At 40.0% G+C, this 276,838-nt stretch overlaps 3 protein-coding genes, 2 long non-coding RNA genes and 6 other non-coding genes across 12 annotated transcripts; 7 read left to right on the forward strand and 4 right to left on the reverse strand.

Moving 5' to 3' along the window:
• Positions 1–41,621: 41,621 nt before the first annotated feature.
• LOC146687182 (uncharacterized) lies at positions 41,622–42,160 on the forward strand. Its single transcript, XR_014916593.1, has 2 exons — positions 41,622–41,909; positions 41,995–42,160. It is a non-coding gene; the product is annotated as an uncharacterized LOC146687182 (long non-coding RNA).
• Positions 42,161–48,639: 6,479 nt separating this feature from the next.
• On the reverse strand, positions 48,640–206,514 carry LOC146687183 (contactin-associated protein-like 4). 2 transcript variants are annotated; one of them, XM_085440006.1, is made up of 24 exons: positions 206,235–206,509; positions 166,831–166,941; positions 150,266–150,459; positions 144,033–144,180; positions 140,082–140,288; positions 116,953–117,125; positions 116,707–116,853; positions 113,906–114,173; positions 113,622–113,771; positions 109,333–109,504; positions 95,840–95,946; positions 93,938–94,057; positions 91,873–92,073; positions 86,442–86,604; positions 84,886–85,013; positions 83,318–83,488; positions 78,708–78,926; positions 68,390–68,629; positions 62,829–63,053; positions 61,152–61,285; positions 59,362–59,449; positions 53,531–53,761; positions 52,303–52,374; positions 48,640–51,035 (listed from the first exon to the last, which is right to left on the reverse strand). In XM_085440006.1, exons 1-24 carry the CDS (start codon positions 206,317–206,319, stop codon positions 50,842–50,844), a joined length of 3,948 nt encoding a protein of 1,315 aa, XP_085296132.1. In that variant the 5' UTR covers positions 206,320–206,509; the 3' UTR covers positions 48,640–50,841. The 2 variants fall into 2 exon arrangements, with proteins under 2 accessions (XP_085296132.1, XP_085296133.1); XM_085440007.1 differs by lacking the exons at positions 48,640–51,035; positions 52,303–52,374; positions 53,531–53,761 and having other exon boundaries at positions 59,368–59,463; positions 206,235–206,514.
• Positions 102,066–102,148, forward strand: trnal-uaa (transfer RNA leucine (anticodon UAA)). The gene has a single exon. It is a non-coding gene; the product is annotated as a tRNA-Leu (tRNA).
• On the forward strand, positions 103,248–103,330 carry trnal-uaa (transfer RNA leucine (anticodon UAA)). Its single transcript has one exon. It is a non-coding gene; the product is annotated as a tRNA-Leu (tRNA).
• trnal-uaa (transfer RNA leucine (anticodon UAA)) lies at positions 103,625–103,707 on the forward strand. Its single transcript has one exon. It is a non-coding gene; the product is annotated as a tRNA-Leu (tRNA).
• Positions 106,647–106,729, forward strand: trnal-uaa (transfer RNA leucine (anticodon UAA)). Its single transcript has one exon. It is a non-coding gene; the product is annotated as a tRNA-Leu (tRNA).
• trnal-uaa (transfer RNA leucine (anticodon UAA)) lies at positions 107,163–107,245 on the forward strand. The gene has a single exon. It is a non-coding gene; the product is annotated as a tRNA-Leu (tRNA).
• LOC146687189 (uncharacterized) lies at positions 120,636–124,673 on the reverse strand. The gene is made up of 2 exons (XM_085440008.1): positions 124,654–124,673; positions 120,636–124,150 (listed from the first exon to the last, which is right to left on the reverse strand). Exon 2 carries the CDS (start codon positions 123,642–123,644, stop codon positions 122,388–122,390), a length of 1,257 nt encoding a protein of 418 aa, XP_085296134.1. The 5' UTR covers positions 123,645–124,150; positions 124,654–124,673; the 3' UTR covers positions 120,636–122,387.
• trnal-uaa (transfer RNA leucine (anticodon UAA)) lies at positions 133,663–133,745 on the forward strand. Its single transcript has one exon. It is a non-coding gene; the product is annotated as a tRNA-Leu (tRNA).
• On the reverse strand, positions 153,950–155,904 carry LOC146687191 (uncharacterized). The gene is made up of 2 exons (XM_085439664.1): positions 155,403–155,904; positions 153,950–154,516 (listed from the first exon to the last, which is right to left on the reverse strand). The coding sequence occupies exons 1-2, from the start codon at positions 155,660–155,662 to the stop codon at positions 154,246–154,248; spliced, it is 531 nt and encodes a 176-aa protein (XP_085295790.1). The 5' UTR covers positions 155,663–155,904; the 3' UTR covers positions 153,950–154,245.
• A 16,752-nt stretch (positions 206,515–223,266) lies between the features above and the next one.
• On the reverse strand, positions 223,267–239,342 carry LOC146687192 (uncharacterized). Its single transcript, XR_014916363.1, has 4 exons — positions 239,249–239,342; positions 230,833–230,864; positions 224,962–225,082; positions 223,267–223,384 (listed from the first exon to the last, which is right to left on the reverse strand). It is a non-coding gene; the product is annotated as an uncharacterized LOC146687192 (long non-coding RNA).
• Between the last annotated feature and the right edge of the window lie 37,496 nt (positions 239,343–276,838).

The following is a 276,838-nucleotide window of genomic DNA, read 5'->3' on the forward strand; positions in this document are numbered from 1 at the left end:
ATGATGTTTTTTCACCCGTTTCAGAGTTTATAATGGGTGTGTATGGGACGGAATGTTGGGGCTAGAGTGAGGCAGCTCAACTGCTAGAGTGAGAGGAGCAAAAAAAATAATCTTAAAATCTTTTTTAAAACTGCTGCTGTGTCCGCAGCGTTTGCTCTACAGGTATGATTTTACCCTCAAAACGTAGCCATGGCTGTCCTCTTTCATCCAATGTGTTTACTATTGTACTAGGTGTTATGGTTCTTTCATAAATGTCACCAATGCACAGCCTCCTCCCTCCAACTCTTCCATAGACTCTAATGTTAAAATGGCTCAGAAGGTTGGTTTGAAAATCAGAAGAGCATGGTGTCTTTCCACTGTCACCACGTCCATATAATAAGCTCCACAGGCATGAAAACTGAGAATTAGGTAGACTAGACATTGCTGTCGCTCACGGTGAAAGAATTTTGTCAATACGACTTTTACTTTTCATTTGGGAGCGATTTGTTTCGGCCTGACTTTTCTGTTCATTTTAAGCAGCAAAAGTGAGGCGCATGTCTGTGTACGTGTGTATGGAGCCCTTGGGTGCAGTCACTATAGCAACCAGGCTCACACCTGCCTGCTTAACGAGCTCTGCCTGCCACTGTACCAAGATTCATCTTAAGCACTTCTCTTTCAACTGCTGCTGTGTCCACAGTGTCACAGCCATCATTTTACCCTCAAATTGTCGCCATTATTGTTCTCTTTCCAACACCGTATATTTCAAAGCTCAGGCATTTAAACTTTTTAAACTGTGTGGATCAAAGTGGAGGGATCACATTTGAGTCATTCAGTGATTCAAAGAATATGACCTTTTAATATTCATTCAGATGTTTTCTGACTCTAAATGTTCTTTTCTCATTTCTTAGGGTTTTCTAATTTACATTTAAAACATTTTCAGTTTTTTTCCAACTTCTTCTTCTGTGTAACCTTCAGCTTTTAGCAGTTCAGCACCTTTGTTTTCAGGTTAAATTCGTTTTTTTTTGTTTTTTGTTTTTTTTTAATCTCATTCAATATTTTTAACTCAAAATTCAGCAATTAATTCATTTCAGTGCATACATTCAGATTCAAGCATTCACACTGCAGTTTCTTCAGAAAATGCACTTTCTAGTTAATCTCTGTCTCTCTTCCACAGCATGTCTTTTATCCTGTCTTCCTTCTCTCACCCCAACCAGTTGCAGGAGATAGCCGCCCCTCCCTGAGCCTGGTTCTGCTGGAGGTTTCTTCCTGTTAAAAGGAAGTTTTTCCTTCCCACTGTCACCAAAGTGCTTGCTCATAGGGGGTGATATGATTGTTAGGTGTTTTTCTCTATGTATTATAAAACTGAATTCAAGTTGAATTGAATTGAATTAAAACCCACATGTACTGTTGAATATAACAGGGCATTCGCGGATGCCGAGTTTTGAACTGGGCATTGGTAACAGGTTAGAAAGTCTTTGGCCTTATTCACAATATCCACAAAATAATTTAAAATTTGTATTGGTCAGACCACAGGTTAGTTTCCCACCTAGTTTCAGTCAGATCAGCTATTCTCTCATAGATGAGAAAACATTATAAAACAGTATTATTTATCCTTACCAGTTGTAACCAAATTTCACCCAAAGTCACTATGATTCCCTTCAGAAAATAAACAATTTAAATTTGCTGTTAAACATCAGTTACTTCCTCTCATGGACATCAGGAAAGGCTTTCCTTGCACCAATCATCCCTTCTGTTCATCCTGAACATTCAGTGCAAGTGATAAACACAAAACACACAGTCCTTATTAAATTCCAAAATCGTTTTAAAAGTTTATCTGAAATTAAAACAGGGCTCCAGCAGTCTCAGCTAGACACATCAAATCCTTCTGCTTGTTCCTGCAACTTAAGAGAGAAACATAATAAGAAAATCTGGCACTTAAACAGCTGCAAAGCTGGAAGCTTAATTTATTTAATTAAGACTGCCGTGGGTTCATATTACCTTCGGATAAGCCCTAAAATACTTTTCTTCGCAAAACAGGTGCTGGGAGTTTTGCTTCCCATTACATCATTTGGAGGCACAGGAGGTGGGGATCTCTAAAACACACACTGCTCAGTGTTCGTGTGCTCCCCTCACAGTTACAAGAGAAAACCGTCAGCCTGTTTAAGCTCTGAGAAGAGAAAAAGGGTTACAAACGATAAAATCCACTTTACTGCTACAGTTTCATGTGGTTTTATCTGTCACCAGATGCTGCATTGGTGACATTTCTGACTATTTTTGTACAACTTCCATGGCCAGGTAGCAAACATGTTACCACAAACGGTAATTAGTCATGGCATAGATACATTTTATGTGGCCCAAACAAAACGACATCTGCAATTTGGCCCATATGAGATGGACCTGTGGCTGTTTGAGGCAGCCGGACACAAACCAAATCAGTCTGTCAGTCGAGGTCAAATACCGTCTAGGCAGACAGACATTCATTGCTGTGTGGGCAATGTTCAGCAAATGTTGCCATGTGACCAGGATATTTCAGCTTTGAATAAACTTTTGATTAATTTGTGTCAAATGTTTGGGACGGCTGTATGTATCAATTTAGTTTGTTAAACAGTGTCACTCTGAGTGACAGCAATACCCATAAAAATGTTTATTACGACATCAAGATGGATAGCTTTAAATCAGTGCAAAATATACCACAGTGAGATGTTGCATTGGACATATTATATTTATTTACAGCTCGATATCTTAAATATTGGATTTTTTTAGCGCAGCTTTGGATGATCGACACTCCTAAAATCATTTTTATCTTATACAGGGCCTTTGTGCAGCTGCTTATGATTTAAACAAGCTTCTTTTTCTTGATGGCCAACCTTGCCTCAAGCCAACCTTACTGCATCACCTGCAGGTTGTACTGAATGCAGCACTTCACCTTATATTAGGAAAGAAATGGTAAGATCACATCGCTGGAAGCCCTACACTGGCTTCCAGTCCATGTCAGGATCCACCCAGTTTAAATTTCACAGTTTTCAGCAGTCTTAGCGGTTTGTCACCACCATATAAACTGAACCTTTACAGCCCCATGCTTCTACTAGAGCGCTGAACTCTATGAACCAGCTGCTCTTTGAAATTCCTGGTTCAAGGCTCAAAAGCAGAGGAGATGAAACCTTTTCAGTGGTGGGTCCTACTCTGTGAAGCAATCTACCTTTCTGCATAAGAGCTGCCAAATCACTCCGTCATTTTAAAGCACTGTTAAAAGCCCGTTTTGTCATGCGTGCTTCCAGTTCTAGTTGAGCAGAGTATCCTGTTTTTTCATTGTACAAGCACAGACATATTTCCTTCTGTTACTGTTTAATTTCATGATTTCTTTTTACCAAAAAGTCCCACTGAACGACACAGGAAATCATTCCTGCCTGTGGCCATCTCCCAGTACAACTCCTGCATCCAATACACTGTAAACACTGCAATAGTTACATCCTTTTGCACACACTCTTTTCTGACTCTAATGTTGCTGTCTATTTTCTTGATATTTATTTATAATCACATCTGTCAACCCTGGATATTTATTATTTGGTGATTTGTATATATTGTGCTATTCCATATATCTTAACATATTGTATTGCCAATAGTCTAGTCTAACCCACATAATTTCCCTAGGGATTAATAAAGTATTCTGATTCTGACTTTTCAAATTAAGATTATAAATTTTATATTTTTAATTTATCATTGGGCAGTTTAGTCTATATTTATTTATTGTACTGACTGCTGTGTATAATACAGATTTTGCATAGCCTGCACAACAGGTCTTTAGTTGACTACTGAAGTTGTTTTAAATGCACTGTAGAAATAAACTTGAACGTCTTGACGTCTTTCTTCTGATTGGCTGTCCATCACAAACTTCAATTTCAATTCAATTCAATTTTTAGCCAAAACAGGAGAAATATGCTCTCTCTTTCTAGTCCCTGTCAGTACTCTTGCTGCAGCATTTTGGATTAACTGAAGGCTTGTCAGGGAGTTTTTAGGACATCCTGATAATAATGAATTACAGTAGTTCAGCCTGGAAGTTATAAATGCATGAACTAGTTTTTCAGCGTCACTCTGAGACAGGATATTTCTAACCTTAGAGACGTTGCGCAAATAGAAGAAAGAAGTAACCTTCACTAAAGCTGTTTCTGTGCTGTGATGAGCTCTGAAACCTGACTGAAACTCTTCAAATAAACCATTCCTCTGCAGCTGATCTGTTAGCTGTTTGACAACTACTCTTTCAAGGATTTTTGATATGAAAGGAAGGTTGGAGATTGGCCTATAATTAGCTAAGACTGCTGGGTCTAGAGATGGCTTTTTGAGTAAAGGTTTAACTACAGCCAGCTTGAAGGCCTGTGGTACATAGCCGATTATTAGAGATAGGTTGATCATATTTAAGATCGAAGAATTAATTAATGGCAGGACTTCTTTGAGCAGTTTTGTAGGAATGGGGTCTAAAAGACACGTTGATGGTTTGGAGGAAGTAATTATTGAAGTTAACTCAGAAAGATCAATTGGAGAAAAAGAGTCTAACTTAACATCAATGGTACTAAGAGTAGCTGTAGATAATATTACATCTGTGGGATGATTTTTGGTAATTTTTTTTCTAATGATAAAAATGTTATTTGTGAAGAAGTTCATGAAGTCATTACTAGTTAACGTTAAAGGGATGGTTGGCTCAAAAGAGCTCTGACTTTTTGTCAGCCTGGCTACAGTGCTGAAGAGAAACCTGGGGTTGTTCTTCTTTTCTTCAATCAGTGATGAATAGTAAGATGTTCTGGCTTTACGGAGGGCTTTCTTATAAAGCAGCAAACTATTTCTCCAGGCTGAATGATGATCCTCTAAATTTGTGACACGCCATTTCCTCTCCAGCTTACGAGTCATCTGCTTTAGGCTACGTGTTTGAGAATTATACCACGGAGTCAGGTACTTCTGATTAGAGACCTTAGTTTTCACAGGAGCTACAGTATCCAGAGTCGTACGTGGTCAGGAGGTAAAATTATTAACAAGATAATCGACCTCTGTTGGGGTAGCGTTCAGACTGAGGGTATCAACTGCAGGTGGGTGGGGCTAAAATGCTCACAGCAAGAGAAGCGTGCCTAAAATTGTATTCATGCAGAGCTCTGACATCATGCAAAGCTAGGAGCAGAAAAAACATGACAGAAACTGCTTAATTGTACTTGTGTGGACCTCATAATTTGAGCATCCACCACAGTAACACTATGAAAATAATGAAAATACGTCCACTTTAAATACAAATTTTTCTGAACTGATAGAATGAGGTTTTGACTCCATTGCTCATCATAGCCCTGTAATGGCTCCAGACTCAGCCCTCTGGCCCACTTCCAGCCTTAATCAAATCCTCAGCATCATCCTACACCGCTAGCCTCAGACCCCTGCACACACCCTGCCACCCTTCTAACACTTTGCCCGGCTTCCTGCTTCACTTTGAGCTCCGGCTCTTACCCCTAAACTGTCAATCACCTGCTGCTGCAACCGTGGATCCAGTGGACCGGTGGTTCTGTTTTCCACCTCAGGCTGCAAAACCAATTAGTGTCCGACAGTTGGCTGTGGAGCGGCTCCTCAAGTTTCCAAACTCTGTTTTTATTTTCTTCTCTGCGTGACCACAAAACAATCTCATCCTTTGACCCGTGTCAGTGCAGGTCATGCAGAAAGGAGTCTCTGCAGGATGCTTCATTGTTGTGATTCACGTGTCCCCAGACTGTCCAAATCAGATTGTGTTTGTGTTTGCATTTCCAGAAGGGCTGTTTGAATCCTCTAATGTGGTGTATTTTCAACCCTAAAGCATTTTTGCATTTACTCACTAGTATTTTCCACACACAAGAAATCCCACAAAAGATGTAACAATCATCAAAATCACCAGCAGAGTTTATCTGAAGTTCCTAAGCTGAGATGAGACCAGGCACAAATGACCCTTGTGGAAGTGTTAATTTGCTTTAGCAGCGTGTGTCTGTGTTATTTGCATATGAAATCTGTTTTATTGTTCTCTGATGAGACGTTTAGCTTAGTGGCATTTAGAAAACACAAGTTTCCTCATCTGATTCCATTTGGCAAACACAACAGGAGCAGTTAGGGGACATCATGGCTAAATGTTTATCTCATTTTAAGCATACTGCAACATCTCCGTTACAGAAGCGAGGAAGTCTTCTCTGAGTGCCAGAAGCACCAGCCACTGAACTCAGTCTGCATCTGAGAAAGTTTATTGTTCAAAAGGTAGTTGTGTAACAGCAAAAAACACACAAAATTAAACCCAGAAAGCCATAAAACACATGTTTCTCTCTACTTATGTGCTCATTTTAAGTGCATGCAGGTCATGGAGGATGCAAATGTTCTTAAAGTGAAAACAGAACCTTGCTTGTTAAAGACTGTTTGAATGTACTGGGTACCTTTGCTGTACCTTGGGAGTAACACCCACATTTATTTAGTTTTTAGCTACTTTGACGAACGTGTTAGTTTTTATCAACATCTCCTCTAGTTGTTCTAATCTCCACCCAGTTGTTTACTCTTGTTGTCTCTCTGCCGTTTGATGCTCAGCAGGTTGTGTGCAGTGTTTCTGAAGCTTTCGTGACAACAAAGAGAATGGTGGGCGGCAAGCTGAAACGTTGAAATGAAAACAGTTAATTTAAAGGTGCTAAAGCTCTACACAGGTTGGTAAGTAGTAGAAAATCTGAAGTCAGTGAAGTCTGAAGTTCACCAGTAAAAGTAATTAGAGATCATCATTAAAAGAGCTCACAGCTGTACTACATAAATCTAAAGCATAAGCTCTGACAGATGCTGAGAGGGGGAACCTGGTAGAGGAGAGGGGCCTGAAAATGAGCAGCTGAAGCAAACTTACACTTCCACAAAAGTCACGCATACTATAAAAACCAAAAGAAGATGCAAAGTGAAGTGAAACCCATTATGGGACAAAATCTGGAATGCAGCAGACACGAAATGATACAAAATACATGCAAGTTTCACAGCTGAAGACACAAAATAACCAGAAATCATACGTATGTGACTTCGATAAAAATATTTTTTAAAAAGATAAAATGTATAACTGGTTTTTAAAGCAGTCAAACTTTTGCACAACAAACTAAGAACACTACTGTACTTTTTTTAGGATGTGATTGTGCAAAGAGGGATTGAAAATGCAAAGCAGCTTTTGCCACAAACGGCTGATTAAAACGATTTCTGCTGCAGTATTTCCCAACATAATATACATAGAAATATAGAGGGCACTGAGGTAAAGCTGTAACAGATATAACAAGGTCATGCTAGTGGAGTCTGAAAACTTTTTGTGTCTGTCGTGTCAGACAGGTGAGTCATAACACCTGGGGAGGTTTGCTCCACTGAGGACAGCCTGCCTCTGACTTTGTATCCACAGCAGGAGTGCAGCAGAAAAAAAGAGAAGCACAAAGGAAAGGAAGGATCTGGCTCTGGGTGTAATCTTACTAAATTCTGGAGATCAGTGTCTGTAGTTGGATCACATGTAAGCAGGAGATGACAACAAAAAGGAAAAAGAGCCAGAAAAGAACAGAAGGGACAGTTGGGAAAGTAGAAAGAGACGCCTGCAGGAAGCATTAACAGAACAGACACAGTAACACAACCAGACTAACGGTAAAAAGAAAGTTGTCGAGTGTTTCTTTGGATTCCGAATAAATACCAAATGACTGGGACAGAACAGAGAGGTAAAAACACCACCAGGAAATCTTTTATTTGAGGCAGAGAGAAGCAGGTGAGAGGAAGAGAGATAAATGGAGAGCCTCTGGGGAGCTGCACAAAGGAAAAAGGAAAACTGTTACCCTCCTTCACCTTGACAGCTCCCTCCTCCTCTGTGAATTTTCTTTCTTCCTTCATCTGTGACGTCCACCTTCTCACACAGCACTTCTTCTTGCCCATGTTTCTACCATCTTAACCCTTTTGAGGGTTCACCCATTAAATTAAATCGCTGTCACAAAAATAAGACATGGTGTGCATAACTGCATATGTATTACAGCACGTATTTAAAAAGCTTGCAGGTTTATTATGCTTCTTAACAACATTTAAACAATGTTGTTAATATACAACACGGGCTTTTATTTTTAGTAATACAAGTTTATTTCACTAAGTGGATCTTAAAGATAAAATTTTTCACATATACTTTGTATGTTAGTCTAAAATACATCAGACTAAGACATAAGGGAGGTCTGGCTTAATACATGCATTTGCAGCCATTTTCTAGTTATGTGACAGCTAGAAAAAAATGAGGAAGACTATTTGCTATGCACATAACTATCTGCCATCAGATTTCATCACAGTGCCAGAGAAATGTAAGCCCTGCTATCACCTTTTTTAATTTATTTTTAAAAAAAGAGAATATATTACTGCAATTTGTCAAAACAAGACATTAAGTTTCCTCTATGTTGTCACTTTTAGCATCCTATAGAATTATTAAATATGTTTCAGGTAGCCAGCAGACATCTCTGAAAGATTTGACTAAAGTACATGTAATGTGTATTTTTGTAAAATAATGTATATGACATTTTACGTTCCCCGTTTGAACACAATTTGAACTGATGTGTGGCACTTTTCTGCAAATACTTTTCCTTTGCTCCCCACACAGTTTCCTGTTTATGTGCCGCAACCAAAGCCTGCGAAAAATGTAATTAGTCATATCAATATGACAACAAGTGGACTTCAGATGGAGTCCATGTTTAGCTTAGCATGATTTCAAGGAAATAAGCATATATGCAAGTAACAAAATAACAGAGGTACTCTAAAGGCTTACATCCGTTGAAATCATTGCTCCTCGGGTCTCTCATACATATTCTGTATTTATATGCTCTAATCTTTCCAAACTACGGTGTAAAAAAAAACAAACAAAAAAAAAAAGGTCTGTTTGAGTAGTAACATCAGGCGAACTAATGATCAGGCAAACAGCTTCAGGCTGTTGAACAGCAGCAGCAGCTGGACCGACTCCCACTGGACTCCACCCGAACATCCTCCAGCAGTCCAAACCTCATCAAACATTCAAACACTGATACCAGAACTGGACAGTCGACTGAAATGATTAATGGGACTCTGCTGTTTTCACACGAAAACGTTTCACAGCTGTGATGAAAGCGTCAACGGAGACGATAAAGGAACATAACATATTCTAGGAGTGACTTTAACCATTTACGAAAGAGAAGAAAAGAGTCAGAGTGGCACGGGGGGATAATGTGAGACAAAAGAAAGGGCTGACAGAGGATAGGGTCAGGAGGAAGAGGAGGGAGGCAGCTGACGTGGCTTCAGAGGCTCAGCTGGAAGTTCGTTCATTCGCTTGTCTGCTGATAGAAACATCACAGCTCCATCCTCTCTGACTGAAGGTCTGCTATCAGCGGGCTGCAGCCTGTTATGGGAGACAGAGAAAGAAAAAGGAAAAAAAAAAAAATAGAAAGAAAGTGAGGCAGAAAGAAAGACGCAGGCGGGGATCAGCAGCTTAAAGTTCATTATGCAGATTGTGGAGCTAAAATGCTTCCAGTCTGCGAGTCTAATTTCTCTTTCATGGTTTTTGTGAGTGTGGCGTTCCTCCATTACAGGTTAGCAAAGAGCAGCGAGGTCAGAACAATCAGATTAGCAATGCATCCCTCTGAATTCACCATTTGGATTTTTCCATCGGCTTTGAGCAGAAGAACAGTGAGCACAAGTTAGAGAAGGCAGCGTGCAGGTCTCAGAGGTTTTGTTGGGCTTTCTTTAAAAAATGGATATACTGTGATGGAAATAAACATTCACACAAGCTCAAGGTCAAACACTCACACACACAGACTCCCACGCTCAAACAAATAATAAGCTTTTTATCTTCTTCCTTTACTTTTTTCTGCAGTCGACACTAATTTAATTCACTAATTATAATCAGCTTTCGCTTAAGGCGAACAAAGCAGCGCTGTACTGTATATGTGTTATGCTAATATAAGATAGAGAATTTAACTTGCAAAGCTCCTGTCTGAACATTGTTCTGCCTGTTAAAAAACAATAAGGTTGTGCTGTATGGGAAATAAAATATATGAAGTACAAAGAAAGGTCATCTGAAGATCTGAAAACTTTTCCATAACATATTAATCAAATTATAGAAGGTCCACAGTAAGTTATAATAAATAAAGTACAATAATTAATATTCATTTGTATATTTAATGTATTTAGGATAACGTACAAGCCCAATGAGTACTCTTTACCACAATCATACAGTTAGATATTTATCACAAAACCTGCAAATGTAAATAACGCGCTTCTTAATGCATGTCGACTTACTGTCCAATTTGCCAGTGAGTGGGCTGATGGGAAGGAGTGGGAGGAAAACTGATAATTAAAAAAGATTATGTTACATCTGGAGATGATGAGACTTAGGAAATATGCTTTAATTTCTTACAGAGAGAGAAAAAAAGATCAAACTGCTGATTATCTGAGTCTAACTGCTGGAAATGCTGGACCGACTTTGTTCAAAGGTAATAAAATCAGCCCATTTGATAAGTTTTCTACCTGCAGACAGCCCTGCCCCCCAAAAATCAGGTTTGGGGACATTTACTCTTATTCTTTTACCAGTTACATATAAATAAGTTACTGAGTGATATTTTCTTTTAAGAGGAAAAAAGCACCACATTTATAAAAGCCCATAGATGCTATAGTTCACAGTCAGACTTCCATCTCCATTAAATAAGCACCAAAATCACTTTTGCCAACCCTCTGAGGTCTCGGCTTAAACATAGTTGTGAGTTGGTCCTATGTAGAGCCTATGGACAGCACTGTGGGCCGTGGTCTACATGTTGTAGTTGTTTATTCCCACCAGGCTTTACTGTCACAAACACCAGTATGTGGGCTACTCTTGCTAGTGACCTTGAAGCAGCTGTGGAGAAGTGCAGAAATGCACTGAGCTGAAATGGAACCAAGCATTAAAAACAATGGACACTGTCCACTTTGCTGCTGCCTGTGCTTTTGGTGTCCCCACCTTTTTAATTTGATGCTTTTTCACTCCCTTTGCTATCCTACGCTTCCAGTCAGGATTCAGTCTAAGAATCATCAAGTAAAATTGTTTGCTATGGTTGAATACTGTATTAAACTAGACCGCAGTGTTTTTGTCAAAACATAACCACAATAGAAAGACTTAAGCCTTGTTAGCTGGCAAATGCTAACACTGTGTCTAATATATTTATGGAGTTTAATGTAAATGAGCGCTACGTGTGTCATGTTATAATTCAGTTTGCCAGAATGTGGCCCTTCACTTACTTTAGCTTCATCAGCTAGCCCACCCCGACCTAGATCTCTGCGAAAGTGTTTTGAGCTGTAGTGAACCAAAGCTAAAGGGCCAGTCTGTTCCTGTTACTTCATGCTGTAGCAAACTGCAGCCTCAGCTTATAATCAGCCTTAAACAGCTCGAAGTCTGTGTTTGCATACTTGTTCTGCACCTTATAAAGTGTTACTCTTGACCAAAGAACTGGCTCATTGTCATGTTAATATCTGTCTAGTCCACCCTAATCACGACATTCTGCACTGGCAGTATGCTTGCCGAGAAAACACTGTGCTGAATTGATGAGGATTACTTCAAGCTGCACGGATTCATTTGTGCCCACAGCTGCTGGAGTAAACACGGAGATCATGAGACTGGAAAGCAGTGATTACATTTTCTCTTGAAATGTAATGTGGGCTTCAAAAGTCAAGACATGAAGCAGACTAGAGATGTCAAGACTAGGCCAAAAAAAACCCCCAACCAAACATAACACACTATTCCAGTTTGTAACAATCCTTTAAGGTTTTAGCATCATCACTTCCTCCTTGAATCCTGAATGAGTCAGACCTGGAAAGAACTTTTTTATAACCATTTTGGCCAGATAGTGAAATAATTAGATCAGCTCCCTGAATTACTGTGAAACAGTTAATTAAGGCTGAGTGGGAGTGGATTTGAGGTCTTGGCAAACATAAGATTAATATTCTTCTGTTTACTCACACACACACTGGATGACAGATTACCCATGAGCCTCTGGGGCCAGGCCAAGGCATGCAGGCAGAGTCGTGGGTGGTCAGTTAGTTGACACAGTAACAAGCTGCTAGCCAGCGGCCTTCTGGGAAGGCGGCATCCACGACAGCCTGCGGGCTGAATGAGAAACAAGCAATGTGAGCATTCAGACTCGTGATTAATGGCTGCTGCTGGTTTTACAGCAATGAGGAATATGAAAGTAAATGATAGTGTGGGTGTTAGAACAGAAAAAAATAACAGCATGCATCGAGGCACAGAATCACTCGTTGATCCATACGTTTGGGTATCGGGCTGCAGAATAATGAGAAGGTCTCAGAAACTGAGCAGAAATGACCCAACAAGGAGAGAACTGAGTAGAGGTGAGCCTCCTGGGAAATCAATATAATGAAACCTTCTCACCTGAAAGCACAGACGGACCGGCTGCAGAGCGACTGCCTTTCATCAGGCCGTCTAGCTGACAGTGTGGACAAACACAGAGGCTTCTGACTGAGGATTTAAGCAGCCTGTAAGGACATAACGGTGGCTTTATACACTGTTTGATAGACTTTAACTGCTCTGCTGCTTTAAGCCCTGTGTGGGAGACGGTCTTGTATGGTTCCCATTGAAATGCTAAGGAAAATGGGCATTAAAGGGCTTTTTAAGGAGGCTCTTTAAATGGCAACCTCATCCTCATGTTCATTTAAAGATTTAAAATGATGGTTCTCATGTACTATATTGCCAAAATTATTCACTCATCCATCCAAATTACTGAATGAAGATGTTCCAATCACTTGAATGGGTGTATGAATATCAAGCACCTAGGCATCCAAACATTTGTGAAAGAATGGGTAGTCTAAGGCAGCGGTCCCCAACCTTTTTTGCAAAGCAAGGTGCATAAAGACGTGGATGAGAAAGTTTGGTGTTGAAGAGTCCTTCACACTACACTAAACTTTTGGCAGTATAATGCATGTGGTGTCTTTCTCACTTCAGTCTGGAACAAAGTGTAATTGGGTCAAATATTTGTAATTAAATTACTCAAAAATAGTACATGCAGAGGAAATGAAACAGCAGTTATACCAGGAACTGTATATAAAACATGAACGTAACCACCAAGAAGTAACATGTTGGTTTGATACTGGTTTTTACCAAAAAGTGGAGGGTAGAACCTGAGAACATCTGTGTACAAAAACTTGTCAACCATAATTTACAACATGGATATAATGTGTTGAATATAACTCGAACCTAGCATTTGAGACTCTACATACGCTCATCAGAAAAATACTTGGTAAAGTAATAAATCAAGGGAGAAGTAAGACTTCTATATAATTTGAAGTCAGGGGAGCCAGTCATTGCTAGCCATTACAAAAAACTGCAGGTTTAAGACACTTCCACATGCATGGGCTTCACTTTTTAGACTCAGTGGCTAGATCCATGGTAACTGTTGCCAGTTTGTTGTACAGTGTGGCATATACCTGTGAAAAGTATATCCAGAAAGAATCTATATGCCATTTGCAGGTCAAACTGCAATTGTGGCATGTGATATCATAGATTAGCATGTTATCTCTGTTTTTGCTGGCATCTCTCAGTTGATCATAAGTAACAAGCCATTTATAAACTACTCAGTAGCAGCATATATTTAATTGAAAAGAGGTTTGTGGCAATGGAATATCCTTTTCTGCAGAAGCATTCGTTTAAGGTAGGTGTAGGTGGGGTGATCCAGAGCAGGCTTAAAATTTAATGGACATGTCGTGCAGAGGTCAAACTGGAGCAATGTGTTACAATAAATATAATGAAATCATCCTGAGAGAACGAGGGCCGTCTGCAGCACATAAGCTGACGTCGTTACAGCTTGCCGGACCTTAAGAAGTAAATGAAGGCGATGAGCTGGAAGGGCTCGGTCTGAGTCGGTGTCAGATTTAAGTGGCTTCTATAAACAAGCAGGCTGGTTCACATCTAATATACAGGTAATGAAAAGAGCTGCCATCTCCAGGAGTGGCCAGTGGGAATAAACAACCAAATGATGCTGAAACGAATATGGGTCAGATCTCATTATAGCTGCACATGTTTTCTTTCAGCCATGTGTGAATTTAATTCCTCTAATTAGCGGTCTGTACGTGCGGTGAAAGTAGAGTCTGGCTAGGTGTTAAATATGTGACACTTTTCATTTGAGCAGAGAAAGTTATTTGGTGTCAGGCGGCCGGTATTCCTGCTGAATGTGATTATAAAATATGTACAGCCAGATCTCTGCCATCTGCTCTGGTGGCTTCACTGGTTTTTATAGATCAGAGGAGGCAGAGATTAAACCACGGATGAAAAATACAGCTGTAGACAGGATGATATGACTGCAGCCACACTCTGCACGCATGTGTGTACAAGACAGCTTCCTGGTATGGTGTTAGTAGTGGTGATATGCTCAGTAGGGTTGTGTGCACATACAGTATGGGAACCACATTAACCATATAATGCTCACCTTTACATTGAAGACATAGTTCAAAGTCAACATCCTTGTTTTGCCTCAAATTGTGCACTTCCGCTTGCTACTTTGTTGCTATCTTGTGTGTTCACACTAACACGCATGGCTACATGCATCTGGGAGAACTCAGCTGTTGGAGGAAATCTAAGATCAGGTACGGTGATGCATTGGACAGCACCAGAACACTACAGGACCCAAAGCTGAAACCACGGGAGAATTTCACCAGTGATTTTCTGCCCACAGATTCTGTAATGAGTTTCTAACTAGTTAGCAGACTAACTTCTGCTAGCTGTACTACATAAAACACTGCATACCATATTTGGGGAAAACCAGTATATGAGAACCCAGATGGTGGCCTAACAGTTAAAAAGTTGAGTATGAAAAGCTGTGGATGCTTAATGGTCTAATAATCAATATACTTAATGGCATATTGACTGAACAGAGGACAAGGTAGCCAACCAGTTTTCAGTTGGTAGGAGGAATGATGGTCTGCACAGATAGCAAAGCTTAAGCTGTCTTAGATTATGCAAACAGTGATGTCAATGTTTTTGCCATCTTCCTGTTTTGAAACAGTTTTCTTCAAAAAAAGTGAAACTACTGATTGAGCCTGTAAAGTCATTAGGGTTTGCAGAGTGAAGGGGAAATCATGGTTTAGTGGTGGTTGGCAATCTTGCGGCAGTGGGGTCCGTCTACCTGAAGAGAGCATCTGTTGTCAGACTGGGGTTGTATACGTGGTACAATCAGCCTGTGGCTGTCTCTGACTTGTGCTGTTGTTGGTCTGTCAGCCAGCTGTGGAGAAGAGTAAAACTATAACATACAGAGTGAAATGGAGTGTTAAAAACAGTGAAAACTGTTCAAGTCCGTTACTGTGTGTACTTTTCTTACTGTATTTTGTAAATCTTTGATAGCTGCTCCATTGTATAAGGATTTATAGATTTGCCTAACAAGTAAAAGATTCCTGGTTTGATCCTACATGGAGTTACAGATTCCTTGTGGGTTGCATTAGGAGGGACATCTGGTGTGACAATCTGCCAAATATGCAGAGTTACCTGCTGTAGAAACTTCTTGTGAATAAAGGAGCAGCTGAAAGTAGCTTTTTGTTAATGTTTGAGTTTTTTTTGTGCTGCTCCCATTTCTGGTGAACCCAACTGTCGCTTCCCTGTTCTGGATCACTTAATTGCATTTTGAATAGTGGAATTGTACAGCGCTTTGAGGGCCCCGAAAAGCGCTATATTTCACTCTCACATTCACACACTGGTGGAGGCAAGCTACAGTTGTAGCCACAGCTGCCCTGGGGCAGACTGACAGAAGCGAGGCATATGGCAACTAACTGGCATTTCTAGCTGGGCCTACGTCCTCATTTAGGTTTGACAGCGTTTTTGTAGGTAAAGGTGAATGGCTTGGGCATGAATTGAGCTGCGGTTTGGGGAAGGCCTCGAAGGGGACTGGCGGCAGCTCCCGGGCCTGGCAGCTCCCTACGTACTAAATAGAAGTGAAGAAGTTAAAGAATTGAAAGGGGTGGGGGAGGGTGGGGCACGTAAATGAGAATGAACAGTTTGTAGCACTGGGCACTGAAATTACAGTAGTTTGGTATTACCTCATGTTTGTGTATGTTAATTTGCCATTCATAACATAAAACAGTGTTATATATGTGTTATACATGCAAAAGGCCTGACAAGCTGTAAATGTTTGCAAAAGGTGTAAATCATGGTCAAAATGGTACAGCTGTCATTGCATGTTCAGTTTGAGACAACACAGTTCTGTCAAACATGTATCACGCCAGTAAGTACTGCACATTGTGTGCTCACAGAAGTACCCAAATTGAGACAGTGTGTGACTCAATACATAAAAGACACTTTCTAAATGTTTGCCAGTTCATAATAGAAATGCATGGTGAGTAATTTTCAACCTATACTGAAGAATAATATTGTTCGCTGTATGAGCACACAGCAACAGAAGAAAAGTGTAGGAGGCATTTCTATTTTTCAGGTTCAATCAGCATCACTAAAGTAACTCCAAGTGTGTCTTTTAAAAAAAATGTGTTTGCTGCATGAAGCGTGAGAGGGGAGGAAACAGTGCTTACTTGAGCAAAAATAAAAGGCAGTCATTATGTGAAAGGCAGCCAGATATAGAAAGAAGAAAGGAACTAAAGCAGGCAGGTATCTAAGATACAGTGAAGGGGTCGCAAATTTCAGGCTGGCAAGACAAAAAGAGGACAGAAAAATATAAATCAAAGGAAGTTGGAGAAGTTTATAAATGTGAGCAGGGTAGCATTTATTGGAAAATAAGGCTGATGACAAATGAGATGCAGGTATGTGGTGAGGAGACCGACCAGGCGTTGAGGGCACGAAGGATAAAATTCCAGTCACATCTTAAATGTTCAGCGATTCTGGTTTTTATGAACTATAAAGAGTTCGACACATTAATTTGCACTGTTTACTGATAAACTATTTGGAATGTGCTACCGTTTGACATAATGGTCAATGGATCATAGCGTATTTGTCCATTATTCACTTTGTATAACTAGAATTTAAACTGAATCATGAAAGCGGAATGACTTGTGCGGCATAAATATTTGGTAAAAAGTGGCTAAAACCAACAGTCTATAGTTAAAGATGCAATGAAATGAATAAAGAAGTATCTGTTAGTGACAACCCTACAATGACTTATCATCTAAATCTGAGGCTCGTCTTTGCTTCACAGAGCTTTATCGTAAGTTGTAGCTCATTGTTTGGCTGTCCAACCTCTAAATTTATAGTTCTGTTCCACTCTCACTGCTCTCCTATAGTCCTTGGCACGATAGGAACTACTCTCACAGATCAGGGAACCGATAATTGTCTGACGACTTGGCATCTAGGGTTATTGGCTAGTTTTTAGGGGCTTCCAGTATGAAACATTTTGGTAATTTTCACTGCATAAAGTCAAATGAATTTGTGCATTTCTGTGTCCATCCATTGAAAGAAAGGCACAGATGCCTCAAAATCCCTCTCTACAGCACTTCTGTGCAGTTACTGAGAGCTCCCACATCAATGTGGAGGAGCAGCTCATGAATGACTGAGGTCTTCATCCTTTCTAACTGTATCCATGATCTTATTGTTTCAGTTACCAACCAAAGTTTGTGGCCACAGGTGAAGAGTTAATCAACCAGTAAATCAGCAGCTTCACTTTAATGCTCAGCTTTGTCTTCACTACAACCTGTCCAGTCTGTTTCCAGCTCCACTCTTAATCCACTCAACCATTAAAAGCAACCAAATAATTAATACTAGAGATGGACCGATCCGATATTACGTATCGGTATCGGTCCGATACTGACCTAAATTACTGGATCGGATATCGGAGAAAAATAAAAAATGTAATCCGATCCATTAAATATCACGAAAGCACCTCACAAAACTTGCAACACGCCGTAACTCGCCTCAGAACGTCGGAGGAGTATGCATCGTGATAGAGCAGCTGTGGCATGCGGGACCTGTCGGTGGTCTGGATAGCATTTGGAGCTTCGCTAGCAACCTGGCATTTCATCTCCGACAAAGTTATCCCCGAGAGAAGTAAAGCAAGTGTGTAAGTCCATCTCTGAATGTTTGTAAAGCATTCCCACGTTAAGCTTAACGAGCGACTGCCTCTCGCTCTCCGGCTGCTACTTCAATCGTGAAACTGCTTAATGATCAGCTGATCGGCTTTTCTGTCGTGAGTCTCTCTTGTTTGTTTTTGGTCCACTTTGCGCCAGAAAGAGGAAACCAGCGGCTGAACAACAGCAGCACGTTTAAGCTTGATAAGCTGTTGTTACAATTTATTTAATATTACTTTCTACACCAGGATCTTTTTCTAGTAGCTGACGGCTGGTAACTGTGCAGGGGCGGATCTAGCAAAGTTTAGCCAGGGGGGCCGATAGGGCATTAACTGGGAAAAGGGGGCACAAAGACATACTTTTCTTTCTTATTCTCATTTAAAATGTCTAGCTTTTAATAAATAATTATCTTACACCCAAAGTTTTAATTTGATGTAAAATGAATAGAAGTCAATTACTGTATATAGTGACTATTAAGTCTAATATATATACCCTAGTAAGCTATAGTACTTTTTACTTTGGGAAGGTACCATCTGTGCAGTCTGCAATTTTGTTGAAGAAAGATGTTGAATCTATTTAATATTTCTTGAAAAATAATTGATTTCTGTGCATTTTTTTTTCACACTGCATCAAATTAAGGTTGATTACGTTGATTAAGCATCATGAGGTGGAGCGTGAGGGGTGGTTCCCTATTTTTTTATTTTTTTATTTTTGTTGTTGCTGGGAGTTGGAACCCTGTTAGTTAGGTTGCTTAATATTTACGCTAAGTACTCTTTAAAATACCAGAATAGGGAGGATGGTGTAGGTCTAAGTTTATTAGATTGATCAGTATTGCTGAACTATGAAATATTTTTTTTGTATACAGGTATAACAGAATAGCTTTAGTGTAGTTGTTGTTTTAAACTTGAGTATGAACTTGCAGACTTGCAAAATGCAGCAAGATATTTTAAAAAAACAGTTTTGTTGATTAAAAAAACACTATATCGGATTCATATCGGTATCGGCAGATATCCAAATTTATGATATCGGTATCCGTATCGGACATAAAAAAGTGGTATCGTGCCATCTCTAATTAATACACATAAAGAACCTTTCATATACATATAAACTTCTTGAAGAATCATCCTCAAAAGAAAGATGTTCTTTGAAGAGCCAGGCAGCCTTTAAATAACCAGCATTTTTCTTTCTACTATACACACGACATCCGGTCCAAAACATCTTGCTCTGAGTGGAGTTTTAAAGTCCTGTTTTGAATACAGGTAAATTTACAATACAATAAGTAACAAAAACCAAAATGCTCTTGAGTGGATAGTCGATGGTTTTGCGATTGCTATTCAGCCTGTGTGCCCTTCTGTGATCTCCATGGAGACAGTTTACCTGCAGTATATATACCCACAGATGATTCAGATGGGATGGATTAATACTACTTGGACGAATGTGTGATGGCTGCATGCAACCACACAACTGAAATACTCATGTTTACCTTTTTGTCTTATTTTTACATTGTGCTGTAAAGCTTCAAAGTTCATCAATTCTAAATTTTGAGTTGGTTTGTAATACATGACAGCTACAGCTATAGTCCAAATGATGGCATTGAAATAAGTTTTTTTATGGTAATATGTATATATGGTATATTAATTATTTTCTGTTCTTTTTGACTTACCTGGCTGCCGCTCCAGTCCTTCCTGGTTTGGGTGAAAGAGGAGGCTGAGGGTGGAGCTGGTTTAAATGTAGAAGCCAATAAAATGGACTGATCCATCTATTGTGATCATGCAGGGGGTTCTTCTTGAATTATGGTTAGCTGGTATCTCTGTGGTTTTCACCTTTGGTGTATACAATAGTTTATTCATTGCTTTATAACTGGGGCTGTTTCTCATTTGGGAAGTTCGGTTTGTTGAGTTATGTTTTGTTAAGTGGCTTTTGAGTAGAAATTTTTTAAGTTGACCTCCTTTATGGGCCAATTTTGTTCTTAATATACGTTGTTTTTGTCGTTTTGAATTTTTGTAATGATTTTGTCCTTTTTGGGGTATAATAAAACCCATTTTTTAAAGATTTCACCTGTGTCTGTATGTTCTTGGCTGCTTGGTCCCTGATAAAATGGAAACCAGAGAGTTAAATCTTTTGCTTGCCTTTAGATTCTGTGTGCTCAAATGCAGATCTCTATTTATGGAGATTACCCAGAGAGAAAAAAGCAAATCTGTCTGTTAACAACTTCACCAAAAGTGCATGATGTGACTGATGTGAATGCCGCTTTCTATAGCCTGACCTCAATGCTGATGTTTCCACTGCTTCCAAGCTGCACATAGAGAGATTTCAAATTTCACACATGATTAAACCAACTTAACTCTACTCAACCTTAGATCATTTTTATACAAAGGAGTGATAGCAGGTGATGGTGACATAGCTCACTCTCCCTGAGCCTCAGATGTGTGCTGCATGTGGCCGGATTGGTTTGCCATCTGCATCATGATGCAGGCTTCCAGGAGTCCATTCGAGCAGCAGGTGCGCCTTTAAACAGCTGCTTATGTTGCCTAATGGGCCACGCCAGCATCGGTAAAAATCTCCCCGATAAATAAAAGGAGCTGCCTGCTTTTTCAAAGTCACACTGCCATCGAGCTTCAAGACAACCACAGAAACCCAGCAGGTATCTGCTTCTAATGAGGATGGTCTGCTCTGTTTTGTTTTGCAAAACCCAAGGGGTGTGGATTTTGTTGCACCTCTGCAGAAGTTTCCCAGTCTTCTGTACTTTCTAGAAAGCCATCCCTGCATTTTTGATCTTGCAGCCATTTTTCTGTTCATATCAAATTGTTTCTTGGAGCTGCGAAAGCCCCGTGGAGCGTTGAGCTGTGCCAATTCTTATCAAAGCCCCCAAGACTGGGTCTGAAAACAACAGTCAAATCACAGAAGGCCTGTTCAATGAGCAGACAAAGTGGTGGAGGTGGCTGTAACAGGCAGGTGTGTATTTAGAAGAACTGTGACTGAACATGAAAGCCCACAGCAAAGCCAGTTTGTTATTTCCTTACCAGGTGAGTCCCCACAGATCTCCTGCACCTTTCAAACAAAAACAATCCCAAACACATGATTGTGTGGTGCGGAGCAAAGACAGGCACAAACAACAATCAAATTACGTTTGTAGTAAAACCAGCAGGTATTATTAATTATTTAGCAATAAAAAGGAACCAGCACTGCAGAGAATCTCTCAGGGCTCGTGACACTAAATGTGAATAAAACAGGATCTACTCTAAAAAGCTGACATTTTCTCGCAAATTCCCTAAGAGGGAATTCTGCTGATTTTACACATGAAGCTGAGCTGAGAAGTACATATCAGTCAGAACAGGAATTTAATGTCTTCTGTGGAACTTGATACGGAAAGCAAAAACAATTACAAACCTGAGGTGTGCTGTGTTTGCTGCTTTCACACAGAACCAGAAAAATGCCACTTCAATTTGAGTGTATATCCCTGGTGCAAACCTTGTTGTCACATCAGATAAATGTCTAAAATTATCTGCTTCTGTTTTGTTAACCAGGTCGTTTGAATAAAATATTGACATAACCACCTGCTGGTTTGTTGAAACCCACAACATAATGGCCATAGTCCTCTGGATTCTTTGGAACCTGAACAAAATATCTGGATGAAAAAGTGAAAGAAAAGAAAGAAGTTAATGCCTACAAGCTGTGCGAGCAAGGTGCAGCCATACTGTACACTGTGTGTGTGTGTGTGTGTATGCAATGCAGATGCTAATTAGTGCTAAATTACCTACAGTTTGGAGCAAAGTCAGCCATATTATAATTATAGCAACGACAAATATATTCAGGAAGGCCAGTTCAGTAAAGTAGTGGTGAAGCCTACCAGATCTAGCTGCTAAAGCTGCCTGTGATCCCCAACAAAGCATACATTTCTATTCATTCAGAAGTTTACATTTCAGTAATTAACTTATGATTTTCTCTTGGCAGTTGTGATTAAGTGGGGAGTTTATTTATAAAACTAAAACAGCTTTGTGTGTGTGTGAGCCTGTAAAATGTTTATTTCTGTTGTAAAGTGGGGCATTTCAATGTTGAATGCTACGGTGGAAAAATCTTGTGAATATTTATAGAGTCTGTGTGTGAGGGCAAAGGTTTATGTTGTGTCTTACCAAGTATTACTGGGCTGCAGTTTTGTGCTGCTGTGAACCAGCTGTGGAGGATTTACAGCTGTTATGATTTAGACTGACAGGAACATTTTTCCCAACTCAGGGATCATCATAATAATTATTTTTTTTCATAATTAATATATATATATATATATATATATATATATATATATAAAACGTTAAGACAGTTTTAAGAAGGCAGAGTTAGTCAGTCTAAAGCAGGGGTGTCAGACATGAGGTCTGGGGGCCAGAATTTTTGTAAATTAACAAAACTTTGTTTCATAAATACGGGACAGTCTGAACAACAAGCTATACCAGAATTTTTGCCATAATTTTCAGAATACTTTATTAATCCTTGAGGAAATAACTATTGTTTACAATTTAAGTTGTGCTGACAGATTTCTTTCATTTGCTACAGCAGCATTTCTGTATCATGTAGGAAAACTGAGACGTCTAGTTGAAATTGCACTACTTCTCATATTAAGACATCTCAGGGAGTGAATGTGTTGTTAAACTTCTTTACACTGACAGAAAGGGGAATTTCACCAATCTGGCCCACTTAAGATCAAAGTATCTAGCCCTTGATGCAAAATCAGGTTGACATCCTTGGTTTAAAGCTGTCTTGTTAGTCAAACTGGAGTAAAAAGTAAAGATGTTATTGCATCTGTTGTTTTGACTTTGACTGTTCAATTTAAAGTCTTCCTATTCTGAGTGACTTTATGGAAGTCACTGATGAGACCCGATAAAATTTGTAAACACATTACATATTCAGAAGTTGTTTGTTTATTCTTCAGAGATATGCAAATGAATCAAGATCGCTGTAATTGTAAAATATAAGCTAAATGGCTAAAGCTATCCCTCTGTTCCTTCCTCATGGGTAAAATAGCAAGTATCTTTGTTTAATTTTGAATTTAAATGAGGTACAAATTCACCATATTTGAAGATGTGCACTTAAAAGGGGTATAGTTTGCACAAAATTAATCCCAATCACACACAAAAAAGGATTTACGGCAGTTGTCAAGCCTCTTTCAGGTGGGTATGGTTTTAATTTTCTCTAAATGTTTTAGCAATGTATCCCAAACAGCAAAGAATCTCTCCTTCGACCCCTTGACAGCGTACTTTATCTTTTCCAACTGTATAAATTGTGTCAGGTCACTAAACCACAAAGCCGCTTTGGGTGGCTTTTTTGACTTCCAATGCAACAATATCCTTCTGCGTGCAAGCAGTGTAGTGAAAGCGATTATGTTTTTAATGACTCTTCCTTAATGTTCTATGTCCACTATCTGCGACACCAAATATACCCATACCTGCATTGGGTTGAAGCTCAACATTCAATGTGTCGGACAATGTTTTGAAAATTGTTGACCAGTAGGCTTTTAAAGTTGGACATGACCAAAACATTTGTGTTAAATCTGCAGAGGGATTTCTACATCTCTCACAGCTTGCATCTATGTTTGGAAATATTTTGGCCAGTCTTGCCTTGGAGCAGGGGTGGGTTGACCTTGGGTCTGGACTGGTGGTGTGCTGCCGTGAGGAAATTGGAAGGCTGGAGGTGACCAAGGCTCTGAGAAAGGTGGCGATGCAAGACGCCGCTTCAATTTGGCACCCGTCTTCATCAGGGGTATTGAGCCAGCATGATTTCTTTGAACATTTGAGGCCCAATAGGTTTTTAGGCCTCTGTAACAGAGCCAGGCGTATTCTAGGTTTTTTCCCCCCCATCCCATACAAATGAGATCAGAGCTTTATCAATAGATTTAAAGAAAATAATTTTGGAAGGTAAAGTGGGATACACTGAAAAGGATAAAGAAACGTGGGGTGTATATTAATTTTTTTATTTTTTTATACAGTTTACCCTCCCTGCCAACGATAAATGAAGTGGCTTCCATTTCTTTAAGTCTGATTTGACCTTTTCAAGTAACTCACAGAAATTTTCTTCATAGAGATTATGCAGATCTCTATTTATGCCTAGATATTTAAAGCCGTTTTGAAAGGTAGCAAGTATCTTTTTAACCACATTTGTAAGGGATGAGTAAGACTCACTGGTTTGCATATTTAGTGAAAGGATGGTGAACAGGTTTCCCCCTTGGGACAGTTTCCACTCTTTTTTTGCATCTAGAAAAATGTCCCACCATTTGTTAAATAAATTATGGAGGTGGTACAACAAACAAAGAAAACATACCTATATGATAGCAATTGTCTAGTGCCTTGAGAGCTTATTTATATGCAGACTGCAGAGGCTTTATTACTGCATCAGTGGTGAAATAAACAACAACAAGCAAATAAATCTCAACAGCTTCAAGTGTTGGGTAATCATGAATAAATTTAGTTTAACTAAGATTTTTTTGCTTTTGTAGGAAGGTGCTAATTTTGTTCTTTAAAAACAAAACAAAAACAAAAAAAATCAAGGCTTTACTTTATAAAGATACCATGATATTTAAAATTGGACCTACATCACTGACTGAATATCTTTGAGAAAAACAATTTCCTTAAAAAAAAACAAAACAAAATACAACTTTTTAAAACAAATTTTAGCATAAAGGAAAAAAAAAAAAGAAAAAAAAAAAAGAAGCTGCAAGCCATACATACAGTTACTTTAAAAACAAACAACAGCATAAATATTCTCCTCACAGACTAAAAACAATTAGGCAATCAAATCAAGAGTTCAGGCAGCAGCTTTGGTTCAGTCCACTGATGCTGACTTCCATGCAGAGCAGCATGGTACCTTCTAGCAATGTTTGACAGCTTTGACAACAGCTACATCAGAATCTGACATACCTCTATGACTGCTGGTTTCCCACCTGGCACGCTTCTCCCTCACAGAAATCTCAGGAGAGCAACTCCATCCTGTCTCATAAGACAGAGGGGCATGGGAGGAATTCTCCGCTCAGTTGGCGTGCAACCTGCTGCAACTATTTCAAGTTGCTTGACACTAACCTCTTCCTTCAGGCAGAGAAAAAGACGACCTCCATTCTGGTGCAGAACCAAAGCGAAGCACAAACATGCAGAGATCTTCTATGATGGAAGATCTGTAGCTTTGACATCTCTGCTGGGCAAATGTGTGACGCAAAGGGCTTGTCAGGAGAAAAAAAAAAGAAAAAAAAAAAGTGTAAAAACTGACCCTGTCGAGTCTGATTACATTGTGAAACAGGAAGAAGAGTAAGCTTGGGGCTTTGATGCCCCGTGGTGCCACAAGATGAATTTGAAGAGATGTAGTCTGATATTTTTCTTTCCTGCAAATTCTGAACAATTTTAACTAATTATTCAATTTAAAAGACCAAAATAGGAACGATTAATAATCCTGCTGTGGTCTCAGTACTCAATGTCAAGCATGAGAAAAACAGATCCAACAGAGAATATTTCTTGAACAGACAAAGATAGAAAGCCTTTACTGTCATTGCATTAAGGATACAAAAAGACTGGCGCACCAAGGCTAACTTTACGTGCTTGCATTGTGGTTTAAAAAAAAAAAAAAAAGATTACATTAAGCACACCATAAAAGGACTACTTAAATAGAAGCATTTTAACATCAAGCACATTGCAAAGAACCACATCCAGACAACATAAAATACTGCAATCAATAAAGTGCCGGCGTCAACTGATTTTGCAAAAGTAACAGTTTTCGCAACATAAAGCATAATAAATAGCATATAAACATTGTGTGTGGACTGTGACTGCTCATCTTGTATGGTGAGAGTGAACAGTCTCAGGCAGAAAGTGCTTGTGTGTGTCTGTAAGTCAGTTTTTAGTAACCTGTAGCATCTCCCTGACCGCAGAAGGTCAAACAGAGTCTCTGAGATGAGAACAGTCTTTTACAACATTTTGGCCTCTGGAAAGGTGACGTATGTTTGCAATGTCTCGAAGGGAGAGATAGGGCAGTCAATTACTTTTTGGGCAGTGATGATGACCCTCTGTGGAGCTTTTCTGTCAGCTACAGAGCAACTGGCATAACACACTGTGAGGCAGTATTTGAACATCCTCTCTACTGCGATATAGCCAAACATCACCACAAACTTCTGTTCAGAGGTTATTTAAACGAGGGTGCCGGATGGGCCTAGCTGCAAGGCTGAGTATGCCCACATAAAGCACCGGTGCAGAGCATGTTGCTCTCCAACAACAGATCCACCACAAACACAAAAGGAATGACATTAAGCTACTGATAACTGTCTGATGATAATAATAGAGAACTAGCTTCACCAGGTTACTGTATAACTAGCAAGCTGCACGTAGTGTTCACACAGCCAGCTCGTAGACCTTTTTAAGGCCATGAAAATGCAATACTCAGTGTCAAGAACATACTATAAGATACAGAATCCTAATTTTTCAGCATTTTATTAAAAATCTGATACTAGTGTGTGGCTGATGTTATTTGAGGTTACCTGTTACACATTTCTTTATTTTTATTATTTCACTCTATAGCAAAGTAACTACGCACAATGCAACCGCTCAGTCTATCCACTGTCTGAAATAAGCTGCTCATCTCTTTAAGCCATCTTTCTTCTCATTGGGTGCCCCTCGCTAACGAAACATTTTCAGGTGGGTGGGGCTTCCGTACTCTGACCATATAAGGGGGATCTGCTATTACTGACACCATATTGGTGACATCAGATCATTCTGAAGCCTGTGTTTTTGGCTCACTCGGATTACTTTAGTCACACCAAAAGACCTTTAAAATTCACCGTATTTTTCAATATAAAAGACTAAACGCATGAAGACATTTAATTCATTGGAGTCTTGTAGTCTGTGAAGGAAATAATGTGGAGCACATAGTGATTAAACAAGCATGTGCCCTTATCTTTGAAAGGAAAGCACCCTTATTACAAAGTAAGGAACTGCTGTTGCTGTAACGTTGACATTTAAAAATGATTTATACGGTTTCAATGCCTCAGCTCTGTCTTTTCAAATTACACATAGTCAGGCCAGTGCTCTTAGAAAGTCTAGAGCAGAATTTTCACCTCATCTGTATCCAAGCATGAGGTTATACGGAAAAGTTAAAGCAAATTTAAGGCTGTCACCAGCAAAGCTCCAGGAGAAAACCTGCAAAAGGAGTGAGAAGTGTAAGGTCAACACAGTCAGCAGATTGGCTAAAGATTTCCTATTCCATGTCTGCCAGTGTGATTTGTTTGACTCCCATACAGTATCTTCTTCCTTTCTATCTATCAGTATTGTCAACACAAAGATAAAGTCCCATTGGTTTTTTTTCGTACAAGATGATCAAAGTGATTCTGATTGTTGTTCATTGTCTCACTCAGGAGAGCTTAGAGGTCATTTTTCATCCAGCCACTCTGATGCTTCAGCCCGAAACGCTCCACAGAAAACTGCTTTTCTCCGATTCACTGAAATCTGTCTCTGTCTCATGCAGTTCAAAGCTGTGCAAAGTAATAATCCATCACTGGGCGCTCTGACCTTGGGACATAAGCGGCATCACAACAACAACACAAATGGCACAGAGAGGCGACAACTTTCAACACCTGTTCCGACTGGCTCGCTGCCCATTGCCAATATGGATGAGTAGAAATATGGATCCAGGTGGGATGTGAATATGGATGCGATCACAGCTTTGATTATGGTGGAAACACAGTGAGATGGAGCTGGGAATAGATTGATGGATACATGGAGAGATAGAGAGAACGAAGTTTTATTCGTGTAAAATATTCCGATGTAGTGAATTTAATTATGATGACAAATCTGGTTGTACATGAAAACAGCATGGGTGGCAATATAGATGGTTTCAATAAAGTTGCTTTAATGCTATCCAGATAAATCCCTTCATATCTGCTGTGCGTGGTAAATTAATGACTCCAAATGTAACTCTCACTGCTCAGAGGCGCTCGTGATTAATTTCTGATCGCAATGTGTAAAAAAAAAAAAAGAAATCAGCAGGAGAAACGATCATAATGAAGCAAGCCTAAACCTCTCTCCCCCCATTCACAAAAAAAAAGATGTGAGGGAAAGATACTATGGTCTGTTTATTGAAGACACTGATGTCATTAAGTCCTCAAGCAAAATGCTCATATCAGACATCGTTCTTACAACATAAAATAACCCATCTGAGGGGAACCTGTGCACTTATTCTGGAAACATTTCTACTTTAGACGTGGAATCAGGAGAAGGATGGGTGACACAATGTTCAACCAGGAATAATAACACAGATTGAGTCTTTTCCAACAGTGGTTGCACTCAAGCAAACAGAACTCGTTATGAACATGGAAGGCTCCCTTTAATTATTATTTTAAATGTCATGCTTTTGTTTAACAAATCAATGGTGGTTTCATGGAAATGGTCTTTTTTGCACCATGCAGATATGTAGTTCAAGCTACAGTGTTCAAGTTGTAAGTTAAACCTTTCATAAACTTATTACTGCTGTATATAATCAGGATAAGGAACAACATGTACCACAAGGCGCATTAAGCGAAACAAAACAGTCAGATAAGTCAAACTTCACTCAATTCATTCTTCTTGCTTCATCCATTTCCGTACCATTGACTCATTAATGTTAAGGAGCTGCTCTATTCCCATGTTGTTGCAGTATATTAATGACTAACCTCGTATGGATTATCTCAGTTGTTCTCCTGACTGAAGTTTGGTTCGTTTACAGCATCCTGCCATGCGATTACAATTGTCCCCAACCATCAGGAACCCTCACCTCTACTTTTATCCAGTGGAACAAAGTTAGCGCTCATCCTCCAGCTTCACTGCGTATATGTTATGCTAACATAGCTGTGTCGCTAGTGATCGTGTAACACATCATTATATACCAGCTAGTCCAACTTCAGCAACCCTACAAAAGTCACTGCTGTTTAGTTTTCTGTCTTCATTTATGTTGGAAGTGACAGCAGAGCTGTACGTTTCAATTTATTCAGAACATGCTATATCATGTTCGGGTGGAAACTATCGAGCTAACTCCCTGCTAACTTCTAACTCATTGTTCATTAGACTTTGGGACCTGAAGCAGATGGAGTTTTGGACCCAGATTACTCTGTGAGGCTCTGACTACGGTAGCCGTAATGCTCCGACAATCCATCAAGCGGTGTGGCTTCGTAGCTTACCGAAGTCATAATAAAAGATTTTTTGACAGATTTGTGAGCACTGTGTAGCACATAACATCGGTTCGAGGTCAGTAAGCACAACCAGAATTCATACATAAGGTGCACCGGATTATAAGGCGCACTGTCGATTTTAAGAAAATTAAAGGATTTTAAGTGCGCCTTATAGTGTGGAAAATACAGTATATGTTATTTACATAAAGGTTTGCCCAAACTGAAGAGACATTTCAAACCATCTAATTTTGCAAACAAATGCTTAATGTGATTTGTTGCAAAATACATTTGTTGCAAAATACATTTGTTGCAGGAGTGGTACTGATTTTTGGTCTGGATCACCATTTTGCTAATATTTGCAATATAAAGAAATCAACTCTCTAAAACAAAACAAAACAAAAAAAACTAACTTCATGGGAGCCTCTGCTTCGGCTCCAGCCGGGAGCGAGGAAACTGAAATGTTTTCATTTAATTTCTCTGAAAGCACATCAGTGAGTGTACAAATCCAGCTTTTCTGTGAAGCTTTACACTAAATAATACCAAAAGGATGAGAAAGGAAAAAGATTAACACGACTGATCTCAGCCTCCTCTGGACAGAGCGTTCAATCACAGATGTTTTTCTTTTCTCTCTCTTTGTCACTTTGTACGTGAAGAGGATTTCTCACCAGTGACCACATGACTTCTGAATTTCAATTAGGGACCTGGAGTATATGGACAGCTCTCACTTAGCAAAGATAGGGATCTTTTAAATGTCATATAATCTATATACACTTACCAGTAACTTTGTTAGATACACCTTGCGAGTATTGATTTGGATCACCTTTTGCCTTCAGAACAGCCTTCATTTGTGCATTCATTGGTTTTGAGAGACGCTCTTCTGCAGGGGTGTCGGACTCGAGGGCCGGTGTCCTACAAGTTTAGATGTGTCCAACACAGCTGATTTAAATGGCTAAATTACCTCCTCAACATGTTTTGACGTTCTCCAGAGGCCTGCTAATGAACTGATCATTTGATTCAGGTGTGTTGACCCAGAGTGATATCTAAAACCTGCTGGACACCGGCCCTGGAGGCCTGGAGTTCGACACGCCTGCTCTTCTGCATACCTTGGGTGTAATGAGCTCAATAGAGTCAAGTAATTCTTCTGCTCAGTGAACTGCTACACACTGAGTATTTTCTCTTTTTCTGGACCAGTCTCTGTTAACCTTGATGGTTTATAAGTCAAACCCTGAACCGGTTTGTGGGGATAATCTTCATCTACTTATTTTCTGTATTTATTTCCTTTTGTCTGTTGAGGCATTTTTCTGTTTTTCTGATTTATGCCAAGGCAACATGTATGTCCTATCTAATACGTGGTTCTGATTAGACGTTATTGCCACTGGTCGTCTTCATGTGACTTATCACGGGTGATTTAAAATGGCGTTTCCCTGTGTGTCACTGTCTGTTGAAGAGGAGGTGTCCTCCAACCGTTGCACATTACTAGATGCAGTAAATAAGAAAATTTGAGTTCTGCTGTGGGCAAACTGTCAATTCTTTTCTATGTTCAGCTCTGCACTTGCCCCACGTGGTGGTGAGGATGTACATGGATTTCTTTAAATAACAGTTGAACAGGAGGTACTTGGGGAAGTGGATGGCGACTTTTTTATGCAACATTTCGCAGCCTTGCCTGGTGCGGCATTAAATGCGCTCTGTGTTTTCCTTTAAGTCCAGTCAATTTGATTTGTAATGACTTTAATCAAGGCTGCAGTCTCACAGGGCTTCACGACGCCTACATTTTGAAACAACAAATGAAAACAAGGGTAGCAATGTTTTCTAAATCTAGAATCTGCCTGGTGGGGAAATTAAACTGCAGCTGCCAGTTCTAACAGCTTTCTCTGAGCAAAAATAAGAAAAAATGCAGAAAACCGATGTGAGGTTAAATAGATCTATTTAGAAATACATTATTCATGTGCCCTTCAGTAGACATTAAACTGACTTTAAATTATAGCCTGAAAACATTTCTCTTGCCTCGTTGTTGGCTGAATATATTGCCCTTTTAAAGCATCTGCAGGGATGGTTTTGCACTAATGATTCCTGCAACGCTTGACCATAATCCACTTTACTCTGCTGTAGGTTGATAATATAAATCCCACTGTCACAACAGGAAAACATGTTAAGAGATTTGTGGTTATATTTACAGAGTTTATATCCTGTGTACTTTGGCTTAATAAAGCTGTTTTCTGAGCATCTTATCAAGCACCGAAAACACACAACCAATGTCAGCGTAATCCTCATGGTGCCAAGCGACTGTCAAAGCATCTTTGTTCCTCTGCCCGTCACCTGGATAAAAAGTAAACTGATCCTAAATTGAACAATATACGCTGCCACTGCTGCTCCTGTGAGAGTCATTTCGCATTGACTCTGGAAAATCTTTTGAAAAAGCTCTAAAAAAAAAGAGAGAAAAGTTGACCAAGTTGAAGATAGCCTGACAATATCTGGGAAAATATAACAGCAAACTGAAGAAGAAGAAAAAAAGAGACAATAATTTGAGGGAGAATGAGATGGAGGCTCCTGCTGAGCAGAAAATAGCTCACCATCTCGGTTTGTGAGATAACAACAAATAGGAGGCTTCTGTAAATGTCATCCTGTGGGCGTGTGTAATGGGAGGTGTGTCACAGGGTAAATGAGAGACTTTAGCTGGAGAGAACCTCATGATATCGACTGTAATGGGACAGCTTAGGTGATACCTGCAGGAAAATGGAGGCTTCTTACTGAGATAATTATATGACTGAAAACATGGGTAATTTTCATCACAATCTTAAAGAATTGAAAATGACTTGGGCTTGTTGAATATCACTTTAGAGTCCAAGTCATTTACGGGCAAACATGAGAAAATTGGCATTTGTGCAGGTGGAAGCTGAATTTCTGAATTACATTATGTTTTAACAGAACAGGCAGCTCATGTTGTAAAATGAGCCGAGGCTGCCGAGAATAAATCTGAGCTTTTTTACAGCAGAATGTTTTTAAAGGTTTAGTTTCATTAAAAAATCAAAGAAAAGAAAAGAAAAAGATTTTGCTGTACTAACATGGATTAAAATGTGTCTAACACTATCAAACAGATTATGACATCTAAATTTTTAAGGTAACTTCTATTACCTGTTAATGATCCTTAGACTGCATTTAAAAAGATGACATCTTCTCATCTAAAAAGTTAAGCTGCGACTCAAGATCATAGCAAAGTTTGTAATGGACACACTGGTAAACCCTCTGGATGTTCAGCTTTCTCTGTCCTAAGCATCAAATGGACATGCATGGTTAATTTGCACTACCAGCAGGGGGAGATAATATTTAACGCCAACAAGTCGCGACCACCTGTGGGAGGTATGAAATACATTCCAGGCTCCTTCCATGCCAGGAACTATTAAGACGGTGGCTGATATGTATTTAGAAGTAAATGTGCCAGCAATGTCTCTTTAAATGTTTTCCATTTATTTTTTCATGTTGGCTTGAAATAAAATATCGCCATCTGCTGGTACTGCAACTTACCGCAACTTAAGCAACTTGCGACAGGCAAAGCTTGACATCGTTACACGCATTGCTGTGGCTAGAAGTGCCGCAAATCTGTATTTTTTTGAATGCCCACCAGGGGGCTACTCATCTGGCTGCAAAAATAAATATGATTGTGTAAAAGTGTAACAGAAAAAAGCTATTTTCAGTTCAGATCAGTTCATAATACTACATAATGTTCAGTTTGTAAATTATGGATGCTCTAAGAGTCAGAGTACTTTGATGGACTTCTGGGTATACAGGGTACACCCTGGTGACCTGCACAGAGTGTACCTGCCTGTAACACCATGAAAGTTTGGATGGGCTGCAGCTCTCTTGTGACGCTGAATTGCATAACATGCAGAAATGTGTATCCATTCTCTACCTCTATTCTACCTGGAATAGAGACAGAAAGGAAGATCAGACAAGATATGCTTTAAGCTGGCCTACCTTGCAATTTACAAGTTTCTGCTGTATTTGTATAGCGCTTTACTTAGTCCCTATGGACCCCAAAGCGCTTTACACTACATTCAATCATCCATCCATTCACACACAGGTGATGGCAAGCTACATTGTAGCCACAGCTGCCCTGGGGCGCACTGACAGAGGCGAGCTTGCCAGACACTGACCACCACCAGTAGGCAACGGGTGAAGTGTCTTGCCCAAGGACACAACGACTGAGACTGTCGGAGCCAGGACTCGAACCGGCAACCTTCCGATTACAAGACGAACTGCCAACTCTTGAGCCACGATCACTTTGTTTACAAAACACCTCAGCTTGATAGACTTCACTTGTCAGTGAGGTATGTCATGGAGGTTAACTCCATCTTCTCTACATCGTACAGCAGCATGACTTCAGTCCTTCAATTTTCAAAAAAAGAGCCTTTTCCGACTAAACGGTTTGCAAAGGATAAAAACAAACAGTCTTAGAGACACAGACATCCAGGTGACGAATTTCTGGAATTAGATTGTTGGACAGTGTCAGAAATCTCCCAATCTCACATATTCCTGCTGTCAGATATTTGAAGGTCCTTCCGGCACATTTTTTAAAACTTTCTAGTTTATGCAGAAATTTTTGAGGAGATGTGAAATTCTTTCTACCTCTCTTTCTTCATTCTTCACATTTGTGCATACTACTGCGACAACAGAAAGGAAATGAAGAGCACGAACTGCTATCTCCAGTTTTCCAGTTTAATAGTTCAGTTTGTCCCCTCCTATTTTAGAACAATGGACTTTTTTAATTGCATCGTGAAGAGACACAGGAAATACACATTTTTGTATTCATTGCAACAAAATCAAAGTAACAAGAACAACAGAAGCGTTATTTTTCAAATATATGACAAGGTATATAATGTCTAATGACTCGACTGGATAAACATCTGACAGCACTGTGTTCAGGTTAATTACACCTGCTAAAGGCTCAGGATACATGAGCCAGGAAGTGCAGGGCACAGAGACAGCTTACATAACTAAAAGTAAAGGATGAGAGCGAGAGTTAAAAACGGGACTATATTTTATCCATACACAGTGGTGATTAATGATGAAACCAGGCAGCTAAAAGACAATAGAGATGATGCAATCACAATGGAGGGAAAGAAACAAAAAGTAGGAAGTAAAGAAGACACGGTAAACACGCAACAGGCTAGCACTAAAAATGAAAAGCAGAAACCAGGAAATGTCTGTGTAGGTTTTCAGTCATGGTAGCCTTAAGAGCTTAATAAAAGAAGACAACTAAAGAAGTCCAGTTGCTTTCCTGTTTTTAAGCTCTCAATAGAGCTGTTTAGAAGCTGATTCACATATAGACATAACATTGATCTTAGGCAGCATCATGTGTCGGCGTTGAGAAGCGGTTGGATTATCATGCAAATGTCAGGCTACAGTGCGCTGCTGATGGTTTTTAAACCAAGTTTTCCTCCATGGTCACAATGACTCACTAGTCAGTGATTGAGTCTAACAGACTGATGAGGGTGGAAGATGAAGGAAAGAACTCAGACAGAGGAAGGTAGAAGGCAATGACAAGTCAAGAGACAGAGTTTAAATGGAGCATTAGCTCTCCTCGTCTGCAGAGAATATTTATCAGATTGCTCTACAGTTCCCCAGTTTCGGTTTAAGAGCACCTTGACTCTTCCAAGCTCTCCTTCTTAATAGGAGATAACACTGGTCTAATCTCTAATGGAAAAATAACAGTCCCCAGAGAAACAGAGCTAATCTGTGACAGAGAAATAACAGCAGACAAGGACAACTTTTTAAACATGTCTGCCTGAAGACGACATGTACTTTTAACGGATTATCCTCACACTCATCGCCTTCTCTCCCCAAAAACATTTCCAGCCTCTCCTCTGTGTCTGCTTCCACATAGTGGAGTCAGTGTTTGCCCTGATTTGTATCAGTTATCACGGCAGAGCTACCTTACAACCTTGCTATCCAATAATGAAATGATTTTCCAGTTTCACCTCCAAATGCTCTTATCAGCCATGTTGAAGGCTGTGAGGAGGAGGGTCAAGCCTTCAACAGCCCATACATTTTTTCTATTAATTGTGATCTTTTATCCAGCTTTAAATCCCTCTAATCTGGGTAAAGACTTAAATCTGATAAAAAGTTAGAAATCAATTGGATTTGTTAATTATATCTTTATGGATATGGAGTATTATGGAAAAAAATGCTCAATATATAGAGCCTGATTAAACGCCACGTTTACTGATGTTTACCTTACAAACATAAGATTGTCTGTTGTGTTGCCTGTATTTTCCCTAAGAAACTGCTAGGCACTATTGTGCAGCAGTGCAGTGTTGTTGCTGCATGAATGAACCATGGTTACTTTTCCAATTACAAGCAAAGCAACACATTCACAGTCACACAGAAATGCAAAAACAGAAACAGAATGAATTCTTATGAACTGATGAGAGAGTCCAACATTATCCCGTGAAGGTCAGGAGATCCCTGAGAATCTCCATATTGAGCATTTGAAACATCCAGGAATTTGTTTGTGCTGGTTAGGCAGCGTTTTTGTGCAAAAATTTGATGTGGAGAAGTGGAGCCCAGTGATTTTCTCCACTGACCTTACTACTCTCTACAGGCTCCCAACCACACATGCATGTGGTCAATAAACTGTCTATAGTGCTGATATAGTGCTGAGGGCGAGAGAGGGAAGGTGAGCTCTTCTCAAAAATTGCACGAGCCGCTAAGCTCTCTTTATAAGCACTCCGGTGTTCAGTGACCACAACAAACTGTCTGTTATCTGTAACTTTTTTATTTATTGAAGTTGTTGAATGAAGTAAAAGAAAAAAGACAGGCTAAAACCTCCATCTAAACATAAATACACATGTACTGTGTGGAATCCAGGGCAGTTCTAGTGGGTTAAAACTGCTTTTTCACATATCTTTGTCACATATTTCCACTGAATCTCTTTCGTTTCTTCTGTGTTTTATATACTCATTCAAAATATAAAACATATAGCAAATATGAGTACAAATCTAGGTATAATATGTGTAGCAAATGTGGATTTCAAATGGCAACATGTTTAAGGTGTTAACAAAATTATTGAAAATTAAAGCACGTTGCTGTCATAATTTATTTTTCTGCTTCTGTTTTATAGATAGATTGAGAGAAAGAGAAACAGATCACTTTACATATACAACAGTGATAAAAAACGACAAAAATAAAAAATACAAATTAGGTAAGGTAATAAAGAGTAAAAAGTAAGACTGAGATTATCCAAGAGAGTAGTTCAAATGTCATTAATAAATAATAAGTAGAGCTGGGCGATATGAGATTTTTTCATATCACGATATGTTTTTTTCATTTCAGGCGATAACGATATCTATCACGATATAAGCCAAATAACTATATTTGTAAGATTTAAATGTGCCGTTGCTCACAAGTAAAATGTGAAATAATCAGCAGCTTGTTTTTAAATATTTATTTCCCATAATAAGTTCAACAGGGTAGATGTACTTAAGGAACATGAGACTTTTTCAGATAAATAAAGGCAAATATTGCAAACTACACAAAAGGCAGCTGCTAAAGCGTTTAAGTTTCAAAATAGAACAAACGAAACAGACTAAATTGTCAATTCCACTTAGAAACAAAATATTAATTCTAAAAATAAATCTTAGTTTGTTTTACAGAAGAACAGACAAAACTGACTAACTTTTGTCAATATCAAATAAACTGAGAACTAAAAGGAAATTCTCAATCTCTCCTTGTTGTATAGCTTAGCTTTTCAAACAGTTTTAACAGTTACTTTAGTCTGACAAAAGCCGAATGACGAATTAGCGCTTCCAGTCAGAGACTGAGGCGACGTCCACACGTACACGGGTATTTTTGAAAACGGAGATTTTCCGTTTTCGTTTTAAAAAATAATCCCGTCCACACATAAAGGCAGAAATGAAGGAAAACGCTGCTATGAACATGCCAAAGCAGCAGGTGGCGCTAGATTCCTAACCGTGCAGAAATGTTGGCCAATCAGAAGTCTAGAAGCCTCGGTGGGAAAACGTAAACAAAGCTGGGGCATAGAAGCAGAACCGAGTCGTATGTGTGGAGGGACAGTAACTGTGTGTATATGTAAGCATTTAAACACTGCAGAGAGTAGAATTAACAGTATTGTAGAAATTCATTTCACCGAAACAATAACGTGGCGCAGTGTGACGCATGCACCAGTTTATTGTATTTCCAGACTTGCTTTCGGCACAATTTACAGTGCACGCTACTCTGTTTTTTGTCAGACTTGAAATAGCCGAAATACCTTCACACTACGGAACTTCTTTGGCTCTTCCGTTCGACAATCTCTCCGGCATTGGAACCATCATCTGTTTTCTCTTCGGTCACGCTCGGTTGATTTTTCTAGTCGGCACACTCATTTCCTCCATTACGCGCTGGCTGCTTCCCAAACAAACACACGTGCGGCTTGGCACTTGTGCTGTACGTAACAAGTCACGCGACGTGACGCTGCGGCTGTGATTGGTTCGGCTCTGCGCTACTTAATTTGGATTGGCTGACCTTTTTTTTTTTTTTTTTTAAAGAGGACAAGAGCGGCGAGGTCTATCGCGATAGCTTAATTTCTCTATCGAGTAAAAGTTATATCGCGATACATATCGTTATCGTTCTATCGCCCAGCTCTAATAATAAGTATGATATAAATCTGAGAAAGAGCTGCAAGAAGGTATAATACACAAAAATGCCTGATAGGTATGTTGATGTGCCACAGAGTTATTGTTCAGTTTTATAGAGAACAGTAATTTCCTGCAGCGTTCTTCACGTCAGAAAGATAAAAACCCAAAATGTAATTCTTCAAAGTGTTATAACTAAAATGCCAATGAATAGAGCTGATTTTAACCATGTTGATTGACTTCTGACATTTAGGGACGAATAAGGCTTTGCACACGATTTAAAAGAGAGACAAGGTTGGAGAGGCAAGTTTGAGATGTCTTGTACATGTGCTATGGAGGGATACTGGATATATTGGGCAAATGATGTTGAAGCTGTCAGGCAGGAAGAAAAAAGGAAAACCACAAAGGAAATTCATGGATGTAGTGAAGAAGGACATGCTGACAACTGACCTGACAGAAGATGCTTCAGATGAGGTGAGACTGAGGCAGATGACTCCTAAAGGAAGCAACAGAAAGAAGAAGACAGGATTTAAGCCACTTTCTCAGATAAGAGCACCGTTATATGGATTTCCTATGTCTCACCTGATCTGGTCTGAAATCCCTGTGATAGACCAAAGTCTCTACTGACAGGATTGTCTTTCACAAGCCTGAAAAAGAGGCCAAAGGAAATACAGAAATCTGGTTCCCTCTCGGAGCACTCGAATATGCTGAAAAGCTAACACGGCTTATTGTCCAGTGACACCATAAACACTCTGCCTAACCCCAGCTTTAACTGATTGTAATGAGCTATTCAGACAAGGCTCCTGTGTCAAATGTCTGAGTGTCTCATTTAACCAGCCCACACATGAATGGAATTAAGTGTGTTCATTAGAGATGAATGAAGGAGAAGTGGAGGGAAGTACCAGCGGACAGACTTTGTTACTTCCTACATGCTGTACTGTAGGTGGGCTGATAATTAGCAGGAAAAACTCTGCCATCTAATTACTCTGCAGTCGGTCAAATTATAATCTGTGGGAGGTCTGGATGATTACCAGAAGCCTGCTATTAGAAAAGAGATCTTTTCCCTTCAGCAAAACATCATGTCAAAATATCAAGGGCTTCAAGCTGAACCAGACACTGCTTTTTAATGAGAGAGCTTCTCCGCTCTGCTCACTTCCCTGAAAAAGCAGCAAAGGTAGTTATTTCATGATAACCAGTTGGTTATCATGAAATAACTACCTTTGCTGTTAGCTGTAAGGTCTCTAACGTCATGTTGCGATGGTTTGATGCCGACATGGTGAGCAGAAAATATATAAAAACCGTATTATGTGCTGATCCTTGTAGCTGAATATGAGGAAGAGTATTACAGACATTACAGAAGAAGTTCGGGGCTGTTGAGGGTCATTTGTTTAATTCATTCAGTAGCAGGTGCTGTAAACATCAAGGAAAAAACAGCATCTTCACCATGTTACAGAGCTTCAAAGCCTAAATTAGACTGGGTTCCTTTAAAAGCTTTGAAGTCTGTAATGCAATGATTTTTCTTTCTTTAGTTGGTGCATTAACACAGATGTAATATGCTTACATGCAGTACTGATATGACACGGCTTACTTAAGACAATAACCTGTTCCCACCAAGTGGAGATGCTGGACTTTGGTGAGATTAACGATGATACTTTTTAATAATGTTGAATTTGGAATAGATATTTAATTTAAATGGTGTAGGTGTGTGTGGAAAAAATAAGAGGAGCAAAAGAAGGGAACTGAAGGCTTTAGTGGGTTGTTAATAACAAGCTAACCGGTGCTCTGCCAAAAGTCTAGATGTACCCAACAAACAGCAAAGCAACGACAAAGCAACGACAAAGCCAACACTGGTCACTACCAATTAGTACTTCACGCATTTGGCTGAAGAGTCTCTTTCACTTTGTCTCAGAGCATTAGCAAGCTTGTATTTTCACTATGTACACAATGTGCAGGGTGGTTGAGTCCAGCATGTAAGAAGGCAAGTTGTGATGACCTCATTGACTGCAGTAATCACCTGCTAAAATCTGCCAGCTTTTCTCACTTGATTTAACTATTGTGTATCTGCTACACAGCTTGAAGGTTTTTTTTTTTTTTTAATAATTGCTCAGTCACACTAGATTAAAAGTAGAATTGCAACTTCCCTGCAACTGGGGAAAAAAATAAGTGGTTTCCACTTTTTTTTTGCATTTGCAAGTAACTGTAGGGACCTCTTTATTCACAAGGCGATTGCACATGTTACCTAGTCAGAGGTAACCCAATTCCAAACAACTGTGGTTGACTTTGTCTGAGTATAGTTTGCAGATAACTGCCATTATAAATGCAGACAGACTGCCAGCACTTCGCCATGAATCTGAATCAGACTCAGTTGGATGTTTTCTGGTTATATTATTTTACGCTAGGTGACAAATCGCTGGTATATTATGCTTCCAGGCACCCAACACGTCCCTATATTACAAGATCAGAAAAATTAGAACCGTTTGGAATGAATCTACACATGTACATTTATTTTACTTAAATCGCTTTGGAAAACACTATCTAACATCATTACAGTGGTGAGGGTTACTGATAAGGTTAGGGTTAGGGCTGGAATGTCTATTACCGCGGGACTGTTGTTCTACTGGATTTCATCCACAACCCGGCGCATAGCAGAGGAATGCAAAAGGTCGCCTTTCGCGTTCCCATAGAACGCCTCGGGATGTGACAAATCGTCGGTATATTACGCATCGGAAGTGAGAGCGGTCTGAAGTGCAAGGTTGCCAAGCACCTGTGTCATTTTAAATTGCTGTCATACAGCAACTATGTAACTATTTGTGACCCTCATAGATTTATGTTTATCTTGATGCCTCGAAGTTGAGTTAAAGACGCCAAGTGGCTGCAAGTGGTTGCAGAGCTAGGTCCATCTACAGATGTTGGCTACACACAAGTCATTGCATTTTAAAGCGATGATAATATGTGTTTAATGTTAAGGTTAGAGTGAGACTGGGACTAGGTGGAGGCCCTACAGCTTTCCTATAACCACCCTATAAATACTTTGTTTTACCATTAATTCAGTTCAAATGAGTCGCCTCAAGATGCTTTAACAGAGTATGTCTCACAGTAAATAGTGATGAGATTTTAGGACATTGCGTGATATCAAAAAGAAGGAAAACAAATACAGAATAGCTGGAATCAAGTCCCTAATCGGAAGTTCAGTTTTTTCTACCCTGTCTTCAGCTGAGATGAGGAAACACACAATATCTCTACACTATCAAAAGGCCCTTCGTAGAGCCAAAACAACGTTCCATTTTTCCTGCATCCTAAAAAATTGTGAAATCTCACCAAATACAGGGTTTATAATCTGGGTATGGCTACACTACTCACACTCTCAGCCTAATAGTATGTGTAAATCCAAGCATTATGTACTCTTAATTGCAAGTATGAAAGAACATGATTTGACACATAACAAATTTTGCTTGGCTAGCTCTGGGTGAACTGCAGGGTTTAGGGTGAGCAAAAAGTCATTTCAATTGCAAAGTGGGATTAGTAGCCTATTCATGAAAATGTGTATTTCCATCCGCTCAACTGGCTTACAGTACTATTCTGCTATTGCATTGCCGCATATTCTGCTCATTTATTGTGTGAGCGATGACATAACTGGATACTTACTGCATTAGCGTCTTGTACGTAAAGATTAAAACATAATTGCACCATGTTTACAGGCGCACAAAAAGCATGCATCAGCAGCTCTCATCAACATGCAGATCTGTCCCGCTAAACCCTCACGCACCCCTCTGTCATCTAAGCAGCCTTTAATATAGCTGAATATCTGTCAGGGTCCTGGGACTGGGCGACCCAGGATCCCTGAGCAGTCATGTATTATATTATTATTATTATTATTGTTGTGTATTTTGGTGTTGCTCCCCCTTCCCTGTGCTTGTGTATATGTGTGTGTGGGTGGCTGAGCACTTGTTTATAGGCGGCGTCAGGCCTGGAGGGTGTGGCCCTGCAAGGGGACTGGCCACATCCGAAGCCACACACCTGCTGCTGATCAGGCCTCGTCGGGGGAGCTACTTAAGAGAGTCTTGGAGCTCCCACCGACGCGGGATCATTGCATGAGACTCCACGTTAGTCACCCTGTCTAAGTTTAGTCAGAAAGTGTATGCCTGCCATTTCTGAGTGTCCTGACAGCTGCGCTATTGTTTCCCGCAGGAAGAGCGTGGAAGGCACGGAGAGCAGCGAGCACCGGGGGGTGCTGACACGGGAGCAGAGAGCACACGGACTATTCACGGGAGACACGACACGGGAGTCTGGGAGAACACGGGGATTTATTGTTACGTTGTTTTCACTCTGTAAATAAACACTGTTTGTACATAGAGCACCGCGCCTGGGTCCTCCTTCCCCACTCCTTCCACGGTGTGCCATGCCATACCGTGACATTATTCAATAAGTAAACATACAAAGACATTTTTGTTTTTCTAACTTTTTAAAATTAATTAAACTTTTCCATAAAATATTATTATTTGGAGCTCTGGACTCGTGAATCAGTGGACAGCTGCTATAAAAAATGATTTAAAAATGCAGTTCTGACAGATGAACTTCATTGGTGAGAGTTTCTCCCAAACTCCTGACCGCTGAGTGGACAAAGATTGTATGCACATAATGGGCATAAAGAAGCTGCTATTTGTTAATGCTTGTACAGATACTGTTCGTGCTTTATTGATCCCATTTCAAAGGTTTCTTTCAATAAATCTTAGAAAATCTTTTTGGTTTCGATGCTTGGTTTATTTTTCCACAACAATCGTGGGGACGAGGATGGGTTTTCTCAAGTTATTTCTTCTCTGCTTTCATGTTGATTCAGGAAAACCTGCAGGTAGACCCACTGAGTCTGAAAGAGTGGTTACCTAAAAGTAAATTATTGAAGAGACAAGTGCCTGACAACTGAGAGCAGATAGATTCACAGCTGAAATCCAGATTAATAAAGAGCCCCGAATGGAGAGCAGCTAAGACCAACGTGAATTTCTAATTGTATTGTATATTTTTAGGGACACGTTTTAGGAATGTATTATATTATTATTATTATTATTGTTGTGTATTTTGGTGTTGCTCCCCCTTCCCTGTGCTTGTGTATATGTGTGTGTGGGTGGCTGAGCACTTGTTTATAGGCGGCGTCAGGCCTGGAGGGTGTGGCCCTGCAAGGGGACTGGCCACACCCGAAGCCACACACCTGCTGCTGATCAGGCCTCGTCGGGGGAGCTACTTAAGAGAGTCTTGGAGCTCCCACCGACGCGGGATCATTGCTTGAGACTCCACGTTAGTCGTCCCATTGAATTGAGTTAATGTGTGTAAGTGTATGCCCGCGGTTATTTGTGTCCTGACGGCTGCGTCTATTGTTTCCCGCAGGAGGAGCGTGGAAGGCACGAAGACACTGCTTGAACTTTGAGCTCCGCGCCTGGGTCCTCCTTCCCCACATCCCCACGGTCTGCCAGCCAGACCGTGACAATATCACAGTAATTACAGATTTTAAAGCTGCTGTTTACATCGCTGTTGAGGAGTAGAGGTGAATAATTGAGGGATTTAAGTCAGCAAACTGGCCAACTGGAGGAGAAAACAGAGCCAGAGATTTTTAATGGGGGAAAAACATGAATAATAACAGCAGTACCTGATTTCAGCAAAGGGCATGCTCTTTAATTTCACTCAGGTTTCTCTATTTTCTCCTGATGTGACTTATAGATCAAACTTACCTGTCCATTCATGATAAAATAAAGAAAAACAAAAGCAAAGAGATGCCAGTAAAGTTTAAATTATTCATCTGTGTGGAGGTGCTGTGAAGTAACACTGCATCTACAGGCAGTACTGGGTGATATAGTTCTGTCTCAGACCACTGACCACTGGTGTAATACTGCTGTAAATGGTAAATGGACTGCATTACCATGGTGGTTTTCTGGACTCAAAGTGCTTTACGCTATAAACTTCATCCAGCCATTGGCACGTGCTTTAATATAAATGGAAGTGATTTCAATTCACCATTACCCACCACCAAAACAATATCTTTTTCATATTGTTTTGGTGGTGTGTAATGACTATGGAGCTGCCTACTTTTGTGGTACACACATTTTCTTAAATATAATAATAAGTAATACTTCTTGAAAGTTCAGATAATAATAATAATAATACAAGTGAAACCTTTTCTACAATCACATTGCATTTGTCTGTAATACAGTGATGTAATGCATTACAGTATCTCAATATAATAATCACATTACATTTACAGTTTAAGGTAGTAAAACCTACCATGCCTTGATTCTGCAAAACTTTAGTCACACAAACCTCAAGACTGGTCAGTGACCTCCTCACTATGGATAATGTGTGCACCTGGACCATCGAGGAGATGCTGCTAGATGTTATTGTTATTGAAATTGATTGCAAATAAGTGCGATATGGTGCCGCCAGAGATGGGCAGTAACGCGTTACTTGTAAGAGAATGTCTCACGACAGTGCCGTAAGAAAGTGCGACGTTTGTGGCAACAGCTGTGTGCAGATCAACAATGGATAATATATCGAGTGCAGGGGAGAGTATGAGCGTGCAGCGTTTAAAGTGTGGAAGTACTGACCTTACTTTGAGTTTGATTCCATAAAAAGTGACAAAAACATTAGCGTCTTCTGTGCTTGGGAAGAAAACTTCTTTTTACACCGAAAACCCCCTAAACTTCCAAGCAAGCACCGAGGGAAATTCACAGAGAAACTCGCGGATTCTTCCACTGACCGCCGCGGCACACCTGCACCAGGGTAAACCTCCGCCTACGCCACTCCTGCTTTACAGGTGAAAATAGAGCAACAGGACCGCTAGTCTGTGACTTTATTTATTTTCTGCTGTGTTTTACTTGCATCTATTTGAAAGAGTGAGTGTAAACACACACAAAAAATATTTTATGTGCTGGAATGTGCAGAAAATAGGTTTAAATATTAAACAAATTTCTTCCAGTCAGAGAATGTTGCATATAATTAAATTTTTGCTTGATGCATAAAGTTAAAAGATTAAAACTAATAAAACAAGTTTTAAAAAGAGACTTTTCCATTTGATTACATTTTGTATGATGGATTATGCAGAAAAAGTAGAATTGGGCTGAAAGATCTATCGCTTTATTACCTATTCAGGTTGTAAATCGTGTTTTTAAAAAGTAACTAAGTAATTAATTACCTTTGAAAATAAGTAATCAGTAAAGTAACGGGATTAATTTTTTGGGGAAGCAGTTACTGATTACTTTTTTCAAGTAACTTGACCAACACTGGGTGCCGCATTAAAAAACCTCCTTGCAGTTGCTTAGTTTGCTAGCAGACTGCAGCGGTTGCCACTAGTTGCATGGAAGATATCAGGTGATCTGCTAAAAATCACAAATATCCATGAAAACTGAGCAAACTTCAATCTAAATTTGGGTTTTTGGAATGTAATGGTTGCAGTGGTAAGGTTCAAATTTTAGTCTGAAGGGAACTGGCAATAGAAATCACATTATTCTTAGCAGTTGCTCTCACTGAAACTTAACGACCAGCTTGTACTAACCAACAATGTGGTTTGCTGTGTAAGGGCAAAACCATACCATAGAGGGTCCTTATATAATTGTTAAGATAAGTGGACTTATATAATGTTTATTGTTATATTGTTAGCATTTACCTCCACACCATAAAAAGCATGAAGTAAAATAATGCATTACTTTTTAAAAGCAATGTGTAATTTATAATATTTTTTTCAGCGTAACAACTCCAGAACAATTTTCAGGTGCCTTTATCTAACATGTGAATGAACATCAAGCAAAACTAGAATAACGGAAAGTTAAATTAAAACATATTTGTTGCACTTTTATATTTTGCAAAAATACTGTATGGTTGTGACAAACGTGCACAGCACACCATTCAGGAGAAACGCTCAGTGCGGCATCAACCGGTGCAGTTTTAACATTGCTTTAAAACAGAGGCAGCTCCAAAGCTTCAACCACTGTGTGTATCGAAAATAACCAAAGGAAGGGAGCTACATAAAGCCCTGTGAGTCACAGCGCCATCGCAGATGAAAAAGCCAGCACATCAAAGCTCTTTCAAATGTTAACCCAGGATGACAGTCTCTTTCCCTCTGCTGTCAACTGATTGGCGAAGAGGGGAAGAGACTGGTATTTATCATCCTAATCAGACGCATTAGATGTATACCGCACTGCCCACAGATGAGACTGAATCCTTTAACGAGTTTAAATTCTAGTTGGCTGTAGAGATTATTTGATCCGTTTGATGTTTTCTTCAGCGAGTCTCTGATATCGCCGCTGATGCTGAAGATGTCAGTTATCAGCTTTACTTGTGGCCTCTGATCACAACCAGTAAGCGGATACTTAAATGAATCGAGCAGGGACCACTGATGTGCGGCAGCTGAATCATATCATAACCTCAGGCGTCTTAGCGCTTGAACAGAGAGAGGCGCTAAGTGACTCTTCACAGGCAATCACTTTGTCACCCTCTGCTCCTGGATGCCACACGGCTTTACATATTTCTCTCATCTCTGGGATGTTAACAGCCATCATAAATGTCAGCACTGAAGGATGAGCATCCTCCCACACTCCAGTTAAAAGGAACACACATAAAAGATGTAAATGTATGTAAATTGTTATGGTTATTGAGGGGGAAGTCTTTGCTGTATGTCACATTCATTTAACAAAGAAACAAAAGATTGCAGTGGTTTACATTTTTTTTGTAAAGAATCCTACCTCAACTAATTTTTTCATTTTGTTGCGGAAACACATGTCATCGTCCTGCAGAACCCTTCAGATATGTAAATGTAAGAACAAATTGATTCACAAACACAATTACTGTTTAACACTCCTGCAATTCGTGTGTAAAGCATGAAAACATGATAGTTTTTATTTTTAAAAAAGCATTGTTATTTATTTTCATCAAACAGGCGTTTTTTGTTGATAACCAAACAACCAGAGTTATGGATGAAAGCTGTATATTTCTATTGCATGTCACTCACACTCACATCACTGTATTCACTAACACTACAGATACACTGACAACATTTCATCGTTAAACAAGTGCATTGTCAGAGAGAAACTACACCACTGTCAGTCAAAAAAAAAAATACTGAAGAATAAGACTTTAATTACTCTATATTTAACTTAAAGTCAATAAATCCCATGAAAAGGTCAAATTTCACTTCCCCAAACTTTTTTTCTAGCCTCAGTACTGTTGAAAAAAACTCCCAAAAACTAATTTGAGACCACGGTAGTTTTTGGCAAACCTTACCGGGACTTCGCTACGTACTTCTATGTTAGCAACTCAGCTCAGCAGTAGATTCACACACAAATACTTTAGCAAGCATTTCCCATAGCAGGACAGTTTATACACAGACAGTATAAAGGATGGACGTAGCCACTCTGATTTGGCCTGTTGGTCAATAAAGTCCTGTTATGAAGCCTTGAGTAGAGCATTTCAAGCCGTTTGAAACCAGATGCAATGAGGGAGGGGCAGCTCCAACAGTGAAATAGTGTGCAATGAGCATATCTTTGATAAGTCCCTCACAACTCTCTGGATGGCAGTAATTTACAAAATGGGCTTAATGTTGTTATTCGTTATGGCGAATGACCATAAATCCATCAGGGGAATATTTACTGAAGTCACACAGAGCAAGGGAGCCAGGGAGTGTTTTCCCATAGACTTCTACACAACTGTAAGTTTTATTGAAAGAGGCGTTGCCCCCTGCTGGACAATTAAAAAACTGTAGGTTTAAGGCACTTCAGTAATGCTTTTCAGACCTGGAAGCTATGTCCATGTTTTATCCTGTCTATAGGTGCACCTGTGTACTGTGTTCAAAATGACTCGTCAATCAAAGTAAAGTCTCACTGGTTATGATTACTTGTCACAGAGAAATATATATCACAATTAATATCAGTTACCTGTTGTTGTTGTTGTTTTTTAACTTCACAGAGTTTGATGACAATAAGAAAACTGCATAACTTCAGACCTGGTCACATGATGTGAGTTTCATCAAATTAATAATAATAACCCCCCACAACCTGCTAGGTTAATGATCTAACATGGCACCAATGCAAAGTGAATTTAAGCAAATTTTTTTTGCTTTATTTTAATCACATTAAGTTAGGTTATTAGCCAATTTGCACATTTTCTCAACATTTGAGGGAACGTAGAGCCAGAGATAAATAAAATTGGGAACCTGAAATTTAAAATACATGAATTTAAATATGTATTTAAAACGTTTAAGTTAGTGAGTGGACAAACCTGATGACAATAAGGACTTCCTGATTTTATTTTGGAAAGTTCTTTACTCAGTTAATGACAAAATGTCAGGCAGTGTAAACAGCCCATTACACAATTAAACTAAAAGACAGTCAAGAAGCTGTAGCTCATCAGCTAGTGGAGCATTAAGAATGTATAGTTCTTGTGGCTGTGCTCACATTACAGGCTTTGCTGCACATTTCTGATTTTTAACTCGTTCTTTTTACTCTTTTTAGACAATTTTTTAAAGTCAAAAACGTAATTTTTTTTGTTTTAATCGTGAGAGTTTGATACATTCAGCTCAGTAACAGATCAAAGTATTAGACCAAAAGTCCAGTAATGCTTTGAAAGTAGTGGTATGATTATTTCATTAAAGTCCATTAGTCGGTTTGAGGGAGCCAAGTGGAAGTCAGTAGGAGTGGCATGTGGGAGTCTCGGGTATGCATGCTCTCTGGAGTGTCACAGATTATATTCCTATATTCACGGGCTTAAATTTGGCGAGCATGCAGAGCATACAGGATAACTAGCCCGTGCTTTATTTAGAACGTGAATGAAAGAGCCACAATGTTTTAATACAGCATCCAGTTCTCTTTAATACGTCCACTTGATGACAACAGAAAATATACAACAGGAAGTGGGATGTAAGCCTCCCACACCAACGGTACCACTCTGAAGTGGTTGTATAGCCCAATATAATATAATATAATATACTTAGTGCTGCAAGCGTTAATCTCGATAAAATGACATTAACGCCATAACTGCATTAATGCGGCAAATCTCCGTTAACGAGTTACTGCGGATCGCCCCGTGCGTGTGGCTGCACAGCATCAACGCGTTAGCATGGTTAGCTCGCTGACAGTACTAAATATGATATAATACAATAATGCAATTTCCTAAAAACACAGGCTTCCTTTAATTCTCGTGTGACCAGGTCTTCATCCTTTAAATGACAAATTAACAAAATTCTACATAATAGTGTAGAAAATGATCAGCCTCAAATGTAACATGGTTGTAATCTTGTTCGTCGTGTTAAAATGGTTTGACAAAACCAGAGACGCTCACAGTGACAGTTTGCACACGGTTTCCACAAATCACTTCACAAATCCCACATTAGTGACTGGTGCCAATGTTATGCTGTGTTTGCAGAGGAAACTTTTGAAAATGTTCTTCTCTGGGTCTTGAGAAACGTCTTATTTGCTTTATACATATGCAGCGTATCATCCAGCACAGTTCAGTCTGCACGCTCGTCTGGATGTCAAAGTTACCTGTTGAACCTAAAGAGTGCTGCACTGCAGTAACTTCTGCTGCGAGGACAGTCAGTGCTTCTTCACCAGAGAATGAACTCTCTGGAATCAAGAATGGGACAGACAACAACGCAAAGAGATGAATTATGCACTTTGAAGATTTAGCAACTTTTGTCATTAAAATCCCATCTGTGCATTGGGTCTCTCAGAGAGACGGTGGTGTGTGTGCGTGTGTTGATAAACAGCTGCTGTTGGGCCTCTCTGCTTGGTGGTGTTTTCATTATAACCATGTTTGCTTGACACAGTCTCTCAGATTATCTTTCAGTCTTATTATTCTCCTCTGTCTCTGCTTTCCATCAAATCACAATTCACCTGTCAGATCAGAGCAGATTAGCATTTCACAAACACATTAACCGTCTCTGTGTGCAGTGAATGAGGTGACAGACAGCCGCACTGTTACCGCCAGCAATAAAAACTTCCCCATTCAGAGACATTTAGAGCATTTGGAGATGATGCTCCCAGCAGGCAACATGCAGCAGGGAGGAGAAAACTTTAATAAAAGAAAAATATATATAAAAAGCTAGAAAACTACAAGAAAAGGTTTAATGTTGTGGTGTGCTCAGAAGAGAAAAGAAGAGACTGAAAAAGGAAAGAAAGGAGAAAATGAGTCCCTACTGTATAAAAATCTCTTATTTCCACAACTGCAGCGTACCAACAGTACAAATGCAATATGTGCTTATTCACAAGTGAGCAAGACTGTTGACTTTAAGATGTCACTTAAAAAGGACCAAAAGAATCTGTTCTAGCACAGCATGGCTGGAAAGAAATCACTCAATAAAATGTATAATTGAAATGCTGACAAAAGCAGTCCATAGATGTTTGTTAGCTAAATTCCTCTGACAAAGTACAATTGTACAAGCTCGCACAGTTTTCCTTTAAAGACGTCTTCAAGGTTCCAGAAACTCCAAATTGTTATTCTCCCAAAACTTCCCGCATAATAAAAAGGCATTACAAATGAACAAATGCCAGCACTTACAGAAGTAGTCTTCCTGAGGGCCTGATTAAGGGACAGACTTTTCCACTTCCAGTTAAGCAAACAACATTCATGACCCTCATAAAAATGCACCATCAGCCAAATAACTGCAAACAACCTGATTCTCAGGAATAAAGAAATAAAGTTAAATCAACCCATAAAAAAATAAAAACACAAAATACCTGCAGCCTTTGAATATGACAGAGTGACAATACCTAGAGACTGCTGTAGACATAATTTCCCACATATACATTTTTTTTTTTTTTAAATATTTATAGTAGTGGAAACAAGTTTGTCAACACTTTTAAGGTCCAGCACTGTAGTCTGTTTGATTCACTATATACATAATATACAGTAAAAGACAAAACTGTTCCTTTTATACGTTCTCTATTGCGTGGAGCCGCTGCGTTGTGGCTCAGTGTGCAGTCTGAAGTGCTGAGGGATGACGGACAGTCCGGTCTGCACCCCTCCAAAAACCACCATCTCATCAGGCATTCAGGATTCTTGTTAAATGATATACTCCTTTGGGTTTTCACAGGGGACGCTCTGGGAATCAGCCTGGTTGCTAAAAGCAAAATCCTGGCTGTTTTCCTGCCGGTCCTTCACTTGCTGGTTTCGATATGTCTCTTTTCTCTGGTAGAGTAATCTGCCCGTTATCGCCAGCCCAGTCACAACCACAAAGATCACAACAGCGATGACACCTGCAGGGCAGACATATCCAGGCATTCAGGTTTGGACAGGTCTTTTATGTTATGTAGCCCGCACTTAAACTTTATATTTGAATCAATGGAGCGGACTTAATAATACACAATAGAGTTTAAAAGCACTACAAACTACAAGCCTGGAGAACTACTTACAGAAATCACAACAAAGCTTGCTTAACAGAGATCAGAGGCTGTGTTTCAGAGTAAAAGGCGGTCAAACCAAATATTAATATCACTCCATCTCTGCCTTATACCCTGCAAGTCCTTGTATGTTTGCACACGTTTCAATAAATCCCTGCACCTATTTGAGGTGGCTCAAAACCTGCTCACAGTGCTGTTTATTAAAAAAAAATGTTAATTAAAGAAGGTACAAAATAGTTAGTGCTGAGCAGCTGCTGTAAAAATAGAGTGGATATCTCATCTCAGGGACAAAGATGCAACACAAGAAGCCCTTTAAAAGGTAAACACTAACATTTTTATTTATTAAAGTCTTACTTTTCTTATCTGACTGTAAGTATGCCAATAACAGTAACACGCTTAGCCTTTGGAAATCACTCGTCAAAAAAACAAAGAACTGTCATCATAAGGAAGCTGGAAATAATTCGATGTCCTGCAGCTAATACCTACAGTCCTATAATTGGGTTAGACAATGAACTGAGTAGAATCCACATTGTAATTCACTTGTAAATCTCTCACAGTGCTCAGTCTCACAGTACATTGTCTGCCCATCTCTCCTGGGTAAGTCGGCTTTCTTGCCCTGCAGTCTGGTTGTTCTAATCTAACTTCAGCACACACTGAACAGAATCTCACACATTTGTACCCAGCTGGACTCCTGTTTGACACATTTCTTCATTCAGAGAAAGTTTCATCTAATTGGAATTCAAAAACAGAAATCAATTTTGCGCTTTACTACTTTGGTTTTAAAACTTTTGAAGATAACAGGGTGAAAGTTTCAGCAGAGGTTTGGTTAGTTCAGCTGCCCTTTGTACACTGAAACACCAGAATCTCTCACTTTTGTCTCGCTACAACTTTATAGGAACACTTTGGAATCAATCTTCATTTTGAATCGTTCTGGAGTGAAGCGGGGCGATGTAATTTAGTTCAAATGAAATATTTTGCTCATCATATCACCTTTGCCAAAAAACCCTTATCGCTGAAATATTGAGTCTCACGTAGTTCAAGAAAAGTTCAACAGCAAAACGCAGCAAAACAAGGTGAAGAAGGTTCACGGTATAGTGAAGTATGTTTTAAAAAAAAACAGTACCTCCAATAAGAGCCGAGTCCGTCCTAATGGCATTGATCAAAGGTTGACCCGAACCTGCTGAACCAGACTGATCTACAGCAGAGAAAGAGAAAGGATGAGATAAAGAGGGAAAAACGAGGTAAATAGACACAGTAAGGATGAAAAACCAAGGGCAACGTGAATTAAAAGAAGAGATACAGAGAGCTTTAATAGAAAAGCGAGGTAAGGTAGATGAATGAGAGGCAATAAGAGGAAATAAACTGAAAAGAAATGGACAAGGAGGGCTATTTAGAGAAACAATAACGCTCATAAAAACAGATACAAAGCAAATACTACAGCAGCAAGTTAGACGACTGTTTAAGGAATATAAAACTGGATGAAAACAAGACCGGAGGAACTCTTTGTAACTCCCCTGTGTGGGTCTAATTAATTACGTTATCAAGCACATTGTCATTTGTCGTCCCAACAAGGTGTACAAATTTAATGACACCATAATGCAGCTCACAAAAAGCAGCTCCCATCAATAAGACACACACACAAACACACACATACACACACGCGTTCTAACCTGCTATTGCACAATTATCATCACGTTAAAAGGGTTGGAAATTATTAGGCGTTTAGGCCAGCGAGAACAGCAGTTACATTTAAAATGAAAGGGCAGAGGTATCCTCTGAATGTTTTTTTGGGGCGTGTTTAATATATTTTTCTAGGAATATTAATAGAACTCCCATCTGCAGTGAGCAAAAGTACAGCACCCTGGGTGATTCAAGGGCTCATACAGCAAGGCTGATGTTTCCAGTGCAAGAAAATTGGGCTTTCGCTTTTTATGAAACAACTTTCCAGCCATGGCGTGAGGCAAGAATTCACTGTTGAGCCTCTATTGACCTCCCATCCCACCCGCTGCACATCACGTCTTCTCCAAACTGCAAAGCACACAGCGGGCTATATGCCAGCTTGATTGGACCCAGAGAAATAACCCTGAGCTGGAATGATAAATTCTGGCTGGAGGATTTCTGTGTACCAAACAGTTTACACGACCATCCCTTTATTTTTTATATATATATATATATATATATATATATATATATATATATATATATATATATATATATATATATATATATATATATATTTTTTTTTTTTTTTTTTTAGTGTCAGTTATGGACTCTAATAATTACTCTAATAATTTAATTACCACAAAACAGCTTCTTCACAGATGATGCAAATGAGGCTCCTCCTTTCTTACCTGACAGGTGGTGTGTGTTCTCAGCTGCATAGGGATTGGTTGAAGCTGCAGAGCCACAGTTAGATTGGACTAAAGGTCCAGTGATGATGACAGGGCTGGTGTCTGAGTGGAGAAGAGCTGCTTTCAGAGGACTCATGGTGTTAAAGTGAACCACAGACAGACAACCAGTAAAACCGAGGGACGCCAACTTGGCCAGGTTTGGATCCAGGTCTGGATCCAGGTCATCAGATTCTGGGAATAAGAAAATATCAGACTCTTGAAATAAAAAATACCAAAAAGTATTTTTTTGTGACAACCATATAATCCACTTTTGATAGTTTTGCCCTTTTGTTGATTTTATAATGATTTGAAAGTGTAACTTTACAAATCAACCAGCAAGCCTTGTGCAAGGAGAAGGATCGCTCAGTGAACCTTCAGTCAATAAAAGAAAAACTCACAATGCTCACAGAAATAACTTACATCTGACAAAAGTAATAATAAATAAAAATTCTATAAATGTTAACCAATGAAATTCAGACATTGCCTTCAACCATGCTTCAATGTAATTATTTAAAAAATAAATGCATGAAAAAGGCCTGGACAAAAATGATGGTACCCACAACTTAATATTTTGTTGCACAACCTTTTGAGGCAATCACTGCAATTAAACGATTCCTGTAACTGTCAATGAGACTTCTGCACCTCTCAGCAGGTATTTTGGCCCACTCTTCATGACCAAACTGCTCCAGGTGTTTCCGGTTTGAAGGGCGGCTTTTCCAAAGATGCTCAATAGGATTGAGGTCAGGGCTCATCTCATTGAAGGCCACTTTAAAATAGTCCAATGTTTTCCTCTTAGCCATTCTTGGGTGTTTTCGCTGTGTGTTTTGGGTCATTGTCCTGTTGCAAGACCCATGACCTGTGACTGAGACCAAGCTTTCTGACACTGGCCAGCACATTTCTCTCTAGAATTCCTTGATAGTCTTGAGATTTCCTTGTACCCCGCACAGATTCAAGACACCCTGTGCCAGATGCAGCAACGCAGCCCCAGAACATAACAGAGTCTCCTCCATGTTTCACAGTAGGATATTGATATGCTTCATTTTTTTAGAGCTGATGTGCCTTGGCAAAAAAGTTCCATTTTTGTCTCATCTGTCCACGGGACATTCACCCAGAAGCTTTGTGGCTTGTCAACATGTAGTTTGGCTTATTCCAGTCTGGCTGTTTTATGATTTGTTTTCAACAATGGTGTCCTCCTTGGTCGTCTCCCATGTAGTCCACTTTGGCTGAAACAACGACGGATGGTGCGATCTGACACTAACGTTCTTTGAGCATGAAGTTCACCTTGGATCTCTTTAGAAGTCTTTCTGGGCTCTTTTGTTACCATTCGGATTATCCGTCTCTTTGATTTGTCATCAATTTTCCTCCTGCAGCCACGTCCAGGGAGGTTGGCTACAGTCCCATGGATCTTAAATTTCTGAATAACATGTGCAACTGTAGTCACAGGAACATCTAGCTGCTTGGAGATGGTCTTATAGCCTTTACCTTTAACATGATTATCTATGATTTTCTTTCTCATCTCCTGAGACAACTCTTTCCTTTGCTTCCTCTGGTCCATGTTGAGTGTGGCACACACCATGTCACCAAACAACACAGTGACTACCTGGAGTCATATACATAGGCCCACTGACTGATTACAAGATTGTAGACACCAGGGATGCTAATTAGTGGACACACCTTGGATTAACGCGTCCCTTTGGTCACATTATTTTGATTCTCTTCTAGGGGTACCATCATTTTTGTCCAGGCCTGTTCCATGCATTTATTTTTTAAATAATTACGTTGAAGCATGGTTGAAAAACAATGTCTGACTTTCATTGGTTAACATTCATAGAATTTTTATTTATTAAGACTTTTGTCAGATGAAAGTTATTTCTGTGAGCATTGTGAGTTTTTCCTTTATTGACTGAAGGGTATCAACAATTTTGTCCACGTCTGTAACTCATTGCTTCAAGTATTTGAGACGTGCATGTCTTTGCTTTTTTTGGCAAGAGTTTAGTGAGAAGCATTGTATCACTAAGAAATGTGTATCTATTGTCAGCCGTAAGTTAGCTTCACCTTGTAAGTTTAATCTATAGTTTTACAATTTACTGGCATGCCACAGCGACCAGACTTTGCTGTTTTGTCTTATTATCAGACTGAACTTGTTAACTTGGTTTTAGGACTAACTTTAAATGTAAATTTAAAATGTAAACGAAATGCTTTACATTAAAAGAAGCCATGTGTGTCATCATTTCAACAACAGCTTTAAAAATATAAACCTTATGGTTTCCATAGGACAGTTTAGTTAATCACTTCAGATAACTGAACTTTTAACCTTTCAGAAGCTTGCTCTGTCAACCAATAGGGTGATCTGACACGACAAAAAGCACGACAAACACTGACAGGTACATTGATCCTGCTTCACATTCCCACGTTATCAGAGTGGGACAATAGTGGCAGCTCATTGACAGTAATAAGGACACACACAACCTCACACACACTGTCAATACAACACAAACCGTTCAGCTGGTCAGCTTTAAAGTCTGCATCCATCACTCCGTTTGACACGTGCACTCTCCAGCTCTTTCTGTTCATTTTATTGACTTCAAACTCTCCATCATTCACCTCTGCTCCTTCACAGCGGTGTAAACAGCAGCTGTGAAAGCCCACATTACTGCTGGAAACAGCTGCATCACTATCTGTTCAGATGACTGAGAGGTGACTGTGGTTTAAGCAGCACACATCTGCATGCTGATGAGAGCAGCAGGAGACACTGGCGCAGCCTGTAAGCTCCTCTCGGCTGATACACTACAGCCACTCTCTCTACCCCCACTTTGTTTCTGTGTATTCCTTCCGGGTCCATTAGTTAGGCTGATGGATGACAGGGTTCGAGGGGAGTGACAGAAAATCCACTTTCCTGCTGCTCTTCAGATCCTGATCTGACTCCCAGCCTCTGCTGGTTTGACAGAGGAGAGGACCGGTCACATGCTGACATGACAGGGTTAAAACCCACAGTGGAACACTGAGCAGATTTACTGCATAAAGAAAAGGATCCTGAGGGGATTTGTATTAGTTGTGTAATAAGACAGCATGAGTGCACGGCTTCTATTACATGTGGATTTCCATTATTTCGTTAATTGTTGTTCTTTTAAACTGTTAAAGATTTTGCCACAGTTTTTCAGTTCTTACATGGTGCAAAATTGTACATTATCTTATGTTCATTACATAGCACGTCCTGATGGATGCCCCGGATGAAAGGCATTTCATTCGACTGACTCATGTTTCACTATTAATTGCAGAGTGTTACGTTTTAAACCACCAGTGCGCTGCTGTGACTCCGAGTCTTATCAGAAAGCTGTGACCACAGCCTGCAGCCTCTCAGCACCTCGTGTTATTAACAGCTTATATCTCAGCCTGTCTTTGATGGTACTGCTCAAGGAGAGCATGAATAAGTCATGACAGAGCCCATTTCTCCCTCACCCCAGCACTGTTACAGGTCCCAGTTCAAGAGTATGCATTGGAGATCAATGAAGATGTGGTTTACACCTCCCAGAGAGTGAGTACTTTTCCCCAGGTGTCAAATCTGCACTTGTGCATTAAAGCAAACACAGTTCTGGTTTAACCTCACCCACCAATCACGGTAAACCCTCGACGGAACCCCATTTGCCAGAATAAGTATCTATTTTTGTATGATAGAAAAAGGAAAACATTTGTATTTATTTTAGTTGTTATGTAATTTTTAAATATCTACAAGTCTAAATTGCACATACTGCGATAATAACATGCATTTTACTATAAGTGGTTATACCATCTATGAAGATTTATGCTGTTTACAGATTATACTGTGTTGACCAAACCATATGTTTTAAGGTTTGCAATACTGTATTGCTTTATGCATACACTGCATTATACAGAGAAATGTTCTGAATATTTATCCTAGCCTCATTAATAGAAATGGGATGGAAAAAATAATGGAAGTGTAATGCAATTCAGATTAATGGCAAAAACACAAAAAACACAAAAACTGAATCCCATATTCTCCATTAACCTAATATTTATGAATCCTTCTCACCAGCACATCCTTATACTGGGACCAAACAGATCATATCAGAATCAGAATCGTGTTTATTGGCCAAGTATATGTGCAGACACATACAGGGAATTTGGTTCCGGTAGATGGTGGCTATATCCATAATTAAAATGCAATAAGTACCAATTTGTGAATATTAACAAAAAGATTGTTTAGCAGTACCATGTTTTGCATAAATGCACCATCGTTGTGTTTTGTTTCATTTGCATAGTATTTGATAGAAATATAAACATCCTTTATTGTCCCTCACTAGGGAAATTCACCTGTTCCAACAGCAACGCGAGAGAGAAATGGAGCAAGAAAATTCACACAACAGTAAAGAATAAAAATACAAGAAATAAGAGACTGTACAGGGCAAATTCACAACACAAGAAAAAAATAATACTGTAAAGTTAGGGTTTCAATAAAATAAGGGTCACTAATTGCAAAATCTGTAATCCCGGATACGTTACTGCAAAAGGCATGACGTTCAAACTCCCCAGCTGTTATTTGCTGAGGGAATTTGTCAACCTCCTACAACAACACCTGCATCATCTTAGACTGAGATTTTGATTTTCTGTGTTTCCTATTTACTGAGCCGAAGTCGTTCTTCATGTTTTCACTATGAACTGGCGATGGGGATGAGTTCCTACGTTTATTTGTTTTTACAAACTACTGCATCTCAAAAAAAGTAATATAGACTTTTTTAAAATATAATTTAATTGAATTAGTAAACCCCCACACTATGAATGTCTCTTTGTGCTCAGTAGAACAGTCAACTTTCAAAGACGTTGGCCCTCACGCAATGTTTACGCAAAGTTTCATGAAGACTGATCGAGTTGTCTCGAGTTGAGAGTGAAGCTTCTTAAAGCTCAAGTTGTCTGTTTGAACTAGCTTCCAAGCTTCCATTAATTACCGAAACAATACTGATAATATTAATAGAGATGCTAAAAACACAAGTGCAACAACTGGTGAAGCCAAGTAAGTCATGCATACACTCATCATATTTCAGGCTTAAAACACATACGCAATGATGTTTCCTTTAGCTTGTTGTAATAACATATTTTCCCACAATTGATGAGCATTAAAATTAAACATATTTCCTGTGTAGTTTTATGTTCAATTCAAATTGGTTTTATTAAAAAGCGCCAAGTTACAAGAGCTTACACTGTAAAGACACTAAAGTAATACATGGAAACCCCAACAATTAAACAATGTTTAATCAACAATATTGTATCGTTAGCTTTATTTTTTCTAAAATCTTGTTTCTATTTTTATTTAAGTTAACTGAAATGTTTTTTATACCTACTTTTTAGTTTTAGCTACCCATAATCACCTGTGTTTTATAGAGAAAATGGACAGTGCTATCAAACATGTGTCATTTTCAGGACATCATACATTAAAGTTGATATCATTTTTGGCTTCTGAACTATGGCATCTTTTTTAAACGAAAGATACCAGAAATGTCTGAACATCAGTTCCTGCAGCAGCTATACACGAAGTTCAGGGTTAAAGTCATGATTAAAGACATTTTTCCATTTTGCCTCAGTCTCTTTTTTTTCCAGATAATCTGAATAATCAGGCTTGCTGAGAACAGCTAAAGCTACATTTATTTCTTTAAGTTTCCCAAAGCTGAGTGTGAAATGAGGCCAAACACCCCAGAGCTGTTATTCAAATGAGTGTGAGTCTGAGTGTTCTTTAAGTAAAAGGGCTTCTTCTCTATTTTTACAGGCTCCTCACTTACCGTGCACTCTGCCCAACACCAGCGACTTCACAGCGTTGAATTCCCCATCAGATGTCAGATTGAAGTCTTCTCTGGCATTTTCATCAATCTGAAGGAAGAGAGCTACTTCCATTATTTAAATAGGAAAGTTTTGTTTTAATTTCGGCGACTTTGAGCGGTAGGTGTGGCACGAGAAAAACATCTTACAGAAACGGTATTACGAGGTACTCTAAACGTGCTTCAAATTTGATTCAAATTTGTTTAAAATGGATGTAAAACTATCTCCATCACCTTATGACTCCTATACTGTATGCTGCTAAAGATACAACAATTCAGTATGACGGAAAGTGATAAGATGAAATGTGCCTCATAGTTTACTGGAGCCTCACAACACAGTGAATCAGGAGGCTACACCCACGCAAGACAAGGTCACCTTGTAATTTATCTCACAGTTGATAATTATATAGGCATTCTGGCTGCTGCATCCTGGTTAGATAAAATTTACCTCATACATCATCTGAGGCTCTTGTTAACAAGATAGGAGATTCAGGAGATCCAGATACGATGAAGATGCTTCATATTTCATCTGTGGCTTATTTAATGGGCGGTTTGTCCGCGCTGTCCTGCTATAGCTGCATCCAACTGCTGTGGGTGGAAGTAAACTACATTGCTGACTAAGGCTTAAAACAAAGAGGGATTTTTTTTACAATACTGTAGTGTGGTCCACACCAGAACTGCTTGCGTGTGTGTGTGTGTGTGTGTGTGTGTGTGTGTGTGTGTGTGTGTGTGTGTGTGTGTGTGTGTGTATGTGTGTGTTATTGCCCTTGAGATAAGCTCCTCATTGGCAAAGACATGGAACAAAAAAAGTTTATCTTAAGTAGCTTTGCACCTCATCTTCTTTATCTGCATGTACAAAAGCACATCATCGACATAAAAGGAGCAGGTTTTACGACACAGTGATGCATGACTTTGCATTATTTATGGAATAATTTTTGCAAGTGGCTCAAGCACCATTACATTACTGGTAACGATACTGGTTACTGGATAATCACAATTAGGATATTGTATTTGATGCAACATCATAACAACATAGCAACATCATAACATCATAACCTGTTGCATCAGGCTAAATTCTGGAAGTGTCAGAAGAATCACTACACCTATCTCACAATGAGACTGCTGTGACTGTTACGAGCCACACCTGCTAATCATTCTGGAAATACAAAATAAAATGATTCTCAGTGTGTGGTTCAAACATGCAAACTAAATGTTTCCAGCAAAGAAGAAACTCTTGTCGAGTTGTGGCAGCAGAAGCTTGTTTGTATGATGTGTTTTCTGGTGTGATAATGACAGTGCAAAGGAGCAAGTAATATGGAGAGAAACGCCCTCGGGATTGCTGCCGTGCACTGAAATTCTATAGTAGATATCAGCTTTACAACAGTCTGCAAACAGTGAATAAAACATGATGTTGTGTGCCAAAGCTTATGAGATCCACAATAATGAAACATCAGTTTGTAGACTCTTTAAGGGTTATGAAGCGAAGGTGGTAGGGATGTGGCCAAAGGTTTCTATTGGAATGTGTTGCTGTTGTCACTCACATTAACTCTGCAAACAGGATCATTTGTGTGCTGCTAATCTGTCTTTTGTTCCTCCAATGTAAGAAAACAACAACCTCGCAAATTTGCATTAAACGCTGGACTTGTTTTTTTTTACCTAAAACAATACCGACGCCTTTGTGCGAGCTGGATTTCGTTGTACTTTGCCAATTTGCAAACTTGCAGTGATTTCATGAGCTGATGAGGTGTTTTTACCTGCACAGACACAGAGTCTGTCAGCCTCTTGATGGTAACGGTGTGAAGCTGTCCATTGGCCACGTTCCTCACGCTGCTCCTTAACACTTCAGCATCTCTGCTGCTGTCCAGCTTGTATCTCACCTCCAGCTTATCTTCATACATAACAGACACACACACACATACTCATCAAATAATAGTGTTACAACTCAGATATATGAAAGAAGTAACATTTCTACACTTTCACAGAAGAAGGATTTGAGATCATCAGCATTAAGTTTGGTCTTTTCCTGAAAATTAGGCTTTGCTACGTTGTATAATCTTCACCAGCAGGGCAAACATACATTTAATCCTTCATATATGGATCTGAATGTTTTGAAGAAGTTGTTGTTCTATTAATTGAGATTTGCATATTAGGAGGATAAGCGCTAATTCCCCATCAATAACAGAGCTAATCCAATTAATTCCCCTAATAGTCAAGCATATTAATTGGAGATTTATCAAAAGAGTGAAGATTAAAGATTGTTTTTAAAAACGAAAGTTTTTTTTCTCACATCTGCAATATTTCCATAAATCAAAGTGAATAAATCATATCACAAGGTTAAAATTACAATTCAATATCTTCTTTTTGAGGTGCTGAGGAGAAGGGGAAATATTAAAGACGTACCACGTACCAGCTACTGCTCTAATAACAATAAATTTATTCTTTAAAAAAGGAAAAAGGGCCCTAAGTGAAGCAGTAGTGCTCGGGCTGAGAGGGTTTAACTGCAGTCAAGGATGAAAAGAAATGAGCCATCTTAGGGCAAACAAGAGAAAGCTCTCAGGGATTTAATTGGACGCTTCATTTTAAGAGCATTTACCTGACGACTCCAAGGTCAGCAGCAAATCTTAATGCCCTGCTGTCCATCAGCTTTCTCTGAGTCATTAACACCAGAAAAAATCCATTTACAACTAATCTAGCAGCAAAGTGCCAATTTTATTAGATTCCTGGATGCTGAAAATGTAATTTTCAACTCAAAGTGCCTCGTTCCACTCTTAAAAGTCAAACTCACAACACAATTATTTCACACAGAAGCTAAGAAAACACTTCAGCATGTTTCCGGCTCTTTTATTCAGAAGTGCGCTGACCTGCCTCCTATTATCGGCCGACCTAATCCTTATTCCTGCAGTGTCACTCATTGGGTCTCAGAGATAAGTCCAGAAAACACTTTATTCTTAACTTGAGACAAAACCTAATTGCTGGCAAAGCTGGCTGTATAGAAAATGCTAAAGGCTGACGAGGCAAATCCAGAGAGAGGAGTGATCTGACAGATTTTGATGATGGAGAGCAGGAAACGAGGTCAAAACAGGAAAAGTTGTTAGGAATGAATAGGAGAGAACAGGAGGGAATAAAAGGAGAGGAGAAGAGAAACGAGAGGAGCATCAGGGAGGAGAAGCAAATTTAAAAAATATAACTAGACAAAGTTTAGGGAGAAAAATGAGGGCTGGCATTAAAAGTTTCTGAGGTTTCAAAACTTTAAAGTTGGGAAAACTAAAAGTGGAGTTAGCAGGGGTAAGACTGAGAAGAACAGTGTACAAGGAGGATCAAGACACCTCTCAATTAACTTAAGGAGGAGGATAAGGAAAGAAAGGAGATGAGATCATTAAAAGGAAAAGAAGAAAAGACAAACAAGCGTAGGAGGCCTGTGCCCCTCTTACCATGCTTGTTGATGAGCACAGCCAGGTATTCTCTGTAGTAGGAGCTGACGTAGAGCAGCAGAGCTGGACTCTGGTTCGTCCTGAAGCTCAAAGAGATGTTCTCTGCTCTCAGTGTCATCTCAGAGTAGATGGAGGACGGCAGAGCGCTGCTGTTCCTGCTCAGCTCATAGGGCTCCTTGAAGGTGTAGCTGACTGATGTTCCAGGCTTGAAGCTGGCTGACACCTCTGGGACAGGACAAAAATAAATAGGCGAGGATTTAGAGTGCTGTTCAAATTAAACATTAAAAGAGTTAAAGAGGTTAAAGAATAGTGCAACAACATCTTATTGCTGTCATAAATACATGAAATATATGACTTTCTAATAATAAAAAAAAAGTCAACTGACACAAAATTTTAAACTCACATTGCATATTTTATCATCATTCTGAGGCAGCGGTCCCCAACCCCCGGGCCACGGAGCGGTACCGGTCTGTGAGTCGTTCGGTACTGGGCCGCGAGAGTTGAGGCTCGGGTGTGAAATGTATGGGTTTCACATTATATTTTTATTGTTTTTATCATTAACTCGGTTTCCCTGGGTCTTTTCCCCTGTGTTATGAATAAATCTTCTGGTTTTTTGGTACCGGTACTGGTTTTATTTTGTTGTATTTATCCGCGACACCTTAAAGGCTGGTCCGTGAAAATATTGTTGGACATAAACCGGTCCGTGGCGCAAGAAAGGTTGGTGACTGCTGTTCTGAGGTATCAAAGGTCACTGGAGCTCAAACTTAAACTTTTTACTCCTGTGCAACGAGATCAGCCTTTGGAATGAACCCATCAACCTACAGTATCTATCCATTCATTTTCTTTCTCTTACCCGGGTCCAGCTCGGAAGGGTAGGGGTTTGAGCAGCGATGCCCAGGGTGTCCTCCTAGCTGGACATGCCTGAACACCTCACTTATGAGCCATCCTGAAGACATCACAGCTAAATGCCCAAACCACCTTAACTAGCTTCTTCCACTGTGGAGGAGTAGTGGCTTTATTTAAACTACCTCTTAAATGAAACAGCTCTAAGGGATGAAGTTTGCTTCTGCTGCTTGCATCCACAATATCATCCTTTCAGTCACTATTCATAGCTTGCGGCTATAGGTAAGCGTAGATTAACTGGTAAACTGACAGCTTTGCTTTCACTCTCAGCTGTACCTTTACCACAAGAGAGTCGTACATTGTCCACATCACTGCAGACATGTGTGAGTCTGCAGAGCGAGTGAGGTGTGTTGCCTCTGTGTGACAGAGTGAAGCTCAAGTACCCAGCCTGAACTAGCTGGATATTTGAAACCCACCTTATTTGTTTTACCAGTTTAATGACGTCTCCAGAATTTCAGTTATCAAAAATATCATTAATAATCTTCTGCTTTTCAGCTGATTGCTAGAGCATTGGCAATAATTTGAAAACTTCACATCCTAAGTTTTCAGCCTACATGAAAAAGATTCTAGTTTGAAAAGTGTTAGCTCTGCTTTCAATAATGTAAGAGTAAACAAATTATTTCTGGGGCACAGAACAATAAATATATACAAAATTATCCCCACAGTGTTTTCCAACTTTAATTAACTTCAAATGAGGGCTGTGGTGTAGGAAGGATCGTGCATGTCTTATTACTTAGGAACTTTATATTTCTAATTACAGAAATTAGTCTTTAGAACTTCTTGCTTTCATTTTCCAACCAGACACAGAGATTAACTTTTAATATATCAAACACAGAGTGTCTCACTGTGACTCACAAAGAAAAACAAAGCGTGCATCAGCATCAGCATGATGTGGGAGATCAGAAGATATCGGTGTTTAGTGGGAGGCGGGCTAAAAAAGGACAGATGGTTGAACTCAGTTATAGAACTAATGGAGAACACAAAGGTCAACGTGGTGACGCACTGTTAGTGACTTTAACATCAAAAACAAATCACTAAAATAGACTTCAATCATATGAAACAGTAGCTATCTACATCAAACCACATCAAGTACTTCTTGATGGGTGCTGAGTAGCATAAAAGCAGAAAAATGTTTTCAGTTAAGTATAGGTTCTTAACCTTCAGGCAGCAGGATAAACACTCACTTGTAAGTGCTTTGGCATGATTTCAACTTCCACTCCATAAACGTGAGGAATTTCACCCATCTGTATTACAAATAACTCTGAAAGACGAATTTTTTATGGCAAGAGAGGCAATCAGGACTGACCTTCACAGTGAAGGACTCTTCTCAGAGAAATAAAACTAACCTACATACCTTCAAACTATGCTTTAACCTCAGTGTGTGAGATGTATAAGGCAGCTGCGCTGAGGGAAGGGGATGGAAGTATGATGTGACACTGTGCAGCATCCTGTAGAGTTTAGACAGATCCTCTGGAGAGGGGTCAAAGCAGGTGACACCACTGAAGTAAAACCCAATCCAAACTCTCTCTTCTGAATATCAAATGATTTGCCATCTCCAAAACTTTTGCTTTTCACACAGAACAGTGGTGTTGGTCAGGATGTTACAAGAGAGCTAAAGACAGAGGAAGGGGTTTACTTCATATTTCTTATCTTCTGTTCTTCTCACCCTCAGAAGAACTTGTGTTTGGTTTCTTTACCTGTGTGCTTTGAGATAGTCAGCAAATTGCAAAAACAACTAACCATAAGGTCTAAAAATTCCTTAGAATAGAAATGCACAATGAAAAGCATGTGCGTCAGAATAGTTCTGCATGGGGATTCTGACATAGGCTACTTAGATTAAAATACGTTTGTGCATTGATTAGCTCGACGCTTTTTCGAATCCCGGTCAAACTGAACATTTCTTTTTGTATCACAAATACTCATTGTGATCTTTTTGCTCTGTATTTGAGATTTGAAAAGTAAAAGTGTCACGATTAGCTGTGTGGCTGGCAGTGCAGGCCCCCGAGACAAAATATTAACTTAAGACGGCAGCTTTATTTGCTGGAAACACAAACTTGGCAATACAAAAACACAACTCAAACTAGGATTGCTTAACTAGACTGGGAATGCATGGCGTGGCATGACATAACCTGACGACAGAAGACGAGGGATACACACACAACTAACGTGGAGGACGTAATGACAAATACTGACTGACAGGGGCTAAAATACACTAGCAGGAAGATGAGGAAATGAGGAACAGGTGGACACATAGCTGGAACTTATTAGAAAAGACCAGTGTTGGGACTAACGCGTTATTAAGTAACGCGTTACAGTAACTACGTTATTATTGTGGTAACGAGCACATAACTAGTTATTATGCCAAAATCAGGAACGCGTTAGTTGTTACTGGGTCGTTATTCGTTACTTCTTGCGGTGGCTATCGCGGAGCTTCCACAGATTCAGTAACATTAGCAAGTGGTGGAGGCCAGCAGGTGGATGAGGGAAAGGGGACGCAGGAGGAGCAGAGACCCGAGGAGAACTGAACTTCAGGTAAGAAGTTATGACCTGCAGTCTATCTGGGTCAGATATGAACCAAGTTTAGGTGGAGTTTATTTTCGTTATGCTGACTTTTTCGTACTGGGTACTAGCTAGCATGACGGAGTTTCTATACAGCTGGGTGGGTGCTATGATGTTACTGATGTTGAACTTTATTTTGTTCATAAGGTTAATTATTAGAGTTTCCAACCGTCCCGTAAAAAACGGAATCGTCTCGTATTCAGAGAAAATATCATGCGTTTCGTATTGAGGTGAAAAGGAACACAGTTTGCCCCGGACTTCAGCTACAATGAAAAAGACACAAAGCTGGAGTTATTCTGTGTCTTTGCTGCACAGCTGCCTCTTCTTCTCTCATTCCCTCCCCCTCCCTCTCCTGTTTCTACTTCAATCATGAAACTGATCAATGATCAGCTGATCGGCTTTTCTGTCGCAAGTCCCGTCTCTGTCGTTTGTTTTCATTCAAAGGCTTTATGATTTTTCCTATAATGGTGGGCCGGGCTCTAGTCAAAATGCCCGGGCCGATTTTTTGTCCCAGTCCAGCCCTGTATGCAGCTCATCTGCAGTCTGGTGTTACCTACATCTTCCTATTCGGAAGGCAGAATTTCCGAGTTCTGAGTGCAATCAAAGGACCATGACTGCAGTTTTTGTGTTGGATGTAAAAAGCGCACATGACGCTGTAACGTAGGCTAGAATCATGGCGGCGGTCAACGACGGTCCAGGCGTGGGATTTCTCTCGTGGAAATGTGCACATTATATTTTCCTTTCTATTGGTAGGTGGCACAGAGCACTTGTGGCAAGTAAGCAAGCTAGAAGACTGGCAGTCTTGCTGGGTATCCAGTTACGGAAGCAACACATTAACAAGAGAATTCTGAGTAAAATCAAAGTTACTTTCCCTAGTAACTAGTTACTTTGAAAGTAACGAGTAACTTGAAGTAACTGAGTTACTTTTGATAGAAGTAACTAGTAATGTAACTAAGTTACTAATTTAAAGTAACTTACCCAACACTGGGCAAGACTAGGAAGTAAAATTGAATACACTAACATGAGACAAGACCTTCAAAGTAAAACAGCAAACATGACAGGCACAGAACAGACATTGAACTAAGCCTAAGAACAAACTCTTAACCAGAATAACACTGAAACCTTATCATATTCAAAACAGGACAACTAAAGAATTAGAAAATAAACCATAATACAGAAAAACACCAAAATACAAGAAACTGAAAATGCTGGGTCGAAATGACCCAGAACCGTGACAAAAAAGTATTTTAAATGTCAAATAAGATGTCACGATGTGTTTCTAAAATCATGCTTCCATAAAGTTTAACTCTACATTATTGAGAAGTAATCTTACATTAACTAAGAGCTCAGCATTTTTTCATCAACGATGGAGCGCCTTTAAGACATTTTGGTTATACTGGACTTTTACTCTACTCATTCGACCTCAGGTGTCTCGTCAATAAGAAGCTACCCAGCAACAAACAACAAAAAAGACAAACTTTTCAAAAAGCCAAAATAAGATAAGGGCGAATGTCTGGGCCATGTACCTCACCTTGCTGTGGTATTCCTCTACACATAAACAATACATTTGTCATGTTTAATGAAGTGAGAGTACTGCGATGCAGAATGCGTGAAGCAGACTGAAACTTTTATGATGGGCTGATGAAAAAACTGTTTAACCAGATTAAACTAAAACCAGACAAAAGAGAAAATAACTTCCAAAAAGAAACGAGAAATGAGAAACAAAAAAACGAGGGGATACAGACACATGAATAAAGTTAACAGAGGGAAACTCACAGGAGATGAGGACAAAGGACACATTGAGGGATCTATAAAACTCTAAATGAAATCCGTAACTAAAACAAACAAGGACTTAATGCAGTGACAAATAGATAGAAAAACAAAACCTGCATTAAATAAAGAACAAAGAAACCACAGAGAAGTAAACCCAAAGGACTCCAAACAAAAAAGCCTCTAAAAAAGTGAGTGGGACAGACCTGGGGGTCAGCATCACTAAGTATCTAAAACAATCTGTTTTTCTAAGAGAAAAGCTTGTGCAATCAACTTCCTAAGCCATACACAATATTAATAGTAAAATGTGTGTTCCTGTATCTGCTCACCTGTTTGGCAGAAAACTCCCGCATACGCTGACAGGCTGCAGTCACACTGGAAGCCACTGGCTCTCTCCACACAGCGGCCATGGTTCTGGCAGAGCGAGCCGTAGCTGCTGCAGTGACCCGGGCAGCCGGGTTGAACCCCTGGTGTTATCTTCGCCCTCTCCTCCAAGTCCAGAGTGACGCCGTTCAGCTGCAGAGAGCGGATACAGCCCCGGAAGCCTTTCTGCCTGGATGCTGTGCCTCCTGATAACACAAAAATAGGGCATGGCATTAGCATCCCATTTCCATTTTAAACATTAATGAACTAAAACTCAAAGCCTCCAAAACAAAGAGGAAGCAAAATTCTGCATGTTTAGCTAACGATCGACTACAGCATGACAACATGTTGTCTTTGTTTCAGCCCTTCTTTCATTTCTTTATGTGTTGACAGCTTCTCCTGTCGACTACAGCAGATACACATGTCGCCTGTGCTTCCCCGGAAGCTCCAAACTGTCAAAAGTTTTTATGAAATGACTCAACGATAAAACAGCAATGAAGCAACAAACTGTAGGTGGGAAACAGTTTGGGGGACGTAACTTTTATCATCCATCTGTCTGCCTGTCTAACAGGGCATTCTGCATGCTCTCTTTAGTGGAAGTTTAAACCTTGTTTTCATTGTTACACACTCTCTCTGAGATCTTACACGGTCACCGATTCTTCACATAGTTCAAATAAGACAACCCCTCTTTTTCTACATAGATCAGAGTCGATCTATTACCTCGCTCGAGGCACTAACTCAGCAGCTCTTTGCAGTCAAAGTTAGAAGGAGACAATGTCCTGTTGTTCAGCAGCAGCTTTGCACACCAACAAGTCACTGATCTCTGTTAGAGTCTTGTCTAGGCCTTCCGTCTTTGCTCTGATACAACTCCCATAAATGATTAAACCAGCAAAGCACCGCATAATATGAAACTTGCTTCTGACACAACATAATAGTCATTTGAATCCTCACAGACTCTCCTGGAAGTCATTGTTCATGATTCAAATGTCTACAATCCAGTCATCCTGTCATCCTTTCAACTGTTACTCTTTAAATAATCACTCAGAGAGGTTAGACACTTGGACGCCTTCACTTGCATAACAATGCAACCCTGCAGCGGTCAGACTTACAGTGTAATCACATTTTAATCAGTGTTATAATCACAGCTATTGTACCACAGTTTTCTGCATAGTGATTCAAATTAATACAATATGCAAACACCTTTCTTTAACTGCAAATGTGTCCCGACCCACAAATCTCCAGCTGTAAATGTATTGGAACATTTTACTCTGCACTTATTAAACACAGGCGTACACATACAAAATTGTGACAGTTATTGCTGTCACGTGTTTAAATATGCCTTCTGGACATCCTGACAAAAGACAAACGTTTTTACATTTTCTTCAGTCAAGAGTTTCACATGTAAAAACTGGGAGTTTAGGCTCATGCTGACATTCTTAATCAGTATGATTCTTAATCTCAGGCCATGCTGAGATTAAGAAGATTAAGAATCATATTACTTATTACACCATTTTTTATAAAATTTCCATTCAGTCATGTAAAGGTTTAGCTATTAAGAAGATTTCTTAAAAGTTGTAGATTTGCATTCTGAGAGTCAGAAAGCACAGTTTAAAAAAAAACAAAACCTATGTAGTCATCTTAAACTGGCCTTCAACAACAACAACAACCCAATATAAAAGAACTAAAATAACTAACACAATCTCACGCTGTGACTCTGATATTAAAACTACAGCTCACAGCTGGCCTATTATACAACAGTGATTTCAAATACCCAACAGGAAGCAAGTTTGGCCACTTTAAATAAAGTTTCTAAAGGTTCCAGGAAGAACACCCAGCACACATAAAAGTCATTTTTACCAAACACTAATTTGAGCCCTGGGAGATATTCACACAGTTAAGAATTTTATGTTTTTTTATGTCTTTTGTAGTTATGACCACCAGTTTTAATTATTTCAGCTTCATTTATCAGGAATTCTATATTTTGTCCCCTTAAGAGGTTTCCTATGGCTCCTAGTATTACCAATGACCTTCAGTCCTTTGCTTTTTTGAAGAGATGAAGACACAGAAAGCTGGCAAAATAGAATAATATATTTTAAAGTGCATTTTTATTAAATTCAGATACATTCAAATATTTATCCAGTAAGTGAAAGAAAACTTTTATCAGAATTATACAATTACAATCATTAGCTTCCACGCAACCAAATCAGAAATCTGCTGACTTGATGTTTCTCCCAAAAGTGCATTTTCAGTCACCATTATCTGCTGTTCTTGAGTTTTATGCATATTTTTTCGAGGAAACCGACATCTTTCGACACAGACGCTCATATTTCAGGACGAACATTTAAACAGGATATTTTTCACGTCTAGCCAAGCTTTAAGTGCTCCACTCATCTTTGTCACGTCAAAAACCCCAGATGTCGGAAATATCTTACTCCGCTTCTGTTTGGCAGCCAAAAGAAAAGCTTTAGTAGCGCAGGAAATTTTTAAATGGCAGTGTGTGAGAGTGAAAGAGGTGACTGTAGCAATGAGCAAAAAAGCATCCCTGAGCACCACCACCTTTGATCAAAGCAATAAAACAGCAGCAAGGAGAGGTTATTAAAGAACAAACCCTCCTACCAGGGAGGCTATCAGAGCGGTGAGGGTTTTCAACAAACATCCTGCCGTACAACTTCAGCTCCAACAAGGATTACAGAGTCTTCACATCAAATGGAAACGCTGCTTAAAGAAAACACTTAAACAGCATAATGAGGGATTTGTGATGTGGGGATCAAAGCATACATCAAAGAATTGAAATGCAGATAAACTCCACCTCTGACCAAAGGAGCAGAGCTACGAGTAAGACCTTCAAGAGAATTTCAGCCTCATATCCATCAAAAATGCATCAGCTCTAACAAGACATTTTCAGTGTCTACTATACGTCTGGATCCTGTGTATTACTGGACACGTGAGACGACATGAGCGTGAATAGAAATTAATTAGTGAAATGGAGATCAAAGCCGATGCGTGTTCAAGCCTGAACATCGAGCTCAACAAGCAAAACGCAGGAAAAAGAAAAGTTAAACTAAGAAGGAGCAAAAGCACAGCACAGCTCTGAGAAAAGACTTAAAATCTCAATATGAAACCAGGATATTTTCTGAAAACACAGATTAAAAACAAACAACCAAAAACAGTATGCTGTAGGATGAGCTGACCTGCACCGCTTGAGCGATGGCGAACAAAACAATCATCAAACACTATATGTGCTTTGTGGGCTGCTTATGCTGCACACATGAAAAGAGCATATAGATAACATGGCAATTTATATATATGTTCAGCCTAAACACTTTACATTTGATGTCTATTCCACCCCTACAGTTAAGAGTCTGTAAAGTTGCAATTATAAAAAAGGAAACATACAGTTTTGTTAGCCTGTTTATTCCTTTCTTCACTCATTAACTGTTCCTTATACAACAGTTTCTCAATTTACTCATTACTGAGAAGAAACTTTCAGATGTTTGAGCAAGTATTTTTTACCATCACTGATAAACACTGATTCACAAAATAATCATTGCCACATCTCGAAATTTTGGCAAGATCATTTTTACTCAATAACTGTGTGAGCAAGCTGGAGGGTAAGAATGTTTTATAATCTTTACTGAATAGAACACCGAGGCATATAAAAGCAGCAAAAATGGTAGAATTAAAAAAAACACTGGAAGTTAGGCAATAATCACACATGCCTAGGAACCTGTTTGCGGCCTTCTGATAGCTACGGGTTGCTAGGGAAGAATGGTTCAATCCCTGATTGGTTGCTAAGTGGTTTCTGGCAGTTGCTATGTGAAACTGGGCACCGAATGGTACACAGTGCTGGACTGAAAACCTCCTTGTGATTGCTTTAGCGGGTTGCTGTGATGGTTTGCAAGGAAGATGTTGACTCGTGTGCAAAGACTTGACTCTTGCTGAGCAATGGTTAAAGTGTGAAAAACACAGTGCAAACTGCAACTGGAGGCTATGATTTCTCTCCGTTTATCCTGCAAAAAAGAAATAAATTCTGAATTCAAGTAAAACAAATGAGAGAGGAAGGATGGAACATAGACAGGGAGAAAATACTGAGCAGAATAATTAAACAAATTACCGTTTTGTCTCTTTGACGGTATATTCAGAAAACAGAAAAGCTCTCCACTTCAGAATTCACTCAAGAAGTCATTAATAAGCAGTTGTTGACCGGTTCCACTGGCCATAACACTGGCTCCATCATGTTTGACAGATGATGTGGTATGCTTTGGCTCATGAGCTTTTCTCTCTTTGCCCATACTTTTTTTGTATCCTTAGCCTCATCATCATCATTCATGAGGGCATCTCCTGAACTTAACAAAGATAAGTCTATCCTTCTAATGAGTGTTTTTAACCTAGCTAGATGGAAATGGAAACAATGGAAATAATTCTTTGATCATCCACATAAGTCTTTCAGGCCTTTTGGTGTTCTTGTGCTAGTCATTGCATTCATTCATTTTAGGAATGTATGCAGTGATCAGCTGACCTCTGATAAAACTTTTGCTATCCCTCATTTTTTTTTCAGCCTAATGATGACTTCCACCTACATCAGCATGTCTTTGGACCAGTAAAATGTTATGCAATGCCAGTTCAACACTTTGAATTAACCTCAAATTGTCCATTCCTCTGCTGGAATTACAGTTTACAAATTGTTGTTTTGTGTATAACATTTGTAATGTGAACTCTGATGAACAGGATATGAACAGTCTAGTGAACAATGATAAGTTTAAAAAAAAAAAGTATTTTGTCATCACTGGTTTAACATGCAGGTTGAATATGCCTCGTATAAAGCATATAAAAAAAAACCCCACTAAGCTGCGCTTCAAAGAGGATTCGAAGAAAAATAACAACCTTGACTTGACAGGATACCGTGCACACCGCACTGTCTATAATAGGACAATCTAGTGCCAATGCAGCTGCATTTCGAGGGATATGAAGGGAAGATCAAAGGAATCCTGAAAATCCTTGTAGAGGATGGAGTCTCATCTACACATCCCAGCATGGAGGAATAAACTGTGCATCAGTTGGTGGATAGTGATGCTGCACAAATATACAAAGGCTCAGCTATCCAAACAAAACAAAACAACTGCTTCTAACCTTCACAAAGGAAGTGATTTCTGCTGAGCTAATTGCCGAGCTCACTTTAAATTGCTGTGTGTGGATTTTTAGCACCTCCAACGCAAACAGCATGCTGGGGATTATAAATCCATGCAAGGCAATAACACGGCTTATTAATCAAGACAATGGAATCCGCTGCCTTATAAAGCAAGGCAGGATTATGGCACATAAGTACAGCATACATTGAAATATGGCTTGTGAATTTATACAAACCAACACAGGAGCTTGCAATTTACACAATAGAACAGTTTTGCCTTACAAATGGAGTCTTACAAATACAATTCATGGGGTAAAATGGATTGAAAATGTAATCACGCCCATGCTGAGGCTTGTGAATGCAAATAACTTAATATTCAGCTTTTCATACTATGTGAACAAGGAGGGACGCGGTGAGATACTGACGATGTAGAGAGAAATCTGAACACTGCTTTAAAGTCACCCCCCCTTGCCAAGACACTAAAAGGGTTACATTTCATATATACGTTTTACACTTAAAATCTTATTAATAATTGTGGGGATTATTATGAGTGTAATATAGCTGAATGATATCTTTTAAGAAACGTGTTGGATGACATATTACCCTATAGAGGTTTGATATTTTTAACTTTTAAAGTGAGATGGTTTGGTACAAACTGGGGGGATGAGAGGTAGAAGTAAGGAGCCATCCAGCTGTCAGGGAGGGCTTAATAAAAAACAAGATATGAGATTACAGCCATGCTGGGAGCTGTGTGGAGGATGTATTTAGGCACCGTGGTGGTGAGAGAAATGCTGACATCAGCTTGCCGTGCTGATGTTTAGCAACTAATGTTCAGCATCTTAATCGTAGTTTATTAGCATGCAAATTTGCACAAAATTCAAAGTACAGCTAGGGTTGATGGGAATGTCATTAGTTTTATTTATCCATTTTAGCATATATTTACTAATAAACCAAAGAACCGGACAATATAGCTACAGTTTTGATCTGATGATGGTGATAGGAAAAAAGAAAGGGGCACATGTAAATAAACCGAAATTTTACTGGGAAAAAAACCCCAACAAAATTGAACAATTTATTGAGGGATCTGTATCCAGACCAAAATTTTTAGACATATCTAGGCGTGATCCTTGAGGCCTTGCTGGTAGTATGGCTAATAACCAACTGAGCTGTTTCATAGAAAATCAAACTGGACGCACGTGTTATTAAGCTGATGCCAAATAGCCCCACAACAGCCACGAGGCATTCATTTAAATATTACTCAAAATGTGATTTGGGGGGGTCTCAAGCCATTTTACTCCTACTGCTGGTCCCAGGCCCGGATAAATGGGAGGGCTGTGGCAGGTAAGGCATTTGTAAAACCTGCGCCAAAAATGTAGATCCATCCAAGTAAGGGAGCAATGCTGCCGTCTTCAAAAAAATTGAGGTTTGTGAAAAAAAACAAAACAAAAAAAAACACGTGAAGAAAAATCTCTCATAAATAAACTGCTGGAAAAGGTGTGCATATCTAAGACCCTGTCACTGATGATAAGCAAAATGTGTTTGCCCTTCAAAAGCAGCGTAAATGAATAAATAAATTACAACAATTACAAGTCATTAATCAGTTTATTTACTTTGGTGCCAAATTTTGAGTCTTCTGCTCAACAACATCATTGCTAATATTTAAAACATTAATTCACAAATAAAGCCAATAAAATACAACATAGAAACAAAAAGAGAACCAACAACAAACCAGGTAATGTAGCTAGTATCCATCCAGGTATCAATTGATGTCAACTGCTGCTTTTTTAATTACTGACATAAACTATCAGTATAATCAGTAGAGTATAACTGCTTGCAGTTTAAAGAAAAGCTACAGTATGAACCACCTGTTTTTTTTTTTAAATTTACTGTCAGTTTATTGCAAAAGTAATCTTGATGTTCTTTATATTTTAAGAAAAAGACAGCACAGCTTGATCAAGCAAGCACTTTGTGAATGTGGGGATAAAGAACTCCATTTTAACAGGAAGTGACCTCTATCAGAACCACACTCAGGAAAGAGCAACCTTCCGCCATGACTGTTTGAAGGGTGAGGGGGTTAGACACCGAAACCTGATGTCTTTGTAATTATTTCCTCTATTAATGTCTTTGGTTGAGTTACGTTGTTTGAGAGGGACAGGTTGGGTCAGGTGATTTATATACAGCCATAAAGAGATGCTGATTTGAGGAGAATTCATGTGAAACTGACCATGACCATTCGTAAAGAGAGATCACAGACTTTATAGCACTTTAAGAGGCTATCTTATCTTATCTTATCTTATCTTATTTAACAGCTGCTATATAGGAAGCAGCAAACTGACAGCAGATATTTTTCTCTGCCTGCTCTGCTTTGTAGGTGAGGTGCAGTTAATTTACAAAGAGCCTATTGGTTAAACACATGCAGCCAATCTATATTCTCCTTGATTTGTCTGTTCTTGTGACCATCAGACAATTTCAGAGTTTGTTGGCTTGTTTTCCCTTCAGTGTGATTACTGGTAAGAAGTGAAAGACTAAATATTTACAGAATGATAAGACTTGAATTGTACAATTGTACTGGCTGTAAGTTAAATTTTCTATTCTATTCTATTTTTCTATTCTGTAAAATAGTCAGATTGCCTATTCCTATTAATGTACAGAATTCACCTGCTTGCTGCTACTACTGCACATTCACCTAATGTATATACTATATATATACATATAATGTTCTTCCTCTACCCCCCCCCCCCCATTTTTGCACATGTCGAGGAGCATGTCAGGTTACATTTCACTGTGTGTTATACTTATATAACTATGCATGTGACAAATAAGGAACCTTGAATAGGGCTGCGGCATTGATGAAGTTTGTAGCTGGTTAATAAGATAACTGCGAAATTAATAACTTAGAGGTTTAGAGTTCTTTGCAGTTTATTTATTGCTGCAAGAAATCACACCATGGGCTATGTATGTGTGTGTGTATATATATAAATAATCACAACTCCCTACTGCATGCTTATTTATTGTGATTATTGTTCAGTGGTCAGAACCATTGCCTCAGCACTTTCATATTCAATAATGCTGAAGAGCTGGTGGCATCTGGCCAAGAACAGTTTAGCACTCTGTTGTAGATGATTTCTTTTCCTTTAAAGTATGACTCTGAAAGAGGAAACCAGATGTGGGGCCTGCCTTTGAATCCAAGTCTAGGAGGATTTCTCGCAAAATTAGGAGAAAATAATCAGAAAAAAGAAAAAAAGATTTGCTTCTCTTATACTTTTTAAATTTTATTTTTTTAAAAAAAAATCTCACTCACAGTTTATTTGACCTAGCGCCAAGAAGTTGAAAAGAGCAACTTTAGTCAAAATTATCTTCTAGATCTCAACTGAGCTCAACTGCTAGAGCGCAAATCAAAAAAAGACTGTAAAACCTCTACTTAATCTCTCAACTGGTCCCGAGTGTTGGCTGGATTTTGGCTTTCATAGACATCCTGCAGTGGAGCTGATAGGCTGCACTTGTGAAACACACTTTAGGGTCAAAAACAAGCATTAGCTTTCTAGGAGCCTCTAAAAACACTCTCTCCCACCAAGTCTCTCCCACCTTTTTAGAAATGATCAGGCAACAGGATTTATACAAACAGTAGTAAAAAAAAAAAGTGGACTACTAATCTTTAAAATGTATTTTTCCACCCAACGTTAGCTTAGAAGCCAAAAAAACAAGGCTCGTATAGGCTCTGATGGTGCAGTAGTCAGCATCTTTCCTTGGCCCTCTCTCTCTGGAGTTGGCATCTACTGCTTGCACCTGTGAGGGGTTTCTCCAAGTTTGCACGTAAGGTTAACTGGTGCTTCTAAATTTGTGGTGTGGATGTGAGATAGATGACAATAATCAGTCAATGAAGAAGTGTGTGTGAAAAAAAAGCGCCATGATTTTTTAAATTGTTAAGAATCCAGATACTGGTTGAAAAAAAAGCTCTTGTTTTTGGTTCATTCATATTCCTTTAACTTAGTTTTATTATATAAATTTTCTAAAGGTAATCAGGACCCCCTGAGTGGATCTATTCGCCGTCTGTTTGAGAGCCGGTCCTCTACAGGAGCAACTGCACTGTTTATACGAGGTATCAACAAACTAACACAATAAAACTCTCTGGTTCCTAACAGCAGCTGGGCATTTTGGTGTCTGTGAAAAATGGCTCGACAAAACCAACAGAATTGTTTTTTATTAATAATTAATCTTCAATTCTGTGTGGGGTTTTTTCCTCGTAAACAATAGAACTTCTTTGTTACATTGGATATTTGCCAGCTAAACACTCCAATAAAATGGTCTGTGCACTGTATCTATTATCCTGCACCTGGCCTAAACGTCGGAAGGACACACACCAACCATTCTGCAAAACACAACAAAAATCCTAACATGCATTACTAATTAGTGTTCGGCTTAATGTGCTGAACACAAATTTTTATTGTTCATTAAGGTTAAATTTGTGGAGGATGAACCAACAAATAAATCCAGAAAACGTGTGCCTGAATTTAGCAAACTATAGCGAGAACAAAAACACAACAGCAACAAGAACACAAAGGCACTCAAGAATGAATTAAAACTCAACAGCTGACTATTTAATGCTACACATGCAAATACGAGTCCGTATTTTTTCCATAATTTACTTTTTCCGTCTCTGCAATGCCAACTGTAACCTACGGGTTCCAAACATTTAAAATAAAGCTAAAAGTTGAGGTAACTCTACTTCCTGGCACAGATGGCTATACAAGCTACCGTGAGAATGAAATGTTCTAAACCACAGCCTTTGGGAACCAGAAATAGCCCTGCACAGTACAACAATTCATACAGTGACATCTGATGTGAACTTAAGTGGGAGGCACAGAGTTGGCACACTACGGGGACACGGAGGAAAGAAAAGGACTAAAAGCTAAAAGCAGACTTTAGAAGGAGCAGTACAGAAACACTGAGCTGAACTACTGTTCCCCGGAGAACAAAGAAGATATTGTCTGAGATATAGACTACGTATATTATATTCTAAAGAAGTGCAGGGGAATATATGGAGACAGAGAATTCTTTAAACAAAAGAGACATAAAAAAAAAAAAAGACACCAAAACCAGCAGTACTACTATTAACAAACAAAAACTGTGCGCAAATGCATCCATGTCATCCTCACCTATGAACAGCTGGCTGTTGAGCTGCAGGTGGAAGTGTCCGTCAGTTGGCGCCTCCTGCGTGGCGACAGGAAGTTCATCCAGTCGAAGCGATGCCTCCTTCACGTTCCGTTCTGCTCGGACCCGATGCCACCGGTTGTCATTCAGCGGGACGCTTGACTCCACACGAACCTCCAGTGGGCCGTTACCAACATCAAAGGAGAAAACCACCTGAGTGGAGGCTGAAAAAGTAGCAAGGGACAGGAAAACAGCGTGATTTCATTAACTGATTAATAGAACGCTTTTTAATAATGATTATATGGATCATTATATAAATTAAATCACAAAACTCATAGGCTGTTAAAATTTAGACTGATTATTTTGTGATAAGAGTCTTTTAGTATTCTGTGTAAATGACCTTAAGCTTTAAGAGGGTCCTCCTTTTAAAATAAAAAAAAACAACAATTCATTAGAAACAACCTCATATTATTTAAGAAGCTTTTAGTAAATACTAACAAACTAAAATCTGTGTATTTCATTGTGCAACTCTCTATAGCGGGGGTCTCAAACTCGCGCCCTGGGGGCCACTTAGGGCCCACATCACCTCTACTTTCAGCCCATATATTGATGTGAAGAAATATAATGTAATTTGACCCTTGAAGTTACTTTTTTTGTTAGGGAGGATTTGTTTATTGTTGTGTGCAATGTTAAAATAAGTTCTTTACAGAGCAAAAATGATTTAATATGAAGGCAATATGAGCAGAGAGCACAAACATGTTGAGGGTTTGGTTGTGTTAGTTCAGTGAGGGAATTAATTAAAAGAAAACAATTTTCACTAGTAGTCAGAAACTAATGTGTACACTCATGTCTGCATTTTTATTTTGTTAAATACGAACAAAATTGTGCGTCCATGTTCCTGGCCAGAAAGACAGCACCAATTTGTTTATTTGGTAGTTCAACGAAAGGCTTCAGTTAGTTAAAAGTGAGAAAAATAAACTGTGTTCACGCTTGCAGTTTTGTCATGTTATACAATATTTGAAATTTGAAAAAAAAAAGCAAACAAAACACTTCATTTTCTGAAATATTTGTCTGTGTTTTCTTGTTTGCTTGTTTTACTTTGAAGTACTTGAACACTAAAGTGGCCCTCACATGACATGACAGTGTCTGCAGTGGCCCACGGCTCATCTGTATGTTAAAGTGACTGTGGAAACACTTCTCTTTTGGAAAAATATGTCAGATATCACATTCTTAAAACTATCAAGAAACTATATGGATTCAACACACAGACACCTTGCCAAAATACAGTACTTACAATAAAATACTTATATTTTACTCACAAAAACTAGAATACCCAAAAGTACAACACTAATGTTTTGGAGGGGCTGTCACCACCATACAGCAGGCTTTAGTATTTGTTAACTAATTCAATAAAAAAAAATGTTCTAGAGTAGCGGTCCCCAACCTTTTTTGCGCCACGGACCGGTTTATGCCCGACAATATTTTCACGGACTGGCCTTTAAGGTGTCGCGGATAAATACAACAAAATAAAACTAGTACCGGTACCGAAAAAAGAAGATTTATTCATAACACACGTGAAAAGACCCAGGAAAACAGAGTTAACAATAAAAACGATAACAAAATAACACTGAAAACCGATAAAAACCCTGAAAACCAAACATTTCACACCTGAGCCTCAAGTCCCGCAACCCAGTACCAAACGACTCACAGACCGGCTCCCAGACAGCTCCCAATTCACATATTCCAAAGAGTGGGTCAACAAAACAAAAGTCACCCAATACAGTAACATTATACAGGCAAAAGTATTAGGCCACACCTCAGTCACAGTCTGTCCAACAACCTGCAGAGACCATCTGTTGTACATCTATCAGCCAGCTGCAGGAAGCAGTGAAGTTAGAATATATAGAGACCTGAAGTGAAACTGAGTGTTTGTCTCCACTTTTCATGCTGTATTGTTTTAAATCTTTTTCTTCTCAAGTCAAGTTCAAGATTTTTCAAGTTTCTCCAATTCTTGGTAAAGTTGCTGTCACTCCCTTCCCTATTCCGGTCCATTTGCCAACCAATCAGCATTTGACCGACGCATCAGTCATCCACGCCCCAACATACAGATGGGGTTTTGGAGGATGGCCTGGGAGCACATTTGTAGTGGGTGAAAGTGCCACTCTGTTCCCTGCAAACAGAAACACGTATGCAGACGAACACATTTGGAGTATCATAAATTATACATCATGGACTTTGAATTCAGGTGTTTTTAATTCTACTGCCACAGGTATAAAAAAAACGAAGCACCTTGCTCTCCAGTTTGTCTTCATAACCATTTGTGAAATAAAGGATTTTCTATACTGTAACAGGATTCTACTGTTGCAGCAAGTTACTTTGTGAAATTTCTTTCCTTCTAGATATCCACTGATCAACTGTAAATTTTATTTTTGCAAAGTGGGAGTGTTTAGTAACCATACCAACTGTCAAAGCCATGTGAAGTGGGAGGCCATGTAAAGTTACAGAGCAGGGTCACTGTTTGCTGAAGCACATAGTGCGTAACACTCAGGTTTTTTTTCTCAACACACACACACACACACACACACACACACACACACACGCACACACGCACACACGCACACGATGAAGCAACTCACAGATCTATATATATGATATATGAAATAAAGGCTGTAACTAAATCCTAGCTGGCTGATAAATCTATAGTGTCATGGTATAGATCATCCTTTCACCAAGCTCTGACAGAAGCCAGGGAAGCAGTTTTGGTAACACTGAGCAGGAAGTGAAAAGTCTACCGTAATCACATTTTAAAGTGCTGCACCTTTTTGCACATCCGCGAGAAAAAAAGCTTCCTGCGGTGTTCATTCGAACAAAAAGACATGATGGCAGTTGTGTAACAAACTCTCATCCTTCATGGTTTGGAAGGAGAAGATGTATTACTCTGTGAGCACAGAACAAGATGAAACAATATCCTGCAGTAACTTCATTTAGAAATTGTTCTCAGGCCCAGCTGCAGCGTTACAGAGTGATCTGAGGCAGCTGCCAACAAAGCAACACTGTTCAGATCTGAAACAACCTCGCTGACAGTGATTTCCCTGAGGAGAAAAGCTGTTGCTCCAGCAGTGTCCCTGTATTCAGCTGTGTATGTGTCCCTTTAAATCAATTTTTTAGGAAAATGCAAAAAGCAGTGCAGCGATAACACTGCAAACTAACCTCAAACTAAAGTGACTATAAAACTGGCTCATAAATGTGTACCTGTCACTTTGCTGCACTGCAGTGCTGTAGGCAAAGTAATGAGCATCCATGAGTGTAGTTCTGCTATTTCCTAAATGATACTATAGAAAGTATATAGAAGATGGACACATGACTTAAACATGCACTCTGTCTGATGGCCAGCATGGAGTGACACTTCTGAGTTCAAAGTTCAACTTTTTTTTAGTTTAAACTCTTAGGGTACACTCATTCTGTAAACCAGGGTTGCCATTAGATGAGGGAAAAGAAGAATTTCAACTTATCAGTTCAATTCTCTTATTGACTTCCACTGGGTTCACATTGGTACCAATCATTTATCACCACCATTGCTAAACAGCATATCAAAGACATTATGTGCATACAAATTAATTGCTGTGTGGCATTGTCTCATAATTAGTATTTAACAATATAAACCTACAGGCTACAGTTCACTCAGCTTTAACATCACACTGTATTCTTGGCTACTGAGCATCAGCATGCTGTCTGTGCAGATGTTAGCAAAGCGCCAAAGCTGTGTTAGCAGCATAATGGAGTTGTTTCTGTAGATGCATTTTCAACTTTACCATCACATTCTTGTCCTTTTGCACAATAAAAAAAGTGATGTCCATAGCCATGCCAAAGACTGTGCCACAGTTCTCTTCTTCTGGCTTCCTCTGGCTAAATGTCTCCATTAAATTAAATATTTTCAAAAACGATTATTCATTAAATATTAAGTTGCTAGAAGATTCTGCAGGTAGCACAGAAAGCTAGCATTTAGAAATGAAAATTTCAAAAGTAAAGAAGAGAAACACCATTTAGCCATGCTATGACTGTTGATGCTGCACATTTTGTCCACCAGAGGGCGCTCTGCAGTGTCCCTGTTGGCAGCAGGTCTTTGGGCCACAAACACAGCTGATCTGAGCAGAGTTGGGCAGAACATAAACAAATAAAGTGTTAGCTTATTTTTGTTTGGAATTAAAATTCCTGCATGTAAGGTTGAGTTCAGGTACTCGACTTTATCCCGAACTGTTGGGATGATGATTGTGATGATTCAGATATCGTCATTATTCGGTTTCCTGCAGCTAGGTTTGACGGTGTCCTGGAAGAATCGAGGGTAATGTTGCAGCAAACCATTGCCAAAGTTACAAATGGTATCCTTGTGTCAAATTAATGTAGCTTGTTTGCATTCAGATTGTGCAAGACACAGGAAGATACAGTGATGTTTTAAAAAGGTAATATTTGTGCCTACAGGACAGTTTTGACACAGATAAAGTCTTTAACCTCTGGGTTTACACAAATCCAGATTAAAACTTTAAGTTCCAGGTTTTAGTGACACATCACTCTAATCCTCATTAAATTGGTGCCCTCAAGCTCCTACAGTACTCACAGCTCAGTTCGATGCGAATGAAGTCTTTGATGCCCAGGTTTTCCAGGAACACACCAGAGGAGCTCGTGGTTTTAAAAAGGAAGGAGATGTCGGCGCTCAGCTCTCCATGGAAGGTGGGGAAGTGCAGGTACGACGTCTCCTTGTCGAAAAATGCGGCATTCCAGAAGTTCTCTAAGAAGCATGATAAAAACATTGTGTCATGAACATTAAATGTAGCTCATAACACTTATTTATCAATGTTGTGAAGCATTTACACAGTGACTGGAACAGCAATCAATGAAAAGAAGAACAAAGTCAGTGCGATACTTTGACTTTGATTTACCTTGTATTTTATTCTTAATGAGAAGCAGTTAACAGAGAATGAAGACTTAAAAGGAAATATGGATTAGTAACAGTTATGTTAGTGATAGCTAGAAGGAGGAGAAGGTGCTGAACCCATAAGAATCCATTTAATTCATAATTAATTAAACATTAGACACATAATCCTTTTTTCTAAGCTTGATACTAAAACTTCTAGTCTATTTTTTTTTTTAAATTTAGTACTCAGCATCTTTTACATTAAGGAAATGGCATTACTTCCAGAATTTATAGATCTGTGTCACATGACTGAGATCTCAAGGGAAAGTTCCAACAAGCTGCCCAAAATGGGCCACAAGCTTGTCAACCTTCTGTTTCTGTTCACAAACATCTGACCTCCTCTAAAAAGCAGGGAAACAAACGTGTTTGAATAGACTTTCTGGATTTCTAAAAAGAGCAAAGTCCAAGTCAGAGCATCATCATGTTTAAAAATATCTTGTAGACAAATCATATCTGTAACCTGCTTCCAGGATCAAAGTGTACAATAAAACAGACTGCTTTATGTATTTCTTTTCATGATTGGTTAAAAATGTCACCATTTCAGAACGGTGAAGACCATGAAATTCTCCAGTGTCAAAGGTTAGGCTTTGATTAAAATGGGACATATCCAGTTGGAATAGATGTTTAATCCCAGTGAAACTTGTCCAAACCAATGAAATCATCGTTAAGCCCTTCCTACCAACTGTCCAAACCGATGAAAACAATGTTAAAACTTGTTCAAAGCTGTCCAAACCAATTAAGTAGATGGTTAACTTTTCAGAAACCAGTCCAAATTAATGCATGACCACAACTTAACTCGTCTAAACCAATGATATTGATGCTTAACACCTCCAAAAACACTGCCCAAATTCAGCATTTAAACAAATTAAAATACATGGGCTGGGATTAAATGGTTAAGCTTTAATGCTGCTCTATTCTACAGTTTGCAGACAGGCATACTTGTGCAATGTGGACATTTGGTATGGCAGATTTAGGACACTGACGGCAAGTCATTAGTGCATATTATTTAACAACCATCCAGAATTTTGGCTAAACAAACTTGTTATAAAAAAAACAACAACCAAAAAACAACTGGCAGGCAGCGATAGAGAGCTTTGTTTTGCCTTCCAGGTGGTCATTTATATAATGATGTGTGGTCACATAAAACCTATAAATAGGATGATTTTTGTCAGCTTTCCGTCTGCTGTAACCAAGCAGTTATGGAGACTTACTGTCTCCATGGCAACGGAGTGGTCCCACCCGGTAGGCAGCCTCCGACCCTGGCCTCTGGATGTCACCCAGCACCAAAGACCTAACCGGGAGGGTGTCCTTATGGGTCAGAAGGCCTGAGTCTTCAGTCCTGTAAAGAGGAAGATGAGAAAGGAAGAAGAGATGAAGAAAAGTAAGCAGGGAGAAGGAAAAGGTGGTGAGAGATTGAGAGAGCAGGAGACAAGGGTGAGAAGAAACACATGAAGAATGATTAGGAAGGAAAACGGGAAAGAGGAGGAATCGATGAAAAAGGAAGTTGGAGTAGGAGCAAGAAAAATGAGAAGAGAGGGAAGAAGATGAGAAAAACCATGAAAAAGGACAAATTACTTTTTATTGGGATTAACTGCTTTGACATGTATGCTAATTAGGCTAATTTGCTTGCATAAATCTACAAGCAAATGGCACCGCTGAAAAAAAGTCTAGACTGCTGTAATAATCTGCCACAACCTGTTTTATGTGCAAGACAAATTTTCAGGAAGACAATTTAACAGTGAGACAGATCGTATCATATCCAACCTGACACTCAACACTCCATCTCCGCCAGTTTCTGTGACAGCCTTTTCCAAAAGCGCTCTCCAGACAGACAGCCGAATGAGCAGCGGCGTCCATTTACACACATGTTCAGATAATCTACAAGACAGTCTCGCTGTCAGGTGAGAATTTTATCCAAGACTGGAAATGAGTGGCATACTCGCAAAGCACATCTGTAAAGCCTGTGTCTGCGCTGGAAAGCTTGACAGCGAGATGAGAGAAAGTAGAAGGTGAAGTGTGATGAAAGCAGCAGGATTGTTCACAGCATGAAGGACGGTAAGTAAAGAGCAATAATTTATTACTCGAGGCTAGAAAGTCTGTTTGTCCGTGTATTCAAAAATAAGTCATATTCAGAATAATGAATCCCACAATCTGAAAGGATTAACACAAGAATTTGATCAGAAATAAATACCTGCCTACTTTAGTGTTTTCTTTTATCTTTTAGAAATTACAGCTTTTGGTGTACCTACGTTTTTTCAGTTATCGTTACAGGTAGTAATGTTTAAATGCATGGGAGGTAACCTGAAAAATGCTCATACAAACTCTAAATCTAAGCCCAAAAGAGAGAGCACATACCTAATACCTGCTGATGCTGCATTTTTTAAATTACAGGTAGAGAGCTGAGTGTGCTACTGAGAGCCAAGACTCTGCAGGTTTTGTTTTACAACCCAAACTCCACCTGTCTGATTAGCAGAGAAGACTTCATTAGCGAACTCACTTGCTGAGTTGATTAGTTAGACAAAAAACCCTGCACACTGGCATGTGGTTGGCCACCCCTGCTGTAAATAATTCATTCCAGTACAAACAAATCACTGGCAAACCAACCAAAAGTTACCACAGAGAGGAGGAAGCCCCTCAAACTAGAATGGATCATTAATGTTGGACTGTGGCAGGGCTACCATAGTTTATGAAATAATGTTGAGAGAGCAAACCTGGCATGAAATGAACAAAGTAATAATAATGCCTATGAATTTTTAAAGGTCAGTACCACTCCAGGCGATCTGCATCACAGTTGCAGTAGTGTTGTAGATCCACACAGTCGCCCTGCAGGCCGCAGGCACACTGCTGGCTTCCTGGATGAGCTCCTCCCCAGTAAGTCTGGACTCGACCTTGACCTGGACCGCCAAGCCACCAGCTAAATGGAGAGCCCTCTGAAACACACAATCATGTTCATGTGTAGCTTCAACATAAAATTTTTTTACTACTACAACTTCTACTATTATTATTATTATTATTAAATAACACCAACTAAGGAACTGTTAAATGTTTATCCTTCTACTTCTTTTTACCTATTGCTGAGTTGAAAACCGTGATGCAATCAAAAGGCTAAATTAAAAATATTTAATTGAGATGGACAGCCAGGGATTTCCAGGCACTGGCTCGTCAGTCGCATGGATCTCTCATTATGAGCCAGTTCATGTCAGTCTTGCCAAACAGCCATACACAAACTCATAGATGCATGCTAACACATCATTAGCATAGAAGTTCTTTATTTTGAGTGAAGACACAAAGTTCATCAAACTGTGAGGAGATTGCCGCAAAATGTTCTCAACAACAAACCTAATCGAACCTAAATCATCCCGACTCTGCTGAACATGAACATTTTAAAGACACCCATAAATCAAAGTGGCTAAAGTTAAAGTTATGCAGATCTCAGATCAGGCTCCAAGCCAGCAGCCTCGGAATGAGCAAAGAATCAAAGCAGCTATCAGACAAATTATGGAGAGTTGTTACGTAAATCTGTTGCATCTGCTTTTGTTTGGTAAGGTAAAATGTGTTGGGTAAAGGTGGTTGAATAGCAGCTCATCTTCAGCTAATTGTTTTCACTTCTCTTGGTAAATGCATTGAGGAAATCAATGACTGGTTGTGCCACAATTTTCTCCAGCTAAACAAAAACAAAACTGAGGTAATAGTCTTTGGTGCCAAACAAAAACGATTACAGGTCACCAGAGAACTTCAATCTATACACCTAAAAACCACAAACCAGGCGAGAAATTTGGGTGTAGTGATGGATGCAGACCTAAACTTAGAAAAACACATTAAGACAATAACAAAATCAGCTTACTATCACCTCAAGAATATATCAAGGATAAAAGATCTGATGTCTCAACAGGACCTGGAAAAACTAGTCCATGCATTCATCTTTAGTAGGCTTGATTACTGTAACAGCATCTTTACAGGTCTACCTAAAAAAATCAGTCAGACAACTACAGCTCATTCAGAACTCTGCTGCTCGAGTCCTCACTAAGACCAAAAAAGTGGACCACATCAGTCCAGCTCTGAGGTCCTTACACTGGCTGCCTGTCCGTCAGAGGATAGACTTTAAAGTTCTGATGCTGGCCTATAAAGCTCTGAATGGTTTAGGACCAAAATACATCAATGACCTCCTGACCCAGTATGAACCATCCAGATCCCTCAGGTCATCTGGATCCGGTCTTTTATCAGTTCCCAGAGTCAGAACCAGACACGGAGAAGCTGCATTCAGCTTTTATGCTCCTTATATCTGGAACAAACTCCCAGAAAGCCTCAGATCAGCTGAAACACTCAGTTTATTTAAATCCAGGTTGAAGACTCACCTGTTCTCAGCTGCATTTGAATAAAGCACCAAATCCGCACTTAAGCTTAAATTTCAAAACTTACATTTTAACTACTGATTTTATCTACTGTTCTGATTTTATCTGTTTTGATTTTATATACTGTTTTGTTTGTTTGCTTGTTTTAATCAATTTTAAATCATGCTTTTTATTTGTTTTTGTTTCTAATGTCTCTGTAAAGCACTTTGAATCACCTTGTTGTTGAATTGTGCTATACAAATAAACTTGCCTTGCCTTCTACCACCAGTAGCAAAGCATTTTGTTTTCAATTGTTTCAGTGAGAGAAGATGCTGTGATTTACTTGAAGTTTTGGAGGAAACTGTAAAGTTGAACTTTTTTGTAATTGTGAAAATAATATACTGCATAGAGTAACAGTTTAGTTTTCTTTGTATATCCTGTCAGTTATTGTTCTGATAAGGAAAATTGGAATTGGCTAAAATCCACATCCTCAATTCAAAGATAAAAATCATAATCGGCCAAGAAAAATTCACTCAGTGCATCTCTAATATCTAAACTACAGCTAGACTGCTTACACATTGGGAAATGTCAAAGTCTTCCATTTCATAACTGGTATAATTTTCCTACACTAACAGATATTCTTCCTGTCAAATCAAAGAAATGTTTATCTTTATTCTCAAAGACTGAGCACATCTTATTTAACTTCAGCCTGCTGCTCTCAATGCCAGCCCAAATTAGCTGACTGCAACTGATGCACTTCTGCAAATCCTTTACTCAAACCTCGGGAAATATCAGAACTCTCACTACAGCATGCGTGCCTTCTAAATACAGGCTTTTTACTTTTAATTTACCATCAGTCTAATTCCTCCTTTTAAAAATAATCTTCAGAAAACTGGGAAAACCTGTGGAGCTTCCAATGCTTGAAACAGACAAATCTCACTCTTACAACTGTTTTCACTGATTTCAATAAACGGAGCCTAAAAAAGAAGCAGGAGATGGAAAGACAAGGTTTTGCATTTGGAAGGGTGTTTTTGATCAAATTAAATTGGATATTTTTGTTCCTATGTAAGTGTCCGGTTCTATAAAATCATGAAATTCAAAATGAAACAACAACTAGACGGATTATTTTGTGATAAAAGCATTTTACTATTCTCTGTAAATGACCTTCAGCTTTAAGGGGGATCCTCCTTTAAGAGAAAATAATCTCTTTTTGAGACAAGATTGTTAGATTTATTAGCTTTCTTTAGTTTTCCTAGAATTCTGGAGCATCTGCAAGCCGCTTTGTCACCCAGCAGCACCTTTAGCGTTGCATGACTTAGAGTCATGTCTGCTGTCATTGATATCTGCTCTGTTCTGCAGGGAACAGTCTTATTATTGGTCTCCCAGCCTTAGTTTTTCCATGTAAGTACATATAAGTGCAGGAGGTGTGACCATATTGGTGGGAAAAACCTAGAAGAGAGTCGTCAAAGGAGCTTACAAAGAAAAGCGTCTGGACTTCTTTAAGTTAGAAGTCCAGACGCTTTTCTTTGCAAGCTCCTTTGACTACGATGACCTGGATGACTGAGAACCTTCACAGACTAGAAGAGAGTCAGCAAAGATAAATTACAGCAGAAAAAAAAATATTAATCTCACTTTATTTAAATTATACTTTTTTATTTAAACACTGCTGTGAGAACAGCCTTGACCTGTACCAGAATCCCCTGCAGTCATTTGACCAATCGAATGACTGTAGAATCGCTTGCAGTCATTTGATTGGTCATTTTAAACCCACTAAGTATTATGTGGGAGTTGTAATGTCATGAATTATTTCAAACTTTTAAAAGAAAACTGAGTCTCAAAATTTTAAGCACAATTTTCAAATGCAGGCTAAGATGTTGCCATTTGCACAACACATAACTTATTGCACTTTCTTTGGATGCCATATTGTGCCCAAGATGGACTGGGCTGTGAGAAAATAGAGTGCGGCATGGAAAGAGCCCACATGATCCTCCAAAGACAAAGCTAGTGTTTGAGGCGGAGGGATGCTTGCCAGCTTCTAACCCTAACACTGAATATATTGTTTTTCATATTGAGGACGATGACAGTATAAGCTGAAATATGTATTTCACATTTTGAGAGAGTGTAGGTGGAGAGATGGCGAGAGGGTGTTTGGAGATGTCTCTGCTGAGTCAGCACTCCTTTATTTTTCCCAGGGAGTGCCAGAGAGTTTATAATGGAACTTCTATTTCTCCGCTCATTCTTCCTTTTCGACCACTTTTCCCACTTTCATCCATCATTCTATTACCCACCAGACCAAAAGTTTCTTCAGTTTCTTTCCCTTATATACTCCATTATAGGTCCTGAATTGATAAAAACTTTCAAGACTCCCACTGATCTGCATTGGATGGGTAGCAATCAAAAGAAAACTAAACTGTTTATCTGGTTAGCTGAGACACCTGACGGACATTTCTGAGGGTCAGTCGGCTTCGTTACTACAGGCTGACATTTCTTGACCACTTTTGGGTTGTTGAAAGGACAAAACTCAAAGGACTTCTTCTAAGTAAGTTTGAAGTCCACATGTGAGCAATATTTTACATTTTCTTTCTTAACCCTCTCAATGCAGGCGTTGCAGATTTGCAACAGTTAAAAGCTAACAACCTGATTACCACACATACATATTTTATGAGTTGTTTTTACTCAGAAGTATCACTGCAGGTATTCTTTTGTGCATTAGCAACAAAAACTTAAGTTGAGCCTGAGAGGGTTAATTGTTTTATTTCCTCCTTTTTTTGTTTAGTTTTTTTTGGAAAGCTTTAGAAAAAGATCAGTTTGCTAGGTTGCCCCTCACAAGCATCGCATTTCATCACAATTTGCCGTGAGACCAGCGTTTGATAAGTTAAATCAATGTTTTTAGTTTTTATTTCTCAACACCGAACAATGTTCGGGTGCTCTTTTACACAGACTCTGAAAGAATAATCTGTTGATTCCACTGCTACTAAAAGAAATTTAATGCAACTTAGGGATCAAAGTAATTGTAATTCTGTTTCTAATACTCACCGCCTCTGAGTCAATGAAATCACAACAAAACACATGAACAAAAAAAGAAAACACTAACCCAACTCGATACTCATTCCAAAAGGGGGAGGTTTTTAACAAATCCTGAACAATCAATGTTTCTGAATCATTTGTGAAAGACAAGAAAATCCCTGCAACCAAACTAAGTTTGAAGAAAGGAGTGAAGTAAGTTTGTTCTTCTCTGGCTGAGAGTGAGAGTATGATGTGGTGAGCTCCAGCTGAACAGAGTCAGCCTAATCAAGTTTTTTATTGATTTTTTTCTTTTTGACCCAAACACATTAATTAAAAGCAAGTTTTTGTCTTATTTGCCAGTTTTTTCTTAACACACATCAAAGGAAAAAGCAAGTTAAAACCTCAAATCCAATATTTTAACTACAATTTAAACATTACAGGGATGAGGATTAAATAGGATGTTTAAATAGTGAGAATTACTGAAGTTTAACGTACATAAAGAAAATTTCAGCAGCAACAGATAACGCAATTCAAGTTGTCTAAGATAAAGCTGTCAGAAACTGAACTGATAAACTAGTATCTATTTTCAGAGAGGGAAATACATAGTCAATATCAAGCACTGAGAACAAGAAATGTTTTGCCTCGCAGCAAATGGGAAAAGAACAGCGAGCCAAGGAGAGGCAGACTTCATGCTACAGAAAAGAGTTTAGTGTTTGCAGGTTGAAAAACATTTTCATAGCTATGTGCTTTTTACACTGCAACACTTCCAGTTGTTCCAGCTGAGCAGCATCAGAATAATCATTTACAGAATAATAAAGAAAGACATATAATGTTATACTGCAACTAACAGCAAATCTTTACCCAAAGTGTTGAGGAGGCGGGACTTCCTGCAGTGGTAGGACAGTTCCTGTTCGCAGTGCTCTGACTGGCTGATGGCAGCCAGCAGCTGCTCCTCTTGAGATGAGTAGTCGAAGTGAACCGAATGCTGGGACACAGCCGGAGAGGGTCGCACTCGGGTCAGCTCAGTGTTGTTGTGCAGGAGCACCATCCATGTGTTTTCCTCTGGTGGGAAAGATGAGCATGCAATTTATACTCATTTATTATTATTACAATAAAGCTCTACTGCAAAGTTTCTTTCCTAGAATGTGTACCATTTAAATACCATCTAAGTAGCCAGACTGTGAAATTAGCAATATATGCATGATGTAACTACACAAATAAGCCTGTGATGGAAGAAAGTGAAATGGATGACAATTATATTTCTGCTTTTTAGAAAATAGCACAGATTCAAGAGTCGTCTACTTTCGTATAGATATACCTCCATTTTGGTCCTTCTGTTTAGTGTCGTGGAGTGGCTGGAAGTTATTCCAGTGTAAGATGCGTCATGCAGACAACCACAGACTCCCACATTCACACCTACAGCCAAGTTTGAATCGCTATTTAATCTGTGGGTGGAAGTCGGCGTACCCACAGGAAGAACAGGTGAACACAGAAGGACTCGAGCTGAGTGGGAGTTTTTAGCCACAAAATCTTTTGCTATGATGCAACAGAGCTGATGAAGCTTCCCTTTTCATGCTGGATCTTCATATTTTCCTTCAGCACTTTGCTTTCGAGTTTGCCGCAGTGAATCATCTGCTTCCATCTCCCTTGATCCACTACCATGCTCTCCTGTCAGAACAACCCGCTGCATGTCCTCCTTCACTACATCCATGAACCTCTGTGGTCTTCCTCTTTTTCTTCTTCTTGGCAGCTCCATGTTCAACTACTGCTGTGCAAAATATCTACTATACCTTTTCTGCGCATGTCCAGACCATCTCAACCCTGACTCTCTAAATTTCCATTCAAACTGCTCAACTTGAGCTCTTCCTCTGATTCTCACTTCTAATCCTCTACCAGGAGAGAAAGACAATCTTAGCATTTTCAACTCTAGCACCTTTGACTCCGCCTCCCGTCTTTTTGTTAGAGCAACCATTTCCAAACAATATACCATAGCAGGTCTCACCACGGTCCTGTAAACCTTCCCTTTCATTCTTGCTACTATTCTTTTAACAAATAACTGCCCTTTTGATGCTACGTGAAAAAAAGTAAAATGTCAAATTTTAGAAGCTGGAGCTTGGGAATGTTTTACTGGAAGAAACAGGAACAGATCAATTATCCAAATAGTTGATCTAAAGTATTTAATGGTCATTTGATCTTCTGCAAACCAGCCAGCTGATTCATCGGCTAAGTTTTGCAGTTATGTTTTGTTTTTTAATGTATATTTGATGTATAAATGTAAAGTGGTGACATGAAGGTGCAATGGTTATCAGTGCTATTGACTGCTATAAATTTCCCAGTCCTTCAATAGTAAATGTTTGACCTTGTTTCCTAATGTTTATGTCTAACGCTATAATTGACGAAACATAAAAAGTAATACTTTTTTTTTTTTCATTTCTTTATGAGTGGGTGATTTCAGCTCAGCTCACTCTGTGTGTGGATTTTTCATGTTTTTCATGCTGCTTCCAAACACATGCATGTTAAGTTAGTGTGTTACTCCTATTCTTAGTGTTAGCCTTGCAATTGCCCAGTGACTGATCTAGGCGGTAAATTTTCACTTTCCGTCAATGAGTTGGACAAAGATAGAAAAGTAAAAACAAAGAACTAAGTAAGCATGTGATTCAGAGAAAGGTAAAGAATGTTATCATAGTTCATTTATATGATTACACAAAGGGCATGAAAGATTGAGTGAAAGAGAAACAGGAGGAGAGGGAGTGATTGAAGTCTAGGATGAAATAAAAAAAAGATGAAGGTGGACAATAATGGGGATCTGGGTGTGATAAGCGGGGACATCATTTAAAGTTATGTCATCATCTCAATCATAAAAAAGGTTCAGTGATGATGGGAGGCAGGCAAGGTGTAAAAGCATGTGTGAGTCTGTGTGTGTCACCTGTCATGTTGCAGTAGACCAGCTGTGGTTTGATTGGTCCGCTGCCATCCACGTCAATATAAAAATGTCCTGACGTGTTGCCGTTGTGTTTGTATGCCTCGCAGGACTGTTCGTACACAGCTGGGAGGAAAATAATGAGAACTACATCAACACGCTGACCCACCGGAGCTGCGAGGGGATGAAGATTACACACTGTGGAGGATTACTATGCTGTGGGTGCTGCTTCATATGTATGTATCACAACTGAATCAAAGTCATGTGATCAGAGAGAAAAAAATAATCGGAGGTTCCTTTTCTGCACCGGCATCCCATAAACTAAAGTTTAATCCAACTGGAGATGACAGTAATGACTGATGGGAATACACAGCCTCAATAAATTTAACTTTATCAGACCTTCTCGCCTCTTTCTCTGTGTCTCCATAAGTCTTCCTCTCATCTCCGTCTCAAGCACGCAACAGTACATCTTCTGCAGTCAAAGATTCAAATCCATATCTGAAAGTTCCCACACTCTGCTCTCCTGTTTATCTCGCTTCTTCTCCACAGCTAAAGGCTTTTTATTCCTCACACTCCCCGAGTGTGGTTAGAGACCAGTTTTCAAAGAAACATCAGAAATAAAAATGAGACCATAGGTGAACCGTGTGGGAAACTCTCCTTGTTTTAGTCTCGAGGATTTGACTCGAGGCATTCAGCACACAGCCACTAAATCTCACCTGCAAGCTCAACTCACTGTCACGGTTTTATTTATTTATTCCCTCTTTGGTATTTTAGTCACAGCTACAGTCTCATTAACCTCCATCATATCACCTTATACACAAAAAGGCGTTATAGAGAGAAAAGATGTGCAGGTAATAAAAATAGATCTCAGGGGACACCTCATTTAAAGTTTGATTCCATAATAAAGATTTATGGACACGCAAGCAGTCAGAAGATCACACAAGAGTTTTCATCTTCCTTCAGATAAACAATATTTTCTAAGCAGGTATTTGTCACTATTTATTCTCTAACAAATACTTATATTAATTTTAAATTACATACTTTTATTCTCAGACTCTTTCTACAGCAGAGTCACAGTTGAAGATAGTTCTTATTTGTCTTATTTTGAGCATTAGTGCAGTTAATGCACCATCAGAGACAAGATGCTCAGCTCTCTTCTACTTTCCTTCAAGTGATCTTTCTTTTGGCCGGCTGACAATCTGAATGGCAGGCTTCTGGGGCTTCCATACTCATCACATGTTAGTATGTAACAGGTGAAAGGATTGTAAATAACACAAATCAGGTGTCAAAAACCAAGCTGATGCAGAAGTGCTTTAAACCTGGCCAGCAGGAAGTGACTTCCTGAGGTGTACAAAGTCTATTTGTATAGAGGTCTATGGGGAAATGACCCTCAGCTTTCTTTAGTTAGAGTCAAAAAGGGGGATAATGTAGGGTTTACTTCAGAGTGAGCCTCCCTCACTGACAAGTGGTACCATATGAGTGTGCAGGAAGTAGCAACAGCAAAAAAAAAAATCAATTACATACATAGCTGTGTACCACCCTTAGAGTTTACTTTGGTTGTCACACACAATAACGACAGGAATCACAGTTTTGTGTCACCAATGTAAAATGTTGGATATAACTTAATATTGTAAATAACTTAATAATTTTGACTGAACCAACCCACCCAATGCATTTTTAATTGATTTGATTTGATTTGATTGATTTGCCATTCCCCTTCCCTGTTTTTTTTCCCCCTCCTAGTTTAAATTATTCAAGATGAAAAACATCCTCATTATCTTGCTTGACACGCTATCTGTTCCTCATTTGCATTTCATCTGTCCCTCTTACCCCTCCCCCCATCTTTCTCCATTTGCCCTCACTTGTTGTACTTGTCATGTGCTGATGTTTAGCTGTCAGGTGACTCACAGCTGTGGCAGGTTGCTCCGCTGTAGCCGGTGTCAGAGCAGTTACAGTGAAAGACGGTCCAGGATTGGCTGCAGCGGCCACCGTGTTCACAGCGACTGGGAGAACACCTGAGAGAGAGAGAGAGATATGTATAAACCAGGGGAAGAAATCCCAGTTTCCATCACGTTTTTGCAAGTAAAGAGACCATATCAGCAACAGGAAAAAGCACCATGCTGCATTCATTTTGATTAAAGCATTTTAAGAGCAGACTGTAACGTGTAGCTGGAGAGAAGATCCTGATGCAGGATGCAGATGCAGACAATACTGACAAAAAACACCCCAAACGACCAATTGGGAACAAATGTTTTTTTTAAATTGTTATTTTATGTTAATTCAATAAGCAGAAAAAATAAATGAATAAATAAATAAACATAATCGTGTGGAACAGTAGGAAACCCCAGAGAGTGCAAACAACAATCTGACAAGGACAAGGGGAAAGAAAGAAGGGAAACACAAGTGAAATCAAATGGGAAAAAAAGACCGAAAGCAACAGAAGCAGGACGTGAAATCACTACAAAATAACCTTCAAAGCAAATCACAAGACAAGTAACTACCATTAAGACACATCTAATAACCAAACAAAGAAAGAAAAGAAAGAAAAAAAAACACTCAATGAATAAATAAACTAACAGATCCCACGAGAACCATGACAAAGAGTAACAGAACAGCAGCACCTTGAGGAAAAAGGAACATAATGTGTTTCTGCTGCTGATCTAGCAACCGAGCATTTAAGTGTTTGCCTTGTAAACGTTACTTTTGTATGGAAGAAATAAATGATAAAAAAAGATCATTTTAGTTTGACAGTGAAAAATAACAAGATTAATTAATGGGGATCTACTGTGCTTTTTCCCATTTTCTGCTGTATACTGTCACAGATATAAGGAAAATGGTCAAAGTTTCAAAATAAAGAGGTCAGTTTCAGACAGAATTTTTTTTCTACTATTGATTCAGTTTGATGTCAACATTGATCAGAAATCGTTTGCTTTTGTCTGACTAATTCTGCTTGAGACTGTTATTATAACCCATGAAAAAAAACATACTTATATATATGTAAACTAGTATGTTTTCCCTCCACACAGTATTTTGTTCTGCATCAGTGTAAAACACTCATCAGACTATGCCACCTCCTGTGAGTTATAAGAGCAATTTAAAGGATAAATGAATCATCTGAAGATAATATACACATTATTATACATTATATACATTATTCATAGACATAAAGAGTGTATGGAAAATAAATCTTTCCGAAGTATCAGTGCAGCTTGAAGCTGATGTTATATTAACTGCACCCAAATATTCATTTCAATGCTCCTCTAAGGCTGGGGAAGTCTCCGAGTTAAATTATTTACATGTTGTTGTATAATGTGTGCCTTGGTGTCATTGTAATAATGGTATTTACTGGCATGTAAATGCACTTTGAATCTTGGCGTCACAGATCAAAAGCGTATATTGAGAAGAAAAACAAACAAACATAAAAAACACCATCATTAAACTAGCTCTGCTTCAAAAAATTCACCTTTTCATTTCACAGAGGAAAAAGGGGTTTTGCAGATGTTCGAGGTCATTTATCCTAAGACTCTAAATCCACCTAATGTGCTACTAAACAGCAGTGAAACGACATAAATCTTTTCAATCATTTCCAGTATCGGTTTTTGTATTTAGGTACAATCTGAGATGTTGCTGGGTTAAAAAGAAATTGACTTCCTTATGCTTAATGGAAAATATCCATTGAAATACCTTTCCTCTGTGATATCAAAAGAATAAATTCATTACTTCACAGACTCGTGCTTTGGATTTTTCTTTCATTTTATATAAAAGGAAAGGTTTTCCAGTGAACAGAGGATATCTTTTCGCTTCTTCTCAGCGGCAGATCTTCTCTGACTGCTGCAAGACTGTTTGAAGAAGCTCCATCAATGACTCCAGATCCCAGGAGACTTTACTGAAGCTATGTGTGTTATTTATAGATAAATATCATACTGCTGTAACCATCATAACACCAGTCCTGTGTGGGAGGAGGGATGGAGTGGACTGAAGGAGGCAGGCAGAGACCGTAAAAATCGTAAGTTTCTGCGCTGGAAACGAAATCACTAAACTCCAACATTTAAAAACTCTGCTCCCTTTGACGTGTGCTTTCCCCTTCCCCTACATTTATATGATCTACAGTGGATATGTGTGCAGTTTATAAGAGAGTTATAAACTGCCTGTGCCATGACAAATATTGTAGAGACTGTAATCATATTTACAACTTGCGTCAATGACTCCAGATCCCAGTTTTTTGTTTGTTTGCATCATCGTGCTTTTACAATTTTTCCCTGACTTGTTGTTTGCAATGTTTGCAAATGTGACTTGTGATTACTTTGTCCACTGTGGGAGATTTGTTGTGATGAAAGGCAATGTGTAATTTATTATAATAAAACAGAGCAATTTGTTATCAGAAAGCAAACGTCCACAACTGCGAAGAGCAGAATATTTTGTCACATGATGGTAGAAGGTAAAGGTAAGAAAACAAGTGAAGGTCACTGTTACGTTCCCCTATAAAGTCCAAGGGATGTGGTAAAGTAACAAAAAATATCCAGCTTAAAAAAGTAGACAAGGAGGCAAAATTGTTAAAGGTTATTTAATTTGAATTGATTAATAAATCAAAAGAGACAGACAAGCCGCTATCAACTTTTAAAGAAAGAAAACAAAACCCAGGAGTTGGTCTCTAAACTGAAAAGTCACTGAAACACACTCCTCTCCACAGAGCAGGAATATACAGCCACCCCACACACAGCTCACTAACTGCAAAACCAACAAGCCTCTCTGGCACCAGAGTTCACCATTTCTCTGGACTTAAGTGCTCTATCTTAATTGCTGAGTAGAATCAGCTGTACAAAAAGGGTGGCGCCTAAAGCAGGAGAGACGGCAGGAACATCCACACAAGGCTAAATTCACAGGAAGCCCTGCTGAGGCTGTAACAGTCGCAGATAGAAAACTATGTTCTCTGTTTGTCTGAAGATTTTCTAAAGCGCAACTGGAAGAGAAAAACGTTGTCGGCAACCATTAAATGAGCAACTTGTGAAGTCAAAATAAAAGATTACTTCAGCTGTGAAATAATCTTACTAACAGTTAAATGATCATGTTTTATGTAGTTATAAAAACTTGCTCTTAACTTTTATTAATTTAGTTTCTCTTTGCTTCTAAGTTCTGCGATAAGTTTTACTTTTATGAAAACTCAAAAGGCTGTACATCTTTCTGTATCTTCTATGTGCGAGGCTTCGTTTTGTTTTATTTAAGCTGAAAACACAAATCAAGGCACTAATTGCTCTTCTATTAATGACGTGGCTGAAATGGCTGAATATGTCATTATAATATGTACTGTGGCATAATTCATTCTTCTGGGTATTTCTGAACTTCTATCAGTTTATACACTACAGAAACATTGCTGTTGAACACTGCAGAAACATAATTCATACTTTTACTTGTTCACTGGCCCTGAAACTCCAACTCAGATATTTTCAGTTTCCACCAAAATGTGATGGCATGACTGTGACACAGTGTTGTTGCCATGGTTACTCAGGAGGTTACTGAATCAATAATCCATGAGTTGTATTAGAAGGTAAACAAATATGTAAATCCTCTGTCTTATTTGTCTCTTCACTCTGTTAACATGGCCCATAGATTATACCCAGATTATGTTTATTTTCCATAAGTTGCACATAAAAGATGAGTATAGGCAATGTGACATCATGTATTACTGTGTTTAAGCTTTAACACTGGCATTTCGGCTGTTGCCATCTTGTTATTTTGGAGCCAGAACCAACCTTATTTTGAAAAGACATATGAGTGATAAATTACCAACTGCTCCACAGAATGTAAAGTGTAACACAAAGACACAGATACCCATTACAAACTTTAAAACATAATACCAGAACGCTGATAAAAATTGAGCATAGATTTCGAGGTCCAGTTCACTGACAGAAATCATTGAGTTGACACAGTTTAGCCTGTCCTGGCACCCACGTGTCACTCAAAGAAAACAACACTCCAAAGCCAGGGCGACTGTGGCTCAGGGGTTGGGAAGCGTATCTGTAACTGGAAGGTCGCCGGTTCGATCCCCGGGCTTTCTGTCCTGGTCGTTGCGTTCTTGGGCAAGACACTTTACCCTATCGCCTACTGGTGTTGGCCAGAGGGGCCAATAGGTGCGATATGGCAGCCTCGCTTCTGTCAGTCTGCCCCAGAGCAGCTGTGGCTACAACTGTAGCTTGCCTCCACCAATGTGAGAATGAATAAATAATAGCGTTGTAAAGCACTTTGGGTGCCTTGAAAAGCGCTATATAAACCCAATCCATTATGCAGTTATAAAACTGCATAATTTTAAGTTTTAATAGATCAGTTGGGTCACTTATGTAAACCCTGGATAAAAATGTGTTTATTCCACTTTAAATTTGGGCATTTTGTCATGCGACCTCTACCTACGTGTCCAGGCTGTACCCCTGTCATTTACTCAATGGCGACTACGGCAGGGTCCAGCCCTCCTGAATCCCTGAATTGGGTAGGTGGTTGAGGAGAGGACTAACGTTAACATGGGAGTCTAGAGGGATTGACTCACCTTTGAAACCAGCCTGAAGTGGCCATTTAAGGGCCTGCATTTTTTGACATTTTCACACAGACTCTATTTTTCCAGCCCCACAGGTTGATGGTACCAACCTTTTTTGGTTAATAGCGGTATCTGCAGTGATATAAAGGTTAAGAATAGTATTAGTGGTGTTTTGCAATTAGGTTCAATTTTCAGCATTTTTTCTCAGCTTGCTTGAGCATTGTCTGTTTGTATTTGTTACTCTGGTGTGTTGAGCTCTCAAACCACTGCACAACAGCAATCTTTGAGACAGATACCTCAAAAACTGTGCTGTACCTGAGAGAAGTTAGAAAATATATGTGACAGATTAAAATAGCCATATAAGCTGCTGTGTCTCTGCTAACCCACATAAAGGAGTAATGTGACCTCATTCTCTTGAGATAAAGACAGAGAGGACAACAGGAAACGATGAGTAACAGTGTTTTTATCTACACCGGTTGCTTTCCATCTGTTCCACGACCGGCTGGCACCTCCAGGAGGTTTGACACAAACACACACACACACACACACACACACACACACACACAAAGACAATTTTAAGTCAGCGGTGGATGCAGCGCTCGGCAGTATGTGCAGGCTTTGAGCAGTGTGTTTTTCTCTTCTATCCTAAACGTACATTTCAGTGTGTGAGTTTACTTATGTAAATGTATGTGACAGTGTTAAACTGTGTGTTTGCCCGAACACAGGCAGAAATATTTAAGAGAAAACAGATGACTGCACAGAATCTGCAACCTCGCCTTTATTTAGATAAAAGCCCTAACTCAGCAGCCTGTCAGCCTGCAACAGTGTGATTTTTTTAAAAACAACCTCCATTTATCTCTATACTACTTTAATCTCAGAGTAAGCTGGAGCCTTGAAGATAAACCACTTAGCTTTTACTTTAAATTCACATTTCCACTTTGCTCCATTCCTTTATTTTACACAGTATATTGAGTGTTTGTGCATGTGAGTCAGTAGCAGGGAGGGTTTCAGGAACGTGACTGTTGATGCAATCAGACTCAGTGTGTCAGTAGTGTATACTGTACATGATCTATATAGATGCTTTTGTCTGACTGCTGATGAGCTTCGAATTCAATGCGGCTTTTGCTGAAATGAGAAGTCTATACACGTCTTACATGTGCATGCACTCAGGGGTAGCAAACAAATATGAATTACTGAGAGCCTGTGAGGAGATGAATGTGTGAAATTGTTTTGCGCTCTGAATCACTTTCGCAATTTTGTTTAAATGGTCTAAAACATTCACTATCCTAAGAAGGAGCCCTCACACTTAGCTCACACTGCAATATGAGATGTTAGTGATTCGGTCAGCATCATATGGATTCTATGAAGGGCCTCAGTGGTTTTGTAAGACAGTTCAACCTGTTATTCTGACTCTTAAAACCATAAAGAGCCCAATCACAGTTGTTCTTTGCAAGGTGCAGCTTAAAGTTTCCAGGAGTAGTTTGGATGAGTGGCACTAGATTAAAAGACAGATATGCAACAAAATTCAAATTTCTGGCACCGCAGAAGGTATAACTTACCTTGGTATAAGTGGAACATGATTGAAATACATTTTCGTGTGGGCAATGTACCAGGATGGCCGAGTGGTTAAGGCGTTGGACTTAAGTTCCAATGAGCAGGTGCTCTCGTGGGTTCGAGCCCCACTCCTGGTATAATTTGGTACCACATGTGTAGTAAACTAAAGTACCAATGAATAGTGGAATTGTAAAGCACTTTGAAGGCCCTGAAAAGCGCTATATAAATGCAATCTATTATTATTAAACTAGAAGGTAACGGTGGACTAAATCACAAGTTAATGAGTATCTGTGTTATATTAAAGGAAGACAATGAGAAAGGTCTTTTGGCCAATGATATATATCTGCTACACACAGTGATTTTTACTATATGATATCATATGTTACCTTCTCAAGTAAATGTTTTGTAGTGGATCTCCAAAAGTTGATTCGTAGCGTTTTCAGTAGGAGAAACATTTCGTCACTCATCCAAGTGACTTCTTCACTCTCAGCTGACTGCAGGTTTCCCCGACCTTATAAACAGTACATTTGCATAATGACTGAAACCAGCCCAATGAAGGAACAATGGGCTGGGAGGTCAGTTCCTTCATCATAGTTATGCAAATTCTCATGACCATTGATCAACAACCACTGATCAAAGGCCATGAGTACCATTCACAGAGAGTTGGGGAATGGCTGCAATCGCAGTATTGCAAGAGAGCGAAAGATGTACCCTCAGGCCCCCTCCTTGATTCAGAGATGGTCTTTCCCTTTTAACGTAAATGGCCTGCTTGACTCCGCACTCAAACCAGCGTTCCTCCCTGTCCAGGATGTTTACATCCTCATCATTGAAAGAGTGTCCACTGGCCTGTAGGTGTAAATATACTGCAGAGTCCTGGCCTGACGAGGTAGCTCTTCTGTGTTGTGCCATCTGCTTCACCAGAGGTTGTTTGGTTTCCCCGATATATAAATCCTGACAATCCTCCTGGCACAACAGCGTACACTATGTTACTCTGTTTGTGTCAGGGGACACAGAGCCTCTGTGGCTCTTTAGAAAAAAATGCATCTCAACTGTTCCGATACTCCTGACACGTACGGGATCACTACAGGTTTTTGCTTAGGCAGCTGTTGTCCTTCTCTCCTGGATTGACTGGCGCTTTCTTTTGGCGCCTTCCCAGCTTTAACAAAAGTCCAGCTGGGATAACCACATTTACTCAGGGCCTTCTTGATGTGATGTTGGCTTTCCTCAGGGGCAGATACCCGGATGGCCGAGTGGTTAAGGCGTTGGCCTTAAGTTCCAATGAGCACATGCTCTCGTGGGTTCAAACCCCTCTCCTGGTACATTTTGGAATCCCATGTGTGGTAATCTGGAAGTTATCTGTGGGAACTTACTTGTGCTTCCTTCTGCATGTTAGTAAGTAAGTGTTGTGTTAAAGGAAGACAATGAAATGCAGCTCAAAAAGCATTACTTCATCTTTCCTTGGCCTAATGATATATATCTACTAGACACAGTGATTTTTACTATATGATATCATATGTTACCTTCTCAAGCAAATGTTTTGTACTTGATAAAAAGTTACGTATTTCTGGGTTTGTTGGTCACGATTGTGACAGACTATCATTATGTGAGCAGACACCAGGATGGCCGAGTGGTTAAGGCGTTGGACTTAAGTTCCAATGAGCACATGCTCTCGTGGGTTCGAGCCCCACTCCTGGTATACTCAAATAACTCACATCATTTGCCCTGTTCTTTGCCAGAAAGAACATTTATAATTAGGGTAATTGTTCCTGTTATTAATTTCTGTATCATCAACACAGAAGCCAATTGTTTCTGCTACACATGACTTACTCTGCAGATCTGAGATGACTATAAATTACTTTTAGAAAATGGAAACTTGGTTTGCTGTAACAAAGTGGGATCCAATGAGCAAATGCTCTTGTGAGTTCAAAATCAACCCCTGGTATCTAATCTGAGTGGATAACGTTACCACAGTAAACTGCAGTTTAATACATGCATGAAGGCCAAGGAAAACAATGTAATGGCTACTAACATGAGCATAAACTCAAATATAGTTAATCCTCATTGTGCGTGTATAACATGTCTGTGTGTGCATCAAGTTTACAAAAACACACTGAACTCACCAGCCAATTGCGTTGCTTGTGGCCAAAGATAAGTGATTAACGGAGAGTAAAGAAGGCTTCAGGGGCAAAATACTAGATAAAATATAAAGTGTCCCCTCAGGCAAGTATTTTTCCAAATTGACAAAAAGAAAGGGATCTCACAGCTGTCGACTACATTGCTATGAGTTTTAGTCACATCCATCATGCAGGTATAATCACTGGAGTGACATTTTAATCAACAGGAATGCAGCACAATGTGAAAGTGAAAGCAGTGCCCTGTTGATTTAATTATGTGTTTAGTTTTTTTTTTTTTTCATATTTTGATGTTTCTTTGAATTTTGGTAAATATGGAGGACCAGGTCAGTGTTCAGATAAGGTTGTAAACAAGATGTTTACAACAACAGAATATTCTGCTGCAGGCACAATTGCCTCCACACTGCAGTTTTACTGGTTTTCAGTAAGCTGTGCTTTTTCTAAATAGCTATACTGCACATATGTTAGTGTCATGACACTCTAGCAATGTTTTAGTTTACTCCCTGGTTGTGATCACACATCCTTGGTTGCTTGGCAACTCTTCTTGCAGTGACAAGAGCAATCAAGCTTGAAACCAAGTTTATCTAAGAAAAAATAGCCATCAGTTTGCTTATCACAAACAGACTTGTACATATTCAATATCAGTCAAGTAAACACTGAACCATAAACAATCAATAATGCAAAAGACAAAACTATGTCCAGATGAGCAGATTCAACTTTCTGTGATTCATCTTGTTACGGCCCTGTTCACTACATTTAAAGCTACAGTCCTTGCCAGGACTGTTACAGTGTAACAGCTGGCATGACATGTATCAGGTCTTGTACATCACCAGGCTGTATGAGACCTGAATATTTAAGATGTTGGACTCAGATGGGTGTGTACCCATGTGGATTTAGGCCCTACTCTAGCTATCACAGATATTTTTGAGGACAAAACAGTTCTTTTTGAATCTTTGACAGCTTTTCAAGTCAGTTGAAAGTTGGATAATTTTCTTGCTTTACGTGTTCAGCTGATGTCTGTAAAAGCAGGCTCAATCTTTCATAGCTCTAGGTGAACAAGCCTAAATATGATCTTCCACTGGTATGTAGACACCTCACCAGAGATGACCTGGGGGAACAATTCCATGTACTATATATAGTATGTGGTATTGTTAGATATGAATACATGTGGGCTGCATTTAATCATACAAGGAAACACCAAAATAAACAAAAAACAAAAGAGTAGGCAAGGAAATCTCTTCCAAGGTTGTGAACAGGCTGGCTGAGTAGTTACGGTGTTGTACTCGAGCTGCTTAAAAAACATTTTAATTGTGTTGCTTGCAGTTTGAAGTGTTGAGTATAAAAAACATGGATGCTTCTATATACTTCTATAGCAGTCTCCTTTATATGGAAGGTGTGTGTGGTGTGACCCATTTTTCTTTATATCTCACAAGTACGATTGTACAGTAGAGGCTATGGTTATTTTTGTTTTTTGTCTTGTTCTGTTCCTGCAGCCAGAACTGAGCAGGAGCTGAATTCTCATGAAAAATAATCTGATAAATGTGAGAAAAGAAAGGTATTTAATTAAACCAGCTGGAGGAGATCCTCTTTCTCTGGTGAAAATGTGTAGCTGATGTCTGCAACTGTATTCCTGGATGCCATATCATATATAAGTGTGTGTTTTCTGGTTTTTGCCAAAAGGAACATTCATAATTATGATAATCGTTCCTCTCATTGCATTGTGTAATTAGTGTATCATCAAGACAGAAGGCAATTGTCTCTGTTGTGCATGACTTACTCTGCCGATCTGAGAGGACTATAAATTACTTTTAGAAAATGGAAACTCTTACACTTCTCAATGTCTTTCTGCATCTGCCGTATGCCCTGCCATATTTGCCTTTAATATTTACAACAATTAGACCTCTTTTAGCAATCCTGGTGACATAGCTTGCACTAGTAAAACCATTGCTAATTATTGGACATTAAACTGAATTATTGTGAAACTAAACTGGAATGGAGGCAGCACGGTGGCACGGTGGTTAGCACTGTTGCCGCACAGCAAGAAGGTCCTGAGTTCAATTCTACCATCAGGCCGGGGTCTTTCTGTGTGGAGCTTGTGGGTTCCCTCCGGGTACTCCGGCTTCTTCCCACCGTCCAAAGACATGCAGCTTGTGGGGATAGGTTAATTGGATAATCCAAATTGTCACTAGGTGTGAATGTGAGTGCGAATGGTTGTCTGTCCCTGTGTGTTGGCCCTGCGACAGACTGGCGACCTGTCCAGGGTGTACCCCGCCTCTCGCCCTATGACAGCTGGGATAGGCTCCAGCGCCCCCCGCGACCCTGATAAGCGGAAGCGAATGGATGGATGGATAAACTGGAATGGTTACAGTGCCATACTTAGGGATGACATTTCACTTTTTTGTGTGTGGATGACTGATGGGATTTCATGTCAGAAACTTAAAATCCCTCCTCAGAGTCAATCTCATATATGCCTTGATCAAGTGCATTGGAAAGTTATATAGAAATCAGGATGGCCGAGTGGTTAAGGCGTTGGACTTAAGTTCCAATGAGCAAATGCTCTCGTGGGTTCAAACCCCACTCCTGGTATTCTATGCTTTAGTGAAGCTTCACATAACCCTTACCTTGTGTAACAAACCTAGCAATAGCACTCTCTGGTAAAAAAAAACAAAACATAGCTAAGAAAAACTGAAGTCATTTGCATAATACAGATTTCATATAATAGTGAGCATCATCTGGTTGTTATAAAAAGAGCTTTTGCAATAATTTTTCCTACACTGTTTTGAGACCAGTTTTAAATAAGACAGTGTTTTTAAAGTTTCCATAATGCTTGCAGTGTTTATAATGTCTAGGAAAGCCAGTTTTCATAACTACTGTTTTCCTAGCTTTGGCTGTATGAAGATACTGGGGCTATTCCTCCAGTAAAAATACCTAGCTTGCATTGTAAAACTGTAGTGATTGGCTTACATGTAACATGCGCTTACATCTACTTGGCCATCCTGGTAGTTTGCCCAAGGAAACTACCAGGATGGCCGAGTGGTTAAGGCGTTGGACTTAAGTTCCAATGAGCACATGCTCTCGTGGGTTCAAGCCCCACTCCTGGTAGAGTCAAATTTGCTGTCCATGTGGAGTTCTGATTTACTTTGGTGTTAGTAAAGGTAGTGACTATATCCAAAAAGTTACAGTGATGCCTTAAGTTCCAGTGGGTTCAAATCCCACCCCTGTTAGAGCAGCTGTATTCACTCATTAAACCTTAGAGGAGGGGTGTCCAACTCCAGTCCTTGAGAGCTACTGTCCTGCAGCTTTTAGATGCATCCTTGTGAATGAATGGCAGTTTACCTAAAATCAAACTGATTATATCCAAGAATAGAAAATATATGTCCGCTAGCATGTGTGTGATTAATGTTCATTTGTGAAAATGTAGCATTGTATGGTTTTCTTTCAACAGGTCTGATTTGGATTAGTTCATATTCTTGGATTTTGGCCACTGAAGATGCCAAAAAGCTGAATTATTCCATTAGTACAATGATATTGGCAGATGTGAACACTGTTGTGTTTGCATTCACTACAGCTCCATTATGTTCCCATCGTCACGCACACCCACCAACCGAGGGTGAACATTTCTCAAAGGCTGCTGCAAAACACTGAGCTCTCTTGGGAGGAAATAAATTATTTTACCAGAAAAACAATTTCAATCTGTGCCAAACGCTATTCACTCAACCCTCCCTGAGTCTCCCTGAATATCACATCCATACACCCTGTAGGATCAAAGCACCAAACACAGAGAACACCAGGTGATCAGCAAAAGTACCCGGTGTATTATGTGTGATGCTCAATTCCTTCTCTAGCTCATAAAAGATGGAAGAAAGCAAGAAAATGATGGTGCTAAAAGCGATAATGCGAACAAAAAATAATAATAAAAAAGGATGAAAGGCAGCAGCCAAAATGCTGTATATGAAAGATGACAAATGTTACAAAATGCTATCCCTCAAAAACCAAACAAAGAACCACACCAAGACTGACTCCACCTACAAGCAGGCTGAATAGACAGTTTTCAAAGGTTGCCATTCAGCTTGTTGAATGTCAGGAATAGACTCAAAAGAACAACAAATGAATACAAGAGGCAGGAGGAGCTGCAGGTGCACTACCGATAAGAGCTTTAACACTGAACACATGTTCAATATCCAATTTTTAGATCTTGCTCTCTTTAGAAGTATTGCCTTTCTTTTTATGTTTTCTTTTACTCACTGCTTTTACTTTGTATTTTACACTCTCAGTTAGACTTTAGGGACCAATATTGCTTGGTTTGGAACAGGGACAGATGTAGATTCGTATTAAAATACACCATTTCATAAAGTAATCCATGTGTTTGAAAACTCAGGTATGTATTTACTGCAGGGCATTTTTACATGCGCCCCCTTACTGTACCATTAAAGACATTTTTCATCAACCTGCCTCTATAGCTAGAAAAACTATTTAATTGACATGTACTCCTATTATTAAACATGGTCTACTTTACTGTGTGGAACAACAATGATTATGGTTTCCAGTCATTTTATTATTTTTACTGTAATTCATCCCTTTGAACTTTATCAAGGCTTACGCTAAGGGTATCGGCAGATGAATGCGGATTCAGGCAGCTGTAGCCATGGGCTGTCTGCTGCGCTTCACCTTTGCTAATTGGATTCACTGAACTGGACCCCTTGAACATATTTGTGGCCGTGGTGCTTTTTGGAGAATTTTAAATTAAACCAAGAAGCCCGTGTACCCTTTTGGGTTAATAAAATGTATTGTTATATTACTTAGAAGTAATTAGCTGCTACGGGTTTATGTGTGACAACTCCTCGATGGGATGACGGAGTGAGTATGCAATGAGTTACCAACAAATTGTAACTGACTATATTATTTGTGCATATGTATGTACAAACGCCCCAGACAGTCAAGGAAAAAGACTAGCATGTTTTATTAGCTAAGGGGAATGTGTGTCATGCTTGTGTATGTGTACAGGATGCTGCAGTCGATGACAGAGCCACTCCATCACATTATGGCTAAAATTAAACATGAATGCTTATCCAAGCAACACAGCGGTAAGGATTTCTGCATCGGTGTCTGTGCGTCTCAGTGTCAATGACAGCGAGGGTATAAAATGATTTAATCTGAGCTCAGTGAGATGGGTTTCTGCTGGTGCTGACCTGTCAATGATGCCGCACATGTCGATCTGCAGCTGGCTGTAATTTCCCAGCAGTCTTTGCTGCACCTTGATCAGGTCGACTCGCTGGTTCTCCACCGTGAGTAGACGCATGCAGCCCTGGAAAGTCTCGAAGAGGTTTCTACATTCCTCACTGTGCTCTTCAGCAGGACAACCTTGATGGGAAAGAAGTTTTATCAGTTAAACAAAAAGACAAGACAACACCAATGAGATTATGCTATCCTCCAAAGAAAACAACAGGACAGGCCAAGTGCACAAGGTGTTAACAAGACCAGTAGTTTGGTTTTAAAGTTTAGTGGTGGTGTGAAAATTACATGTATATTGCAGGAACTTTCAGACTGGCTTTAAATGTATAAATGAAAGCTTTACAGCATGCTTGTGAAGTGAAAACATGTAGCACAAAGCAGTAAAAACTCTGCTTCACACACATTCGTACCAGTGAAAATAATCTGTAAAATTTACGTGATACCGCTGCCTTACTAGTGCATACAGGAGACAGAGCACATAACACCCACTTGCTAGTGAATGTGCCCAAATATTAATTGCTCTGTTCTTATATCAACACAATCCAACATCACATGCCCTTTGTCCCACAGAGCTGGCTGGTTAAAGATCAGTTAATATCTCATCTGCATTGAACACTTCTGTTCTGCATACAGCTGTCTTAGGTAAGTCCTTAAGCCCTTTAGAAAATGTCAGAACTGCAGTGCATGAGTAAAATGATGAGTGAGAGTAAAATGAAGTCAAACTCTGGTAAAAGGTCTGCTACCACATAAAGAGTGGTGCTGTTATTTGTGCTTTTTTCTTGTACTCCTAAGTGCCTAAAATCCTGCAAATGTGGACCAGAGTTCACTCCTTTCCCTTTAACACACCTTGGATTGTGTGCACTATCGAGTGCCTCCTAACTGAGAAAAAGGAAGTTGTCATGTTTAGTGACTGGGAAAAAAATTAGGTTGGCATAGCATGAGTTGAAAAGCAGTTTGAAACAGGAAAAAGGGGACTCTAAAAGGAAGTTCGACAGGAAATTGCAGTGCAATAACATCAAAGAGGTGTAGAGAGGAATGAATATCATTACTGGCTTCAAGCAGAAGAGAAATCAGCCGTTTAAGATGCTCTGCAAACGGATTTGACCAGTTGCTCCCGCCAACCTCTGCCAGTCCAGCTTCTTCGCCATCACCACCCTCACTAAGCACCTTCTACACCAGCTTCTCCTCAGCTCTTCTTTACAGTGGATTGGGTGAGAGCTGAGCTCAGGAGGCAGAATTCAGGGAAGGCGGAAGACCGTGGTGCCCGGTACTCTGGCACTTAAAGACCGTGTGTCAAAGCCGGTGGAGCCTGCCTGTGCTATCTTCAGCCTAAGTCATTGGTGCAGGAGGAAAACATCATGTCTTATGCCAGTAAGGCAGGGCAGCTAATGATGATTAATCACTACAGAGCAATTCCTCTCACTTCTCAAATAACAGAGATATGATATGGGGGAGTGTGAGCCCCATGAGACCACAACTCCAACATGCACTAGAACCATTACAGTTTGAGTACCAGGGGAACACTGGTGAGGATGACCTGGTCTTCTCATGCAGTTAATAGCGTTCATAATACTGATGATTAGTCTTACGGGGATCATTTGCACCTTTTAATTGGCTATTTTATTGCTTCATATCTATCTTTAAATCATATGAAAACAGGTCATCTTTTTTGTTGTTGTCCACTTACTGCAGCTAGCGAGAGTAAATGTGTAAATGTGCGAGAGTGCACTTGCAGGATGATAAAAAAGCCTAAAGCTGTTAAACACAATGCTAGACTACAATATTGCTGAGCAGAGGGAAAACAAAGGAGATGAGATTTTTAGGCAGTGAGGGAGGCAGTGAAGTATGAACAAAAGGGGGAAAGGGAGGGAGAAAAAAGAAAGAGAATGAAGTGGATTGCAGCATGAGGCAAGGACAGAGTAAAGAGAGACAAAAGCAAGATGAGAGAAAGAGTACACTAACTGTATGATGCAATATACACATACATACAATATCACATCTTCTATATAAACATAGCTATGCTCTTTTAAACTGTATTGGAACAAGCTGTTTAATCCTCTGCCTTTAAGCCAACTTAATCTGACTGACTTCCCCTCGTTAACTGAAAATCTGAACAACAGATGGGTGGAACTGTTGTGTGCCAGAGATGACCATATTAGGGATATCCAACCTCTCACTGAAATGAGAATGTGGACCAGTCTAAAGCCTGCATGAGTTTTTGGCATGTAGGGTGTACTTGCACATGTGCTGACCTCAGCATTTGAAACTGAGCCATGTTTAGTATGAGCATCCATCCTTGTAAGTGTGTGTATATCTATATCAATAGCCCACTTGCGCCTTCTTGTTCTAGTAGCCTACTTCTCATCAGTGTGTCCTGGTTCTTCAACATCCGGGCAACATCCAAGCTGGTATGGTTTCAGTTTTCTGTCTTTCGCTCATGTCTGAGGTAGGCTTGGATAGCATGGGGGGGTCTAGCCTAGGGACCCTTGTTGGATACAGGAGCTTGGAAAGAAAAGCATCTGGACTAGTTTAAGTTTCTTGAAGACGTTTCACCTCTCATGCAAGAAGCTTCTTCAGTTCTAAGACCAATTGATGGATTTTAGTCCCAGATTTTTAAGCCTTATTGGGAGTGACCCTATAATGTTCATGGACCTACTATTGATCCTCCGCCGAATCTCACCAGCCAAGGTGTGAAAACAGGTGTGGGTCACTATCAGCCAAGGTTTCAGGTGAACCCACTGTGAGACCTTGCCTCACCCAGTCATGTGACTTACTGAGATCAAATGACTCAAAATGTGAGTGAGCGTTAAGGCGTCTGGGAAGGGATCTCAAAACTGGATTATAGATGGCAGACAGTTGTAAGCGACCCCCTCTGTTCAAAGATGGTCGCTGGCATCCTCGAAAGAGTGACCTTCATCCTTTAGATGCAGATGTACAGCTCAGTCTTGTCCTGTTGAGCTTCTTGAAGAAGCTGAGACCTCTAAAAATTAGGTAACAGCACCTTGACTGCCATTAGGTATCAGGATGTTGTTGCCTTAGACCCACTGTCAGACCCTAGTATGTTGGTGCAATAGGTCCAGGGTTCCTCCTGGTGCACCACAACGCCTCATGTGGTGACAGTATGCAGGCAGTTCGGGGAGGATACCACTGAGTGCCAATTCCAATTATTCACTCCCAACCCCTGGGAGTCATTTGGTACCGGTCCATGAGAGTTGAGGCTCGGGTGTGAAATTTATGGTTTTCAGGGTTTTTATCGATAACTCGGTTTCCCTGGGTCTTTTCCCGTGTTGTAGTTGTGTGTCTTATTTTGAAAGAAATATTTACGTGTTATCATAGCGACCAGAGAACATTAAGGGGGAGAGGGGGAGGATGTTACTCTCAATGTTGTTGGTGCATTTCAGGAGGACGCTGCTAATAAAGTTACACAATTACACAGTGAATTTGCATTTATTATTATATTTACATAATACCACAGTTTTTATCTTGGTCGTATCTTTTTATTTTGTCGTATTTATCCGTGACACCTTACAGGCCGGTCCGTGAAAATGTTGTCTGACATTAAACCACTCCGTGGCGTAAAAAAGGTTGGGAACCGCTGCAATAGAGCACTTCTGGGACGTTACATTTTGGTCCATCTGATGCCACCAGTTTACACCTCAGACTATCCAGAAGCTTGTTGATGTGCTGGTTCAGAGCTGGGAGGAGATTCCCCAGAACACCATCCATCATCTTATTTGGAAAATGTCCCAACATCGTCAGGCATGCATACAACCACCAGCCTGCTGCATCATTTTTTCATTTTGATTTTCAGGGTGTCTTTGAATTCAGTCCTCTGTACGTTGATAATTTTTATTTCCATGAAATGATGTAGAATCATTTTGTTCCTCCCGCATTACTCAATCCATATCAGTAGAGATATCAAGGATGATTTATTTTCCACACTAGTTTCTGATGTACTTTGCCATTCAATTTATTATACGAATCAGGATTATGCAATATTTAAACAGATTGTTCGCTTATTTTTTCATGAACATCTAGCTTTCCAGAGAAATACTTTTAAAATCAGTTTTCAGGGGATCTTGTAACTGAATAAGAACTTTAATTACAGCCAACAGAAGGAACAGAAATCTTCTAATTGCTTTTCCAGTTAATCTAAGCATAGATATAATATGTAGAAACACATATACTTAAGGAATTTCAAAGTTTCTTAGTTTATAAAAGCTCAAAAGCCTGAATTCACTCTTACCACCAAAGAACAGTTGACTTTCTGCGGTGATGGGAAATGAGGGAGCAGCATGAGCAATGCCCCCTTCTCCTTTATCCACAGAGATTGTCAAGCGACCGCGTCTGGCTGTAAAATCCACTGCATGCCATTGACCATCATTTAGAGCAGCACCTGAGAAAACAGCAGGCGACAACCCTAATGATATTTTATTTCTTTTTATTTTAAAAACAGTATTAAAAACATAAATCAGTAAGGGGTTGACACATGAAAGGTTAGGATTTCATTGTGCAGGTTTATACACTGACCTGCGCTGAGCTCTAGCACCACTGAGCCACTTTTATGGATCATCAGTCGGAGTCTGGCATCACTCAGATATAACCAGACCATGCCCTCTTGTTGAGGAAGGCTAAAGGTGAACAGAAGCCCTCCCTTGTTCCACGTCCTGAACTGGAATCCGACAGACACACCACCCGGCGAGGACGCTGTAGTCCCGGGCAACTGGAGGAAGCTCTGTGGCCCGGGGAACGTCAAAGCAACGGAAACTGGCTCAGCACAAGAAAAGGTCACATTGCCCTGAGAGAGAAACATGAAGAGTGGAGAGTGGGGAAGTGGGAAGAAAAAAAATGATTACTGGTGAGATAAAACAACATAAAACATGAATATTAATCAGCTGCTGAGGGCGTGTCGCTGTGACCTTGTGGCGCAGCGATCTCATCAGCAAGTCTCCTTGAATATAGCAATATAGCAATGGCTCCTAACTAAAAACAGCAATGTCACCCATCACAGAGCTGTACAGGGAGGTAGATATGCATATGAACAGTGCTATACAGGCATTTCCACTGCGGCCCATTGTTTTGAGTAGTGGCAATGACACTAGGTCCATTGCTAAGGCTGTAGCAGTTATATATTACAGCCCCTGCTCTCTTCTGGGAATATCAGCCTGCTATCTTTATAATGCTCTGGAAACACAGATGACATCTAAAAGCCCTTTGTAGAGCTGTTAAAGTGATATATGAAAGTATACGGTGGAGAAAGCTTCACCACTGCAAAATAAAAAGTAAAAAGTGGGCTATAAAATTCCCCAAAAGCCATTTACTAACACATATGCACAACCAAAATACTCCACATTACTGTTGCCGTGCCTTTAAGAAAGGCTAAAAGTGCTCTCTTTATCAAGACAGACTAGAACAGTGTTAATACTCTATTACTATGAGATGTATGGAGCTCTTGTAAAACAGCCTCTATTAGACCTTCAGCCATGCATGTGAATCTCTGAACCATTTTTACCAAGACGTTTTGCTTCTCTGCTCTCTCATCCTAAACTGTAATGAGAAACCATTTGTTACAAAATGGTTCAGAGTTGCTCTCCACTGAGTTCGCTACACTTATTGTCATTGGAGAAATGTTTTTTTTTTCTTTTTCTAATGATAAAGGCGAGGAAGGGCTTACTAGAAATTTAACCACCATCAAGGCTCCTCTGTCTTCTCATCGCTCAGTCTCCTCGTTAGGAGCTCATTAGCATCATTAACCAGCTAGCAGCGCCGCTGCCGGCATCCACATAATTTCCCAGTGGTGCTCTGAGGATGTGAACATGTATGAACACACCTGCACGTACAAACACATTCATATACTCTCGAGGCTAACCTGTCGTTATTTATGCACGCGGAGGATTGGTGAGTGCTGGATAAGCAGCAGAGGAATCTGCCTCGTGCTGTTTGTAGGGATTTCTTAATAATACTAATAATCAAGTCACTAAAAGAAAAAAAAACTGAGTCACGAGTCTGCAGTTTATACTCTCAGATATAAAACCCACAGAGCCTGGGGAGTTTGAGGAGCTAAACATCAAAGCACAAAATCAGTTGTTATCACACGATATATATATATATATATATCAACCCTCTCGATGCACTGATCAATAAATTATCAGAGTGTGTAAAGGATGGATTAAGCTTTAAGAAAATAGAACATGTCTAAAGATAAATATAAGGAAAGCTGTACAGCTCACACATGGGTCATTCTGCAAAGCATTTACCCCCTAAAAGTCTATTTTCTTTGCTAATTGTGGTCTATTGACTTCACCTCACTGAAAATTTCAGTCAGAACACTGTTTCCCAATAATCTTTCATCTATTGGGAAATAGATGAAAGATTAGTCCATTTTTTTTTCCAGATTCTTGAGATACTCAGGAAACCTCAACCAAATCTTCAACAGGTATCAGGTTACTCTGCTAACTGTACACACTAATAATTGTTTCATAATGCTTATGTCTTTAGAATAAATTTATTTTTCTTCCAATTGATTACGACTCCTGAAGAAGAAGCACAATTAAAAACATCCATAAGTCATGTTTAGCTTTTCCTACTCTCAACTAATTTAAACTTCTCAGCCAACAAATTGTTACAGTTATCTTATCTAAACCATTAGATGTAACACCACCCTCTCCTTTGCTAATAGTCTGCTCAGCTATTAGCCCTGCGTGTTGCAGATATTTTATGCTGTAATGTTGTATCTCTTTCTATTTTAGGAAGGCAAGAATCAACACAGTTTTGCAAGATACCCAGCTTAAACCATGAGTAGCCAGGTTTTTTTTTTACATTTATTTAAGTAGAGGAAGATGTCTACTTAATAGACATATATATATATATATATATATATATATATATATATATATATATATATATATATATATATATATATATATATATACACACACACATATATATATACACACATATATATATACACACATATATATATACACACATATATATATACACATATACATATACATACATATATATATACACATATACATATATATATATATATATATACACGTGTGTGTGTGTGTGTGTGTGTGTTAATAAAAGTAATATAATCAGTACAACAAGACAAGAATAGATGGTGCGGTAACAAAATGTAAATAAATAAAAAGGCAGCTTAATGAAATGCAAAAGACTAAAAGAATCCAAACATTTATGATAATGCCAGTAAAGGCATTATGTTACTGATGCAAAGAGGCGAACTGTTTGAGAGCCTGGAGTCACAGCATATAAGTGCTTTCTTGAAAACAGAAAAATGGGTGTTCTTGGTATCATGTACTTACCCTGACAGTAACTTGGTGGTCACTATTCTTAGCCAGCTCTATCAAGTTGAAGCCATTGTACAGCAGGTTTTCTATGCAGCCATGGAGGTCCTTACTGGAGGCGTCTGGCTTCTGCGATCGAAGGCTATGGACAGCTCCTAAACTCAACTATGTAGAGATCACAATGAAAAAAATATTGTATATTTTCTGTGCACATTTATATAAACACGCCACTGGTCAGTTTTATATCAGTGTGTTTTAGCACACCTGTTCGATGGCCCAGCGACTGAACTCTGCCGGGAGCTGCACTCTCTCCGTGTTTTTGTCCACAGTCAGGTTGAGGTGAGCACTTTTTTGCTCCAGTACTACATGGTGCCAATGCTGATCATCCAACAGGCTGCCAAGGGAGGTGAGATGCAGTGGTTCAGGGGAAGTCTTACCTGAAAGAGAAAGCGGGAGACAGAAAAGATGGGTGAATAAAGAATAACAAGAGAAATGGTGAAGAATGCAAAAGGAAAGACAAAAGAAGAAAGTGTTGGAAAAATACATTTAGGATAAAAAGGAGAAGGAATGGGGCAAAGGGAGAAGTGGATACAGAAGGTGAAGAAGGTAAAAATCAGCTAGAGGTAGAAGAGAGGTGGGGTTGGTCATGGAAGAAAAACAAAGAAGACTGATGGATGGCACGGAAAGAATAAGAGGTGGTGGAGGATAAAGCAGGCAGAGACAAATAGATCGTTATTGAAAACTACTCAGAGTGAAACTGAAATTACAAAGACCGACTTTGTTTTTTAATCCACACACCAAAACTGTTTTATTTGTAAGAAACAAGAAAAAAAGAAACACTGTACATCAAATTGGTCACTATAAAATGGAAAAGAAGTGAAGCGCTCATCAAATGATTTCACTTATGTCATTAGGATTATTCAGTTTTCTGGTGGCTTTTAGCACTTTTTCTATTTTTACCTGATTTGACAGCGACTTTTGTTATATGACCTGTTAGCTTGCATGGTTGTCGATATCTGACCCACTATTCTGGGGAACAACAACAATCAGACTTTATACTGCATCTAAATATTTCATTTTTCTCTGAATCCCACAGCGAGGATCACTGAGAGGTCACCCTTGGTCATCTCATTAGCAACAACTAGATATAACTGCACGCTAACACTGAAAAACAAAGCCAAATATGTCCTAATGCCTAATCTGGGGGGGAAAAACTGGAGAAGACACATGGCAAGACACCATTAAAGATAGATGAGCACCAGCCGGTCCTAATAAGTGGATCCATCTCTATTCCCCCCCTAGGGATGTGAAAGAAACTGTGTTTCTGCTTACAGGGGGAACTGGAGAGAGCAGAATACTGTCAGTCATTAAAAATGTATTAGATATTCTTAAGGGAAAAGCAATTTCAACTTCAGAGAAAGAAACAGACCACTTGGAAGCTGATGGACAAATATCTTTGATATTTCACTTCGGTCTGCGAGAATATATACAACCTAGTGAGAAATCAAAGGAAAACCCTGAACTGTTCATGCTTACAGGTAGAGATCATGCACGAGTTGTTTGGATCAACTCATCTTAAGGTGCCTACGCTCACCTTTCCCTTCAGTCAGTTTATTGTCCTTGTAATTGTTTGTCTGGTCCTCTTCAGCTTTACCTCTGCTGAATCTGTCTCGCCTAAATACAACTAGCCAGATTTGTGAGTTTGTAATAAAACAAGTATTCCAGCAGTTCCCAGTATCTCCTTGTGTTTTTCCTAATGTTCTTACCAATGTCCTAATTTATGGTGTGGGCTTAACCCCTTGTTGGAAGTGTTTTCTTCCTCTGGCTGCCTTTAAATGTAACTCCTACCTGGATTAAAGGATTTGGATTTCTAAACTTACGCTACTTCCTGGTGCTCTACATTTACGCCCTTTCTTCTGTTTGTTGCAAGTTTAATACAAAGCTTAAAACTTCTGATGTTAACACCTTACTGAGCTTTGAGCTTTCTTTTGTTTTTTAACTTGAGTTCGTCACGTTTTCATATTCTTACATCAGGTGGAGTGAAGACAAACAATTTTATTATTTTATCAGAGAAAATTAAACTAATGATACAGAGGAAGTCTCTCCTGTCAACACAGTTATTGTGATGACTTATTTGATTAGAGTCTGGATGAACAGAAAGAGACACTGCAATCAATACGAGAGGAAAGATGAGAATCTCTTTATGGGCTTTGATTAATGGAAAAATTACTGTGTTGTAGGAGGTAGAGAAGAGGGCCTTACTGGATGGATGTTTCATTAGATGGATGATTTGATTACTGCATGAATGATGGGAAAGAGAAAGCAGGAATCAATATCAGAGATCAGAGGCCAAAACAGAGAATTGCTTTACTAATATTAATAAATAGAGCCATCTCTTTCCATCTCTTCATCAATCTTTCCTCGTGTGTTTTCTGTCTTTCGTATTCTCCAATCGTTTTTGGCTGTGAAATCATTGCCTCTGAGGGAGGAAACTTTTCCAGTTTTGAGGACCTAGTGTTACAAAATTTGAGACTGTCTCAGCTTTTTTGTCATCACAGTCCTCTGTTAGACATAGCTGTTAATTAAACAAGTAGTTTAATTAACAGCTATTTATTTAATCAGCAATGCAGTCAGTTTAACTCAGTATGTTAGATATAAATGATATAATTATGCTGAGCCGTAGAAGAGCTGCAATCAAGAGGTTCCAACAAACATGACAATGAAAAGGAAAACTTGTAAATATTTACAACCTTCCCTTCAAGGTCATCTTCATGTGCACCTCTTCACTACTGTCACTGTGCCTGATATCTTTTAGGTCACTCTGGAAGTCCCACTATAACCAGTTGTGTTGTGGTCCTGAGTCTTTGACCCAGCATTTTATGTTTTTGAGTTGCGTTTGTCGTTGTTTAAGCTTGTAGCTGCTTACTGTTCAGTTGTCGCTTTTGTGTATTTTTTAAAATGTATCCTCCATTACAGGCATTTTTGTTTGTGCTCTTAGTTTAGTCTTTAAGTGCCTCCCCACGTTTTGTCAAGTCTCTGTCTGTTATGTTTCCCTGTTAAGTTATTTCTTGTTTTATTTGGGTAACATTTGTCTTGTGTGTTCTATGTTCAGCTTTACTTCGCTTGTCTCATTATCCCTGAGTTACACCTGCCATATTTCCCACCTGTTTTTTCCTTAGCCTCATTATCATTTGTCCCTTTGTCCTGTCTCATATCTTCCCAACCTTTGGGATTATTTATCCCAGAAATGTGTTTCTTTGCATTTCTGTAAAAAGTCGAGCAATAAGCTGCATTTGGGTCCACTCCCTGCCTACCACACAGCTGAACCTTGACTACTTGAACTTGTGCATCTTTGCTGGACCCTGCAGTGGATGAAAACTCCAGCCTACTCATTTAGTTAGGTAAAAAGATGAAGTCAGAGCCACGATGGCATGTGCTATCATGGAGGTCAGTTGTGCTGAATGTTGTCAAATGCCTTACTGTAGAACCTTATGTTGACAGTATGACACTGGGGGACAATTTCAATGTGTACAATCTTGTGAATGTCACAAAAAATGACAAACATGCTCCAGGTTATCTCCCCCAACTGATGTGTGGCTTTGGGCTTAGACACTGTGCACTTCTCCTCTGACAATTTCTGGTTGCTGACAGGGTTGTAGCCAAAGCCCCGGCTCTCATTACCAGTGATGATACTTATTAAGGTGACTTCTGAGTCAGTTTGACATATAAGCTGATATTTGCTCTCAACAGGTTTGAATTCTGCATTCATATTGTAGCACAGTGGTGCAGTGGACTGCTGCCTCACATATTCATATTCAAAAGTCCTGATCGGTTGGGGCTGAATTAGAATCTTGTCCAGGCTTTCCATGGTGTAACCTGTGTTAAGATTCAGTATTGAGGAAGGGTACAAGAGGTGACCGAAGAATAACCACACCGATCCGGCCGGGTAAAGTCAAACGATGATTTTAATGAATACACGCGTGGGAAGAGAACTCTGTACGCAGACAGGAAGTAGTCTTCGACTTAATCAAAGCATGAACAGATATTTTATAGCATCAGGGTTTATTTACTGACGCCCCTTCATACGTCACAGATATATTTTATACATAGATCAGATCAACATCATGACTTTTCACCTAGAAAATCATCTTCTATTTTCATGGCTAGCCCTTCCTGTCTACCTTTCAGTTCTTGTCTTGTTCCTCTTTCTTGCCGAGACACCAAGAAACGGTTCCTCTTTTACCAAGACAATTTTGCAGTTACAGCCAAACATAACTAACCTCTCCTCTAAATAAATCTAATTTAAAGTGTGTGTGTGTGTGTGTGTGTTGACCTCACATGCTCTTTGTGTCACCTCTTACACTTCTGACCTTTTACCAGACCAGAAGCTCACTGAGACTATGTGTATGTCTTCTACTAAATAAATGTTTTAATCAAGAACCTCTACTAAAACCTTAATATAAAATGATAAAGCTATCTGTTACATTGTTAAAACCTCGTCTTAGCCTGCGGCTCAAAATAACTTCCTGCTTCTTTCTGCATACAACTTCCTGTCAGCCTGCAACTCAGTCTTTCTGAAAGAGACACTGTCTAAACCTTGGAATGCAATATCCATGCTGCAAATTATATTATTAATGCAATAACAATTATTTAACAATAGCAGTAAAATAATTTCCCTCCTCGACACTCCCCCTTTTGACCTCTGGAAAACCAGAGGTCACAATACATTGTGTCCTCACGCAGACCCTTCTCTGGTGGTCTCGAACCTCGAGATCTCCAGGATCCTCGCCCCTCCTGTGGTCGCCGAGATCTTCTGCAAAGGAAGCAAAACACCTTTCCTGCATCTCCCTAACTTATCCTATCTGGGACTCTTTAATCAAAAGCCTGATCCTAATTATCTTCTTAACTTATTGACTTGTATTTATGTATACTCTTCAACGTTACTCATCACTTTAAAATTCTTTTAAGCGCTGGTTTCACGTCCAGTTGCTCGCTCTACTTTCCCTTATCTGATCATCAACCTCCTGTGCACAAGTTGTCGCTGCTGCAAGTTAATCTACTCCAAAAGAAAACAACCACTTTAATCAATTAAGTTTAAGCATATAAGCAATTACTCCTGTATACATTTCATCATAGCTAAATGCTGCCTTGAAACAACTCCTATGTGTTAACACTAACTTCATTTTAAAACCTCACATTTCCTATGTTATCACCTGTTTTGGTATAACCTTTTTATTTCATTTTGCTCCCTTAATGTAACAATACCTTCTAATTCTAATGTATCAGACTTAACCAAAATATATGCTTTCCTTCCTCTTTGGTCCTTCTTTAAGTTCAGTTAAAAGCTAAATGAATTTAGGGCCTTTTGCCTGGAATCAATACTGTCATGTGTGTTTCTTAACTCTGTGTCTGTAAGCGTGTGCAATCCTTCATGAACTCATATTATCCTCACAGTAGATTGGCTAATCATAGCGCTAGCCAAAGGCTCATGACCCTCCAGAGACAAATTTGAGCCACAACTCCTTTTAAAGCACAAAATGCAATATGTATAAAATAGTTATAACTGCACCTGAAATACAAAGTTAACATCATCATAAACATCTTATGGTCATCAAAGCAATGGGCAGGGCTGCGACCCAATTTAGCCCTGTCTGCACAAATTTTAGCCAACTTGTTTTTCAAATTTAGGTTCATCCTCTCTACCTCTTGCAAATCTTTATTCTTGAAGTGAGTACCATTGTCTGATCTAATTCTCTTGGGAAACCCATGCCTTGGAATGTAATGATTAAGCACTTAATCACGCTTTTCGCGTCTTCACATTTGGTCGCCCATGCTTCGGGCCATCCAGTCAAAACATCCACACACACCAACAAATACCTCACCCCACCTGGGCCTGTATCAATCATGTCGGTATAATCAATCACGACCTCTTCTCCTGGCCTTCCTGGCATGAGAACCTTACCAGCTTCAGGTTTTACTGCTGGCTTTGGGTTGTGTGCCCCACAAATTAGGCACGTTCTGGCCTTTTCCAGTATCATCCTTCTCAAATCAGGATGCCACCATCGGCACAAATTTCTCTCCATCTGTTTCACTCCCACGTGACCAAGCCCGTGAGCCTCATTCACCTTTTGTTCCGCCATTTTGGCCGTTAAAGCGGGACGCCCATCTGGCCCCCTCCACAAACCGCCATCTTGCCAGGCTCCTTTGTTTTCCCACACCCCCTTTTCCTCTGGGGATGTCTCCTCCTGAGCCTGTCTAACTTCTCCCATGCTGCTAGTGCTACCCTCCTCTTCTGGGGTTACCTGCACCAGTTGTCTCTGTCCTTTGTAGCCCGCTGCTTCCTTTGCGGCTTCGTCAGCTTTCTGATTTCCTCTTGCCACCATACTGTCTGCTTGTGAGTGGCCTTTGCATTTTATAATACTTACCTCGTCTGGGTCCTCCAGGGCCTTTTTGTGACAGATGGGTGCATTAGTGGCCGTTCTGAACCCGGCTCTCTTCCACTGAGCCAGTTCCACATGAGCTGCTCCAAACGCATATGCTGAGTCAGTGTAGATGTTCACTCTCATGTTTTTAGCCAACCTCAGGGCTCGAGTTAGGGCTATCACTTCAGCTCTCTGGGCCGACTGTTGTCCCTCGATTTTTCCTTCAACCTGGGCTTTCTTAATACAGTCATGTGGTTCTCCTGACCCCATTAGGTCTGCCATATTTATTCCTTCATGTGTGAATATCAGATTTGGCGCCTCTAAAATTTTGCTGAACCTTTGTTGCGTCAGTGGAGTCATTGTGAATGCCTGTGAGTTCACATAGGCCACTACACTGTGTGTAGTAAGCACTTTCAGTGGGTGTTCCCTCACTATATGTGCTGTTTTCTGAATTATCTTTGCTACTCCTGCTGCGTGTTGTGTGCATGTGGGATGCCTTACTTCTGTTGAATTTAATCTTATGCTGACATACATAAGTACATCCCTACCTCCCCCTTTTTTCTGAAACAACACACCATTCACAACTCCCTTTGTTTCTGAAACATCAAGATAAAATGCCTCATCATAGTTAGGTGTGGCCAGATCTGTGGCTCTTGACAAATCCTATTTTAGTGAAATGGACGCTGTCTCTGTGTCCGGCGTCCAAGGCAATTCAGCCTTCAGATTTCGAACACCAACTTTCTTGATCAAGTCCCTTAAAGGGGCCGTTTTACCCGCATAGTTCGGAATGAACTGCCTGCTGTAACCTGTCAAGCCAAGAAAGGAAAGCAACTCCTTCACAGTTCTTGGTTTTGGATGTGTCAGAATTTGGTCTCTGTGTGTGTTCATTAACCCCACTGATCTGTGTACGATCACCCGGCCCAGGAATGTTACCTCTGGCCGGACCAACTGCAGTTTTTCTTTGCTCACTTTGAAGCCACACTCCGCCAATCTGTTCAACACCACGAGCGATGCTGCCGTACAGGCCGCTGCTGACGGGGCTGCAATAAGAAGATCATCAACATACTGTATTAATTTACAGCCCCCTGGCAGTTGACATGGGGACAATGCCTCTTTCAACACCTGATTAAAAATTCCTGGTGAGAGTGCAAAGCCTTGTGGTAGGCGTGTGTACCTAAATTTGCGGCCTCTGTATGTGAATGAGAAAATGTCTCTGAGTGACTCGTGCAGTGGGAGACAAAAGAATGCATTCGCTAGGTCAATACATGTGAACCACTTTTGGTCTTCAGTTTTGTGCTTCTATTATGGTCTGTTAAATGGTATGTCATACTTCAGCCGGAACAGGACAGGCGAACAATTAGCTAGACCCACATCTGTGGGCCCTGCGGACCACAAAGTACCAGGCAATTTTGAGAGCTCAGCTACTGCATCAGGATGATCCATTCTTTCCCTGCCATGTATTCTGGAGATTTCTTTATGTTCTAAGATCACTGCATCGTTGGACAAACAAGTTATGCGATATATTTTACATTTTGGTGCATACCAGACGTTTGGAATTTGGGTGCCTTGCCAGCCTGCGTTGTCCAGCGCCCGCTTGACCATTGGTCCCAGATCTCTTGGCCCATGACCCTCGTGGACCGCCAATGTAATGTGAGGGGCTGAATCCTCTCCCACATTGTACCAAGGCAGTTGTTCATCAGTAAATTTCACAGCCGCGGCCACACCTTCTGGTCCAACATAAATGTTATGTGTTTGCACATTCCACGTCTGTCCCTCAAGATCAGACTGGAACTGTTCCCGATAGATATCGTTATCTTCCCTATCATAAAAGAGTGTAACGTGGAAAGGATCTCGCGGAGGGGAATAGACGGCCAGGCTCATTATCCAGGGTTTCCATAGCTGATAATGTCTCAAAATGCCTTCTTCCACTAGCCTCCCCCAGTAGATTTCGGCAGTGGGTTGTTCAGAGTTCTGGACTAGATATTGAGTCTTTGAAGGTGATCCCAGTTTCACAAGCAGGTCCCTGCCCATGAGATTTTCCAGGCACCTGTCAGGACACCACATATTGGTGCTTCAAAGTCTGTTTTCCCAGCTGTGTCAATGCTGGATCATCATCATTGACAGCATAGGTTCTGCCGTCCCCACGCTGTTCAGTTTCTCCGGGCTCCATCAGTATTGCTCCCCCTCCCAGCCCCAGTCGGCTACTGGGTACTGGGGGGCTGGTGCTGCATTCGGGTTTGGAGCCTGATGTGCTCCCCTGTAAGCAACTCTTTGTCTTGGGCCTCCTTGTGCCTGGGGTTGATAGCCTCGCCTCTGATAATTTCGCTGCAATTCAGGGCATTCTCGGGACCAGTGTCCTTCTGCTCCACAGCTGTAACAGGCAGTCCAAGACACATTGTCAGGATTCCCTGGATTCCGAGCCCTTTGTCCTCCCCACACGGATCCACCACGCCCTCTCTGCGGTCCACCGGTCCCCCAATTCCCTACGGGTTGACGCTGCCTTGGTGCATTGGCGGGCCAACGATCATCAGGGTAGAGACCCGGATCCTGATCTGGCCAGTCAGGCACAGGATCGGGCTGAGGCCTTGCCACCATTATAGTCTTATTTAGTTCTTTCGGTTCTTTTTTCTTCGCATTATATTTTTCGCGAGCCTCACCCAGCTGCAGCCTAAGCAGCTGCGCCTGTGCTTCATCTAACTCTTTCTTTTGTTTGTTCGTCAAATCCTGTTCCTGCTGAAGTCTGTGGGTCACATGTCTCTCCCACTGCACCGAGTCTGCAACGGCAAAATCTGGGTTCTTTTCCAAGTCAACTGCAACCTGGTTGGGCAGCCCTGCCAGCACTGCCGAACGAAACCACGCTCTACTTTCACCCTCCTTCCCCGGATGTATTCCTGTTTCTAACAACCATTGTTCCTTTGCTTTAGCTAAACACTCTCTGGGTTTCTTTTTGGGATCCCAAATAATTTTTGGAATGGCTCCAAAGTTAGGAGTTGGGTCCTTCTCCCGAACTGCATCTGCTAAGTCACTCTGCACCTCATGATATTTCAGGTCATTTGCATATCTGGTTGTTTGAGCTATCTGCTCTACATCTGCTAACCCACCACCCAGCATACAACGTCCGGCCAAAGTGCGAAAGTCGCCCAGCGCTAATTCTTCTCCTTCCCAATGTTCTCCCTTGGTTATTGGTGGAAGTTGTTTAACCAATGCTTCCAAATCTCTCACCTTATAGGCGCGATAAACTGGTTCGTTCTTTGGACCTGCTATTAGAGGCAGACTTAAACCAGGGTCAGGAGCTCCTTGTTCAAAACTCACTCTTCTACTCTTCCTCAACTTTCCTTTCCCCTTTGAGCTCTTAAATATGGGCTGTCTCTGTGCTTGGTCTCTCTTCACACTTCTTTTCCTCAAAATTAGGCTTGTACTTGGTTGGGGTTCAGCTCCTCCATCTTCGTCCTCCTCATCGTCTTCTTCTGATGACGTCGCACGGTCTTCATTCTCCTCTTCTGGCCCTCCCTGCATTACTCTCTGCTTTATAACCTCCAATGCCGTTAATGCCTCTATGGACGCACGTAGGGCCTCATGCATTTGTCCATACACTTCTCCTTCAGTTTTTAACACCAAGCTCAGAGGTATTTTATCACCCAGCCCTTTCTGTTGGGATATAATAGGTTTACTTACCTCAACCTCCATCGCTTGGCACTCTTTCTCTGCTGATTTTGATACTCCAGGGGAAGCCAAGCGAACAGCTTTCTTAAGCTGTTCGAGCTGATCCTTCAGAGGTTTGCATCCCCTTTTCCTACTAGGTGTCGCACCCGAGCTGTCAGCCATTCTCTGAAACACAGACTTACCTCTTCCAATGGCGTTGGTCGACTCCACCTTCTTGGTCTAGGTCACCCAGACACGCTTAACTTTCAGTTTCAGTCTTCGTCTCGCTGTTCTCGCAACCACTGGCTCCTCTTCCCCTGCTCGGTGATACACAAAGTTTAACCCAGCCCTTTAGACGCTGTCCTCGCGTTCTCAAGCGTTGACACTCAATCAAAATTATTCGCCCTCAAAGTGTTAATATATGACACCAGCAACCCTTATGCGCAACGCGCTCATCTCCGTATACTTACCTCTCCAATAGTTCCTCGGATTAGTGTTTTTTCATTTATTTTAAACCCATTAACGGCGCTGCGCGTCCCTTATATACTTTACAGCAACACACCCTCAAGCATCCCGTACTAATAAATCTAAAACCAAGAAATCACCTTTATGACATTATGTCAAAACTTTCTCCATGTTGCACAGCCTGCCACAGGTTTAACAAAAAAATCGCTGCCCGAGAAGGCTCCCACATATCAAGGTGGTCGTTTTCACAAACTTCCAGCAGACCCTCAAATAAACAAAAACAACGACCCAGGCAGGCTTCCAGTTCAGCCTCCTCAATTTCTATGCACACTGAAAACTCATGGGGAGATTCTTCTGTCTCCCCGTGTCCTACACAATTCACCTCCAAATGATCCCCTACAATTGAAATTTCAGTGTGGAATGACGCAGAGATTAACATTTCCTTATTTATTCACTATATGTAACCTGAATTTTCTCTCTCTTATCAAATAACAAAGGTTATCTTTACAATTTGTTATTGAACTACTAATTAAGTTGCTTTTTATGGTGTCAGTGATAAACTGCCCCTAAAAAGTCCACTTTATTGCGTGCTCATTGAGTTACTCCTATCAAAACTATTTAACAAGTTCAATTTACACATACTCATTAATTTGTCACGCTTATTAGTGGCTCATGGTTGCTTAAAGCCTATGTCTGACTTGACCACAGAGTTAGAGCATCATTCAATCCTCTCAGGATGACCACTCCACTTACTCTGCATCCAGTCAGCTCATGAATTAACAACCCTTGCAGACTGTAACCCTTTTATTTTTTGTTTATGCCTTCAAATCCACCTTAAATCTTCTTTACCTAAACGTTGGTTTTAAACACAAACAATTCTTATATTCTATTTTAAACGCTGTCACCATTCATATGTTTACAATGTTGTTATTTACTAAGCCAGCATTTTAACTGCAGACATTTATCCACATTTGCAAACAATAGTTATAGAGCTGAATGACACACAAAACCGAAAGCATAGTCCTCTCATGCGCTCTGCATCAGCTGCCTCATTTGCATGCACACACACTCTTCATCTAAGAATAACAGCAGGCAGTCAGTGCATTGCTGACTCGACCCAGAGATCTTTTTTAATACAGAGACGTCTTATATTTACAACTGCACAGATTTTAAACCTTTTAACACCTATCAAATTTCGACAAATTTAACATAACCGTTTTTTGCAATCAATTAACCAGTATCAAGACTTTAACTGTTTCTGGCCTCATTTCTAAAATCCCTAACTCAATTTAAAAGCGTCTACCAACCCAAACTTTTTGAAGTTTTAGGTTAAAGTTACACGCCCGAAGACCACTTCTGCTGGCCAAAAAAGCGCAGATACCGTTGCAAACGGTAAGGAGACTCGTAACTCCTAGCTATTTTGGAGGTTCCCAAGTTCTCCCCGGTTGCCAACCGTACTAACCCTATTCGCCGATAGGTCAGGGCCAAGCGTCCTTGGCCGGGAGGGAGCGTTACCTCCGAGAACTGCGCTTCCTAGCAGACTCGAACTGCCGTTCTAGAATAATTTATAATACTTTGAAACACCAATCAACACCCGAAACAAGTGTATAACTGAAGTAGGTGCAACCTAGTGGTCAAATGGAGACTCCAACTCACAAAATGACCGCTCAGGTCCACTCTTATGACCAAATTTGGACTCTAACCAACACAATAACCAATTCCCTACCAAACTACTTGAGACTCTAACTCAATTTCTTTGGGACTTCAACCCAATATTTAAACTTTTTCCTGGCAGACTCAAACTGCTTTAGCAGACTTTACTGCTTTCATTTCTTCTTAGCAGAACTCTAACTGTTTCAACTCATGAAATTTTCATCAAAATCAAAACAGACATCCACCAGTAATTTCAGTGAGTAGACTTAAATTTTATCATGTCCAATTTGGCACACTTTGGAAATAATTCAACAGGTAGTGCCTTACCTTTTGGATAAGCCGGCTTATGCCCACTCACTTAGACCACTGGAATTCACGTCTGCCCGTCAGACCACCCAAGACCCCGGATTTCTCCGTCCACACCTCCAACTCTCCCTCCTCAATAACCGGACGAAGCCCCCAAATGTTAAGATTCAGTATTGAGGAAGGGTACAAGAGGTGACCGAAGAATAACCACACCGATCCGGCCGGGTAAAGTCAAACGATGATTTTAATGAATACACGCGTGGGAAGAGAACTCTGTACGCAGACAGGAAGTAGTCTTCGACTTAATCAAAGCATGAACAGATATTTTATAGCATCAGGGTTTATTTACTGACGCCCCTTCATACGTCACAGATATATTTTATACATAGATCAGATCAACATCATGACTTTTCACCTAGAAAATCATCTTCTATTTTCATGGCTAGCCCTTCCTGTCTACCTTTCAGTTCTTGTCTTGTTCCTCTTTCTTGCCGAGACACCAAGAAACGGTTCCTCTTTTACCAAGACAATTTTGCAGTTACAGCCAAACATAACTAACCTCTCCTCTAAATAAATCTAATTTAAAGTGTGTGTGTGTGTGTGTGTGTTGACCTCACATGCTCTTTGTGTCACCTCTTACACTTCTGACCTTTTACCAGACCAGAAGCTCACTGAGACTATGTGTATGTCTTCTACTAAATAAATGTTTTAATCAAGAACCTCTACTAAAACCTTAATATAAAATGATAAAGCTATCTGTTACATTGTTAAAACCTCGTCTTAGCCTGCGGCTCAAAATAACTTCCTGCTTCTTTCTGCATACAACTTCCTGTCAGCCTGCAACTCAGTCTTTCTGAAAGAGACACTGTCTAAACCTTGGAATGCAATATCCATGCTGCAAATTATATTATTAATGCAATAACAATTATTTAACAATAGCAGTAAAATAATTTCCCTCCTCGACACCTGCCTTTCACTAAATGTTACTCAGCCTCCTTGCAACCTTGGGATAGATAAACAGTTCAGATACACAGATACAAGTAGTCAAAATGGGACTAGGCCAAAAAACAGCAGTCCAAAGATGAACATGTAGAGCTTGGCCAACTACCAGTCAGTATGTTTTTATTTTTTAAATTATTAAGTACCCAGTCATACAAGTCTTTGATCCTATTGATTGAAACCTGATACCAAACGTAATGATTGTATGTTTATTATTATTTATAGTTTATTTTGCCATTCTTCAGGTTAATGGAAAACATGAGTATTTGAATTGTATTTAATACCATTCATTATTCATTATGCCAGTGTTTCCCAACCTTTGGGAGCCACGCCACATATTTCACATTAGAAAAATCACACAGCATCATGTTAGGGCCTTCATCTGGGTTGGAGGTTTCTCCAGGACCCAGGTCAGATTGACTACTTTTTCTTTACAAATATTTATGTATTGCTATTATGTACTGTGTCATCTCACAGCATGACTATTATGTAATTTCTTCTTCACCTTCTTATGTTTTACTGGTAGTTGGCAACCATTTAATTAGAGCAAGGCAGTTGCACTGCCCTCTAGTGGAAGAGAATGTAATTGTTCTGCCGGTTACTCATGCCGATTGCTTAGAGTACTGATCAGATGGAACCAGATCACGGCACACCGGATCACACCTCAGTGGTTGGGAAACACTGTATTATGCACTGTAGATTTATGACCTTCACACTAAATGTGAAGGTCAAGTGTCAGTTCTGATATTTCCACCTTCCAAAACTCTTTTGTCTGCTCACTGTTATATCTCTGCATTAAAACTCTGTGGATCAGAACTTACCAGGTTGTTTAAATAGAACCAATTAATGTAACAGATCACTTAACCTTGCACACACAAAGCCAGGCACCTTACAAGAAACACTTACTCCTACGTGCTGGAATAATCAATAATATACCATAAGGTAAGTATATCCGATTAGACTCCGTGTAACACACATAAACACAGATGATGTTCTGTAGCTGAACGACATCTTATCCCAGAATCAGTCAGAAAATCTATTTTAAACTTTTAAAATATGTGTCATTTGATAAATTGTGCAAGATTTTATTTATGAACATCAGAGAAAAAGACAGAATATCCTGAGTAATTGTCTTCAGCGTATTCACCCGAAGGCCTTACTAGACAAAACTGAGAGAAGATGCAGATCAGATCCATTTTTTAATGACTGAAATCTGACTTAAATGGAAATGTGTGTGCCCACGAGCAAGACGTTGTTGAGAAATAGAGTGGGAAAAAAGTTTGAAACCTAGTTTAAACTGTGAATGACTGCAGCAGTTCTTCCTCAGACCGAGTCTGCTGTCTCATCATTATAAGTCTGTACTGAACACAAGTTTAAATCATTTTGTCATTCTACTCATGCCCGCAAGACACTATCGCGTCACTGTATCTTGTCTCCTATTCTATTACAGCTCCTCAAAATCTGATTGCTCTTATCAGAAAACTGGCTGGTATAATTATTTCAGCAACTGACTGCCATAAAACACCATGTCTGTCACAGAAACTCGCTAATGATTCACAGCTCAGGTCACCAAGTGAGAAGTTTGCAGGAAGATTTTTGCTTCCTCAGAAAGTATTTCTAGTGCTTTTTCCCTCCTGCATCATGTGAAGTGAGGTTAATCATCTTTTTATCTTTTATTTCTTTTCACTTTTTATTGTAGACTTAATTTGCACAATAATCTAAACTAACAAAAATGACACATGCAAAAATCACATTTGGTCACATTAAGAGAAGCTGATCAAACGAAAACCAACAGATACAGGATCATTTCTCATCTTAAAAGAGTCATTTAATATATATTGAGCATTTGAGTGTTGCTATAATTTGGATATTGTGAAATACTGTGGGATTTATTGAATTCTGCTGTCGGGGCTAAGAGCTTAATGTCTTCTTTCCAAAGCTAGCAAAGGTGCAAAGGTTCAAGCTTGCATTATATGTATGTGCTGAAGTAGCTGCCAACAAATTCAAGCATATAGTGGACTATCTGATCTCATTTATCATTTTTATTTACAGGCAATGGGAGAGCCTGTGAGTACTTTGTGAATAGTTCTGTTTTGGGCTTAGAGAGTTCAGTGATCCCAGCAAACATCGCTGAGACAGAAGTTTTGTGTCTCTGGACAAAAATGGTCAAAGGCTGTAGCCAAAAGTGTGATTATGAGGCAGCCAGCCAGAGGAGACACATCAAATAATAGTCCAGTCATACCCTCTCATACAAACCAGGGAAAAACAATCATACAGTACTGTGGAAAGAGCCATCTTTCTTTACATTTTCCTTCTTAGGAACCAGGCTTTCTGTCATTTTTTTAAAGTGGTCTTGACACTTGATCTTCAAGTGATCTCCTCCAGGATTTGTAAAGGTCTTTCAGCAGTCTTTGGTTGTGGTGTTTTCCTCTTCTTGTCTGTCTGGTCTAGGCATCGACTCAAAATTATACGTTTTTGTTTGAAGTGAACTGAAGACAGTCATGAAAAGTGAGTGAAGAACTTATCAGACAGGAACCTCATTGAACCTGAAAAGAAGGCACTAGCCAAAGGACTCCATTTTGCCATTTCTCCACAACAGCTGCCCACAGTGGATCTAATCACAGCCACGAAAACAACAATCCATCCTAGCTCCCCTTGTGGGGAACACACCCCATTACATCAAAAACTCCACTGACTTTACCAACAAGTTCCAGAAACTTCCTCTGGATCCGGATTAAACCAAAATGTTCTTTGATGTGGTTTCACTCTTCACTTGCATACCTGAGGCAGTGGAGACTGTCAGAAAACGACTACAGCAAGACAGTTCCTTAGAAAAGAGAATCAGCTTTACCCCCGATAACATCTGCAAACTGTTAGACCTCTGCGTTACCACCACATATTTTAAATACAACAAGGGTGTCTACAGACAAAAACATGGATGTGCCATGGGCTCTCCGGTGTCACCCACTGTGGCCAACATTTACATGGAGGAAATGGACAGTAAAGCCCTTGGCAGCACGTAGCCACTGGTACAAATACGTGGATGACAACAGGGTCGAAATCAAAAGCCAAGAAGTTTAAGCCTTCACATCAACTCAGTGGATAAAGTTCAACAGGGAAGACACAAAGGACAACAGTTTGCCACTTCAGTACTGTGCTGTGCACGTTGAGGAGAATGGAAACCTCAACACAGAAGTTTACTGGAAGCCCACACACACAGACCAGTACCTACTCTTGGACTTGGACGCGCTGGAACACAAACTTGGAGTAATCAGGACCCTGCAACACTGGGCAGAAAACATTTCCTCAGAGGTAGAAGGGAAAGAAAAGGAACACATACATGTAAAGAAAGCTTTTAAAACATAGTTATCTTAGTTGGGCTTTCATCAAATCAGTGAAGATGAGTTTTAGTCAAGACAGCTCATTGAAAGTTTGTATTAATTTACCAAACTGCAGTATAAATCCCTTTTTTTCCTTTTGCGCAAGTACCAGGATGGCCGAGTGGTTAAGGCGTTGGACTTAAGTTCCAATGAGCAAATGCTCTCGTGGGTTCAAACCCCACTCCTGGTACACACCTTTTCCACACCTTGGCTCATGTGATGATCAATAGTGGGCCAATGAACCCTTTAATATACAACTCCCACTAGGGAATCTCCATCATTTGGTCTTAGAAATGAAGAAGCTTCTTGGATGAGAGGTGAAACATCTTCAAGAAACTCAAAGAAGTCTAGTCGCTTTTCTTTCCAAGCTCCTTAGCTGTTAGCATTGTTAAATTTGCTGAACAACAATTAAGTTATAGAAACCTTGCGACCTTGCAACAAGGTCCAGAAAGCTTTTCTAGTCGACATTTAGAAAGGCCATCTGGCCGACAGCTGGGAAAAATCAGACAATTACAGGATGCTTAAATGTAAATTTTGAGATTTCATTCTAGTCATTAAAACAAGCACTTAAAGACACAAACATGTCTGACTTCCCAGCCCAGACTGCTTGAGAATTAAAACTTTCTTTTTTTCTTTTTTTACTGTGAAGAGGAGATTCATTGCTCTATGTTTTCAGTCTCTACCTCACTGCATTACCTCAGTACTTATAATTCAAAAAACTCACCAGTGAAGCCTCAGATTGTTGTCTTTGCACTGACTTTGGTACAAAATCGCTTTGATAGCTGCAGCTGTAGGTTTTGCATATTAAATATGCATAAAATTGAGGAAAATTGAAAGAAAAACAAATCTGGCTGTAATAAGTCTGTGACTGTTGATTAATCTTAGTATCTTAAAGTGGACCTTTCAACCTCTACAATATTTTCTGTTATACTGTTACAATCATTGATAGTCACATCAAACAAGGTCATCCATCCATCCATTCTCTTCCACTTATCGGGGTTGCAGGAGCATTGGAGCCTATTCTCGCTACCATAGGGTGAGAGGCAGGTTATACCCTGGACAAATCAACAAGACCAAAGAAGGCCAAAGATTCAAAATAATAAAGGCGAAATATGTGCAGCAATCGCAAATGTAGGCTTCACGCTGCTCTCAGTTCTTGCTTTCAGACAGTTTTTCTACTCTTGGCTCTCTATGATGCAAATGGTGCTGATATCTGTAATATGGTGGCACGTTGCTCTGACTGTGACCACACAGGCCCCATCCACCTGATATTCAAAACGACTAAAACAGTCTCTATTGCAAGGTGCAGGAAATTTCAAGAAAGCTGTCTTAAAGGCATCGAGAAGGGAGCAAGAACAGCTTGTTTCAGAGAGTAAATGAACTGAGAGGTTGAACCAAAGCCCAGCATAACATAAACATTTCAAATATGTTTTGAAATGAAATGATATATGAAATAATGAAAACTAGTCCAAGAATTTAAAAAAAGGAGATGGAAATGAGCATAAAAGGTCCTCTTAAAAGCTAACTTCAAAATTAATTCTCTTCAAATGTATATTCAGTTAACCCAAATTTATAAAGGCCCCTGGGTTTATAAGTTGAATGAACTTAAAACGACCTGCTGTAAAGTAAACTTTTATTGGAATTTCTTTTGTGGGGTAGTGTGATATTTGCTGTGAGATTTCATAACATGTTTAGCTGCCATTGCAGTGTCACAAAATAAGATTGGCCAGTAATTACACCCTGCAGTGCAGCCAAGTAGGTGACTGTGACTAATGACCTGGTTACTACTTTCATATCTAGGAAGCAAGTAACAAGGCTTCTTTATGTGCTGGGGCTTTCCATACAGTCAGCTATGTATTTAAACTTCTAGTCCTTATATATTCACTACACATACCTGCTGCAATCACACAGATTCCATCAAGAATGCAATTATCTAAAAAGAGATGGTCGACAAATTGGCAACGAGTGACAGGAGAGGTGATTTTTTTAATTTCTCTCATGCAGAAAATTATAATTGGTTAATAAGTAAAAGGAGAGTGACAGGGGCAGGAATTAATCACATTATTTAAAGTCCTGAACTGCTGAAGGTACTAGCATCTGCTAAAAAGTAATTCATCTACCACCTAGTTTTTAATTTGTATTTTGGTTCCTCAGTCATCAGGACAGACCTGCTGTTTGTGCAGGGTTGTTACTCAGTGTTGCCTCATAATGTGGACAGCATCTGCTCCAGGAGGGTCAGACCTGGATGTGTTAGTGTTAGTACAAAAGTGCACAAAGCAGATGACCCGAATTGCACAATTCGTAACCTAAAAACTTTGTGCAGAAAAGTGAAAAAGAGAGAGAGGGAGAAAAATGTAGAAAATATGAGGCAGAAAGATGAAGGACTGAAAAATGGTTTACGGAAGCTTTTGAAATAACATAAGAGGAAAAGAATTGCTCTGGCATATCCAAAAGACAGAGATACATAACAATGAAGGAAAACAGAAAAGATGGTTGGAGAGAATATCAAAAAGGTCTTTGTGTGTGTCAAGAAGGCAAGACAGGAGAATGAAAATTAAAGTACAACTAAAAACAGCCAAAGTGTCTCTTCTGATTAAAAATAAATAAATAAATAAAACACTGAGATGTGGGCAGAGAAACTCAGAAAAACAACACTAATTAAATCAGAAAAAGTCTTGCTGAGAAACAGGGTGGAGAGGAACAGAAAGAGAAACCACAATGAAAGCTCTGTTGCTATTATTTCAAAGGACTTGGGATGTTGCTATGTTGAGTACGTGTGTTTGTTCACACTAGGGATGTTTCTTATGACTAATTTACTAGTTGTAGTACATCTAATGGATGAGGTTAAACATGGACAATAATCAAAATGCAGCTGAAAAGTGTGACGCCATGCATAACACTGTACACGCTCAGTGTCAGATGCTGAGTGTTGCTAACATTAGCAGTGGTTGTGCCAGCTGCCTTCTTTCCCTGCAAATTAACATCCACCCGCTGTGCTAGATGTAGTTCTGCATTGCTCTGGGCGAGCGGTAATCTGCCAGCTTATTCTGAGGCAACAAGGCAGAGAAGGCTGGTGTCATCTGCTCGGGCTAAAAGTCTGTGTAACATCTGCATAACATCTCAGAAGTGACAGTTAACTGGCAGTGTAAAATAATACAATTAGAATAATTGCTCCACCAAGTATGTATAGCAAGGGTGGCAGTATTTAAAAACCTAGTCAACTAGTCGCTCACACCCCTGGTTCAAAAAGGGGAGGCAAAAACTGGAAGGTGAATGGCCAGCTTGGCTAAATAGCAAAATGAAAGGGGGGCAAACATTACATTTTCAGCCAATAGGAGGATGATATGTCCTCAGCATCGATGGCAATGCCAATGATACCTAGCTAACAGCAGTACACTTACCATACATTTTTGTATGTTTTCTATTACATGCTATATGGTGAAGTCAGAGCCAACATAACAGCAAAACTTTAACAAAATGTATAATTAACTGCAGTCATTTATTTTAATGTCATTTCTTTTAAGTCTATAATTGAGATCAAACCACCCTGATGGGTTACTGAACAAGTACAGGGGTCCCTTGTTTATCCTCATTTATCGCGGGAGTTACGTTCTAAAAATCCGCGAAGTAGCCAACTTTATTGTTTACAATTATTATGGATGTTTTATGGCTGTAAAACCCGTCACTACACCCTTTATACACTTTTCTCCGACAGGCTTGAACATGTTCACACTTTTCTCTATGGTTTAAACACTGCAAAAGTTCAAACCTTCGTAGAAAAATAAGTCCATTGTTATAAAATAAAACCAAAGGGACCAATGGTGCAAAACGTTTCATCGACATTTTTGTGTTTATGTGAGAAATCTTACAAACATACAGTACAGCACTTCAGAGTCACACTGCTGGCGATCGAAGATTAAGATAAATTTGACAAACTGAATGCATTCTGTACTGCACAGGAGACACGACACAAGATTGATTGACAATGGTCTACAGCCAATCAGGACGCCGAACACAATGCGCTGTTAAAAAAAAAAAAGCATGCAAAATTGCACCAAAAAAATCAGCGAAACAGCGAGACCGCGAAAGGTGAACCGCGTTATAGCGAGGGACCCCTGTACACAGTGTATATCCCATATGGAAGCATACTAGAGAAATGATGCCTAATCTGATTAAGTTAGAGCGCTCTCGTTATAATTGATTTAAGTTTCTTGAAGGTGACAGCCCACCTTCAGAAAGCTCTTCAAGGTGATCAACTTCCTACAATGACATTTTGAAAAAGTCTAGGTCATTTTTTGAGGCGGTAGGGTTTCTTTGCTGCCTGCGTTGAGTGCTGGAGGGGACATAGCGAATGTTGTTTAAGAAGTCGTAACCTTTCTTTAAGATGTTACTTTCTTTAAGGATGTGCAAAACAAGTTTTACAGTCTCAGAGAAGAGACACAGCGATGTCTCTGACAGATGGATGAAAGGTAGAACAGATGACGGATACATGAGGGAGGGATGGGAGATAAAGATGCAGAGATGAAGAGCATTTGTGAGAAATAGAAGTCAGGGGGTGGATAAAAGGGAAGATGAAAGCAAATAGGAGGCGATGGAGGAATCACTTTTAGTAGACATGAAATGGTGAGAGGGCAAAAAGATGGAAAGATAGATGGATGAAAAGACCTGATGGGAATCCTGATGACTGGCAAGCCATATGTTAACGATGGCAGTCTGACAGCCTCTGGTTTAACCCTATTCACACACACACACACACACACACACACACACACAGACTGTAAGCCATGCATCAAGGCTTACAGAGTCCAGCCCCAACACATGCTACAGTGAATGGGTACCATCCATCACAGCTGTAACTAGACAGAGATGCAGCAGCAGCCAAGACTAAACCAATCAGATGGCAGTGTGTGTAACGACCATCTCAAACCAAAAACAATCTAAAGTTATTTTAGAGTTTGAGCTGTCCTCAAACTTATACAGATGTTTTTTACCAATACAACCCTGAAGTGACAAAAAACCTCTGTGTGCTAAAATAACATAGAATACCAGAACCAGAAAATAAAAACAGAAATAGCATGTTTCTTCTCAGAGGAAATGTGCTTAACTGCAAAATCGGTGTGCTAAAAATGCTCTTACCAACTGCAGTAGCATGTCTGAGTGCTAAGATGCCTTTCTTTTGTCTATTTGTGTACAAACCGCTGAAAGGATTAAAAAAAACCTGACGTAGTTACTGCTTGATTATCAGTTTGATTAAAAAAATCTTACATATGGACACTCAAAAAGCCTCTTAGACTAAAATGTATACTTATGTCAAATATCAAGAACTACATTGCATTTTTACATGTTGCCATTCTTTATACTTCAAATATTTGTTCATAAATGGAAAGTCAGAGCAACAACAAGCATTACTGATAACAGATAACCTTTAAAGGTATCACACAGAAAGAAAATAAGATCAGTGGTTATGTAGCAGCTGGGAGCTCCACAAATAGCTTGACAATATGATGCAAAGAATGATGAGCCATCAGATGATTTTAGCTTCCATTGAGACCAGCTGATCTTCGGGGACTGCAGGGAAATTTGAGTTAAGAGCCAGAGCTAATGCTATGCTGCTTTTTTGTGCATAGGGTGCAGTTAAAAAAAATCTGGCAATCTACCATTAAAAAAATACCAAACATATAGGTTCCCTCCAACCAGCTGACCTCTGCAAGCACCTTACAATTAAAAGTGGTTGTCCAGAAGCTGAGGATGTTGCATGCTCAACCACCGGGACACCAGTTGGTCACTGCAACTATTTGCAATGGGTCGCTTAATGTAACAGAAATTCAGTGCAATCACCAGATCACCACCACTCTAGTGTGACAGTGCCATTACATGTATTATGTGTGTGCTTTTGATTTCAGCACACAGAAAAACATCAACTTTCAATCTGACCAGACAGACTGGCAATAGTACAACAGTTTTCAGGAGAGTGCAAAGCTTTGAAGCCCAAAGGAGGCACAGAAGGACAGGAATGGGACAGTCACATCGCAAATTAACCCACAGCATTAGACAGTCAACACAGTTTACTGTAGTGTCCTGGGGTGTCTAAAAATACAGGAGTCGTTTGGTGAAACTGACACAGTCTTGACTCGCGACCTTCCAGTATATCCTCCCTGTGATGGTGTCCTCCTTACCAAAATCAAGCTGAAGAGTCACTGTTTTCACACAACGAGGAAGAAAGCATGCAGTGAAGGGGCACGTGTGCAGGGGAAGTTCCACTGTGTGATCTAAAAAAGGCAGTAGCACTGGACATGTACCAGATTATGACCCCGACTAGGAGATCAGACAAATTTATATCAGGTTATAGTTTTGGCCAATAACGTATCTTTTTTGTGTCTATTTCTTTAAATACATTTTTTTAAAAGAGGTTTTTAATAAATCTGTCCCACGTTTTTCTCTTAAATACCATTACTTCTACTCCAGTATGTATGAGGAAAAGTCTGCTTCCATAAATGGCTACCATTATGTTTGTGTTGTGTTGTACCTTGTCTGAGCAGCAGCTGTAGCTTTCCTCTCTCTAACTCCAGGCTGAGGCTGACGCCTTGCTGCCCCTCTGCATGCAGCAGTATCCCAGAATTCCTCAGGGTTTTAAACTTCAGAGAGACAACCTCTTTGGATGTCTGCCACGGCCCGGGACTCAGCCTGTACACCAGGCTGCTGCTGCCACCGTTTAGGCTCACCACATCAGAGGCTAAAAATCAAAAACAAAATAGATTTCATGATAAAAGAAACGAGAGCAAAACATTGAAACCAGAATCTTAAGCAAAAGCTTAACAGTTCATATCATATAACCCTGAAACAGACAACAGTCCTTGTGTTTGTGCAATTTTCCTACAACATCAGATTGTTCAAAGCTCCGACTAATAACTGGGTGTCAGAATTGCTATTAATACCATGTAATATTCTAATTCAAGGTTCTTAAATAATGCTTATGCTACCCTGCATAAACTCACAGTTACTCACACTTGTTACTCATCTACTTGTACCTGTAATTCTGTGGTTGTAGCAGACAATTTGTTAAACAGCGAGGGAAAACCTTGCAGCAAGGACTGAATCTGTATTCTGCTTAACACTTTTCATCAAGAAGTCTCTCAGTTACTGCGTGCTGCTCGCTGGGGATTTGGGCTGAGGTCATGTGAGGAAAACGGTGTAGGTGGTAAAGAATGAACTGCAAATACTGAACTGTTTAAAGAGAGCTGCGGCTGAGTACAGCATCAAAAGCCTTTTCAGTTGTACAACTAATTTCTCCGACTGAATGTTTCTTAATGGACTTGGCAACTCTTTGGCTTCCTAAGGCTTACAATCAGCCAACCACTTTGCTTGCAGTAATGCTCTTATTGCATTGTACAGTGTATTTCCTGCTGATTGCAGAGCAGTAGGCTTGGGCTCAGAAGCACCGAGTCATCCTCTGCGTCTGAAAGCTAAAAAACATTACTTGAAGTCGACTCTGTGGACTATCAAGCCATTCTAATTAAGTCCCAGATTACATTTTGTTCTACAATATTACGTATTATGTAATTACAATCAGCCATATCCCTGTAATTATCCCCAGAACATATTGTTGATTATTTTTGACTCACTACCTGCGTACTGAAATAGCACTGGACATAGTGAGTGCAGTAATTAACTGGACATAGTTTTACACACATATATTTGATTGATTGCAGTAAATATAATCATAGAAACACACACATATGACAATGGGAAGAAATTAATAAAAAATACATAAATAGAGGAGACAAGTCCCTGTAGCTATGCTGTTGCTTTCTAGCATCAGTTAATTAGCAGAGAGCAATTTAGACTGGTATGAATATCATACTTCAAAGACATGTGGTTATCAGCAAGAAGGCCTACAAAATGGACTAGTCTGGCCCATGGGATGGTTTCAGGAATACTGCAGAGAAGATGGGGAAGAATGTTTGTATTTCCCACTGTTTGCTTCTGTAGGAAGCATTGGGTTACAGGTTGTTAAGAATAGAGGACGTCAAGGGACTGGTTGTCCAATTCTTAATGTCATTTGAGTCAGAGATCTGAATCATAATCGATGTTTAGCCTTCCTAAAATCAAACTGGACTTGTTGTTCTATAGATCTGGAGGTATTTTTATAGTGCTCCTGCACACTTAAGATTAACTTGCGCTTTAATAACTTAAACATTTGACACCTCTGTATTGCAAGCTGCAGACAGCACAATTGTCTGTGTCTACATTTAAGACAAACTATCCCATGGGTGGTAATAATTTAACTCCAAAAGTCATCCTCGTGGTGCCAAGAAAATAATCTTTACTCCATGACTCACTGTATAAACTTTAAATCCATCCAGCAGATGCTGGTATCTTTCAGGACCAGCTTAACCACCTACTGTCATTTACAGACTTTTGACGCTAAGATAAGATAAGAGATAAGATAAGATAGAACTTTATTAATCCCTCGGGTGGATTCCTCTGGGAAATTCGATTTCCAAAAAAGCACAGCACCGACAGAAGTTACAGAGTTATACACACACACACATATATAAATACAGAGACAATATAAATAAAATATACGAAGGGGATAAATAGAATAAATAGGAATAAAAATAAAAATACAAGTGAATTGCACATTTCAAGTATTGAGTCTATTGCACCGTTGACTATTTACAAAAGTATTGCACAAAAGGTATTGCACAGTGAGGTAGTGCAAAAAGAAATCTTCCTTTCACAGAAAAATGCTCTTTTGCTGAAGATGTAGTGAAAATACTCCTCATTTATACTCCATTATTCTGCCTTCTTACAGTGTTTTACACTATTAGCAAATAATACAGATCATCACACTTCCAGCACTTCCAGAAACCAAAAAGCTCTGGTGTGTGGCTAATTCCACTAATTAACTTTTTAATCATGAATAGGTTTTTTTTTTGTTCAGGTTTGCATGGATTTTAAGAAGTTTAAACTCTCATGTAGGCCAGGGAAAATGTTCTCCATCCATTCTTATAATGTTAACTACAAAACACATTATTTTGTGTTTCCTTAAAAAGACTAATATCCACCGAGCATTTACATTCAGTGCATTTCTCACACTGTGGCAAACCGTTTGTCACCAGCAGCTATATCGCAGCTCCCTGCGATGTATTACATTTGTTTTTCCGGGGAGGATTCTGCCGTGAATGCTGCATTAGTTTTCTGCAGGAACACCAGGAATCTTCTCTGACAACTGTGACACCCGCTGATAAATATAGCACACAAATATATCCGTAAGTAACTTTTGAATATTTCCAAACGACTATAGGCTATTCATCAAAATCCATGTTTTAATGTTTCTCCAAATCCATCTTCTTCTCACGCAGACAACAGTAAATACAGTTAAATAAGGATATATACAATGGTTTTAGCATAAATCATCTTTATACTTGGCAGATTACATGTGATGAAGATGCAAGTACAAGATGTAAGACTATAAAGACAATACAGATGTCACGTAAAAGTGGCGATCACCAAGAACAAACTAAAGAAAACCTGAGGACACTGTTGGTACAGTTTCACACTGCCGGGTTGTTTTTATTAGAAGAACAAAGAGTCTTATAAGAAAAGAAGACTATGTGTCTTCTTCTAAGAGTGACATTCAGTATGAATTAGAAATAAATGGAAAAAGTAGAACACTTTCAAAAGACATCTTTTGAAACCAAGTCGTATTTGTGAAATTGCTTTTTCCTTTTTAGTATATTCAAAGCAAACGAGCTGATGTCCTTTTATTTTTATACTTCTATTTTAATATTCCACTCAGAGTACAGCCGGCGAAATATAGGCGGAAACTTGAAATAATACACAGAGACGGCTGTGGAGGAAATCCCAGGAAACCGTGTTTGCACATGAATAGTTATTGTTTGCTAAGTATATTCTAGCATGTATATGTAAATATATGGAGTTGCTTTTGATATTCATGAGTATGTCGTGTTTTGATTAGAGCACAGAAATCAGGGCAGAGCAGCAAATGAACGCTGAGAAGACAAAAGACTACAAACACCTGCTCGTTTAAGAAAATGAGCAAAGCCTGTACGTCTGACTGTACACCTTAGCTGTAAAGGGAATAAAGACCAGGATGAAGAGGAGTTCCATTCATTGAAAATATAGTCTAATGTGTTTAAAGTCATGCTGAGTCAAGAGGATTCATATTTTATATGGAAAAAAAACAACAACTCACATATGTTATGTAACTGAATGTGAATAAATCTGACAGCAATGCTTATGTGCAAAACCAATGTCGTATTTGTTTAGTTCATTGTACTGATGCTACGGCTGCTGGGGCCAGCATGTATAAAAGCAGCTCTTAACTCTTAACAAAAGGCTTTCAGTGAAAGAAAAGCAGCCCAATAACAAAATCATGAAATGTATACATTTCTCAAGAAAAGACTGAATAAAATTCAGGTGATCCAGTCGGGATAAAGAAGACAGAACTTACTGTAAGGACATCCGTAGGTTTCCAGTCGCAGTCCGATCCGTCCGCTGGGATTCCAGTCCAGAGGAATGAGGCGGAGAAAACGTGCAATCGCTGGTTGCTGCAGCTTGTATTGAACCACATTGTCTGCATTGCTGTTACCTGGAAATGACTAAAAACATACAAGCAGAGAAAAAAAATGACATGTAAATATTTACATATATAAATATTTGCACTGGAAATTCAAGTTTTTTGGTTTCCTGTTTGTAGGTTGCCCAACCAGTCTACATGTGTTTTGTGGACTTTGAGAAGGTATTCGACCATGTCCCTCGGGGGGTCCTGTAGGGGGTGCTCCTGGAGTATGGGGTGTCTGGCCCATTGCTATGGGCCATTCTGTCCTTATACAGCAGTTGCAAGAGCTTGGCCTGCATAGCCGGCAATAAGTCGGACTCGTTCCTGGTGGGTGATGGGCTCCGCCAAGGCTGCCCGACGCTGTACCGATCTGTTGTGGTGAAGAGAGAGCTGAGTGTAAAAGCGAAGCTCTCAATTTACCAGTCGATCTACGCCCCTACCCTCACCTAAGATCACAAGCTGTGGGTAGTGACCGAAAGAACGAGATCCTGAATACAAGCGGTGGAAATGGGCTTCTTCCGAAGGGTGGCTGGCCTCTCCCTTAGAGATAGGGTGAGAAGTTCGGCGATTCGGGAGGGGCTCAGAGTAGAGCCGCTGCTCCTCCACATCGAAAGGAGCCAGTTGAGGTGGTGGCTGGGGAGAGGGAGGTCTGGGCTTCTCTGCTTGGGCTGCTGCCCCGGATAAGCGGAAGAAAATGGATTGTAATGTGCTTGCAGTCCGAGCTTTCTTGACCAATCGTGTTTGAGGAAGCTTTGAGGGCATATAATTCACACTGTATAATCCACATTCCCAATAATATAATAATATATCAACCAAGACTACTGTCGGCGTATCTTTTTGTTGTTTGCTTTCTGTTAATTTTTTTTTGCATTGTTGAAGAATGAATGGCTGGGGGAAGAGGAGGTCTTTGATTGGGTGTCTTGTGGCTCCACCTAAAGTCCTGACATATTGGAAAATCTCCCCCAGGGACTAAGCCACAAGAGTAGCCTATGACTGCAATCATCTTGATATTAAAGAGTAAGATATGATATGATATATGTAGCAAGCTGTAATGTTTATCATGTCAAAATTTTCCCACATTCACCAAAGCATCGAAAGCAAAAATATAAAAGCAGTAAAGTAACATTTTTAATTGACGATAAATCGGTAAGTGTTAAGGAAGCACCGAAATAACTGAAAATCATTTAGCAGCTGTCCACTCAACAAGATCAACCGTCCCATTAGCATCATTAAAAGGGGACATTTACTGTGTACAGGGTCAAATACATCCACATGTAGTGCAATTACTGATGCAATATTCACAATATTCTTTCCTTGCTCTGATACTCCTTTAATCACAACGCTATTCCACCTTTTTGTTGAAACAAATAAGAGTTTTGTGTCTGACTGTGGACTATTTCAATCTTTAATCAATGGGCTGTAAAAGCAGGACGATCAATAGTAGTGATTCAGCTTCTGAGATGGAGGGTCAGCGCTTTTTCTGTATTTCTAAAAACACAAATTTATGATTATTTGTAGCTTTTTTATTTGATTTAATCTCAAGGTCATCCAGTCTAGGCTGTTTTATCTAGTTCTCACTTGGCTTACCACCTATGTAGACACACAGCGCTTTTAATTGGGTAAAATGAAAGGCAGAGATATGCCATCTGTGTTGTACTTAAATGTATAAAATAAAGCTGATCACACTGGCAGCTTATATAATGACCATGTTAAGGACACAGCACATTTCCATTAGGAATTGGAGACACACCATGCTGTATAGAAAAAGCTGTTTCTGATGGGCAGATGAGGCAGGAAGCAGAGGTGAGGGGGAAGTTTAACAGCAGTTTGTATCTTTTCAGATTTGGAAACTTTTCCTTTGAGGAAATTATATTCATTAACCTACTTTATGCTAAAATCCTTCCATAAAATGTGGAGTGTTAGCAGCGAATTGGTTTGTCGGTCTCTCTCAGACTCTGGGCATAATGCCTGATGGATTTCTTTCCATCTCCTCCATCTGGCTATCTACCCTAATTACATGCCTCCCTTGAAGTTGACACGCAGGTTAACTCGCTCTCCCAATACTGAATAAAACTTAGACACTTAATTAACTTATTAATTCCTCTGTAATCAAAAGAAAGTGAATTGGATCACATCATATGATGAAAAGAGACTCTATGTTTGACTGAAAGGAAAAAAAAACATTCAATGTGAAATCTGAGAATTCATTTTTGAGACTTTTATGTATGATTTAGTTCACTTTGTTCTTTAGAGGATGAAAACTTTAAACTCTTGGTCTTTTGAAACATCTGAAAATCCTCACATATAACATGATACTGATGCTCTCTTAAAAGAAAACATATACTCAGCTCTTAAAGCATTCTTATGTTTAAGAAGCTGAAAACAGCTGAAATTTTAAGTGGAAAGCTATTATAAGGTAAAAAAGAAAAGAAAAGACTAAAGCAGTTAATCTGCAACATCAGCGAAGTTTGGAATAAATTGTATTATTTGTATCATGTGATCCAATTGCACCAGGTTTTTCTTAACAGGAATGTTCCATTAATGTTAGGAGGTTTTTGATACTACATGTTCCTTTGAAGAGACTAAAAGAACAATAGATGATTGTTAAAATAACAGCATGTTGTTTGCAGACAGGATGTGAGCATAAATATTCTGACTCAAAGATGAAAAATTTGTGAACCAGACCTGCAACCTCAAGACAGAGACCTCATCAGAGAGTGCTGGAATTCAGGGCCAATGCTGTTCTGCTGAGAAAAATCCGATACAGAATTGTTTAGGAGTGTAAGAGTAATGTTTCTGTTCGTATGGAGTTGAGTGAAAGCTGCAGTCCAAAAAAGTGAGAGGCTGAGTGTTTCATCTGCTCAAAGCATTGAGGCAAACAGCAGGAAGGATGCACCAGAGTGATGAGTATCAGTGGAAAATGACAGAGGGGGAAGAGAATCACCTGGCGAGAAGAAGGAGGGCGACAAGCAGTAAAGACAGCAAATAAGAAAACAAAATAAAGTAATAAAGGGAATTTGAGAAACAGGGAAAAGTGAAAAGAGCAGGACTTGTTTCCTCATCTTCAGCCCTCCAGGCAAGAGAAAGCAAACAGATAAAGAGGAACGAGACAATAAAGAAAAGATGGATTGCAGTATTTCCAAGCACCCACGGGCTTCTGAGGAAAAAGAGAGAGAGAGAAAAAAGATGTCATCCTCAGAGAGGAAGAGGAAAACAACAAATTCCCTTCCCTGGTCTTCTGCCCACTAAAGCAAAAGTCGCAAATGATCCAGGAACTCTGCCATTAACTTTCTCTTCTGGAAGAGTCTTTATGCCTGGCTGACAAATTCACAAATTTCCGAAATCCTTTGAAATGTGACTGGGTTTGTAGAGAACTTGTGTAGCACCTCAGATCAAGATGTTTTTAAACTGTTAGGAGCAGTTTCCTCTGCTTTCTCAGAAAAGATCCACAGTTCTGAGATTAGTTGGATTAAAACTCAGCTCGACTTCTAATCAAAGCTCCTCTCTGCAGCTCTGTAACAAATGCGCTTTCTTCCTGGATCAGTGTCCATGTACACAGTGGAAAATTTGCAGGTTTGTTGTTTGAGCTAGTGTCCAAGTCACAGGGAGCATGCAGGTACATATTTTGAAGTGGCTCACTGAGCTGACAGGATTCATCACTGTGTTTGCTTTCAACACCAAAACTACTTAGTATTCTAGTGCCATTATACTAAACCATGTATCGCCACTGCAGTGGGACAAATACAACAGAGTCCAACATGACACTTGTGCAATGAGAAAACGCCAAAGGGAAGTGCTGTGTCTACGAAGAGGCGGGAGGCGATGCCTCGCTGCGTCTGTGACCCATCTTGTTGATTTTTTTCATTAATCAGCCCTACAGAGACCAGCTGAGGCTTTATCACTTCATGCCTATGTTTTGCCATGTTTCTGCCATGTTGTTAGTTGTGATCAGTGGGGGAAAAGTAATAAAATGATCCACAGGAAGGTAACAAATTACAGAAGAATTCTACAGAAGGTGTCTGATTAAGGCTTTGGGCCTGCACAGGATTTCCAGAACAGCTTCACTGATCCTTTCATGTCTATTTCACCCAGTGCAAACAGTACTGTGATGAGTACACAGTCATTCATCGCAGCACAAACGTGATCATTTTTGGTTAATTTGCACTGATCCTTACGGAGACAAGTGGAAATAAGCCCCGTGAGCAAAATCCTCCTATGGTAGAAAGACTTACTGGACTTAAGTGGTTCTGGTTTTCCTTTACATTTGTTATCTGTCTGTGTACTCTGGTTCTGTCTTTAGGATGTACTTTAGTGAAACACCTAACTGAGTGTGTAAGAGTGAGGGCTTTTTTATCACGTGGCCTAAAAATGAAATGTATATAAAAAATGAATTAATGAGGAGCACAGAATGTTTTTGTTTTTTAAAACACACGCTCTTTCCATTCAGTCTCATCTATACTCCTGGGTCACACACATCTTCCACTAATCAACAGCAAAAAGTGTCAAGCGATCAAGTGTATGATGCAACATCAGCAGACATTGTGGATGGACTTAATTTGTTAGATCATTACATCTTTTTTTAAGATCGAATGGCCAAGGGTTCATCGGAGTCTGTGAGTGACACATGCCCTTTTCTGTTCTCTTAGATGACTAGCTGTAGGTGAAGCTGTTTTGGACAGATAAGAGCAGAATAATGTGTTTAATCACTGCTTTTTGTCTTTAAAAACAAACAATGGCCTTAACCTTCTTGCACTTAAAATGCAATAATCACATGTTTGATTTGAGATTAAAAATCAAAGGTTCATCGTGTACAGCTGGGGTTAGCCTTTATAAGACAAATCTGTATTTTCTGATAGAAGGGGTATGTCTATAAGTCTTAAATGTCGGATCTTATTTGCATTTAGTTTGAATCATATTAAAGGGTACAATGTAAGTAGAGTGGTATTTATATATAATTTATTTTAGTCTTTCTGACTTTTCAAAGCGCTTCAACAAGCAACAAAACATAAAGTGCTTTGAACAGCAAGAGCAAGAAGAACTGTTATTTAAATCTATCCATCTATCATCTATCTATCTATTTTTGACTGCCCCATTTGACTGCCTCTCTCCTCATGATCTGCAGCTAACAGTGGTGTCAGAAGGTCTGCAGACTCAGCAGATTCCAACCTGGGCTCATACATCAGAAATGAAAGGATAAATGCATAATGGCTGAGTTTATCTGTACAGGACAGATCAAGCCACAACAAGACAACACATCACTTCATATGACTTACAATAAATGCATCCTGTTTAGTGATCCCTGGGGGGAAACACCACAGTGCAATACAGGGTAGGAGCTTAGACTTATTAAGTTTTTGACTCATTTAATGTGGCTGGAAAGAGTGATTGTTGGGGAAACTGAACAACTCAATGCCACACACATCCAAAAAGTTCTCTTTTGGTTCACTTATTTTATTGTGTAACACTTATTGTGTCTGTACTGCAGGTAGTGAGGCAACAGAATCAGCAAAGACAGCAAGCTCATTTATTCAGCATCTGACTTTAATGCGGATGCAGTGATTAGCTGCTTACAAAGTCCTGAAATAGGATTGTTGTTTCCAGGTTGCAGTGAAATGTGAGTTGAAATTGTGTAGTGTGTGGACTGTGTATGTAGACTGTGCTTCTTTGTCAATTTGGCACTGGGGTAAAAGACAAACTAACAAAATTTATGGATGCATGGATTATGGATTACAGCATTGAATTCAATTTGATTTTCAATAGCGCCGCAATGTCCTTTATGTTGTAAGGTAGAGACCTTACATCAATACAGAAAAAACAGAGAAAACCCCAAAAATCAGGACCCCTGTGAGCAAGCACTTTGGCAACAGTGGGAAGGAAAAACTCCCTTTTGACAGGAAGAAACCTCTGGCAGAACCAGGCTCAGGGAGTCAACAGTCATTGTGAATTTTTCCTGGAAACAGGAGAAACCTGGGGAAAAGGATTGTTGGCAGGAGAGCAGCTACATTCACCAGTCAGCATCACAAAAATAGGAAGAGGGTATTTTAGTCTGTTGTCACTCTGGTCTATGAAACTTCTTTATTTTGTGTGTTTGTTGTCTATGGAGAAGATCGCCAAACCCTACTCACCCCTATGCTGTCCTCCTGTCTGTACTGCTTCCAGTTGTGTCCCGTGTCACTGAACATCAGCAGGTAGGACGTCAGCCAATCCGAGCTGCCATAACGGCCTTGTGTGGCAACAGCTGTGATCTTGGTGCGCTCGCCTAAGTCGACCTCCAACCACTGATACTTGTCTGAGATGAGAGGAGACCAGCCTCCAGCTCCTGCAGACAGATGTGAATATAAAAAAAAGACACCATTTATAGATAAGTGATGTATTAGATGTCCATGTAGATTGGATGAGATGAAATAAGTTCTGGTGAGGAGAAAAGAATGAATTGCATTGCTTGACCTTTCATTGTGAGCCAAAAATCCAACTTTTCAGTTATGAAACCCGAATAATGAAAATTGATTGAACCACAGTATGCATCATTAGAACCATTCAGAAGCTATACTCAAATATAAATCGTACTTTAAGAACTCTCTTTAGGAACTTAAAAAGTTGAATTTGTCACGATGCACAGGGCCTTAAAGTTTTGGAACAGTTTTGGAACAGAAGCATATTTATAGGTCACATGTAAGATTAAAAGATGCAGAATTCAATTCAATTCAATTTTATTTATATAGTGTCAAACACAACAACAGTTGCCTCAAGGGGCTTGCCTCAAGGTAAAGACCCTACGTTAAAAGCATTAAATATTTCAAAGCAATGAAAAAACCATCTCCAGATAATGTCTGTGTGTAAACTGTAGATCCGTAAAAGATCTGCTTAAGACAGCGACACTAAACCTGATCACTTCATCCTTTTAAATTTAATATATTCCTTATTTGATTAAATGGAGTTCATTCTGCAAAGATATCCTGTTGCAGTGGTGAATGTTCATATTTAAATTTCCAATAATGAGGTCAGTAAATCTAACAGTCCATATGAGCCAAAAGCTTAGAGGTTAAACTGCTCAAAATGCTCCATTTCAAAACATTTTTCTCTACCTACAGCTCTGTATAAGGTCAAGGAGAAGAGGAGGTCACGCAGGCGCTTGAGCTGATAGGTAGCCCCACCTATGTGCTTATTACATAGCCAGTCCAGAAAGTTGGCTTAAGGGAGAAGAAAGAGAGCTAAAATGCTTTGCTTCACACAGGATGAACTGTGGGCTGCACCAAGGCCCAGAATAATATGAATAGAGATCATTCTGAACTATGAATCATGCACAGCTACTCCAGTAGAATCCAGTAAAAAAAAACTGAACTGGAAATGAGTGTTATAGGTCCAGGTATAGGTTCATTGCCATCCATCCATTACAGGCACAGCAGTCAGACAATCTATGACCTCCCTCTCCCTAGCCACCTCCTCAACTCATCTGGGAAGTCACAGAAGTATTCCCAACCAGCCAAGAGCTTGTTATTATGCATTAGTTAAACTGATTTGCATTACATTAAATTGCTGACTTGTTGTGAATGAATGATATTGTTTTATGATGCATTATATTGCTGAGTTATAAGAAATACTGTTCGCAGAAGGTTATTGTCTAATTTGTCTGAGTAGAAGAGAACAGAGTGTGCTGGAGTTTTCTGCCCCATTTCAGCAGGAGCAGATAAACAGGGAGCCAAGGTCGTAGCTTAGGCGCTGTGTGAGAGAGAGCATGTGAATGTTTAGGCTTTTTATGATAAGGTGGAGGCACCAGAGGCTATAAAAGTTTGAGCAATGCTCCACCATTTTGAGATTTTGAGGCTGTCTGCATCAGTGTCCATCTCCCACGTGTGTGATCATTAAATCATCGTTTGACTCAACCCGGCCGGACCAGTGTTGTTATTGTGGTTTTTTCTCTTGTCTCCATCCCCAATATTTTGAACCTTAACAGCTATAACCTCTTCATTGTGTCCTGGGTCTGCTCCAGGGCCTTGTTCTCTAAGACATGCCTGAAACTATCTCACCTAGGAGGCATCCTGAGACAGATACCTGAACCACCTCAACTGGCTCTTTTAAATGCTGAGGAGAATCAGCTGTACTCCAAGTGCTTCCCAAATGACCAAACTCCTCACCCTGTCTCTAACGGTGTGTTCACACCGAACGCGATGGACGCGAATAGAGCGTCAGGTTTACATGTAAAGTCAATGGAAAGGCGCGATGACGCGCGATTGCGGGTCCCGCGAAAATTCGGAAGCAGATTTGCGTCGCGAAAACGCCAAAACGCGTGAAACGCGCGTCAGTGTAGCGCGTCTGGCGCGTTTGACTCGCGAATAAAACCACGCGCGTGAGTTTTTGTGTTGCATTTTGTGCATACGCGCGTTTCGCGTCTACCGCTCGAGTTGGAAAAATCTGAACTCCAGCGTCAAATCGCGCCGCGACAACCAATCAGGAGCCTGGTGACGTGGCTGTTACCTAGGTCAAAGGGGCAGATCCAGCCAAAGCCTTTCATACTTCAATGGAGGGGAAGGCTAATCAATGCGGTAGCAAACAACTCGGAGCTGTACAACACCAGCTGCTTTCAGTACCGAGACAGGAATAAAAAGGACCGAGCTTGGAGGAAGATATGTGAAGAGATCGGGCAACCTGGTAAGTTCATTCATTTCTCTTTTGAAAGTTTTCACTGACCCGGGGAAGCCGCACAAAAGCTAGCAAGCCACCGCTATTTTCCCACTGACGTACAAATACCGTTCTGCTTTTATGCATGTTATCATTTAGGAATATATTTTATTGTTTATTAATAAACAGCACACAGTGGTCCCGCTGTTCATCCGTCACTGCTTTGCTTTTTCGCTGATTTTTTATTGCACAGTACAGCATTGCATTCTGCAGCCTGATTGACAAATCTGCTCCGTGCCGTGTCTCCTGCGCTTGCCAAATTTATCACGTTTGGTTTTGATAACCATCGCGTCCAATAGAAAAAACAGCACAAAAACACCCATAACTAAGACCCTCATTCAGAAATAGACACCTGCACCGTGAGGGAAAAAGGCGCACGAAAGTGGCGGGCAGATGAAGACAAACCGCGGCATAATAATACTTTTACGTTTTGCAATCTACAAAGGTTTGCACTTTGAGAATCAATTGTGAGAACTGTGACCAGGGGCTAGTTATTCTGAGAACCCCTGCAATAAATGAGGGACCACTGTCTACTCTACGATTATTATATCCAACCTGTTAACATTTAATACTGTATTGATAGAACCAACTGATTCTGCAGCAGAGCATCCCCAGTCCCTGAGCTCCTGCTGCTGCACCCACAGATATGTACAGCAAGCACTGATACCTTTTTAGTCGGTGGGATTGCCTTGTGATCACCTTTACTAAATATCTACAACCAATCTGATTATATCCTGTTATTGTTTTTTTTTTTTTTTCAATGTTGAAATTAAAATCTAGTAGCAGCCTTCTCATTTCTTTGTGTTTTGTGCTGTTTTACAGGCCCACAGAGGAGGACGGCTCCGAGGCAGATGAGGGACGGGTCCCAGGACGGTCCATCGGCGGTGGAGCTGGCCATCCTGGAGTCCCTGAAGAGGCCACACCAGTCTCCAATGGAGCATTTCCTCCTCAGCCTTGTTCCTGCTCTGGAGAGCAGCTGGTCCTTTTTATTCCTGTCTCTCTGTAAATACTTATATTTTATATATTTATGTTTAATGTTTTTCTGTTTGAGACTTTTAATATTATTTCAAATAAATGTTTATAATGACTAATGTCTCAGTTCTACTACACAGCAAATGTTGGCACACAACTTGACACATGTAGAATTTATTTCATATTATACTAATGACAAAATATACTGATACAGTGGGATGCAGAAGTTTGGGCAACCTTGTTAATAGACATTATTTTCCTGTATAAATCGTTGGTTGTTACAATAAAAAATGTCAGTTAAATATCATACAGGAGACACACACAGTGATATTTGAGAAGTGAAAAGAAGTTTACTGGATTTACAGAAAGTGTGCAATAATTGTTTAAACAAAATCAAGCAGGTGCATCAATTTGGGCACCACAAAAAAGAAATGAAATGAATATTTAGTGTATATCAATGTGTGTGTCTCCTATATGATATATGGGGTGCCTTTGTCTGGATGTGCTTCCCATCCAGAGCTGCACAGCACAGAGGAAAGTTCCAGCGCTCCTGGAATCCCTCTGTGATGGAGCGCCAGTCTCCAGGTGAAGGCACAGCCATGAAGTCGTCCACTAGACAGTCCCAGATGGACGTCGCTGCCTTGGGGGTGATCTGGCTCACCGTGGACACACCGACTCTGAAACTGAACGCGATGGTCCTGAAGGAGTCCCCGGTGACAAGGAACCTGGACAAAATTGTTCAAAATCAGTATTATGTGTACTGCAGTTACAAAATACATTATTCAAATTCCAAAATACTTTTGTGATGTCAGATATAAATCACAAAACTTAAATCTTACATAAAACATTTTGTAATTATAAGGATAATTACAAAATGTATATTAGATAATATCTAAAACAGTTGTGTTTTGTTTTAACTTTAACATATCATAATTTGATTGGTAGCAACTTTCACAACTACAGTGAGCCAATCACTCATAATTCCTAAACATGTCAATCAGGTAGGAATGAAGTGAGACATTAATAGAAATAAAGAGTTGTGTGTTGACATGTAGCCCTTTCCTTGCTTAAATCATTAATATTTTTGAAAAATTTATCTGTGATAAGACAGCTTATCAAGATAGAACCATGTAACTAGAGATGAACCAAACTGTTCAGTTTTATCTAACTCTGTTTTAATAAAGGCTGTGACGCCTGCTATAGAGTCTGACAGCTGCAGGGATTATATACAAATATTCAACTATCCCAGAATTAAACCAGGTCTAAATAAAAAGGAGTGAGTATCACTACAAAGGTTAACTCAGTGGTCCTAATGCTACAGTTTGATATCAGCAAACACCGAGCGCATACATTGATGTGACACCACAGCCATGCTATCATGCAAACACTGATAACAGCATAAATCGAATTAAATCGGGACTTGATGAGACCTTCTGAGTATCACTAGAAATATTATAAAGAGTCGTCTCTGTACCACAGTTTGCTATCAGTAAACACCGAGAGCATTCACTGTTAGCATAGCACATCCATGTTAGCAGTGTATAAATGGATGGATTAGCATATTAGCACAGATATCAATAAAGGACTACCGTATTAAACACTTTTACTAACCTCAGGCAGACGGACAGGCGCTCTGCAGGTGGGATTGAGCGTCTGTAGTTGGTGTCTAGGCGGGCAATGCTGGGACCGACGAGGGAAAGCAGGTCCTCAAACTGGCCGACGGTGATAGCGCTGGAATCGGCCGTCATCCAGGCGCAGCTCCTGGAGCAAGTGGTGAAACTCACCAAACTGCTCATGCCTCTGGAGGACCTGATGGACCCAGGTACGGCGAGGACGTCTTTTACGCTGCTGCTCTGCTCTCCACAGTACATAGAGAAGGGAGACTCTCTCTTCAAGCGCTAGCTCGATAGCTGCCATCTTGCAAAGATACCGGTCTGGCACAACTCCCTCCCACATTCCTCCCACATTTCCGGTTCACGCGCGTCAAAATATCATATTTTGACGCGCGATGGATTTTTCTTGGACACGCGTTGAGACGCGAATGTACACGCGTCAAATTAGGGGCGTTTGGGGCGTTTTATTCGCGTCCATCGCGTTCGGTGTGAACACACCGTAAGAGAGAACCCAGCCCCCCTCGGAGGAAGTTTATTCCCGACCCTCGCATTAGAGAAAGTACACTGATAGTGTGACATGAAACCGTCCTGAACAAGTGAAGGTTTAGTAACAGGGCACATAATCAATTTTCATAATGTGTAATTATGAGAATACACCATTGGAACAGAATATGGAAAAGCATAACAGATCCCCTTTAAGACTGAGCCAAAGTGAGGTCCTGGAAATCAATGTAAGTCAATATAATGTCCTCTGAAGTGGTAAACCCCAGTTGTGTGTGTGTGTGTGTGTGTGTGTGTGTGTGTGTGTGTGTGTGTGTGTGTGTGTGTGTACACATTAGTGAAAACATGCACACTGCTCACAATGCATGCAGAAGTGTGGGAGTTATTGACAGAAGTCTGCCTGGACAGATAAACTGGAGTTGATTAAATGGGCTGCTGCACAATAAAGAGGTGTTAGAAGCAGAAAAAGAGAGGCAATTTCGTGTGTGTGTGTGTGTGTGTGTGTGTGTGTGTGTGTGTGTGTGTGTGTGGTTGCACGTGTGGAGCTCAAACACCAGATGGACGAATTCTGAAGAAGGAGGCTGCTGACCAGAGTCCCACTGAGCTCACAAGCTAACACGCCCATGCTGCGTGTCAGAAAGCCGTAGAGAACATAAACACGCTCGCAGCCATCTCTCATTTTCTTTTATCAGCTTGGAGCCAATTATTCTCTCAAAATGCTGCTGTGCAGGCAGGCTAAAAGGCAAAATCATGCACAAAGCTAAATAGCTGCAGGACCTCCTCTTGCAACCCTATGACAAAATCTAGACCATCAAGATCAGATTACAGAACACCGGTGTCATTCCAGATGGCCACTTGTAAGATTTGGTGATTATGTTTCCTTAAAAACCTGCTGTGTCACCGAACACCGTATCCTAGCCAATTATGGCTTAGAGCAACCTGCATCATGAATAAAGGAATTAAAGCAGAAAGAACCAGTGACAGAAGCTTTGGCATATCAAAACACATCACAAATTCCAGCTAAAGGCTCATCGAGTATCCTAGACAAATACTTGCATCTTACCATGGCCTAAAACAACAAAAGAACAACGGATCACACTGACTGTCTCATTTCCAGGTGATATCAGGTGGCTTGAAGTCATATGTTATCAGTTTGGCCCATTAGATTTAGCTTGCTGCTTCCACTTGTCAGCTCTGCAGACAGTTTGTGCCATCATCTGAGAATGAATGCAGACCATAGGCAGCACTGTTACTCACTGGTTCCTTCAAAACGAGGTTCTTGAGCATAATTTGTGCAGGGCCTTGCTTTGTGGAGTTTGCATTTTCTCCTGTGCTTTTATAGTCTTTCCCTGAGACCTTCATTTTCACAAAAGAGATTATAAGCCTTCGAAAAACATGACAGATTTGAATGTTTCTGTCCAATTTTTGGGAGCCGGAGCTGGGTCAAAGTGGAAGCAGGTTTAGCGGGGTATTTCAGACGTCAGTTTGCCTAGCAATGCTTACAAGTTCCTCCCAGTGGACTCAAAGATGCTCCCGGGCCAGACAAGTTATATAAACTCTCCAGCAAGTTCTGCGGTTTTCAATATTTTGAAAACTGTCCCTACTGACAACCTGAACTATACAGGTTGTCAGTAGGGACAGTTTTCGAGGTAAAGAAGTTCAAATGGGAAACAGTAGTTGGAACAACTATTTATTTTGTTTATCATTTTAAAATAATGCAGAACCATGTGGCGGCAGACTGATGGGAAAAAAACTAAACGGTGAAAGGAAATCCGTGCCGGTCTGGTGGCAGGTCCAGTCTGATCTTTAAAGGCCAGAGCTAAGAACTTGACTAACAGACGTGTCCAGTGACAGCAGAACAGAAAAGAGCAGACACTCTGACCTTTGCTCATAAAGATAAGACTGTGGAGAAAAGAAGAAAGAGATTAAAGCAAAATGACTGAGAGGCTAAGAGGCGTTACAAAGATTTACTGTGTCCACCCTGTCACAGTAACTGCAGCTAATACAATGGAGGTGAAGTGATGGTGGATGGTCTGAACACTTTGTGTCACGGCTGTCGCTTTAAATCAAAGAGATCGTTTTGGATTCTTTCTCCCCCACTGTCTGTCAGCATACCTGATCTGACCACCTACAAAAAGAGCTAAAGGTTAATGGAGGTCAGGAGTGTGATATCACAGCCTTTATGGCCAAACAGAGGATGAAATTATGAATGTAGCCCGACGAATCGGGGCAGAGTCACGCTGCGCTGCATACATTGTTATTTTGCCAAGATCTGTTTTGGATGTTTATCCAAAAGTCAAATAAACAGTGATTAACGTTACACCTGTTTCAACTTTTCAGATAGTTTTACTGACAGTTGTCTTTTCAAGGAATACTCTTACCACACTGGCAAGTCCACCCTTGGGAACTTCCCAAAACAGTTTAACCTTTGGGCTGCTGAGCAGCTCAAGGACTCTTCAGTGATGGAAATTTGGGAGAGCCAAGTGCATTTCTTCATTCCCACCCAGATTTATCATGATGGCCTTTAGGGGTCAAATTTTAGATCACCATTACCATTTTCCCACAGACTCTTATAGATGCAGAACCTTTGGAACTAGTGGATCTGCTGGCCATTCCAGAAGAAATGATTTAAGGCACTTTGAATTTTAGAAACGAAACCTACACCTGAATTTCCAATCTTCGGTACTGAATGATAACATTTAGGGCATTTCAGTCTGGTGTCTCAACTCCACACAGAAAGCCTGAAGGCGGTGGATTTGACCCCAGAACCCGCTTGCTGTGAGGTGACAGTAGTAACCACTGCACCACTGTGAGTGTCATGCTCTAAGAACCTCCTGCAGTCCAAGACAAGCCACTTGGTGACAGCTGTAGAAGTGAACGGGAGTGCAACTGCTTGTCCGTCTCTCTGTGTTACGTCCCACACCCCCACAATCCTGAATTAGATAAGCAGTTAAGAAAATGGGTGGATAGATGGATGGATTCTGGAGCGCATGACATACAATTCAGCACTGAATGGAGAGAAAATGAGGTGTTTTTCATAATTAGCTGCCCGAGGGCAAATGCAGTCTTTGTCTAATATTAATTATCCAACAATATTGGAAGCTGACAAGTACAACGTTGGTGAATGAGTATAAACAAATTACTATTTCACCTTCAATTGTGCGCTAATACATGATCATGCAGCTACAGGCAGGCAGACTGAGTGGAACAGAACAGAGGCAATGACCAGAGGAAGAAATAAAAGGAACTGAAAGACAGACAATTAAAAAAAGTGAGACAGGAAATGGTAGAGAGAGACAGGCAGCTTAAAGGGATAGGAAAGCAGCTGGAAAGACATGTAACAGATTGATACAAGCACCCGACCCAGAATGAGCACTGGTCATTTGCATGAGAATACCAAGTCTGGAGGGTAATTTCAGCAGCCTGATAACATGTCAGTCGGACAGAAAGTCCACCAGGAGGCCAATGAGCTCGATGCGGCACTGACAGCAGCACCAGGCTGAGGAATACTGCAGGTTCTCTGCAGGAGAAGCAGGAAAGATTCATCCATATGAGATGCTACAAAAAGAGCCCATGAAGAAAGTAATACATCTTATTTTAGAGTGTAAAAATCTCAATTTGCAGAATTTGCTGAAATAGTTTCAAACTAATCAAAGTGTTCGTGGGGTTTCCGACACTTGCAGTTGACTTGATAAATATCAGGTGTCCAAACTAATTAACTAATTAATGAATCTGTTCTGACCTTTGTGATAATATTGCTGTTTTTGCAATTTATGGAAACAAGAAGATTACTTTCAAAAGATCCAGCATCATGTAAATTTGGGGAATTTATGAATTATTCAGACTAGAAACATGAGCTTGGACTGCTGCAAATATAATTACATGCAGGGAAAAAAACAGATACTTAAGTAATACTATTTTAGAAATAACAACTTTTTGGAAACCGCAGAGCGTAACTGAATATGAAAATCAATACCTGATTAGTTGGCTGCTCTTACATAGTTCCAATTTACAGATTCCAATTAAAGTTTAATTCTGCCTTCAAATCCAACCCTTTGGGAAAATGATTACTGTGGCACAATAATTCTTTTCAAGTCAATTTCAGCATAATTGCAGTGGCGTCACTGATAACTGTCAGCGGCGCCTACAGAAGAAAGAAAATGTTTAAATATGAAGACTGCTATTAACATTTGGCAAGAAGACCGAGATGGCTAAATGACTTCTTACCAGTGAAAATAAAATGTAATGCAGATGAAGCAGAAGATGGACAGGGGCAATTCAGCGAAAGGATGAGGTGGGATGGGCAAGATATATGGAAAGAAAAATGGGACATCACGAAGAGAAGGAGAGAGTGAGCGGCAGAGAAAGGAAAGATAAATGAAGGATAACAGTAACCAGTGGGGAAACTGAAATAGTTGAGTCATTCATCCTCCAGGTTTCTGTTAATAGGCCATTCATCTCCAATCAATAGACTATAAAGGGGTTTTTATCCACTTCTGGTGTCCCCTTCAGACCTCCAATGTGATCAGCTACATCAGGTTAAAGTCCCAAGTACATTGTCAGGCCCTCAGGTGAATGTGTGAATGCAAAGGGAAGGTGCTTTGTTTCATAAAATGTCTGGCTTAAAAGGATATTTTTGTTTCCTTTATAAATGACTTTGGGATTTTGTTTTTTTGTCTTTCATTTGCAAATCCCAGTGTTGCTGCCTTGTTGTTGTATGGCTGCTGTGGCTGAAGAGGCGGAGAGGGTCATCCACTTATTGCTTTAAACCCTCCAGTCCTGGGTAAGACATCTGTTATCTGCTTGTGCTGGGAGAAGAGCTCTATGTACAAATTTGCTTGCGGTATAAAGTACTTTGAGTGGTTCCTCTGGATCTCTATTAGCATCCTCATTATCATCAGATTCTTCCTTAGGTCTTCCATATATGTGAAGAATAGTATAAAGCCATATACAAACAGTCCATTCATTCCTTGCGTGCGTCAGTAAAATATCAAGCTGTAGTTTACATAAATGTGCAATATTTCCAGACTGAGGTGAGTGGTGAACCTCGAAGTTCTCAGCTGGTTTGGTTTTACTTTCTCTCACCCTTTACATATAATGACTTCCACTTTCTTCCTTCTGGAGAAATACAGAAATACAGATCAACTACTTGATCGACACTGAGGTTTATACACAGACATAGAGGATTTATTACTTTATAATTTAGTACAAATTAGTCTCATAAAAAAATACAGAATTGCACTCAAAAAATGATAACAGCAACTTCAACTTCATTGTAGTTACTTGAACATGCACACCGCCAAGCTTCAACATATTAACATTTTGTATTTGAACATGTTAATATGCCAGTTTTTAGCTCAAAGCACCACTGTCCCTGGCAGGGAAAATAACTGATCTTTGAAGATCACAGTTTCTGTCAAACAAAAGGCTGTAATTCAAAACTGGTTCAGTGGTTAAAGGAAGCCAAAAAAATTGTTTTTGTTTGCTATCAGCGAACACAGACCTCCCATGATTAAAGAATCACTACAATCTTCTGTTCTGAGGCTGCTCTGCTCGTATTCACATTTTTTTGGTGTATAAATGTACTTGGTATACCATGAAAAATGGAATTGTAATCTATAGTTATTCCATTTAAAGTGAATAATCTCATCACATATAACACATGTTCATGACCTTCACTGCTCATCAATAACAATAAAGTTTGAATGAGTGAAACATTATAGATTTCTTGTTATGGTGTGCCGTGTAGGTCATATTTAAAGCCTGATAATCGGTGTTCACTTAGTGGATAAATGAAGTGAGAGTGAAGCGGCTCCTTAGAGAACAATCAGAGGAAGCAGAGTTTGCAGCAGAGATGGAAATGAGTCGGAGACATTCATTTATTCATCGATTTCCTCGGCAAACAGCTGGGAATGCTCCCTGGGATCCCGAACCAAGAACTTCCTTATCTACTGGCAACATACTAGAGCAAGATTAGGAAAAATAAATGCATGAGGGTTACCGCTGTCTTGAAATTATTTGTTAGGACATTGAACCAGATGTTGCTGTGGGATCTCAGCTGGTACTCTATTATAGCCCAGGAGTTCTTTCATGTTTAAATGATCTGTTTCTACAGACTTTCCTTCACACATTAACGGCAACCCCTGTGGATACACTGTACTACTTAAAGAATGTAGAGTTTATTCTGGGTCTTTTGACTGTACCTGGATTATTTTAGTGCAGGGGTATAGTAGGGCTGGGCGATATATCGAGTTTTTTTTTTTTTAATATCGATATATTTTCATACGAGATATAAGATGTGGCAATATCGTTTATATCGATATAGTCTATGTTACGTTATAATTATACTTGTGGAGCCGCAGGTTTGCCTCTCTTTCGTCCACTTTTGTCTCTACGCAACGTTACTCGGCCTCGCCTCTCCTTCACTGAACACAACTCCGTCTCCCCCATAGCTTCACCTGCAGGCAATGACAAGATGAAAGCGGAAAATCTCCGTTAGCGAGTTACAGCGGATGGCCCCGTGCGTGGGGCTGGACGGCGTCAACGTGTTAGCGAGCTAACCACGCTAACGAGCTAACCGCGCTAACGACATGCAGCCAGGAGGGGCTGCACGGCCTAAAATCCTTTCATTTTCTCAAAACTCGACAGTGTGCCTTATGTATGAATTCTGGTTGTGCTTACTGACCGCGAACCGATTTTATGTGGTACACAGCGCTCAGCAATCTGTCAACAAAAGTTTTAATATGACTTTGCTAAGCTACGGAGCTGCACCGCTTGATGTCGGAGGATTACGGCTACCGGGGAGGAGCCTCGCGGAGTAGTGATGTGCGGATCGATCCTGAAATATCGATTCCTCCGATACCAATCATTTATGTTCTAGAATCGATTCTCACATTAAAATATCGATATTTTAGTAATTTAGAGTAAATTTGTAGTTTATCATTAACAGGAACACAGTGGAAAGAAACTATAACATTCGGATTGCCTACATTCAAAGGAACTACTTCCTCTTCCGCCTTTCATAGTCATGTGCGAAATACGGCTGTATAAATGTCTCGCAGCCCCTTGGCGTGCGCACTCACAACAATGGCTGAGCGTAATTGTGCGGATGTATTTTACCTCCACAAACAGCTGAGCCGTGGTTTGCAATAAATGTGGCAAAAAAAGTGAGGTGTTGTGGCCATACTTGCCAACCTTGAGACCTCAGAATTAGGGAGACATTCAAAAGGGCTGTTTGGGCGGATAAATATATTTTACAGGGTTTATTTATCGGATAAAATACGTTAAATGTCACCGTTATTATTGGCCGGCCCGGAAACAGCGGGGGTGTCCAAATTCAGAGGCTGCTTCCACCTGAGGACCGGCCTTCGCGGTCTAAAGAAAGCCGGGTAGTACGTCACGAGCTCCCTCGGTGGAGTGAAACAACAGTTTTCTGTTTGACGTTTATTCAGCTGTGTGAAAACCCCGGAGGAACCCTCCCGAGGGAATAATAAAGTTTAATTTAATTTAATCTAATCTAATAACTTTAATCTCAGCCAAACCGATTTACTCACGAACAAATAAAACACTGAAAAAGCCAAACAAGAACATTTTTAAGTTATCAAAGTGACTTGTACATCATGTTTAACCCGAGTGGTGAAAGACCGCGGGGGTTTGAAGACGATGTGTCGGTCGGCTCAGATATTTGAAGTTTACACAGCTACATTCTCACCTGAAAATATGTTAAAAGTTTTTTTGCGACCCAGAAAGAGAAATAAGAGTGATATTAAAACTAAGTCGCTGCCGTCATTGTTGGAAACTGGAATTGGCTGGGCCGCGCTATGAATTCTGCGATATGGTTTTTCAACTTTGTTGTCCGGGTGGAAAATCTGGAGAAAGGTGGGATTCTCCCGGAAAAATCGGGAGGGTTGGCATGTTGTGGCAACATCACTAACCTTGTCAAACACCTCAGAGTAAATCATATCACAAAATATGACGAGCGTATGTTGAGGCGAACTGAAGAGGAGGAGAGGGACAGGTGCTGCTAGGGTGAGAGTCTCTCACGGAGTCCTCCAGGCAGGCAAGGTGTTCAAATAGCACACAACTTTAGTTTTTTTATTTCTATATGATGAACTCTGCATTATTAAGTGATAAGAAGAAGGTATTCTGATGTCCTGTAATCATTATGACGCTATAATTTGAGATACAATAAATAAAATCCGTTTTGTACAAAGTATCGGTATCGGATCAGTATCGTCGATACCACCCTGAATATTACTTGGTATCGGATCGGAAAGGAAATCAGTGGTATCGCACATCACTATCGCGGAGTGATACGTACTGTGTGTGTATAAGGACCACAAATGGCACTTGTTCAGAGACGTGGTGCAGCTGTGAAATCTGTCTCTTTGTTATTATGCTCAGCGTCTATTAGTTTACATTTTGACTGCACAATTGTGAGCTTTTTGTTATGCACAAAAACAACATTTTCTTTTATTTATGGACCATGATTATTTAATAAATGCTGATAATTTTTTTTGAGTAATTTCTTCATGTACATCTACGCTGTATGTAAATAAAAGTGCCCGTGTGACATCTGGGACACAGTGTGACTAAGAACTCTCTTTTTGTTCTTAACTTATGGCTTTAAAAAAAAAAAATCGAGATATATATCTTATATCGCCATCCAGCTAAAAAATATCGAGATATGAATTTTGGGTCATATCGCCCAGCCCTAGGGTATAGCATCAACATCATGTTTTTATATTCATGTAAATTTAATGAACTGGAAGCCTGAGGAAGTTATTTTGTCCTATAATGCTCTCCTCTGTGGCAAATTTAAAATGTATGGGTCGGCTGGGGGCAATTCTAACAATTGTCATATTTTTGTAAGACTACAAATTTCAATCTAATTTCAGTAAACAAGCTTGAGTCCGAAACCTGACTCTGCACATGCTCAGTGAGATCCTGTCCGAACCTTGATAAAGGTAAGGACACGAGTTTGAAGAAAAATACTGATTTTGAGGAATAAAACTATACATATTTTTCTTCAGACTTAATCTTTAACCTATATATTCAAAATGACAACAAACAACTCGTGCCACAAATTTTCAACATGACCCCAAAATCAGGTGCATCTGAAACACAGGTGCACATCAGTTATTGTAACGTGAAGTAGAAAAGAAAAGTGACCAGTTTTCTTGTCATCGGTTAGCAGTACTACACAAACTAATAAGAACTAAAGTTCACAGAGAATAGCAAACATGACCTTGACCTTGGGCAGACTTTTGATGAAGATCCATCAGGTGACCGTCTGAAACTTTCACCAAAATCCGATCATTCCAGGAGGAGTGAAACTGTGGGTAGATGCACGATAGACACTTCACCACAGCATAAGATCATCGGTGGCTGATTGAGCTAAAAATATTGCAGTTGCCTTGGTCTTCCAACCTTGATTTTTTCCCACAGTACAGAAATGAATATTTATGCCTGTGTACCACTGAGATTTTTTAATATATACAGTATATACTGCATAAATATACAGCACAAAGTGTCTGTGATATTGATGGCAGCAGTGAGAGGATTTATGTGAGAAATTACTCAATATATAAAATCCTGGAGGCACATTCTATCTCTTCTCTGTTTTCTCTTTTTACTAGTGTTTAACATAACTACAAAACATGGAAACAAGACATTTCACTTGGATTTCGAGGAAATAAAAACCCAATCGTATACTGTGCAACATATAAGACAGCTGAAACAATTCCAGTTGCAAACTCAGCTCATGTTAATGATAACTGTGTAAACGCCATCAAATGAGACAGATGCAATGGATAGTGCATTTACACTCTGAAAAAAACAAAAAACAAACTTGTGTTGTTTTAGTTAATGGTAGCTATTAAGCTGCGCTTCTCTGCATGAATCCTGAATCCTTGTAAATAATGACAACGCTGGCCGATACTTGCTTGTGGGTTGCTTGTGCACGCTGGTATTATGTAGGTGCTAGCAAGTGTAAGTGCCAGCAAGTAGATGAAGATACCAGGAGTTATATTTGTGTAGTTATATTTCTGAGAAGGTGCAGGTCTGTATATGCTGTAGTCTGGATCAGAGACTTAATGTAGTATTATAAATCAAGTCAACAGTCTTATGTAATATAGCTTTTATTTCTAACTGCTTCACATCCTAACATGCAGTGCCTTTAATCAATCAGCAGTAAGTATAATCTTCTTTATGGGTAATATAAAATGGTCTCAGGTTACTTTTAATATTAGTTTTAAGAGTTTTCACAATGTTCACAAGTCTTTGAAATCTTGTCTCTGTCATCTTTGCGTCTCCTAGTTAATGAAAGACCACGAAATGTCAGTTCCATTACAGCAGGGTGGCTTTTGAACATCAAATGCCAGCAAAGGGCAACAATGAAAAATTAGCTCTTACAGTCTTTAATACACGGCCTGAAGTGTCACTGCAACGCCTGCTCATTTCTTTACTACCAAGCAGAGTAGAAAGTCAAATTCAGATTTAATGAGTCACGCTCTATTATAATTGATGCTAAAACAATTTAGCATTTAATATAGAGCGTGCAGCGTGTTGACAGAGTACTCCTACAGATTGCTCAGATACAAATGACAGAAGTAGATTTTTTCCCCTAAGATCAGACTGGCACCTTCTTGTTTACTGTAAGCCTCACATACTAACACGCTGTGTTGTTCAAGCTTGCATTTTTTTTCCCAGTTAAAAACATTCAGGTCCAAATTAAAAGAACGTATCACCATTCCAACTAATAGTTAATCCATAATCCTATTTTTTCCCCAAACCATGCCAAAGGCACAAACACTATTTGCATCAATTTTTTGCATATTTGTCACACTTACATGTTTCAGATCATCAAATATATTTTAATACTAGTTAGGTACTTTTGTTTGGAAGTAGCAGAATCTGTTCCTCACCTTCTCTTTTGTTGAGTTTGGCGAAACCCGGGGCGTGGCTGCTGGACAGCTGGGAAGAGCTTCGGAAGGAAGATGGCGGCAGATTGGAGACCAGTGCGCTGTCACACACCTCTGTCGAGAAATATCAAAACATAAAGTATAATGAATGTCCTTCAGATTTTGACATTTACATGTAAATGTCAGCATGTGCACTGCTGTGCTTTTTGAGGGTCTATAATTACATTTGTTTCAACATCTCCACACAGATATAGCCTCCTCAAAATATTCCTAGACTGAACAAAACAAAATTAAAAGTCTGAGAGAAGTAAGCATAGTTGAACACAGCTATGACGCATCCTGAGTAAGAGCACTCTTAGCTCAAGAAATCTGTTACTGGGCTTCAGTGCCATAAGCAAAGAGGAGCAGTGGATGTGTTATCTTTGAATTGCAGGGTTAATGTCAGCTACAGTTCCTCGCTGCACAGTTAAGTAGTTCACAACAGTAGGTTGACGCGGGAATGTCTTTTTTTAAGCTTTAAAATCAAGAAAAAAAAGAAGAAGGAAGCATTCAAACTTTTTATCTGACTGAAAAAAAGCTGAGTGGTTCAAAGAGTAGAGATCAACAGCAAAAAGCACAATGAGAATATCACAATACCCGACACAGCTGGAAATGGATTAGCCTCCATCTCTTAGCCTGAGTGAAAACCTGATGAAATGTTATAAACAGCAGGGTGGGAGTGCTCTGATGCTGAGAGGTAAAAGCGTTGTCTCTGCAAATGATCAGCTTTTTTAAGATAAAAGAAGTTTATTCGGACAGCTTTTGATTGTTTCATTCTAAAGTCTTAAAGAGGCGCTAATGACAACTAAAGTGTTGAGCCTGTGAATATAACAACATGAGTGTCAGAGAGGAGTCTAATCATTCAGGAGCTGGTTTAATGTTCCCCAGGTAGAAACGGGTCTTTCAGCAGTAATGGCTCCATATTAGATGAATGAACAGCGTAATAATGTCCAGTTGGATGAGTAAATGGTGTAATTCTGGCTCAATGGATAAATGAACGTTGCAATCATGTCGTGTTGCGGAGATGAATGGCGTCCTGAGTGAGTCATTATAGGCTGGATGCTGATGGGGATGATTCAGTGTTGTCAGAGGAAACCTTTACATGTTTCTCATATTTAGTTTATGGATGATTCCCTGAAATCAAAACATAATATATTGAACATTATGCGGTAATTAACATTAATTACTCTTATTTTAATTGGAGCCTCTCTCACAGTCTCCAATAAACCTACAAAAAAAAGAAAGCAAGCACTTTTTTGTTCAAATTAAAGCAGCTTTCTCTGTCATTTATTATAGCTACATGACATAGAGAAATCATTTGTAAAGGCAGAATACAAATGAATGTTTGTTTTACTGTATCTGATTGTCTTTGGTCTGCACAGCATAATCACATCCCACAGATATACACACGGATTCATGATCACCAGCCCCATAAATATTCATAGTTTTCCTCTCAAGCTGCAAACTGTAAGCTAAAGCCAAACTATCACCGCCTCCATCCAAAGCCTCTCCGTTAATGGATGTTGTTCTCCACCACTGAGACAAGAGCCAATTACTATGATTCACGCAGCAGTCCGATCTGGGCCCAGAACTCTGACAGCAAGGCTTTAGTTTCGATTACTCTGTCAACATCAGTGCACTTCATCTCAACAACACAAGGTCTTCATCCGCCTCCCGATAATTTCAAAGAGGAATACCATTCCATTTACAGCAGCTCTTTTCAAATGAAATTTGTAGCTAGAGCCAACAACAATATTGGCCTATTTACCTGTAGTTAAAGAAAATTTTGTATCAGTTTAGAAAAGAGCAGGATTTTAAATTTTAAAGCACTGACGATGCTTCACAAACTGAACCCTGAAATCCTGGAATATTTATTTAGTAACTGAGGATGCCAAGTATTTGGATACACAATTAAATACACTGTAGAGCCCAAATGTGGCATTCACTCTCAAGATAATGGTCTAAATGTAATTTTTTCTCATTTGAATGCTTCAAAATACTGGATTTTTATATTATTAAATCTATATCTTCGGCAGGTGTTTTAACCAAACTGCAACACACGATAGAGGATTCAAACACAAATGCAATGAGCAACAGCTGTACTTCCAAACACACCACAAGTCAGTTGAGGATTTACCGTTTTACACTTCTGTTAAAGAGAATACAGAAACAGTCAACAGTCTTCTCCAATATGGTCTCACATAGGAACCCTGAGGGGTAGCTGTGACTCAGGTGGTAGTCGGGGTTGCCCACTAATAAGAAGGTCAATGCTTCAATCTCAAGCTACAGTACTTCATGTCAAAGTGATCCTGGACAAGATACTAAGTGCCAAAAGCAACAGTTGATATATCCATCACAGTTTGTGACAATGTAAAGTGTAAAGTGCTTAGAGTGGTGAGTATACTGCAACATATATACCCAGAATATTTGATCAAAAGGCTTCTTCACCATTACTTATGCATTAGCTGTCTCCTGCAGATACAAAATGAAACAAAAAAAAGGATGGTGTGCAAAGACATACAAATAAATACTAATTCTTGTGTAGTGCTGTGATAGACACGTTTCACAATACAGCTGGGGAGCTAAGAATTAAAGCTTATAATTATACAGTCAGTTTATTAGGTACACCTTGCTAGTGCTGGGTTGGACCCCTTTTGGCTTCAGAGCTCGTTTAAGTCCTTGTGGCAGAGATTCAACAAGGTCCTGCAAACATTACTCACAGACTTTGGTCCAGACTGATACTGCTGCGAATTTGTCGCTTGTACAACCATAATGTGAATCTCCTGTTTCACCGCATCCCGACGTGCTCTACTGGATTTAGATCTAGTGACTATGGAGGTTATTTAAGTACGATGAACTCAGTGACCTCATGTTCAAGAAATCACTTAAGATAAGATAAGATAAGATAAGATAAGATAAGATAACCTTTATTAGTCCCACACGTGGGAAATTTGTTTTGTCACAGCAGGAAGTGGACAGTGCAAAAGTTATGAGGCAAAAATTAGAATACAACTTTGACATATTTTGAGGTTTGTGATATGGCATTTTATCCTGCTGGAAGCAGCCATCAGAAGATGTGAACAAAGGCATCAACAAGCTAAGAAACAATACTGAGGTAGGCTGTAGCATTTAAATGATGCTTAGTTGGCACTTTTGATACAAGGCAGAATGGTTGCACGTTTATTCACTTAACCCAAATTCTGACCATACCATCTGAACGGCGAAGCAGAGATTGTTTTGTTTTTCCAGTCTTCAACTGATCACTTTTAGTAAATTCTTGCAAATTCTGGACTAATTTTCCAGTTTTTGGCTGACAGGAGTGGCACCCAGGATGATCTTCTGCTGCCGTAGCTCATCTGCTTCAAGATTAAATGTGTTGCACGTTCAGAGATGCTCTTCTGCACACCTTGATTGCAATGAGTGGTTATTTGAGTCACTATTCGCATCAGATCAAAGCAGTCTCCTCTGATCTCTGGCATCAACAAGGCATTTTCATGCAGAGAATTGCTGATCAATTGATATTGTCTTTTTGTCAGACTATTCTCTTTAAACTCTAAAGATGATTGTGTGGGAAAATCCCAGAGGATCAGGAGTTTCTGAAATACTCAGACCAGCCTGTAAGTCACCAACAACCATGCAAGTCACTTATATCATGTTTCTTTCCCATTCTGATGCCCAGTTTGAACATCAATACTTCATCTTGACCATGTCTATGTAGCTAAATGCACTGAGATGCTGCCATGTGATTGGCTGATAGATATTTGCATCAGCGAGCAGTTGAACAGGTGTACCTAATGAAGAGGTTGGTGAGTGTATATCCACGTGGAGGGATAAATGTCTATGAATATTTGGTCCAGCTGCTTGTTAACATTAGAAAGCCTTCAGCTTGGCCTCAGTGGCACTGTAATTTGATTGTAAAATTATTGGGTATTAACCGAGTCTGAACTCTGTTTAGTACAGTGTGTTGCAGCAGTTATCATTAAACATCAGACCATATAACACAGTTATACTGCACTTTATAGTTACCAGAGTGGAGCAGAGGCTCATACATATTTAATTCTAGCATTTTAAATGCCATCCAGCTACTCAACAATCATCAGAAGGCGTCCAGCTCTTTTGTCCTCTGAAGTTCCTCCTGATAGTCTTTATTCCTCCAGGCTATGCCCTTACTGACACTTATAACTGTGGGTGGTGGGGGAGCTCTCAGTATGAAAAGCAGGTGAATTACAGTAGTCTGAAGAGGTGAGATGAGAGGGACGGCTCTCCAACGCGGAGTGCTGTAATCCCTGAGGAGATAATGTGTGGTGAGAGCACAGCCTCGCTGAGGAAACAGCCGAGAGAGAGCAGTGGAGTTTTAAAACACAGGGCCACTTTTCCTCGACGGAGCTGTGGCATTTAAAAGCCGATGTCCCTGACAGTGTGACTAGTGGAGCACAAACACAGACAGCTCAGAGGAAAATGGAGCTAAATGTTGAATACCTGCTGGCCTCTGTAGCCAACGAACCTCAACACTGACCCTGGCTGTGTTGGACAGAGAGCCTTTCTGAATATTAAACTGCTGCACCTTCCTGAAAACACCTCCTGTCTTTGTGTAAGCTTCACATTAAAGGGTGTTAGACTAAAAAAATATATATAATAATGCTTTTAGGCATTCAGATCACCACAAAAACATTATTCATGATCAAAGTATTATAAATTTACACAGAAAAGATAATTCTTCAATCTTCGGCTAAGTGAAATATCTCCTGGCAAAAAAAAGAAGCATTCTTTGCCTTTGATAAAACAAAAACTTGAGCACCAGAACTGGAAGCATGTATTGAACTCTGAGTGATGGGAAATATCCTTTCAGTTCAGTCAAAAACCTCCTGGACACCCATCACTCAGCGTCTGCACTATCCATCAATTCATAGAGTGCCAACTTTATCGTTGCACCAATGTGACAAATGGTCAGTTTGACCGCATTAAAAAACATTAAAGGAAATTTTGAAAATATCTCTGGAGGGTATAAGGCAAATACATTTTATCACCCCTGAAATGACAGACTAATACCAGAGACAGAGTGGCTCATTCACCTGCACTGTCCACTTCTTTACTGAATAAAAAGTGCCCACAGAGTCCGTGACTGAGCTGGGGACCCTGAATACCGATGAGCTCCATCCATCACCTCAGCAAACAGAAGGTCTTGCACTTCAGAGCTCTACAAGCCCCACAAACCCAAAGTTCAGTGCCTCTCAGTATGAGCCAACTTATTTAGCCGTTCAAAGCACGTAGCAGTAAGCAGGATAATGAGGCTCCAGCGATGGTTGTTTTTGCTCCAGAGCGCTAACAATCATCCTCAAGCAGAAAACATCAATGCTCATTTTACTAATCCGCACAACGTCTACCTCCAGTTTGACCCAAGGGGGTTCAAGCCTGCTCCTGCCTGGATATACACAGAGAAAGAAAGAACGCATTAAAAATACAACACAGTGAGCTTTTTTGCATTTTGTTTTACTTTAGCTCCGCCGCGTGGTTTATTTTTTCAATGTTGCGAAGCTAAAAGAAATAACCCAAAATCTTATATTTTGAGTTGTAACTGGTAGAAGGTATTTAAAAATCGTCTCCAAATAGACCAAAGATCTTAATTTCATTATCAGCTCAAATGGTTTTGACATTTAGGATATTTAATTCTATCTTGTGCTGTCTTATCAATAGGGATGGGTATCGAAAACCGGTTCTTGTTGAAAACCGGTTCCCACTGTTTCAATTCCTTGGAATTGTTTGCCATTTTAGCAAACGATTCCCTTATCGATTCCAGTCGGCCTGTCATGTTTTTAATTCCACTCCGGACTCGTGAATCTCAACCCAGCAGCAGCGGTAATGTTTGCACGTCCTCTCCCGTTAATGCGGCAGGTAAATAATCAACTAACAGTGCATATTATGTTAGCGCGATCTGCCTTATTACAAAACCTGCCATTACTGTGCGTTTAGGTGACCATGATGAGAGAGACAGAGTCTGGCTGACTCAGATTCTCGCTGCAGTCTACCGGTAGCGTCTCCTTTCAGGCCAGGATAGACGAATGTCTCCGAGCAGTGACTAAGTTTGTGGTCAAAGGCTTGCACCCATTTGCCGCAGCAGATGCCCCCGATTTTCGGTAAGTGAATGTGTTTAATTGTAGGCAGGGACATTACTGGATATTCTTGTGTAATTGCTACTGAATAATTGATGTTATACTTTGTTATTGCTACAGAAGAATATTTATTTTATTATTTTACATTTACAATTTTTTTCCTGGGGACCCTGTGACACCCCATTGAAGGCTGTGGACCTCTTAAGATCTCACAAGATCTCACTGTTGGGTTTGTAAGGCCATGTTACTCCTAAATTTCTATCTTGTTCAAAGAGAAGATATAAAACAAAGTTCTAAGCTAATCGACCTTAGTGTTCTCCTTTTTTAAAAAGAATCAATAAAGAATCGACTCATTAAACAGAATCGAAAATGGAATCGGAATCGTGAAAATCTTATCAATACCCATCCCTACTTATCAATGACATAGGGGGTCTTCCATCTGAAACTTAAATACCCATGTGTCACTTAATTTAGTTTTGAAGTCTATTTAAACTTTTTCCCACTCGTTCAGTCCAGTTTATTGTTGTTGCACTTGCAGAATTTATTGAAACCTTTGGCCCAATATGTTTTTTAGATTACGTGCTTTAGCTTTACTTCTTTAAGCCTGGTTCTTTAAGGCTGCTAAATCATTCAAGTTTACCCAAGTTTATATAGTTAAGTAACCCTTTAAGTCCTTGAATATTGGTCCACAGTATCGTGAATAACCTTAGACTTTTATGAAAGACATTTGGGAAAAATGCATTCACATCAGTCCAGACAGCGATTTGCAAAACTCCATGAAACTCTGACAAATTTACAGTAATTAAATAACTGTCACCAAACTTGTTGGAACATAAATCAAATGCAACAAATCCAACATCCCCTTAGTGAGAAAACAGTAAATGATTTCTCGATTGGTTGAATGAACTTGCCATGCAGTTTTGAAAAATAGCCCCATAAGTTGTTTTTTTTAGACCAGGCGCGCAAGGGAGGAATAGGTTAATTAAATGAAAAGGTCAGATCGACAAGTGAGAATAAAAAGAAAAAAAAGACAAAATGTACAAAAAAATGTACTAAATGTAGGTTTATAGGCTTTTAATTTTAAACATCAAATTTTAAAAACATACACATTACTCACACTACTTGACAACACTGTCTAGATTAGAACTTGACTATATTTTCTAATTTTTAAGTGTACAACCTACATTTGTTTATACAAATTGTATGACTGTTTTCTATCACAGTGCTATCAGAAGAGAATAAAACAAAGAAATAGTCATTGTGACATAAAAACAATGTTCATCTTACTGCTGATTCAGACATTACTCAATTTGTACAGTAATTTTAGATGTAAAACCACACCACTGCCTCACATATTTTATTTGTTTAAAAGATAGAGGGAGGCAAGAAAAAAGATTTAAATTGGATTGTTGTCATGTATCTGTTGACCAGGATTCCTGCTATATTCAGATTTCTCTGGAGAAATTCCTTTTGAACTCACACATTTAACCTTAAACTTCAACAACATCAACTCTTCTGTCAAACTGACCGTTGCCCGTGTTGAGGTTCTAACCGGCAGTTTTAAGTCAAACACTTTTGATTTTCCAAACTCAGACGTACACATCACATAACTATTTATTTCTTTTATTCTTTGGAGATTCACGAGGTTGTCTAGCGTGAATATGTTCCCTAGGGTCATTTTGTTGATTTAAAGTTCTAATGTAGTGCTCTGAGAGCTCTGACACAGAAAAAACACCTGGACAATCTTCGTTTCCCATTGTCCACTTACCCAAAATGAAATTTAAGTTGTTGTTTGACAAACTGAAAGAACGTGTGCATCACTGACTCATAAGCATAAGAGGACAGAACAGACCTATGGAAAGCCTGAAAGAGGTCCAGAGGGTGATAGGAAGATGACCTTGCAGGGTAATAGAGTTTTGGAGTTTTCTTGATATTTGTGTGACACTGAAAACACAAGATAAAGAATTATATTTCTTGCTCACTGTTTTTAATGCTTCAAAGTACTAGATCAGCTTTAAGGAATCAGTACTTTTTGATGGGCTTCCTCTTGTTTGCTTCCTGTGTTCTTCCCTGCAAACATCTGCCTGTCTGACAGCTACCAAACTGAGATGCTCAGCACTTTAACTCATCTGGCTGTGAGCAATGGCAAGGATATTTGTTCTTCAGCTCCAGTTCTTTAGCCAGATGTCGAACAGGTTCCTGCATAATGCCGATTCATTCTGGCCTTATCCAGCTAGAAAACACCAGATAATCAACTCATTATGTGCAACACAATCTGTGTGTGTAAGGCTATACAGTAGCCCACACACAATCCGACACTGCCTTTGAAAGCAGAGAACAATCATCCTTCTTATTGAGGCTCGTCACACTGATCAGTGATGTGGGTGGCTGTGTGGGAGACAGACATCAACCAAATGAAGTGATCAAAACAGCAACGAGCCACAGAACCACAGCATTTAAAATTCCTTCATCTTGAAACTGCCAGGTTTAACTTGCAAAAAGACTTTGGTCTGTTTATATGCTGCTAAAACCGAGAACATTTATCATGAATCACAACGCCTGAGATATGCAGATTTAGAAGGAGTGCTGCAGGAAACACCAATCATAGTGATGGCCCCAAGAGGATATATATTTAATTTAAAAAATCCACTAATTCACTGGCAGCAATAAGCAAATGATTTTAATATATTTGCCCCAAAATATGTATTAATAGAGAGCAGCAGACCAACAAGTCTCTGTGGGGAAAAAAAATGGTACAAAATGTAATATTGTTCTGTCATTCAAGTAAAATGCAGGGATGTTCATATCATCCAAGCAATGGCAAATCTAATTTATTTCAAAAAGGAAACACTGAATTGGACACTGGGGATTCATAAAATTGAAAACTGCATTGCACCAGCAGAAGAGCTTACACTACAAACTATTTTTATGTAAATGAGTGCCACAGTGTAACTTTTATCTTTTTTCATAGGGTCAGTAGCCATAAATATGAAGCAGTATTGTAATATGAAACTATATTTTATTGATTTTCATTTTGCTTTATGCTTAAAGGGCAATTTTTTGCATTGATATATGTTGGTGCAGACCCCTTAAAGGGCACTTCACCTCAGGAATCAAATGCACAAATGTCATTTTTCCTCTGGTGCCATTTATCCACCTGTATTCCAGTGTGATTAGATGTGTGTTTTTAAGACGTCTAGCTTATCCTGACTATAATATAACTGCACCACAAAAAAGAAATAAAAATAAATCTGTTGGAAAACTGAACAGCATCAGTGTCTCTTTTCATGTCATCTTACCACAATTTTTCTTTGTGCTGAAATTCACTTGCAAACCAAAGGAAACGTGCAGCTAGTTGACATTACAGCTAAGCCGAGTGGGTGTAATAAAGATTTTAAATCTACTTTGTTATGACCCTCTCATCACAGGTAATCCTTTTGCACAGTTATAGTTAATGAAGTTCACATGAAACTGGTTACTATGTTGATTTTTGGAGTAAGCCGTGAATGATTTCCAAAAACACTGTTGTTTTTCAAATTTGTGGAATTTTAAGCAGCACAACGTGAGTGCCTTTAATTGTATTAAACTGAAGAGAAGGTACACATACAGTTCCGGTGAGAAGTTTACATACACTCATAATTCTGGCATCATTCTGACTGGATAGTTACTCTGGGTAGAAAAACAGATAAGATCAGTTAAATCTTTGGGATCATTTTCATGTTAGCACACCCAACTATGTACAAGTTTCAACCATCTAGCTGTTGATTTGAAATGAAGATGAAGAATTAGCGCTGCTTCTTCGTTATTCTATCCACTTTGGCCCATATACCAGCACCACAGTCAGCAAAACAACCCCAGAGGATGCTGCTGCCACTTGTATGATGCTTAACAGATGAACAGTGTTCTTTGGTTATAAAGCCTCATCTTTAATAAACTACAAAATACAAACAATGATTGACAGGAAATGCTACAACCCCTTTTTCTTTGGCTCTGGTATCAAATTAACATAGGCAGCTCAGACTTTTTGACCAAGAGAGAAAAAAAACCACTCTGTCAGCACAACAACATGCTTTAAATCTGGTATGACAGAACTGGTATTAATATTCAAAGTGCTTTCACGGTTGAGAGGAGTCATACTTGGAGCAGATTTCTGCTCAGGCCAGAAACTTTCATCTGAAGAGCTTAGTGCCAAGTACTAATCGTACTCTCTGCCAGGTGTTAAGTTACTCTTTAAGAGCTGACTCCAAAACACTGTGATATTTGATATTGTAAATAAAACTGAGCTCTGTCTATGAATGTTGGCGAGTGTTGTTAGAGGGACACTACACAAACTGAGAGTGACAGAGAAAAAGACAACATGTTCAGGTGGGATTCCTTCTGGCTATAAGCTGTATAGTAAAGTTTTAAACCAATACTGCATGAACACAAAGCCATGTTAAGCTTCTTTTCCTCCTCTAGAGGTTTATGAGGGCCATCACTGTAAACAACAGCGGTGGTCAGCTAGAGAACTGCTTGGAGTAGATGCTGCTTGCAGAAAATATTGTCAGTCTGTGGGGGGACAGGTTTCCTGTAAAATGAGGTCAGGATCCAGTCACTGCAACAGCAAGGCAGCGAAGATCACATCCACACCCACTGCAACCTGCTGCACAGAGACCAGAAAACCTCACTGCACTGTCACCGCTATAATATAATTTTTTTTATATGAGCATCAAACCTAACAAAAAAAACCCTTGATGTCATAATGACAGAGGACATTTATAAATCGTTCTATAAATTCTGTCTCTCTCCCTGCGTGGTGTCTGTCTGTGCGCACAATCGCTTCACACCTTCACTAAACCACAACAGGAGCCACATTCACAACAACTACTTAGTTTTACTTTACAGCCAGCTTCCCCAAGGAGACATTAAAATAAGTGCTCTTAAAAAAAAATCTTCTCTGCAGATAATTTGATGTTCTCGATCTTCCCTTGCCTCTTCAGCAATTCCAGCTCAGGTTTCCTCAGGGCTGAAACACAAAAGCTACTAGGTTTTCTCTAGCTAACAGCAGAGATTGAATGCTTTCAAAAAGTTGTAGAGGAAAGTACTGAAGCATAACTTTTGGCTTGAACTGTTAAATCTTCACAGTGCAGGGTAATTGAGGGGAGCTGGAGTTAAAATATGGACTCCAATTAGGCCTGCGGTCACAAATGAAGGCTGTTATGGTGACTATCTCCTGTCATAGTGGGAAAGCGTGAATAAAACCCAATATTATGCCTGGATGTTGGACTTTCTGTCTGATAGATTCCAAAAAGCAAAGGTGAATAAGTGCCTCTATAGAGAGCTCTTTGTTCCCTCCAGATTTCCTCATAGTTGTACTTTGTACTCTTTAAACATGGCTGTGACTGCACCTATTGAAATGGCTTTACTTTAAGGCTGCCAGTGTTCGGCAGCCTCGCCTCTGTCAGTGCGCCCCAGGGTGGCTGTGGCTACAATGTAGCTTGCCATCACCAGTGTGTGAATGTGTGCGTGAATGGGTGCATGACTGGATGTGTAAAGTGCTATACAAATACAGGTCATTTACCATTTACCATTAAAAGCAAATGGCTCTGATATTGTTCGCTTCATTGAGCCTTTTATTGTAGTAGAAGGACTATGATCTCCAACTGAATCTTGGAACAGAGCCAAATGTGAAAATCAGTAAAAACTTTATATTACCCACATTTTTATGGATCACCTTTAAACTTCACAACAATATTCTAGGCCTTGGGGGACATAAGTACCTAGGTTGACTAACAATTTGACCTTGGCTTTCAATGTTAGCACCTAAGGTCAAAGCTGACCTTGAAAAAAACTTTCAAAAAAACATATTAAGTACTTTATATCAAGATTTACTAGGTAATAACTAGTTTAAAACTATCCATGAATCACTTTTTCCAGATTAACGTTGATTCAAAATACACCAGTATACCACTGCTCATTTATTATAGTTTACTCCACCATCAGTTGTCATTCTTGTGTTACTCCATTAATCTGGAATTAATTTGTAACTGTTTGACATGATGTTTCACCACTTAAAAAAGCACAAAGAGTAGTTATGAATGCGTAACTGTGGTTTTGAGACACTCAGAGGTAACAAGCGATTCATTCATTTGCACTAACAGTTTCCCAACTGGTTCTTTAGAAAACATCATCATCTATCATTTACTCATTTCATTTCTTTACTTGTGCTTTGATAGTAAGGCAAGTTTTGTGTTGATGTATTATGGTAATGCCACCCTACTTCGGCGATATAGAGGCAGACCGCTGACAGAGCAAACCAGATGGGCAGGTCTGAGATTTTCCCACTAAACCATCTCTAGGGTTTACAGAGAATGGTCTGAAAAAGAGAAAATATCCAGTGACGTGCTCCAGAAAACATTTCTAAATGCTCAGCTCAACAGATGAGCCACAGACAACCAAACTGGGTGCTACTACTGTCAACTAAAAATAGGAAACTAAGTCTTAAAATTGCACAAGCTCAACATTCAGTGTACCCCAGTGCTGCTGCTGTTCATCTCTATCCCTTTATAACCACAATGCACCCATCTGATGATGGTGGTTCCCAGCAGAATAATGTGTTAAGTCACAAAGCTCAAATCATCTAAAACTGGTTTCAAGAACATGAATACGAGTTCACTGTATTCAAATGACCTCCATAGTCACCAGATCTCAGTGCAACAGAGCAGCTTAGGGATGATGATGGAGCAGGAGATTCACACAATGGATGTGCATCTGTCTGCAGCAACTGTGTGATGCTATCATGTCGATATCGACCAAAATCTGAAAAATGTTTCCAGCCAAAATCTTACAACTAACATTAACATCCATTTGCACCATAAAGTTAAACTTGACTTGACCTTGAGTCCAAAAACATCACTAGTTGCAGAACTTTTGAGACTTCATCAGTCAGCCAGACAGGCAATCATTAGAGTCCTTCTTTCAGCTCACATGAAAAAAAGCACACAACTTTTCTACGAGATGACACACAAACTGATAAACCAGCATCGTCACACCAAAGATGAACTCCAATGCCTTTTCAGGAAAAAAAGCAGGTCTGGGTGATCATGGTGGTTAGGGAGCACGAGATTGTAGGTGGCATTGCTCCAGACCAGTATTACACACATTTGTTCTCAGCCTGCCTTAAATTGAATCTTTTGCTGAAGCTTGAAGTGTTTTATCTCCAAGTTGATAATACACCCTGTAGAGAAATTCAATTTTTTGGTGTTTGGTTGCTGGGTTTAGAATTTATCACACAACTGCAGTATGACCGGTCAAGACCTGAAATCCCCTCAAGCTGCACTTTTCTCCCTGAGGACCATTAAAACACACGCAGCTTGGATAACCCTTTACATTTCATCTCTGGAATAATATCATGCTGTAATAAGAGGGAAATAGTGTGATACCACTGGCAATATAAAAACTTGCAAAACGGGTAAAATATTTCATGAAATTGAAACAAACACTGATTTTCATCTAATTTATAGTTCAGATTTTTATTTTTTCCTCTTAGTTCTTGTTACTGAAAGTTTAAGAGTTAAAATACTATGAAAAAACAGCAGCTATATGTTTTCCATATACATTTCTTCATTATTTGTAAAGCACCATAATAGTTCTTGGCATAAAAAACATACATTCTTCATGGTCATGGTCAAAACACCTACAAATGTAGTTGAAGAACAATTTTAATAAGGGTTGTTTGAGAGCTGCATTCACTGATTGTTTTTAGGTATCTGAGGTGTTAAGGGATGAGTAAAACTCAACTGCACAATTTTCAAGGGCATTTTCTGGGAAAGAAGTTTGCAGCGGTGAGCACCTCATAGCAAGTTTCTGGATTGAACAAGCATGCCTCCATCTCATCTTATCCCAGCATCCTCCTGTGTCACACCAACGAGTGCATGTCCTTCTTCACTACATCCATGAACCTCTTTCGTGGGCTTCCATTTTTCCTCCTTCCTGGCAGCTCCATCTTCAACATCTTTTGTCCAACATATCCACTATCCATCCTCTGCACATGCCCAAACCACCTCAACTTTGCCTCTCTAACTTTATCTCCAAAGCACTTGATCTAAGATGTCATTCTGATGTATTCATTTCTAACCCTGTCCATTCAGGCTATTCCCAGTGGAAATCTTCAAAAGCATCTTCAAGTCAGCTACCTCCAGAAAATGACAGGAGGTCTCACTACCCTCTTCTAAACCTTCCCTTTCACTCTTGCTGTTATCCTTCTGTCACAAATCCCCCCTGACACTTGTCTCCACCCACTCCACGCTGCCTTCACTCTCTTCTTCACCTCTCTTGTACTCCATCCATAGCTTTGTTTGCTGTACCTCTGCTACTTTTATCTGCCCGGTTACACCAGTCTTTCTCTCATCCACAGATGTATTCTTGCTTCTACTATTTCATTCCTCTTCTCTCCGGAGCATACCTCCACCTCTCTAGGCTCTCTCTCACCTGCTTCCTACTCCCACTACAGATCAGTGTCATCTGTGAATACGATACTCTGCAGAAACTCCTGCCTGATCTCATTTATCAACCTGTCCATCACCACTACAAACAAGGAAGGTCTCAGAGCCAACCGCCACCTTGAAAGCATCTGTCACTCCTACCACACACCTCACCACTGTCTTGCTATCCTTATATATGTCTCATACATGTCCTGCATAACAGTCACATACTTCTCTGCCACTCAACTTAATCAACTTAATATCATTATACCTTTTGTTTCTTTAAAAGTCATGGTGACAAAATCTGAAATAAAGAATCACCAATTTAAATTAAAATCACCGTAAAATGCTCTTAAAGTTCACTAAATTTCACCCAAATTAAGGTTCTAAGAGCTTTGCTCCCTACAAGTTTCACTTCCACCATAAGTAAACAACATTATGTCTTCATTAGCAGCTCAATACAGAATGCCAACACATCACCTTTTCTGTCTCAACCCATCAACATCGGGGATATAATTAGAGAAGAGAAATGATGAGTTCCTTACCAATAACAGGATTGGTTCATATGTTTCTCAGACAGTTCCCATGGATTTTTCTAAAGTAAACTATTTTTGCTTCCATCTCAAACCCGTGTAAATTTTCCTGACGCAAATATAACACTGTGTCCATTTTAAGGGATGCAGAGAATGTGCATTATGGATTAGGTGGGTTGGCTGTGCCACAAGCAGGTCCAGATGTGAGTTCAAGTCGAGCCTCTTTTCTCTGTTACTCGCTCTTTAGTTTTATTTGGAAAATCTAATAAGTTGGGTTACAGAAAGAGCGACATGAGGTGTAATATAATTTATAATGATGTTAAAAACAGGATACTACACTCCATGCCATCTACATAGTTTCTGCTTGTGGTTATGCACAGTAATAACATTATCTAGTAAAACTACTGAACATTTTGGATCATTTTCATGGGGAAGACAGAACTAGAAAAACTTTTTAAAAATGATCCAAAACACTCTTAAATGCCCCACAGAGTTGAAAAGGGTGAAAATCCCTGTGGGTGCATCCACTATGAGGGACTCCGTTTTTTAATCCAGCGTTAATCTAAAACTATTCATGAGAACAGCTTTAAAAAAGGGATGCCTGATGGCTTAGATGCAAAAAATAAATCAATGAATATATTATAAATGTCTGATGAAGCTGAATTCACGTCTTCAGCCCAAAGTCATATGAGATTAGATTTCATTGGCTATGATGAAAAAAACAAGGAAATTAGACCCTGACTAATTCTTTAATGCAGAGAAAACTCCCCTGTAATCGTTTCAGGAAGTAGCGACACTGACACAAATACAGACAGATCCGACCACTCTTAGCAAAAATCTGTTGCTTAAACATTCACTTCTCTGGACAGACATTAATATTTATAGCACTGCTGCCTTGCAGAAACCCAGTACTCTAGAGGCTTTGCAAAACTGAGGGCTGCATGGGAACACATAGACACTAACACTCCCTAAAAAGCCAGCGGGGGTGAAATTGTAGAAGAGGTTCAGCGTGTCACAGCAGGGAAACAAACAGGGGAACTATTAGCTAGACGTTTTTTCTTATCATCCCTTTTTTCTCTCCTTCTTCATTCCTCACCTCATCCTAATCCTCCTCTTCCCCTCTGTCTTCTCTACACTCTTATCCTCGAGTGCTTATCATTTCTTTCCCCATACACAGTCTGTTCTTTGCTTCTCATGAAGTCAAATCATCTCCAAGATGTGAGGTGGGGCATCCAGAGAAGCAGATGGAGGCCGGTACACACATACAGCAAAATCAGTGAGGGATAAAATGGGAAAGGCAGAGGAAAATGTCACTGCAGTTGTGAGAAACACAGAGGGAATACTCCAGCCAGACAGCCTGCTACCCCTAAAATTTAGCCTTTCATACTTTATACAGCTCTCCTCACTTCTCATTCCTCCTCTTCCTCACTGTCCACCTATTCTCCTCATCCTCTTGTGTTTCACCTCAAAGTGCTTAGTTCTGATTTACCGCTGTCTTGTTCAGCCTCACCCTTCTGTCTTTAATGGCCACTGACTCAGCTCTGTCCTCCTCTCTAATACAAACTGACTGGCCGTGCTTCTTCTCATCAGCATTCGCTGCAGAATATCAAAGGAGCAAACTGCAGAGCTGTTGGACACTGAAATCATAAAAAATAGTCAGCAGAGAGAACATTGAACTATGATCAGCATCCATTCTGGTGTGTAAAGATGACACCCTCGAGCTTGGACTGAGGTATAAAGTAAATTTGATACACCAGCTACTTAAAACTGACAGCAGTAAAAACTACTGTTTACAGTATGCTGCACTGGAATTTCTGACTTTGTAACAAAACCCTGAAAGAATATTGATTTATTCCATTTTCCATAGCTTCTGGAAAAGTATTATCAGCTCCGAGGTTAGGTTTGACATCCACACTGAGCATCAGAATGAAGAAAAAAGGTGATTTAAGTACGTCTGAATGTGGCATGTTTGTTGCTGATTTTCCCCACACAGACATCTGTGAGATGTAAAGAGAATGTTCTGAAGAAAGGGAGAAAATATCCAGTGAGTGGCAGCTGTCTGGATGAAAATGCCGTGCTTATGACAGATATCAGAGGAGAACGGCCAGACTGCTTTGAGCTGATAGGAAGACAAAAGTAACTAAAATCATCAGTCGTTACAAACAAGGCATGCAAAAGAGCATTTCTAATAGACAAAACAGCGAACCTTGAAGCAGATGGGCTACAGCAGCAGAAGACCACACCAAGCACTAGATACAATGTGTATCAGCTGATTCAGTTTTCAAATGGTTGGGTCAGAATTTGGCCTAAACAAGGTGAAAACACGGACCTTTCCTGCCTTGTATCAACAGTTTAGGCTGCTGCTGGTGATGTGTGGGCGATATATTTTTGGCACACTTTGGTAGTGGTTTCAACTTGCACATGAAATTAATGCAGACTCCATCATCAAACACCAACTTAACTAAACTGTAATTATTGCCTCTAATAAGGCAAATAGTAGAAAACGGCTTGACTAAACCAGAATGAAATGAAAACTTCCTGGAGTGCAATGAAGCCAGTGTGTCTGTTTTACCAGACTTTTTGTTCTGGCTAAACTCTTTTCCAAAATTTCTCTATGCAATTAAAAATCAGTAGTAATAGCAGTAGTGGCAGGATCTACTCTGTGAGTGTGAAAATTAAACCCAGAATTATGCACAAATTCCCTGAATGAAACAAACTGATAAATTGCTGAGTTCAGGATGATGCGATAATAAACAACTCAGAGTTGTATATAAATATCTGGTTGTTTGCTCAAAAATTGCAGACACCAATTAGAATTTTTTGTTCCATCAAATTTTTAACTACAGCTAAAATTTGAAGATTACAATGTTGAGAAAGCTGAAAATACAACTTCCAGTTTGCTTTCTGGACCAATTACGGACAAATTCGGAAACTCTGGTTGGAAACTTTATTCACACATGTGATCTGAGCCTCTGACACACAGGGAAAAGGGTGAAAAGAATTCCAGCTGCAGGCCATGACACAAACCTTCAGGACTACAACTGTATTAATACAATGCTGGTGTTAAATAACACTGAGTAGTTTGTTTGAGGGAAAAAATGGGCACAAAAGAGAAAACACTTTTGAATGCAAGTGTGTCCAATTCAGAAGAAAAGTCTTGTCTTTCAGCATAAACACTAGCTTTGCAGGAGAATTGCATGGACTCTATATTGCCAGTATCTAAGTCACACTGTGAGGGCAGGATGATGTCGGCTTTTCCATAAGTGGAAAGGAAGGGGTCAAATGATGTTGAGGAAAAACCATTTTCACATTGCGACCTCATCTAGGGAGCATCAGACTGAGATGCAGGGTAGACACAAAGGCCAAAGGATACAGATGATACAGAGAATACTAAAGATCCCCAAACGATGACTCATTATGACTTTTATGACTTCCTTAGGCTCTACCACCAGGCTGCAATGAGTACATCCACAAGACAAATATCACACCATGCAGAGCTCTAACTACTAAGTTCAAGGAATTCAATTATATAAATATTTTTCGCTCTTCAACAGTGTCTTGTACTAAAATAATCTAATTAATTAGTAATTGGTGAATTGTATTGGGTTGCCCCATGAAGTTAATTTGTAACTTGACATTCAAATTGCAATCAATTAAATATTCATCACGTTCATATTCACCCAAAAAGGTTTTTAAAGTCTTTTAGAGCTCATGATCCCCAGAGAACAAACCCTGATGTAGCTGGTGTCACTGCAAAGCTTTTCTCTACCACCACCAAGAGGCCAAAGTTTCAGATATGTATCAGATATAGATGAGACAGTGTGTCATGAACATCAACACCATCCACCTGTAGAGTTTCCATATATCATCCAGGCATGCGTTCTTGTCTCCTTCACATTAAAGGGGACCTAATGCATTCATTTTGGGCACCAAATACTTATTTGTCAAATCTACTGGAGCCTTTTCATCATTAAATTCAAAGTATTTTTCAAAGTATTTAAAGCATAATCTGTTATTATACTAACTGCAGCAGAACTTTGACAAATGTGTAATCTGTCTCATGAAAGGCTAATCTCTGCTGTAATAGAGGGTGAAACAGCATGGCAACTCTGGTAGCTAATGCAGTTAGAGCTGGTAAGTTTGATGTCCTCGGTATATATATCAAATTATGACACTCATAACTAATACAGTATGAGCTGCTGCAAATAGAGTTTTAAGTGTAAAATCCATTTACTGTTAGAGTCTACAGTCTCAGAGTGATGGAGCATCGTGACCTCCACACATGAGAGCTGATATCTGAAGCGACAACAAGTCATCTTCGATGACAATGGCTGCATTTGATAAATGGCTTCATTGTTTTGGGAGTCAGACTTCTGCTAGGGACATCCTTGAACAAACACCAGTCCAGCAGATCCTAATATCACAAGGCTGGACTGTAGCTCCCTTTTCAGCTCCTGGTTTAACTACCTGTTCCTGGGTTAATAAATCCAGATTCATGACCGGTGGTTTCTCGTTTGCTCTGCAACCTTGACTTCATCAAAACCCATTCATGGTTCCACTTTGCCAGCACGCATTTCCATAAATGACACTAAAGAAGAAATATGAATGGGATTTACCCTCAGTTACTTTCTATCCCCCCCCCCCCCCATCCCCCCATCCCAGCTCTTGCTGATGCTGCCCTCTCATGAATCATAAACGGCTGGGAGGTTTGCAAGGAATTTCACCACATATTCACACCAAATGACAATGCCATTGTTTTTCTCAGCTACCTCAATGAAAAGCAATAAATTCCCCTGAGACAGGGCTGCGCCACACCTGAAATGACTTCAAGTTCACACTCTCCACCCTCAGGATTTTCTTTACCAGATTAATCCTGGAACAGATGAGGGATACTTCATGAGCACAGAGATTTAATCAAGCCCTCCTAATATTCCCCTGGAGCCTCCACAGCTTAAATAACCAACTCTTTCTAAAGGCAGCCAATAGCCTTCATTGGGTGAATAATAACACCTCTGATTTTGCCATTGAGCCTTCAGCATCTCAATAATTTACTCTAACTCATATTAAATCCCTCCAGCCTGCAGCAGCTGAATAATCAAACTTTTCCTTCAGCATCAAGCATGTGAATAACCAATAACGATGCAGATCTTACAGCCTAATTAGCTTAGAAACAGGTTACTAAGTTCAAGATAATGAAAGTAGGATTACCTGTCCAATTATATCAACCATCATGAAGCTCAGTCATAGGACAAATGGGCAGAGGCAGTCTGAAACTCAGTAGTCTGACACCTGACTCATAAAGAGCATTTAGTTTGACTTTCAGGCAGGACACCTCAGGCTCTCTCTGCAGGCAGAAAGTAAACCGACTACAAAGTTTTAATTTTATTTGTCGTACTGGGAATGTGGTGACTCAGAGGAACCAGTGAGTCACCATCATTTAAACACAGAGGGACTAGGGCGAAAATGCAAATCAGTGTACACACACACAGCAGGGATCGTGTGGTATTATCTGTCATTAGGCTAGGATTAAAGTCACTCAGTGTTCTTGAGATTATCTGTCATTAGGCTATGATTATAGCACACACTCCAGCGGATGTGAACCAGCTCAGAGGGGAGATAAAATCCTCAAGGAAGACTGATGAGAGAGGGGGATAGTATTATGAAGATGAAGACATGCAAAGTAAAAAAAAATTCCATTAAGGCTAAACTATTTGAGAAAAATATCCAAACGCAGTTTTTCTGACCAATTTTGCAATTTCTATTTAAATTGGAATAATTTTCCAAAAACTGAACCAAAGACTTTTGGCCCAGTAAACAAGATATTTTTAAATCAAGAGTAATTGCTGACATTTCTTACATAAATAAATAAATATAGGGACATGTAGGAATAATTTAAACAAGCCAGCAATAACACCGGGACAGAGAAAGCAGATTAAACACGTAAGAGGCCACTAGTTTTCCTTTTTCTTGGCTGTAAACACAGATGTTCAGCTTAAAGGGTGACAAAATGAAAATACTGAGGTCAACCCATGTATAAGTATTCCACTTTTGGCAATGTATAATGTCAGTAAGAAGGGCTGTCCTTAATACAGTCATTTCAGGCAGGTGCATCTCCAAGCCCCACCCACCTGCTGTTTAAACCTTCTGTTTGCAAAGAGCAACCAATCAGAAGGATGTTGGCTTAAAGGGACAGCGGATTCACTGTATTCACTATTGTGAGTACAACATCAAAGTACTCATAATGCATTGCCTGTATGCAAAAACAAAACAAAAAAAATGCAGAATAGCAAAAAAACTGCAGTTTCTCTGATGGCCACTTGAGGCTGGCTCCAGAAATGAGACAGTTCAGTCCCCTTTAACTTCCATGTATAAACACATGAATTTCTTTTGCCATATTAAGTTCTACCGACCGTGGCTCAGGGGCTGGGAATCGCATCTGTAACTGGAAGGTCGCCAGTTCGATCCCTGGGCTCTCTGTCCTGGTCGTTGTGTCCTTGGGCAAGACACTTTACCTTACTTGCCTACCGGTGTTGGCCAGAGGGGCCGATGGCGCGATATGGCAGCCTCGCTTCTGTCAGTCTGCCCCAGGGCAGCTGTGGCTACAACTGTAGCTGCCTCCACCAGTGTGTGAATGTGAGAGTGAATGAATAGTGGTATTGTAAAGCGCTTTGGGTGCCTTGAAAAGCGCTATATAAATCCAATCCATTATTATTATTACATAAGAAACAAGAAATGGGCATTTCTGTGTGAAGCCTGCTTGTTTAGTTTTTTTCTAGGTACTCTGGCTTCCACCCACAGTCCAAAACATGCACCTTAAGTTAAATGATGCATCTAAATTGAGCATGGATGGGAGGTAGAGAACTTATACAGGGAAAAAAAGCACTGAATGTATGATTAAATGAGCCTTGTAGTCTAGAGAGCTACATAGATGTTCATTTTCCATCTCTATGGTCCACCCCCTCATCTGTAACAGCTGTATGCAAAATGATCTGTTTTATAACTCAACTGTTTTCATTTGGTTAAGGCTTAATGTTAGGACAAGTGCTAATTACTGTCATTTCTGGTTCTAAAAAACCAACACGGTGGTGGCGAGAATGCTCATGCTTAGAATTCAACATGCGAGGCCCAGAAACCAATGAATGCAGATTATCCCTGCAGGACATGTGCCCCACTATACTTCAAAAGTTCCCGGCCTCCAAACTCCTCAGATGCCAGCCCAAATGAACATCTGCGAGATGCCCCATACTAAGTCCAATCCACTGAGGCCCTCACCCCACAAAACCCAAAATACTCATTACCAACTATGCCCTAATAGGACAGAGCTGTTTTAATTTTTGTTTTAATGTTGTGATTCATCAATGTAAAGCCTTTCCCCCCTAATCCTGATGAAAAGTGAAATATTGTTAGTGAAGAAACACAAATATCAAACCTCTCAGGGCGTATTTTAGCTCCTTCAGTTCATTCTGATAAACAGCTTTAGCCAGACCTTGCCCCTGGCAGCGGCAGAGCACTGAAACAAATGAAATGTGGAGGGAAAAGTCGACGTGGATGATTATTAAGTGAACAATGTGCTATAGGTGGACTCTCTGAGGAGTAAATAGCTGAAGGACAACTTACTGGTCTCAGGCATCTGTGGTTTGTGTTTGGTTATAGCTTATAAATTGCAGAAACTCCTCTGGGTCCAGAAGCTTTTCCATCTCGGCTATAAGGTGGTTTTAATTTCATGGCAGTACATATACTTTGAGTGGCAGCTTTTGTTTTCTAAATTTATATACCCTCTACAAGTGTAGTTTTTCATGTTTAAATTTCCCCTTAAAAACCATTCATCCACATATTGATTTATCCTTAATTCTGTAAGATGTCAGGGTATGGCTTTTATAAGTGTATTCTTCATCTCAGAATCATTATAATTTTTATTGCACAGAATAAATTAAATACATAAAATTCCTCTTTCTTCTCCATCCTAAAGAAGAAATCTGCTAATGTTTCATACTAATACACAGCTATAGGCACAAGCTTCGCCTTCTGTATGACATTATTGTGTGTGTGTGTGTGTGTGTGTGTGTGTGTGTGTGTGTGTGTGTGTGTGTGTGTGTGTATTTCTTTTTTCCAGCTGCACTGACCCATTCCCCCCACAAGGAACATTAAAGTTTTATTTCTCGTTTCTCTTTCTTTCAGGGAGCATACTAGTCTTCATTCTATCAACTCCTGAGCCTGCCTCTGTCAATGCAGTCTTACGTTTAATCCACTGGTAATGTTCTAATATAAGTAACTGAGATTTACTTCATTCTCAAATTATCTTTATAGCATGACACAAAAGACAAAAAGTGACCCTTTTACTGTAAAAATTGAGTAACTGAATTAATTGTTCGGTGGTTACTTACGACATTAAACTCAAAGGCACAGATCTTCACTCTCTGCACTCTGCAAAGTATTTTAAGATCCTTCAACTCCTGTTTTTAATGTTACGCCCCACATCTTCACAAATAGTGGCACAGAATTGTTTACAATAACCAAGCTGTGGAAAGCCCAAGTCACACAGGCCTAGAGAGTGGTTTGCGACCTTCTGATCATCACCAATCATGAGGGAAAAATGTGTATTCCCCCACTGAGTGCAGGCAATTATTGGTAGTTGCAGTAGCTGAAGAATTACTGGTAAGTTATCCCTATTTTGTCAAATAGACTATGTGCACGTTAGCATATGCTACTTCCGGTGCGGAAACTCCTGTGGGGAGCTTTGTTTCCGGTGTCCTATTCACGCCCTGTTTACGGTCCAAAACAAGTTAAGCAAATGAATGAATCAAGCGGCGATTTACATTTCTATAGATGTCTTGGGCATTTACCCAATATATCTGTAAATGATGTTCATCGACTTGTCGATATTTTTTCCCCGAGCCTCAGAGCAAAATAGAAAAGGGATTCAAATGTTATATTTCTCAGCTGTCCCTCGTTTATTGCAGGTGTTATGTTCTAAAAATAACCAGCGATAGGTGAAATCAAGTAGCCAATTGTATTTTTTGACGGTGCAAAACGTTTGGTGGACATCGTGGACATACAATACTGCACTTCAGAGTCACACTGCTAGCGATCGATGCAGCGATTCTGTACTGTACAGGAGAGACGCCACGGAGGAGATCGTCTGCAGTGGCAGGACACAATGTGACGTAAAAAAACATGCAAACTTGCACTAAAAAAATCTGCAAAACAGCGAGGTGAAAGGTGAACCGCCTTATTAGCGAACGACCACTGTAATTTTGAAGGTAAGTCACAACATACCCTTCGTAAATACTAATGTATAGAAACCCTTACCATTCATTTTTTGTGTGGCTTTTTTCACAGTTTGTTAATGTAGCCAGATGGGCTACTCGCCTTCCGTTGTTTTTCTTCTCTCATTCTCTCTCTCTCTCGCTCGCTCTACCACCCTCGCTCTCTTTCCACTGCACTCGCTCCTTGTATCAGGTGATCGGGTTAATTGGGAACCCACCTGCACATTGATTGCAGGGTGGCGCTAGCCTGTATAAAGCTAAGCCGATGTCTTGTTGGATTAATTCCTCCCGAGCTTCTGGTACGATACAGCAGTAAATGCTGGCGTACTGCGACGGACTGATCAGCAAGAGCCGATTATACGACAGCTACAGGTATGCTCTCGCTTAACCTTGGATTCCCTCCGAATACTGGAATTGGTGTTAATATCCTTTTCCGGCCTGTTGTAGCGCAGCAGTCTGTTTAATTCTGCCATTGCGGAGAGAGGTGTTCGTGGTATCTCCACCAATGAGAGTATAGTGCCTCCGGTCCTGGGGTAAGCTGTTAGAACTACTTTTATTAGCATTCATAGCTATAAGAGTTTAAGGTTACACTTATCTGTTTCAGGGTTCACTGCTGTACTCACCTCTCCATGGTAAATTGTCCAACCTAAATTGGAAGAGTGGACTGCCTTCTCAGTTGCTGTTGTGAACTCCTCCTTGGTGGAGTCTGCTGTCTTGTCTTGTTTTGTCTTATCTTGTTTTTATTAAGTAGGCTTACCTTTTTTTGGGTTCGCCTGGTGTTCCATTTTACCCTGGACTGTTGCTCGTACCCACACTTCTGTGATCGGGCTGAAGTGATTCTCTGCCCGAGTGTCGTGCTGGGACTCTAAATCGCCTGGGTGGCCGGTCTCAGCCGGTGGGGAGCCAGACCGGCCTACGCCTGAGAATAATTATTACCAGCACGAGTGGTAGTTTGACCCGTGGGGAATAAGCCGTGTGTGTGTGTGTGTGTGTGTGTGTGTGTGTGTGTGTGTGTGTGTGTGTGTGTGTGTGTGTGTGTGTGTGTGTGTGTGTGTGTGTGTGTGTGTGATTTCTTTTATTAAAGTGTGTTTTAGTCTTTTTATGATTTGTAGCGAGCCTGACGCTCAGTGTCCTTTTATTCTTTTAACATACTTTTCTGTGTTTTATTTCAGTGAAGGAGGACGAGCCAGTGGCCCTGGGACCTCAGGTGGTGGGTCGTTTTCACACTTTCTTTTGTACAGCACTGGGTGGTCTGCAGTGATTCTTTTGGTGTGATTTTCTTTTGGTTCCACGGCTGCTGGTAAGTCCAAGTTCCACGATTGTTTATTTTTACTGTAGGACACTGTCAATAATGACGCTACATCTTGACTTTTAATATTTTATTTATAAAATATTATTTATAATATTTTATTTATTTCTATAAATAAAACTGTTTTAATATTGGAAGCCAACCTGCCTCAGTGTGCATTCTTGAATCTGTGCGGTCTTCTTTTATTCCTTTTATTTATTTTTCTTAAATATATTTCCTGGGGGTGTAATTCCCCTAGGTGGCGTTGTCAAGTTTATTTATTTTGTTCATAACCCCGCCGACCACTTGGTCACATTAACATGCTGTGGAGGTGTGTACTTGACTAGCTGATATCGACATAACGGGAAACATCTGGTTTGACTATAGTTCACCTGTAGTTTGAATGCTGAACATTTGCCTCTTTAAATCATAAGACCAGTCACTATACAGAGATGTGCTTCTGAATGTGGACGATGTGTCTTCTGCTGTAGTAATGCAGTTCTGCTTGTGTTGAGCGATGTAAACAACTGATCGATCTAAATTCTTTAAACGTCAAAATTGATCATTAGATTTTTTTTTTTTTATGACACAACAGTGGTGAGTGTTCCCACCTTCTGCTCTTGTAACTTAACGCAATCTTTCTGAAGAGCAAAGTAAAGCTACCGGAAATGTACAACCCTACATCCGGTCTCAAACCAGGAAGTTAGCATTTTCTCGTGCACAGGCTCAATTAAGGTGATTACTGGTAGACAGTAGCTTGAAACTGGTTGCAATGATGTATGCAGCTTGTCTGCAAAATGTTGCAAGCAGTAGTGAGATTGACAACAATATCCAGAAATGGTGAAAGCTCACCTTCAAAGTAAACATGGCACCTTTTAATTGATTGCAGCAGTATGTTAGAGCTTTTACTTTGGGTGCAAACCTTCACCATTTTGGTTTGAATTGCACTTTTTTACAACTGCTTTGGAAGTAAATAGCATTGCAGACAAGTCTGTGTCTCCTATCCAAACTGCAGGTGCAATCACAAGGAGGTTTTAATTGCTGTACTGCCCTCCTTGCGGCCAACTTCATCTATCAACAAGCAAGCAGTGTTTTTCTCTAGTGACGGGAGGTTGCCAGTAGGTCACCAGCCTTGGCCTAACTCAAGTACTGTATTCACTACCTTCCAGAGCCAAAATAAAAACAAGATAGGGAATATAGTGGACCAAAATCAACTGTTTCAAGTTATTCTGTATTTTGGGTGCAAGTATGGATTGGCAAACAGATATGTTCACAATGTGAAGTTTATTACTTGATTTCATCCTGCTGATGTTTTTAGCTTCTGGCATTCAACCCAAGGGGTCAGGAAAACGCTTTTTTTAAATGACTACAATTACTTAAAGCATTGGACATGCACATACAAATGATTGCTTGTTTCTGAATTTCATGTTTGCAGCACCTCCTTATAATAAATTAGAGATGGCACGATACCACTTTTTAATGTCCGATTCCGATATTATAAATTTGGATATCTGCCGATTCTGATATAGCGTATTTTGTAATCAATACAACTGTTTTTTATAAATATCATGCTGCATTTATAAGTTCATACTTAAGTTTTAAAAAACAAGAGATTGAAGCTATTCTGTTATACCTGTATGCAAAAAATACACTCCACCCAAAACATTTTCTAGTTCAGCAACACTGATCAATCTAATAAATTTAAACCTACACCATCCTCCCTATTCTGGTATTTTAAAGAGTACTTACCTTCCTAACTAATAGGGTTGCCAACTCCCAGCAAAAATATTAGGGAGCCACCCCCCGCCCTTAATCGATGTAATCAACTTTAATTTAATGCAAGTGTAAAACAAATGCACAGAAATCAATTATTTTTCTACAATAATTAAATAGATTCAACATCTTGCTTCAACAGAATTGCAGACTGCACAGATGGTACCTTCCCAAAGGAAAAAAAGTACTATGGATTTCTATACATTTAATCAGATGACCACTTTTGTTGTAAGATTCAGATAATTATTTATTCAAAGTTTTTAAATGACATAACAAAGAGAAGTATTTCTTTCAGGGATGAACTTACACACTTGCTTTACTTCTCTGGGATAGTTTTCGCTGAGATGAAATGCCGCGGTTAGGAAGCATGTAGCGAGGCTCCAAATGCTCCAACAGACCACCGACAGGTCTTGCAGACAACAGCCGCTCTATCACGTGACACATACTGCTCCGATGAGCTGGGTTACGCTAAGTAGCGCGTTTTGTGATGTGATTTTGTGATACTTTGGGTCGGATCACATTTTTTATTTCTCTCCGATATCCAATCCAGTCATTTAGGTCAGTATCGGACCGATACCGATACGTAATATCGGATCGGTCCATCTCTATAATAAATACATGACAGTCATCTGCAGTGTACTGGCATCACTCCCTATCACAGCCACATGGCAATCTTCCTTTTTGGATTACATAAATGTTTAAACAAAAAACATATCTGCCATATGGCCTGGTTTGCAACCTCAACCTAGTCTGATTTTCCAGGGTTGCTTTCCAATGTCAGCAATCATAGGTAAACCCCAGCTGAACAGCTCAGCAGGTGAGCCAAGAGATAAACATTATGCTGCAGCCATAACAGTAAACAGTTTATGACATATGCGTGAAATTTTGAAGTAATCAGTGTATGAATTCTTAAGTTATGACAAAAAAAAAATTGTGCCTTTTATCGAAAAATTGTAAACGTTTTTCGTTGAACCAAAATGATCACGTGTGCCAAACACAGACAACAGTTTACCCACTTCAATCTCGGCAGCTGTATAAGCTGTGCAACTGATTAAATGCAGTGCCACTATATAAGATGCTTCACAGTAAATGAGCAGTTCTTTTATTTTAGCTGAAAGTTGTTTCCAGCGACTGGCGCCTGTTCCACTCTGTAAGGGGAGCGAGAGGCCTACAAGGTTCTGTGAGAATAACAGCAAGCCAAAAAATGTTTAACCTTTACAAAATCTCACTATTCTGTTGGTATAAAACTCAAAAACATAATACACACGTTTTCTTTTGTATTGTATTCTACACTACTTTTACCTATACAAGTATTCATTGCCACTGGTTTGACTTCAGTCACCCACTCATCTTGTTTGGATGAGCAGTTCTTAAGAAAAGTGCAACGCACAATCTGTCCATTCTGCACAATCAAAAACAGAATGAGTCAGTTTATCCTTATTGTTCTCTTCTGAAACAGTAACGTAATGATTCCTGCATGTGGCATGTTCAGGGGAAATCTGTAAATATTACGTCCGAAAAAATAACCTGGGTTACTCTCTCTCCAGACGCACTCCCGCAGTGTCGTGGTCGCAGGAAGAACGGACAATTCGAAGAACAAGATTCCTCCTCCACAGCTGTCTCCAATGCACAAGCATAAAAATTCATTACTGAGGAGGCGGGAGACCAATATTGCACCCAAAGTAGCCTCTTCAAAATCTTTTTTTCATAATTTGAACAGATGGAAAGCGTGTGCTAGAACACCCATACCTCTACACTACAACTTTTCCTCCCCTGGAAGTTCATTACTTTACCACAAACGCTTCATCCACCTACACTTATATAGTACACCAGAGACAACAAGCTACTCAGAAGGATCTTAGGATTCAAATAAAGTGCATGATATTAGACTTCAGAGATTTACCCCTTGAACTTCACTGATAGTAGACTAGATATAGCAGTAAGAACTGGCTGACTTTCTGCAATAAGACTTGGTTGATGTCAGCGAGCGTCCACATAAATGAGGTACAAACCTCTAATGTGGATTTTTTTCTTAATTGTTTTCTTTTCTGAGTAATACTGTCAGGAAGAGTAATAGCTGTCTTCATTCTTCATAATGGAAATACACACACACACATAAAACAATTAACCAATAAAACCCCTCAAAAAGCAAAAAGCAAAGCTAATTAAATCCAGTAATTAAAACAGGAGTCTCAAAATTTGAAGTAGCGCAGCGCTCATATTTAATAAAATAAATCAGAAGAAAGCAGGTCATGATATAAAACTTTTAGAGGGCACAATTAGAGACACAGCAGTTTTGAAACAAACCTCTAATTACATTACTGTTATTCAACGCAAGGCTTCACTGTTCTGCAGTTTCTTGCTTTGCATCAATTCTACCCACTCAGTATAGCAATACAAAATCTTTGGCTCCTTCAATGCTCAGTGCAAACCGCTCCATCGTCAGGTTGTGGACACATTTGTGGTTTTAGCTGAAATTCTGTTCTCGCAAGGTGAATTTTTAAGAGATTCACATGAGTAAACTCACCGCTCTAGTAAATGTTTCTTTGCTGTCTTAAAGATTTTGCAGGTCAACCTTCATAGTGCAGGTTGTTTCCCAGCAGGCAGCTGAAAGGATTCACTATAAGCTCTGATGTTCAACATGCTTCACACCGAGGCTGGTTAATATTGCTTTAAAATTCCATTTAAGCTTGACATCTTCTCTTAATAAAGATTAAAATATTAATTGATGTTATATAATATATACATTATATGCTATTATATATATTAATAAAATAAACAGTTTCTTTAAAACTTACTGGAGGAATTAATAGCCCCCAAATAGTATTTAACCTTCAGTATAGAGAACGTTATTTTTATTGTCTTCCTCCCATCAGCCCTAACCAGACACAGCAGTTTGGTCCCCTCCCTGAGCCTGGCAATCGGGAGTTCTCCTTCCCACTGTCACCAAGTGCTTGCTCAGAGAGTCATTTAATTGTTGTTTTCTTTCTGCTATTGTACGATCTTTACCTTGCAATAAAATGTATTGATGTGACTATTTGGCTGTCCATCCATCTTTTCTCTTCCACTTATCCTTATCTGGGTCACGGGGAGGTCGGGTGGCTGGAAAGCAACCCTATAGAAATTAATAAATAAAATGGAATTGATTTGCAAATTAACAAATGAATAGTCATCTACACATCACAATTTCTGTGCATGAAATAAAACTAAAAAGCATCGGCATCATAAATGAAATGTTATAATGTGTCAGTTTAATTATTAACTTTCTGCCACTGTACATATGTCCCCCTCTCAATCAGCAGTCTGTCAGAGTAGGACAGAACCATAGACAGTATAAAGTGTGGATGTAGTTACCATGACGTCACTGTGTGGTTTCTGAAAGACTTGAGATGTGTTTTCATTGTTGCCATTCTGTGTTTTGAAACTGGGACCTAATTGTGAAACTGCAAGCTAATGAGAACACCCCAGATAATCCTCCCTTCTGAAACTTAAAGTGGCCAGAATTCACATAATGGACTTAATCTTTTATTTTGTATGACCTAAGAAGACTGGCTGAACCTGAACACTCTTTAGAAAAGTGCTTACTGAAGTTAACTCCGTGGGCGGGTTTCCTACAGAAAATCATGGGTATTGTCCCCTGATCGCTATTAAAACGTCTGCAGGTTTACACTGGCTTCACTTTTCATGTCCAACTTTTGTACAGCCTATAGTTAGGACCTTCTTCCAGACAGTAGGAGGTGTATGAGAGTAACTTTCCACATTCTGCATGTATATCTCTGTGTTCAACACAACAAAATGGAGCAAAAACATGTTTCAAACAGGAATAGTGGTGCACTGACAGCACATTGTTAACCCAATTCAAGCACCAATGGCAGCTGACAAATTCTACAAATTCTACAGATTCTATGTTTCTATATTCTAATTTTCAATTCCATTTGTACTCCTGCATTTAGAAAAAAGCACTTCTATCCACATCAAGATTTGCTAACAGTTTGTTTAAAACCTGCAGGGTTTTATTCTCATTACCTCATTCTGACACCTAAAACTGACCTGAGGCTCGAGGCTCCAGCCGATAAACAGTTACTCACTGTTTTTGGAGCTTAAATGGATATTTTAGTTTTTATTTTTGTCATATAGCAGCTGCTGAACATACATTGACTCTTTTATGTTTTCATATTGGAAGGCGATTAAATGCACACTGGCTTTACGGCCCTGCGGGTAGCTGCTTCACACACCAACTTCCCTGAATCTCATCAGCTCAACTCCAGTGACAAAGCAGCTCGCTGCTTCGGCTAACAAGTCATCCGAGCGCCGTCGGTTGTTAAAATATGTATCTCTACTTTGTTGTCATTTAGTGCCACCTCCATAATGAACAGTGAACTGTCTCCGTGGAGAATTGAGATGTGAGGCTCAGGCTAAGAACTTGCAGCTGGGATCCCTCCATCTCTGCAGTCTTAACTTATTATGCTGCTGTGGTTTATGGTCCGTGCATGATGAGTGTGCTGCTGGGTCACGCTGAGCGAGATAATCACAGACAGAGACAGATACAGAGAGAGAGAGAGAAAGAGCCTAGCCAAGGAAAAGAACCACAAAGCAAAAAATAATGAAAACTGAGAGAGATCGACAGAAACACTGACTGTAACAGTGGCAGTTATTTTTTTAAATATTCATGCAATACTGGCAGGCCACTGCCATGGCACGACTTGTATGTATTTTCTAAGCTTTAAGTATGTGTTAGTAAACAGCCTTATCATTTAAAAGCTTCCATAAATCACTGATTTTTCCTGTCACTGAACATGTGAGACTCACTTTAAAAGCTAATTCAAGGCAAACGGACAAATCCTGAGATGGAGATCCATGATGCAGTTAGCTAAGCAGCTGTTCTAGGGAGTAAATTTCACTCTTAGTCAAACATGAAGAGAAATGTTCAGACTACGGGTTTTGAACCTGTGGCTCTGAGCCTCACGCAGCTATTTGTCAGTCTCCAGTGGTGATCACCGCAGCTTTGACAAAAAATAAAAAGCTGCTGTTGGCTGCTCCCTTGTCACAGAGGGTAGCGCCGCATGTTTCATCTGGCAGATTTTTTACGCTGGGTGCTCTTCCTGACAGAGATGGATAATGTTTTTCTTTAACAGTTAATTATCATTGCTGCCAGTGATTCTTTACATTCTAATTGTAACATGTATGCAATAAGCAGTAATAGCTCCTGCACGCTGTCATTGACAATGATGCTAATTTCTTCTTTCCCAGCTTTTACTGTGGGTACACCTCCTCGCACATAAATACGTACATGTGGAGCTGACAAGACGCAGCTGCATTGCTGTTTGTTCATTCATTTGATGACAATATGTTATGTTATTTTAAGTGCAATAGCTAAAAGCTTCTCAAAAAGTGTTAAAGCAAAGAGGGCAGAGCTGAATAACATGTCGACACCTTCCACTGTTCATGCGTCACTTGTGCTTCTCGTACAAGTAAACTGCAAATGTGTGATGGTCTCATTCTGACGAGAAAATCAAGCTGCCATCACAAGTTTTGCCAGATTTTTTTGATAAAATAGTTCCTTGTTGTTGTTTTGTTGTGAGAAAAGAAAAGCAACATTTGAAAGATTTGCTTTTTCAATCAGAGCTCCGTTATAAGGGGTGTTTTGCAGCCACATCACAAATTAAGTGTTTGAGTTGTTTCAACCAACAACAACTACAAATAGAGACATCTTATTCAAATGTGGGATTGTTGTGGGAGGCCAAGCGCTCTGTTGCTAATAATCAGAATCAGAATCAGAATACTTTATTGATCCCTGGGGGAAATTATTTTTTGTTACAGTGCTCCATTTTAAACCAACATTAAGACAAGACAGACAATACGCTAACTAAGAATAGTACAATATATACATATATATACATACATACATACATAAGTCACTTATAAATAAATATTTGGAAAAGAAACATGTGTAGTTGTAGCAGCAAACAGTGTGTTAAGTGGATGCGTTGTACAGGGAGATGGCCACAGGCAGGAATGATTTCCTGTGTCGTTCAGTGGTGCTTTTCGGTAATCTCAGTCTCTCACTGAACGAGCTCCTGTGACTGACCAACATGTCATGGAGTGGGTGGGAGGTGTTATCCAACATTGTCTTTATCTTGGACAGCATCCGCCTCTCCGACACCACCTTGAGGGAGTCCAGCTCCATCCCCACAACATTGCTGGCCTTACGGATCAGTTTATTAAGTCTGTTGGCATCTGCGACCCTCAGCCTGCTCCCCCAGCATGCAACAGCATAGAGGATCGCACTGGCCACAACAGACTCATAGAAAATCCTCAGCATTTTCTGGCAGATGTTGAAGGACCTCAGTCGCCTCAAAAAATAGAGACGACTCTGGCCCTTCCTGTAAAGTGCTGTGGTGTTTTTAGCCCAGTCCAGTTTATTGTCAATGTGTACTCCAAGGTATTTATAGTCCTCCACAATGTCAACACTGACCCCCTGGATTGAAACAGGGGTCAAGTGTTTCCTGGTCTTCCTGAAGTCCACGATCAGTTCCTTGGTCTTTGCCACGTTGAGCTGCAGATGATTCTGCTCACACCACGTGACAAAGGAGTCGACCACAGCCCGGTACTCTGTCTCATCATCCCTGCTGATGCATCCAACCACCGCAGAGTCATCAGAAAACTTCTGAAGATGGCAGGTCTCTGTGCAGTGGCTGAAGTCTGTGGTGTAGAGGGTGAAGAGGAAGGGGGAGAGGACAGTCCCCTGTGGTGCCCCTGTGTTGCTAATCACCTTGTCAGACACACACTGTGGGAGACGTACATATTGTGGTCTTCCTGTCAGGTAATCAACAATCCAGGACACCAGAGAAGCATCCACCTGCATCGCTGCTAACTTATCACCCAGGAGGGTCGGCCTGATGGTGTTGAAAGCACTGGAAAAGTCAAAAAACATGACCCTCACAGTGCTCGCCGGCTGGTCCAGATGGGTGTAGACACGATTGAGCAGGTAGATGATGGCGTCCTCTGTTCCGAGACGAGGCGAACTGAAGGGGATCCAGATGTGGTCTTACTATGGGTCGCAGCTGGTCCAGGATGAGCCTTTCCAGGGTCTTCATGATGTGGGAGGTCAGTGCCACGGGCCTGTAATCCTGGGGGCCACTGGGACGAGGCGTCTTTGGTACAGGGACGAGGCATGATGTCTTCCACATCATCGGGACCCTCTGCAGACTCAGACTCAGCATAAACAGTTTATGAAAGACTCCACACAGCTGGGGGGCACAGGTCTTGAGGACAAGGGGACTCACTCCGTCTGGTCCAGCAGACTTGCCTGAGTGAAGTCTCCTCATTTGCATCTCAACCTGGTATTGAGTGAAGGTGATGGGTGGGGGAGGGGTGTCAGGAATCTCACAGGAGGCAACATGTGAAGAGAGAGGCTGGCACAGTGGTGTGGCTCTGGATTCCAGGCTGACTGCAGGTGAGGTTGTGGGGGTGGGAGCAGACACTGTGGTGTCGAATCTATTGAAAAACAGATTCAACTCGTCGGCTCTATTCTCACCTCCCTCAGCTCCCCTGCTGTTGGTTGGCCTGAATCCAGTGATGGTCTTCATGCCCCTCCACACCTCTCTCATGCTGTTCTGCTGGAGTTTCCACTCCAGCTTCCTCCTGTAATTGTCCTTAGCCTCTCTGATCTTGTCCTTTAGTAACACCTGGATCTTCCTCACCTCCTCTTTGTTGCCCCCTCTGAAAGCCCTCTTCTTGTTGTTGAGGAGGGCTTTGATGTCCTTAGTCACCCACGGCTTGTTATTTGGGTAACAATGAACAGTCTGAGCTGGAACAATGGAGTCGGTGCAGAAAGTTATGTAGCCTGTGATACACTCAGTAAGCCCATTGATAAGCATTGCCAACAGCATTTACAGATACGCAGCACACCAGAATAGACTTTTTCACTTCTACTATCTTTGTCTCAGGATTACAATTGCACATATTACGTGTTAGACTGCAAATCTTCTGGATTTCCCTGTTAGCTTTTTTTGCACGTGCAAAGGTGGCACAAATGGCTTGTCTGTTATTCCTGTGATACCGATGGCAGGCGACTCCACATACAGCTCCACACACCTTCAAGCTGAGCTGGAAAATGTGCAGAAACACATCTATAAGGGAAGCAAGGTCTCTCAGAAAAAAAAGATTTTGGGTCATAAAGTATTAACAAACTGTTTTCAGCTTCACGTGGAAGGACTCAGTGAGCAGGGAGGACACATGCAGAGCGGGAAAGATGAAGAAATGCGGAGGCATGAATTGGAAGAACAGTGATGGCGCAGTGAGACATCCTCTTTGATCCAGGTGTAGAGAAGAGATTTGGGTTAGTGATGGGATTTCCGGCTCTTTTTAGAGATCCGGCTCTTTCGGTTCGGCTCACTAAAAAGAGCCGGCTCTTTCGGCTCCGAACCGGCTCTTCAGGTTGTTTTGTTGCTTTAATTAATTTATTATTAACAATAATATAAAATTATGCACAAAAGGAATTACTAACGTAAAAACAAGTGGTTTTATTTATATATGTTTATATATAAATATATGCGGTGGCCCCTAGAGACAAAACACGTACAAACTCCAAAACACATTTCTAGCATGAACTGAACTTCCAAAGCAGAGCTACTAGATCACTTAAATTACACAATTGAAAGCATGTGTGTATTGTTTGTGTATTTATACACAGGCACTCATATATATATTCAAATAATTTAAAAAAAAAGTTCATTTACCTGTTATTACCACACACCAAATCCGGTCGTTGGTACTTGCTGGCTTGTGTAGCCACAAGATAACAAAGGCTCAACACTGCGCCCAGCATCCTGGAGCACTTCTGTTGTCTTTTGTACGTGTTTTGAGTTTTTGTGTGCTTCTGAGTTTTTACGTGCTTCGGAGTTTGTACGTGTTTTTACATGTTTTGGAGTTTTTACGTGTTTTGGAGTTTGTACATGTTTTTACGTGTTTTGGAGTTTGTACATGCTTCAGAGTTCGTGCTTTGTCTCTAGGGGCCACCGTAAATATACTTTTATTTATTCACTCCACATAAAATGTAATAAATAAATCATATAATACAAAAATCAACTATTCACATTTCAAGTTTTAACTATTTAAATTTTCAGCTTTTTCCTTTCACAAATTTAAAGTGAAAAGAACACAAAACACTGCAAACCACAACACAATTAAATATAAATTATAATATGAAAACTAAAAGAACATGCATATTCTCTGTCATATGGACCTGCATGAATAAACTTTCTCAATCCTTTATCATCTGCAACCGAAAATAGTTGTGGATGATTACTATACCTTTCTAATGTTGTTGTCCCTGCCTCTCTTTCTCTCTCTCTGGCTCTGTTCCTGTGCTACTGAGTGTAACTACCGCCCCTCCCCCCTCTGCCCAGCGTAAAGCACAAGGCTCGCGTGCAGAGTGAAGCGGAAAAAAAGTGCGAGAGAGAGGCTGAGAGAAAGAAAAAAAAAAAAAACCCACGTCACGTCAAAGAGCCGGCTCTAAGAGCCATTTCGTTCGCGAACGACCCATCACTAATTTGGGTAGAGGAGGACAAAGAGAAAGACACTCGAAAGGAAAACAAATAGAGACGCATCTCTTCAGTAGGACAAAGGGAGTGGAGAGACACTGGCAGGAAACAAAAGGAAGGCTAAAAGAAAAACGCAACAGGCAGAGAGACAAGTCGGACAAGGAGGAACGGATGGAGAGTTCGCACCACATCTGAGTCAGAAGCAGCAGGAAAGCGAGGAAACAACTGAAGGAGAAACACAGCAGGTGGAAAAAGAGAGAGAGCCTGATATTTTGGTGAAGCTCTAGATGTTTTATTCAAGGAGGAAGGATGGAAACTACAAAGCCATCTACTCTAACTGCTTACACACGGCTTTGTCTACACTCTTTCCACAACACCATTTATCCATCATCTGTCTGCAGAGTGTGTCTCTTTCCTTACCTCATTACTGTTAGACAACAAAATCACACACAAACTGAAAGAGACTTTTTATGCGCCTTGTTGCTCCTGGTAGTCTACAAAGGGTGAAACATTAGGATTCTCTCTTTGCTTTTATGTTTAACTTGGTATTTCCACTCAATGATGTTTCAAATTATATAGAGACAAATAAGTTTCACAGAACTGTTTCTACTACTGTGTCTCAGAAATCCTAAACCTACAAATATGCAAATATCCATTTCAGAAGATGAGATATTTCATTATTTCACTTTGCACTTGTCTAAGTGGCTCACTCATATATCCTATACTGGGGTCTCAGTGCAGCCCATCACAGTCCAGCCTCTCTCCTTCCCTTAAGCAAAGAAAATTCACTTAACAGGGGAGAAGATGAAGACTAGCTGCTCCTTGTAAACAGAAGGTTTGAGATGACCATATATATGATATCGGCTCTCTAAAACAGCACACAACCCCCCCCCCCCCCCCCCCCCCCTTCTTCAGCGGATGAAAAGTGAATCCAGCCTTCTGGTGTCAAAGTGCCCATATATCATTCTGCACAGTGAAGCTCAAACATCCAAATGCATTAATAAGCACAACACTTCATGTATTTTCATGACTGCGCCCTTCTATCAAGTGGAAATATTCAGGATGTCTAGTGCATGCTTGCAACACTCAGCCTGACAAATGTGGTGTCTTTGGAAACTTTGAGGTCTCCACTTGAATTTCAAATAAAGCTCTGCGAGTGTGAGCAATGTTTGGCTGCACAGCAAGAGTTTCTAATGACTGTGGGATTCAGGGGGTCAGTGACTGTAAATATGGACGCGAGAGGAAAAGGGAACACGAAAAAGAAAAGTGGAGGACTTGCAGAGTAAAAGAGCTATGGAGAAGAAAGTGAAGATAACAATATTTTACACAAATCACGTCTTTAAGAGTGTAAGGTAGGAAAGCTATGAAATAAGAAATGAAAAGAAATCACTGAGCTGCGAGAAAAGAGAACAAGACAGGAGGGCGGGAGAGTCATTTTGCCATCTGTTTCCAATGTGTACAAGCGTATGGCATCTCCCTCTCTGCTCCTTTTGTCCATCTCTCTCCCCTTCGCCTCTTCTTTCGGGCAGAGGAAGATAACAGCAACGCCCAGCTTCACATTCCCACAATGACACATAACTAGAGACCTGGAGACTCACTAATGCTCAACTCAGACATGATTCAGTGATGAAAAGTGACATTTCTTCACCTAAGACGCAACCCAGCATCCTCTCAGTCCCAAGCCCACATCTACTGTACAAGCTGCATTCAACCTCTCTCTCTCTCTCTCTCTCTCTCTCTCTCTCACACACACACACACACACACACACACACACACACACAGCTTCACCCACACTCTTGTACTCCGGGCAGGCTCAACATGCTTTGCCAAGCACAAAATTAACCAGAAAGCAAACACATAACCTTGCTGTATGGTGGATGAACTCGATTCAGTGGTTATCATAAAGGCTTCAGCCTACAGAGGTTTGAACACACAGCTGAGACCTTTTACTGACAAACACTGAGCTCTGTGAAACCTTCTGGGCTGCAGCATCCTAAATACAAAGGTTTTCAGGAGGCACTGTGAGTCTGCGAATCAGGAATCTTTGGAAAGATGTAATACAAGGGGCTTAATCACAAGGGGAATGTTTTCTAGAGAAGTTGACTTGTGCAGGAGGCTTAAATGTTGCTCTAATAAAAAGGGCAAAAATATCTTTAAAAACAATCTACTTCTTTAATTTCCTCTGATTGGCAACGAAGACGCGCTGAAAGCTGATGAAGAAGAAGAAAGCTCTTTATAAAGCTCGAATGTTAATTTAAAAAGTAACAAAAACATATCGGTCCCCCGTGTTTCTATCGCTCTAATCAGATGAATGGTGTCGTGTTTTAAGCAGACTCCCCGCACTTGCTGCGCTACCTGCGGGAAAAGTAAAAAACGCACAGCCGGCTCACCTTCTCCGGTCGTCCCGTATGCGCAGGAGAGAAGCAGGGCGACCTGAGCGATAATCCCAGCAACTCTTTTAGTTCCCAGATCCATGGTGAAGCGGTGAGAGGCTGCAGAGAAGCCCGGCGGCTGCTGGAGGAGAGAGACGAACGAACTCTCCTCTCCAGCTCCAAGAGAGATCTCCTCAAACCAGAACTGAAGGGGAGGAAGGGAGGCAGTGAGGGAGAGTGAGAAAGAGAGAGAGAGCGAGTCGAGGGTCTTACTACACGTTCCCAGCGGCAGCTTCCGTGCGCCTCCCTCTCCTCTGAAAGCTCTTCTTCAGTCCATCGATGTTTAATAAGCACAGTTTCAAAAGCCCTGCGCCTTGCAAGATTGGGTCCTTCAGTTCCAATGGGGTAATAAATCCTGCCAGGCAGACTCGTTTCACGTGAAATGCACATCCACACACAAATCCACGCCTTACTCAACACTTCATTTTTATGGTGTGTGCATTTTAAATCTCACTAACTCGAATGCTTTTTATTTACAAAAAGTAAAGTAGTTGTGCAAGCGCCTAAATCTGTGTACATTTGGAGCAAGTTATATTCCCGTGTGGGCTTAAAACGTGCGCACAGCTGGGGAACAAACATTCAACACAGTCACATTAGTTTAACAATAAATATAAACAAGCAATACAAAAAGTGCATAAGAATGAAGGCGATGTGTAATAGCTAATAAAAAAAAGGCTGTCATTACAACGTTCAGCTGTAAAATCTCATATAAAGCTGTATTTACATTTCTTGGGGAGAAATGAGGGGCAACATGTGTACAACTCCAGGAAGTACTGCCAAGACCCAGGCTAACCGAATCAGCTAGTGACTGTGCTTTACATTTGCTACCACACAAAGAGCTGAGCATCATCAATCTTCTCACCCAGCTCTGTAAGTAATCAAACAAGCATATTTTCCACAATCTTTGATTATCTCGTTGTTTTAAGTTGATTTTTTCAATTGTCACCAAGACATGACAAGTGTTTGCATTAGCATCTCATTACTGTCTTGAAAATGTATTCCACAAGTGCCCTGTACTTGGCTGTCTGGGGAACATTGGTGCTCATCTCTTTGAGATGCTGCAGATACATTAGAAGAACAGGTGGCACCCAGCGAAGGTGAGTCTGCAAAAGGAAAATTGTGGTATAAGCATACTTAATGTATTTGTGAGACAAGTTCACCAAACTAAAGCATGCTCTGCTTTGTTCTCCTTTTTAAGTCAGATGGAAACCATCATTTATAACATGATCCTTATTTTAAATAAGCTTTGTGACTGAGACACTTCTGTGGCCATAGATCAGTGAGCAAAGGGTTGCTTTCCCATAGACCTCTATAAAATCTGACTTGTTTTTAAACCCGAAGACGTGCCCCCTTCTGGCAACTGGAAAAAATAATGCAGGTTTTAGGCACATATGTGCTAGCTTCCCTTTTCAAATGCAGAAGCTACAGTGTCCATCTTTATTTTAAACTGAAGAAGAATATCAGCCTGTGTGTGTTTTTTTTTTTTTTAAATGACATTGTGCTACAGAGGGTACTCTGGATACATGGTCAGTGATTGTTGGGTTGTCAGTTGGGTTTTCATCAAACCAGGCAACAGTCGGGCACCATGTTGTGGAAACTCCTGTTCTGGAATAGCTAATATGGATATCTCCCAATTTGAATTTAAACAATAACAATGTTCTCTTTGAGCAAAATGGCAGCTGTCAAGTATTTCCCCTCTATCCACGACAAAACAGACAACAAGAAAACCTGGCCTTTTTTTGACCCTGCGCCAAACCAGAAAAACTCTTTGCCCATCGGTTCCAGAAACGACTGCTCTGCTAACAACTTGAATGATGGTGCTGATCAGCAGCTCGAAGCTCCGGCAGCCTGGAAGACATCAAACATTTTGCCGGTGCCTGATTACCAGCCTCTGGATGTTTTCAGTGCGGCAGAAGAAGATCCTACTGTAGCGTCATGGAGCGAGGCGGATGATATCTGTGAGCTCTGCATCAGGCTCAAGGAAATTGAGCTATGCAACATGATAGGAGAGACAACGAGCAACCAGGAGAGTGAGTGTGATAGCAATTACCTGTGATGTTATTAGACAACTTAATAGCTCACTTTAGAGCCACGGGAGTTAACACAGTTGGTTATTCTGCAGTTTTGATGAGTATCATCATTAGTATAACTAAACTAAATTAGTATCATTTAGTCGTCTGAAACTGATAAAGGAAAAGAGCAGAAGAGATATATGAAAAGAAGTGAAGCTGTGAAAACAATTGTAATATATTGTGCACAAAACATTCTGTTAGTGCTAAAAAGTTTTCAGATCCTACATAATATGACTGTCAAAGTACTACACATCACACGTCAGAGTCCTGCACTAAAACTGCTGCAAGTTAATGTTTTTAAATATGATAATAAATGGTTTAAAATAGTAAAAATGAAAAATGCTCAATTTAAGCAATATTTTTAAATGTGAAGTTCACCTGTATTTTTCATAGATGAGACCTAGATTAGATCAGTTCAATTTAAAGTCTGTCAAATGGCTTATAAATTAATTGACTTGTCACTTTAGTTTTACATGTATTTATTCTCAAGTGGTTTTAAATAATAACAGAAATATTTAAGGTCTGTTAAATGTAGGGGGGTTTAAAAATGCATTTATTTCACAGTGAAATGTAGAAGCTTGGATTAAGTGAAAATATATAATATAATATAAAGAATTTTATCCCCTCTAATGCTTATTTAAGTGAAATTCTTGCAGTATGTGATGCATTACGGTCTCTCTCTCTCTTTCAGAAAAGTTTCTGAGGAACATTGGGTATTACTGGGTCAAGCAGAAGAGGAGAAAAAGGAAGTAAAAATCTCAGAAAGACAAAAACATTAAAATGAACTGCAATGACAAGCAATTACGCTTTTGAGCTGAAATGTTTTTCTGTTTGTGTGGGTTCTCAGTTTAGCCACTTGACTGCTTTTGCTACTATGTGCATCTTTGTCCATCAGTTTTTATCATTATACACTAAAACACTGTGTAAACACTGGAAACCTGCAAAACCACAAAAATTGTAGTATCACACTGAGGGAAAGAGGAACGATATCTGCATTTAACAACTGCTGGTCATCACCCAGTAATGACTTAGCTTCCGAGGGCAGAGATGTGATTTCCTAAACTGGAAGTCTTGAAATATTGGACCCCAGGAGCTAAATTACAATTAAATCAGGATGGCTGATGGATTTCCGAACCCATCAGCTAGTCTAATGGTTTTATCAAGACATGTGAATGTGATATCAGAAGCAAGTTTTGTAACTTGGCAATGATCTTGAAACTTCCTATCTAGTAGAATGGGGAGACAGCTTTTATTTCAGTGGTCACTGCCACGTGAAATATAAAGTGTGGTGGACTTTAAAGAAAACTGCTTTAAAACTTCGCTTATTTTGGCCACCAAAAGTCTTTTCCCTCCACCAGTTATATTCCTACTGCACTGTTTCACAACATTACACCTTTATTTACTGCTCAAACCAGAGTGCTGACATTAAAAGTGTCTCAGCTTCTCCCACAAAAACAACAACTGGGATCAAATACCATGCTTATTTGCATGATGGATACAGCAAGCTGATAAAAATTAAAGAACACTACAGTTACCTACAGCTTAGTAATCATGTTTAAAGATGTAGAAATGTGCCAGTTGTAACGATCTGCTTTGCGCATGTATCGGTGTAGCAAGAAAATTAGCCAATATGTTTCCCATTTGACGCTTGATTGGCTTTTTGGGGGGCAGGGGTGAGGCAACAGGCACTCAGAATTGTCCCATGGATTTTTATTCACGATTCTTTGAGCCATGTCTCCTCCTCATACACTGAAAAAAAGGCCATGTTGGATTTACTTGATTCAATAATGGACATTGGTTGCACACAAATGTTTTGCTTTGGGAGAAACTTAAACAACTGAGTTAAATCAACACAACTTTTTCATATTCAGTAAACCTGTGCATTTTGTGTTCATAAAACGCGATTGAAACATGTTCAGATGAAGTAAGTTGAGCTCCTGGAATATTTTAATTCTTCACAATTTTGTCATTTCATTTCAACACTATTCAATAACTTTTACCCCAATACTACTTGGTCACTTAAATACTACATGCTGTCTTCATATTACATAATGTTCAACAAAGTCTAGATCCTGGTTACCATAAAAATTTAATGGGTCTTCAACAACTACCATCCTTCTATCTTTATCCTGGTTGCAGGAGGGCTGGGAAATAACCCTGAAGTGATAGGTTACGGTGCAGGGTACACCCTGGACAGCTGAGCAGTCTATCACATAGAAACAAACAACCATTTACACTTACATTCACAGATAATTTAGAATCACCAGTTTACCCTAACTCTAATAACTGCATGACTTTTAACTGCGGGAGGAAACCAGAATACCCAGAGAGAAACCTGCAAACTAGCCAGAATGTGGATTTGAACACAGGACCTTCTTACTGTGAAGCAACAGCACTAACCACCATGCCAACAATCTAGGAAATGTAGGAAAGGTATGATTTCCTGTATTTGATGCAGAATTGTTTTGTTTTTGTAATAATACACAATAAATAGCAATAGCATGCAGGTGGTGCGTGTGTAGGTCTCTGCCTCTTATAACTCCAGTGATTTTCCTGCAGTTTGAAATCTTGTGCAATCTTGTGAATTTCATGAGTTCAGCAACTAACCACTCTTACTAGATTGTATCATGTCGTCTCAACAAGAACAAATTAAGTTGTTGAATTTCGTACAGATTCTTCATGATTTAATTACGTTCATAGAAACATGAAATTATTGTGTTCAAATTACAAGTTAGACTTTTTTAATGTAACAACCACCCAATTTACTTTTTTTGGTATACTAAAAAAAGTAGAGGTGGCTGCTCGACTTGACTGAGATGGATGCCTTCCTGAAACCACAATCTAAAGAGCGCGAGTCTGAAACCCGTGCAGTGTCGTGGGATTTAACATTGATATATTATTGACTTACTTCACTTGAACATGATATGACCAATTTAATCTAGCCTCTCTGCATATCATGTAGTTTCTACACTATGTAGTTACACTTAACTTTAAAGCATGAGGCAATTGTGTTAATTACACGCAAGATGCTTACGTAAATCCAAGAGCTGGCCAGTGTGCATTGTCTCAGATAAAGTATATCAACAGCTTGCGCTGTGCATGCCATTATAATCTGAAGTATCCGGGAGCTGCTGCTAATTCAAATGACAGAACAACAACGTTGCCAGGCAGTCGCTGTAGGTGGCAATAGTTTGCTGTGCTCATGTGAAGTAAAGCTTGCATTGTGAGAGACAAAAGCATCTGATTGGCATATAAAGAAGAGGAGGCTATAAAGGTCCCCAGATAAGCACATTCAAAATCTACTTTGGTCTGCTACTTTTTTGTTGTATAAGGTTTTACAAACACACACACAGTTACACATACAAAATGCATGGAGTGCTCTGATGGCGCCCAGATTTTCTAGACACTAGGTTAAAATTTGCTCTACAGTTCGAAGCGAAATTTGTTCTTGGCTTTACTTAAGTCAAGAGTAAGGGGTGGGTTAAAGCAACCGTGATTCAACACACAGTAGTCGTTTGAGACCAATTTGTGTAACACAGAAGTGCCTGGGGATGAGGTTATAATGTTACATTCAACAGATCGGGTGCAGTGCAGAATATTGAGTGCATACATTTAGAGAGAGAAGCTTTCGGTTGCGTTCGGTCGATAATGCACGGTCAAGAAAAAGCCCTGAAAACAGAGAAGAGAGGGGAAGGCGTGCAGAGAGTCAGCAGGGGGATCTGATAATGAAAACCTACTGAGAGTATAGACAGCAGGGGAATGAGATGATAAAAAACCTGTTGAGAGCAAACACAGTGGGAGAATCAGATACAAACACTCAAAATTAGCATCAGACACCTTGCTGGCCTGTGGACATACCGCACACAGAAAAAACAGCTGCTGCTTAATGTTTAAATCAGACCAGTGAGAGGTTTTCAAACTATGTCAATGTGAGACGTGCAGAAAATGCAGAGACAGAAAACAGCAGGCTTTTGGTGGCAGAGGTCAAACTGAGAGTGACACACAGCAAGAAAGTTACAGTAGATTGATAAGGTGAGACAGAAAATCTAAAATAACATTTTAGAAGCAGGTAAAGGGATAATGAACGCACTTTTTTTTCTCTTTCAACTAGCTCTGAACATCAAAAAATACTCAAAGAGTAAAATATGGGGAAGGAAAGACAGACAAATCTTAGGTTTTGTAGAGTCTGAAAAGAAAAACAACAACTTCACAACACGGGTGTAGTTTCGACTTTGTGAAAGGAAGATTAGTTTTTGCCTTATCTGACAGGTTTGACAGAATCACTTGGCAGTTCTCAGTGAAAGCCTACAATGGGACACTGGGGAAAACCAATTTGCTTCTTTTCAAATAGAAAAACTTTCAAAGAATTGTGTGTAAAAAGTGACCAGATTTTCATTTACAGGTTAAAGAAAGAAAATAAGACTCTTTGTGTCCACTTGGTTTGGCACTAGTGAATACAGTACAGATGAAAGCAGAGCAAGGGAGTTAATTGTGACCCAGACGTTACCCATCAACGAACACTTTAATGTCCCTCCATCCTCCATAGCAGAATTTGATCTCTCTGGAGTTAGTCAGTTAAACCTGGATGGAGCTCATTTATCAGACTGTAACATCTCATCTTGTCTGGTTGGAGATTTTGGCAGCAGAAGGAAATCCACCCAAATTGTGATGACAGCACATAGTGACAGGCCTGTGGAGAAGTGCTCGTATGATGAGCATGAAAGGCCACTGTCAATTAAATGTTAACTTTTGCTTCAATATATCTCTAATAAGATAGTCCCTTCAGCCACCCATGTGAAAAAAACTGCCTTACTTTTGAATTATCAAATTGTTTGAGTGTACCCTTTGTGGCCTGGGGGGATTTTATAGTCTGGTAGTGCAATAATGCTCATAACAGTGTGATGGGACACTGTTAGAATAATCAATCCTCTATTTTAAAATTGGGACACTGAACAAAGCTCAGCAAAGTTTCCATTCTGCCAGAGCTGGCAGGGAAATGAGACCAAAACAGGAAGCACACCCATGAATTTGTCATTCACACAGACTGCAAATTTTGCACTTGTTGGTTGCTTTTTCTTTACTTTTACATTTAAATCGTACTAAAAACTTCTCAGCCGGGTTAAGGTCAGTGAGCTGATACAGGACTCTGTCACGCTTCTTTGTCAAGAATCCTTTAAGATCCTTGAGGTGTGTTTTGGGTCACTTTCTCAGATGTTGTGGTGTACATGGTGGTTAAGTCTTGTTTGATGATAAAAGAGTCACTCAGTCTCCATCCAGCTGATTTTGAGATGTATGTGCTGCTTGGACTGATGCAGTTTCTAATGGAGTGAATCAATCCTTTGCAGCAGTGGCTGTCATGAAACAGCTGTTTAGCAGGCAGGATGTCCACCCAGATGCAAGATTTGGGAGACCTGAGTAAACTCAAAAAGCAACTTTTAAATGTAAGCTCTGACAAAATATAAAACAATTGCAAGTCAGGAAGAAGAAATACAAAACTACAAGTCGTTTATAAAAACACAGAACACCGAGAAACACAACTGAAGGTAAAGACTTGTGGAAAAGTTAAAAAAATTAAACAAGAAAGAACTATTGCCAAGACAATAACTCTGACTCACAAGCCTGAAACAGAAAAACAAAAATACAGAGAGCAAAACCAAAAATCCACACGAGCCAACAAAAAGATGAAAGCCTGGCTCCAAGGCCCAGACACATGACGATGGCCACCTTTGGTCTTCCTTTCCAGAATTTCATCACAGCATTTCATGGTTCTTGTGACTGAACTTGGTGTCTTTTGGTGATTAAGTGCTGCTTTGCTTTTCTTAGCTGAGCGGGGAAAACAATTACCCAATGAATTACCAACGTAGGCAGATAGGACTGTTTTTATGTATACCAGCAGTAGCTCAACACAGCACAACTGATGGTCTCATTAGAGGGTGAGAAATCCCACAAACTTTTGACAAGTTGTCTGTTAATTAAAAGGCACCCCGCATTGATGCTGGCAAGGATACTGGATACAAGGATACAAGGAACTGTGATCACAGCAAACACTTTGATGGATCTAAAATCTGACACATATTCATGAAATTATATACAGGTTTTATTTGTCTTCAGTACCTTATTAATTTTGTGTTTAGTCTATATATTCTTACTGGATTTATTATGTGACTCATATCTCTCTTCGGTTTTCTCATATTTTATTGTAATTTATTATCAGAGTATTTTATTTCCAAGCTTACTTTTATCTTTGCTGGGCTTTATTAGAAATGACATCACTTCCTTGGTGTTTCTAAACAAGAATAAAAAGCTGATGAAAGCTGAACTTTTGAGATCTCAGACTAATTGATGACACTAGATTGCTTCACTCCCACTTTGCAGAATAAACCAAACCAAAGAAGTAAAAGGTTTAGTGATTGAATAAATGCAAGCAAACTTGCTTTTATTTGAGCACTCATTCAACCATCAGCTCCCAATGGATCCTTCACTGCACTAAACCATCTCCTCTTCTGTCAAACGCAGAGGAATTTCTTTCTCTGATCTGCCAAGTTGGTCGGTAAAAGCTTTCAGCAGATTTTGAACCTGATCCCCGACCAGCAACTTGTTACTTCTGCACCACATAGCAATTAATGAAATATTTTTCCTTTACCATGGTAACTTCCTGCACAGCTAAACAGAGATGCTGAATGGACTTCTGAAAAATAGAACGAGGAGCTGCATGAGAATGAGCACAGAGGGAGAGGGAGGCCAGTGTAGATGTAACTACAACTAAAAGTAAGTAATATAGATGGTTTTTAATTATGGCTTCATCTATGATGGGTATTTTTTAATCTAAATTCATTTCATTATACTTCATGAGCAGAGCTGAAAATTCCTCCTGACAGAGTGTGAAAATAGGTGAAAGGATCAACTTGGGATCTGTTAGTATTTCTGTGCATGTCTTTGGATAAATATTGATAAGAGAGAGAAGCTTTTCATTTGAGACCATTCACTAATGTGCTGTCTGAGCCACTTTACAGTCATATCATGTTTGTTTCTACAAATCAGGACCTTTTTCTAACAGAGCATGGAGACAAATCTTACTATAATATACCAACTCTGACTGGGAGCAACCAAACCTGGCACGCAGGTACATCTTAGGCCTCTGAAGGTTTTATCTACAGTATATCACATTATCATGTTGTAATGCTGCCTAGCAACCAGAGGATTTTTTTCTCTGTTTTGTTTACAAATAGTCCCAAAGAACGACTGTTAAGAGACGACTATTCATAAAGTTTGGGAAAGTTGCAGTCAGCTGAGAAGGAAGAAGTCATGTGGATGAGTGATGAAAGGTTTCTCTCAGTGAAAACGCTGCATCCAAATGAACAGAATCAACTTTCTGCAAATAGACTTCACAGTTTCTGAGGAGAAAACAGCAGAAAAGAGAGAGGGAGGGAGGGTGGGGGGTTAGGGGAAATATTCGACACAGAGTTAATGAAATGCTGCAGGTTAGATGGTGCAGAGATAATGTTTGTGGTCGATCTCATTAGAGATGCTCACATCTCCAACCCAATGCACAAAAAAAAAAAAAAAAAAAAGATTAAAGTTTAGCTTTTTCCCCCCCACAAGATTCAGCAGCAAAATTACCAGCATGATGAATAAACATTATCAAATAAATACAACAGCTTTCAGCATGTGAATGGGCTACTGCACAGGTAGGTCTGAGCTTCCAAGCATTTTGAAAGCAACTTTTAAAGCATACTTTAAACTTTATTCATCTCCATGGGGATCAAATGCTGGGAACAGCCCAACTGATATCACTGTGCATTCTATGACCGTTATCAGCGACTATGATAATGGGCATTTGGGAAAAAACTATGATAAATTTTGACATTTGAAGTTTTGCATTTGTCCAACAGGGAAGCGCGTATTGGTGCTGTCACTTACCGGTTACCTCAACAGTTAGACGGCTCATGTAAATGCTTGCAGATCTCCTGGAGTTACATTTGAACATGCTGGGTACCCTTTAGCATCATTTTGCTTGTAGGGTTTCTTTGAATGAGGTGTATTTGAACCAAAACCAACCTCTTTTCCTAAAGTTGAACCAAATGTTGGTGCCTAGACCTAACAGAACAGAAATGAAAGCAAAAGTAAAGATAAAGAGAGAAAGAAAAGAAAAGTAATCAAATAAGCAGCACTTAAGCAAACCTCCATATGGCACCACACTCTTTGGGGAGTATTTACTTTAAAGGGACTAATATTGTATTTTGTTTTTTTGTTCTTTTTAAATAAGTTTGTAGTAAAGATGAAGGTAATATGACAGGTGTTTACTTTGAAGTTAGTAATGGATAAAAAGTATAGATTTGTAAATTAGTGAACATATAAAACTTGAGCTTATTATATAATAACTAACTACTTTCTCTTAGCAACACATTCTTTAAAGATATAACACATTTTGGGGTCAACTTGAAAGAAAGGAAGATGTGAATGTAATAAAAGTGAGATTATATTTTAAGTCTTCATAAGTTGCTTTGTAAATGTTGACAATACACAGCACCTCATAGTTTCTAAGTTCAAAGACTGTTCTGGTAATTTTCGAATTAACCTTGAAGACTGTGGTGGATTTAAGCCAAATTTTAACGGGTTGTTAAAATGACTCTACTCTACAGCCTTACAAAGTTTTATTGGAATTCATTAAAAACAAATTATGATGTTTACAAGCAGAAAAAAGTACACAAATGCACACAAACACTACCAACAAACATGACCTAATGTCTAAACAGGAATGAACCATGGCCTAATGGTAGATTGTCTGTCACAGATCAAAATGGCATTTTTTGATGCCCTGAGGTAAGAGCAGTTTGACCGCGCCAACCTCTGAGGAAACAAAAAGCTGGAAAGTCCAACAAAGAAGCTGTTATAACTTCTTTGCAGTTTTGCACTTTCTATTTAACTTCCTGAGTATAAACACTCTAAAAGAGGAGTGTTTTTCAGGCAGTCCTGCCAGAAACTCAATTAATTAGGTTCCAAACTCACAGTTAGCAATTGCTCATAGTTTTACACAGCTAATTTAAACTCTTCATCAAATGAAATGATGTACAGTCTATAGAACAAGACTCCCAGAAAGCTAAAGTGACTGACTAGTGCTGCCACGAACCAATCCAGCTATTAATGAACTCATTGCCAGTAGAGTATCTCACAAGTTAAACTTGCAAATCGTCCCTATGCCATCAAACATCTCGAAGCACATTTCTTTCCAAGATGAAATTCTCTGACTCAAAGCAGTGGATTCATCCAGCATTATGAAATGTAAGGGAGAAGCACATTTATTAGTAGATAATGGAGTAAAGTGAGGCATTAAAGGCTCAAAATGTCTCTAACATGATGAGTCAGATTGCAGCTGAATGATGTGAGCCCGGGCTACTGCTTCGCCTTTTGTCCACGGTTGTATTTGTGTTGAATAGCAGATGGAGAGAGCTGGTGATCAGTGCATTCTGCCTCTGCTTTATATTCACAGCAGCAGCTGCAGGCTGTTGGAGGCCTGCTGCCTGACCGGCCGGCCAGTTGGCTGAAGCAGAAAAGACACTCAGAGTTTCTTTGAGAGCAGAGCAGAGATCAAGCTGCTGGGAGCCAGAAAAGAGGGAGCGAAATTAACGAGTTCTACAAAGAAGTTCAGTCTTCTGTGTACTGTAAACTCTCTACTGCATTCTAGGTACTAAGAGCTGGAATGAGAGTTCCTCTGTTGGAAATTAAAGAGCCATTTAAGTCAAATAGCACAATGAGTTACCCGCTGTTGTATCTGGTGCTTTGTAGAAATAGCCAAGATATAAGGTATTACAGCTACAATAGATATCGGTGTATTGCATGAGAATCGGGGCCGGATTAACTGGATAGTGTTATATGTGTATAATTCAGGAAACCTCAAGTTTTCTGTGTGGTTGAATTGGTAGCTATAGATATTCACTTTCATTTCATTTCATTTATATAGCACCAAATCACAACCGCTGCTTCAATGTGCAGGATTTTACCAACATGGAACGGCCACAGAATCCTAACAGGACTCCAGCTTCATTGTAGCTGGAGGAGTTTGTCTACAGGGAACTGTGTACATTCATGCCTTGAAATGGTTTACATTGTTACATCTGATGCAGGTGTGTCACGATACACTGAAACTGATGAACTTATGAGTGATATTTAAAAATTAAATATTGATGATAATAATAATAAATAATAATAATAATCTTCTTCTATCCTCTTCTGCTTATCCAGTTCAGGGTCAAGGGGAGTCTATCCCAGCTACTGCCAGGTGAGCCAAGATACAACACAGTCAAGTCGCCAGTCTATCACAGGGCTAACACACAAGCATTCGCACTCGCATTCACACCTATAGGCAATCTCTTGGGCTGTGGGAGGAAGCCGGAGTTCCCAAAGACACGTGAAAAACGTGCACACTCAACATAGAAAGGCCAGGTGGTAGATTTGAACCCAGAGCCGTCTTGCTGTGAGGCAAAAGTCCTAACCACATTATAATAATATTAATCCAGCAGCAGTAACTACTGAAGCTTGAGGCTTGGCAAAAACGACTCTATTTGTTCTGTCTGACCAGTTACCTTGCAATGACCAACTTTGTCTCCGCTGCTACTGCAGTATCAGGGAGAGTTAAAGAGACAGGATTTTGGGGATGTGGATAATTTCCTTATTAATTAACATCAATCTCACTGACTAGTTTAAAAGTAAGAAAACACTTAAAACTGTCAAATCTGAGCAGTGTAATGGACAAGGTTAAATTCAGTCTGTAGAAGTACTTTGGATATACTGTGGGGGGAATCAATCTGCAGTTTCTGTAGCTTCTCACCATCTTACAGCTGGAGCGTACCTTAGCCAAAACTAGCATAACAGTTTCTATCTCACAACAAGGGCGTGCATAAATATAAGCAACAGATGAAGGACAGAAAATAAGTAAATTGATTAAAGTTGTCATCTCTGGTCCTTCTGCTTTGACCCGTGTTTTTTACAGTGTTGTTAGAGTGCAGTTGTAAGTCAGTAGAGCACTCTTACTGCACTCTTAATATGTTTAATGTGTCACTGGGAATATGAAATTTTGATTAACATCTCAGTGCAGGAGTAAATGAATCACCAGTCAACTGGTTACCAAACAGCATTGAGAGCACATTGCAAGGTTGCTTATCCATAAACATCCATTTGCATGTAGATGATAGCTGTGCAGGATTTCAAATTAAAATTCTGATATTAAAAACTTCTATTACCAAGTATCATATTACCGTGCATGTTACATTTCCCCCCAAATAGACTGATGCATCCTTTAAAGTTTTAAGCTGAATGAATGAGTTATTTTCATAACCTTCAGAAACCCTGGAAAAAAAATCTCTGCAACCCCGTCAACAACACATCAAGGTGGAGTCTCGGAGAATGCGGGGTAGAGGGTGGGTGTGGGGTGAGGGGGTGAAGGTGTGCAGAGAGGCATCCCAAGGCCAATTTCAGTGTACCATCATATGTTTGAGTACCCTTGTAATAAATAATGAAAGCAAATATATATATCTTAAAAATTCCTGTTTAACGGGAAAGCTTTAAGTACACGATACTACACCAAGTAATACAAATAATGCTGGCATTGTACATAGTCAGAAGAGGTTTAGATGAAACAAATAGAAAAGCATAATGTCATTACGCTGCTACTTACACACATGCATATCCTGGACATTTAACTCTCACAATCACTTTATTCATGCTGGGTTGGGAACACATTTGCCTTCAATTCTTTGTGTAATAGATTTAATAAGGTGTTACCGGCACTCTTCATAGATTTAGCTTCATATAGACGGGATATGATCACACAGTTGCTGCAGATTTGTCAGCTGTCCGTCCAAATTTCGTATTTGATTACAGATCTGGTATGTGGAGGCCATTCGAGTACAAGATTTTTCCAATCTTCTGTTGGACAGTTTGAATTGTGGTCTCAATTTCCTGTTCTTAACTGACTGGAGTGGCAACTGGTGTGGTCTCGTGCTGCCGTAGCCCATTTCCATCAAACTCCGATGTTTTGTGGGAGATGCTCTTCTGCATACCTTGTTTGTACAGAGTGGTGAATTGAGTTACTTTCAGTCCTATGAGTTTGTTAGTAGTGTGGCCATTCTCCTCTCACATCTGACATCAACAAGGTACTTTCACTCAGAAGTGATGCTGGATATGTTCTCTTCTTCGGACCTTTCTCTGTAAATCCTGGAGAAGGCTGTGCAGGAAGAGTCCAGTAAATAAACAATGTCTGAAATACTAGGGCTGGGTATCATCACTGTTTTCTATTATTGATTTGATCCCCGATCCGATTGGATTCGATTCAATTTTGACTAAGACAGTCAGAAATATTATGATTTTGATAATTTATCAGTACTGAAACTTGTGAGACTTCATCAGAGGTGTAAGCACCACCTGTAAAACACCACATACACAACTCACAAGTTCCTGGCTCTCTCGACTCCCCTGTAGAAATGTTTCTCCGAGAAGGGGCAGGCAGTGAGGCACGGCCCCCGTCCTCCGGCACCCCCCCTGGAACTTGTAAGTTGTGTATGTCCACTCAGGCATCATTGATACCTTCTCTGAGATAAACCAAAGAAGAAGAAGCAGAACTGGCTGCTTTGGCTTTTCACCTAATTGGCGTCAACATCATGTCCTAAAAATCATATTTATATACAACTAAACTGTCAGTGCAGCAAATATGTAAATAGATTATTCATCATCTAGTGAGGAATCATCCATTTTTAACATATTCGGGAGTCAAATGTAGTTGTATATAAAAACATATTATTTAATTTTATGTTCAAGTTCAATTTTAAAACTTTAAAATATAATAAAGTCTATTTTTAGTTTACTTTGTTAATAAAGACATTTCTTAGGATTTTCAGAAACACAAACATTATACATTGCAGATTGCTTCATATTTAACTTTTTCAGCTGAGGCGTTCAAAATAGATAACAGTCCCGTTACACTGTGACAGTCACAGTGTAATGCGGGCAGCTGCCTGCCTAATATAATGTAACATCATCACAATATTTTACATAAAGTGAGCAAATGTACCTTTGTTCCCTCAGCTAAGACAGCTGGGCTGCAGTAGCTTGTGTTGAGAGTGACATCTGTTTTAAAAGCAGGGAACAAAAGACACTGAGCAGCACATCAGTCAGCATAGAAACCGGTCAAATTCTTCATGTGTGTTCATGCACAGACTACATGTGCATGCTGTTGTGCACATAAACTCACAGATGTATATGATAACTCAAGTTTGTGGCATTAAATTTGTATTCTTATTCTAAAAATGTAATACAATACTCACATCAGGCCATCTGCCAAAACCAGCAATGCGACATTCATTCATCGTTCTTCCTTATTCGGAGGCTCGGTTTGGTTTCAGCAGGCTGTTTCGACCATGTTTACATGCCTAAGTGCTTTGAGTTGCTGCTGATGTAAAAGGATGATTATATATGTGGTTTGCTGTAATGAACAGTGGAACAGATGTAACTAATAAAGTGGTTGCTAAAGGTATGTAGCATGACTTTACTGGACTATACATTCACGCTTTGTTCTTAGAATGTATGTAATTTCTTTTTCTGTTTTCTGATGATTTTTTTTTTCCATTTTGTTGTTCTCAATTTTATAAAGTAAAAAACAAAACAAAAAAAACAATCTACTCTACATTAGGCCGTCATTTTTGCAGAACCATTTTTTAAAGGGTGGTGAAATGTTTTTAGTCATTTATCAGAGTTGATGTGATTGACTATTCATGTTTTAACACTCATCTATAAGGTTTGCTACAGTGTCTTTTGCACAGGTGAGTCTGGAGTATAAAAATGCCTTAACTGTTTTGAGAACTGCATTAAGAGTGATGAGAATGACATACCTGATGTGAGAACTGCACCAAAGTGATTGAGAAAACCTGTAAACTCTGAACACACACTTTGTGAATTTACATATTTCTATCAAATACCAGTGATGTTAAAAAAAAAAAGGTTCGAGTTTCCCAGGCCTCAAATAAGGACAGTTTCTCCATCACAGGGTCTTTGACTACGAGTGACCTGGGTCAAATTTAAAGTCCTGTTCTGCTTTTTGTAGCATTCATGCTGACTAACTTGTCATTTAGTTTACATTTGTGAATAAAAAGACATGAACATTATCCTTTTGGTGTCTCAATACCATAACACATGCTGTAAATGTGCATTTACCGCTCGAGCAGCCAGCTACTTGCTTTTATGTTGAGGTTTTTAACCATTAGTAGAACACATTACATTCACTCTTTAGTTCCATAACCGTCATTTCCTATTAGGGTCCACGCTTTGCTCGGCCACACTTCCTTACAAAGCTACTCAAATATTCACATCTTGAACCATTTGTGGTGATGTTGTGTGCATTTCTCTGGATTATATTTCTTGTAGTCGGGGTTTCTTTTGAAATCAATTTTCATTTCTTACATTTTGCTATAAGTAGATTTAACTGTGGAAAATATCGGCTCATTCCACCCAGTCTTGTATTGTCTAGATGTTTTTTGTGTTTTTCTTTTTAAATTTCTGCTCTTCAGTGAAGCAACAAAATCATTGTTTTTTCTTACGTATTTAACTCAGGCTAAGAAGGGCTGAAACCAATCCCGGCTAACACTGGGCAAATGGCAGGGTATAAACTCAACAGGCTGACAGTCCATCATGGGGTAAATGGTGCAAGTGTTTTATTCACACAGAATAAATACATAACCCGAAGTTTACTACTGGAGACAGCATGGTAGGCAGATTAGTATGGCCTCTTCACTGCAAAAGGTCCTGGGTTCAAACCTGTCTGGAGTCTTTCTGGAGATTACATGTTGTCCCTGTGCCTGTGGAATTTCCTCCAGCTACTCTGGTTTCTTCCCACATTTCAAAGACAGACTCATTTGGTTAATCGGCCATTCAATATTGGACATAGGTTGATGTGAGCTTGGTTCCCCTGTGATGACCTGGCAAGCTGTCCAAAGTGTAGCTTACCTCTCACTTTATGTTATGTGGATCCATGGGCTGGTGCCTAATCTGGATCACCAGTAAGGAGATGGATAGAAAATGTTTATTTGGTACCTTTTACAGTATCACTTGTGCAGAGAGTATAATCTATGTTTTTGTGGTTAGTGTTTAAAGAAGAGTCACAAGACTTAAGTTTTCATAAGAACAAAATTCTTTTTTGTAATTTGAACTTTCGTATTTTTTTTTGTCATCATGAAATAAGGGAACAGGGCCACCTGACCATGAAACTGCTTGATATCAACTGTCCAATTCATTTTCAGACTCAAAAAAAAGTGGGCGATTGTGTATGAAAATGGTTGTTATTCCTAAAGGCTTTGTGCAAATTTTTTTTTTTTTTAAACCCCTCGAAACAACACTGAGAATCTGCTTTTTACAGCCACGATAATTGATTTAAAGCTTGCAGAACGTTTTGTCCAGCCCTCATATATTTTTTCAAATCCACATTTTTTTCCCTCCCAGATCTGTTTCAGGGTTACAACTTTATTTTAGTATCTGAATTGGGTTTCGGTAGACTACAGTTGTAGCACTGAAATACAAATAATGTCAGTTATGATCCTTACAAAGACTGTGCACCCTTTTCCCCAAACCCAGCATTGAGCAGGTAGTGCACAGCAGTCACGGGAAACACTTTGACTGAGCACTACACTTACTCTTGTCCCGAGCAATACATTGGCTAAGTCAAAAAAAAAAAGGACCAATTGACAGATTTCTTGAAGTATTTGGAAGATTCAAGACAAACTTTTGTGACTTTGTAATGCTCTGCAGCTCAATATTGTTCAGAGTCTGTATTGAGTGGGTACATCAGTAAGGTTTAAGGTTAAAAGTTACCTGGAAGGAGGTGAAGAAAATGTACTTTGACTGTTCTATACAAAAAGAAAGTTTGTGTCTACTATGTAGATATGATGTACAAAAGTAGTCAGGTCACCCTTTAGTAAGAAGAGGCTCTGTTATGTGATAACAGAGTCAGAATTTCTGTTTTCCTTATCTGCTTTCCTTTTGGGCTTCTAAGCAGCACAAACCTTTGAGTCGAGTCATGTAACCTTTCTAAAAGCACCGAACTGCAGCAACATTTGAACAAAAGTCATTAAAATGTCATTTCACCTTTGCCAACTTCAACAACATATGCCAGACATAATTAAAACTACACAGCAAAGAGGAAGTCGTAATTAGCCGCTGACAAAATGTTTCTACACAAAGTAGTTAGACTGACGTGATGAAATAAACTTCATCTGGGACAAAGTTAACAAACAAGTATCACTCAGATCACCTTCACATCATCCTGCTGTCCTCGTAACAATCTGTGATCAATCAAGTCCCAATGAGAAGATTAAATTTAAGAATATATAATATTAATCAGGGGCATAAACACCAACTAGACAAGTATCCATTTAATTATCTCTGCTGTCTGGATTTAATGAAGTTCACCAAGACTTAATGATTAAAAAAAAGAAAAAAAGTGTACGATGTTCACTGCTAACTAGATCCAGACTTGTCTGTTTTTCTTGGGGTTTTGTGTAAGAAGGTGAATTGTTAGCGAGCGTTAGAGAGCCTCAGGTGTCGATAGTTCTGCTTTGTTTAATCCTTACCTGACAGGTGGTGAGAAATGCCTTCAGGCTGGCAGTCCGATGAGGGCGGTGGCAGGTTTCACCAGAGAGGTTTTTCCTGCCTTTGCTGGGTGGACTGCAGGTTAGCTGCATTTCATCAGATCTTTTAGAGGAGAGTAATGAGGGTTTGTTGATCTGACAGTCTTTAGTCTGTCTGCAGCTATATGTCTTTATCACTACAGGTCCATGGAAAGTATACTTAGTATTGTAAGACTCATGCTTTGTGTATCTGATATAGTTTAAGGCTGCTGCATTATCCATTTGCACTTATTACTAAAATCCACTTACTTTGTATTAAAAAAAGAGACCATAATAAGAATGCACTACATGATTTGAAGTTAATATTAAAATTTTGTTTCTTTCCAGGTCCATTTTTTTATATTCTGGAACTATAAGGTAGCCTTCTATGAATCTGACAGGGTGACATGCAGCGAAGGTCCCCTGCAACACAAACATTTATCTTAACCACCAAGCCAATTAATTTGTATTTTGCAGGGGAAAAAGAAGTTCAAATCTACTATTGTAGATGTCTGAGAATACATTTAGTACCAGTAGCAGCACCAGTGAAATCTGATAATATCTTATAAAAAGCACTGAGTGTTACAAAATCAATGGCTGCTTAAAATGAGTTTCCTGGCAACTTTCTGCATTTTAGAAAACAGGCCCCTTTGCCTTCTTTGTAAAATTAAAACAAGGGCATTTGTCAGCACGTGGAAGCTATTTCTGCATTGCTGAAATCTTGCAACCTGGAGCATTTTGCATATCAGAAACTCTTACAATGCATGCACTTTAAGTCAGTGCCACTGTCAAAATCAACAGGACACGAAATCTAGAACTGATAGCTTAGGTTTGAATTATGTAACACGATTTCACTTGAAACCCAGATGAAAATTATACTAATCTGTGTCCAGGTGCTTTTTTGTTCTCATCTCACTCTTGGAGAAAAATATTTAATTATTTAATAAGACATCAAATTTGTCAGTGAAGAAAAAAAATATAGTAACACCAACAAACATGACTGGGGCTCAGAAAAAAAGTTTCAATCAAAATAAAGTAGGTGAGCAGGAGATATTTAGTCAGCTTAAAAGATTTTCTTCTGCACCACTGTAGGGGTCTTGAACCCCTTCTGCTCTGGCTCACACTGCCTGATTCAATTCAATTTTATTTATACAGCAACAACTCGCCTCAAAGCGCTTGTAAGGTAGACCCTACAATAATACATACAGATGCAAATGATTGCAGTGACTCCTGTCTGAAGAAAGATAGATAGATAGATAGATAGATAGATAGATAGATAGATAGATAGATAGATAGATAGATAGATAGATAGATAGATAGATAGATAGATAGATAGATAGATAGATAGATAGATAGATAGATAGATAGATAGATAGATAGATAGATAGATAGATAGATAGATAGATAGATAGATAGATAGATAGATAGATAGATAGATAGATAGATAGATAGATAGATAGATAGATAGATAGATAGATAGATAGATAGATAGATAGATAGATAGATAGATAGATAGATAGATAGATAGATAGATAGATAGATAGATAGATAGATAGATAGATAGATAGATAGATAGATAGATAGATAGATAGATAGATAGATAGATAGATAGATAGATAGATAGATAGATAGATAGATAGATAGATAGATAGATAGATAGATAGATAGATAGATAGATAGATAGATAGATAGATAGATAGATAGATAGATAGATAGATAGATAGATAGATAGATAGATAGATAGATAGATAGATAGATAGATAGATAGATAGATAGATAGATAGATAGATAGATAGATAGATAGATAGATAGATAGATAGATAGATAGATAGATAGATAGATAGATAGATAGATAGATAGATAGATAGATAGATAGATAGATAGATAGATAGATAGATAGATAGATAGATAGATAGATAGATAGATAGATAGATAGATAGATAGATAGATAGATAGATAGATAGATAGATAGATAGATAGATAGATAGATAGATAGATAGATAGATAGATAGATATATATATAGATAGATAGATAGATAGATAGATATATATATATCTCTCCAAGCATCTCACTGATCACTGGGGATCAGGCCGGACGGTCCTGATCCCCAAGGACCCCAAGAAGGGACCGGTCCCCTCCAACTACCGACCAATAACCTGCCTCAGTACTACATGGAAGCTCCTGTCAGGCATCATATCGGCTAAGATGAACAGGCACATGGGTCAATACATGAGCGGGACACAGAAAGGAATTGGCAAGAATACCAGAGGCGCAAAACACCAGCTACTGGTAGACAGAACAATCAGCCGAGACTGCAAGACCAGACTGACCAACCTGTGCACTGCCTGGATTGATTACAAGAAGGCCTATGACTCAATGCCCCACAGCTGGATACTGGAATGCCTAGAATTGTACAAGATCAATGGGACCCTAAGAGCCTTCATCAGGAACTCAATGGGGATGTGGCGTACAACACTAGAGGCCAACTCCAAGCCCATAGCACAAGTCACCATCAAGTGCGGGATCTACCAAGGAGATGCTCTGTCCCCACTGCTGTTCTGCATAGGCCTGAACCCCCTCAGTGAGATCATTAACAAGACTGGCTACGGATACCGACTACGGAACGGAGCAGTTGTCAGCCACCTCCTGTACATGGATGACATCAAGCTGTATGCCAAGAGTGAACGAGACATCGATTCACTGATCCACACTACCAGGCTATACAGCAATGACATTGGAATGTCGTTCGGACTGGAGAAGTGTAGTCGGATGGTATCAAAGAGAGGGAAGGTAGTCAGAACTGAGGGGATTGAACTACCAGAAGGCAACATTGCAGACATAGAGGACAGTTACAAGTACTTGGGGATCCCACAGGCGAATGGGAACCATGAAGAGGCCGCTAGAAAAACTGCAACCACCAAGTACCTGCAGAGGGTCAGGCAAGTCCTGAGGAGTCAGCTGAATGGTAAGAACAAGATCCGGGCCATCAACACGTACGCCCTGCCCGTGATCAGGTACCCTGCTGGGGTAATAGGCTGGCCAAAGGAGGAGATAGAAGCCACTGACATAAAGACAAGAAAGCTCCTTACCATGCATGGAGGGTTTCACCCCAAATCCAGCACCCTGAGGCTGTACGCTAAGCGGAAGGAAGGGGGCCGGGGACTGGTGAGTGTCAGCACCACAGTCCAGGATGAGACAACGAACATCCAAGAATACATTAGGAAGATGGCCCCAACTGACCGAGTGCTCAGTGAATACCTCAGGCAGCAGAAACCCAAGAAAGAGGAGGGAGACGAGGAACCATCATGGAAGGACAGGCCCCTGCACGGTATGTACCACCGGCAGATAGAGGAGGTGGCTGATATCCAGAAATCCTACCAGTGGCTGGACAAAGCTGGACTGAAAGACAGCACAGAGGCACTAATCATGGCAGCACAAGAACAAGCTCTGAGCACAAGATCCATAGAGGCTGGGGTCTATCACACCAGGCAAGACCCCAGGTGCAGGCTGTGTAAAGATGCCCCAGAGACAATCCAGCACATAACAGCAGGGTGCAAGATGCTAGCAGGCAAGGCATACATGGAACGCCATAACCAAGTGGCCGGCATAGTGTACAGGAACATCTGTGCGGAGTATAACCTGGAAGTCCCGAGGTCAAAATGGGAGATGCCCCCAAGGGTGGTGGAGAATGACCGAGCTAAGATCCTGTGGGACTTCCAGATACAGACGGACAAAATGGTGGTGGCTAACCAACCGGACATAGTGGTGGTAGACAAACAGAAGAAGATGGCCGTAGTGATCGATGTAGCGGTTCCGAATGACAGCAATATCAGGAAGAAGGAACACGAGAAGCTGGAGAAATACCAAGGGCTCAGAGAAGAGCTCGAGAGGATGTGGAGGGTGAAGGTAACGGTGGTCCCCGTGGTAATCGGAGCACTAGGTGCGGTGACTCCCAAGCTAGGCGAGTGGCTCCAGCAGATCCCGGGAACAACATCGGAGATCTCTGTCCAGAAGAGCGCAGTCCTGGGAACAGCTAAGATACTGCGCAGGACCCTCAAGCTCCCAGGCCTCTGGTAGAGGACCCGAGCTTGAAGGATAAACCGCCCGCAGGGGCGTGCTGGGTGTTTAAGTTTTATATATAAATAATCATGGCAGCACAAGAACAAGCTCTGAGTACAAGATCCATAGAGGCTGGGGTCTATCACACCAGGCAAGACCCCAGGTGCAGGCTGTGTAAAGATGCCCCAGAGACAATCCAGCACATAACAGCAGGGTGCAAGATGCTAGCAGGCAAGGCATACATGGAACGCCATAACCAAGTGGCCGGCATAGTGTACAGGAACATCTGTGCCGAGTATAACCTAGAAGTCCCGAGGTCAAAATGGGAGATGCCCCCAAGGGTGGTGGAGAATGACCGAGCTAAGATCCTGTGGGACTTCCAGATACAGACGGACAAAATGGTGGTGGCTAACTAACCGGACATAGTGGTGGTAGACAAACAGAAGAAGACGGCCGTAGTGATCGATGTAGCGGTTCCGAATGACAGCAATATCAGGAAGAAGGAACACGAGAAGCTGGAGAAATACCAAGGGCTCAGAGAAGAGCTCGAGAGGATGTGGAGGGTGAAGGTAACGGTGGTCCCCGTGGTAATCGGAGCACTAGGTGCGGTGACTCCCAAGCTAGGCGAGTGGCTCCAGCAGATCCCGGGAATAACATCGGAGATCTCTGTCCAGAAGAGCGCAGTCCTGGGAACAGCTAAGATACTGCGCAGGACCCTCAAGCTCCCAGGCCTCTGGTAGAGGACCCGAGCTTGAAGGATAAACCGCCCGCAGGGGCGCGCTGGGTGTTTTATTTATTATATATATATATATATATATATATATATATATATATATATATATATATATATATATATATATATGAAACTGTATTAAGACAACATCCTTGATTTACTAACATTAAAAATAGCCTCAAGGTGTTTCATAGACTAAGCCTGGATTTACAGTATAAAACCAGGGCAGAGAAGAAAACAGCATTAAAAGCAAACTCTGAATAATTTTATGTTTTATCTCTGAAACACTGGTGTTAAGACAACAACAGACAGCAACTTCTCTAATCCTGTTGGTCTCCCTTTCAGGGCATTTCAGGTTTCGATTGTTTTGGAACAAAGCTGATCAGACCGGCAGCAGCCTCCTCGAAGCGCCAGACGTCTGAGCTGTTGGCCGGTTCACTGCAGCTCATCTCTCCCAGGAATTAACACGCTTGCTGCTGGATTACACAACAGCTCTACTGTTGCAAAGCTCAGACAATTAAACATCAGCATAACAGCTGAAAAAGAAATAAGTCTATGACATGCTTACATCAAACTTCTTATTTTGTTGCCCTCTCTATGAGAGCCCAATGAACATGTGGCTTTTTGTGGCTAACGCTGATTTTAAAGAGTAAAACAATGACAGATCCCATTCGAAGTGAACGCAGGCTGACTAAATAATCATTTCAGCATGAAAATCCTTAAAATAACTAATCTGTGCACCAGATCGAGATTGGTTAACCACTGTGGGAGACTTTGATGGGTTCAACAGCTCTTCCACCACCAAAGCACCAAATGAGTAAAAATCTTTTAAAAGTTGTTTTCATCCCTCCAGTAGAGTTCAAACACAAAATCAGAGCCAAAGGACACAGAAGCTGTGCTAGTGACACATTGTGGCCTATGCTGGTTTTTCTTTAAACTGGCGATCCTTTTGGTATACACATTTGTTATATTGAAAGAGGACTTCAATACCCTTAACTCTTACCACCTTTGCATTTATTTCAAATACATGTTTACTACTTACCATGAAGACAGCACCAAAATCTTTACCGAATGCTGGGGACAAAAGCAGAGTGCATAATCACTCACTATAATCAGTATCACTATAATGCTGTGATATTTATAAAATTATTATAGTCAAAGAATGATTCGAGTAAGTGTTGCAGCACAAGGACTGAGCAGTGGAAAACTGCCAGCATGGAGGATGCTTTCACGAGAGTATTTAGACAGAATTATTCCTTCAGATTTTTACTGGATGCACACAGCTAGCTTTACTTTTTAGGTAGGTCCTTGCTTTACCGATGAACCTGCTGGAGATTTCTTGATTTTACTGGTTTACTCTTGGTTAAGTCAAAGCATGGATCAGGAAGAAAACTAGGAAAGAAGATGAGGTCACATAATTAGAACCTCCCAGGTAAGTAAATCACAAGTTACTACAACAACCTGGCAAAGATTGAAGATTTCAGATGGCTGTTTAAGTCTTTGGATAATGAGTAAGCAGATGTAACAGGATATATCAGAACTATTCCCAAACTCCACCAGAGAGCAAAGAGAAAGGGAGAGAGTAAAAGAAGGCAAAGAAATAGCAGGAGCCAACCAAAACCCAGACAGTTAAAGGGATGTTCTATTACTACTGCATCCAATGAAGCAATGATGCTTAATCAAAACCCATTTAGTACAGTAGGATGATCCTCGCGGCTAATCCATTGTTCAAGAGTAGAGTTAAATGGAACACAAGGATTTGCTTTTGGATGAAAATACACCATTGCTAATTCTATATATATATATATATATAATTCTTGATGTTCAACTATTTGAATATGGATGTCCAAGCTGCCCGATAGTCAAGTCAAGTCAAGTTTATTTATAGAGCACATTTAAAAACAACCAAGGCTGACCAAAGTGCTGTACAGTAAATACAGATAAAAATACAATAGAACACAATTTCGTAATAACACCTCGCTGATAAAAAATAAAAATATATAAAACAAATAAATTAAACCTTTCTAAAAGCCAATGAAAAGAGGTGAGTTTTAAGAGCGGTTTTAAAAGTTTCTAGGCTTTTGGAGAGTCTGACGTGAGGAGGTAAACTGTTCCACAGTCTGGGTGCAGCCACAGCAAACGCCCTCTCTCCCTTTGTCTTTAATTTATACCTGGGAACATCTAAAAGCATCAGGTCGGCTGACCTCAAAGATCTCCTGGGGCGATAAGTTCTAAGGAGTTCTGACAGGTAAGAAGGTGCAGTGCCATTTAAAACCTTAAAAGCCAGCAATAAGATTTTAAAATCAATCCTAAAGGCAACTGGGAGCCAGTGGAGAGAGCAGAGAACCGGAGTGATGTGGTCTCTTTTTTTTGAACCGGTCAACAGGCGAGCGGCAGCGTTCTGCACCAGTTGAAGGCGATGTAGACAGGAACGATCTAGGCCAGCATAGAGGGAATTGCAGTAGTCTAGCCGTGAAGTAATAAAGCATGGACCACTCTTTCTAGATCGTTCCTGCAAAGGTAAGACTTGACTTTGGCTAAAATCCGCAAATGATAAAAAGATCCCTTAACTACAGAGCTGATTTGTTTATCAAGTTTAAAAGCATTGTCAAAAATAACACCAAGACTCTTAATGGAAGAAGTGCAATCGGAGGTTAGGGGTCCCAAAAAGTCAAGAGAGAAGTTGGGATCTTTAGGAAGCCCAAACACAATGACTTCAGTTTTGCTTTCATTAAGGTGTAAGAAGTTAAGAGTCATCCAAGTCTTAATGTCAGACAAGCAGGAGAGTAGCGGCTGCAAAGAAACATTGCAGTTCAACCTCAGAGGGAGGTAGATCATCATCGGCAAAGATGTGGAAGGACACATTATGTTTACGGAGCACATCGCCCAGAGGGAGCAAGTACAGAATAAACAACAGGGGGCCTAGTATGGACCCCTGAGGTACGCCACAGGTTAAAGGAGCTCTGGGAGATGACAGTTCACCAAGGTGAACAGAAAAACTCCTATTATTCAAATAGGACTGGAAAAACTTTAAGACAGTGCCCTTTAAACCGACACAATGTTGAAGGCGGGATAGCAGTATGTTGTGATCAACAGTGTCGAAGGCTGCTGTCAGGTCCAGGGTTACTAAGACAGCAGCACAACCAGAGTCAACAGTTAAAAGCAAATCATTAAAAACTCTCAGAAGGGCGGTTTCTGTGCTATGCCGAGCTCTAAAACCAGACTGGAACTTCTCATAGAGATTGTTATTGTCAAGAAATAGCTGGAGCTGCGTGAGGGCGGCTCGTTCCAGTACTTTAGACAGAAAAGGGAGGTTGGAAATGGGCCTATAGTTAGAGAGTAGGGATGGATCTAGATTAGGCTTTTTAAGGAGAGGTTGAACAACAGCGTGCTTGAAGGGTGTTGGAAAACAACCAGAACTGAGGCAGGCATTGATCAGGACCAGAAGGAAAGGTCCGACTGAGTCCAGAACCTGCTTCAGAAGCCGAGAGGGGATAGCATCGGTGGAACAGTTGGTAGTCTTAACCTTGCAGACTATTTCATGCAGCTGAGAGAGAGAGATTGGTTCGAACTGATTAAAGGCAGAATGGCACAAAGACAAAACACAGGGATTGGAAGGTGAAGATGGAATGACAGACTGCAGGGAGGAAATCTTGTTTACAAAGAACTTTAGAAAGTAATTACAGAGGGTGGCAGAAGGTGTGAGGCTGGTGGATGTGTAAGGATTTACAATGGAATTTAAAACACGAAACAGAGTCTGAGGTTTATGGACACTACTGCTAACCAGGTTTGATATGTAGGAGGACTTGGCCTCTTTAACGGCTTTCTGATAGGTTGAAAGAGAGTCTCTGAGGATATTAAAAGAAATGTGCAGCTTGTCCTTTTTCCATTTTCTCTCAGCACACCTACAGGTGCGCCTGAGAGCACGAACAGAGTCTGTAATCCAGGGTTCAGCGTGAGCTTTGGGACGGAGTGTTTTTAGGGGAGCGATGAGGTCCAAAATAGAAGTACATGTTGAGTTGAAAAGATCAGTTAAATCTTCTGCACACAAGGAATCAATCCAGTCCACCGTGGAGAGCTCAGAGTTGCTAAAAGCAGCAGAAAACTGAGATGGTACATGGGTATTGATGATCCGGTGACGGCGTGAAGGAGGTTTAACTGCAGCATCAGAACAATGTGCAGTGGCAGAAAATAGAACAGGAAAATGATCGGAGATACACGCACTCTCACAAATTTCAGAGAATTTCAAAAAAAAGTAAAGCTTTAACATGAAGACAGCTGACAAGATATTAATCAACATGTCAGTCAGCTGAGTGTAAATTGATTCCACCAGAGCTTCTCTATTTTTGTGCATTAATGGATTAATTAAGGAACGGAGGAGAAGGGGTTTCATTAAACCTGAAAATAGCATTTCAATTTGCCTCCTTCATTAAAAATGTTTTTGGGAGGAAATTTGTCTGAGCCCAGATCATCAGCTCAATTATAGTGCGGAAATTAATCATGTAGTTCATAAATTACTTATGCACTGGGGTTTAATGTGGATTTACTTGGATTGTATTTTTGTTGTAATTTGAAGTTATTGAACGGTAGATACGTTTACTCTTCTCATACAGCTGCCAATGTACAGCTCTTACTCAGCGTCTGTGTTGCATGTAAGTGCAGAGTTGAAGAAAAGCTTTATCCAGATAGCTCAATTACCCTGACTCTGGGCTGCTGAACATGGCGTGAAGACAACAGGCTCACCAGTTATCTGTCAGTCAGAATAACAAAAAGATGAAGTTGACATCATCCATTGGTTCTGGGCTAAAAATTCTAGAGTCAAAGCATTGTTTTAGCATATATGCACAAGCTTTTTTAATATATTTAGATATTTAGGGAAGAGGGTGGATTGCCAAGTTATCAGGTAACACTGACAAGCTTAGTTAATGAGCTGCATCCATGAACTGTAAAGAAAGCAGACTTTCTGTCTGCCACAGATTACCTCCAAGATGCCTGGAGAGCTATAAAAAACAAACAAAAAAAAAAAAAAAAAAAAAAACCTGCAGAGGTTAGAGCACAAGCTTTATCAGTTTGTGTTCTTTTTCAGGGTGCAAAGAAGAGTTATTATAGTTTAAATTTTCTCATTAGCTTTCGTTTTCACTTTTTGTTTTTAATTCAGCTTAGTTTCAGTTAGTTTCCAGAGTGGATTTCCTTGTCAGCCGATTTCCCCCATTCAAATTTTAAACTGTTCTGATCTTTTTATGCTTTTTATGCCATTTTTTTGGCCCATTTTGCTGAATGGGACCACATTATCAGTGTGATCACCAGTTTAGCTTGCAGGCTGGGCCATGTTTTAGCTCAGTGAGATGAGCAGCCGTTCTCAGAGTAGGAGGGTCAGGTTAAAATCCCGCTTATGGCAATTTTTTTTTTCAGTTAGCAGTTTAAATTCTTTAACTCTTTTCAACACAAATTTCACCTTCTTCACCTCTTTTCAGCAGAATTTTCAGTTTTTTCACCTTTTTTCAGCGCAAATTCCAGATTCTTCAGCTCTTTTCAGCAGACAATTCAGATTTTCAACTCTTTTCAGCAGAAATTTCAGCCTCTTCTCTTTTCAGCAGAATTTTCAGCTTCTTCACCTCCTTTCAGCACAAATTTCAGTTTCTTCACCTCTTTTCAGCACAAGGTTCTTCTTCTTCACCTCTTTTCAGCACAATTTAGCTTCTTCTGCACAGTGTACATTTTTTCTCTCATCATATGTTTGCTTGAGACCAGAACTGGTTTTGGCTCAGTGGGATGAGCAGCAGCCGTAAGACCTGGTGGCAAAGGTTTGAATCCTACCTGCGGCGTTTGCTGCACATCTTCCCTGCTTGCATGTACTCTGCTTTATTGACACTATTCAATGTACCCTTTCAAATACAGAAGTTTTCAGCAAATAGTTCAGCTTCTACACAGTGTTTTCAGCAGATAGTTCTCCTTCTTCTGCTGTTTTCAGATTCCACGGCAACTTTTTCTAGTTTCAGTTTAGCTTTCATCCCTTAACTGCAAAAGCCTGATGTGGCATTGTTATCGCCTCACCGGGTGTGCAGGTGGCTTGGAATGCAATAACTCGGGAACAAGATGACATAGGATTCTGAAATCCATACCATAGATGCATCTACTAAAAATCTTGCAAGAGTTCAAAACCTGGTCACCTTGACCTGAAGGTCCAGCAGTGATAGAGATTAGGACAAGACACCCTGGAATCTGCGCTGCTGTCTCGGTGCAGTTTAATAAACTCAGCTGCCTGCTCCTTGCTATCTAAAATATAACAGGACACTGGTGTAAATTCTCGACCATCTCACACTTCTGTTTAATCAGTTTTCTGTCTGACGTTTATTCAGATGTGTGAAAACCAAGGAGGAACCCACCCGGGGGATTAATAAAGTTTCATTTTATCTAATCTATTCTAATAACTTTAATCTCAGCCAAACCGATTTACTCACGAACAAATAAAACACTGAAAAAGCCAAACAATAACATTTTTAGGTTATCTAAGTGACTTATATATTACGTTTAACCTGAGTAGTGAAAGACTGCGGTGATCTGAAAATGATGTGCTGGGAGTTTGATATTCTCGGCATCTCTAGTGACCCTCGAGCTCCTGACTAGCTATCGAGCTGGTGGATAACAGACGTCTCTGAAAACGTCAGAACACTTTTGCAAATATGATATCTTGATAAACCGAGCAGATACTTGAAGTTTACATAGCTACATTCTCGCCTGAAAATATGTTAAAAATTTATTTTGTGACCCAGAAAGAGTAATAAGAGTAATATTAAAAACTAACAGCCGCCATTGTTGAAAACTGGAATTGGCTGGGCCGCGCTATGAATTCTGGGATATGGTGGGCCACGAAGGACACATCCTTCAAATTCGGGGAAAAGGAGGACGCATTTGTCGGTTGCATTCGGAGGAGTTTACTAATTTGGACAGCCTTCGTCGCGGCGCTGTGACATAATCACGGCCTCAGGAGGATGCAGCCCATGAATTTGGACACCCCTTTAAAGTACACAGAGTGGAGGCTGATTGGCCGGAAAAAGGCGGGAAGAAAGATGATTAGACTAGACCAGTGACGATGCAATAAGCTTGACAGCGTGGGAAAGTGGAAGTGGTGTAAAAATTAGATTAGCCACAAAAACCTTATTTGTAGCAGGCTTTAAAGAAGTCAGACCTAAAGTATTTGGACATTTTTAGATGGAAGTCTTTTAGCATTAACTTGAGGAACTGACTTCCATCCCTGGGGGTTTCTGCAAGTTATCTTTTGTGATGGACTGGGGCCTGTCCAGGGAATACTCTGCATTTTGCCATCTGACTGCTGGGACAAACTCCAGCTCCAAATATGATAAGCACTACAGAAAAATGGATGGATAAGAAGAAAAACTGACACAAAAGATAGTAGTTAATAAGGAAAGAGGTTGCCATCCCCTTTGTCAAACCAGCTGAATGACTGCAGCATCCACCGGAGCAACAGAATTTATAACCACCTGAAAGGGCCTCGTTTCCAGAGCTTCACGATGTCCTATACCCAGACAGACAAAAATCTCAGAGCCCTCAAATCATGTTGCTTTGCACTTAAGAATGCACTTCTACTTTTTGTGAAGACCTGAGTGGCTTTTGTAAAAATGACACAAAAGAGAGTTTAAATGTCCCAGAGGGACAGCTTAGGTTGTCAAAGTTTTCTACTACGCACCACTTCAAAAGGCAAAACAAGCTGTTTCTTTCCCTTCAATGGTTTTAACCTCTACAGTTTGAGAACCACTGGGTAACACACAGAAATTGGACAAATCTAGATTTGAGTTCACACAGGTTCATCCTGTCACACAAGAAAACAAAAACCCCCAAAACAAAACAAATATATGTTCACACTTTACAAACCAACATGATAAAAGCCCGCTGGCTCAGCTTTCGTGAGGTTGCACCCAAACCACCTTAGAAAAAAAACAAAAAACAAAAAACATACAGAACTGTAAAAAGCTTGCAGTGCAAGGTGGTAACTGATTTATGTTTTCCCCTCTGGACTTACTGTAGTTGCATCTGCTCCCTGCTGTGGGGAGTTGGGGGCCCTCTACTACAAGCCTGTTGTGCTCAGCATATACTGATACCCATATAGAATCAGCAGAACTATACTGTAGTATGAACACAGCCAGGGGGCTACCTAAGGAGGAGGCAGGCTGAGAGCTTTTTGATAAAGTGCTCTAGAAGTAAAGTTACTGTAGATGGACCCAGCATACATCATCAGCAGAGTGAGACAATTTCAGAAAGGGTGGAATAGAAATTGTGGTATGATAAGATCCACCTCTTTACAGACCCTTAGCTCACAAAGTAATCATTTACATGAAACCAGTGGAGACAGATAACTTTGCATTCATTTTCTTACTAATGAAAGTTTTTTGGCTGTAGAGTCTGTAGGACAATTCGCTGAAAGTTTCCGGCATTAAATAAGCTACTTGTGCTTAAGTTCAGTCAGCAACACAGACGGTGAGGTCATCAACAATTTATAATAAGCAAAGCGGATCAGTGATGCAAGGCACACATTCCGGTTTTATAGCTTTATGCCGCAAAGACCCAGAGTTTCCAGATTTCCAAAGTTATCACTGTGTGATACAACAGCATCCATTCACTAGTGAAGTTGCAGGTTTTTCCTCATATTGCTTGTTGTAAAAATCGTTAACTCCAAAAGGAAAGCAGCAGAGACTGTTCACAAATCCTTCTTGGACGAGGTGGGCACTGAACATGAGGACTTGCTCTTGCATGTTGAGGCTGATAAAGTTGCGGTGAAGTGCTACAGTGATATGTTGAACTCCTCCCACAGATTCAAGCATTTTGGGAAGCAAGAAATAAAAATCATGAAGAACTGATGCACGGCTTCTTGATTTGGGCTTTCTCAAAGACTTGATGACTAAATTAAACGAGCTCTGAGCTGCAAGGCAAAGACAAAGATTTGGCAGATATGATAAACACTCTCAAAGCATTCAAAGCCAAGATGGGTCTGTGGACCATACAGCTGAGAAAGGGGAGACTGTCACACTTCCCAAATTTAAAAAGACTGGCAGAGAATGTAAGAGAGGCTGACCGTTTGTTGACAAAAGACGCAATATTTTTCAGTATGTATGCATTTGTAAAATTTTATTTGTTAGAATTTCAATTGGTAGATTCTGGCCTTCATCTAAATGTGTAAAGTGATCTTGGCTTGGAAAAGGTTGATGACAATACAGAATATTGTATCAAAACAAAAAAGGAAAAATTCAAAAATCTTGTAAAAACAAGGTCTACAGTTTAAAAAACAGCTACTGTGGGGGACTCAGTCAGCTAACTTTGTCAAATGACTGTGTTAGCTCATTAGCTGTTAGCTAACGGTACCACTGTGTGAGAATTGCTTTGCTGAAATGGTATTAAAATGTCTTGGAAAACAGAAATCTAAAGAAAAGCAGAATACTTACTGTGACACAATGCTGTTAATGGTCAACAGTGATGAATGCAGAGCCACCTAATGGCTGGTGTCTCTGGCCTTTTAATGAGTCTTCAATCCCACCTTCTCACATTTCAAAAGCTACTGCAGACAAGTGGGCGGAGCTCCATATTAAACAGGAAATTACCTCACTAAGGGATCTTCAAAATAATAAAAGCAGCTGACTCTTTTTAAGGCTTGCAGTTCATACACATTTTTCTAAATGCCCCAATAAACTCCTAAATTCATATGAATATATAAATAACAAATGTTTTTTTTTAATTTAAAATTTTTTATGTGTTGTTTCAAAATGAAATAAAAGCAACCAAAAAAAAACCCCCACAACAAACAAACAAAAAATACATTAAAAAAATCCAGTGTAAATGCAAGAACATGTGAGCAACATGTGAGGACATTTTACTTTTACTTCACTCTTTTCTCAGAATCTAAATCAGTCCAGTAATTATCTCAGACTAAAGACATATCATTTATGTACGTTATCAAAACCTTCCAAAAATGACTGCAATATAATTTTTTTAAAAATACATAAAATTAAATGATATTTTTAAGTAGCAGGTCCTTAATGTGCAAAATAGTTAAAGTTAGTTCAACTTAATATTTTTGACCAACTCAAATAGAAGCAAATGTTAGATGAACTTAACCTAGTCGAGTTAGGAGTGTTTTTTTCCCCAACAACACATGGACAACCGGGTTAAAGAAATGCAAGAGGAGAAAACTCAAGTAGAGGAGAAGTACAGAGATATACAGTGCAAGTTCAAAAACATGAAGGCAACACACCAAGAGATGCAGAGCAAGCTCTATGACATTGAGAAGAAAAAAAATGAAGGCCTGCAAGTGATGTTTGATGAACCCCTCCAAAGAAATACACACGTGTTAAAAGAGAAAGAAGAGCAGGAGGCAACAAACACAGAATTGCAGTGCAAACTCCAAGAAAAATATCAAGCGATGCAGTGCAAGCTCCAGCATATGGAGAAGAAAAATTAAGGCTTAAGTGTAATGTTTTATGAAGCGCTGAGAAGAAGAGATAAGATAAGATAAAACTTTATTAATCCCTCGGGTGGGTTCCTCTTGGAAATTCGGTTTCCAAAAGCACAGCACCGACAGAAGTTACAGAGTTACAGAATATTATATATACACACACACACACACACACACATATAAATACAGAGACATATATAAATAAAATATACGAAGGGGATAAATAGAATAAATAGGAATAAAAATAAAAATACAAGTGAATTGCACATTTCAAGTATTGAGGTCTATTGCACCACTGACTATTAACAAAAGTATTGCACAGTGAAGTGAAGAGGCACTACAGCTTAGTTGTTCCCCCTCCTTTGTCCTCCTGTTTCCCCTCCCTCTCCCCTCCAGAGAGGAGTTAAACAGTTTGATGGCGTGTGGGACAAAGGAGTTTTTAAGTCTGTTAGTTCTTGTCTTTGGGAGAAGCAACCTGTCACTGAACAGACTCTTCTGGTTGTTAATGGCCGTGTGCAGAGGATGCCCAGCATTGTTCATAATGTCCAGCAGTTTTTTTAGTGTCCTTTTCTCTGCCACTGTCACCAGAGTGTCCAGCTTCATGCCGACCACAGAGCCAGCCTTCCTGATCAGTTTCTCCTGTCTGGATGAGTCCTCCTTTGCTGTGCTGCTCCCCCAGCACACCACAGAATAGAAAAGTACTCCAGCAACCACTGACTGGTAAAACATCCTCAGGAGCTTCCTGCAGATGTTAAAAGATCTCAGCCTCCTGAGGAAGTACAGTCGGCTTTGGGCTTTTTTATACAGGTGCTCTGTGTTGCATGAACAGTCCAGTTTGTTGTCCACCCACAGCCCGAGGTACTTGTACTTGTTGACCACCTCCACCTCCTCCCCCTCTATCTGAACCGGCAGTGGACCTTCTCTGGACCTCCCGAAGTCCACAACCAGTTCCTTAGTCTTTGAGGTGTTGAGTTGCAGGTGGGGTGGCTGTAGCTCAGGTGGCAGAGCAGGTCAGCAACTAATCAGAAGGTCGGTGGTTCGATCCCAGGCTGCATCCTGGCTGCATGCCAAATATCCTTGGGCAAGATACTAACCCCGTGTTTGCCTACTGGTGGTGGTCAGAGGGCCCGGTGTCGCCTGTGTCCGGCAGCCTCGCCTCTGTCAGTGCGCCCCAGGGCAGCTGTGGCTACAATGTAGCTTGCTATCGCCAGTGTGTGAATGTGTGTGTGAATGGGTGGATGACTGAATCTAGTGTAAAGCGCTTTGGGGTCCTATGGACTAGAAAAGCGCTATACAAATGCAGGCCATTTACCATTTGTGTGACTCCATGCGACTAAGTTCCTCACCAGACTTCTGTACTCCTCTTCCTGATCATCCCAGATACACCCCATGATGGCCGTGTCATCTGCAAACTTCTGAATGTGGCATAATTCAGAGTTGTAGCAGAAGTCAGAGGTGTACAGGGTGAAGAGAAGAGGGGACAGCACAGTTCCCTGTGGTGCTCCTGTGCTGCTGACCACAGTGTCAGACGTGATGTCCTTCAGCCTGTGGTCTGTCATTGAGGTAGTGACAGACCACAGTACGTCAGAATACACAAATGCTGAAAGAGAAGGAACAACGTGAGGCAATGAACAATGAAATACAGTGCAGACTCCAAGACACAGAAAAAGAGGATGAAGCATTGCAAGAAAAATGTTACATAAAGCACTCCAAAAGAATGCAGACAAGAAACAACTTTAAGAGACACAGAAAGAAATGCAACATGTTCTCCACAACGTTGAGGAGAACAATTTTAAATTACGAGTATTTTACAACAAAGCAAAGGACAAAAACAAGGAAACTGAGGAAAGAAACAACAACTGAAGGAAATATGCACAGAATGGCAGTCTAAAATTCAAGTAATGCTGCCGAAAAATATTCATCTGCAAGGACTGTATACCAAGCACTGTACAGAAACTAGAGATGGCACGATACCACTTTTTTATGTCCGATATCATAAATTTGGATATCTGCCGATACCGATATGAATCCGATATAGTGTTTTTTAATCAACAAAACTGTTTTTTAAATATCTTGCTGCATTTTGTATAAGTTCATACTCAAGTTTAAAACAACAACTACACTAAAGCTATTCTGTTATACCTGTATGCAAAAAAAATGTTTCATAGTTCAGCAATACTGATCAATCTAATAAACTTAAACCTACACCATCCTCCCTATTCTGGTATTTTAAAGAGTACTTAGCATAAATATTAAGCAACCTAACTAATAGGGTTCCAACTCCCAGCAACAACAAAAATAAATAAATAAAAAATAGGGAACCACCCCTCACGCTCCACCTCATGATGCTTAATCGACGTAATCAACCTTAATTTGATGCAGTGTGAAAAAAATGCACAGAAATCAATTATTTTTCAAGAAATATTAAATAGATTCAACATCTTTCTTCAACAAAATTGCAGACTGCACAGATGGTACCTTCCCAAAGGAAAAAGTACTATAGCTTACTAGGGTATATATATTAGACTTAATAGTTACTATATACAGTAATGGACTTCTATACATTTTGCATCAAATTAAAACTTTGGGTGTCAGATAATTATTTATTAAAAGCTAGACATTTTAAATGAGAATAAGAAAGAAAAGTATGTCTTTGTGCCCCCTTTTCCCTGTTAATGCCCTATCGGCCCCCCTGGCTAAACTTTGCTAGATCCGCCCCTGCACAGTTACCAGCGTCAGCTACATAGAAAAAGATCCTCGAGTAGAAAGTAATATTAAATACATTCTAACAACAGCTTATCAAGCTTAAACGTGCTGCTGTTGTTCAGCCGCTGGTTTCCTCTTTCTGGTGCAAAGTGGGCCAAAAGCAAACTAGAGACACGGACTCACGACAGAAAAGCTGATCAGCTGATCGTTAAGCAGTTTCATGATTGAAGTAGCAGCAAGAAGAGGCAGTCGCTTGTTAAGCTTAACGCAGGAATGCTTTACAAACATTCAGAGATGGACTTACACACTTGCTTTACTTCTCTCGGGGATAACTTTGTCGGAGATGAAATGCCGGGTTGCTAGTGAAGCTCCAAATGCTATCCAGACCACAGGTCCCGCATGCCACAGCCGCTCTATCACGTGATGCATACTGCTCCGACTGCTAACGTTCTGAGGTGAGTTACGGCGTGTTGCAAGTTTTGTGAGGTGCTTTCGTGATATTTAATGGATCGGATTACATTTTTTATTTTTCTCCGATATCCGATCCAGTAATTTAGGTCAGTATCGGACCGATACCGATACGTAATATCGGATCGGTCCATCTCTAACAGAAACACTCAAATGCAGGAGGAGGAGCAACAACAGGAGAAAACACACAAAGACATGCAGTGTTGGGTTCAAGAACTGCAGAGGACACATCACAAGTGTTCTGCGACCAGGGCCAAAAACAGATTGTTGCTCCGCAGAAATAGTTGCTGTGTAGCTATTCTAAATTTGGACTAGGGAGGTAACTCAAGCTTCACTCACCTCACATTATATACCAAACATACCCACCCCAATGTGGTGGTTTATTTAGCCTCTAAATACACCAAAAGTATGACTGTCTGATCGATATTTGTATTAATGAGCAGTTGAACAGATGTTTCCAGAAAAGATGAATGTACATTCTTTGCTTGAAATGACTGTACATGGTTACAAAATTAAAGACAACTCTTCAGCAGTGTATGGACTACCTGCCCATACTATTTCAGAATATGTCTATGCTTTGTTTCTTTGCCTGCTTTCATTTGATAGCAGTAATAAAGACACAGATATGAGAAAGCGACAGAAAAACCCAGGGATATAACACGTATTGTAGACTCACTGAAACTTTTGGTCAGATTTTTCTTGAAAGGCTGAAAAGCTGTAAAGTTCACAGAGTAGTAACTTTATGAAAAGTTTAAAGGGAATCTGACATTATTATTTTAAATTTAAAGTGCAGAGAAATTGTCACACTTTCTATTTACGTACTAAAATGTCTTTCACATCACTCTCTATCTCCATAGAACATCAGTCACATGTTACATTTTTGATATACAGGTATGAACTGACTTTCATATTTAAATATCGTTACGAACAGTGCACCTAAGATGAAACATGAAGAGAAAGACATGCTCATAATTGATAGCATTGCAAATCAAATCAAACTTTATGGCAGGAGAGGATTTATTTTTCTTTGATTTATTAAAAAAAAGCTCTTAAGTCCCACTTTAATTTTTTTGAGACAAGCTGCAGGCTTAAACGGAAAAGAGAAAAGATGAAAATGTGAAATGGCTGAACTTTGTGAAGGATATGTAATCAGAGCTGAAGAAACTAAATTGTTCTTTCAATCTTATTATTAGTATTTGTCTATTCGCTTTGTTCAAATGATATTTATTCATATAATGTCTGACAGAAGCAAAAATTTAAATGAAAATAGTGCAAAGTGAACCTCAAAAGCTATGTTTGGCTTTCCTCGCCTCAGAAGTCAAAATGTCTATTTAAAGATAAGAGACGGCAGAGCTCCTTAAGCCTTCTCAAACATATGGAGGGTATGCAATTACTGTTATAGTTTTATCTCAAATCAGCTGTGAAAGAGAGAGTGGTAAATATCTTTCAGTTGAAGGTTATCTCTTACTGTGCATATTCCTTTCATTTGTCCTGCTTGAAAAGAAAGAAAGAAAGATCCTGAACTGAGGTCTAACTGAGATAAACTTAACAAATTTCCTCACTTATTTCAAGTGACTATGACTTTTAGTTTTCTTTTGCTGAGATAACCAACCTCAATAGATCTGCGAACACTCTGCGAATTTATCCAGGTCTTATCACATCAAGTTCAGGATCAGACCGCTATCTTGTATTGCCGAAAGAGATACAAAGAAAAGCAGAGTCAGCAAAGCAGTGTTTGCATTTTCCACAGATAAGGAGACGGTGCAGTACTTCACTGAGGACGATGGGACAGGAGTTAATAAAGAACTGTTTACATGCCATTCAGTAGAGAGCTCCTTTGAATGTTCAAGGAAAGATCAACAGAAACCACCTTAGATATAGAGCTGTAATTATGTTTCTGTTCACACAGTTTTTACGCCTCTTTTGCTTTAGTTTTTTTCATTATTTTCCATTAAAACTGAGCACCACCTCACATGAATGGGGTCATTATAGCATTGCAGTCGAAAGCCCAATGAGGTCATTTGTATGCGACACAAAACAACAATGGGAGACATCGAAGCTATGGTATACCTACTGCTCAATCTATGGCTGTACTGGAACTGTTTGTATGTTATTTCTCCAGGCCTATAGGGGGCGCAGGTTTGCACAGTTTGCTATGTTGAGCCAATTAGTCACTAAAAGAAGTGTGATAGGAAGTGTTTGCTCATGAGTGAAGCAAGACATGGTGTGTTTTCCTCCGATCCAAAGCCATCCACTCCGTTAAATCCCTTTGAGTGGCAATATGAGTAAGTTTCTTAATTGTGTTTACCTTTAAGAGAGGGTATATGACATTATTGAAGTGATTTGGAAACTTTTGATGTGTTTTATATGCCCACTTAAGTTCAACCCAAGCTAATGTTTATGTGACATTTCTGTATTCTGTATCATTTCAGTTTCACACTTTTTTGCATTAAATCCTGTCCAAATACAACACGTGCCTGTTCCTTGGAGGAAGTGATGCAAGAGAGAGTTTAGCTGGCTGTGAATCTCAATATAGGACACTGGGTCACATTGGGTGCAACAGTACAGTGAAATCATAGCGCTCTGCGAGGGACGTCGAGTGACAGTTCTACTCTAACATGGAGAAATCAGAGGCTGAAGGTCAAAACGACGAGGAAGCAAGGTCCACTCGCTCAAGAAGGTCCTCAAAGTCTTCAGGAAAACTGACTGTTAGATCATCTGCAGCATGTTCAAGCAGGTCGTCAGCATCAACCCGAGCCAGTATGGCAGCAGCGCGGGCACAAGCAGAAGCTCAAGCAGCAAAAGCCAGATTAGCTTACGCTGAGAAGGAGATGAACATTAAAGTAGAAAAGGCCCGTCTAGAAGCAACTCTGGATGTAATCAACCTCCAAAAGGAAGCAGATGCAGCCTTGGCTAAAGCAGAGGTAATGTACCAGACCGACCATTCCTCGATTAGAGCTGTGCGCTGCAGTGCTTGCTGTGGAGATGTCAGAGCTTCTCACAGTAGAACTAAACGTAAAGATTGACAAGACAACATTCTACACTGACAGTAAAGTGGTGTTAGGATACATTAACAATCAAAACAGAAGATTCCATGTATATGTGAACAATCGTGTACAGAGAATCAAGCAGTCTTCCCTACCAGATCAATGGAGATACGTCCCATCAGAGCACAATCCTGCCGATCATGGCTCTCGGTCTGTACCAGCAGACAAACTCTCTGGTACTTCATGGTTGTACGGCCCAGCATTTCTTCTCAATCACAAGACTCTCTCCCCAGAAAAGGGTCCATTTGAACTCGTCGATCCAGAGTCGGACATTGAAATTCGACGTAACGTCAATGTGCTTGTGACCACAACTGCTCCAGGTGCCTTGGGTTCATCACGCTTTGAAAGATTCTCAAAATGGACTTCCCTTGTCCAAGCGGTGGCCTACCTTCGCCACATCTCCCACAGTTTCAAGTCTAAAGATGGTGGTGCCTGTAGCGGCTGGCATCTTTGTAAGGCTAGTCTCACAGATGAAGCGTTATATGAAGCAGAGCACACAATCATCAGGTGTGTCCAGCGTGAAGCCTATGCAGAAGAAATAAAATGCATCATGGCGAAACGAGACTTACCTCGCAACAGTGCTCTTCACAAACTTCATCCCATCGTCGATGGCAAAAACTTATTGCGAGTAGGAGGTCGACTTGCAGAGTCTGGCTTGCCGAGTCATCAGGCTAACCCTCTTCTGATACCAGGGAAGCATCACATTGCAACACTGCTCATTCGACATCACCATGAAGCCACCCAGCACCAAGGAAGACACTTCACTGAGGGGGCTGTGAGAGCAAGTGGCTTATGGGTAGTTGGTTCTAAGAGGTCTATCAGCAGTGTAATCCACAAATGTGTCACCTGCAGAAAGCTTCGAGGTAGAACAGAGCAGCAAATCATGTCTAACTTACCTGCCGAACGCCTTCAGACGGACCCCCCATTCTCTTATGTTGGCCTCGATGTATTTGGACCGTGGGAGGTTTCAACACGCCGCACCAAAGGTGGTCATGCAAACAGTAAGAGATGGGCAGTCTTGTTCACTTGCATGTCTACACGGGCTGTTCATATTGAAGTGATTGAAACTCTCAGCTCTTCCAGTTTCATCAATGCTCTTCGCAGGTTCTTTGCGATCAGAGGCCCTGCCAAACAGTTGAGGTCAGATTGCGGAACCAATTTCATTGGTGCCTCCAAGGACCTAAAGTTGCATTCCCCAAAACCTGGTGATACAAGTGTGGATGACTACCTACGCAAGCAGAGGTGTTCCTGGGTGTTTAATGCTCCTCACTCATCTCACATGGGTGGCGCCTGGGAGCGTATGATAGGCATCTCACGACGCATCCTGGACTCAATGCTCCTACAAGCAGGAAACCCTACTCTAACTCACGAGGTCCTGACAACGTTAATGGCGGAAGTCACGGCTATTATCAACGCAAGGCCACTTGTACCCGTTTCCTCGGATCCAGACGCTCCCTTAATCCTGACCCCCTCAGCTCTGCTCACCCAGAAGTTCGATCCGATTCCAACTCCACCTGGGGAATTCACCAAGGCCGACATATATACACGGCAGTGGAAGAGAGTTCAAGCCCTTGCCGACACATTCTGGGCCAGGTGGCAGAGGGAGTACCTCCACATGCTCCAAGGTCGTCAGAAATGGCAGCGCAGCAAACCAAACTTGAAGGAAGGAGACGTTGTTCTTCTGAAGGACAAGCAACTAAAAAGAAATGAGTGGCCTATGGGTGTCATCGTGAAGACACTTCCAAGCAGAGATGGAGTTGTCAGAAAGATGGAAGTGAAGGTGACACGCGACAAGATTGCAAAGACATTCTGTAGACCCATTTCGGACTGTATCCTTCTTCTGAGAGATTGGTCTCATGTGTAAATAGGGTCTAGTGGCAATCTTAAAATAATGCCAGGCGGGGAGTGTACTGGAACTGTTTGTATGTTATTTCTCCAGGCCTATAGGGGGCGCAGGTTTGCACAGTTTGCTATGTTGAGCCAATTAGTCACTAAAAGAAGTGTGATAGGAAGTGTTTGCTCATGAGTGAAGCAAGACATGGTGTGTTTTCCTCCGATCCAAAGCCATCCACTCCGTTAAATCCCTTTGAGTGGCAATATGAGTAAGTTTCTTAATTGTGTTTACCTTTAAGAGAGGGTATATGACATTATTGAAGTGATTTGGAAACTTTTGATGTGTTTTATATGTCCACTTAAGTTCAACCCAAGCTAATGTTTATGTGACATTTCTGTATTCTGTATCATTTCAGTTTCACACTTTTTTGCATTAAATCCTGTCCAAATACAACACGTGCCTGTTCCTTGGAGGAAGTGATGCAAGAGAGAGTTTAGCTGGCTGTGAATCTCAATATAGGACACTGGGTCACATTGGGTGCAACAGTACAATGGCCTTTTATCAGGCTCAGTGACAACGGCTTTGGCTTTTATGAAGTTATTTCCCTCATTCCCGGGTCTCTAAAGCGGCGGTTTTGATTTGTGTGAAGGAGCCGCACCACTGACTGGCCAACAGGTGTCATACAGTCTGCTGATGTCACATTTTCATTTAAGAACTGAGTTGAGCCGAGCCAAGTAGGTACTAATGGGTAAGGGTTATTAGAGAGTGTGTAGGGTGCAGTTCCACCAGTGGCCACTTGAGGCTTAAATTGCGATTCAGTCTCCACAGACGTTAAAATGTACTATTATTAAAGGAGAAATAAAATAAAAAAAAGTACAACCTGGTGCAAAGCAATTTTGTTCCTATCTAATTTTATACCTCACAGCAATGATACAGGTGTTGAATTTTTGTGTAGCTCACCATGTTGTTGCTAAACAAGCTACCTGGCAGTAGTTGATATTGTAGTTCTCCATCCCTTTACTGAAATATGGTCTTGTTTGCCTCCACGAAATGAAAAGCTTGTACTTTGTTCCTTTAAAAGATGTCAGAAATGACCATGATCGGTGGCAGTTTAGCTCAGTGGGTGAGCCGGCTACATGCCACATGGCCAGAGGGCAGTAGCCTGAGTTCGAGTCTGATCTTCTGTCTCCCCCTCTCTCTCTTCACTGTCTCATGATCCATTAAAGGCCAAAAAATAAGCAAAATAATATCTATTAAAAATCTTAATTTTTCACTTTTACTAAAAATACAATTATAAGTTAACTTACAGTGCATACACTCCAATCAGATAAAAAAAAAAATCAGTAATTATTAACCATATGCGGTGAGTTAATCCGTTAATCTGTGACTGTTTGTATTTGATTTGTGTCCAAACAACCAGCAGTGGAGGAGCAATGAAAAAAAAAGATAGCAAAGTCTACATTCATATTTTCTGAACCCACAGTAAGAAGAGCTTCCGCAAATTTTCAAAGTGAGCGAATGAGCGAGCAAGCAATATTTATTACTACAGCACTTTTCAAAGTGTTTTGTTGAAAACCCAGGGCATTTCAGTCTGGGGTCCAGAGGAGAGACCTGCAGCACACTTACTGAAGAGTTTAGAGCTGCAGCTTTTCCTTCATCAAAGGCTCCTCAGCGAGATGCCAGCATTACAATTCAAAAAGCATTTATTCTTTACAGCTCAACCTGAGTGACCTTCACCAAATTTTCACCATATGATGGTTTAATGAGAAAAAAGTGGTGCAGCTGGATGATGAATTACTGTGGTAAAAGGTTGATCTAAGAGTTCATACAAACAACAAAAGCCTGAGTAGGAAATCATGAATGGTGCAAACCCTTTGGGACGCTACAGTGAGCATAGTGCCTTTGTACTACAAATTGCATTCACCTGATCACACAGTGCTTATCTACACCTAAGTACTTTTTATCTAAGATTCACACACACTCCATGGATACATCAGGAACAACTCAGGGTTCAGCATCTTGCCTAAGGATACTTCAACGCATGGACTGGAGCAGCCAGGGATTGATCCACTGACCTGATTGCTTTACCTGCTGTTTTACCTGAGCCACAGCAACCTGTAGAAGAATCATCTCCATCTGCAGTCATGTATAAATGATTGAGCAGTATTGCTCTGCTCTGGGAGAGCAGCAGCAAGATCAGATAAAGTATTGTTTAAGTTAGACACATCAAAAGAGAAGCTAGGTTTGAGGTGGGCTGCAAAGTGGTTTGCAGTGTGGAGGCACTACAGGCAGGCTAAAGAAATGTTAACAGCTCACCATATGTCAGATTTTCAATTGGATTGAAGGTTATCAGTCGAGCTATGTAGGCTTTCACTGAGATAAGCAGTCAGTGCTTAACTTTCATATGCGCACCTCATGTGAATTCATCTTTATGTGTTTGTAAACACTGCTTTACAGTCTGAAGTGCAACGTGTTGCCAACAAAATTTTAGTGTTAACTTCAACACTGTCAACAGGCGTTTTGAGGAGTTAGTTGTCAGGACATTTTGAGCGAGATGTGAGATCAAAAAAGGAAGAGCCTCACAATTACTGACATAAAACAGCAAATTGAGAGCCTGAAGCTGCCACCTGAGTCATCTTATATGTCAAGTCTGCTGAGACTTATCTGCAGCAAACTGCAGCAGGAATTAATCCCTGCATGTTCATTAACAGCAGTGAATCCTGCAGCATGTGAAGGAGCATGTGGGAACATCACAGTAGATTCACAAGAGGGCATTTATGAGCTCTAATGAAATCCTAGAGACAAGGACTTCAATATTTATGAAATTATAGAACATCATTTATCACATTTAAGAGATCTGTGTTTTAATATTCAGGTTTTAGTTTAAAGCAGACAAGCCAAATGACTGTCAGTGCTGATTACTGTGTGAATGATAATATACATTTACAGAAGTGTGACATAATTCCTAGATGAGATCCCAGTATCACCGCAGTAGAGAAAGTATAACAGAACAAAAGAAAAGAGCCAGAGGGAAGCAGTGATTGAACTGTCACAGCAAGGCACTTTCACTCACTACTTAAAACATACTCACCATAGCTCTGATTTGGTAAAATAGAAACAGTCACTTATAAGCTCCAATTAATGCCACCCCTGCCTACCTACCTCTTAGTAGTGCTCCTGCCCCCAAAGGTCCTACGTGTATAGTAACATGTTGTGATATTATGCCTATGGTGTAATTAAAAAGGAAGAAACCGATTGCTGCACAGCACACCCAGCAAAGCCACATGAATGGCAGTACCAACTGTGACCTATGCAGCTCCTGTCCACCCCCCAAGACTCAAGGTGTGTAAGAGAGGAAACAGGCCGAGGAGATGATTAAGACCGGGAGCAAGAGGACAAGAAGTTTTTTGTACTTCTTGCTGACTGCCTGCTTGAGTGACTGCTCCTTGAGGTTCGTATCCAGCTGCGGAGCCCTCAAGAGTGTTGTGAAGCGTGATATTAGATGCTGAACTTCACAGCAGGAAGCTTCCTAACGATCTCTGAGCGCCTATGACCCGTCAGCTATGACTGACAGCTGGAACAAAATGCTGCTTAAAGCTGTCTCTGTGCCATGAAATGAGGGGGAGAGGGTCAACATACTATACCCCCTGTTAGGGCAGAGTCACTGTCTACAGATTAGTGAACACCTTGCAAACACTGATAGGTTTGGATGAGACTGAATGACAGATTACTAGACAATACGATTTCTCTGCCGCAACCCCAGTGACATGAAGGCATTGTTTCGTAAAAGGAAACAGGTGAGACGTGGAAAAAAAATACATCATACAACACATTTAACCAAGTTGAAATAAAAGGAAAGATGAGAAAATGTGCTTTAAAATACAGACTAATGGTTGAACTCTATTATTTAATGGTAAAGAGACTGACTTCTATGCCTTAGTGCTTTTTATCTAACATTCCTGCACTGATAGACGAATCAGAGAGCAACTTGTTGCTCAGTATCTTGCTCAAGGATACTTTGACGTGCAGACTGTAGCAGCCAGGGGTTGAACCACCAACCTTTCAGTTAGTGAACGACCTACTCTACCTCATGAGCTACATACTGATATGTTACCCTTCTAAGATAAGATGAGCTAAGATAGGCTTATTAGTCCCACAGTTGAGAAATTAACATTATTACTGCAGCAGAGTGGTCAGAGCAGGAATAAATAGAAGCAACCTGTGAGATGGTAAAGTCTAAAGTGGTCCCAGTGGTAACAGGAAAATTAGAGATGTCTGTCCAGAAAAGTACAGTGCTAGGAACTATTTAAAAGGTGGGTGGTCTGAACACCTGCATCTGCATCTTAAAATGTCCTACGGCAAAATGCCGAAGCATCCATTTGGGTTTGCGTGAGCTCTGAAAATGTGTCTGTGGATGCAGCTTGCAGTCGAAGCAGGGGTTATGCTGAAAGAGTCAGTAAACTGATGCTACTGCTTGATGTGCTTTGAGTTTTAGGTGAGAGTACAATGGTGGTACATGAATTTCAGTCCATTTACAATGAACTAAACTAGCAGAGGGGAAAACACTGATCTTATGAACTGGATGGTGTGGTTAGTTACATTGGTGAGTAAGGAAAATAGCAAATATCTGGGCAGCACAGTGGTGCCTCAGTTGCCTCGCATCAAGAAGGTTCTTGGGTTAACCGGATCCAAAGACCTGATTGTCAGCTTGTTGGGGACTCTTAAGTGGCTGTTGGTGTGAGGGTAAACTGTCATCTGTCTCTCTGTGTTAGAAAAAGGCGAAGACGTCCCCAAAGGAAGAATTCGTTTTCATGCATTGAATGCATGAAATACTTTGAAGTGAACACTGAATACAGTGGGACCTCATCTAAGTTAAAACCTAGTTTTATGCAACATAGTGCTGTGAAAGGGTAATTCCTCGACCTGCAATGACTCTGCAACTGTAACTGTAATCAGACCACAGGAGCAACATGTATGTGTCAGCCTAATTATTTGGTTTTACAAAATAAATAAAAATGACTTACTGGTAGTCAAAAAGTGTGAAACCCCTTTCCAGTGGTTAAAATTCTTTAGTAAAACAGCTGCTTCCTAGTATGGAAAATGTTTCATTTTAAATTTTTTAAAACTCAAATGTCTAATTGTTTTTGTTTTGTTTTTTTAATTGATGGGCGTTTTTAATATGCCAACTGAGGCCTGTAGTACCCAAGATGGGTTTTCTTTGCAATTTCTGAGCATTGCAGTTCACAGTCTGACCTTGGAGTGGAAGTCCCCTTCAGTAAAGATTGCGACTTTGTGTTAATGCACGCCTGAACGCTCCACACCAGGAAACTGCCAAAAATTCTGCTTTTACAGATATTCCTGATGATCAGCTAATCAGATGCATTTGATTAGCAGCACCTGGTTGGTATTTAGCCTCTAAATTCCTATGGAAACAGTAAAGGTATTTTCATAGGACTGCATAGAGTCCTGTTAAATCTGCATCAAAGATTGTGCTGTGCTTCAGTGCCTATCTACCCATCCAAGAATTTATTATGCATGCTTGTTTATGTTATTTATCATTTATTACTAAATATCCTCAAAAGACAAGCTCAAGACCTTTCAGTTAAAATGTCAGAGGTTCTATTCTTTATACTCTAATTACACTGTTTACAAAGGTTTACAAGCTACCCTTATGACCAATAAAGTGACTTTGACATTTGCAAAATCAGTGAGGTTCCACTTTAAAAGTAAAATGTGAGATGAAAGTGGCCTGTTATCTAACTGGTTTGCAGGTTCGTATGTAGCTGAAGTCATATTATAAAACTGCACTGGTTTGGGGCTTAAACCTATAAAAAGGAAATTGCCCACATATACATTCGGACAATTACTCATTTCTAATAACCTGCTTCACACTCTTTGGAAAATAACATAATTTCCTTCTCTTCACTAACTCTTAATGCATTTAGAGCCGCCTTAGGCTACACTCTCCATTCAGATTAAATTTCTGCTTCACGTATGTAATTTCCTCCCGTGCCGCTCCGCCTGTCTCACTCTCTGTCCATGTCACAGCAGCTCTTTCTCTTCCTCCTCCTCTGTCTGTCTTCCTGTTAGTCTCGGACAGTTTTTTCTCTGCAGGGCTTCTTCCTGTCACAACAGACATTTGTTTCCCCTCCACCAGATCTGACAGCAGCACAGATCTGAGCAAACTATTTCTCCCTTCTTGTAAACATCCATTACTGACCACTGAAGGAGAGAGGGGGGAGTGCGTGTCTGTGTGTGTGTGGGGGAGGGTGTGTAAGATGCCACAAGGTGTTTCTTTTAGTATGAAAAAACCTTGAGAAAGCTTTGACCTCAAATCCCCAACAATATGCCACATTTTCATGCTGCAGTTTGCTTCCATTACAAAACCTCGGGCCATTAGTTGTTTCCAACAGTGGTTCACTTAAAAAGAAGACATTAGCAACGCGCGCGGTGGCAGCCTGTGAAGTAAGATGACAAATCTCTGAATGCAATACAGACTTCTTGGCTTCAGCCCAGTATGTCACGTAGGCTTTTAATGACTGAATATTGACATTATGAAATCCTCATCATTAAAGAAATTACATTTGAAGCTGCATTAATTGATTTATTGGCAAGAGGGGGAAGAAGAATGCCACAATCTGCTGAAAGAATCAATACAATCGTGTTATTGCTTGATGAAGCTATTATAGCCGACATGCTTGCAAACCAGTGCCTATTTACTACAGATGTTCCTGGCAACTAATAGATTTAATACATTTAACAAGCAAAAAGAAAAACATGAAGACAGGAGTACAGGTGTAAGAAATACTAAGATAACTATAAATCAGCACTAAGCACTGAATATTTGAACATAATAATAATTGTCTAGTGTAACAACCCTTATTGTGTTATAGGACACAGTGGGGGGGTTGCAGCTGTTACATGCTGCTCGTGTGTTCAGAGAGAGACCTCATCATTGTAACGGGCTGTATGTACGGACAAAGTAGACCCAAGGAATCTGGCTTGTATGGTCTTATGTTGCTAACAACGAATAAAGGTTTGTTGTTCGATTTAACTGACTGGCTTCGAGTTATCTGGCTGGACTTGCTAGCCGCTTTTTCCTCGCCAGACTGCCATTACACAAGTCGACTAATTGCACACATTGAGCTGACGTGTATCACAATTATTTGATGTAATGTTTCTGATAATTGATGCTTTCCCTCGAAGCTCTGTTTGACTGCTGACTGCTAGCTGCACTGTTCTAGCAGAAGATGTTGAATTGAATTTGCAGGATGCACGATCAAAAATATTTAAGAGCTGCAGAGTTTGTTAAACCTCAGTTAATGCAGCTGCAAATAATGTATTCCATGTTAAAGGACTGCATAGTGCCACATGTCCTCATTGTACCTGAATGGCAGTTGAATTTTTGCAGCAAGATGTTAAAATGCGTTGCCCGTTGGCACGCCCACATTAGAGATTATAGCAACGATGGTGTTTTCTTCACTCTAGTGTCAAGTGTTCACTGCTGTGGTCAAAAAAAGACTGTAACTCTCGAACGAAGGAAACCATGTATAACTTTAAAGCAGTGAAATCCATCACATCCTGCTCAGTTTCATCAAACTTCTGACTTTCTTGTGAAACTAATGCTCTGAGTGACAAAGAACAAATTAAAACACCTCATTTCCCCACCAGCACTTTCCCACAAAAGGTCAAGCAATCATTGAACAATTCAGCAATTTTATGGCCAAGCTGTATCATTCCTCAGAGCTCTGAACTGTCCCAGCGCTCGCCCTCAAAATGTCACCAATCATCTGTTGATTCAGTATCGTGATGTTTGACCTGAACTACTATATGTGAACTGTGACTTTTCCTCTGGGCACAGATATTCTGCTGTAGCGATCCACTGCAAACCTGCTCGCTCCGTCCTTCGGCTGTTTGAATTGTCTTCTGCGGGAGCTGAACTGCATTGAATTAAAGGAGATACTAATGACTCCGCTGAATTAAAGCAAAGCCGTTTGCTGCTTCAGTAGCTGCAGGTTCAAAGGGTTAATGGATTATTTCTTCTTTAGGGCCAAAAAGGCAAATAGCGTGAAGACATTTTAATCTGAGTAGAAGATATCTTGCTCCTCTTTTATCACTCTCTCTTCATGAGAAAGTAGAACCTTCAAACTTTTAAATCCCCTCAAAGGAGTAGCAGCAGAGATTCAGCAGGTCATTTTTATCACTAATTAATAGCTTAATATTTGCTGTTTTGTCATAGCACAATTAATTAGCTAATGCCCCCTGATCTAAATGAGGAAAGGAAAATATCACTTTATATCAAGGTTCTGCTTTTCAGTAATGGATGAAAACTAAAATGAAAACTGACAGTTATGTTGACATTCATTAGAACTTTTATTCTGATTAAAATAAATAGTGCTTACAATAATTAGTGGGTCTAGACAATTTATCAAATGTTATTTTCAATCAAAATTTCAGCTTTCAATGAATATGAAAACAAGATAATAAAAATAAAATGTCTGAGCTGCTTTCTGTTTTACAATGATGCTCTCTTTTTATGTTGTGTTATCCATCCATCCATCTAATACTAATATTTCCTACTGTTCATCCAGTCTCTGCTTGCAGTATTGTAAGCAGAGACAGCAAGACCTCTCTCCCAGACACCACCTCCAACTCATCTGTGGGGACAAAGATGTGTTCCCAAGCCAGCAAAGAGATTTCTCCATCATGTCCTGGGTCTTCTCTGGGGCCTTCACCTGCTAGATCAGGCCCTAAATCCTTCATCGATGAGATGCAGAGGCATCCTAGTCAGATTCCCAAACCCCCTCAAATGGGTCCTTTTGACGTAAACGACTAATAACTCTGCCCTGAGCCTGACCTGAATGACCACGTGCCAAGCGAGACCTAGCACCACTGGGAAAACCTTTACACTTAGGCATGAAGGTAAAATTCATGCTTCATTATTACTCGGATGTGAATTTTCTATTTTTGTATTACAAAGTCACACGTTGCTGTAATCACAACAGGATTTCAGCTACAATTTTGTCATTACTTGGGCTACAAAGGTACTTCAATTATCTGCACGACTGACAGATAACTGATAATTGACAAGGAAAGAAAAAATGTTTCTTTCTTCCTACGCGTTTGCACTGGAATCAGGGGATTTCAGCTTATGTGCAATGAGATGGAAAATGATGTAGTGTTTTACAACATTAGAAGAATTGTCACATTATCATTACTTTTAATTTAATTCCATTAAAGCAGGGGTGGGGGACTCCTGGCCTCAAAAGCCGGTTTTAGGTTTTAGATATCACCCTGGGGCAGCACACCTGAATCAAATGATTAGTTCATTAGCAGGCATCTAGAGAACTTCAAGACGTGTTGAGGAGTTCATTTAGCCATTTAAATCAGATGTGTTGGATCAAGGTCACATCTAAAACCTGCAGGACACCGGCCCTTGAGCCCTGGAGTTCCCCACCCCTGCATTAAAGGATCCGAGTGCCATGGTAAAGTGCAAATTATGCCCAAGGACTGACAGATTTGGATTACACTGCTAACACTACATCCACTCTTTAAAAACTTCAGTATGTGATGCAGCATGCTACTGTATGACAAAGCTAGCGAAGAACTCAGAGTGATGTTAAAGTTGAATGTTAAAATAGTAGCAGGTAACGTGTAAACTACTTTTTTTTAACCTATTTGGTATACCCAAAGAGAAAGCTTAAAAGAATCAAAATATTAAAATCAGTTGGAAAGACATGATTTGAAAAGTAACATCTTCTAGTCTTTCACATCTTCTGAAAGTAAGTCCCATGTGACTAAAATGTCAACATGAATGAATATTGATGGATATAAATATTATATGAAGTGGACAGGCAACCAGCTTTGACACGGGACATTAGTCTTTTATAAATCTTTGCTAAGTCTTCTAATGCAGTGTAAGCATGAGTCTACAGTTTGTTTTATTGCTTGGGAAAAAGTTTTAGCAAATTGAGGCTCAACGAAACTATAAAGTGATTCTCTGTGTTGGACATAAAAAAGAATCACAAAGATGACCAACTTCCAACTTCATCTGAAACCAGCCAATCACAGGCTGCCACTGTAATGGTGTTGAGCGATGGATTGTGCTCTGATGGTATTCAGCCCTTCCTACAATCACAAGAGCCGGTCTGGCCTTGGTCACATCACATTGGCTGTCTAAGTGGGACTCTCTCCGCTCTTTGCAATTATCAACCATTTGACACAGTCTGAGCATCTCGTGTGGAATATGAATGAGGAAGATAAAAATACAGAGCTCACAGTGAACCGGAGCCTCGTACCTGAAAGAATTATCAACGGCTCGACTCCCATCATTGTCCTCACCGAGCGTTTTCTAACATACAACAATTATCTCATTTGTGGCCACTTTGCTTTTGTCCATCTTCAGTCAGGTCATTTATTTCCTTTGAGAGGCGGATTCCTGCTGTAAATCCTAAATATCAGCCAGTGTTGCAGTTTTTTAGAAGATGTATGGCATAAAGCCCAGACTTACTATTGATGTGAAAAGCTTTTAGTGATGCCACTAATAAGAGCTTAATGATTTGTGTGTGTTTTGTGTGTATGTGCTGTGTCTCATGGGAGTCTGCTCCACTGATTAAAGGTCAGGTCCAGGCAGTTTTTCACCGCATCCTGTTTACTAACCTTTGACTAAAAGGGGGAAACAGGACTTTCAAATGTCCGCTTTTGACTTGACCGTCCTAAAATATGCTAATCCAAAAGACATGTGTGTAAATTAAATCCAGTTATACCCAGTTATGATATGTGACAGAAGAATTGCTTTTGAAGTAACCTAAGGGAAGCGTGTTAATCACAGAGGCTGTTTTAAGACAGGTTGATGGACATTTAACTGGTTTTGCTGCTATTTTCAGACAATTTAAAGAACTGCTTTGTACTGTATACAGCTTGATCCACAACGTGTTGGGCAAAGGCACAATCTTATAGTTTTATAATCTAACAAAGTAGATTTTAAACTAAACAATAAATATGTGATTGAAGTGCAGACTCTCAGCTTTAATTCAAGGGACGCTACTACTATGAAAACTGTTTAGGAATTACAGCTATTTATATCCATAAAGGTGATATGGTGACATTCAGTCACAAATATTCAGGTGTTTAGTCAAACGTAACCACAACATAGGAGCATTTAAACTGGATCTCCACCTCAAAATTACCTGTTAATTTGTGTCATTTTTATGGTTCAAAGCAGCAGCGGTTCAAAAGCCTGGTTTACATATGAATGTTAGCAATTTATGATCCTGCATGACAGTGAAATCTCTTCCCAGCGAGGTTAATATGGCTCCATTCAGGATATCAAAGACCTCAAAAAGATGATGCAGAAATTCAGTGCTTTCAACCTGTCAGGTACAGAATTGGATTTCAGTGGAGGAGATTCAGGAAAGCAAAGCAACAGACCACCGAGTACAACATCATAAGTGAAGAAGAGACGACAGTGAAAGGGAACTAAGATAAAAAACATGTTTGGATATTTTTCCAGCTTTCATGTGAAGTATTGGGCCGAGTGAAAGAGTGGCAGAGGGGGGAGGGGGGGATATCAGCTGTCTGTGGAAATAAAAGACACTGGGACACCATTATACACTCACACACACTGACTTTCTCTCATACTGGTCAAGGTCACTCTCAGTTATCTGATCTATGAGTTCTTTGATGAGCTTCTCTAGACTCCATGAGCAAGGCAGTCAAGACAGTGTTATGGGTTTTATGGTTTTTACTGGTTCAAAACAGACCTTCAGGCACGAACTAAGCAAGGGTACGCTGCACACAGGAACAGTATTAAGCCTGTTATTTGACGAAAACTGTGGATTTTTATTTATTTAACTGACAAAAACAACACCCAAATAATAAATTTGTCGTAAGCAATGCAGAACTGGCAAATCACCTTTTTCACTCACAATCTGTTAATAGACCTCTCTGCATTGAATCATACTTCTATTAATCTCTGTCTCTCTTCCACAGCATGTCTTTTTTTTCTGTGTCCCTCTCCTCACTCTCAACCAGTCGCGGCAGATGGCCCCGCCCCTCCCTGAGCCTGGTTCTGCCGGAGGTTTCTTCCTGTTAAAAGGAAGTTTTTCCTTCCCACTGTCGCCAAAGTGCTTGCTCATAGGGGGTCATATGATCATTGGGGTTTTCTCTGTTGTATTATTGTAGGAACTGCCTTACAATATAAAGTGCCTTGAGGCGACTGTATAAATAAAATAAATTGAATTAAATGACATTTAAAGTCTAATTGAATTGACACAACATTTTTTTCTTGGCAGTGGAGGCATGGAATGACGGTGAGTGAGCTGCCAGTTAGGTCTTCATGTGAGTGGTTTTCAGAGTGAAGGTAGATTTATAGGTGAACTAAGTTCCTAGAATGAGGCTGACTGACACACAAGTGGAATTTAGGGAACAAGAAGGGCGAGAAGTGAGCATAAAGGCCATTACACACCAAGCATGTTGTGAAAAAGTGACACAAAATTCAGATTTTTTTAGATGTAAAGACAGAAAGACTTGCGATTTTTGCAGAAATTTCCCCCTTAAAAAATGAAGTCTTTAAAAGAGTAAAATAACATCAAGTGATAATGAACTGGTCCCGATGTGGAAGAAACAGAGATTCTAGGTTCATACAACAAGAGAAGACGGCAGCAGACAAAATTTCATGGTTTGATCTAAGAGTTGAAAATTTATCACAGGCACTTCCGTACATGTTTCAGGATGTCAGTGGGTAAAATAGTGCTATATTCAACGCCAGTAAAACCAAGGAACTGGTGGTAGACTTCCGCAGGCACAAGCATTCTCCACTGCAACCACTGAACATCCAAGGTATGGACATTGAGGCTGTGGACAGCTACAGGTACCTTGGTGTTCATCTGAACAATAGACTGGACTGGACTCATAACTCAGACGCCCTCTACAGGAAAGGGCAGAGCAGGCTGTACCTGCTGCGGAGACTCAGGTCGTTTGGAGTGGAGGGCCCACTCCTGAAGACCTTCTATGACTCTGTTGTGGCTTCTGCTATCTTTTATGGTGTGGTCTGCTGGGGCGGCAGCATCTCTGCTGGGGACAGGAAGAGACTGAACAGGGTGATCCGAAGGGCCAGCTCTGTTCTAGGATGCCCTCTGGACCCAGTGGAGGTGGTGAGTGACAGGAGAACGGCGGCTAAGCTGTCATCCCTGTTGGACAACATCTCCCACCCCATGCAGCAGACTGTGACAGCACTGAGCAGCTCCTTCAGTGGGAGACTGCGGCACCCACGGTGTGGGACGGAGAGATTTCGCAGGTCTTTCCTCCCCACTGCTGTCAGACTCCATAATAAAGACTTTAACTGATCAAGCACACACATCCATACATATGCAATAATACTAAGTGCAATAATCCTTTCTGGCATCGTTGTATTTTTACTCAGTTGTATATAGTATTTGTATTTGTATTCTATTTTTATCTTATTGTATATTTATTTTATTGTATTCTACTGTATATAGTATTTTATTCCATTCTGTACAGTTGTGTACTGTATTTATTCTTATTGTATTCTAATTTTTGCCTCATAACTTTTGCACTGTCCACTTCCTGCTGTGACAAAACAAATTTCCCACGTGTGGGACTAATAAAGGTTATCTTATCTTATCTTATCTTATATTACTGTATAGACAGAGAGTGAGAGTGGAGAGCATATAAACACAGTGCTGCAGCTGAGGGCAGTAGAAAAGTGACCCTGTTAAAGAGAGTCAACACATAAAATCCTTGCAAATATTTTGTGGGTTTTTCAAACTCATCCCTTCTTATCGCGACTGTTCACGCTGACTGCCAAATTTCACTGGATGATATTGTGACAGATATTTTTTCAAACCAACCAAATAAACAGATCTGGCCAATCAGGTCCCTGCATTTGGGTACAACTGAATTTTTTGCTAAAAAATTGTACTGAACACACAATGATATACAAATAGTAAAATAATAGTATTTTACCTCAGACACACAGTAAGATGCTGCTCAGGTTCAGTCGGCTAGGATCCGGAAAATTTGTAATTTTTGCAATACCCTTGGTGTGCAATGTCCTTTAGGATGCTCTTTAGTTTTCATTCCCTTGTTTTCCACTGAGTTATCAGTTCTTTTACTAGTTAGCTAAAAATATACAAATTCAACTCAATAGCAACAACCAACCCACTGATGTCATATCCTGTACTGGAACAGGATGTCATTATACAGGCTCTAAAAACATGTACTTCAAACACTTGTACAGCTTCAATACAGCTTCACAGACAGCGTAAAGTTAACTGTGGACGTTCTTAGAGTAGGACTCCATGGTGTAAATTAGCCTAATATAAGATGCAGTGTTTCATGTCCACTTTAAGGATCTTGCAATGAGTCTGCACACTCAGAATCACATGCACACAAAGCAACGAGCGAGAAAGAGAGAAAGTGGTGGATGACACTAAAGGCAAGCAGAGACCATCCATCCATCACAACTGTCACCAGGCAACAGACGGGGCTCATCGTTGACAGATTTCCAATCTTTTATAGAGCCGACACGCACAGACATCTTAAAATCATTAATTATCTTTGAATAATTTGAATCATCTTCCTCCATTTAAAATTACATAATATCACAGGATCTTTACCTTACAGTACAAATCACCTTGAGGCAGCTGTCGTTGTGATTTGGTGCTATATGAATAAAATGTAATTTAAGAAATTGAATTGAATTGAAGACTTTGAATATCTCCTCACTCACAGTGCATAATATCAGAGATTCAGAGAATCTAGAGAAATCTCGGCACAACAGACAAGACTGAGTATCAGTGTGGGATGTCTGTGATCTTCAGGCCCCCAGGCAGCACTGCATTAAACACAGACATGATTCTGTCCTGGAAATCACCGTGAGCTTATTTAATATGTAGTGAGGCAAAGAGAAAAACTGTTCTTGAAATTTTTTTAGGAAAATGTGGACACCACATCCTAAGGACAGAGGAGGAGCGGGACCATCCGGCCATATCAGCACTCATTTTAAACGCCTCCATTCCCAGATGTTTGTGGACTATCAAGAAGAGGGGATGCTACCCAGTGCTTAACAGAATGCTGCCCCAACTTTTGAGCTGCTTTCTATGACCCTAGCCCATCAAATTCTAAATTAATCAATATTTTAAATAAAAGTATTATATTTTAAGAAAAATACTGTAAATGTACCTCTTACATTTTACACAGCGTCCTGACCTTTTTGGAACCTGTATGTAATGATTGTATGGTAATGTTATTTTTATTTTTTACTTCAGCTGCATCCATTAATCTCCATTTCATCAGCAAGCTGTGACAAAGCGCTCACATTAGAAGCAGACTCCCCCATCAACACTCCAAACATGAGTCCCCCCCCACACACACACACAGACACATTTTATATGGTCGCTTACAAAAACTAGATGTGGACTTGTTCCCAGTGGTATGTGAGATTATTTCCTTCTATCTCTTCATCCTCCTTCCCCTGAGTGGCTGCCGGAGTCCTTCGAAGGCAGTTTAACATTCAGTTCCTGTCCTTGGAGAAAGAAGAGCCTCTGTGCTCGTCCAATCAAAGATCTTCAAGCGCGGCTCTGATTACATTTTATAAACAAAAATCTTCAGTTTGACTCACAGAGGAGATGCTTTGAGTAACGGGTGGAGAGTCTTTTATAAAGACTGATTGGGAAGATGTTCTCTTCATCATCATCTCCTTCTTCTTTTCTAGCACACACTCACACATACAGTGCACATAAGTAAATCCCCACATCCACATCCATTTATTATGGAGAAATGGAAAGTGACAGCCTGAGACTGTGAAATATGCCTGATAATGTTAACTATGATAAAGTAATAAAAGTATAGCTGTGCACACTTGTTTCCTTTAATAACTTGATGTACTTGATTAATCTAAGTACAGAAAACTTCTGGGCGGGTAAGCACAAAGACTCCGAGGCTGTTTTAACAAGAACACTTCAATTTAGTAGCTTTTTGATCATTTTGGGGTAGATTAGGATTATTGTGATGTGGATGGGATGAGTTATTGCTGTCACGTTTGCTGGTACTGGACTCAGAAGGCAGGACTGTACTGTGCAGGCAAACAAGTGCGTACATTTACAACACCAGTGATATTTACATATATACAGTGAGACAGGGAGAAGAAGGCTTCCAAGGATACGTCCAGGGCTGGGACACATGCTCACACTCCACTTCATACAGTCCAAATCCAGATTTCACACCGTCCACTCCAAAACCATGCTCATTCTCACTCAAGCTCAACCGGAAAGGGTCCAGGGAAGACAGGTTCAGGTCCAGGAAGGTCTACCAGAGAAACACTCAGGTACACAGGGAGATCAATAAGAGCCTGAGCCAGGCTACACTAACAAGTACAACGCTCTAGCAAGGAACATCAATCCAACCAGCCCTTAAGTATGGTTGGTGTTCATCACCTGTGATGAGCTACAGGTGTGTGTACGTGTGTGTGAAGGCAGGCGCCGCCCTGTTGGATCATGACAATTGCAGCTTTTCTTGATTGCTTTTCACGCAATTCTCACATAAGAAGTTTTACTTCCTTGTGGAGCAGTACTGGAATCATTGTGTTTGTCCCCATCTATTGTTTGTACTTAACTCTTAAGGATGTTTTGTAATTGTGCTGTCATTTTTTCAGGCAGAACTACAGAGCTCTCACTTACCTAATACTGTCTGGCATTACATTAATGATTTCCTCCATGATTGTGTCAAGTTTGAAACAATTCCATCATATTTCATTGTTGTGTCTGTTCACTTTTGACCCTACAGCTTTTGCAGCAGTTTTTTTTAAAGGCGGTAAGGTTTTGAAAAACACTGTTACGATCCAATGTTGTCAGTGTTTTGTTTTATGCGTGACTCCTCCCACCAGAGGATGGCTGTGGGTTTTTTCCCCTTTCTCTTTTAGGAGTTGGACACCTGGGCGTGCCTTCTGAGTAGTTGGGTGGAGTCTCTTCCTATCCTTGGATTGGATAATTGGATAATCACCTCCAGTTTTTAACTACCAGATGACAGCCACCTGGCCCCCTCTCTCCTAGCCTCCACCATCCAACAAAGAACCTGTGTTTTGATTTGTTGCTGTGTAGAGTTTCGTTGACAAAGTATAACCGTGTGTGTCTGTGTCTGGTGTTGGTATCTTAATTTTGTAAATAGCTGTAAATAGATTTGTAAAGTAAAGTAGCAATTGAGTATTTTGTTCACCTTGTATATATTGTTCACTGCAGCAGCCTAGTAGGCGTGAGAAGCCATTTTTGTTGATTGAGTTTTCGCCTGTTTTTCATGTAGAAAGTTAGGTAAGTGAATTGTCTTTTGTTTGGTTTTCATTTTGTGTAGGAAAGCGTAGGGACCATTAGGGAGTTTTGTTTGTTATTCTTGGCACTGCTCACTGCTGAAGCAAATAAATGGCTGCTTAGCATTTTAGAAGATACTATTGTTTGGGTTCTTGCTTTGGTGGAGCGGGAGTGGGCATTCTTTGTTTCTATGCCTTAAAACAGTGAAAAAATGATTTTATTCACTGGTCACAAAGTGAGAATTTACATGACTGACCCTGCATGTTTGGACATGCTATGGAGATTTTGATTGTTTTAGTGAGGTATGACAAAGGCCTTGACTGTTTTGAGAACTGAGTTAATGATGACAATGATGTCTATGAGTTAAGAATTGCATCAAAGCCATGAAGGAAAACAACGATTACTGACTATAGTTCAGGGTTTGTGTTCAACGGTTGTTGTTCAGTTTTAATAAAAAACAGTGTTTCTATAACAGTGCAGTGTATGGGGCACAGGAATGTAACAAATGAAGATCTCTGGGGACAGATTTCCAGGACCAGGGATCTGATATTGAATTAGTATGTTTGTTTGTTTTTTTCCTTTAAGGCAATAAAGAGACTTGTTGTTACCACTTAAGTCTCTGTTAGATTGTATTGAATGTACTGCATAAACATCAGTTTTTGCATATGCTAATTTCTGTTGTGGAACACTGACATTCATTATTAAAGCCATTACCCACCATTTGTTATTGGATGTTCTGCTTTGTCCCTCCTTAGGCTCCATTAATAGTCTATTCTTATTTGGAAGGCCACTTTTAGTCAGCTTCCAACTTCTATACCAACTTGTACTGCTCTTTATAACTTGTATCCTCTGTGTTATTCTCACTACTCACTTTTAGTAATATGCAGTCAGACTAGACAAATGACCATAAATGACCATTTTTTTCCCCGAGGCACCATGTCTGTGTACATTTTTAAAATAAATCAACTTTTACCAAATTTTCAGGGTCCAGTAACATGAAAGGAAAATAACTTATCCATCACACTCTGTATATTGAATCTCCGTCACTGTAAGGGTATATCTAAGTAAAGCCACAAGGACCACTGTAAAAGAGTGACAGGATGGCCTTTTACAGACTGATGAATGTATTTCAAGGATAAAGAAACAAACTGTTATTGACGATGTGTTTCAGTTCAGTACAATTCTAGAAAAGGAAATGTTCAATCTCTGCATAAGATAAAGATAAGATAAGATAACCTTTATTAGTCCCACACGTGGGAAATTTGTTTAATGTAATTGTAATCAAATATTTTTTTTTTACTTTTAATGGAGACATGGGATGCCGTGTTGTGTTTAATTTAGTGGTAACTCAAATAAAATTTCCCTGTGGAGAAGTTAACACCATTGACAACATGATGACTTTGCGTCTTCATATTTGCATTCAAAAGGCGGCAGGGTAGCACTGCTTGCCTGCAGACCCCTCACTCTCTCACATACACATGCGAGCACACACACAATGTGGGCTCTGTGGGAGTAGATTTGAAGCATGCTTAATTAATGATTTGATAACTGCTGAGGCGTTAAACTGAGCGCAGGGAAAGGAGAGAATCTCAGATGAGGAGTGAGAGCAGAGCTTAACAGACTTTTAATACAAAGTGAAGGGTTTCTCTCAGCCTGCTGCAACACATTGTTTTTCTATTCTTCCTCTGTCTGGATCACTCTTTCTCTGCCTCAGTCTTTCCATCCCCTGCCTTCTCTGCCTTGATCTCTGGCTCAGATTAGTTCAGCAGGATGCCTGCAGCACGCCGCTGGTGATACTGTAAATGTGGAGGAGGAGAGCTCTTGTCTCTGCACACTCTGAGCTCTCTGTGGTTCCCGTTTCATTCGAAAGCAGTGGTGGTTCTTTTACCTGGCCAGAGTCAGGTTTTTAATGAAATGTGCGAAACTTCAAAGAAAAGGTAACCTTGTAATTTCAAAAGAACCGACCCAGACTAAAGTTTGTCCCAGCTTAAACTTTTCTCAGAGAGGAATTCCTGCAGGTTAAAGATGTGAATTTGAGCGGTCGGCACACAAAACTATCTCTAAGTCCTTCAGTTTGATAACAGTTATAGGTCTAAACACTGCTTGTGAGCTTCAACTGAAATGAAAATCAAGCTCAAAGCTGCCTTGATCAAAAATACTTTACTAGATTGTGAGAATAAAAGTTGTCAAGAATTACCAGTCGACAAAGGCTGGCTTCAGTGTTTTATTCTTAATTTAGTTTTACAGTTTTCAGTAACTTAGTTCCCAACTGGTCTATAACATTTAGCATGACAGGTGACAGACAAATGTACCATCTCTCCTGTGAAAATCGTGAAGCATTTAGTTAAACCACAGAGCCAGAAACATGAGCTGCATGTCTAATTTTGTACATCCCTAATACTTTTCCTCATCGTGCGTCTCCATGTGTTAAATCGACACCATCATAACCACAAGCGCCATTGAAACCCCAAACTGCAACCCACACCATAACACATGCCATAGATTGATATGCAACTGCCTGGATATGGTAAGTGTGCAATGCTTTGATGCAGTCTATTTAGTACCATCAATCCCTCCTATGCAAGTTTTCACAGAGTTTTCTAATTTGTCAGTGAAAGAATAATCATCATCATTTAAACACGAGGACTGAAAGATGTCCTCTGGTGGGAAAAAAGTCCCAGCATTTTTTGTTTCTGTCATGGACTGCATCTAAAACACAAGACATTGCCACTTATGTAGGTTTATTCATAGGGGCTACAATGTCAATTTTTTCTATGTAGTGTATTTTATTAAATGTAAATTACTACTACTTTACAAGGAAATAAAATACAAGTTCATATTCACAGACACACACACACACACACACACACACACACACACACACACACACACACACACACACACATACAGACTCAAACATTCACTGAAGGAGTTTAAATCAGCCATTACAGCCTTCTTGGATTCGCTTTGATCTGAGTGTCGTATGCTTTACCAACAAATGATGAGAATGAGGTTCAGTGCAAACATTCATGTGCTTTATAACGCTAAGCTACAATACACCAAATACCCATGTTGGTGTGGACTTCAGTGGAGAATAATTCCAAAGAGATGAAAGAGGATGAGGCTAGGAAGAAACGATGATTGATGGAATTTAAAGCCAGAAAAATACACGTACATCTTCAACAGAACAGGAGCAGCTGTGGGGCGGAAAACAAGTCAACAACAAAGCTCACACACTGTGGGACTCCAATTTTCCCTCTTTTGTCCATCTAATGAATAGCAGGTATGCTCAAAATGATAATAATGGATTGGATTTATATAGCGCTTTTCAAGGCACCCAAAGCGCTTTACAATGCCACTATACATTCACTCTCACATTCACACACTGGTGGAGGCAAGCTACTGCTATAGCCACAGCTGCCCTGGGGCAGACTGACAGAAGCAAGGCTGCCATATCGCACCATCGGCCCCTCTGGCCAACACCAGTAGGCGGTAGGGTAAAGTGTCTTGCCCAAGGACACAACGACCAGGACAGAGAGCCCGGGGATCGAACCGGCAACCTTCCGGTTACAGATACGCTTACCAACCCCCTGAGCCACGGTCATACAGTTTCCATGGTGCGACAGAAAAGACAAAACTGGCTTCTGGCAGAGTGCAAGCGCATTTTTTTAAATAATTTTTTTGTTTACATGGAATTAAAATGCACACCGTAGCATAATTTGAAAAGCCCAAGACCCCAGTAGCATTCATGCACAAGCCTTGTGTATTCATGTATAAATGCTGTTGGGATCTTGGGCTTTTCAACATATGTATCTGTCAAAATTTAATATAGTGTTATATATTTAGTTTGTCATTTGTTTCTGAGTTTCTAGTTTTGCTCTCACCTTAAAAGAGTAGATATTTGTCATGGTCCTCCATCGTCAGACCAGTGTTTGAGTTTGTTATCGTCTTGAGATTCATTCATTTGGATTTAAGAGATTTTTATGTTTTAGTCTCTTTATTAGTTGGTCTTGAGTTTTGTATTCTGTAGTGCATCTGAGTTATTATCTGGTCTTGTTCCCAGATCTGTCTGCTCTCTCTGTGTTCTGTCTGTTTTCCCTGTTGTTTCATGTTATTTTGTACTTGTTGTCCCTAGCCATTTCTCAAACATGCGTATTTACTGTGTACTCATGAATTTGTGATATGTGATATGTCGCATTCCAAGTTCTAATTCAAGATACGCATCAAGTCCGAAAATCAAAATCAGTAAAGGAGAGTGGCTAAAACTGTAAGTAAAGTTTGAAATATTAGTCTTTCTGTGAAACAAAATAAACTTTTAAGATATTTCCAGGCAACAATGTGGGCATGTAAACTTCAAATATCGGCTTGAATTATCGAGACATCGCCTATGTGCAGCTCCGACATTTTCTAGGATGTCTGTTGAAATGAGTCTTTTGTTCGTCTTTATTCCCTGATGTAAAAAATGTGCTGTTCTTATTTTAATGGCTTACTCTGAAATAAATCTATTTTAGTCCAGGAGCAAACATTTTCACGGGGAGCAGAAACATCTGGAGTGGCATGTTGATACCTGCAGATTCTGAAGCCTGCTATAGAAATGAACAAATTATGTTTTGAATATTCGTTTAATTCTTTTCCAAACACCAGCTGTCCATCGTAAGTTTAAAGTGTCGACTAAAATATAAATAAAAGCAGTTTAACATCTGACCTGTTTGTTTTTATTCAATAAGCAGCATGAGCTGTGTATACGTGTATATTTTTTTGTTAAGAGAGATGAAGTTTGTGTTTCAGTCATGTGCTGATTGTTGGTGCTTTACTGTATTAAGCTGATTAGACACAGTGAAACAGATCATATGTATCTATTTTTTTTTCTTAAAGAAATCTGGTAATTACATGTATTATCTGCAATTTCCATAGCAAATATTTATCACATTTGTAGTAAGAGCGGTTAGTAGTAGTAAAAACACTGAGTTGGGATGTCATCAAAGGCACTCAAGCACACTCATGTGCTGCGTTCTCCCGTCTCGGGAAGTCCGGACTCCTGCGTGAACTTGTGAAGTGCGAAATAGCAAGAACACAAGTACGGACTTGAGTATTGAGAAACAGCCCCCAAGTCTAGTTCAAGTGTCTCAGTCTGAGGCTCAACGTATGTTATTTCCTGTTTTATTTTGAAAGTCTCCTGTCTGTGTGTATGATGTTTAGTTTTGCTTCCCCTGTCTTGTCAGATTCTGTTCAGCTGTGTTTCCCAGGTGTGTCCACTTTGCCTCATCTCCTCTGTGTATATGTTGTCGGCAGCTCCCTCCCTGGTTGGTCAGCTGTTTGTTTACTGATGTTTTTCCAGCATTAAATAAATCTGTGACTTTTAGTTCACTTCTGTTGGTTCGGTCTTGCACTTTGCACCCTCTACCTGCCACACACTCACCTCACACGACAATATTTGTTTTAATCCAGGGTGTTGTTGTGGACATTGTGGAGAACTACAAATGCCTCTCCCTGTACAACTCCTCCATCTGAGGCACAGTACAAAGTGCAATAGTTACACCCTTTTGCACATGCTTCACAGTAAAATAACCAATAATAGTTTTAAAGTTGACATTTTAGAGTAAAATGTCTATCATATAATCATAATCATTGTAACATACTGGATATTTATAATCGAGCTATTTGTACATATTTCTTATAGTTTGGAACTTTGTATTATATTGTGTTTTTTAATTTACTTCAGCCTGTTACTGTTCTTATTGTCTTAAAGCAACTGTAACCACATCATTTCCTTGGGGATTAATACAGTTTTCTGAGTATTCTGATTTTTAGGACAGTTTATGAATTCATCTTGGCATCTGGGATTGTTTGTTTTCTGCTTCTCTTATAGAGCAACAGATTATGAAAATAGATTAAATGACAAACCTTAATACTTAAACACACACTGCTGCTTGCTGCATCTATTTTCTGTTTCAGCAAGACATTTATATTCTTATCTCCTGTGTTTTTCTTTCACTAACAGGTGATGTGTCCATTTTTGTAATTTTATACTTTGTGGCATCACAAAATACATGGATCCATGTCAAAGATGACAGCACTGTGACATTTTTATTTAAAGATACTGGCATGCCGTGAAGGAAGCATTTGTCTTTGACGTCATCAGCGAACCAGGTACAGTAACAGCAATTTGTCTCCTGAACCTTCGGTCTGTGGCTCTCCTCCGCCTTCATTAACCACCCAGCTGCAGCTCTGTTTTTCTCTCTGAGCTGCAGGCAAAGTCAGCCAATAAAGAAACAGGACAATTACACACATAATGAACAGTGCCAAGAGGAGAAATAAAAATTTAAACTAAGCCAGGTGAACTGATGAATGAGACAGGGGGGAAAGAGTCAAATGTGTTGCCAGGTTTATGAAATTAAACAGAAGGATGTGAAAGGGGTCATATTGGATAAATAATCAAACTGAAGCTAGGTGGGAATTAGTCCAAGTTTTTATGAATTTCAGTTTCTCCTCATCAGCAACTGGTTCCAGATCAGATAGCAGAGGTGATGCATACGAAGAGGGGCAAAGGCTCCTTTTGATATAAGACAGTCTTTACATTTGTAAGTATGTAGCTCCTGACTAAATCTAAATCTCACTGTTGGAAGATAAAAGCGTTTTTATTCAAGAGCAGAAAGTTGTGCTCACTGCAGAAAGAGAACTACCTCGTAACTCTTGGCCTCTGTCTCTGATGACCTTATTTTCTCTAAACTATAATTCAGAGGTCTTGAGTTAAGCGGCATTTTGATCTAAATGATGTTATTAATCAGCAGCCGGAGGAGGGGAACCACTAATGACCTTTATAATGAGAGGGCGGGAGTCAACACGCTGCTTCTTCTCTTCCTCGACACCTCCTGCTGTGCACTTTTTACCCCCTCGAGTGTCATTTTCTCTCTTTGTCCTCATTTCTATTCTACTTATTCCTCTCGCTTCTTGCCCTCCTCTCCCTTTTCTTTTCACGTGCTTTAATTATTTGTTCGTGTTTTAAATCTCCTTCAGGGAAAATTAAGAGCATGAATTAGGAAATGGTGCTGAAGGAGAATAAAGAACAAAAGCTTTTGTTCAGTTTCTTAACGTACTCGGTGTGCATACATTTAGTAGAACATGTATTCCCAGTAGGAAGCAAAACCCCACAGAGAGCCACTTCGACTCACTGAACTTCTACAAGTCTGTGTGGCTGCCAGTGATAAAACTCTCATTGACTATGTGACTGTCGTTACTGTAAAGTTGAGCATTTCTTATAAGAGAAAGCTTAATACATTTTCTGGCAAATGTTGTTGGTTTTCTGCATGTTTTTAATAATTTATCTGCCTTAAAGGGGACCTCTTACTGTGTTAATTAACAACTCCTCATTTTTATTCTTGAAATGTACTAGAGTGGGTTTGCATGATCCAGAAGTCAGCAGAGTCTTTACTTAACTTCCACAGTCTGACTGGAGCGCTTCAGCTCACCCACCGTCATTTTTGTTACTCTGTTTTTTAAGCCGACGCTTGGAAGAAATCTTACACAGAAAATTAAGATAATAAAAACAATGACTCTAAGTCTGCACAGTGCAATGGCACAGTGGTTAACACAGCAGTGACAGCTGCGTTTGAATCCACAAGTCGGCTGGGAACCCTCTGTCTTCTGTCTCGTCTGGCATTAACATCAGCACAGATATTTTTGCGCTGGGAGCTTCATGGCATGGGTTTGTATGGCCAAGCAGCTCCTATAAGTGGACAGTGTCACAGTTATTCATTTATACTGCAGAAACAAAACAGTACCTAGAAAGCTCCACCATCCAGAGCGCTAATCCTGCCAATCCTCCTGCTGGAGACTTTATCCTGTCTGTTTGGTGGAGAGTGATGGCATCTGGTGTTATTTGTCAGTGCACCTGTGATGTCTGGCACTGATAATCCAAAGCGTTTCCTCTCAGATAATTTCTTTACGGATAATAAAGAGTGTGGTCACAGTGAATATAGTCTGTTGTTTATGACCTCCTGTAGGCGTCATCGTGCCTGGATCAGTTCAGGCTCCTTACTATGTCAAACTGTATTACTTTCTCCCTTCGCTGGCTCCCAGTTGACTTCAGGATCCAGTTTAAAATTCTTCCCCTTACACGCTGAGCATTTCATAGTCGGGTTCCTGCATACGTGGCTGATCTCCTTCATAATCACTCTTCATCTTGCTTGCTTAAGTCTAATAAACTTACTGTCAGTCCCAGAGATTTTTACACACGCCTAAGGTCTCAGTGTGATTGGGCTTTTCAGTCCCCTGAACTGTGTAATACTCTGCCTGCATCTCTAAGATTTGCCAATCCTGTGGATGTTTTTGAAGACGGTTAATAGCCTCTGATTGAACACAGATTTGGGTGACACTAGTTGCAGCAGCCCTGCTTTTAGGTGTGCTGAATTATTCTTTTTTTCTACTCCAGTCTTACTATTTTGTCCGCAATTACTTATTATTTTCAATTCTTCAGTTAGTTTATTGATTTACATCCTAGAATTGTTTCATTCATTTCTTTTTTATTGCTTTCAATTTGCATGCTGTTTTAAATTTTTGCATTTTAAGTCCATTATAATATGTTTTTTAGGTATTTTTTTGTGACAAATCCCTTTAAAAAGTCCAATATAAAGACATTTTGCTTGTTTGATCAGTGTTGACAACAGATAAATCACATGGGTGGCACTTCATGCTACAGGCCCGCATTTCTAAACTGTCCTTGAATAAATTGTTATTTAGTAATAACAAAGGGAAAGGTTTTAGCAGGTTTTAAGCCCTTTAGTTAGCTGTTCAGTCGGTTTTGTTGAATTTTGTTCTAATTCCCAAAAAATGTGCTCACAAGGATTAATCAATTTAAGCCATGAGAAAAGATTTATATGACTCATGACTGGAAATGTTGTTTATGTTGAATAGCGTGTTTGCTTGCAGACATCTGCATGTTCTGCAGACCAGCTGTGCACTGACTATGAAGGGTTACACCAGCAATTAGCTGGAGTTAATTAACTGGAACTGAGTGCTGTGTAAATGTTTTCAATAACAAATATTCCCCCCCCCCCCCCCCCCCCACAGGAACTATGCTGCGAATTCACAGTTAAAGATCGATTCCTTCATGGGGAAAGATGTACAACTGGTGGTATGAAATAAAGCATTAATATCTGGTGATCGTAAACTAACTTTAAGTATTCAGTTTATGTTGGGTGGGTAATGTAACAGTGCAGGTTAATGGCTTTATTCTGTTTTTCTATTTGGGGGATTTCTGCTGTTTCCCCCAAAAAGGCTTGGCTTTAGTCTGAGGAAAATGAAAATTGTAATTGTACAAAAGGTTGTAAGATGGGCACAGGGAGGAATAGACAACACTGACGTTAACACACGAAAACTCCTTGCAATCCGGGGAGCTCTCCACCTGAAGTCCAGCACGCTGAGGCTCTATGAGCAGCAGGAAGACGGAGAGTGGGGATTAGTGAGTGTCAGAACCACAGTTCAGGGTGAAACATGAAGCATCCACGAATACATCAGGAAGACGGCTCCCCTCGGGCAGCTGAAGACAGACAGTGATGAGGAACAGTAAGAGGAACTATGACCAAACCTCTGCACGGGATTGGTCATCCAGTAGACTGCAACATCAGGAAGAAGGAGCACAAAGTAGAGAAGTACAACGAGCTGAAGGAACAACTGTAGCAGATGTGGAATAAAAAAAACAAAGTGGACCCAGTGGTAAAAACAGCGTTAGAAGCTGGTCTTTGACTGGAATAGGAGCAGCTAAGATACTGTACAGAATCCTAAAAAGGTCTCTGTGTTGTTAGTGTGAGTGTCATGTTGCTATTATCTGTACTGTCTGTCTTCTGTTTACTCTGAGAGCAAAGAAAAAGCTTATTCTGATTCTGAAAAGGGTGAAGATGCCATCAAATAAGAGTTACAGAAGATGGAAATAAAAATATTCCTTTGGCTGTAAAGGTGTGACTGAAATGCATAGTGTTACAGAATGCAGCTATAAATATTATGTAATAATAAGTTGATGATTTCCAACTGCGGTAAAGTGACATGCCTCCAGCTTCCTTCAGGCAGACATCAGATCCGGGACGTGTTAGCGTCCTTCTGTTCCTCAAAGTTACAGATTCAGTCTGCTGCAGCTGAAATATGAAGAGACTGATTTCACTGCTCCTAAAAGACATTCAGTATAGATGATGAAAGTGATCTGAAATTATGAGGATTTTTGAATTATTATTAACTACAGTTACAGCAACACAAGGCACATATAAATCCTGACAATCTCTGGAGACTTTTTATCCACCCAGAGTTTTCACAGCTTTGCTGCTCATCCTCTCTGCTCAGACACTGAAGCTGGAGTTTAGCCAAGGACGTCCATTCACCTCGATAAGTTCCAGTCACTGAACAAATCCTTGTCCCACTGGACAGAAACACCTTCTCATCTTATTGTTGCTGCTGCGATGAAATGACCTTGGACTTTTGGGTGTTGGGAAAATGTTAACAAAACCTTTTGAGGAGTTTTGTTTTGTTTGTTTTCTCTTAATATTCAGCTCCAGGAGATAAAGAGTCCTCGGGGAGACGGACGTCCACAGTCACAGCAAGTTCATTTGGAGCTTTCCTTTTTATGTGTGAAGCTGCTACACTTCAATTGTTTAGTGCACAGATGGTCCATTAGTCACTGATTATTTTACTTGATGATAGTTATGAGATTAATATGAAATGAGAGTCATGTGCCTTTGTGCTGGTCCTTGTTTGTCACCTTGCCTTGTTCTTACTGTCTTAACAGAAGTGAACAAGCAGGAAAGCACATAACAGCTTTAAATTCATTTAAGCTGCATTTTCATGGACTTGGTTTTGTGACCACAAAAAGTATTTTATTTATCCTTTCGTTAGTATAATGCTGCAAGTAAAATAAAGGATTCTTACTTAAACACGAGAGTCTGAATTTTTATTTTTAAAGGTGCTGCTTTTGCTTCACTGAACGTCTTTTTACAGTCCTGAAGAGTAATTACCAATTTTCACCCTGAGTGGCTGAAAGTCATCAAACGGCTCTGTCCTCTGCTCTACGGCTGAGCAAACAGAAAGGAGAGGAAGTCATTTAGAGAGCAGGATTTTCCTTCAAAACTGCTGATTAAAGCACATTGGATTAAAAATGACAGAGGATGGTTCACTGTAGTGAATTTAGGAACCTTTATTTATTATCTTTGTTTTTTAAC

The sequence above is a fragment of the Copadichromis virginalis genome, linkage group LG18 (assembly GCF_057382275.1).
Source record: "Copadichromis virginalis isolate Kocher_CV1m ecotype Utaka linkage group LG18, C_Virginalis_male_GT1.1, whole genome shotgun sequence".
Taxonomy (NCBI): domain Eukaryota; kingdom Metazoa; phylum Chordata; class Actinopteri; order Cichliformes; family Cichlidae; genus Copadichromis; species Copadichromis virginalis.

Coding starts and splice junctions, on each gene's coding strand:
- LOC146687189 (XM_085440008.1), bottom strand. CDS start 123,644: ATGTATGTCAGCATAAGATTAAATTCAACAGAAGTAAGGCATCCCACA.
- LOC146687191 (XM_085439664.1), bottom strand. CDS start 155,662: ATGTACTGTGGAGAGCAGAGCAGCAGCGTAAAAGACGTCCTCGCCGTA. Junction 154,517..155,402: donor CGCCTGTCCGTCTGCCTGAG/GTTAGTAAAAGT, acceptor AATTTTGTCCAG/GTTCCTTGTCACCGGGGACT.
- LOC146687183 (XM_085440006.1), bottom strand. CDS start 206,319: ATGGATCTGGGAACTAAAAGAGTTGCTGGGATTATCGCTCAGGTCGCC. Junction 150,460..166,830: donor CAAACTCAACAAAAGAGAAG/GTGAGGAACAGA, acceptor ATCTGTCTGCAG/GAGCTGGAGGCTGGTCTCCT. Junction 114,174..116,706: donor ACCACCAAGTTACTGTCAGG/GTAAGTACATGA, acceptor TTTCTCTCTCAG/GGCAATGTGACCTTTTCTTG.